This window comes from Schistocerca americana, chromosome 4, assembly GCF_021461395.2.
Source record: "Schistocerca americana isolate TAMUIC-IGC-003095 chromosome 4, iqSchAmer2.1, whole genome shotgun sequence".
NCBI lineage: Eukaryota > Metazoa > Arthropoda > Insecta > Orthoptera > Acrididae > Schistocerca > Schistocerca americana.
In genome coordinates, this window is record NC_060122.1 from 445879601 (window position 1) to 446167958 (window position 288358).

The 288358-nt window shown below is 43.7% G+C and overlaps 1 protein-coding gene across 1 annotated transcript; it reads right to left on the reverse strand.

Annotated features, from left to right (window-relative positions):
- Positions 1–23681: 23681 nt before the first annotated feature.
- LOC124613537 lies at positions 23682–134238 on the reverse strand. Its single transcript, XM_047142248.1, has 2 exons — positions 133777–134238; positions 23682–23828 (listed from the first exon to the last, which is right to left on the reverse strand). The coding sequence occupies exons 1-2, from the start codon at positions 134236–134238 to the stop codon at positions 23682–23684; spliced, it is 609 nt and encodes a 202-aa protein (XP_046998204.1).
- Positions 134239–288358: the final 154120 nt, after the last annotated feature.

A 288358-nucleotide genomic window follows, 5' to 3' on the forward strand; every position in this document is an offset into this window, starting at 1 on the left:
GCTTGACAGATGTCCTGTTTATGGAGATAGTGTCGTCATGATGTGTAATTTCACATGTCAAACACTGCTGCTATGCGTTTGTCTCTTTCTTTGTAAGAGGCATTCTCCGTTACTAACGATCATGTTATATAGGAGTGATGCAAGCATAGTATAATTTCTGAACCATGATCGGATGTGAATTGTGGGGGCTATACACCTCTGGAAAGTTATATTGTACATGTACCACAAAGAATCGATGTTTTAAGGAAGTAGTTTTTCATTTTATGGTGTATCACCATAGTGCAGCGTAGAGAAACCTGCAAGGAGAATGTATGTCATGCACTGGAAATATATTCCTTACATTGGGATAGTAACAGCGTTGCATTCCATCTGACTAACAGGTCGGAAAACGCAACGATCTAACATTATAGCGTGTTTTTGGTTGCAGAACCTTGTAGCCTTAGTGTTTATATTTTCTCTTCCCAATACCTTCTTGGTAATGACCCCAGATACTTTGGACAATAGATGATAGTACAGCTGATTTACGCAAAATGCAGCGAAATCCATCCATCTGGAGCTCCATCATGCACAGAAACCACCCATTTCTTTTTCTTAACCATCTGCTATACACCGATAAGGGGTGCTAGCCTCCTCGACATCACACATCTGGAGAAATCTTGTGTTCTTGGATGGGTGCAGGACAGCTGTTACAGCCTCGGTTTGCATTGTTCCGACACGAAACGTGGAATGTAGTGGTCTACTTGTGGTCAGCTGCAGATTACATCAGTGCCATTGCTGCAGGGAGCGTTGGTCAAAGACAATGCCAGGAGATCTTTCCATCTCTGATTTGATCCTAAGAATGCAAGAATGCCCTATGACTCCCATACAAATAGAGAGAGATCGTAAATTACGCACTATGATCGAAGTGCTACAGATATGTAGGTCGCCGTCTTGTATACTTTGGTGTATATGTTCGAGAATTAACAATGAATGAACATAATGCACAGTCATCTATTTACATTCGCAATGGTACTTCCAAAGTAGTGGAGGGTCTGTTTAGCGATGATGCAGAAACTGGAAAGCACGCTGCGTGGCACTGTTCGGCTTTGAAATTACGGTAAAATTGCTAAAATTGATCGCACTATCAATTTTGATGCTTATTATTACTATAATTTGATGCTGTCTTTTCCAGCCCATCTGTCCACTGGTACGCTGTTGATTACCACATAGTGATTGACTGACATCGCTTATTTGACTAGAAGAAAGAGTCTTGGTGGAGGGGACAACGCCTTCCGGGGATGGCTAACACTGAACCAGTGATAACATACATGGCAGTAATATGAGGAACCAGTCAAATGAAACACAGCGCCATCAGCTATTCCATCGCTGTGAATGATGAATTTAAATGTAGAGGTCGTCAGTCACCTTTGGACAGCAGTTTGGGAACGCTCCACAATGCCTCAAAACTCTTCCAGTTTCTTTATATTGTGACTGTCTTTTATTTCAATGACCCAGTGTGTGGGTGTGTTGTGGGATCAGCAGCACCAGCACGACTTACACCGTGCGATGTCTAGTTTTCTGGGGGAACCAATGGACAAAAAGGTGCTAATATAAGTTGAGAACCTGACACAGACCTCGATGTTGTGGCACAAAAAACAAAAAGTATGGCAGTGTACAAAGCGTGTTACAGCAGACAAAGTGGTGTATCAAACAATGGAACAGGGACCTTCTCCTGTGACTGATAATCTGTCGGGGATGGTCGTCATTGAGTACAGTTGATGAAACTTTACACCGGTCTGTGCAAGCGACGACGATCACTGGACACCTGTTCCAATGGATCAATACCTGTATATTTAATAGGATCGCCGCATATACGCTGGATACCGGCACACAGACGGTATTTGTTTTCGTTATATTAGAAGCGAGAGATGCGGTAAAAATCTATCGGATGAAGTTAGCAGAGCTTCGTAATTCTTCTCTGTTGGATAGCACAGAATAACGATGATAGAATGTTGGGGTGATAGACGTGAATGGACCATGAGGGACGCGGATCTGCTTCAGACTGCAGTACCCGTATTATGATCAGTCTTCCTAATTTTCTCGATAAGAAACACCCCTGTAACTATTTGTACTGTGTTTTATACTACCTCCTGTTGCAGGAGCAGGCTTCGTTTGGCACTGACCTTGCACGTCGTACACAGGTGATGGAGCTACGACAACATGTTCCCATTTTCACTGAGTAGTCAAAACACGGCCCTATAGCATTAGCTCAGCTCACTCTGTTCCTACACGGGTTGCAGAATGAGGTACATGTAGCTCTCTCCAACTTGTGGGTAAAATTGATCTTGCTATTAACTGCAGTGTGTATTACAGTACATCGTCCCATATCAACGGTGTCTTTCCTGTTCCGAGAATCCACAGCATACGCTGATGACTAGCACATAATGATTGACTCACACCACTGAGTTGAGATAGAGGGAGTCTTGGCAGAACACCGGATATCTGCTACTTCTGCTGTGGAGCATGGGATTAAATGTAGAGGACATCACCTACATGCAATTGGCTGGTAGCACTCCTCAATGCTACAGACTGGTCCTATTTCCAGCTGCTGCAAAGCTCTCCACATGTCTTTGTTTTTTAAACTTTTTTTCAGCAATAAGATGACAGTTGCTGTTGTGGTCTTCAGTCCACAGACTGGTTTGATGCATCTCTCCATGTTACTCAATCCTGTGCAAGCTTCTTCATCTCCGAGTAGGTACTGCAACCCACATCCTTCTGAATCTGTTTAGTGTATTCATCTCTTGGTCTCCCTCTACGATTTTTAACCTCAGTGCTTCCCTTGATGCCTCAGAACGTGTCCTACCAACAGATCCCTTCTTCTAGTCAAGTTGTGCCACAAATTCCTCTTCTCCCCAATTCTATTCAGTACCTCCTCATTAGTTACGTGATTTACCCATCTAATCTTCAGCATTCTTCTGTAGCACCACATTTCGAAAGCTTCTATTGTCTTATTGTCTAAACTATTTATCGTCCGTGTTTCACTTCCATACATGGCACACTCCATACAAATACTTTCAGAAAAGGCTTCCTGACACTTAAATCTACGGGGTGGGCCATTCATAGTGACTGGGCCCAATATCTCACGAAAAAAGCATCAAACGAAAAAACTACAAAGAATGAAACTCGTCTAGGTTGAAGGGAAACCAGATGGCGCTATGGTTGGCCCGCTAGATGGCGCTGCCATAGGTCAAACGGATATCAACTGCATTTTTTAATAGGAACCCCACTTTTTTACATATTCGTGTAGTACGTAAAGAAATATGAATGTTTTAGTTGGATCACATTTTTTGCTTTGTGACAGATGGCGCTGTAATAGTCACAAACGTATAAGTACGTGGTATCACGTAACATTCCGCCAGTGCGGACGGTATTTGCTTCGTGATACATTACCCGTGTTAAAATGGACCGTTTACCAACTGCGGAAAAGGTCGATATCGTGTTGATGTATGGCTATTGTGATCAAAATGTCCAACGGGGATGTGCTATGTATGCTGCTCGGTATCCTGGACGACATCATCCAAGTGTCCGGACCGTTCGCCGGATAGTTACGTTATTTAAGGAAACAGGAAGTGTTCAGCCACATGTGAAACGTCAACCACGACCTGCAACAAATGATGATGTACAAGCAGGTGTTTTAGCTGCTGTCGCGGCTAATCCGCACATCAGTAACAGAGAAATTGCGCGAGAATCGGGAATCTCAAAAACGTCGGTGTTGATTATGCTACATCAACATCGATTGCACCCGTACCATATTTCTATGCACCAGGAATTGCATGGCGACGAATTTGAACGTTGTGTACAGTTCTGCCACTGAGCACAAGAGAAATTACGGGACGATGACAGATTTTTTGCACGCGTTCTATTTACCGACGAAGCTTTATTCATCAACAGCAGTAACGTAAACCGGCATAATATGCACTATTGGGCAACGCAAAATCCATGATGGCTGCGACAAATGGAACATCAGCGACCTTGGTGCGTTAATTTATGTTGTGGCATTATGGGATGGATGATTGGCCCCCATTTTGTCGATGGCAATCTATATGGAGCAATGTATGCTGATTTCCTACGTAATGTTCTACCGATATTACTACAAGATGTTTCACTGCATGACAGAATGGCGATGTACTTCCAACATGACGGATGTCCGGCACATAGCTCGCGTGCGGTTGAAGTGGTATTGAATAGCATATTTCATTGCAGGTGGATTGGTCGTCGAAGCACCATACCATGGCCTGCTCGTTCATCGGATCTGACGTCCCCGGATTTCTTTCTGTGGGGAAAGTTGAAGGATATTTGCTATCGTCATCCACCGACAACGCCTGACAAAATGCGTCAGCGCATTGTCAATGCATTTGCGAACATTACGGAAGGCGAACTACTCGATGTTGAGAGGAATGTCGTTACACGTATTGCCAAATGCATTGAGGTTGACGGACATCATTTGGAGCATTTACTGCATTAATGTGGTATTTACAGGTAATCACGCTATAACGGCATGCGTTCTCAGAAATGATAAGTACACAAAGGCACATGTATCACACTGGAACAACGGAAATAAAGTGTTCAAACGTACCTACGTTCTGAATTTTAATTTCAAAAACCTACCTGTTACCAACTGTTCGTCTAAAATTGTGAACCATATGTTTGTGACTATCACAGCGCCATCTATCACAAAGCGAAAGAAGTGGTCCAACTAAAACGTTCTTATTTCTTTACGTACTACACGAATATGTAACAAAAAATGGGGGTTCGTACTTATAAAAACGCAGTTGATGTCCGGTTGACCTACGGCAACGCCATCTAGCGGGCCAACCATAGCGCCATCTGGTTTCACCCTTCAAGCTAGACAAGTTTCGTCTTTACAGTTTTTTCGTTTGACGCTTATTTCGTGCGATATTTGGCCCAGTCACGATCAATGGACCTCTCTGTATACTCGATGTTAGCAAATTTCTCTTCCGCAAAAACGCTTTCCTTGCCACTGTCAGCCTACATTTTATATCCACTCTACATCAGTTATTTTGCTCCCCAAATAGCAAAACTCATCTACTACTTTACGTGTCTCATTTCCTAATCTAATTCCCTCAGCATCAATCACCTGATTTAATTAGACTACATTCCATTACCCTCGTTCTGCTTTTGTCGATGTTCACCTTATACCCTCCTTTCAAGAGACTGTCCATTCCATGCAACTGCTCTTCCAGGTCCTCTGCTGTCTCTGTCAGAATTGCAATGTCGCTGGCAAAACCTCAAAGTTTTCATTTCATCTCTATGGATTTTAATTCCTAGTCCAAATTTTTCCATTGTTTCCTTTAATGCTTGGTCAATATACACGTGGAATAACATCGGAGATAAGCTATAACCCTGTCTCGCTCCCTTCTCAACCAATGCTTCCGTTTCGTGCCCCATGACTATTATACACTACTGGCCATTAAAACTGCTACACCAAGAAGAAATGCAGATGATAAACGGGTATTCATTGGACAAATGTATTATACTAGAACTGACATGTGATTACATTTTCACGCAGATTGGGTGCATAGATCCTGAGAAATCAGTACCCAGAACAACCCCCTCTGGCCGCAATAACGGCCTTGGTACGCCAGGGCATTGAGTCAAACAGAGCTTGGATGGCGTGTACAGGTACAGCTGCCCATGCAGCTTCAACACGATACCACAATTCATCAAGAGTAGTGACTGGCGTATTGTGACGAGCCAGTTGCTCGGCCACCATTGTCCAGACGTTTTCAATTGGTGAGAGATTTGGAGAATGTGCTGGCCAGGGCAGCAGTCCAACATATTCTGTATCCAGAAAGGTCCGTACAGGACCTGCAACATGCGGTCGTGCATTATCCTGCTGAAATGTAGGGTTTCGCAGGGATCGAATGAAGGGTAGAGCCACGGGTCGTAACACATCTGAAATGTAACGTCCACTGTTCAAAGTGCCGTCAATGCGAACAAGAGTTTACCGAGACGTGTAACCAATGGCACCCCATACCATCACACCGGGTAATACGCCAGTATGGCGATGACGAGTACACGCTTCCAGTGTGCGTCCACCGCGATGTCGCCAAACACGGATGCGACCATCATGATGCTCTAAACAGAACCTTGATTCATCCGAAAAAAATGACGTTTCGCCATTCGTGCACCCAGGTTCGTCGTTGAGTACAAAATCGCAGGCTCTCCCTGTGATGCAGCGACAAGGGTAACCGCAGCCATGGTCTCCGAGCTGATAGTCCATGCTGCTGCAAACGTCATCGATCTGTTCGTACACATGGTTGTTGTCTTTCAAACGTCCCCATCTGATGACTCAGGGAGCGATACGTGGCTGCACGATCCGTTACAGCCATGGGGATATGACTGCTAGTGATACGAGGCCGTTGGAATCTATCACGGCGTTCCGTATTACCCTTCTGAACCCACCGATGCCATATTCCGCTAACAGTCATTGGATCTCGACCAACGCGAGCAGCAATGTCGCGATACGATAAACCGCAATCGCGATAGGCTACAATTCGACCTTTATCAAAGTCGGAAACGTGATGGTACGCATTTCTCCTCCTTACACGTGGCATCACAACAACGTTTCCCCAGGCAACGAAGGTCAACTGCTGTTTGTGTATGAGACATCGGTTGTTAACTTTCCTCATGTCAAAAATAGTTCAAATGGCTCTGAGCACTATGGGACTCAACATCTGAGGTCATAAGTCCCCTAGAACTTCGAACTACTTAAACCTAACTTACCTAAGGACATCACACACATCCATGCCGAGGCAGGATTCGAACCTGCTACCGTAGCTGTCGCGCGGTTCCAGACTGAAGCGCCTAGAACCGCTCGGCCACAGCTCCTCATGTCAGCACGTTGTAGATGTCACCACTGGCGCCAGCCTTGTGTGAACGCTCTGAAAAGCTAATCATTTGCATATCACAACATCTACTTCCTGTCGGTTAAATTTCGCGTCTGTAGCACGTCATCTTCGTGGTGTAGCAATTTTAATGGTCAGTAGTGTAACTGCCATCTGGTTTCTGTACAAATTGTAAACAGCCTTTCGCTCCCTGTATTTGACCCCTGCCACCTTCAGAATTTGAAAGAGAGTATTTCAGTCAACACTGGATCTTTGGTGTGACGACATAAGCGAGTGACTGCGTGTGACATCGCTCTCTAAGTTTTTATATATTTTTGGGTTTCATATACATATTTTAACGGTTTTTGTGATATTATTTACTATATAAGTGACTTATTAGTGGTTTCTTCATTCACCTCTGCCTTTCTTGTGTTGTGACCTGATATTTTTGAGTGTTTCGTATCGAGCAACTTAACCTCTTACCTGTGTTTGCATTCTGCGCTGACCAGTTGCAGCTGTAGCGGCGCATCGAAAGCTAAGTACTTATTAATTGTGTGTATATAGTGGTTTTATTTAGGAACTTCAGTAGTCTTCAACCGGTGTTCTTGGGGTTTTCTGGTGAAATAATTTCAGAAGAACCTTTTGGGAACTGTTTTCAGTTTCGTTACTGTGCCATTAGACGTTTGATTCTCTTTCTGTATTAGGCTTTTGTTATATTCTCATTTGTTGTTGATTAATACTGTTAATAATAGTAGTTACTTCCATTGTAGAGTAAGTCTGTGATTATTTTAGTCAGGTTTTTAACATCTTCTTATTGTAGTAGCGGAACTTAGATAAGTAGTTTTCTTGTTTCAATTAGTGTAAATTTTATCATGAGTGAGAAGTGTGGGCTTCGCCGTAGGTTCGTGAGTAGTGTATTGCGGTGTGAGACTTGTTCGAAGTATTTTCACTGGGGGGAATGCAGTGGGGAAGCCAGTGGGCATTCTGGTGAGATCCTCTCCTGGAACTGCAGATTATGTTGCAAGAGTAAGTTGACAGAGGAGCAGGAGCGTAAGATCTGTGCCCTTCAGGTGCAGTTGAAAAACGCACAGGAGGAGCTAGATAGGATGAGGAGGGAGAAGGAGTTTGGGGAATGGGAGCTGGCTGTTGGCAAGAGATCTGCTAGGAGAAGAAGATTTTCAGATAGTTTTACTATTGGTGTTTGCAATAGATATGACCAACTGTCAGTCTAGTGGAGAGGAATCTCTAGTAGCTGTAGATGTAGGAAGTATGCAGCAGACCTCAGCAGTTACGGTGGCTAGGACAGTTGCAAGGACGAAGAGAAAGAAGGTTCTGCTGTTAGGTAGTTCTCATGGTAGAGGTGTAGGCCAGCAGTTGCAGGAAGTATTGGGGAGTGAGTACCAGGTCACCAGCATTGTGAAGCCTAATGCAGGATTGGCTCAGATGACTGTTAACATAGGGGGGTTATGTAGGGATTTTACTAAAGAGGATCAGGTAGTGATTGTGTGTGGGGCTGGTAATAGTATTGATAGGGATGGGGTGTATGACATAGATGGTAACCTGGAAAAGATACCCACTCAGACTGGCAACACGAATGTGCATTTCGTGGAACTGTAATAACATGAGACTAGGGGGTGCGCTGTTGACGGAAAGCATGAGTCACATTTCAATGGTGTCGGTGGAGTCTGTCAGCAGGACGGGTTTCACTAGACATGGCCTGCACCTCAACAGGTATGGGTTCAAATGGTTCAAATGGCTCTGAGCACTATGGGACTTAACATCTGTGGTCATCAGTCCCCTAGAACTTAGAACTACTTAAACCTAACTAACCTAAGGACATCACACACATCCATCCCCGAGGCAGGATTCGAACCTGCGACCGTAGCAGTCGCGCGGTTCCGGACTGAGCGCCTTAACCGCGAGACCACCGCGGCCGGCAACAGGTATGGGAAGGGGAAGTTGGCAAAGCTTCTAGGTGACAGCATAGGTGGGGGTGGTGGGATCACTCATGGGAAAATTCCTGTAGTAGTGGGTGTTAGAGCTACACCTTTTTCAGATTGAAGTCAGCTGATAGGTGTTCCTGGTTAAGGGAAGTCTCTCTAACAAAGGAACCACTTTTGACAAAGCTTAGGTATCCGAGTAATGAGGGAATTAGTATATTTCATCAAAATATACAAGGTATTAGAGATAAAGTTAGTGAACTGCTTATAGATGTTACCTCTGAAATTATTGGTATATCTGAACACTTCTTAAATAAGGAGATAATTCAGAGGCTTCCTTTACCAGGATACAGGTTGGCTGGCAGCTTTTGTAGGAGCTCTTTGCGGTGTGGGGGAGTAGCCACGTATGTGAAAAACGGCATCCCATTTGAGTCAATTGATGTTTCAAAGTACTGCACTGAAAAGATGTTTGAATGTTGTGCAGGTGTGGTTAAATTTAATGGAGATAAACTTCTAACTGTTGTTATTTGTAGATCCCCGACTCCGACTTCACTACATTTTTGCTAAAGCTAGAGGAGGTAGACCTCTTTAATTCATATAATCTTATGCAAACCGTATTCTTTCCAACGAGAGTGCAAGGGAACAGTAGGACAACCATAGACAACATTTTTGTTCATTCCTCATTACTAGAAGGGCATTCTGTTAGCAAAAAGGTGAATGGCCTTTCAGATCATGATGCACAAATTTTAACTCTAAAAGATTTTTGTGCTGCAACACATCTTAAATATAGTTATCAACTGTTTAGGAAAGCTGATCCAGTTGCTGTAGAGACCTTTGCAAACCTTATCAAGGAACAAAAGTGGCAAGATATTTATAGCGCTGAGACAGTAGATGATAAATATAATGCTTATATCAAAACGTTAGAAACAGGCAAAATCTAAATGCAGCAGCCCATTACAAACAGTATTGTAAGGTGCTTAAAAATGTTATTAGGAAGGCAAAAAGTATGTGGTGTGCAGATAGAATAGCTAAGTCTCAAGATAAAATTAAAACCATATGATCAGTCGTAAAGGAAGTGGCTGGTCTGCAGAGACAGGTCGAGGATATAGAATCAGTGCGTAGTGGGAATGTCCGTGTTACTGATAAGTCGCATATATGTACAATATTTAATAATCACTTTCTGAATATAGCAGGTGAACTAAATAGAAACCTAGTCCCAACAGGGAATCACATAGCGCTCTTAGAAAAAAGTGTTCCGAGACTGTTACCTGAAATGCTCCTCCATGATACTGACAAGAGGGAGATTGTGTTAATAATTAAATCACTAAAGACCAAGAACTCTCATGGATGTGACGGGGTATCTAGCAGAATACTGAAGTATTGTTCTGCGTATGTTAGCCCAGTACTTAGTCATATCTGCAACTTTTCCTTTAGGAGTGGTCCGTTTCCTGACCGATTAAAGTACTCGGTAGTGAAGCCACTTTATAAAAAGGGAGACAGGGATAATGTTGACAATCATAGACCTATTTCTATGCCATCGGTGTTTGCTAAAGTCATCGAGAAGGCTGTATATACAAGGTTACTGGAGCATTTAAATTCATATAATTTGCTGTCAAATGTACAGTTTGGTTTTAGAAACGGTTTAACAACTGAAAATGCTATATTCGCTTTTCTCTGTGAGGTTTTGGACGGATTAAATAAAAGGTTGCGAACACTAGGTGTTTTCTTTGATTTAACGAAGGCTTTTGACTGTGTTGACCACAAAAGTTGGACCATTATGGAGTAAGGGGAGTAGCTTATAATTGGTTCGCCTCTCACTTTAAGAACAGAAAGCAGAAGGTAATTCTCCGCAATATTGAGAGTGGTAGTGATGTTCAGTCCCAAAGGGGCACTGTTAAGTGGGGCGTTCCCCGAGGGTCGGTGCTGGGGCTGCTGCTGTTTCTTATTTATATAAATGATATGCCTTCTAGTATTACAGGTGGTTCAAAAATATTTCTGTTTGCTGATGACACCAGCTTGGTAGTGAAGGATCTTGTGTGTAATATTCAAACAGTATCAAATAATGTAATTGATGAAATAAGTTCGTGGCTTGTGGAAAGTAATTTGATGCTAAATCACCTTAAGACTCAGTTTTTACAGTTTCTAACTCACAATTCAACAAGAACCGATATTTTGATCAGACAGAATGGGCATATTATAAGCGAGACGGAACAGTTCAAGTTCCTAGGCGTTCGGATAGACAGTAATCTGTTGTGGAAAGCCCACGTCCAAGATCTTGTTCAGAAACTAAATGCTGCTTTATTTACCATTACAACAGTACCTGAAATAAGTGACAGTTCAACACGAAAAGTTGTCTACTTCACTTATTTTCATACACTTATGTCGTATGGTATCATTTTTTGGGGTAATTCTTCTGATTCAAAAAGGGTATTTTTGGCTCGAAAACGGGCTGTTCGAGCTATATGTGGTGTAAGTTCGAGAACCTCTTGTCGACCCCTATTCAATAGTCTGGGAATTCTCACATTGCCCTCACAGTATATATTTTCTTTAATGTCGTTTGCTGTTAGCAATATTAGCCTATTCCCAAGAGTTAGCAGCTTTCACTCAGTTAATACTAGGCAGAAATAAAAACTGCATGTGGAATGCACTTCCTTGACTCTTGTGCAGAAAGGAGTGCAGTATTCTGCTGCATCAATTTTCAATAAGCTACCACAAGAACTCAAAAATCTTAGCAGTAGCCCAAACACTTTTAAGTCTAAACTGAAGAGTTTCCTCATGGCTCACTCCTTCTATTCTGTCGAGGAGCTCCTGGAAGCGCTAAAAAATTAAGCAAATTCCAGTGTTACATTGTTGATTTTCTTTATTTAAACTTAAGACTTATCGCCTGAATATGTTTTTTAAATTTCATTTTATCTGTTTCTACTATCGTGTTATAATTCTATGTATTGACTCGTTCCATGACCATGGAGACTTCTCCTTAATTTGATCCCACGGAACAATAAATAAATAAATAAATAAAATAAATAATTGTCAAAATGTTTCTCCAAGTCAACAAATGCTAAAAACGTAGGTTTGCCTTTCCTTAATCTATTTTCTAAGGTAAGTCGTAGGGTCAGTATTGCCTCACGTGTTCCAACATTTCTACGGAATCCAAACTGATCTTCTCCGTGGTCGGCTTCTACCAATTCTTTAATTCGTCTGTAAAGAATTCGTGTTAGTATTTTGCAGCCGTGACTTATTAAACTGATAGTTCGGTAATTTTCACACCTATCAAAACTTGCTTCCTTTGGAATTGGGATTATTATATTCTTCTTTAAGTCTGAGGATATTTCGCCAGTTTCATACATCTTGCTCACAAGATGGTAGAGTTTTGTCAGGGCTGGCTCTCCCAAGGCTATCAGTAGATCTAATGGAATGTTGTCTACCCCCAGGGCCTTGTTTCGACTTAGGTCTTTCAGTGCTCTGGCAAATTCTTCACGCAGTATCGTATCTCCCATCTAATCTTCATCTACGTCTTCTTCCATTTCAATAATATTGCCCGCAAGTACATCGCCCTTGTACCACCTTGCACCTTCCTGCCTTCCCTTCTTTGCTTAGAACTGGTTTTCCATCTGAGCTCTTGATATTCATACAAGTGGTTCTCTTTTTTCCGAAGGTCTCTGTAATTGTCCTGTAGGCAGTATCTTTCTTACCCCTAGTGATATATGCTTCTACATAGTTACATTTGTCCTCTAGCCATCAGTGGTTAGCAATTTTTCATTTCCTGTCGATCTCATTTTTGAGATATTTTTGTTCCTTTTTGCCTACTTCATTTACTGCATTTTACATCTTCTCCTTTCATCAATTACATTCAATATCTCTTCTGTTACTCAAGGATTTCTACTAGCCCTTGTCATTTTACCTACTTGATCCTCTGCTGCCTTCAGTATTTCATCTCTCAAAATTGCCCATTCTTCTTATACTGAATTTCCTTCCCCCGTGCTTGACGATCGTTCCCTAATACTCTCTCTGATACTCTCTACAACGTCTCCTTCTTCCAGTTTATCCAAGTCTGATCTCCTAAATTCCCACCTTTTTTGCAATTTCTTCAGTTTTAATTTACAGTTCATAAACAATAGATTGTGGTCCACATCTCCACCTGGAAATGTCTTACAATTTAAAACCTGGTACCTAAATCTCCGTCTTACCATTATACGTAGGTTGGAACTCAAATAGTGGCAACACTGCTGTGGAGACACTACGCAATGGAATCTACTACTGTCGCTAATAGCACACGTTGTTGACATACCTACCATACCTCCGAGCAAATGGACTCGCCCGTCCCACGTCACCGGCGTGATCACAGTAGAGGGAAACACTATCAATCGTGAACAAGCGGTCTAACGTAACGGTGTCACTATATTTTCGAAACAAGAGCAACAGGGTTGGATCAAGATTGAATGTGCCAGAGGTCGTACAGCACGACAGTGTCATCAAGTTCTTCAATAGGTGTGCGGGGAATCGGCGTTTCGTACAGTACAGTGGCACGTTGGGTAAAAGCCTTCAACGAAGGTCGGCAACAGTGGCAGACAGGCATCGGGCAGGTCGTCCTAGCGTCTCTGAAGAAGAAGTGCATGCTGTTGCCGCGTTAGTGGACAGTGATCGACGTGAAAAGATTCGTGAGCTCGCCCACGAAACCGGATTAGCGCATACGACTGTGTTTCCCATCCTGAAGGAACGCCTGGGCATGCGAAAAATTGCATCACGATGGGATCAGGATGACTTGCCGTAAATGCAGAAATGGATACGTTACGACGCTGCTCAGACGCACTTGGAGCGCTATGAGCGCGAAGGAGAGGCTTTCGTATGCCGTATCGTAACACTGGATGAGACATGGGCCACATAGTACGAGCCAAAACTGAAACGCCAATACAACGAATGGCGTCATTATGGGTCACTGCTAAAGTCAAAAGTGCGTCAGAGCCCCAGTATGGTGAAAGTTATGGAGATACTCGTGTACGACTGTGATGGTGTTATCCTAACTCATTACGTTCCTCCAGGGCAGACTGTCAATGCACAGTATTACTGTTCGTTTTTGGAGCATCACCTGTGGCCAGCCTTGCGAAAGAAGCGGCGACACTTTCTGCGCAACCCACCCATCATTTTGAACGACATTACGCGGGCGCCTACAGCGCAAACTGTGGCTGCTCTGTTCGGTTAATGGAACTGGGAAGTAGTGTACCATCCACCATACTCCCTGGACTTAAGTCCTTGTGACTTTGAGTTGATTCCGAAGGTGAAGGAACTACTTCGTGGCATTCGCTTCGGAACTATTCCAGAGATTCGACAGGCAGTAGACCGCTCCACTCGCACCATCAACAGAACAGACTCTTCTACCGGTATACTACTCCTTCCACATCGTTGGCAATGGGTTCTATACAACACTGGTGACTACTTTGAAGGACAGTAACAGGTACAAGCATGTAACTCTTTCGTATCGGTTGTGAATAAATAGTTGCCACTATTTATGTTCCAACCCTCGTATAATGTAACTGAAACCTTCCAGTGGCTCCAGGCCTCTTCCATCTATAGAACCTTCTTTCATGATTCTTAAACCATCTGTTAGCTGCGGTTAAGTTATGCCCTGTGCAAAATTGCTCTCTTATTCTTTACCGCCATTCCATGTTCACCTCCTACTTTTCCTTCCCTTCCTTTTCCTACTATCGAATTCCAGTCCCCCATGACTATTAAATTTGCGCCTCCCTTCACTATCTGGATGATTTCTTTTATCTTATCATACATTTCTTCAATCTCTTCAACATCTACGAAGCTAGTTGGCATATAAACTTGTACTACTGTGGTAGGCATGGGCTTCGTGTCTATCTTTGCCACAATAATGCATTCACTATGCTGTTCGAAGTAGCTTACCCATGCTCCTACTTTTTATTCATTATTAATGTTACTCCTGCGTTTCCCCTATTTGATTTTGTTTTTATGACCCTGTATTCACCTGACCAGAAGTCTTGTTCCTTCTGCCACTAAACTTCACTAATTCCCACTATATCTAGCTTTAACCTATCCATTTCCCTCTTTAAATTTTCTAACCTACCTGCCTGGTTAAGGGATCTGATATTCCACACTCCAGTCTACAGAACGCCAATTTTATTTCTCCTGATAATGACATCTCCACACTCCAGTCTATAGCACGCCAGTTTTCTTTCTCCTGATAATGACATCCTTCTGAGTGATTCCCGCCTGGAGATCCGAATGGGAGACTATTTCACCTCCACAATATTTTACCCAAGTGGACACCATCAACATTTAACCATACAGTAAAATTGCATGCCCTCGGGAAAAATTATGGCTGTTGTTTCCCCTTGCTTTCAGCCGTTCACAGTACCAGCACAGCTAGACCATTTTGATTAATGCTACAAGGCCAGATTAGTCAATCATCCAGGCTGCTGCCCCTGCAGCTACTGAAAAGGCTGCTGCCCCTCTTCAGGAACCACACGTTTGTCTAGCCTCTCAATAGATATCCCTCCATTGTAGTTGCACCTATGGTATGGCTATCTGCATCGCTGAGGCACGCACGCCTCCCTACCAGATGCGAGGTCCATGGTTCATGGGAGGAAGTTGACAGTACCTCTTTCTATTTGTACTATCCCACGCTTGTTGTGAACAGCACCTTCTGGCAGTTGTCAACACCGGAACAGTAATCATGTACATGACTGGAAAATGATGGAACAATGCTTTTCGAAATGGAACACTGAGACATCTGATACCCTGTCGATGGGGAAGATGAGATTTACTGTACAGTTCATCACCTTCAAATACCTGTTCCAACAGCTCTACAATACCGCAAACTCTTCCAGTTTCCATATGTTGCGATGTCTTCCAGATTTTTGCCAATGAGAAACATCGCCTCTGTGTTTTATTTCTACCAGCCTGTGTTGTGGCAGCTGTAAAGTTTATGCCATGCAATGTTCAGCTCTCTGTGAGAGCCAGAGGATCGAAACGTGTTAATGTCGGTTTAGCAGCAGCTGACAGGGATCTCTAAGTCATGGTAGATAAAACAAAATGTATGGTGGTGTACAATGACTGGGTGTCTTACAACCGAAAAAAAACAATGTATCAAACTGCTTATGAAGGAACAATACAGGAAACCTGTCGTGTGATTGAAAGTCTGTTGGATATGGTCGTCCTACAGTACAGGTATTGAAATTTTACACCGGTCTGTGGAAGCGGCTTCGATCACAAACCACCTGCTCCAATGAAGCAATACCCGTATATTTAATAGGATCGCCACATATGGCCAATGCTGGAAACCAGACGGTAGTTTTTTAAGATATATCAGAAGACAGGGATGTGGTACTATCTTATCAAGTTCTCTAACAGATGACGTTAGTGGAATCTTGATAGTTCGTAGGTTTTCTCTGTTGGATGGTCTAAAATACCGAGGTGGAAGAGAACGTTTGGGTGATATACATGGATGCACTCTGAGAGACACAGATCTCCTTAGGACTGCAGTACCTGTATGTAGTTTGGAGATGGGTCGCAATGCAGTAGCAAAATCCTCGTCTTTCCTCCATGCTGTGTATGACGTGGAGTCTTCCTAAGTTTCCCAACAAGAAACACAACCGTAGGTGCTTGTACTGTATTTTCTACTACCTCGTTTTGCGGGGGAAAGCTTCGTTTGGCGCTGGCCTTAAACACTGTAGATTGTTGGCGGATTTACGACATGTTCCCATTTCCACCGAGTGGTCAAACCCCACTCCTGTCACATTAACTCAGCTAGTTCTGTTTCTCCACAAGATGTAGAAGGTCTTTGATATAGCGCTCTCTGACTTCCGTTCAGGTCTGACTTAAACTGGGATGATCACATGGACGAAGCTGCAGGGATAGTGGGGCAGAGACTGAGGAGCAGTTACAAGATGCAGAGGGACTGTCTAAAAATAGTTTGTGCTGTATGGGATCCTAAACAGACATGTTCGTAAAAGGTGACTAGTTTAAAGATATGAGAGTGGCACAAATATGATTTACCAGTGGCTGTAATTATTAAAAGACGTCTCTACAGGATACAACGCAAATATGTGGTTGAATGGATAGACTTGATTCCAAATCACAGACAGCATTTCTACCAGAAAGGGTAACACTATTAGTGACCCGTGTGTGTTTGTAGACTCAAGACCGCTTTTTATGCACGGTGATGGTAACATATTCCTTGTGATCGTGTTTTTAATAGCACAGTCCTTTGGTGAAATGTACGAGGGTGAGTCAAATGAAAACCTTAAATTTGTAATAACAAATCGAAATTTCGCGCCATTAACCTGTAAGTTGGTAAGCGTGCTACAAACAGCTTGCAAAATGGCCTGTAGGTGGCAGCATAGTGCAGATGTACACATACCATCGCAGTATCAGTATAAAGATGTCCGCCCCGCTTACGACTTGCACCAGGGAAGAACAGCGTTCTGTTATTCGGTTTTTGCGTAGTGAAGGTGTGAAACCTATTGAAATTCATCGACGAATGAAGGTTCAGTACGGTGATGCATGTTTGTCATAGCAGCAAGTCTACGAATGGAGTAGGAAGTTTGCAAGCGGTATGACTACAGTGGAAGATGCTCCTCGTCCAGGTCAGGCACAACGAGTTGTGACTCCACAGAACATTGCAGCATGTTTACAGATTAGTTATGGGTCAGCACACCACATTGTACATGATGTGCTCCATTTTCACAAAGTGTCTGCAAGATGGGTGCCACGGCAGATGACTCCTGAAATGAGAGAACGACGTGTTGATGCTTATGAAGAACTTCTTCGTCGCTTTGAACGAGAAGGTGATGCCTTCCTTGCAAGAATCGTTACTGGGAAGAGAAACCTGAGTTCACTTCCACCAACTGGAAACGAAGAGAGCGAGCAAGGAATGGCGCCATTCCTCATCACCAAAACCAAAGATGTTTCGAACAGAACCATCACCAGGGAAGGTAATGCTGACTCTCTTTTGAGACGAAAAAGGCGTCATTTTGGAGCATTTCATGCCTAGAGGGACCACTGTCACCAGTGCATTGTATAAAGATCTCCTAAAAAACCATCAGCGGCCTGCATCAAATCAAAGCGACGTGGATTGCTGTCAGCAAGCGTCCTTTTGCAACATAACAATGCAAGCCCCCACACTGCCCGTACAACAGTTGCAACAATCACAGACCTGCATTTTGAGTGTCTTCCTCATCCACCATACTCACCAGACCTTGCCCCAAGTGATTTCCATTATGTTTGGACCACTCAAAGACGCAATGGGAGGAAAGAAGTTCCGTTCTGATGAAGAGGTACGCCACGCGGTGCATGAGTGGTTGGCGGACTACTACCAAAAGAATTTTTTTCTAAGGGAATTTATGCACTTCGTAAGCGCTGGAGGACTTGCATTGAGCATGAGGGAGATTACGTTGAAAAGTGATACAGCTTTGTACCACTTCTGCACAACAAATAATATTAAAAAAATATTTAAGGTTTTCATTTGACTCACCCTCGTATGTTGTGGGCTGTAGAATCCCTCTGAAGTCAGCTTCAAATGTCAGATCTCAATAGTGTTCCTCGAAAAGAACATCGTATTCCCTCCACGGATTCCCATTTGACCTACCTAGTGAGTGTAATCTGACTACTGAAAAAAAAAAAAAAAAAAATAGTCGCCATGCGAAGTGACTCTCATGACCAATTTAATTAATTAGTCTATCAATTTGGCAACAATGACTTGCCACCTGTCGGATGGAAGAGGAATGATTCTTCACAAGGATTTCTTTTTTTTTTTTTTTTTTTTTTTCATTGCAGCGATATCTTTTGACGAAATTTCAACCTCCCAGCTACACAGGGCGAGACAGTCTCTCACGATTTGTTTCGTGAACTGTAGTATGATATAACATTGCGTTGGTGGAAGGGTACCTGTCATAGTGTACAAAACAGCTATGTTCTCTTGAATTATAGATTGTTGTTGTCGAATGTAAAATGATTGTATTTTTCCCGACATGTGAACCAGTAGCGTGAAAGATTGTATTCTCTAATGTTATTTCACACGTCTGAACTGTTTGTAATACACACGTGCGTGACAGTTTATTTACAGACACTGAACGCGAGAGACACTGTCAGGTCGTGTTATTTGTCCATCAAGCTGAAAGAAATTGCTTAATATAGATGTTTTTCTTAAGAGTTTAAATTATCACTTTTTCTTTACCTTAATGATGGTTTCTAAATAACGAGGATCTTCTGCGGTGATCGGTAGTTTTCGCAGCAAAATAGTCGAAGTTTCTTTTCTTGATTTTACAAAGTGTGGGCATGTCTCTGCTGATCATCTGTAAACGGCTGCGATACACTTCACTGGATACCGCAATATAATAAGATGCGAATTCTGTCCTGCAGCCGAATGTAAAAGGGATACCAATTTTGCTCATAAAACTAAAAATAAATGGACTACGCCTATTTTCTTGGAAAGAGGACATTTATTATCATCGCAATTGTGTTTTAATTTTTTAAATAGATGGTTGATTATAGATGTGTTGATGTCAAATACAGCTGTTCTCCAGAGCTGAATGGTGGGCTGCTGCAGGCGAGTTCATTAAGAGGCAGCAGCTGTAACTTTAGAGAAATAACCCATGGTTGGGATACCCTCGTTTATCACGGTTTTGTTCTCAGGGATTCTAGCTTCGCACTCTGTTGTAATGTCACCACACGGGATTGTACTGAAGACACTGTGCTGTGAGGCTGCGGTCACTTTAGGGAGAAGGAGCTTCCTGTTTAGCAAGCAGCTGACTTTTGAAAAAGCCATCTGGAGCATTCTCTGGATAGGCACGGCTGTTGTGGTATAGATAGCAACGATGCCACAACGTAAGTCCGCTCTGCTAGGCTGGCACTACGAGACACACCGATGACAGCGCCCTCTAGCCGGTGCTGTCGAGGTCTACGAGCTCGGCGACTGCTTCAGCCCATTTCATCAGGTGCAGCCAGCCAGGAAACTTCGCTTCAACTTCGCACCACCTTCCAAGTTATGTAATATGTTTGCATATGTTTATCCACTAGTAAAGGTGCTTTAACTGTATTGGCAGTACCGACGTAATTTTCCTTTTCCCGTTCCTACCCAAAAGTTGTAATACTAAATTTCGCTTTAGTGTTGTCTAGGACCGTCATCTCAAGGCATCCTGCGTATTGTGAGTGCCTGGTAAAGCTAGCAGCCGTAGAGGGGTGGCAGTTGAACCATAGAAAAACAGCAAAGGGCCGACAGCGGCCTGCACATGCCAGGAGGCCGCAGAGCAGCTGGCCGTTTGAAGAAGCATGTGTCCTCCCTGTAGGTGGCTGGAGAGACGGAGGGAGGCAGAGAGGGGAGCAGGCCTAGACTTTTGGCAGTTTGTGATTGTACATTGAGGAGAATTGACGTCTAACTACGGCGCATTGTAGTCTTTTAGGACGAAGATTTTCCCCGATACATGTGCTGCATTATTACCCGTTCGTTACGAGTGCTGGTGTTTTCACAATTTAGACGTGTAATCAGAACTGTGACGCATATGTTTTCATCAGTTGCGGTATCGTGTATTGGCTTCAGTTAGCTGGGCTGTAGGGTGGTTTTTGAGTAGGCACCTGACATCAAACAACGATAGCTGCTGTATGGTTACCGGTAATACACTTTTTAAACTCCTCTCCGTCCAACACCAGCATCTCATCAGTTGAACATAATTCCCACCAAAAAGAATAAAAACAGTACCTTACACCCTGCCTTTTTCCCGCCACCTTGTGTCTGTCCTTAGTTTCGAGTCGTTTTGCGAAATTTTTCCTCAGCAGGATAACACCAGTTGTATGGTATTGTCAATTTTTGAGCTGTATTGCGATTTTACGCCGTCCTTGTGTAGCGCTATGCATATAGGTGTGCAATTAGGCCCGATCTTTATGATTAATTACATAATTGGGAGCTATGTTTACTTCAGTTTTCATGTGTGGGGGAATGCACTTGGGCTTTCCAGCCAGTAGAATTAGAGTTCGAGTCCCAGAAAGGGCACCACCCTTTTTAATTTCCCATCAGTTCGAAGTGTCTTTGGTGGTTTACTTGTGTTGGTAGGGTGCACTTGCACTTTCTTCCAGGAGGACCAGGATTCGAGTCCCAGAAAGGGTACAATCAATTTTAATTTCCCACCAATTCCTAGATGGAGGGGCGGGGGAGAGGGGTGTGACGTCAGCACAGCCATGGGACAAAGAAATTCCCTCCAAAATTTGAAATTCCCACCAATATGGTAGGTTGCAGGAGGGGGAGGGTGGGGAGGGGGCAGGGTGCTAGGCCCCACATGCAGGCTGAGGAAAATACGTGACGTTATCTGGGGGGTGGGGAGGTGGGGGGTGGAGGGGGGGGGGGGTCGGAGGTTCGGTGTGGTCGAGGGTGGGAGGTGATTAATTGAGCAATTTAATTAATCTGCATATCGATTTGATAACGAAATTGCAACTGTAGCCCCATCTCCGTACTACTCACTTCATCTGAAGACCAAACTTTAGTGTTTCGTATCTAGTTTTTGGTAGCCTTGTCCAAATAACAGAATTTTGCTTCTATTTTGATTCTGAGTTTTACCATGGAGACACTTTTTTAAGAGCTCTTGCTGGGTAAGGTCTCTGAAAACAGGTTTGACAGCAAGTACGAAACTTTTTGGAACTGTATGGTTATGCTTATAATTGGAAGCTGTAATTGGGTTGTTGAGTTTGCACCAACTCTCGGGTCCCTGTGGATTAAGATGATGTAGTTTATGCTAAGTTGAAATATTATGAAATAATATAGTCCAGATAGCTCTTCTCATTGCTTCTGGCTTCTCCTGTTTCAGCCTCTGCCAGGCCATCTACAGCACGTACTTTTTTTTCCTTACTTATCTACAGAATTCGTGATCCCATTCTTTTATGTACACGCCCTATACATTCCAGTTTATTAATTTTGACTGTAGGTCCATATAGTTTCTTTTCTACCATTTCCTGATAAGCCTTACTGTTCCCATCTCCAAGCTAGTCTGTATACAGAACACCTCTTGACTACTTATACCTTCTGAAAATGTTAAGAACACCAGCCACGTCTATGCCTCCACTAGAACCAATATAGTCCTTTTTGCACACATTTTGTGTAATGGTATTATTCCTAGAGATGTTATCGAGCTTAGTAATTATTTTAACAACCAGAGACTTTCCAGCATCAACAGTGGTTGCTGACACAGTGCTATGTAGGGATGCATGTCCACGTTTCTGCCGTCTGCGATCGAAACCAGCAACAATATGCGTTGGGTTGGATTCTGAATGATTAAACTTCTGTAGTAACTGCTCAGCAAGACAGAGCAAAAGTGAATGTGGCACTAAGTTACCATGCATCATGAAAAAATTAATAACTTCATATCTGATCATGAAATCTGAATGAAACAAATATCAATTTGTAGCCAAAGAACTGGGACATTAACTAACTGCCTGTTCGCAACTGTGTCCCCTCATCCCTTTCTCAGTGGAGATTGTCGAGTACGTATTGCGTGAGTGAACCTCATGTATCTTTGTGAAACACACTTAAGAGCCAAAGACTCTGGTACAACTGCCTAATAGCGTGTAGGGACCACGCGAGCAAGCAGAAGCGCCGCAACTGGACTTGGCATGAACTGAACTCATGTGTGAAGTAGTGCTGGAGGGAAGCGACACCATGAATCCAGCAGGGCTTTCTGTAAGTCCGTAAGAGTACGAAGTGGTCAAGATCTCTTCTGAACAGCACGTAGAATCCGAGATATGCTCAATAATGTTAATGTCTGGGGAGTTTGGTGGCCAGTGTTTAAACTCAGAAGGGTGTTCCTGGAGCTACTCTGTAGCAATCCTGGGGTGTGGGGTATCGTATCGTCCTGTTGGAATTGCCCAAGTCCGTCGGAATGCACAATGGACATGAATGGATGTAGATGATAAGACAGGATGTTTACGTACATTCCACCCGTCAGAGCTGTATCTAGACGTATCATTTGTCCCACATCACTCCAACTGCACACGCCCTACACCATTACAGAGCCTCCACTAGCTTGAACAGTCTCCTGCTGACATGTAGGGGTCATGGATTCATGAGGCTGTCTCCATACCCGTACACGTCCATCCGCTCGATACAATTTGAAACGAGACTGATCCGACCAGGAAACCTGTTTCCAGTCATCAGCAGTCCAATGTCGGTGTTGACGGGCCCAGACGAGGCGTAAAGCTTTGTGTCGTGCAGTCATCAAGGGTACACGAGTGGGCCTTCGGCTCCGAAAGCCCATACCGACGATGTTTCGTTGAATGGTTCACACGCTGACTCTTGTTGATCGCCGAGCACTGAAATCTGCATGATTTTGCGGATTTCAGACACCGTTGGTTCCGTTCTTTCAGGATCTTTTCCCGGCCGCAGCGATGTCGGAGATTTGATGTTTTACCGGATTACTGATATTCACGGTGCACTCGTGAAATGGTCGTATGGGGAAATCCTCACTTCATCGCTATCTCGGAGATGCTGTGTTCCATCGCTCGTGCGCCGACTATAACATCACGTTCGACTCACGTAACTCTTGAGAACCTTCCATTGTAGCAGCAGTAACCGATTTAACAACTGCGCCAGAAACTTGTTATCTTATATAGGCATTGCTGACCGCAGCGCCGTATTCTGCATGTTTACGTACCTCTGTATTTGAATACTCATGCCTATACCAGTTTCTTTGGCGCTTCAGTGTATAGTGTTTCGTTATTGCGTATGCTTGGGACGTTAAAAATATGTCGAGAGTGAAACGGAATGCTTGAAATGTTCCGACGTAGTATTCACACATGATGGAAGGTTTACGATGGTAAGTCCCCCTATGGAACGCTACGGGGAGGTTTGCTACTTAACACGCCTGATACAGAGGCGTGTGGCACTGCTTAGTGTATCCACAACCAGAGGAAGGGTCGCCCAGCGCGGCGGCGAGGTGGCCTTGGAGAGAGCCTGCCCGGCTGCTGCCAGCTGTTTCCTCACCGTCGCCTCGTCTCGCTGAAAAACGAGAAAGCGTCCGCGGCTCGTCACGAAGGCAAGACGCTGGGAAACCAGCAGTCTCACTTTTGTTTCAATTAGGTACAAGGACGAGTGGGGGGAAATTAAAGCGCCGCCTTCATTCCGCGCTCCTCCGAGATGTCCTGCGAATCCGCCACCACGTGAAGCTGCTTCGGAAGAATACCCGAACAGGAAAAGAAGTGTGGGTCAGCTAGTGATTTGCACGCTTCCAACTGTGCTGTGTCTGTTTGCTAAAGATGAGGTTCTTAAGCATCGTTTGGCATTTCGCCACCTGTACCTGCGACCGAGTTGGTATACTGGTTAAGTCACTGACTCGCATGCCATTTGTTTTGCTGTGATGGGTCAAGAGCTACCGATCCGTTTAACCGCGCTTGTTAAGACAAGATGCTGCTAGCCAACAGCTGCATGTTCGAGTCTCATTTAGATCATTCCAAATTTTTTCTCCTTTACCTACATGATCCTCTTCCTTTTCTTTGGAGACAAGACAGTGTAATATTGCCATACAGTTCCCCCGCTTTTTCTGCTGCTTCCTATGCTCTAATGAAATAAGAGTCTTAGAAATTGTGAAAAAGGAAGGGTACGAGAAGAAAAAAAAAAGAAATTTTTCATACGTTCTTAAGCCCGGTATTGAAATGATGAGTACGTTATTATCCATGGTGATCCATCTGCATATTTCCGATAATGGGAAACTTCTTTTGAACACCTTCCTTGTCTACACCTGTGAAGAATATATTTAATACAGGGAGATGAGAAAAATCATGGAACCCTCCAGGATAGCCGAGAGTGCTAAGGCGCTGCTTCTTGGGTAGGTGCGCCGGCCCCAGATCGAATCCGCCCGGCGGATTAACGACGACGGCCGGTGTGCCGGTCAGCCTGGATGTGGTCTTTAGGCGGTTTTCCACATACTACTAAGGGAATACCGGGCTGGTCCCCACGTCCCCCCTCAGTTACAAGACTCACAGACATTTAAAACACATTCACACTATCTCACGATTTACACTCGACACAGACAGCTGGGGTACACGGTCCTGGGGGGTACAGGGTGGTGGCAGGAAGGGGATCCGGCCACCCCTTAAAATTAACATGCCAAATCCAATAACCATGGCCGGCCCTGCGTCACCGCTGGACAAGGCACAAGCGATGGAATAGAATAGACTAGATGAGAAAAATCATGGGATACCTGCTAATATCGTGTCGGACTTCCTTTTGCCTAGCGTAGTGCAGCAACTCGACGTGGCATGGACTCAAAAAGGCGCTGGCAGTCCCCTGCAGAAGTATTGAGCCATGCTGCCTTTATAGCTGTCCATAACTGGGAAATTGTTGCCGATGTAGGAGTTTGTGCATGAACTGACCTCTTGATTATGTCCCATAAGTGTTCGATGGGATACATGTTGCGCAATCTGTGTGGCCATTTTATTGTCTCGAATTGTCCAAACTATTCTTCAAACTAACTGCGAACAACTGTGACCCCATGATATGGCACGCTCTCATCCATAAAAATGAAGTCCATGAATGTATGATAACGGCCTTCAAGTAGCCGAACATAACCATTTCCAGTGAATGATAGGTTCAGTTGGAACAGAGGACCAAGTCTATTCCATGTAAACACTGCTCACACCATTACAGAGCCACCGCCAGCTTGCACAGTGCCTTGCTGCCGTCAGCTCTTACCAACTGAAATTGGGAGTCATCTAACCAGGTCACGGTTTTCCAATCTCCTAGGGTCCAACCGATATGATCACGAACCCCGGAGCGGCGCTGCAGGCAATGTCGTACTGTTAGCAGAGTCACTCGCGTCTGTCGTATGCTGCCATAGACCATTAACGCCAAATGTCGTCACACTGCCCTAACTGGTACGTTCGTCACACGGGGTTTGGCATTGATTTCTGCGGTTATTTCACGTAGTGTTGCTGTTTATCAGCACTGATAACTCTACGCAAACGTCGCTGCTCTCGGTCATTAAGTGAAGGGTGTTGGCACTACGTTGTCCGTGGCGACAGGTAACGCCTGAAGTTTTGTAATCTGTGCATAATCTTGACACTCTGGATCTGAGACTTTCGAATTCCCTAACGATTTCCGAAATGGAATGTCCCATGCGTCTAGCACAATCTACCATTCCTCATTCAAAGCCTGTTAGTTCCCGTCGTGCGTCCATAATCACGTTGGAAAGCTTTTCACATGAATCACCTGGCTACAAATGACAGCCCTGCCAATGCACTGGCCTTTTATACGTTGTGTAAGCGATACTTGTGCCATCTTTATATATTCATATCGCTATCCCATGAATTTTGTCACCGCAGTCTAATACTCACCTCATTGCGATAAATTATTTTCCCCACTGACAACAACGTCTTTCGTTATCATTAGACGTTTTAGGTTTTTAACTCAATGGGAATGTTGTTCGCACCAGCATTAGACTGTTGTCTACTTCTGTTGTTACCATAAAGCATTCTGATTATTTTTGAATTCTCTGTATCAACACTTAACTTCCTTAATAAGTAGAACTTGCTTCTCTATAATTTTCATCACTTCATCATTTTTATCGCCTAGTTAGCTCTACAAGCATTTATTTTTTATATATATTCAAGTACTCTGCAGGTCTCTAGATTAACACAATGTTTCAAAAATATTCATCCGACTTCACAATGCAAAGGAAGACAGAAACTCTCTGGTGCAGCTAGCTCGCTCACTCGTGCAAGACCCAGTATACGTCGAGTTGGTATGGTGATAATAATGCAACAAAGGGCATTTGTTTCATCTCTTTCAACACGTGTAAATCAAGAAAAGCCATTTTAACACCAAAATAATGCACTCAAGAGTGGTTAGCAATCTCAACAGTAATGGGATACTTAGTAAATCACAGTTTGGATTTCAAAAATGCTGTTCCACTGAGACAGCAATATACAGTTTCACTGTCCACATAATAGTGAAACGTTACCAATAGGAATTTTCCGTGACTTGCCCAAAGAATTTGACTGTGTGATCCATGACATTATGTTACAGAAATTAAAGTTCTACAGTATAAATGGAATAGCATACGAGTGGTTTAAATCATATCTGCAGGACAGGAAACAAAAGTTTCTTCATTTGGATCAAGTAATTTAAATAAGTTTGCCACTTCGTCTAACTGGGGTGAAATTGCAATAGCTGTGCCACAGGGTTCAATCATGGGCCCCCTTCTGTTCCTGATATATGTGAACGACCTCCCTTCTTATCTGAAACAAGAAGCTGAACCGACACTGTTTGCTGATGATACAAGAATCATTATTAATCCACTAAAAGAAACTCCAATTGAAAATGATACAAATAAGGTCTTTGGAAAAGTTATTAATTGGTTTTCTGCAAATGGACTTGATCTAAACTTTGAAAAAACACAGTGCATCCAATTTTCTGCTGCAGAAAGCACAGTTTCTTCAAGAAATATAACACATCAACAGAAAACTGTAGACAGGGTAGAGCATACTAAGTTTTTGGGTGTACATATAGATGAGAATCTTAATTGGAAAATTTATATTTTGGATCTTCTAAGGCCACTTGGTTTCGTAACTTTTGCAATCAGAATAATTGCCAATTTTGAGGATATTGTAATTAGTAAGCTAACATACTTTGCATATTTTCACTCTCTGATGTCATACAGAATAATACTTGGGGTAACTCGATACTTAGACAAAAAGTATGCACTGGTCAAGAGAAAGTGGTTAGAATAATGTGTGGGGTTCATAGTCGCACATCTTGTAGGTATCTTTTTAAAATATTGGGAGTTCTTACAACAGCCTCACAGTACATTTACTCATTAATGAAATTTGTTCTCAACAACATAGACCAGTTTAAAAAGAACAGTGACATTCATGATTATAATATCAGAAAAAGAAAGACTTACACTATCCTTTACTCAATCTATCTTTGTCACAGAAAGGGGTAAAATATGCAGCTATAAAATTTTTTACCAAATTACCAGATGAAATGAAATGTCTGACATACAGCAGTAATAGCTTGAAAAATAAATTGAAATCATATCTCCTTGACCATTCCTTCTATACCATAGATGAATTCTTGAATAGGAATAAATAAATCTATTAATATAGTATACGCATGTTGTGCCATTTAAGGGAATGGGGTAAATAATAGAAATATTAATGTTTAAGACTGTACTGTAATATATATATATAAATATATAAATATATATATTAAAAATCTTCTATCATATGTGTATTTCTTGAGCAGTTGACACGTTCCACGTCATAACGGCTTCTGCGTGCGATTGATCAATGGAACACACAATGAACTAACTAACTAACTAAGCTGCTGTTTATTTACTGGCTGACTAGTTTCAAGCTTTTCCAATTTTCGCAAGCCACGTATTTGTATTTCGGTTAGGGCTGATGCAGACAGTTGAGTTTATGTCCTCACACTTCAATGTATCTCATATCTTAGTTATCCTGCATGATGTGATCCACTGATAACACTATTGTATACACAGTGCAGAATATTTTTCTTATTTTCTATACTGTGTGCCATGCTGGCTTATTTATTGTATATGTTACGTGTAATGACATTCACTCTAAGAAAAAAAAGAAGCAAATCGAAGGAACTATACGAGTGGGAAGGAAATTGGTAGATGTGATGTACATGTACATACAAACAAATTATTATAGTTTCCGAAAAACTGGATAATTTAGTCAAGAAAATAAGCTTCATAAATTGAGCAAGTTAATAATACGTTGGTCCACCTCTGGCCCTTATGCAAGCAGTTATTCGGCTACACATTGATTGATAGGGTTGATGGATGTATTCCTGAGGAATATCGTGCCAAATCTGTTCAACTGGCGCATTAGAGAGTCAGATTCTCGAAATGGTATGAGGGCCCCGCCCATAATGCTCCATAAATTCTGGATTAGAGAGAGATCCGGCGACCTTGCTGGCCAAGGCAGGCTTTAGCAAGCAGTAAATAAGTCTCTCCGCGTGCGGGCGGGCATTAGCTTGCTGAGATGTAAGCACAGGATGGCTTGGCATGAAGGGCAACAAAACGGAACGAAGAATATCGTCCACGTACCGCTCGTCGTTGGGACTCAATACAAAGTGGTACTTAACAATTCTATTCCAGTCAATGAGATTCCAGGCCAAAGACGTGTTTGGAGACGGGACGGACTGCGGTGGGATACCAACCTCACTGTCACCCACCAAACGGCCCATACAACCAGCCTTGATGATCTGGGGTTCCATTTCATTTCGCAGCAGAACCCTTTTGGCTGTCATCTGCGGCCCCCTCACAGCACAGCGGTACGTCGGCGACGTTCAGCGCCCCGTTTTGTTGCCCTACATGGCAAGCCTATGGTTACATTTCAGCAAGATAATGCTCACTCGCGCACGGCAGAGTTTCTGCTGCTTGTCTTCGCGCTTGCCAAAACCTACCACGACCAGCAAGTCTGTAGATATCTCTCCAGGTGAGAACGCGTGGAGCATTATGGTCAGAGGCTTCCAACCATACCGGGAGTTTGACGAAATAACACGCCAGTTGGACAGAATTCGGCACGATGTCCTTCAGGAGGACATCCAACAAATAAATCAATCAACCAATGCTAAACCAAGCAACTACTTGCATAAGGGCCGGAGATGACTTGCTCAATTTGTGAATCTTTTTGTCTTGAATAAATCATCCAATTTTTTTGAAATTGCAATCATTTGTTTGTGTGTACATGTACATGACATGCCGATGTTCATCCCATTCATGGCGCTTCGTTTTGTCTTAAGAGAGTAAGTGGAAGTGTCGACACTAACCATATGCTGATTACAAATACGTGGCTCTTGAAAGTGGGCACAGTCCGAAATTAGTCAGCCGATAAATAAACAGAAGCTTTGATGTTCAAACGTCTTTTCTTTAATATTTGATAGCAGTATGAAATGACTTACTTGAAACGTTTATACGTGTAATTCGGTTGCAGCTGTACCTCACGACTCTCTTATTAAGTAGAGCGCTGACCCTCCTACAACTCAAAGCACACGACGATGGCACCAAATCACACCATTGGTTTCGAAGTTCGCCTGATCTGTGCGAGCTTGGGAATGTCTCCTGTGCTTAACTCCACCCACTGTAACTTCGTGTGCACTGTGACGTCGCATAGCAACAATAACGAACGCAGTAACACCAGATACTCTCGCAGAAATATGCAAGGAGTTTGCTTGTTGCTAGATGTTTGTCGTGCGTTTCGTGAACGAAACACTGAACGTTTGTGAGAGGGAAATGCAAACTTCGATCCTAAACGAATTTGTGAAAATGTATCTCAAGGTCGTATTTGCATGCATGTAAAAAGGCTTTCCTTGTAAAATCAGATGGTTGTTTCGAAGATTTAACCTTTGTAATCCTACGTGTAAGTTTTTCAAGGAAGTCACTAACCTGACACATGTCACGTACTCTGGCAAGATTCCCTCTACTGTGGAAATCTTTTTCCCTTAGAGTGACACTTTTACAGCCAACATATTCCATCAATTGGTCAGTACGTTGCAATCCCTTTATTCCCTACAAATTTTTCCTCCTTGCAGTTTTCTCTAGTACCAAGGAAATTTTATCTTGATGTCTTAACATGCCTTAACATGTCCTATCATCCTATGATTCATTCTAGTGTTTTTGCACAATTTATTTTCTCATCGAGTCTGTCAGGAACCTCCTTATTTGTTTCCTTATCAGTCCACTTAATTTTCAGCCTCGTTCTGTAATGCCAGATCTCAAATGTTCGGTTCCCCTGCTTTTTCGGATTTTACACAGCTGAATACTCACGAGCGTACAATACTGTGCCCCAGAAGCACATCGTAGCAAATTTCTTCCTGAAATAAGAGCTACGTTTGACAGCCGTTGACTTCATTTGTCAGGAATCTCCCTGTGTCGGTCTTATATTCTCCTTACTGCTTTGGTAATGCTTAATGCATCGTTGGACGCAGAAGTCGTACATTTCGTCTACTATGTGGCTCCACTTTTGTTTTTACTTTAACCTTTTATGTGCTGCTCCTCAATAATTAAACCTTTCTTTCGTTCATTTTCATCGTCGTTCAGTCGTCAGTAGGCTGTTCAATCCATACAACAGGTCCTGGAATTTTTCCTCACTTTCACAGAGGGTAACAACGTCATCAGAGGAGTCACATAGCGCATTTTCCCCCCTTTTATGTTACTCTTACCTGCATTGTAAAATTTAAATCTTAAGGCTAATAAAGAACTTTGCTATGAGAGGCCTATCTGATCCCTCTCACGTTTTTGTGTTTATAAACTGTTCATTGGCTCTTGCCACTTCCCAATGCTTGTGAAAATAGCCGACCTCTCGGAAAGAAGAATGCCATTGTTTTCTTTATGTTTGCATATGTAATAAAGATAATCTGGGTCCGCTCTCCTCATTTCCTTCCTAATCCAACTAATATGAAAATCTAGTCTGACAACACATGACAAAGAGGTAGATTAATAAAACGAACACCGGAAGATGCCAGCGTGTGTATCACTATTTGCATTTTGACCGAGACATCAGCCTGCTCTGATTAGAAGTCAGTTAATATCGGTTTCCACAATTCATTTCAGTGTGGGTATAGCAGAAATAATTTGTCACTATCGTAATTAGCTCCTTATAATAGAACCTATGCAGACAGTTTGATACTCCTCTAAACACGTTAAGGAACAAGCAAGTTAGATATTAGATATGCTTTGCAAGTCTCTTAGGGGTTTGTCACAGTACGTTTTAGGTGGTATCCACGGGCGAGGATACTTCATCGTTAACAGTGGAGACATGCCTCTTGCGGAGGCAATGGACCCATACCCGAAAAGACGGCTCAGAAACTGACGATCGTGTATGACCCCAGGCGACATACTGGCGCCAGTAAAAAGTTGACAGGCAGCTCATTAAGTAGGAAGTTATCTCCCACCAGACATACCGACGCAAAGGTGTTTACGAATATGGTGGGAAGTTGTAAGACGTTTTCAAAAATGTTCAGGATGGTAGGGAGAGAAACGAACATTTTGTAATTTCTCATAGGCTAACGCCAAGGCTAGACCTCTCACTGTACCGCTTTATGTGAAGTAGATCTATCCGAAGTTGGTAAAACGAGAGAAGGGTAAAATTTTCTCCATTCTGATAGGTCAAACGAGTAACCATGAGACCTGGTCCGCTGACGCAGAATTATATTTGTTGAGGCGGCAGGGTTAGAGAAACAGGAAAGAGAACGGTCAGTGGTTCAAATGGTTCAAATGGCTCTGAGCACTATGGGACTCAACTGCTGAGGTCATTAGTCCCCTAGAACTTAGAACTAGTTAAACCTAACTAACCTAAGGACATCACAAACATCCATGCCCGAGGCAGAATTCGAACCTGCGACCGTAGCGGTCTTGCGGTTCCAGACTGCAGCGCCTTTAACCGCACGGCCACTTCGGCCGGCAACGGTCAGTGTCGGAGATCAGTGTAGAGGAGTTTGTTTCGCTCTAGATCTGAGATGGCAGGTAGAAAGGTGAGTATTGTCCCTGCAGTAATATTAGTCTTTAACTGAGATCGGAATCGTGTGAAATTTAGAAACCCTGCGATTAAGTTAGAGTCGTTTCACAACAGTAGGCATGACTTTTAACTTTTGATTTCAATTCTTTTGCGATGCGGGACTCAGCGTTTGTTATAGTGAATCTTGAGTTACCATTGACTTCCTAGGTAACTCACCCATTATAAACATTAATTCTGCCACATGCCTAACATCTCCTTACTATCATGAGAAAAGCAGTCACTTCTGCCACATCATTTAAAGTAAATTCAGTCTCGATCTCTGGAAGTAATGCCTCTTTTACACTGTGTTTCACAGTACCTTATGGACCGACCATACATGCGTTAGTTGTAACTGAGACGTTTAATACTTCATGTGATTCTTAATTTTTGTGAACGAAGATGTTCATCATGTTCAGTTTCTTTATTTGTGTAGATACTGTAAAATAAATGTGTAACAATTGAGTTCTGCTTGATAGCATTTAGGTAGTTAATTGATCCATGCCATTTTGAATATAAGTTAACCAAGGCCACCAGCCATACTTCTCGTAGGTGACGGACTGACAATTCTATGGTGCAAATCTTGTTTAAAATATCAGATAGTTCCCGATCAGTCTACAGGCCATAGGATCTTTTTCTTTTTTTGTATTAATCATTGACGCTCAGGCATCTAGCGAGCCTTGTGTCGACCCAATAGTAGAAACAAACAGCAACAGCTTACTTGGTTACTCACGACATATTACAAACTTCTTTCAATTAGCTTAACCTTCCAGGATGTTATTCACATATTCATTAACAATAAATTACTTTCACTTAACTCACCCTGCCAGAATATCCACATATTCGTTAGTCCTAGGTTTCGTTCAACTAATATGTAACTAAGTATGATACTGCTGTATTTTTACAGGAAAAACTACTTAACATTGTTTTTATATTACCCACTTTTGAATGCTTATTTAGTACTCTCTAGGCAGTGTTCTCTGTTTTGTTACACTGAAACAGGTATCTCGACGATGAAGTCCAAAACAGATTTCTTCCTTTTCAGTACAAAATGCTTTCACAAGGCTTTTCTATTCTCTGGACTCTCATCGTACGTTTGATCAAGGTCTGGAGATAGTGGAAGAGTCTTCATGTGTTCCGGGGACTTTTGTAGGAAGTGGCGTAAGGACTCTCATCGTACGTTTGATCAAGGTCTGGAGATAGTGGAAATGTCTTCATGTGTTTCGGGGACTTTTGTAGGAAATGGCGTAAGATGGAAATCGTTAGTCATACTTTCATCGCTGATTACTACCTATAACTTCTGTAAAAATGAAAGTGTGATACGTGTACTTTATGGCTGCAGACAAATGAAGAAGTGAAGGAGACCTGTCATATAACTTTGTTAAGGACCTGATCAGAGGTACACTAACTCTGGCCTCTGAGGAAGTAGTGTTCACTGTTGGGTTTTTGTGGCATACAATATCTGTACTTTTAAACGTTTCTCTTCAGCTGTTTATTACATATGCCAAACAGCTACCTATTTTTCTCAATTTGGCTACTACAAGATTAACGAAAAGTAAGTTCAGTTATACTAAGTGCCATTGTTTGCTCTGCAACAGGCTGTTGGACAAAATGAAAGATGTGTCTCTTTCTACATGCAAGATACTGATCAACAACTTTGAGAAGATAATGAATGATGCAAGAATAGACGATCAGAGCACTTCAAAAGCACTTAAAAATTGGACTCGCCTATAGATTGAAGAATGAGTATGTAATTGCTGAAATGTTTATGATCATGATTTTATTTTGTTTTCTTACTGCAAATAAATTAATATTCTGTGTGTGTGTGTGTGTGTGTGTGTGTGTGTGTGTGTGTGTGTGTGTGTGTGTGTGTGTGATTTTTGTGTTCTGTGTTGGTTTGGTAAGGAGGAGACCGCATATGTTTGACAAAATTTTGTTGATCCCCACAAAGCTATCTCAGTCTGTGAGTGGAGAATTTATTATTTGCTGACTTCGGTGATTAGTGAATGTCTTGTAGGAAATTTGTCACTGATTGATCTTAGAGTTTTGTAGATTTTGGAGGCTACGGTTTTTTCTTTCAACTCCTTCTCTTATAATTTTTTACTTTGCTTCCAGGTCTACTGATACTCCGGTGGTTAGAAATGAAAACCAGAGGCATTTGTAACCTCATTTATTCATGTACTGTATTTATATTAATTTTTATGTCTGTTGTCCGTAACCTTCGCTTCAGACAGGAACTATTTCATATACAGTGAGCTGCAAACGGCGTACAATGGCATACAGGAATGTTTTTTACCTGAAAGCAATTTGAAACAGAAGTATATGCTTTCGCTCGTTTTTATTACTTACAGAAAAACTGCAGGAGGAGGTACTGCAATACAATTTACATTATTAGAAGTTTTATGACGCTGGTAAAATCGAGATATGAATGAATAGTAATGAACCCATTAATGGCCTTAAATTTGTAATGTGTTATATTTACGAGTTATTAAACTGGTATGCAATATTGGCGTAACTTGCTCACAGTCGGAGACGGTAGCTGGAACTCGTAAGACTTGTAGTATCACGTGACCCTCCCGCTATGACGCACGTCGCAGAGCCCAAATATGTTGTTGGCACCGGGTGGGTGTACATATCCGTCAGGAACAAAAAAAAAATTATACCTTATAGGGGATTACAGACGACAGCAAACACTCAACGTTGAGATGCGGATCATTTAAAATAGATTTAGTGTCAAACAATTCTGGTAACATCACGTGCAATTACCTACGTCTTTAACGGCAATAACCAATCTGAAAGCATAAAATAACGACAAACAAGTCATCAAATAATCACAGGTATTGCAATACAGACGCTTATATGAAACAACTGTAAATAAACGTTCACGACTCTATAAAAACCTGTTTGCAGCAGTTAAATTTTATTTACCGAAACACATTATAGCTTCTTGAGATGGGCAAACGTAAGGGATTATAGTTCCTTCCCTCTTAAGCATTTAAGGGAAAATAAAAGAGGAAAAACAAAATAAAGAAAACAGGTAGTCTCTCTTAATGTTTTGTGAAAAAATGAAGTTACTTCATTGTCGGGCCATTTTAGGCTCCAGAAACGGCCACCACCAGTCACAGGACTGTATTAATGCCACCGAAATCTGAATAAACTGCGCTTGTCGAAGTATTAGATATGATGGCTATACACGAGGAATTTATGTTTTGTCGTAGCCTCTTTTGTGTAGCTAGTATTGGTCTAAGAACTTCGTCCTCAGAGATACACACATATCGAGAGGTTTTGGTCTGGAAATAACGATGTGTATGGAAGAACATCACTTCGATCCTTCATCGTGAGGTAATGACATCCAAGACCATAAATAGATGGTACTGAGACGGAGACCACCTGATCGTAACTTCCAAAAACTCTCGGATGGCGAGGAAAAACGCTGTCTGGAGCGTGCCAAGATACACCTTGTTGTGATAGTTGTAAAGAAGCGAGCGATGACAGGTCACGTCACGTATTAAATATTAGTAGATTAATTTCATAATCCATAGAAATGTATGGTTTACAGGAGCCGGTACACACAATTGTGGTGTTTGATACTACAGTCCAGTTTAATTGCACCTCTTCAGACAAGATAACGTTCCTTGTAGATTCTTCACTTTATGGAATCATGTTTTCGACCTTAATCTACATACGCATTAAACCACTCTTCGCACTAATATTAGTAATTTTGTTTTTAGGTATAACTTAGAGCGAGCGAAAAACTACTGTATGTCTCGGCATATCCTTCAAATCTTAAGTCTGTTACTCTCAATCACTCTATGTAAGGGATCAGCAGAATTGTTGCTCATTCTTATACAAACGCCGGTTCTTTATGTTTACTAAACAGGTTTTCAAGAGAGCAAAGTCGTCTTTAGTCCAAAGATTTACGTTTAATATAGTGAGCATCTTCGTTACCACTGCATATGAACTATACCGACCTGTTACGAACCGAACAGCTCATTTCTGAATTCCAGTGATGTCTTTATCAGTAAACACTTCCGGACTAAGTTGCCGTGGTCGATCTGTAGAACTTGTTCTCCCTGACGTTTCGTTCTCAACTACGGAGAACATCTTCCGAGGTGAGTCGACGACTGGCTGCTAGGAGCTGGGGCCGCCGCTTATATAGAGATCGTAGGGGGCGCCACCACACGTCACGTGGCGTCGATGTGCAGCTATCTCTGGCTATCGTCTGTCGATTGCAGGCAATCGATTGTAACGTGATTGATGCAACGTCGACCGGCATATCTTATCCAATTTTAATCCTTCTTCAACGTTCTCCGTAGTTGAGAACGAAACGTCAGGGAGAAGAAGTTCTACAGATCGACCACGGCAACTTAGCCCGGAAGTGTTTACTGATAAAGACGCCGGCCGTGAAAGCCTACATGGAATGATTCCAGTGATGTCTGTTGGAATGTGTGATTGATAAGAACTAGGGCACTTCTTTAGAATACGTCACGTTGGAGTTGTGTGCACACTGCTGACAATTGTGAAGCCTTCGAGCCCCACTGCTCGCGTTCATAGCGTTTAGGAATGTTCACGTTCTATTTAAGGTTCATCAGAGATTATCCATACAAATACTCGGCTTACCATGCATTTGCGTGGCGGTGAGACAGCTTCGGAAGCTAACACACATCGTCAATAATTTTTTTATTTCAAAGAGGAACAGTGTCGTTGCCTTCCCGTCCATGCCAATGAACATTATTGAGTCACATACAAATTAAAACATTTTAAAGGAAGAAACAGAACTACAGAATGAGATTTTCATTCTGCAGCGGAGTGTGCACTGATATGAAGCTTCCTGGAAAATTAAAACCGTGTGCCGGACCGAGACTTGAACTCGGGACCTTTGGCTTTCGCGGGCAAGTGCTCCACCATTTTTTTTTGGCAAGTGCTCAACCAGCTTTTTTATATTTTATCTTTTTATTTTTTTTCGTTTTTTGTTTTTTATTTTTTCCTTTTGTTAATTTTGCAGCTTATAAGAAAAACAAATCAAAACCTCTTGTGTATGAAAATAAAAGACGACGTTCTTCATAAAATAACACAATATCCTCTGAAAACGGAAAACAACGGCCTTCTTTTTTTTATTCTTTTTTATTTTTATTTTTTTGTTAACATAAATGAGTATACAGTCTCACCATCGGTAGCAACTTTTTTTTTATTTTTTTTTTTATTTTTAGGAGCACAGGAGAAAGAAAACAAATAGGCTGCAGATAGAGAGCTATGTGTGAAAAGGATAAACATGTGTAAGGAGGAAAAAAACTTAGAAGAGGAGGAGAAAAGAGAAGTGAAATAAAATAGGAATACTTTCCGCGCCATGCTCCACTTTGGCGCGCCATCAGAACAAAATGCATTCTATCATTGACCATTGAAGGGGAACGTGGGATCGTCCAGTCTTGGCTGGCACGGTTCGTTGAGATTCCAGCTTTGAGGCGGGTTGGTGAAAATACTCTGTAAATAGTTCGCGAAAGTAGGCCGATAGTGTCGATGTCGGCGAAGGGTGTGGTGATGTACTTGGAGCCGTGTCCAAAAGTCCGCCGGATCGACGATGTCGTCCCGGAAGAGGTAGTTGGCAGCCATGCCACTGATCCATGTGATGGCGTGCCACTTAGCCGATGGAAAGTAGGTCGTGTTGGGATACATCATCATGGTAGGAGAAACGTGATGTGATGGTACTCAGAGGTAGAAAGCCACAATCTTCTGTACGAGGGTCCAGACAGCTGCTGCTGGCCCACACTCAAAACGATGTAAATCTGTATCTTCGACATTGCACTTGAGGCACAAGGGTGAGTCCACCAGTGCGATGCGATGCAGTTTCTGTCTTGTAGTATACTTGCCGTTGACGAGAAGGTACCACATAGAGGTGGTGTCAGTGGTGTGATATGGTTGGTGGATTGTTTTCCAAACTGTAGGCCATGAAATCTGGGGGTGACGTGTTTCGACGGGGTTGCGGGGTGGAGACTTTCGGAGAAGGCGGTAGATGTCGCGGGTAGTCGTCTTCCTGGTCCTGGGGAGCTCGGTGCATATGTAGCTGTACTCCAAAAAGAAACGGCCGATATGTGACATCGGAGGTGGGATGTGTGCCAAAGACGTCGGTGGGCGTCTCGAAACAGGTGCGTGCTCGGAGGTCAACATTCCAGTAAAACAAGCATTTTTGCTTTTCCATAACCGGAGCATAGTATTGGTGTAAAGTGTCGTAGTCCTGCCTCTCACATTAACCAGATCGAGGCCACCAACCCGCTTCGGTGAGGTAAGAGCTTCATACTGGACTTTGAAGATGTGTCCAGAACAAATGAAATAGCCGAAAGCCGCCCGTAATTTGGCCGCCATTGTCGCAGTGATGGGCAGAATCTGCGCTATATGGGGTATCCGGGCTGCCAGATGAGTATTGACGAAGGTGACCCTCTGGCACATAGTCAGCGGGCGTAGTATGTGATTTTGTATGTTGGCTCTGATGCGTTGCAGCAGCGCCCGAAAATTGATCGCCGAGGTGCGGCGAATGTCTCGCGTGTACACCAACCCGAGACAGCGAAGGGTGTACACCAGTTGAAATGGGACTACGCTGTCTGCGGGAAGGCCGCGGCCGATCTTCATGGCGCATGATTTTGCCACGTTCATAGCGCTCCCTGCCCCTGCACTGTAACGGGTAATCCACTGCATCGCAGCTTGTACGTCGGCCGCTGAACGTACGACGAGGGACAAGTCGTCCGCGTAAGCTTGCCAGCGGAACATACACTCCTGGAAATTGAAATAAGAACACCGTGAATTCATTGTCCCAGGAAGGGGAAACTTTATTGACACATTCCTGGGGTCAGATACATCACATGATCACACTGACAGAACCACAGGCACATAGACACAGGCAACAGAGCATGCACAATGTCGGCACTAGTACAGTGTATATCCACCTTTCGCAGCAATGCAGGCTGCTATTCTCCCATGGAGACGATCGTAGAGATGCTGGATGTAGTCCTGTGGAACGGCTTGCCATGCCGTTTCCACCTGGCGCCTCAGTTGGACCAGCATTCGTGCTGGACGTGCAGACCGCGTGAGACGACGCTTCATCCAGTCCCAAACATGCTCGATGGGGGACAGATCCGGAGATCTTGCTGGCCAGGGTAGTTGACTTACACCTTCTAGAGCACGTTGGGTGGCACAGGATACATGCTGACGTGCATTGTCCTGTTGGAATAGCAAGTTCCCTTGCCGGTCTAGGAATGGTAGAACGATGGGTTCGATGACGGTTTGGATGTACCGTGCAGTATTCAGTGTCCCCTCGACGATCACCAGTGGTGTACGGCCAGTGTAGGAGATCGCTCCCCACACCATGATGCCGGGTGTTGGCCCTGTGTGCCTCGGTTGTATGCAGTCCTGATTGTGGGGTTCACCTGCACGGCGCCAAACACGCATACGACCATCATTGGCACCAAGGCAGAAGCGACTCTCATCGCTGAAGACGACACGTCTCCATTCGTCCCTCCATTCACGCCTGTCGCGACACCACTGGAGGCGGGCTGCACGATGTTGGGGCGTGAGCGGAAGACGGCCTAACGGTGTGCGGGACCGTAGCCCAGCTTCATGGAGACGGTTGCGAATGGTCCTCGCCGATACCCCAGGAGCAACAGTGTCCCTAATTTGCTGGGAAGTGGCGGTGCGGTCCCCTACGGCACTGCGTAGGATCCTACGGTCTTGGCCTGCATCCTTGCGTCGCTGCGGTCCGGTCCCAGGTCGACGGGCACGTGCACCTTCCGCCGACCACTGGCGACAACATCGATGTACTGTGGAGACCTCACGCCCCACGTGTTGAGCAATTCGGCGGTACGTCCACCCGGCCTCCCGCATGCCCACTATACGCCCTCGCTCAAAGTCCTCCAGCTGCACATACGGTTCACGTCCACGCTGTCGCGGCATGCTACCAGTGTTAAAGACTGCGATGGAGCTCCGTATGCCACGGCAAACTGGCTGACACTGACGGCGGCGGTGCACAAATGCTGCGCAGCTAGCGCCATTCGACGGCCAACACCGCGGTTCCTGGTGTGTCCGCTGTGCCGTGCGTGTGATCATTGCTTGTACAGCCCTCTCGCAGTGTCCGGAGCAAGTATGGTGGGTCTGACACACCGGTGTCAATGTGTTCTTTTTTCCATTTCCAGGAGTGTATGATCCCGGAGTGGAATACCTGTCAAACGTCGCCGTAATCCGCAAATGAGTGGTTCCATCGCAATGGCATAAAGCACCGTCGATAAAGGGCAACCCTGCCGTACTGAGCGTTCAATCCGTATAGGTCCTGTAAGTCTGTCGTTGACGAGAAGTCTGGACGTTGCTCCACGAAGGAGCCGCATAATCACTTACGTGAACATCGGGGGAATTGCCATTCGGTCCATCACTGCGTTGATGAATGCATGATTGACGCGGTCAAACGCTTGTTTGAAGTCGATGGAGATTAAAGCGCCTGGCAGTCGCGAGTGTGTTGCCACAGCGATCACGTCCCTATATTCACTGAGGGCTGTCTGTATATTACTATCGCCGCCTAAGGATGTTTGTTCGTGCGAAACAATGTCTCGTAAGACATGTTTGAGCCGCACTGCTAGAAGGCGTGTGAAAATCTTGAAGTCGGAATTGAGTAACGTGATCGGCCGATAACTGTCGAGTCGTGTTCCTCCTGCGGGTTTCGGGACTGGTACAAGTAAGCCTTCCATGAACATTGGTGGCGGGTTCGCCGCGCCGGACAAAAGTTCCCAGTACATGTCCCTCCATCGTGGCATCATCAAATCTTGGAAGGTTCTGTAAAATTCGAGAGGTAAACCATCCGGGCCGGGAGATCGATTCTACATCTACATCTACATTTATACTCCGCAAGCCACCCAACGGTGTGTGGCGGAGGACACTTTACGTGCCACTGTCATTACCTCCCTTTCCTGTTCCAGTCGCGTATGGTTCGCGGGAAGAACGACTGTCTGAAAGCCTCCGTGCGCGCTCTAATCTCTCTAATTTTACATTCGTGATCTCCTCGGAAGGTATAAGTAGGGGGAAGCAATATATTCGATACCTCATCCAGAAACGCACCCTCTCGAAACTTGGCGAGCAAGCTACACCGCGATGCAGAGCGCCTCTCTTGCAGAGTCTGCCACTTGAGTTTGTTAAACATCTCCGTAACGCTATCACGGTTACCAAATAACCCTGTGACGAAACGCGCCGCTCTTCTTTGGATCTTCTCTATCTCCTCCGTCAACCCGATCTGGTACGGATCCCACACTGATGAGCAATACTCAAGTATAGGTCGAACGAGTGTTTTGTAAGCCACCTCCTTTGTTGATGGACTACATTTTCTAAGGACTCTCCCAATGAATCTCAACCTGGTACCCACCTTACCAACAATTAATTTTATATGATCATTCCACTTCAAATCGTTCCGCACGCATACTCTCAGATATTTTACAGAAGTAACTGCTACCAGTGTTTGTTCCGCTATCATATGATCATACAATAAAGGATCCTTCTTTCTATGTATTCGCAATACATTACATTTGTCTATGTTAAGGGTCAGTTGCCACTCCCTGCACCAAGTGCCTATCCGCTGCAGATCTTCCTGCATTTCGCTACAATTTTCTAATGCTGCAACTTCTCTGTACACTACAGCATCATCCGCGAAAAGCCGCATGGGACTTCCGACACTATCTACTAGGTCATTTATATATATTGTGAAAAGCAATGGTCCCTTAACACTCCCCTGTGGCACGCCAGAGGTTACTTTAACGTCTGTAGACGTCTCTCCATTGATAACAACATGCTGTGTTCTGTTTGCTAAAAACTCTTCAACCCAGCCACACAGCTGGTCTGATATTCCGTAGGCTCTTACTTTGTTTATCAGGCGACAGTGCGGAACTGTATCGAACGCCTTCCGGAAGTCAAGAAAAATAGCATCTACCTGGGAGCCTGTATCTAATATTTTCTGGGTCTCATGAACAAATAAAGCGAGTTGGGTCTCACACGATCGCTGTTTCCGGAATCCATGATTATTCCTACATAGTAGATTCTGGGTTTCCAAAAACGACATGATACTCGAGCAAAAAACATGTTCTAAAATTCTACAACAGATCGACGTCAGAGATATAGGTCAATAGTTTTGCGCATCTGCTCGACGACCCTTCTTGAAGACTGGGACTACCTGTGCTCTTTTCCAATCATTTGGAACCTTCCATTCCTCTAGAGACTTGCGGTACACGGCTGTTAGAAGGGGGGGCAAGTTCTTTCGCGTACTCTGTGTAGAATCGGATTGGTATCCCGTCAGGTCCAGTGGACTTTCCTCTGTTGAGTGATTCCAGTTGCTTTTCTATTCCTTGGACACTTATTTCGATGTCAGCCATTTTTTAGTTTGTGCGAGGATTTAGAGAAGGAACTGCAGTGCGGTCTTCCTCTGTGAAACAGCTTTGGAAAAATGTGTTTAGTATTTCAGCTTTACGCGTGTCATCCTCTGTTTCAGTGCCATCATCATCCCGGAGTGTCTGGATATGCTGTTTCGAGCCACTTACTGATTTAACGTAAGACCAGAACTTCCTAGGATTTTCTGTCAAGTCGGTACATAGAATTTTACTTTCGAATTCACTGAACGCTTCACGCATAGCCCTCCTTACGCTGACTTTGACATCGTTTAGCTTCTGTTTGTCTGAGAGGTTCTGGCTGCATTTAAACTTAGAGTGAAGCTCTCTTTGCTTTCGCAGTAGTTTCCTAACTTTGTTGTTGTACCACGGTGGGTTTTTCCCGTCCCTCACAGTTTTACTCGGCACGTACCTGTCTAAAACGCATTTTACGATTGCCTTGAACTTTTTCCATAAACACTCAACATTGTCAGTGTCGGAACAGAAATTTTCGTTTTGATCTGTTAGGTAGTCTGAAATCTGCCTTCTATTACTCTTGCTAAACAGATAAACCTTCCTCGCTTTTTTTATATTCCTACTAATTTCCATATTCAGGGATGCAGCAACGGCCTTATGATCACTGATTCCCTGTTCTGTACATACAGAGTCGAAAAGTTCGGGTCTGTTTGTTATCAGTAGGTCCAAGATGTTATCTCCACGAGTCGGTTCTCTGTTTAATTGCTCGAGGTAATTTTCGGATAGTGCACTCAGTATAATGTCACTCGATGCTCTGTCTCTACCACCCGTCCTAAACATCTGAGTGTCCCAGTCTATATCTGGTAAATTGAAATCTCCACCTAAGACTATAACATGCTGAGAAAATTTATGTGAAATGTATTCCAAATTTTCTCTCAGTTGTTCTGCCACTAATACTGCTGAGTCGGGAGGTCGGTAAAAGGAGCCAATTATTAACCTAGCTCGGTTGTTGAGTGTAACCTCCACCCATAATAATTCGCAGGAACTATCCACTTCTATTTCACTACAGGATAAACTACTACTAACAGCGATGAACACTCCACCACCGGTTGCATGCAGTCTATCCTTTCTAAACACCGTCTGTACCTTTGTAAAAATTTCGGCAGAATTTATCTCTGGCTTCAACCAGCTTTCTGTACCTATAACGATTTCGGCTTCGATGCTTTCTATCAGCGCTTGAAGTTCCGGTACTTTACCAACGCAGCTTCGACAGTTTACAATTACAATACCGATTGCTGCTTGGTCCCCGAATGTCCTGACTTTGCCCTGCACCCGTTGAGGCTGTTGCCCTTTCTGTACTTGCCCAAGGCCATATAATCTAAAAAACGGCCCAGCCCACGCCACACAACCCCTGCTACCCGTGTAGCCGCTTGTTGCGTGTAGTGGACTCCTGACCTATCCAGCGGAACCCGAAACCCCACCACCCTATGGCGCAAGTCGAGGAATCTGCAGCCCACACGGTCGCAGAACCGTCTCAACCTCTGATACAGACCCTCCACTCGGCTCTGTATCAAAGGTCTGCAGTCAGTCCTGTCTACGATGCTGCAGATGGTGAGCTCTGCTTTCATCCCGCTAGCGAGACTGGCAGTCTTCACCAAATCAGATAGCTGCCGGAAGCCAGAGAGGATTTCCTCCGATCCATAGCGACACACATCATTGGTGCCGACATGAGCGACCACCTGCAGATGGGTGCACCCTGTACCCTTAGTGGCATCCGGAAGGACCCTTTCCACATGTGGAATGACTCCCCCGGGTATGCACACGGAGTGCACATTGGTTTTCTTCCCCTCTCTTGCTGCCATATCCCTAAGGGGCCCCATTAAGCGCCTGACGTTGCAGCTCCCAACTACCAGTAAGCCCACCCTCTGCGAGCGCCCGGATCTTGCAGACTGAGGGGCAACCTCTGGAACAGGACAAGCAGCCATGTCAGGCCAAAGATCAGTATCAGCCTGAGACAGAACCTGAAACCGGTTTATCAGACAAACTGGAGAGGCCTTCCGTTCAGCCCTCCGGAATGTCTTTCGCCCCCTGCCACACCTTGAGACGATCTCTCACTCTACCACAGGTGAGGGATCAGCCTCAATGCGGGCAGTATCCCGGGCAACCACAGTCGTAGTCCGATCGGGGGATGCGTGGGACGAGCTGGCCGTCCCCGACAAACCCCCATCCGGAACCCAACAGTGACGCCCATTGGCAACAGCCTCAAGCTGTGTGACCGAAGCCAACGCTGCCTGAAGCTGGGAGTGAAGGGATGCCAACTCAGCCTGCATCCGAACACAGCAGTTGCAGTCCCTATCCATGCTAAAAACTGTTGTGCAAAGAACGTCTGAACTAATCTACAGAGAGCGCAAACAAATCGACACAAAATTTAAACGGTTATTAAAATACAAGATTGCCTAGTAAATGCAGTAATGCTGCTACTTGCGCACTGCTGACACACTGCTCGGCGGCGGAAGGAGACTACGCGATTTTACACTATTCAGGTACTAAAACGCGATGCTACAACTCTCAAATACTATAATACGCCGGAAATTTATGAATTTAACAATGCAAGTACCAAAAACACGCAAAGAAATTAAGAATTAAACTATGTAACAAATGAGTGAGCTAGGAGTATACGACTTGCTGCTGCAGCTGCTTATCCAACGCCGGCATGGAGCACACTGACTGTGACCAACCGACACTGGCCGTTCAAAACAAAAACAGAAGACAAACGACTACGCGAATTTACACTATTCAGGTACTAAAACGCGATGCTACAACTCTCAAATACTATAATACGCCCGAAATTTATGAATTAAACAATGCAAGTATCAAAAACACGCAAAGAAATTAAGAATTAAACTATGTAACAAATGAGTGAGCTAGGAGTATACGACTTGCTGCTGCAGCTGCTTATCCAACGGCGGCACGGAGCACACTGACTGTGACCAACCGACACTGGCCCTTTGGCCACAGCGCCTTGGACGTCGTCGGTGGTCACTTCAGAAGTCAGGAGGGTTGCAGCTGCCGCGTTTAGAGTACCAAGTGTCTCCTGGGCAACCTCAGCAATGGCCTCTGCACCGGCAGATACTTCTTGATAGAAAAGTCTATAGTGCGTTGTGAATGCATCCGCAATGGTAGCTTGCGAATTCAGCCGTCGTCCTTCAGGTAAGTCTAAAGTTGTCATTAAAGCCTGTCGGCGTCGACGAACATTTTGAATAATATGGTGCATAGAAGGTTCTTCACCGTTAATCCTATCTTGGCTGCGTGCTCGTACAATAGCTCCCTCTAGACGGCATCTGGTCAAGGTTAAAATCTTTGCCTTGATGCGTTGAGCTTCTTTTAGACGATCCGGGGATGGAGGTTGATCCATGAATTCACATAGAGCGCTATAGTAGAAATCAGTTGTATGGTGATTCCACCTGGCTTTGGCTCTGCCATAGTGTGTCAATGTGCGTCGGATGGCCGGTTTGGCGCACAGCAACGACAACTGCAGTGTGGTCTTGTAACGCATAATGCGTTGAACGCAGGTGTGCCACGCGTCGGTGACCTGTTGTCGACATTCAGGGTCCCGCAGTAGCGCGACATTGAGTTTCAAAGGTCCAGCACTGCGCCATGTAGATTGTCGACGTAGGTTCATGGTACAGATGTCGATGTCATGATCCGAAAAGGCAGACAGCCAACGTTCCGCGTCGAGGAGAACTGATTTTAGAGCGTTAGAGATGTATATTCTATCAAGTCGGTTGGCGGAGTGGCTCGTGATGTGTGTATACCCCGGGCGGTCGCCGTTTACCACTCGCCAAGTGTCGAGGAGACGAAGGCGGCGGACGAGGAAGCGAAGTTCCGGACATGTGGTGAAATGGAGGTATTGGTCTGTGCGCTCGAGAACACAGTTGAAATCTCCACCTACGATGAGAGGATCGTATCGGCTGAGGAATAAAGGCGTGATATCTTCTGCGTAGAACTGGTAGCGATCCCTCCGTTTATCAGTGCCCAATGGGGCGTAGAGATTTATGATTTTGAGTCCTTCAACTGTTATGGCCACCCCTCGCGCTGTTGGGAGGTATGCGACATCAGAAACTGCAATCCCTTCTCGGAGGAGTATGGCTGCGCCTGTGTGTTCCATAGCTGCAGGGGCGGCGTACGTCTCATATCCATAACACCCAGTCCAAGTTGCTGTCCTCAGTTCGTGTAACAGGGCGATGTCGATGTCCGCTGCTCTTAGCGTGTCACAGAGCAGTTGAAGTTTAGCGTGGGAGCTGATATTATTAGTATTGATAGTAGCTATTCGGTACGCCTGATGGGAGATCCGTGCTGGCGATAGGTTCGTAGCTGGTGAAGATTGTTGTGGTGGATGCTGGAAGTCCATAGAAGTCGCAGGAGTCGCCGTAGAAACTTCCCCCATTTTAGTGTTGGTCTAACGGAGGAACAGATCTCATTTCCGCATCAGATGGAGGTGGGAAATCCGTGCCATCCGCCCATGAAAAATGTCCGACAGGTTTGACATCGGCGAGATGTGGCAGCGCTGGCCGAGTCGGCTCAATTGCGTCGGTGACAACAGGCGTGCTATGTTCCATGGCTTCTGGGCGCGGGGCTTGCGCACGATCTCTGTTGGACGGTTCACCGTCTTGTGGATGACGCGTCTCCGTGGCAGAGGAGAAAGTGTTATCGTGTTCTCCGTCAGAGTGATGTGCCATCTCTTCGTCCTGCGGAGGGGGCTCAATGGTCGATTCTGATGTCTTGCGGCGTTTTTTTCGTCGTTTGGGCGACTTTTGCTTTCGGCAATGAGTTTCGGTGTCTGAGGAAGGAAGAGATTCACGTCGTTCCGGTACAAAAGCCGCGGGTGCTATGATGCGGTCGTCATTCTCCAGAACACTCTCATTGGTATCCTTGTGATCTTCTAGCGTGGGTGTGTCCTGCTGTTGGACATGTTCACGGGCGGCATCGCCGGTGTCATGGTGCTGGGACGCCTCCGGGTGTATCAGACCAGAGAGACGCTCATGAACGGCGTCCTGTGTGGGCTGGACGTGCAGTGTCGCCCCATAGGTGACTGGAAGGGTGGTCGTGGTTCTGTCGGTGTTCGTATCGTCGGGCCTTAGTTGTGTGATGCGGCGTTGCAGGCATTCATTACGGACGTGGCCTTCTTTGCCACAACCGGAACAAGTTCGAGGTTGTCCGTCGTAAATGACCACCGCACGGCAGCCGCCGACAGAAATGTACGATGGAACGTGCCGCTTGAGATCGAATCGGACTTGTCTCACACCATTAAGCATCGGATACGTCGTAAACTGTGCCCATGTCTCGGCTACGCGGCTCTGGACTTTTCCGAACGGGCTTAGCGCCGGACTTCATCTTCATTCACCTCTAAAGGCAGTTCGAATACACGGATCGTCCGAAGGCCAAGTCCTGCATGGTCGACATCCAGAGGCCCGACGTTTCCGTCGGAGTGTCGAAATTTTAGTCCATGTCGCGTCCATTGAATAATCTCGTTGCAGGCAGCGTCGGAAGTCATTTTAACATAAACGACGCTGGTAATGATCGATAGGTGTACGCCGATGAGTTCGTCACGTGGGATCTTCACGTCTTGGCGTAGGAAGCGTTCGACGGCCAGTGCTTTGGGTCGTGCGTATTCATTTGAGAAGGTGAACTTAAGAGTGTTCTTCCTGTAAGAGTTGGCCATTAGAGCTTGTTCGACTGAGAAGCGCGGTGACGAGGAAGTAAACAAAACACTCCGCGCGCGCAGCGGCGTGGACGGCCGAGCGCGGTGCGTACTGCTGCCCTGCCGAACGCAGACTAGGTCCTCACAGCTTTACTTCTGCCAGGACCTCGCCTCCTATCTTCCAAACTTTACAGAAGCTCTACTGTGAACCTTGCAGAACTAGCACTCCTGAAAGACAGGATGTTGCGGAGACATGGCTTAGCCACAGGCTGGGGGATGTTTCCAGAATGAGATTTTGACTCTGCAGCGGAGTGTGCGCTGATATGAAACTTCCTGGCAGATTAAAACTGTGTGCCGGACCGAGACTCGAACTCGTGACCTTTGCCTTTCGCGGGCAAGTGCTCTACCAAAGTTTGGAAGGTAGGAGGCGAGGTCCTGGCATAAGTAAAGCTGTGAGGACGTGGCGTGAGTCGTGCTTGGGTAGCTCAGACGGTAGAGCACTTGCCAGCGAAAGGCAAAGGTCCCGAGTTCGAGTCTCGGTCCGGTACACAGTTTTAATCTGGCAGAAAGTTTCAAACAGAACTACAGTTGGCATAACACTTGCAATTCATAACAAATATCATGAATGCAACCCAAACAGTCTAATAAGCATATGCACTAATTAACATTCATTTTAGCAATATATACACATTCTGATAGGCATTATTATATCCAACATCCCGAATGAACTTGGTAGTTGCAAACATTGGCTCATAAATACTGACTCAGCAGATGATACAGATTTACACTATCTGATTAAAAATATCTGGGCACCCCTATATAATGCGTAATTGATCATTATATGTCACGAGATGCGGACATGCCAGTATAAAAGAGGGCGAGGAGTATTGTGTTGTCAGCACCGAAGCTGTAATAGCACAGTGGGTTGATCAAGAGACCTCATTCACTTCGCGTGTGGAGTAGTCATTAGATGTCGCCTGAGTAACAAATCCATCGGGGACATTTCAAACCTTGTAAAGCTGCCATGGCGACTGTGGTGAAGTGATTGTGAAGTGGAAACGCGGGGGCCAACCACAGCTAAACCAAGACAACGCAGACTTCATGTACTGATGGTCAGGGACTCTCGAGCACTGCGGTGGATGGTTGTACAAAACCGCATGAAATCAGAGGAGGGAATCACTCGTGAGTTCCAAAGTACTACCAACAGTCCACCAAGCCCAATGACATTGCATTAGGAGCTAAAAAGGATGGGTTACAGCGGACAAGCAGCTTCTCATAAGCCACACGTTTCTGTACTCAGTGCTAAGTGGTGTAAACAGCGACGCCACTGGACAGTGCATGGCTGGAAACAAATGATTTGGAGTGACGAATCACGCCCTGTCTTGTGGCAGTCCGATAGAACGAGTTGGGTTTGGCAAGTGCATGGAGAACATTGCCTTCCATTTTGCGTAGTGCCAACAGTGAAGTATGCAGAGGAGGTGGACGAAAGTTTTGCTGTAGTAAGGGACTGCACTAGGGAAATGAACGGAAGGGAAAGCCACCTTGTAAAACTTACAACGAATGCAATTTAACCGTTTCTAACACTTCTTTCGAGAATCATCAGAGTGGGCTGTATACATGGAAGAGACTTGAAGTCGCCGAGGGATTTTAGATGCATTGTGTAATGGCAAGAAACAGATTTCTTTAGGACTGCAAGATATTTCTATGGGCATATGTTGACACTGACTTATAGCATTACTTTCGAACTTCAGGTTAAAACTGAAAAAGTTACATAAACGTAGGAAACGGAAAGAACGAAAGTTTGGCAAAGGTTTCAAAGGGAGCGTTAAGTAAACATGGGAAACGAATGCAATAGAAGACGAATCCGTAGCTTAGCGAGGTGAAATAGTGAAGGCAGTAGACAACCGAGTAGGCAAAATTACAACGCACAGTACGAATACTTGGATTACACACTAGATATTTAATTTAACGGATGAAATAAAATATAAAAATACAATAGAGAGAAGAATTGCTTGTAGATAAGCCGAAACCGGTTATTGCGATCTGAACTGTTCGTTTTTAACAATAGAATCAGGTCGCTGCCCTCCGTGGACTATGCTGTGAAAAATTATGTGTAACTGTGGATAAGATACACTAAAGCACCAAAGAAACTGGTATAGGCATACATATTCAAGTACAGAGATGTGTAAACAGGCACAATACGGCGCTGCCTATATAAAACAACAAGTGTCTGGCGCAGTTGTTAGATCGGTTACTGCTGCTACAATGGCAGCTCATCGAGATGTAAGCTAGTCTGAATATGGTATTATAGTCGGCGCACGAGCGGTGCGACACAGCATCTCCGAGGTAGCGAACAAGTGGGGACTCTCCCGTACGGCCATTTCACGAGTGTATCGTGAATATCAGGAATCCGGTAAAACATCAAACGTTCTACATCACTAGGGCCACAAAAAGATCCTGTAAGAACGTTACCAACGACGATTGAAGATAATCGTTCAACGTGACAGAAGTGCAACCCTTCCGCAAATTACTGCAGATTTCAATGCAAAACCATCAACAAATGTCAGGGAGCGAACCATTCAGCGAAACATTATCGATATGGGCTTTCGGGGCGCACCATTGATGACTGCACGGCACAAAGCTTTACGATTCCGGGGCCCGTCAACACCGACACTTGACTGTTGATGACTGGAAACACGCTGCCTGGTCGGACGAGTCTCGTTTGAAATTGTATCGAGCGGATGGACGTGTACGGGCATGGAGACAACCTCATGAATGCATGGACTCTGTATGTCAGCAGGAGACTGTTCAAGCTGGTGAAGGGTCTGTAATGGTGTGGGGCGTGTGCAGGTGGAGTGATAATTGGACCCCTAATACGTCTACATACGACTCTGACAGGTGACGCACACACATAAGAAACGTGTCTGATCACCTGCATTCATTTATGTCCAGTGTGCATTCCGACGGACTTGGACTATTCCAGCAGGACGATGCGACACCCCACACGTCAAGTATTTCTACAGAGTGGCTCTATGAACACTCTTTTGAGTTTAAACACTTCCGCTGGCCACCAGATTCCCAAGACATGAACATTATTGAACATATGTGGGATGCCCTGCAACGTGCTATTCAGAAGATATCTCCATCCCCTCGTACTCTTACAGATGTATGAACAGCCCTGCAGGATTCATGGTGTCAGTTTCCTTCAGCACTACTTCAGTTGTTAGTCGAGACCACGGAATGTCGTATTGTGGCACCTCTGCGTGCTCGCGGAGCCCTCTTCGATATTAGGCAGGTGTACCAGTTTCTTTGGCTCTTTAGTGTGACAGAAATTGTGCATTGCGTACTGTAAAGAACAGTTGAGGGATGGTGACCGTATTAACATGACAATGCTCCCAGTCATGAAGCAGTATATGTGAGGCAGTGGTTTGTGGACATTAGCATTCCTGAAGGTCGCCAAAACTTGGGGGTGAGCCAAATGTTGGGAAAAGTCCAGAAAACTTCCACGAACTAGGTTTGTCAGCTTACGTTATTGTCAGTTTCACCTAACGGCACGAAAGCACCCCCTTTTCTGGCCACGAGAGCGCCTGACAAGTGAGCGCCCGGCCTGTTGGTCTAGTAGAGTCCTTCCTATGCAACGTAAAAAAAATCAGGTACATTTCAAAAGTGCTGTAGACCAAAAACAGGTACCGAAAACTGCTTCTACTTCGTTAACGTATATCTTAGTTCCAATAATTAATCCTAATTTCCTGGAAGCTTAATTAGGAGTTAGATGGTTATTTTTATTATTATTGCCGGTGGACTGCGCTTAGCGTGTCGTCCTCTCGAACTAAAGTTTACGGTTGGAGGAATGTAGATTTTTCCCACACTCGCAAACCCTGTTGAACAAAAATACGGAATCTAAAAGAACCTTGGGTTATCTTTAGGCAAAATTTTAACCACTGATTTCGAACATAAATTTTTAATAGTACTACAAATTGAAAATAACATTGACTAGAAGCTGACCACTGTGGGTACACACGGTGTCTGAGAGCCAATCAGCATCATTATGATTGCTTCTTGTTTACAAGAATTCTAACATTTTGTTAACGTATTGTAACTATTTCTTCTAGAGTACAGCTCAAGAAAGCATGTGACCATGTACGACGCAGGCATGTATGGGGATGTCCGAGGTCCAAGGAAGTTCCTGATAACGTCATCCAAGAGGTATGTTCAAGAAACATTCTCTTCTCTGCAATACCTCCAGAGTGCCAAGAGTCTGTACAGCTATTCCGAGGGCCGGGGTCGGATATTTAAAGAGGCTAAATTCTAAACAGTATTGAACTGTACTTAACTACAAAGGGACAAAATATTTTTTTTTATTGGTCTCTTTTGTTTGTACGATGTGTTTGTACATTCAGTTAAAGTGCACAGCTTTCTTCTCGTGGTCAATACGCGAGATGTTTGTGGGGGGATGGAATATGTTGTTTGACTCCTCCGAAATTTCAGTAGTAAATCTGTCCGTGATGCACAACGTCTCTCTTGTAACGTCTGCCAGTGGAGTTTCTTTAGCACCTCCGTCACGTTCTCTCGCCAGCTAAACGATGCCGTGACAAAACCGCGGCTCTTCGTTGGATTTCCTCTATCTCCTCCATCAGTCCTACCTGATAGGGAACCCAGATAGATGAACAATTCTCAAGAATCGTGCCAACAAGGGCCTTATAAGCCACTTCTTTCGTGGATGAGTTACATTTCCTTAAGATTCTTCCAATGAATCTGAGTCTTGTGTCTGATTTTCCCACTATCGGTTTTATATGGTCATTCCACTTAAGGTCGCTCTGGATGGTTACGCCTAGATATTTTACGGCAGACGCTGTCTCCAACTGTTTGTCATCAGTAGTGTAGCAGTATAGTAGTGGATTTCTTTTCCTATGAACGCGCAATATGTTACATTTATTTACGTTAAGGGTCAACTGCCAGAGTCTGCACCATTCATTAATTCTCTGCAGGGCGTTCCGCAAATTCTTACTATCTTCTGGCGTTGCTACTTTGGTATAAACAGCAGCATCATCATCTAACAGTCTTAAAGAGCATCCGACGCTTTCTATTAGATCATTTAAATATATTGTGAAATGACAAATGAATCAGACAACAATGCCTAAGGCGTACGTTTGACGTTAAAAAAACTGTACTACTGAGTGCGCATGTGTGTACAGACTGATACTGTTAGTTACGTAAGCCCGTCCACCACGGCAAGGTCACATCATCTCGAATGGGAAAAATCGGTTTTTAATTGTCCTGAGAGGCCAAAAACCGCATAAAAAGCGCCAATCACATCGGTTTTTAACTGTCCTGGGTCCAAGAACCACATGGAAAGCATCAATCAAAATCAAATCGGGTTATTAATTTCTGTGTGACTGACGCAAAACATGTTCAATTTGCTGTCCACCGTTTCCTGCAACAAGTTGAAATAGAGAAACAGCGTGTTCCACAAGATTCCGGGGTCATGTTCAGAATGTGTTGCGCAATGCGTGCCTTCAGTGCAGCCGAGTTTGTAATCGGAACACTGAACACACCGTCTTTCAGGTAGCCCCACAGCCAGAAGTCACACGGATTAAAATTAGGTGGTCGGGACGGCCAGGCTGTTGGGAAATGGCGGCTAATAATTCTAGCATTTCCGAAATGGAGCTTCAGCAGCTGCTTAACTGGATTTGTACTGTGCAGAGTTGCGCCATCTTGCATAAAAATGATTCCATCCTCAGATCCACGCTGTTGGAGAGTTAGAATGACGTGCTTGTGCAAAATACACTCAAAGTACTTACCAGTGAAGGTACAGATAACAGGACCGGAAGCACCTGTGGACCTATGATAAATGATGCCATAAACCCGCACCACTCAGTGACCTTTTCAGGATGAAGTGGTACAGGTTGATTTACGTTTGGCTTTTCCGTTGGCCATTTTCGACAATTCCATGTATTTACATATCCTGTCGGATGGAAATGGGCTTCGTTTGTCTACAAAATCTTCCACGGCCAATCATTGTCCACTTCCATGCGACCAAGAAATCTAAAGCAAAGGTCTCTCTTGCTGGCAGGTCAACAGAAAGCAACTCGCGCACATGGGTAGTTTTGAATGGATACAAAAAACGGATGTTTCGTAGGATTTTACGCACCGTGCTCATGGGTATGTCCAATGTTCGGGCAATTCTCTGTGCAGTACACGTCTACACACCACAATTCGTCTCCTCCTGTGTTGCTGTGGCCACTGCTTCCACTGACGTCGAATCAATTCGTTTCCTCCCTCTGCCTGGTTGCACACCAAAAGAACCCGTCTTTTCGAATAGTTTTCTCCCAACCCATGGTAGTCAGCTGACCATCGCCTTTTTTTTCAAACCCTTCAGTCTCCGAAACTTCTGCAGAGTGGCGTGTGCACAGTCATCATTGTTGTAATACACCTTTACAAGCAAAGCGCGATCCTGCATTGAGACAGTCATGGCGAACGTTGCAGACGGAAAAGGAGGAAAAGCCGTGTACCCGGCGTGTTTATACCAAGTTGAGAGGGTCGTGCCCATGACAGGTGTTTTCATTTACGTATTGGCTCTGAGCACTATGGGACTTAACAGCAATGGTTAACAGTCCCCTAGAACTTAGAACTACTTAAACCTAACTAACCTAAGGACATCACACAACACCCAGTCATCACGAGGCAGAGAAAATCCCTGACCCCGCCGGGAATCGAACCCGGGAACCCGGGCGTGGGAAGCGAGAACACTTCCGCACGACCACGAGCTGCGGACCATTTACGTATTCTGACACGTACAGCGTCATCTATTGATCAATTTTCACACTTTTTTTTTCTTCTGCCATACGTTTTCCTCTTTCTCCGATAATATTCCGTTGTAGTTTGACGTCATTCTGACCGGTGGTGTTATTTCTACAGCGTTTTGAAAGTTTAACTTTATTATAATCACCCTGTAGATAATATACGGAACGGGCGTGTTAATATCAAGAATTAGGAAGAAGCTGGTTGGAGATCCGTGAACTGAAGGGACTGCCGGCCGGGGTGGCCGAGCGGTTCTAGGCGCTACAGTTTGGAACCGCGCGACCGCTACGGTCACAGGTTCGAATCCTGCCTCGGGCATGGATGTGTGTGATGTCCTTAGGTTAGTTAGGTTTAAGTAGTTCTAAGTTCTAGGGGACTGATGACCTTAGAAGTTGAGTCCCATAGTGCTCAGAGCCATTTGAACCATTTTGAACTGAAGGGACTGCAATTGTACGGCCATTTGCAGAAGGATGGCATCCCGCAGGAACCCTCGGACTTACTTTCACCAAGTGTCTCAGTGAAGAGAACAAGTGGAAGACCTCGTGAAAGCTGAGGTAATCAGATTCTCAAGGACAAAATTGGAAGTGCCAACTGGCATCGGAAACAGCTGTAGAAGGAAAAGTTGGAGGAGGCTTATCTATAACCTCACCTACGTTGGTGAAATGCGAAAATGGCGATGATGATGTTTGTTATTATTACTGACTTGCTGTGCTTTTTTATAATTAAATATCCCACACCATGAGTGGGTCTGCTTCTGTCAGAGTCTGTCCCACGTACTGGCGGAGTCCTCTGCTTTGGCTCTTTGTCGCCACTTTCTGCGATATTGTGTCTGATTAAATTAACTTGTGATGCGTTAACTTATCGAACAAAAAACTTATTATGATCCGCGAAATACGTTCTTCGCCAAGGGCTTCAAAATGTCTGAGGTCGGCGGTGGGGTAGGCCAAGCAAGATGCACATAACGAACATGGGTTTAACCGGGAAGGATACTGTACATGGAAATGGGAAGGGTGAAAAGGTGATTCACAGCATGAGTTCTTACAACACATTGCGTTATCTGCAGCGACCTTGACGCTGCACACCGGGACGACAAACACTCGTTTGGGTAGTAAACTGTGTGTAATTTCGAAGATTTACTACACAATAAACAAGGTGGCGAGACTGCTTTTACGATGTGTAATGTAATCAATACCGGGTCGCCTGAGTTGGCTTGGTTGCACCACCATTGGTGTCACTGTGTGTGTTTACGGAGAATTTCGAAGTCTGTGATTTTCAGTAGAAAATATGTCTTCACAAACTTCTCAAATAATGTTTTCCACCAATCTCATGATACGATTAGTTTGAGTTTCTTCGGGAATTCTTTCTCACTACTCTTTTGACCACAAGAACAAGCTTCTTACAGCTTGAAAGTTGCTCGTTATCTTGTAACTTTCATTTTTCAGTTTGCCATTACTGCACTTGATTTATTTGTGCACTAGTCGTTGCAGACTCAGTCCAAAGGCGCTGCTCTGAAACTAGTATCGATAGCTAACTAGCTTGATTAGTTTTGGGATGTCTGTGAAGCATACAGGAAGTAGGCTTTTTGTTTCCAGGTGAGGGAGCTAATCAAATCGCTCTCCGCCGAACTAAGAACGCTGGGGTTCGAGTTTGAATAAGAACAATCTTGTCTACTGCCGCATAGAGGAAGGACGTGTTAGTGAGAGAGCCCGCAGGGCGTTGATCGCTAGTCAGTGATGTGGTGTGGGTGTGGAAAGCGTACTTGCTACAAGATTTTGTTACAACTTTCACGAGAAATGTCTGGTTGTTGCTTAAATAATTTTTTAGTTCGCATCACGAAGTTGCTATAGCTTTCGTGTGGTGGACACGCACGATACATGTGGACATCGGTTCCTTTGTCAAGCGAGTTCATGTATGAATGCATGGTTTCGCGGCGATATGAATTAATAAAGTTTTCTTGGGCTTCCAGTCGCGACAGGTGGTTATAATCCCACGAGCTTTCGACCGAACTCTCCTCCGTCATTGTCAAGTGGTAAGACTGACTGCTGTGTCGCCGTGGCCGCGTCGTTATGTAGCCGCACTGCTGGCTGTGGCGTCACTGGTGCTCTCTTCCTTGCCTTATATGATAATGTTTTTATCACGCGTCCGTCGCGCCCGTTTTAACCTCGCGATAGCCGGGTCCCAGGCTGTGCTGAGGTGCAAACCGCCGTCCTTGCTGATGGTGTTTTCAGAGGTTTTTATTTCAGTAGCTTCTTTTATGACGCTATCCCAAAATCCCTTCGTCCTCAGATGTTTTGTCGAACAGAATTCGGTGTCCATTTTCTAATGCGTGTTCTGCCACGGCAGATTTTTCTAGATAGCATAGGCGTAAGCGCCTCAGAGAAGACAGAGAAGAGAACACCACCGAAGAAGAAAGCATGAAACTTGTGTTTTGGCCTTTCTTTGGTACAGTGTCGGGAAAGATTAGTCGGCTCCTGAAGAGATATAACATCTGATCGGTGTTCAGGCCCCCAGCAAAAATACGACAGCTCATCAGGCCTGTAAAGGACGATCTGGGGCTTAGAACGCCTGGAGTGTGTACGATACACGTCAGTGTGACTGTTACTACGTCGGACAAACAGCACGCTCTGTGGAGCAACGCCTCACGGAACTGGGGAGAGCTCGGTCGAAAGCTCGTGGGATTTTAACCACCTGTCGCGACTGGAAGCCTGAGAAAACTTGATTAAAGCGAGTTCATTTCTGCGCTTGGCACGGAACCTGCTTGGTGTCAGTTCACCCTGACCGTAGTGCAGTCAAAGTAATTGCTCTCTCTGTCAGTGAATCATTGTAAATGCCTTAGGAATTATACTGAACCTTTTTTGATTGATTTATTCCCGTACTGGAACTCTGCATGTAACGTGCTCCTTGTGCGCTAATAGTACACGTACTATTGTTTTTTATTTCCTTTTCTGAAGTCGATTATATGAGTTTATACGAGTATTCAAATGTTCTTGCTGAGCCGTGACGGCTTGTATCGATAGAGGTTGTCCACTCTTTTATCCGTGGTAGTTACCCAGTAATAGGCTTGGCCACGTGCCATGAGAGGGCGTGACCTGTCCGCCTGCGAGGTTTTTACAGGTCTCGCCGTGCAGGCCCGATTTATTCTGTTTCGGCGTATGGACTGTAGCGGATGGACACGGCGGTGCCTGCCGAGAGCTGAGCGCCCGAGCTGTGCAGACTTGCAAGAGGGAGCGGAAGTGATGGCATCAGTATATACTCCGAAAATATCGCTCATTAGTTGCGACGTCATAACCGGAAAATCTTAATTTTTCGTATAAGTACGAAGCGATGGTTGCCTTGCCTTAAACTACCCAGTTTCAACTACTTTTAAAGGTCACTGAACTCCTATGAGAGGTGTGTAAATCAGTGACCTTGAAAAGTAGTCGAAAGCAAGTAGTTGAAGGAAATCTTCATTCCGTACCTATATGAAAAGCGATGGTTTTCCAGTTATGACGTTGTTGCAGCAAATAAACGACACGTGGTACTCCGAGAACACTGGCTAGTGACAGACAGAGGCTGAACAGTCTGAGGAACTTTAGCTGCTGCCTCCATCTCAAGCGCCGGCTGCCATCGCCAGGGCACATAAAACTGCTGATCACGTTTCTGAATATTTGATTGCGACGTTTCTACGTTCCGAAGACCGTACCTTATCCTGGCCATTTTTGTTTAGGCTGTCAAGCTTTTTCAATTGCTGTAACGACTCTTTCTGGTATTGTACTAGGTGCCGCGCACTGTAGAGGGCTGTGAACTGGGATTAATTGAGGCCTATTCTATATTTTAGAGCGCCTTTGGTGCTCCCAAGGTTCAAAACTGTTATTTTGTTAATTTTATACTGTGTTTTGGAGCTTAACAAACTGATCAACATTTATCTTGTGTTTTCCTGAAGTTAGTATTGTTATCTCATTAATTTTGCTGCGTGTTTACGAGCTTAGCAAACTGACTGATTTTACTTTTTTTTTTTTTTAAGTGAGAATTGTAATCTCGTTATTTTTCTGGGTGTTTGGTTCAAATGGCTCTGAGCACTATGGGACTTAACTTCTGAGGTAATCATTCCCCTTGAACTTAGAACAACTTAAACCTAACTAACCTAAGGACATCACACACATCCATGCCGAGACAGGATTCGAACCTGCGACAGTAGCGGTCGCGCGGTTCCAGACTGAAGCGCTTAGAACCGCTCGTCCACTCTGGCCGGCCGCTGGGTGTTTCCCGTGTATTAATCGTTCTACTGATTGTATTAGTTAGAGAGAAGGCAGTTTCATTAATGTTTATTGACATTTAATAATATTTAGATTCTTCTGGGGCTTAAGAGTTCATGAAAACCTTCGCCACGCTTATTTGTGTAAAGTTGTTATGGCTAAGTTTTAATGAGCTGCTTTCTTGAATGTTATAGTACAGCCAGTTACTAAGGGAACTTAATCAGGGATCCGAGCAGGGTTAGCGTCCAGTGCTGGTGGCTGGGGCCGTCTTCCGGTTGTATAGACTATCCATCTTGCTGTAAACGTACCTGCTATCTCCTTGTCGTTAGTGTATGTGTGGGTGTGTTTATTTCTTTTTCTTTTTTTGTAAGCCTTTCAGCAACTATTAGTGTTTCTTATCTGATTATTGCAGTGCTGTCCTGAGTGAATAAAATTTTGGTTTCCACCGGGGGAATGATGGTTTTTCTTGGCCTGGCAACTTCTGCTCCTAGCTACTCGCTCCTTACCTTTCACTTGCCATTCAAGCTTTCTTCCATCTCGTTTTTCTGTTTGAAATAATTGGTGCAAGCTGCACTCTCCATTCCCTAGACAATCGCACTGTGCGAAACGAACCATGTACCTTCAGCAGTTGGTAATAATAGTACTAGTTTATTAATACGATTTACATCAAAGCTGATATCAGTCTCATGGAATATTGTTGGATGTGAGGTCCGCCACTAACGCAAAACACCGTTTTTTCTCAGCAACCAAACATTTTTCGGCACCACTGTGCCCTCATCAGTGGAATTTCGTTTTTATTTAATCTTTACATTTGGTGTGCATGAATTTTCTGGATCACTTGTGCGTGGTGCAGAAACATGTTTGGGTGTTTAGGAAAAACGGTGTTTTGCGTAACTGGCGGACCTCACATCCAGCAATTGTAACTGCAAACACGGCCAACACAAGGAGCTGCAAATGAAAATGATGAATATCCTTGAATATTGTACATCCCGCTGTTTGCATGATTTTCAGCAGATAATTTACATATCGACCCTCGTGCTATGCTTTGTTCTCCAAATAGGCGTATACGAGGGCAGTTCAATAAGTAATGCAACACTTTTTTTTCTGAAACAGGGTTTTTTTATTCGGCATTGAAATACACCAGGTTATTCCCCAATCTTTTAGCTACACAACACTATTTTTCAACGTAATCTCCATTCAATGCTACGGCCTTACGCCACCTTGAAATGAGGGCCTGTATGCCTGGACGGTACCATTCCACTGGTCGATGTCGGAGCCAACGTCGTACTGCATCAATAATTTCTTCATCATCCGTGTAGTGCCTCCCACGGATTGCGTCCTTCATTGGGCCAAACATATGGAAATCCGACGGTGCGAGATCGGGGCTGTAGGGTGCATGAGGAAGAACAGTCCACTGAAGTTTTGTGAGCTCCTCTCGGGTGCGAAGACTTGTGTGAGGTCTTGCGTTGTCATGAAGAAGGAGAAGTTCGTTCAGATTTATGTGCCTACGAACACGCTGAAGTCGTTTCTTCAATTTCTGAAGGGTAGCACAATACACTTCAGAGTTGATCGTTTGACCATGGGGAAGGACATCGAACAGAATAACCCCTTCAGCGTCCCAGAAGACTGTAACCATGACTTTACCGGCTGAGGGTATGGCTTTAAACTTTTTCTTGGTAGGGGAGTGGGTGTGGCGCCACTCCATTGATTACCGTTTTGTTTCAGGTTCGAAGTGATGAACCCATGTTTCATCGCCTGTAACAATCTTTGACAAGAAATTGTCACCCTCAGCCACATGACGAGCAAGCAATTCCGCACAGATGGTTCTCCTTTGCTCTTTATGGTGTTCGGTTAGACAACGAGGGACCCAGCGGGAACAAACCTTTGAATATCCCAACTGGTGAACAATTGTGACAGCACTACCAACAGAGATGTCAAGTTGAGCACTGAGTTGTTTGATGGTGATCCGTCGATCATCTCGAACGAGTGTGTTTGCACGCTCCGCCATTGCAGGAGTCACAGCTGTGCACGGCCGGCCCGCACGCGGGAGATCAGACAGTCTTGCTTGACCTTGCGGCGATGATGACACACGCTTTGCCCAACGACTCACCGTGCTTTTGTCCACTGCCAGATCACCTTAGACATTCTGCAAGCGCCTATGAATATCTGAGATGCCCTGGTATTCCGCCAAAAGAAACTCGATCACTGCCCGTTGTTTGCAACGCACATCCGTTACAGACGCCATTTTAACAGCTCCGTACAGCGCTGCCACCTGTCTCGGTGTAGTGCAGCAGCTCGACATGGCAAGGACTAAACAAGTGTCTGGAAGTCCCCTGCAGAAATATTGAGCCATACTGCCTCTACAGCCGTCATAACTGCGAAAATATTTCCGCTGCAAGATTTTGTGCACGAACTGACCTCTCGAATATGTCCCATAAATGATCGATGGGATTCATGTCGGGCGATCGGGGTCGCCAAATCATTCGGTCGAGCTGTCCAGAACAAACGTGGCACAGCGACATGGCGCATTGTCATCTACAAAAATTCCATTTTTTCTCGCAACATGAAGTACATGAAAGACTGCGAATGGTCTCCAAGAAGCCGAACACAATCGTTTCCAGTCAATGATCAGTTACGTTCCGTATAAACACAGCCCCCACCATTATAGCGCCAACACAGCTTCCACAGTGCCTTGTTGACAACTTGCGCCCATGGCTTGGTGTCGTCTGCACCGTACTCGAACTCAACCATCAGCTCTTACCAACTGAAACGGAGACTCATCTGACGAGGCTACGGTCTTCCAGTCGTGCAGCGTCCAACCAATATGGTCACAAGCCCAGATGCTGTAGGCGATGTCGTGCTGTTTGCAAAGGTACTTGCCTCAGTCGTATGCTGCCATACCCACTAAGGCCAGATTTCACCGCACTATGCTAACGGAAACATAGTAGGTGATATATGGATTGGGGCTAAGAAATGAAAGAGGAAGTCGCCTGGTAGAGTTTTGCACAGAGCATAACTCAATCATAGCTAACACTTGGTTCAAGAATCATGAAAGAAGGTTATATACATGGAAGAATCCTGGAGATACTAGAAGGTAAGACAGATTATATAATTAGATTTAGGAACCAGGTTTTAAATTGTAAGACGTTTCCAAGGGCAGATGTGGACTCTGACCACAATCTATTGGTTATGAACTGTAGATTAAAACTGAAGAAACTGCAAAAAGGTGGGAATTTAAGGAGATGGGACCTGGATAAACTGAAAGAACCAGAGGTTGTACAGAGTTTCAGGGAGAGCATAAGGGAACAATTGACAGGAATGGGGGAAAGAAGTACAGTAGAAGAAGAATGGGTAGCTCTGAGGGATGAAGTAGTGAAGGCAGCAGAGGATCAAGTAGGTAAAAAGACGAGGGCTAGTAGAACTCATTGGGAATTTAATTGATGAAAGGTAAAATTATAAAAATGCAGTAAATGAAGCAGGCAAAAAGTAATACAGATGTCTCAAAAATGAGATAGACAGGAAGTGCAAAATGGCTAAGCAGGGATGGCTAGAGGACAAATGTAAGGATGTAGAGGCTTATCTCACTAGGGGTAAGATAGATACTGCCTACAGGGAAATTAAAGAGACCTTTGGAGAAAAGAGAACAACTTGCATGAATATCAAGAGCTCAGATGGAAACCCAGTTCTAAGCAAAGAAGGGAAACCAGAAAGGTGGAAAGAGTATATAGAGGGTCTATACTAGGGCGATGTACTTGAGGACAATATTATGGAAATAGAAGAGGATGTAGATGAAGATGAAATGGGAGATACGATACTGCGTGAAGAGTTTGACAGAGCACTGAAAGACCTGAGTCGAAACAAGGCCCCAGGAGTAGACAACATTCCATTAAAACTACTGACGGCCTTGGGAGAGCCAGTCCTGACAAAACTCTACCATCTGGTGAGCAAGATGTATGAGACAGGTGAAATACCCTCAGGCTTCAAGAAGAATATAATAATTCCAATCCCAAAGAAAGCAGGTGTTGACAGATGTGAAAATTACCGAACTATCAGTTTAATAAGTCACAGCTGAAAAATACTAATGCGAATTCTTTACAGACGAATGGAAAATCTGGTGGAAGCCGACCTCGGGGAACATCAGTTTGGATTCCGTAGAAATGTTGGAACACGTGAGGCAATACTGACCCTACGACTTATGTTAGAAGAAAGATTAAGGAAAGGCACACCTACGTTTCTAGCATTTGTAGACTTAGAGAAAGCTTTTGACAATGTTGACTGGAATACTCTCTTTCAAATTCTAAAGGTGGCAGGGGTAAAATACAGGGAGCGAAAGGCTATTTACAATTTGTACAGAAACCAGATGGCAGTTATAAGAGTCGAGGGGCATGAAAGGGAGGCAGTGGTTGGGAAGGGAGTGAGACAGGGTTGTAGCCTCTCCCCGATGTTATTCAATCTGTATATTGAGCAAGCAATAAAGGAAACAAAAGAAAAATTCGGAGTAGGTATTAAAATCCATGGAGAACAAATAAAAACTTTGAGGTTCGCCGATGACATTGTAATTCTATCAGAGATAGCAAAGGACTTGGTAGAGCAGTTGAACGGATTGGACAGTGTCTTGAAAGGAGGATATAAGATGAACATCAACAAAAGCAAAACGAGGATAACGGAATGTGGTCGAATTAAGTCGGGTGATGCTGAGGGAATTAGATTAGGAAATGAGACACTGATAACTGATGATGGTCGAAGTAGAGAAGATATAAAATGTAGACTGGCAATGGCAAGGAAAGCGTTTCTGAAGAAGAGAAATTTGTTAACATCGAGTACAGATTTAAGTGTCAGGAGGTCGTTTCTGAAAGTATTTGTATGGAGTGTAGCCACGTATGGAAGTGAAACATGGACGATAAATAGTTTGGACAAGAAGAGAATAGAAGCTTTCGAAATGTGGTGCTACAGAAGAATGCTGAAGATTATATGGGTAGATCACGTAACTGATGTGGAGGTATTGAATAGAATTGGGGAGGACTATGTGGCACAACTTGACAAAAAGAAGTGACCGGTTAGTAGGACATGCTCTGAGGCATCAAGGGATCTCAAATTTAGCATTGGAAAGCAGCGTGGAGGGTAAAAATCGTAGAGGGAGACCAAGAGATGAATACTCTAAGCAGATTCAGAAGGATGTGGGTTGCAGTAGGTACTGGGAGATGAAGAAGCTTGCACAGGATAGGGTAGCATGGAGAGCTGCATCAAACCAGTCTCAGGACTGAAGACCACAACAACAACAATGCTAACGGATTCGTTCGTGATATGTCCCACATTGATTTCTGCTGTTATTTCACGCATTGTCGGTAGTCTAGGAACACTGACAACTCTACGCAAAAGCCGCAGCTTTCGGTCGCTAAATGAAGGCCTCGGCCACTGCACTGTCAGTGGTGAGAGATAATGCCTGAAATTTGGGTTTCTCGGTACACTCATGACACTGTTGACCTCGGAATATTCAATTCCCCAACGATTTCCGAAATGAAATGTCGCATGCGTCTAGGTCCAGCCACCATTCCCTGTTCAAAGTCTGTTAATTCCCACGGTGTAGCTCCAATCACGTCGGCAACCTTTTCGCCTGAATCACTTGAGTACAAATCACAGCTCCACAAGTGCAACTGTCGGTTTATACCTCGTGTACACGATACTACCGACATCTTTATGCCTGCATTCGCTATCCCATGACTTTTGTCATCTAGTTGAGATAACTGATAACATTGTCCGTCTTCAGTTCAGTTTCTGTTTTGCGCACTATAAACAATTCCCCTCCTAATGTACGTGGTCACTCTCAGAGTAAATTTCTATTTCTTTCGACTCAGATGGTGTTACTAATCTTGATTCATTGGTTAAAACTTTTGTATATGAGAGGGCGTATTCGGATTTACTTTCACAAGGAATCCTAAGTCTGACAGGAAACATACAAGCTATCTGTGTGTCAGAGATAAAAATAAACTTACGTTCCTAGTGAAGTTCAGTAGAATGTGCTTTATCTCCAGTTGTGCATAGGACAAAGAGGCTTATGAACACTGTTCAGTCTGTCGTCATGCTTCAAAAGGATAACCATTGACCGTGCAGGCATTGTCAATTTATTGTACGAAGTCAGCACAGATAATTGTCCACAGAATTGGCATACAACACATCGACGACAGCCAGAGATCAACAACTCCAGCTGATGACAGCTGCCTTCAAATTATGGCATGTGGGTCACCGAAGATATTTCAACAGAATTTTTTAGGTGGTAAGTGGGAAGCATATGCTGAACCCGACACTACAAAACCGTCTCCACATGATCAGTTTTGCTTGTACGTGTCTATTACAAACGATATGAACCACTCGTCGTACCGTGCCCCTCGAAGACGAGGGGCAGGAAAAAATCGCGAATGGGAACCTGGATCAGGGTGTTAGCTTCTATTCATCTAGGTGTGCATAATTATCTGATGCCTGATGGCCATCACAGAAGAGTGTGGATGTGGCCATGATCTAAATCACGTCTCAGATTACAGCCCCAGTCATACTACAGGCATGTGGGTCGTCATGTTTCGGGTAAGTATGATGCACAAACGCTGGACACCTCTCATCGCTACACAAGTGGAAGCTGTGCAGTATCTGGGGAAGATCCTCCACCTATTGTCCACCCCTACATCCAACATTTCATCGATGGTTCATCTCTCAAGACGATGAAGCACGAGCACAGCGAGTACCCGAGACAGAACTCAATCGGATGGAATGGCCTGCGGTACCTGCAGACATGAACCCTATTCAACATGGTTAGATATATGAAAATGTGGTTGTGGCCTTTCAGGAACCCTCTCAGATGATCTCAGGAGGGCCGCTGACGAAGAGTAGGGCGGCTTAAATACCTCCTTGGGATAGAACGATACGGTACTGAATCAGAAAGGCGTCTGCTTCGGTGAAAACTACTTTCTTCAGCGTGTTCTCGTGTGCTACGACAGTCACTTCTCAGCCTCAAAGATCTGCAGTTACCTATCTGTTTGCTAGCGTGGTACATTTCTGAGTAGGAACTGCAAGGCATATCTCGATGGCACGAGTGAGTTGTGTCAGGCTTCGACCAATCAAAATGCTGGGTCGTTTATTTCGGTATCGAAGTCTCGTGGTCACAACACAAAGGGATACTCTGCTGCTGGCCCTGCTGCTGTGACGACTAGAAGTGTCCATTTGCCGTGCAGTATTGACACTTTGTGTTGTAAGAATTTTTAACACGTTGCAGCCCTGTCAGCAACTGTGATAAATTAATATGTCAAAAATCCGCCTCAGCTGCGAAATGTTACTGATCTTTACCCAGGTTTCAGCTAGAGTAATCTAGCCTTCTTCAAAAGCATAAAATAAACTAATACATGCCAGAATAAGGCACGGTTAAACATAAGAAGCTAAAGTACCGTGGTACCATGTCAAGCTACATTAGTGTAGATAGGAAATATCTGATGCACTAGAGTGTGTATTTCGACAGTTAGGGTGGCATAACCTATTTAAGTGCATGGGGGTCTTGAACCCACTACTAACTAATAATTAATCTTTTGCCTTAAGAGTTTGTTCCACGTCACCCTTGTGTCTACATGTAGTGGACGGTCTTACGTAATGTTTATATTTGGTGTATGTTAAGTTAAGTTGTTTCAGGTTTCCTAAACACAACGTTGACCATCTGTGCATAAAGTCATAAATGATGCCCTAAGCTTTATACACCCAATCAATCATAAATGCGTAGCAATATAGTGCCGTAACATAACAACGTTAGTCAAATTTCGCGTTAAGAAATTGACGCATTACTTCATGTATAATGGAAATTATTTTATTTCCACCTTCTCCTAACCCTGAGAAATTCTCGCGTTACGGACATATAACCTTGTTCACCCCCTCACGAGATCGTGCGGAACCATACAACATAGCGATGATCATATGTGGTTTTTTTAATCTAACAAAGTGAACTTAACGTCTAAGTAAATTTCTTATCAGTTAATAAGGTCCCGGTTTACAGTTTATGCTCATCGGGATTCTATCTACTTAGTGCCTTGTTCTCTCACAAATTACTGTTTAACATTGTAGGTAATTTTCCAGTACATAACATAAAGACAGCCAATGGCAGGCACCCTTGACTTTCTATGCTCGCATGCGCGTGATCCGCCGTCTTGCTCGGTACATATCCGCGTGCCACAGTCAATTCCAACGTAACGTCCGCGGCTAACCGACCGCTTTCCATGAAGTGGGGCCGGGCCTGTTCCTCAGCTAAGTAACGTAGCTTGACATGGAACCACGGTACTTTAGCTTCTTATGTTTGACCATGCCTTATTCTGGCATGTATTAATTTTATACTTCTGAAGGCTAGATTACTCTAGCTGAAACCTGGGTAAAGACCAGCAACATTTCGCAACTGAGGCGGATTTTGGAGATATTACTTTGTGCTGTGATCGTGAAATGGGCAGCTGACTTGTGGACTATGGTCAGATCGATGCTGACTTTGCACATTTGCACTTTATTTACATTACTGTGAATTTCGAGGTCTTTTAGATAATGTAGTCTAAGGTTACTTTCTGCAATCTATTTTGCAGTCGTTCTTGGCATGGTGAATATTAGGTCATTGTTCACGTTCGTAATTTCTTTAAAACTCTTTGTGGTCAAATCCATTTCTAATGTAATCATCCAAAGTTTCAACTGATTTATCCGAATGATCTTCCCCTTACGATCTTTCAAAACAGTCGATAACGTCATCAAAGCATAAGTGGATAGTAGTCTGCAGCACAAGTAGGCCCTACGTCCTTCAAGGATCTTGTAAGGTAGCAGTACTCACAATATTTACTTTACACTAATCGAGCTTGTTCTAGCTATGTAGTCCAGCCACACTGATGTGGCAATTGCCTATGTTCGACATCAATGTGCAACAACAACCACTCACAGACAGTAGGTGGAAGCAGACGATCATTGGTTTCCAGGAAAATGGTGGAAGCATATCCGAAACGGCTAAGTTCGTAAAATGTTGGTGTGCCACTGTGATTAAACTATGCCTCACATGCAAAATGACGCTATTCAAAACTGGCGCCGAGGCAACAGTGGTGATAGGGGTGAACGACGGCTGTGGAGATGCGTATGGGCGAATAAAGATACAACTCTTGAGCAGCTGACCAGATGAACAAAGGGGCTACCAACAGTGCCTCGTCAACGACCCTCCAACGAACGTTGCTGCGTATGTGCCCCCACCGCAGGTGCATGGTTCATACACCCATGCTGACTGCTGTTCATTGGCGACGAAGTCTGGAATTTGCTCGCCAATACCGCAACTGGGCATCTACTGCGACAACTGGCCTTTTCAGATGAATGACTTCTTATGCTCCATCAGAGAGATGACTGTTGGCATGTATGGCAGAAATGTCTTAAAGCAAACAGCCTGCAGTGTTATGGTCTGGGAAATGTTTTCGTGTTATTTGGGTGATCTTACTGTTCTGGAAGGAACAATGGATGAACATAAGTATGCATCTATCCATGGGGACCATGCCCACCTCCAAATGCAGTTTGTTTTTCGCCGTGGTGATGGTGTCTGTCAGCAGGACAGTGTAACATGTCACGCTGCTCGCAATGTGCGTGAGTGATTTAAAGAGCATTGGGATGAGTTAATCGTACTCACCCAGCCACCAAAGTCCCAGGATTTAAACCTAATCGAGAATCTGTGGGACCACCTTGATCGGGCTGCTCGTGTCGTGGATCTCCAGCTGAGAAACCGAGCACAGCTAGCCACGGCATTTCAGTTACCATGGCTCCAAATTACTGTCAGTACCTTCCAGAACCTCACTGACTCTCTTCCTGCACGTCTCGCTCTGCAAAAGGTGGCTATTGGCGCTTATGGTTCAAATGGCTCTGAGCACTATTGGACTTAACATCTGAGGTCATCAGTCCCCTAGAACTTAGAACTACTTAAACCTAACTAACCTAAGGACAGCAGACAACACCCAGTCATCACGAGGCAGAGAAAATCCCTGACCCCGCCGGGAATCGAACCCGGGAACCCGGGCGTGGGAAGCGAGAACGCTACCGCACGACCACGAGATGCGGACATTGGCGCTTGTGAAATTAATTAAAACTGTATCATGAAGATGACTATCAGGATGCAATAACTCCTGACCCACCAATGTGACTTTACTCGTTAACAATATTATATAATGTGGGTCACCTGTAGGCATTGGCTGAAAGAGCCCTCGCTGACTTAAGTGCATGAGCACCAGGTCTGCAACTATCTGTTACTGAAAGTAATACTAATGTAGTTGCACTTTGCCAAATCAGAACTCACACAAAAGAATGAAACTGGTTTAATGGGTGTCTTATCTCTCAAATATACGCGTTTCCCCTAAAATTCCTTTCCACAACGTCCCACACGTGGATATATGATTGAGAGGACAGTTTATCCAGAGTCTGCTGTGGAAAGATTTGTCAAATTCCTTCTTGCAACGTTTTTAATGGAAAAGCATTTGTTACAACTTCTATGTAATGTTATAATATGGACACAGTGAAGACACTTATAACACCGTTTAGAAGCCATCTAAATATCGGTATGGGTGAAGATAGGAGTACACTGGAAAGACTGACGTAGCATGGATGTGCGGTTAAAAGGGGGAGTGAGGTAATATAGTCTCCAACGACGACCAAGCGCAGGAAAACAAACTGAAATGGTCTGAGAATATACACTCCTGGAAATGGAAAAAAGAACACATTGACACCGGTGTGTCAGACCCACCATACTTGCTCCGGACACTGCGAGAGGGCTGTACAAGCAATGATCACACGCACGGCACAGCGGACACACCAGGAACCGCGGTGTTGGCCGTCGAATGGCGCTAGCTGCGCAGCATTTGTGCACCGCCGCCGTCAGTGTCAGCCTGTTTGCCGTGGCATACGGAGCTCCATCGCAGTCTTTAACACTGGTAGCATGCCGCGACAGCGTGGACGTGAACCGTATGTGCAGTTGACGGACTTTGAGCGAGGGCGTATAGTGGGCATGCGGGAGGCCGGGTGGACGTACCGCCGAATTGCTCAACACGTGGGGCGTGAGGTCTCCACAGTACATCGATGTTGTCGCCAGTGGTCGGCGGAAGGTGCACGTGCCCGTCGACCTGGGACCAGACCGCAGCGACGCACGGATGCACGCCAAGACCGTAGGATCCTACGCAGTGCCGTAGGGGACCGCACCGCCACTTCCCAGCAAATTAGGGACACTGTTGCTCCTGGGGTATCGGCGAGGACCATTCGCAACCGTCTCCATGAAGCTGGGCTACGGTCCCGCACACCGTTAGGCCGTCTTCTGCTCACGCCCCAACATCGTGCAGCCCTCCTCCAGTGGTGTCGCGACAGGCGTGAATGGAGGGACGAATGGAGACGTGTCGTCTTCAGCGATGAGAGTCGCTTCTGCCTTGGTGCCAATGATGGTCGTATGCGTGTTTGGCGCCGTGCAGGTGAGCGCCACAATCAGGACTGCATACGACCGAGGCACACAGGGCCAACACCCGGCATCATGGTGTGGGGAGCGATCTCCTACACTGGCCGTACACCACTGGTGATCGTCGAGGGGACACTGAATAGTGCACGGTACATCCAAACCGTCATCGAACCCATCGTTCTACCATTCCTAGACCGGCAAGGGCACTTGCTGTTCCAACAGGACAATGCACGTCCGCATGTATCCCGTGCCACCCAACGTGCTCTAGAAGGTGTAAGTCAACTACCCTGGCCAGCAAGATCACCGGATCTGTCCCCCATTGAGCATGTTTGGGACTGGATGAAGCGTCGTCTCACGCGGTCTGCACGTCCAGCACGAACGCTGGTCCAACTGAGGCGCCAGGTGGAAATGGCATGGCAAGCCGTTCCAAAGGACTACATCCAGCATCTCTACGATCGTCTCCATGGGAGAATAGCAGCCTGCATTGCTGCGAAAGGTGGATATACACTGTACTAGTGCCGACATTGTGCATGCTCTGTTGCCTGTGCCTATGTGCCTGTGGTTCTGTCAGTGTGATCATGTGATGTATCTGACCCCAGGAATGTGTCAATAAAGTTTCCCCTTCCTGGGACAATGAATTCACGGTGTTCTTATTTCAATTTCCAGGAGTGTAGGACCAGTTCCGTGCACGGTACAGTCATGGCAGTCTGCCGGAGTGTGGGAGCTGACCATTGTTAGCTTAGACAAGCTGCATCAGTTGCCAAAACATTTTATGAACATCAATCTTCTACATTTGTAGCAGATCTGTGGAGGCAGTGGACACATCTTGTTACAGGAATGGTAAGGATGGTGTACGGCAATGTCGAGCTGACAGATATCGAGGCATGATGTTGGCGCCCAGGAATGATAACTCCAGTCGTTTACACAGCGGCGAGTGCCACAGTTAGCAGGAAAGGTCCACTCGTGGATGGAGCCATTGGCGCTGAAGACTGCCACGTTGCTTGCAGCGAAGCCAGCTCTTTGTGGTAGATCTCGCCCTGTTCGCGACAGAGTGTTGCTCCTAGGTGCCTGCACCAGCACAGAAGGGTGTCGTCCTGGTCTCTTTTCACTGCCATCCAGAGCAGGAGTCTGACTGCTGCAAGAGTGGTCCAGGAGGCAGCACGCCGGTAGTGAAGTGCCAGCTCCAAGAAGCAGGACTTGACTCTAGTTGAATGTGTAGCAGTGGAGGCCCAGACCTGTAGTGGCTACATGCAGTCCCGTATCGTCAGGCCGCCCAATGTGACCCTTTTCCCATCCCCATAGGTGCTGCTGCTCTCTCCTCTGCTAAAATTAATGGTCACTTATAATGGTTCACGGCTCACTTTTTGTGCCAACACATTGCTTCCAGTCGCGCTCAGAACACTTATGTGTAAAGTTGGCAGAATGTCACGCCATCTGTGTTTTAATTAAACGATGTAAAACCTTCACGTATTTTAACTACGAAGTTTTTAAAAAACCTATGACGAAATAAACTATGTCCTGTTCCTACAACGACCTAACATGAAGAGTAGGTTTTGTAAGAAATTACACGCTACTGGCCATTAAAATTGCTACACCACGAAGATGACGTGCAACAGACGCGAACTTTAACCGACAGGGAGAAGATGCTGTGATATGCAAATGATTACCTTTTCAGAGCATTCACACAAGGTTGGCGCCGGTGGCGACACCTACAACGTGCTACCATGAGGAAATTTCCAACCGATATCTCATACACAAACAGCTGTTGACTGGCGTTGCCTGGTGAAACGTTATTGTGATGCCTCGTGTAAGGAGGAGAATGCGTACCATCACGTTTCCGACTTTCATAAAGGTCGGATTGTAGCCTATCGCGATTGCGGTTTATCGTATCGCGACATTGCTGCTCACGTTCGTCGAGATCCAATGACTGTTAGCATAGTATGGAATCGGTGGGTTCAGGAGGGTAATACGGAACACCGTGCTGGATCCCAACGGCCTCGCATCACTAGCAGTCGAGATGACAGGCATCTTATCCGCACGGCTGTAGCGGATCGTGTAGCCACGTCTCGATCCCTGAGTCAACAGATAGGGACGTTTGCAAGACAACAACCATCTGCACGAACAGTTCAACGACTTTTGCAGCAGCAAAGACTATCAGATCGGAGACCATGGCTGCGGTTACCCCTGGCGCTGCATCACAGACAGGAGCGCCTGCGATGGTGTACTCAACGACGAACCTGGGCGCACGAATGGCGAAACGTCATTGTTTCGGATGAATCCAGGTTCTGTTTACAGCATCATGATGGTCGCATCCGTGTTTGGCGACATCGCGGTGAACGCACATTGGAAGCGTGTATTCGTCATCGCCATACTGGTCTATCACCCGGTGTGATGGTATGGGGTGCCATTGGTTACACGTCTCGGTCACCTCTTGTTCGCATTGACGGCACTTTGAACAGTGGACGTTACATTTCAGATGTGTTACGACCCGTGGCTCTACCCTTCATTCGATCCCTGCGAAACCCTACATTTCAACAGCATAATGCATGACCGCATGGTGCAGGTCCCGTACGGTCCTTTCTGGATACAGAAAATGTTCGACTGCGCCCTGGCCAGCACATTCTCCAGATCTCTCACCAATTGAAAACGTCTGGTCAATGGTGGCCGAGCAACTGGTTCGTCACAATACGCCAGCCACTACTCTTGATGAACTGTGGTATGGTGTTGAAGCTGCATGGGCAGTTGTACCTGTACAGGCCATCCAAGCTCTGTTTGACTCAATGCCCAGGCGTATGAAGGCCGTTATTACGGCCAAAGGTGGTTGTCCTGGGTACCGATTTCTCAGGATCTATGCACCAAAATTGCGTGAAAATGTAATCACATGTCAGTTCTAGTATAATATATTTGTCCAATGAATACCCGTTTATCATGGCAAGTAGTGTACATCTAGATTTACATAGATACTCCGCAAGCCAGCGTACGGTGCGTGGTGGTGGGTACCTTGTACTACTACTTGTCATTTCCCCTCCTGTTCCAATCGCAAATAGAGCGAGCAAACACGACTGTATGTACGCCCCCGTACGAGCACTAATTTCTCGTATCTTATCATCGTGGTCCTTATGCGCGATCTATGTTGGCAGCCGTATAATTGTTCGGCAGTCAGGCGCAGATGGCCGATTTTCTAAATTTTCTCAATAGTGTTTCTCGAAAAGATGTGCAGCCCACAAACTTTTAAGTTCATTTCACAATCGTTGCACAATTATATCATTATATCATCAAGTATACAAACAACTACTGAGGTTTTAACAGCTTTAGTGCCCTGTCCAGCGACTGCTGAAACTTTGCTAGCACGTTCTTCAATGCGAATGGCAGCCTTTGGTAGCGGTAATAACTAAAAAGAAACAAAACCATTGTTTTTGGTCAGTCTTCTGGAGCCACCTATAACTGATAGTACCCACTCCATAAATCAGTAGTAACAATTACAGGCACTGTTCCAAGTTACCAATGACCTACTTGGTCCTGGCTATGGAATACGTGTCGATTAGTGTTTTACTATTAAGATGGCAATAGTCACAGCAAAACCTGTACTTCCTGGAACCGTTTTTAGATCTTTTTGCATGACCGCAATGGGAGCCCCCATTTAATAGTGCTCTCATTTATTATCTCTTCAGGTAACTACAGCTTTATGAAATCCTCCGTAACTGACTCTAAATGCTGAGGTATGTTGTTTATGATGTGCTGGTGCTTCATTCCACATTGGACTTTGGTGTTGTGTCACAGGTATAACTGGCAATGGACCCAGAGAATAATACAAGCTCTTGAACTCCAGTAGTAACTTCTCCATTTCTGTCTTTCTTTCATTCCACATGCTTAAGCTTTTTACGTAATGCAGTTTTAGTATCGACCTGTGGCTGACTATAGTTCATAGCTGGTGTGTCCCAAACATTCCCCTTCAGGATGTCGAAATTCATTACTTAAAAGCCCTTTTTTAGCCTCACTCCACCGGCGCCTCCTGTATGTGTACAATTCACCTCTTTACAAAACAACTTGATGCCCCCAATAAACGTTAACTTTTAGTAGCTCTGTTAGAAAAAACATATCAACAGGCAACCCTGATTCTACACTCACACAAAGCAACTTTCCGGTGTCCTCTCGCACAATATCATGTGAATCAAGTCTTAGTGTCTTTCTATGCAATTCAGCTGGTTTGTACCTTTAGATAGACGCACCCTGAGACAGGACAGCTTCCCCCAGCTGGTTCCATATAAGTTTTCGCAACTTTGGCATGATGGTTATACATCTCCATCTACATACATACTCCGCAAGCTACCATATGGTGCATGGCAGAGCATACTATATACAGTCACTAGTTATTTTCTCTCCTGTTCCAATCGAAACAGAGCCAGGGAAAGACGACTGTCTGTAAGCCTCCATAAAGCCCCCAATTTCTCCCTTGGTATCTTCGTGGCGTTTACGTAAATGTACACTGGCGGCAGTAGAATCGATCTGCAGTCGGTGTCAAATGCCAGTTCCCTACACTTACGCAATAATACCCCGTAAAAAGAGCGTTGTCTTCTCTCTATGAGTTCCCATTTCAGTTCATGAAGCACCTCTGTAATACATGCATGTTGATCAAACTTACCGGTAATAAATCTACCAGCATGCCCCTGAATGTCTTCGATGTCTTTCTTTGATCCGGCATGATGGGGACACGAAACACTCAAGAAGTACTCAAAAGTCGGTCGGACTAGCTCTCTGTCTGCTGTCTTCTTTATAGATGAGCTACACTTTCTCGAAATTCTCCCAAAAAAAGGAAAGTCGAGCGTTTGCCTTACCTACTACCAACCTGATTTGCTCATTCCATTTCATACTGTGTATGTGTGTGTGTGTGTGTGTGTGTGTGTGTGTGTGTGTGAAATCTTATGGGACTTAACTGCTAAGGTCTTCAGTCCCTAAGCTTACACACTACTTAACCTAAATTATCCTAAGGACAAACACACACACCCATGCCCGAAGGAAGACTCGAACCCCGGCCGGGACCAGCCGCACAGTCCACGACTGCAGGGCCTTGACCACTCGGCTAATCCCGCGCGGTCCATTTCATACTACTTTGCAACATTACACATAGATATTTAATCAATGTGACTGAGTCACTTACTAAACTAAAAAAACTAAATTCCGTCTGAACAGGCCATGAAATCCCAACGGTATCGACCGTCCACCGTGTCAACCTCAGCCCACAGGCATCACAGGATGCGGATATGGAGGGGCATGTGGTCAGCACACCGCTCTCCCGGCCGTATGTCAGTTTACGAGACAGACTGAGTCAATTATCACACTACTAATGCGGTATTCGGATGTTATAGGATTGTTTTTCCTGCTAATCCGCATTAAATTACATTGATCTACATTCAGAGTAAACTGTCATTCATCACAACAACTAAAAATTCTGTCTAAGTCACCCTGTATTCACCTACAGTCACTCAACGATGACACCTTCCCGTACACCACAGTGTCATCAGCAAACAGCTGTAAATTACTGTGCACAGCATTCATCAGATCATTTATGTATACAGAGAATAAGTACTGTCCTATCTCACATCCCTGGGGCAATTCTGACGATACCCTTGTCTGTGATAAAAACTTACTGTGGAGGACAACACACTGGGTTCCATTACTTAAAAAGTATTTGAGCTACTCACATATTAGGGAACCTAATTCCTATGCTCAGACATTCGTCGACAGCCCGCAGAGCCGTACCTGCCAACGGCTTTTCGGAAGTTTCCAACCCTAGGATCATACAGTATTCTTCACTTACATGAGTCCCTACTTCCACGAACTGCTCAAACTGAACCGCCCCAACGCGAAAACTTAACGCCACTGAATCTGATGGCCTCACATCATTGTCTCTCACCCCACACAACTTACACAGTGGTGAGTTCAATCGCTTTTGACCCACGAGGTCACTACTCGCTACCGAAACATGCATCCTGTATGCAACAAAACCTTCACAATTCCTTTTATGGCACATTCTGCCTCTGAATATGTATTCGCTGCATCAAACTTTACTGGGAACGGCACTCAGCGGACTTGGGATTCCTTCACGCATTTAACGCTTGTCTATTTCCCCCATGCCTAACTCTGTTATTGCTTCCACCATTCTATTGCTGATAACCACCCTTTCCACCGCACTAAGGCTGTGAACACTGTCTCTGGATACGCCCCATTTGTCACACCTATATCACTACACATTAGTGGAGAACACTTCGCGTTTACCCCGCACTCCTGTTCCATATCAATCCCCCCAAATTCTGTAGCCAGTATGGCAGCAGACACAGATCTTTTGAGGGCGTCAGTCCGAACCTATCTCGATAAATAAGTTGAAAGCCTCCTCAGGAAGGCGTCAACCACTCTTTGCTTGGCTTCCTGAAATATAAACGTATTCGTCTCAGCATTATAACGTGTTTGTACATTAATTTTACGCATCACATCTGCGAAATCCTCCAGTCGCACACCGTACCTTTTTATAATTTCGCTTAATCATTCCTGAAAAAACTTCACACTGTTTTGATTCCTACACTGTTTCAGGAGGCCCTGTTCCAATTGCCCAAATGTCTTCGAACTTTTCAACACCTCCAAACATTTAACAAAAGTTTTTACCTCTTGTACCAACCGTAACTTCTTCATTTGCAACTGCTGACTGTCTAACCAACCTCCGATCCCTGTCGACGTTTACAATTTCTTCGGGAAAGACGATACATTCTCAACTGACGTACCAGAAAAAGGAGTAACCAAACTGACGGCTGCCGGTTCTACTGCAGGATCTACTCTGACGATGGGACTGTCGTTAACTATTCGTTCTTAATTGCCATTTGGCCTAGTAACTTATATGTGGTTTACAGTGCTACTTTATCTAGTAACACCTGAAAGTCTAGCACTTGGAAAAATCCTGCGTCCCTGACTCTGCCATTGCAAAACATTTAACTTCCATTCACAACAGGTACAACACAATATCAATGCACAATAATTCGCACGTACGCAGTATCAAAATCAAATAGTACCCTGTGCCTTACTATCAACCAGCCAGGTGCAGTACGCCACCTGGTACTATGGTCATGACAGTGACATGTAAAACATTATACTGGCAGTGATTCTGCACAAGGTTTCTACCGTCTAGCAGATTAAATTGATAATACCTGCTAGGTTGCAAATAGTGCTCTATATGGTCCCCACGAAACTTCAACACGTCTGCCAGTTCTGCTAATTTGAGTAACGTAACATTCAAGTTCCCGTATACCTCTCGTCTGGACCCCATCTCTTCCATACACACAAGTAGAATCGACAGTTCACTCACTCACCCCGTTGTACAACGACTGAAACTTACGGCTGTAATGTTGTGATGAGGGGTGGTCGGACTTTCTGAAGTGCATTGAAGTCCAGCTAAATTCGACTTTAGCATTTTTGACAACTGAAGCGGTCCGCAAGCGTAGGGCCACTTCTGTGCAAGGTAGGGTCGCTGTGGAGTGGTGGGGCGTGGGAGCAGGCCGTTGGTAGCTTAGACAAACAGTATCAAAACTCGAAACATTTCATTAACACTTACGTGACTGTCCGCACCTCGTGGTCGTGCAGTAGCGTTCTCGCTTCCCGCGCCCGCGTTCCCGGGTTCGATTCTCCGCGGGGTCGGGGATTTTCTCTGCCTCGTGATGACTGGGTGTTGTCTGATGTCCTTAGGTTAGTTAGATTTAAGTAGTTCTAAGTTCTAGGGGACTGATGACCATACATATTAATTCCCATAGTGCTCAGAGCCATTTGAACCATTTGAACTTACGTGACTACCCACGTAGCAACTCGGTGGAGGTGGTGGCCACGACCCTTCACCGAACGTAGCAAGGACAGCACGTGATGGCGGCGAACTGGTGGTTACCGAGCTGTAACGCTGGCGCCCAGGAATGCTGACTCCAGAAGCTTACGCAGTGGCTTGGGCCGCAACTAGCGGGGCACGGCCACTTGCGGGTTGAGTCAGCGGCGCTGACTGCTGGATTGCTTTTAGGGGAAGGCAGCCAACCAGTGGTGGATTTCACCAATGCGAGTGACAGCATGTGGCGCGTAGGTGCCCGCACCAGCGCGGAAGGGCGGGAGCCTTTGTTGCATTGGTCCATCCCGCTGTCCTGCGGGGTACGAGTCTGGCTGCTGTAGGAGTAGACCAAGAGGTGGCCCGCCGATGGAGAAGGCCAACTCCAAGAAAGACGATTGAGCACTAGAAGAAGGTGCACTGGTGGAGGTCCGAATTTCTTGTGGTTGCATGCTATCCCATATCGCCCTGTCATCGGGCGTGGCTCTCTCGTCCCCATAGGCGCTGCTGGATTTATACCGATTCGCGGCCCGTCAGTGTCGACGCGCAGTTTCCAGTTGTGCTCGGAGCAACAAATTTGGGGCCAGATGGCGTGGAAACGGCTTGGCTCGTCCTGCAAGATCTCCGTTTTACCTCTTAGTACCGTTGTTGCGGAGCTTGGCCTATTGTCTGGGAGAGTATCTTTGGTAGCTATCATGCTCATGGCCGAAGGAACATTGTATAGTAATTCGGAATAACACAGGCGTATTTTAAACTAGTTTCTGGCAGCAATTTAAGTTCTGTTTTCCAATTAGCATAATTACAACACAATCAGAAATGTAAGACGGGAACATTCCACCGACTTCTCACGACATTGTGAATACTTTCTTCAGATTACACTGATCTTACAAAAGTCACAGGATGACTCCTAATATAGTGACGACTGTCCCTGTAAACTGCAGTAACTTGACGTGACAGGGACTCAAAAATCGTTGGAGGTCTCCTGCAGAATATTGGGCCATGTTACCTCTATAGCCGTCTATAATGACAAAATTTTTGCCAGTGCAGAATTCTATCCACGAATTAACCTATCGATTATGTCCCATAAATGTTCGATGGCATTCACGTGGGGCGATCTGGAGGGCCAAATCATTCGCTCAAGGTATCCAGAATATTCTTCAAACCATTTGCAAACGATTATGACCCGGTGGCATGGCGCATTCTTAACCACAAAAATTCCACCGCTGTTTGGGAACATTAAGGCCACGAATGGTTGCATATGGTCTTCAAGTAGCCGAACATTTGCCAGTCAGTGATCTGTTCAGCTTGTCCAGAGGATCCAGCCTATTCCGTGTAACCACAGCCCACACCATTACGGAGCCATCAACAGCTTGCACAATGCCTTGTTGAAAACTTGGGTCCATGGCTTCGTGTGGGGTATGTGTCACACTCTAACTTTACCATCAGCTCTTACCAACTGAAATCTGGACATGTCTGACCAGGCCACTCTTTTCCAGTCGTCTGTGGTTCAACCGATATGGTCACGAGCCCAGGAGAGGCGCTGCAGGCGCCGCCGTGCTGTTAGCAAAGGCACTCGCGTCGGTCGTCTGCTGCCACAGCTCATTAACGCCAAATTTTGCCGTTCTGTTCTAACGGACACGTTCGTAATATGTCCCACATTGATTTCTGCGGTTATTTTACGCAGTATTGCTTGTCTGTTACCACTGACAACTCTCCGCAATCTTCGCTGCTTTCGGTCGTTAAGTGAAGGCCGCCGGCCACTGTGTTGTCCATGGTGAGAGGTGATGCCTAAAATTTGTTGTTGGCACAATCTTGACACTGTTGGTCTCGGAATCTTGAATTCCATAACGATTTCCGAAATGGAATGTCCCATGCATATAGCTCCAACTACCATTCCACGTTCAAAGTCTGTCAATTTCTAGCATGCGACCATAATCACGTCGGAAATCTTTTCGCCTGGAGCACCTCATTATAAATGAGAGCGCCGCCATTGGATTGCGCTATTATGCCTTGTGTATGCGAGACTACCGCCATCTGTATATGTGCATATCGTTATCCAACAACTTTTGTCACATCATTGTGTTACAGCTGTTAATATATTATTCTGTTGCTCATTGTATAACTAATTGATAATGCAAATATTTCAGAATGAAAACAAGAAATGAAAATGTTTGAAGATCTGCACAAATAGTTTTTATTTTTATTGCAAAGTATAATAAATCACTTTATGATATTGTAGCATATTAGATATTAAATAGGTCTTATCAATTTTTCCAGTTCATGTATGATATATAGAAATTCTGGATAAGTCAACATGTACAAACATGATCTGCTGGCTTTTGTTTTTGCCACTAGAGTAGTAGCGACTGGGTGTGAGTTACTGTACCCTGTATCCGATTACATTTCTCTCTGACAGCCTGTGGTGTCAACGCCATTCATTTGTCTCATGGACTATAGCCTACCTCTTTTTTTTTCTTCTTTTGCTTGTGCCTTTTTTCCCGCGGATACTCAGGGTCAGCATGGTTAATCGGATGTTGCAATGTTAGTTGAAGGGGTGGCAGGATGCCCTTCCTGCAGCCACCCTGTACTCCCCGTGAAGGAATTAGTGTACCACAACTGTCTGCGACTAGTGTAATCTGTGGAATAGTGCGAAAGTGTTCAGATGTCTGCGAGCCCTGTAACTGAGGCGGAACGTGGGGACCATCCAGGTATTCACCTAGGGGGACGTGGAAAACCGGCTGAAAACCACATCCAGGCTGGCCGGCACACCGGCCCTCGTCGTTAATCTGCCGGGCGGATTCGATCCGGGGCCGGCGCGCCTACCCGAGTCCAGGAAGCAGCGCGTTAGCGCGCTCGGTAACCTGGCGGGCCGAACTATAGCCTACATCGTTCTATATAAAAAGCTGGCCTGCTGACGCTTTAGTGCTTTTGGTTGATTTCAGGTGCTATAAACTGAGTGCTACATTCTATGGTAACGCCTAAACAATAGTGGCGTCACTACAAAATTTTTAGTACATTCAGTAAAAATATACTGGATAGCAAAATAAAGTCTGTAAGTGAGCTGCTGGTCTATGAACAAAGTACAGGGTGTTTCAAAAATGACCGGTATATTTGAAACGGCAATAAAAACTAAACGAGCAGCGATAGAAATACACCGTTTGTTGCAATATGCTTGGGACAACAGTACATTTTCAGGCGGACAAACTTTCGAAATTACAGTAGTTACAATTGCCAACAACAGATGGCGCTGCGGTCTGGGAAACTCTATAGTACGATATTTTCCACATATCCACCATGCGTAGCAATAATATGGCGTAGTCTCTGAATGAAATTACCCGAAACCTTTGACAACGTGTCTGGCGGAATGGCTTCACATGCAGATGAGATGTACTGCTTCAGCTGTTCAATTGTTTCTGGATTCTGGCGGTACACCTGGTCTTTCACGTGTCCCCACAGAAAGAAGTCACAGGGGTTCATGTCTGGCGAATAGGGAGGCCAATCCACGCCGCCTCCTGTATGTTTCGGATAGCCCAAAGCAATCACACGATCATCGAAATATTCATTCAGGAAATTAAAGACGTCGGCCGTGCGATGTGGCCGGGCACCATCTTGCATAAACCACGAGGTGTTCGCAGTGTCGTCTAAGGCAGTTTGTACCGCCACAAATTCACGAAGAATGTCCAGATAGTGAGATGCAGTAATCGTTTCGGATCTGAAAAATGGACCAATGATTCCTTTGGAAGAAATGGCGGCCCAGACGAGTACTTTTTGAGGATGCAGGGACGATGGGACTGCAACATGGGGCTTTTCGGTTCCCCATATGCGCCAGTTCTGTTTATTGACGAAGCCGTCCAGGTAAAAATAAGCTTCGTCAGTTAACCAAATGCTGCCCGCATGCATATCGCCGTCATCAATCCTGTGCACTATATCGTTAGCGAATGCCTCTCGTGCAGCAATGGTAGCGGCGCTGAGGGGTTGCCGCGTTTGAATTTTGTATGGATTGAGGTGTAAGCTCTGGCGCATGAGACGATACGTGGACGTTGGCGTCATTTGGACCGCAGCTGCAACACGGCGAATGAAACCCGAGGCCGCTGTTGGATCACCTGCTGCACTAGCTGCGCGTTGCCCTCTGTGGTTGCCGTACGCGGTCGCCCTACCTTTCCAGCACGTTCATCCGTCACGTTCCCAGTCCGTTGAAATTTTTCAAACAGATCCTTTATTGTATCGCTTTTCGGTCCTTTGGTTACATTAAACCTCCGTTGAAATCTTCGTCTTGTTGCAACAACACTGTGTTCTAGGCGGTGGAATTCCAACACCAGAAAAATCCTCTGTTCTAAGGAATAAACCATGTTGTCCACAGCACACTTGCACGTTGTGAACAGCACACACTTACAGCAGAAAGACGACGTACAGAATGGCGCACCCACAGACTGCGTTGTCTTCTATATCTTTCACATCACTTGCAGCGCCATCTGTTGTTGAAAATTGTAACTACTGTAATTTCGAAAGTTTGTCCGCCAGAAAATGTACTGTTGTCCCAAGCATATTGCAACAAACGGTGTATTTCTATTGCTGCTCGTTTAGTTTTTATTGCCGTTTCTAATATACCGGTCATTTTTGAAACACCCTGTAGATACTTGTTACCAGGGTAAATTTGACACAAATCTAAACTAAAACTGTGACTGAATGAGGCAGCAATGGAGAATGTTACACTTCTATCAGTAGATTACCCCATTAGCAGAATACATTGTGATGATAAAATTTAATCATGACTTCCTTCTATCAACATCTTAGTTTCCTAACATAATTACTTCTGGCCGATGGTAAGGAACTACCTAGTATGGGACCTGTCTAGAGGATATCGAGGCTTACAACTGATCGTCAACAATCGCAGTCGATGCGGACCACCCGGCTCGCCCGAACTGGGCGATTCCACCGACTCGTGGCAGTCCAAACATACAGACTTGGCGAACTCTTCCAAACCTGAACGGAGCAAGCGCACTCCCTCCGCCACTGTTTACAACGTTCTTAAATAATATCGTAAACTCTGAAACAATGAATAAGACGTGAAAGAAAAAATTATGCATAAACACAAAGGTTTTGTTACAAATTTTTCGTACAAAAATATTTTCTGAAAACAGTTCTTTTTCCTTTATCTTATGTTCTGCTCTCACATTAAGACTTGTTATTTGCCAATTTCACCCATTCTGAGCGAGTCTGTTCACTACCAACAATTTATTTTATTTTATATTCACGGTCTGCAGCCACGTCTATGACAAAATTGCGAATCTAATTTTTGTTGTAGGAAATCTTTCCTCTTTCTGGTTTATGAGTACTTTTAGATGATGTGACCATTTCTTGCAGAGTTAATTCTCATGTAGATATCAGTTGGTTCATGCTGCGGACATTTCACAAACTTGAAGATGTTTGAGTGAGAAGATTCACACGAAGCACTGAAACAGGAATGACAGCTTTCACAAGCGTTAGCTGTTCTCCTTAAGGAAACACAGTTTGCTGCCAAACGTGAGGAGGAAATAGCACATCTTTGTCAACTATGTAACTTTCAGTTACATAATAGGCAAATTGGTGAGTTTTTGGTCTTGTGGCTGTATGCTGACTAGGTGAGAAAAGACATCAGAAACATCTTGAAGGTTTAAGTAACTAATCCCATGTAATGCAGCCACTGGCCTTTTTGACTGTTCTGGTCTTTGTGTATCTAAGCCAAACGAAGTGTTTTCATTCTTCGTTACCTCAAATATTTAGACAACAGAAATGCGTGCGGTAGTTTAAAAGGCAAAAGTTTTGTATGGTCCTTGACCTAAGCAATGTACAACTCCCTTGGTGGCATGAATAATGTATAGCTAATTTTAGGAATAACGTAGTTTTAGGAATAACTATCTTCTACAGTATTTAAAAAAGGGGAAATAATATTCTATTCTAATTATGGCCGTTTATCTCTCAACAATATTATGGTTACCTTAGAATAGCAATTACAATTGTACTTACCAAGATTGAGCCAGGTGAATCCGACAATCAATAATCTTGACTGACAGGAAGACAACCTTGATACTCTCATGTATGAACCATTCGAAGTCACATACCACCGGTTTTGGATTAAAGCACAGTTGGTTCATCCAACACTCATCTTGAACGCACTGTATAACTTTCAAATATTTTTGCTTCTTCTTATCTTTTATAAGGCTGAAGCCTAACGGTATGTAAGAACCTCCAGATCAATTGCGGATCGTAAGTAACCGGAGAAAGTGTTTAACTGCATCTTGAAAAGTACCATCTACCAGTATACGAGTAGTTTCCTGCTGACATAGGTACTGTTGTTTGGAAACCGTTTGAAAAGAACATGACCATTTTCAGTGCCATTATTAACGACCAAGGCTTCGACTTTTGTAGTTGTTACCTCCGTCTACAATAAGGCAACCCGAATTTGCATATAGGATTTTGGCAGTTTCGGCATACTCTTCGAACGAGTGTGGGTAATATTGTTGCGAATGAACCTTGCATTCTTTCTTGTTAAATTCTTCGGCTGACAAATTGCCTTGTACTTATATGCGTTAAACTTTGGTAGCCTTTGGTATGTAGCTTCACCATTTATTTCAACATAATTCGCTATCATTCTTCTTTTAACAAGTAATCTGGAACTGCTGTGTTCACGAGTGACTTCCGAATGCGAAAATAAGTTTTCGCTGCCTACTGCAAATAATTTAACAGAACACAGTGAACTTTTTCCGCAGCATCGCTATCCACGTTCTCTAGTGCCACAACTTTCTTGTAAGGTTTCAATTTATAACTATCGCATATTGAATGTATATTACCACGATCACTAAAAACAGGTTAAAAACGTGACTTTTTGCCATATCTCTCGCATCGATGACCAACATGAATTATTCAACAAACACTGTGTGATTATGGATAGATGTTGGCAAGCTGCTGTCGTTCATACAACTGACGAGTTCGGTTAGGGCCAAGAACACCACCAGGTGCACTTATACCTAGAGCCGGGTTGTCCTGCTACCGGCGTACAGGGTTGCCGAGTTCGAATTTAGGATTAACTGATCCTTTGACAGAACCGTTATTATGGTCATCAAAAGTTCCTGAGTTCGAGTCTCCTCATGTCATCCGGCAGAGCTGAAGCGAATCTGCAGCAGTGTAGTTAGAGGCCTCGTTCAAGTAATGCTGACACTGGTCTGAACACAGTAGCTGTTAAATGAGTGGGAATGCAGGTTAAGGCCGAGAACGCGGCAGCATACTAGAGATTCCGGTTTCTTGGGAAATGGCGTGATCAGGAAGCCCAACAGCTAGTCTCACAAGGCAAATGCGAACAGCTTCGAAGAATGCGGGACTGAATTAGTATCAGTTCTGCGCTTTGATCGCGTCACGCGAGAATTCAGCCGAAGCAGTGGAAAGGACACTAGAAAGATATAAACAATAACATACGAAACAGGGCAAAAAATCGCGATAATAAACTGCCCAACAAGCAGAAAAGACCGTTGCTAAATACCAAGAAGATAGTCGAAAACATGAACTGTCTATAGAAAATATGAAATGTTTGTAGCAGAGAGGTATTTTCGAATTGAAATAGTAATGCGGGTGCGGGCGCTGAATATGCGGATTAAGTTGTGTGACGGAGAATCATAAAAATTCAAGCAGTCGAGTTATGGTGGAACATAAATGAAATAATCTGTAGAAAATGGAGTTCGAGGTAGTGCAGGTGCAGTCGGTTTGACGATCTGTAAAAAACGACAGGCGGAGAAATTTTCATTCCAAAATGAAGACATTAACGAAACCAATCAGGAATGTAAGGAATAAATTCAGCGTCAAAGCAGAGTTTTGTGCAAAAAATTTTTGAATTATGTGCCTTAGACGAACAGCGCACGCAGAGCGTTTTGTCAAACGTGGAGTGTGAGATACATTGTAAAGTACAGTCACGAAGCGATCGAAGAACTGCGCGTCGGTAAACTATTCTTTAATCTCAACCACTATTCATTTCAACCATATTACACCTTTAACAACTAGAGGTGCATTCACGAGCGCGAGCCGGCCGGTGTGGCCGTGCGGTTCTAGGCGCTTCAGTCTGGAATCACGTGACCGCTACGGTCGCAGGTTCGAATCCTGCCTCGGGCATGGATGTGTGTGCTGTCCTTAGGTTAGGTAGGTTTCAATATTTCTAAGTTCTAGGGGACTGATGACCACAGATCTTAAGTCCCATAGTGCTCAGAGCCATTTGAACCATTTTTCACGAGCGCGTAGAATGAGAGAAGGTAATTTATAAGTTCATACGGAGCCACTTTTCTGACTACAGCCTTTTAAAATCTGTTCAATTTGCATTTCCTATAGGACTTTATGCGGAGAAAGTAATTTATGACTGCAGATACGCCGTTATGATAGATGTAGCCCTAAACAAGAAAAAATGTCCTGTTAACATTTCCTATAATCTTGTCAACCCTTCGATTGTGTTGACCATCAAATTTTACTAGGAAAAAGGAAAGGTTATGTTGTTAAGGACATCTTCCTTCAAGGATCTGAATCATATTCTAATGACAGAAAATACTGCAGTACACTGAGAATTGACACCACAAAATTTAAAATGGGGTGGCGAAACATGTAATATAATCTCTCCTATGGTTCGGTACTTGGCCCACATTGGTAGACATTGGAGGACTCTTCAGAAACAGTGATGTTTGCTCGTGAGACAAGTATGCTGTTTGTAAGTCAGGCACATTCATATCTGACACAGCCAGCTTCACCTTAACCTACGCGTTCCAGATATAGGGATCAAAGGGTGCACTCTGACTGAATCCCAGTATGTGAAAGCATACTCTGAATGCCTTCACCCGATACCATTTTCACTGTAATACTCTGGAGCAATATAGCTTAGGCAAAAAAATAGGTATTCTGTTGAAACATGTGGCAAGAATATTATGTAAAATCGAATACTGAACATCATGGAGAGGTATCTCCAAGACCTTGGAATTCCTTCATTCATCTCTCAATACAAACGAGATGTGATCAAAGAGTAACTGAAATTTTTTAATTTCTCAGACATTATACGTCAAATTTGCAATTTCTTCTAACTTGATGGTACACGTGTTTCTGATGTATGTTTGCATTTTCAGTTGTTTTTAATATTTCGCATGTTGTTGACAGTAGAAAAGTTATGCGTGTTCTCGAGTGCTCATCCAGTTTTTACTTTCGAAAAAGATGTTCAAAGAATTTGCATTAAATTTTGCTTGGAAAATGGAATAAAGTGCAGCATCGCATTCGAAATATTAACTTTGGCTTTTTGACGAATTTTCTGTGAGTGATAAAAGTTTACGAGTGGTATAAACGTTTCACAGAGGGTCGAAAAGACGTTGAAGACGACCACCACCGTGGACGGCCTAGCGAATCAGTTACTAACGACAATGTGGAAGAAGTAAAAATGGTTCTGGAAAATCGCCGAATCACCATCAGAGATGTTGCTGATGATGTCAGCGTATCCTTTGACTCGTGCCAAGCAATTTTTTCTGATTGTTTGGACATGGAACGTGTAGCAACAAAGTTTATTCCGAAATTGTTGAATTTCGACCAAAAACGACGTAGCGTAGACATCGCTTAGGAATTGCTGAATAAAGCCGACAACGATCCAGAAATTCTAAAGAAAGTTATAACATGAGGCAAAACATGGATATACTGGTGTGCCGTCGAAACTAAGGGCCAATTGTCCCAATAAATACTGCCTGAAAAGCCAAGACCGAAAAAAATTCGACAAGATGAATCACATGTAAGGTCTCCTCTCTGTTTTCGTTTATTAAAATGGGATAGTGCATCGTAAGTCCATGCCTTATGGTCGTACGATCAGTAAGGAATACTACCTGAAAGTTAGGTGCCGTTTGTCTGAAGCAATCCGAAGAAAACGACCAGAATTGTGACAAAACCACTCGTGGAAATTGTATCACGTTAATGCTACCACTCACACCTCAATGCTTGGTCGTGATTTTTTGGCAAAAAACATAATCATTATATTGCCTCAGCTAATCGTATTCGACGCAGCCACCGTATTCGCCATATGTGAGCCTCTGCGACTACTTTTGATTCCCGAGGCTGAAGAGAACCATGAAAGGACGTTGTTTTGCCACCATTTACGAGATAAAAACAGACCCGCAGCAGAAGCTGAAAACCATAACGAAAAGTGAGTAGCACAAGTGTTTCCAAGAATTGGAAATGCGTTGGCACTCGTGTATTATATCTGAGGGAGATTGCTTTGGAAGAGACAAAGTTGGTGTTGATGAAGTAAAGATTCTATAAGAAAAACGAAGATACCCCTTACTTTTTGATCGCACCTTGTATACTCCTTGATGATATTTGTGGTTAAAAATGAGAGTGAATTTAGAACGATCTCTCAAGTTCGCAACCTCATTGCTACAAGTAAGCCATGAAGACCGAAAATTACTTGTAAAGTAAAAGTTTTTAGCTCCGTTATAAGCTGCATTGAGAAGTGTCTTTCGTTATTTCCGGATGGTGTCTAGTTTCGGACACCTGTGTCCATTTTCAAACAATCCGTGTCATATGTGTGACAAATGCAGGCGATATCTTACAGGGATGATCAAAGGGGACTTGTAACCGACTCAACTACAGTAAATACATCACATAAGACTAACATTAGAGGACTATATCTGTCATACCTACGATGCGGATAGTTTGAAAATGGACACAGGTTTCCTGAATTATTCACCTTCAATAAATACAAAAAGATACTTCCTAATGCAACTTATGTCAGAGCTACAACAAATTATTTCAATTATAAGACAAGTTGCTCACCTATTTACCATTTGCAGCATGCTGGAAGTCCGAAAATTACTTTATGGTTCATCCTCTCTCTGTGGTTTTCATTGATATCAATTCTTACCACTGTGTACTCATTGACTTCAACACCATCGATCCGTTCATTTCATTTCATCCTGAATGTTATTCATCTAATAATACAAGAAGTAAAAATAATTTCTGCATACACCATTGCGTACCAATCTATCGGTGAGAATGGAGTTTTATATCCTGATGCAGACGATTTTTGTAAGTTGCCAGCAAATATCAGGCGGAAATTGTAAAGCGCCCAGAATTTCAAAGCAACAGAGTAAATAAAATGTGTGACTAGGGCCTCCCGTCAGGTATATCGTTCGCCGGGTGCAAGTCTTTCGATATGAAGTGTCTTTCGTTATTTCCGTATGGGGATGAAATGATGATGACTAGGACAACACAACACCCAGTCCCTGAGCGGAGAAAATCTCCAACCCAACCGGGAATCGAACCCAGGTCCTTAGGATTGACGAAAGGGCACTGCCGATTTCGTTCCCCATCCTTCCCTAACCCGAGCTTGCGCTCCGTCTCGAATGACCTCGTTGTCGACGGGACGTTAAAACACCACTAACCTAACTTAGGATTGACATTCTGTCACATTGACCACACAGCTCCTGGGAGCTAACCGAGTAGCTTACTAGTCACTCGTATAGTTTATCAGAGTAGTTGTACTTGAGGATGTATCTCTCTGAAATCATATTCACACTGATGATAGCGTTCTTTGAAATTAATAAAGTTACAAAGATGTTTATGTTGGTGTGTGTGTGTGTGTGTGTGTGTGTGTGTGTGTGTGTGTGCGAGAGAGATATAGGGGCGCTCAACGTCGAGGTTATCAGCGCCCTATAAATGTTTAGTTTGGCGTACATATATACAGGGTGTAAACGATAACTTTTTGCAAAGTAACATAGTGATGCAAGGCATGGCGGGATGAAAAGCTTGATGTAAGACACTTGTGACATATGAAACTGGGAAACAACTTTACATTGGTCTTCGACCGGGAATCTCATTGGTTGGAGTAGAATTGTCTTCAGTGATGAGCCACGCTTCGAACTGAGCCCCGATGAACAGCGAAGACGTGTCCAGAGACGCCCCGTAAAGTGGTGGGATGACTGATTGTCACCTGCCATACGACCCGACAACCAGTAGTGATGGTTTGGGGTGCCATTTCATAGCAGGATCGCTTTGGTTGTCATCCGTGGCACCCTTACAGCACAGCGGTACATCGATGACAATCTACCCACGTTTTGCTGCCCCTCATGGCTAGCAACCCCGGGCTTACATTTCAGCAAGGTAATACCTGCCCGCCGGCCGAAGTGGCCGTGCATTTCTAGGCGCTGCAGTCTGGAACCGCGAGACCGCTACGGTCGTAGGTTCGAATCCTGCCTCGGGCATGGATGTGTGTGATGTCCTTAGGTTAGTTAGGTTTAACTAGTTCTCAGTTCTAGGGGACTAATGACCTCAGATGTTGAGTCCCATAGTGCTCAGAGCCATTTGAACCATTTTTGAACCAATACCTGTCTGCATACGGCGTGAGTTTCTACTGCTTGTCTTCGTGATTGCCAAACCAAACTTTGGCCAGCGAGTTTGCCACATTTCTTCACAATTGAGAACATTTCGAGCATTATGGGCAGGGGCCCCCCTACCAGCTCAGCCGTTTGACGGTCTAACGCTCCAATTGCACAGAATGTGGCACGATATCCCTCTGGAGGACATCTAACAACTCTGTCAATCAATGCCAAGACGAAAACTGCCCGCTTAAGGGCCAGAAGTCGACCAACATGATACCGACTTGCTCAATTTGTGATGCCCTTTTTATTGAATGCATCACCCAATTATTCTGAAACTGTAATCATTTGTTTGTTGCTATGTGCATATCACATCTACCGATTTTTGTGCCGGTCAGGAAACTTCATAGTGGTACATATTTTTTCTTTTTTTTTGTCTCTGGGTGTATTTGACCAGGAACAGCATCTGTGCAATGTCCTTACAACTTTGCGACTGCCACTAGCGGTCAGAACAGCGTTCTGAGTAGTTATTGCAGGTGTGTGGGTTTTATTTCTGTCAAATTGTGCAATGGATTGATCCAACAAGTGCCCGTTGGCTCATGCAAGAAACAATTTCCACCTCACACTACTACAGAAGTTATACAGACACTCCTGATGTACCAACAAGAACTGCTTGAAAAACATTCAGCAACAAATATCTTCTGGAGTCATCTGCTGTAAGGAAAAGACACCAAAATATTCTATATTCTTACGTAACTAGTGGAATACTTGGGTACTGGAGTATTGCTAGTTAATCTAAGAAAAACCTTAAATGAACAAAAAATATTACTCATTGTAAAAAAAAATTCTGAGAAATCAAGTGAAACTTTTTCTTATAAATTAATAAATTTCTGGGTTCTTTTTGGAACAGTAGATTGTCTCTTATGGATAGGAATGCTATTATCTTACAAAGTATGGAAAGGTTCTTTTCTCCCTTTTCTTTAAGAATTTTTATTGACTTGGCACAATGGCTGAGACCCGAGCCTACACAACTTGAATAATGTTTCTAGGTACGGACAAGGCTGTTGCGTGAGAAATGTAATGTAGTGTACTGTTATGGAGGACAGATGGGGCTCGCACACACTGTAGCGCACAATACTGTGAGCTGTGACGACTGCTGCCTGGGTCGCTTGCTGCTGAAAAATAACACAACTATCTCCTTCTATCTGGATTGACCTTTGCCAATCAAACTCTCCCTACGCCTTGATGAAGTCAACGACTCCTATTCGCCCCTAGTCTAACGATTGGCGTGGTACACCGGTCAGATAACCAGTCTACCGCGATGCCACTCAATACTGGCTCACAAGCGTTTAACTAGTACTCTGTGTTCACACCACATAATAATGGTGGCGGCCGACACAGTGAACAATGCTTAATCGCGAGCGACTCAATATAGAGTATCACTACGATTTGCTAATGACAGAGGTGCTCTCCCAGTGAAGTACTGAGGAGAGACTTTGTTCCTCGCTCTTTGTGTACACTTATGAACGCACTCGCTCTCGTAACGTGTTACTGCTCCAAGAGTGACAACGGAACGGCCCCTTTTTCTGGAAAAATTGCAAGGGTATATCATTCGCTGTCTTCCCTCACTCCTCTGGTTCTTTGCATCAGAAATATTCCGCCAATCAGCGTTGCTCTTTTAAACGGGAGAATGACGTTTCGTTTAAGTTGACCAATGCGGAAATATGTAGCATCTCTGTTAGGTGTAGACTGTCCTTCTGTGAGAACTCCATAACCATGCAGTCGGTCCGTCAAAAAATGCGTCTTCTGGGCACTCCTACACAATGTAGCAGAATTTGCTTTTAAGTCGAACACGAGGGTCGTTATCCCTTCGCTCTGGCAAAAGCTGTCCACTCTCTGGGCAGTTGTTCCAGCCAAAGTAGGTGTGTTTTCACTCACCCCTCTGAAGGGATGAGCCTCCCAGTGGGCTGGTTGCCTCTTTAGAACGAAAATTCCTGTGGCCATCATGTTGTGTACGCCAGCCTCGACTTTTTGAACCTCAGTGTGCACTTGCGATTTACTTCTTAGATTTGCATATCGCTTACTTGAATTCATACAAAATTGACTCTACCTTATCGAGTTTGGGTTCGAATGAAGCATCTTGATGCACAGAATACGATTGTGAGGACGGAATATGTAAGAAATGAAGGTCAGGAGACCACACCACCTTACATAATAAGAGCGTTATGTCGAAGGTAAGTGAATTCGAACATTGGCAAATTGTTGGTGATTGCACTGTAGGTGCTTCCGTAACCAAGGTAGCCAAAGTATTTGGTGTTTCAAGAGGCATCGTATAGATCATTTATACCGCATACAGGGAAAGCAGAACATCATCCACTAACTCACAATGCGGACAAATTGTATGTTGAGTGATCATGACAGACGGTCACTGAAGAGGATTGTGATAAAAAAATTAGAGGGAAAGAGCTGCAAAAGTCGCTGCACAACCGAATGTCGCTCTCGTGAAACAAATCAACACGAAGGGAACTCCATAAGCATAAAATTGCAGGGCGAGCTGTAATTCAAAACCACTCATCAGTGATGCAAATGCCCGTAACAGGAAAACGTGGTGCCGAAACGTTGAAATCTGGACTGTGCAGCAATAAAAGTATGTAATTTGGTCGGATGAGTCTTGTTTCACATGGTTTTCAGCTTCTGGCCGGGATTACGCTCCAAAAGCGAAACATGACGGGAGTTCGATGATGATTTGGCCCCATGGCTACTCTGCAACGTCGTATTACTGCCAAGGATTATGTGACTATTTTGCCTGTTCAGGTCCATCACATGGTACAATATTTGTTCTCCAATCGTGATGCTGTGTTCCAAGAGGTCAGGGTCCCTGTTCACACAACTCGCATCGTCCATGACTGGTTATGTCAGCCTCTGCAGTCACCAAATCACAATATGATTGATCCTTTGTGGTCTACTTTGTAGAGAAGAGTGCGCGATCGCTTTCCCCCTCTGTCATCGTTAGTTGAACTTGCCATTATTTTGCAGGAGGAATGGTATAATATTCCCCTGCAAACCATACAGGACCTGTATTTAGGAATTACGAGACGACTGGAAGCTCATTTGAATGCCAACAGTTTTGCAACCCCTTATTAGGCATGACAATGTGTTGTGTTTGTAGTGTTTTCCATGTTTTTGCGCACCCTCTTTACTGAATTGTCAGTATCATTAATGTCAGTATGAGTAGATCAATCCTATCCATAATTGGTTGTTAATATACTTCACAGTAATAGTTTGTAGTGGCTGGTTTTGCCTCTTAACATGACATGATATGTTCCACATCGAAGAAACGTCTCTTTCTGGGTGGTTTTACGGAATATGATAAGTAAATCGATAAATGTTTAATTTATTTCCAAACATAAAGACTGTCTTGGTTTGCAAACTGTGAGTACTGTTATTGTTACTAGCACTTTCTCATGCTGGCGCTTGACGAGCAGGCTTACAGCTTAGTGTTGTGTCTGCGTTATTGATGAAGAGAAAGAACCGGCGGGACACTCTTATAGCTACCAAAGCGGGTGACGTTCCTATAAGTCGACTACAGTATTACTGCACCAGTGTGTTAGGGAACTTCAGTCGGCTTATCACGATTTTTTGTCCTGATATTTCACGAGGACACGCTGAACCACTTGATAGTGTATGCACAGCTGTCTGGAAGTAACTCACAATGCGATGCATTTTCCTTGGTCACCACTGTACTTGTTTGTTGTAACGTCACGGGCCTTTCCGATATCGGCCACGGGAGGCCAAGTGCAATAATGTCGTGGTCGGATAATACACAGTCACGGATAATATCTAATTGTTCACCGTATTGCGTATTGTTTTTCTGTTGCACTCTCTATCGAACCTTCATCTTGGAGAAAAGTGTGAGGAAATGTTTTATTGTGCCAGATTCCCACAAAAAGGGGCGTAAGATTTAATAGTATTTAATACTATAACGCAAAATGTATGTTACTGTTCACTAAATGGTATGACGGCACGTTTTACATTTTGTGAACGAAATTCTGCGGAACAAAAGATGTCTTTAGCAGAAAGAATGAGGTACTACATACCGTCAGGAACGTCTGTTGATCGTTGAACCACTGGATAGCGAATAATGCATCAAGAATCGACGCAGAGAAAACATAAGGACACAAAAATTGCAAATGGTACCCACATTGCCTGAAATAGAAGATTACGATAGCTCGTCTATTTGCTCCTTTTTGATGGAGGATGGAGGACGCAAGCGGAAGATGTAATTACGTAGGTGACTGTTACCTTCACCTTGATAGCCAAAGGAAACAAATAAAAGGTGTAGACACGCTCACTGGAAGAGCAAATCAAGTGCACACGAATGACTGGTATAATAGCATACCGGAAGATCTTCGCCATATAGTGATTGCTGGAAACAAAGCGGCAATTACGGATTGTTATGAGCCAAAGAAAAACGACAGAGCAAGTACCGAAAACGTGTCCTTTTCAGATATTTTCTTTTCGTAGTCAGAGGTGTGAGACAAGCATAAACGTCTACGGCAAAGTGCAGACGTTCCACAACATTGGATGCTAAAATAAGGAGACTTTTTATAGTTTTAAACGTGGCTGTTTCTCAGCAATCGTATACAATTTTCAAACATAGGAATTTTACAGCCAACCGTGTGCCCCGATAGCTGAGTGGTGGCGGCACGGTAGCTCAGCGTGTTTAGTCAGATTGCCAACTGTGCTCTGTAATAAAAAAAAACTGAGTAAAAAAATCAATTATCAACTTGAACGGCTGTCATGTGACGTCCGCCCAGACCAAACGAAACAAACAATACCCAAAAAACTGAATGAGGGGGGAAAAAGTGCTCAGTGCGACCGACTGTCATGCCAAGGGGCCCGGGTTCGATTCCCGGCTGAGTCGGAGATTTTCTCCGCTCAGGGACTGGGTGTTGTGTTGTCCTAATCATCATAATCTCATCCCCATCGACGTGCAAGTCACCGAAGAGGCGTCAACTCAAAAGACTTGCACCAGGCGACCGGTCTACCCGACGGAGGCCCTAGCCACACGACATTTCCATTTTTGCAGCCAACCGGATACAAATAACTGACCCGCTTTCGACACCTAATAAGGACGTCTTCACCAGAATGCAATTTTGTGAAACCCTATAAAATAATACACTGAAAATTAAGTATGGCGAAAAACACATGAACCAAGACTACACTCGTCTTGACGTACAAACGTTACTTACGTAAAATTACATTGCCAGAAAACAATGGTCGGAATTTAGAGCTGCTATGCTAAAGTCAAAAATAAAATACGTTCCTGTCCTATCACGTACGCCTAGCTAGGAACGACATCTGACTGATCGGACCAGTGGCTTACATTGCTATCTCGAAAACAATACAAGTAGCGCCACCCATTGGACGCGGACAATGACATGTGCTCATCTGAAACATTACGAGGTGCATTCAAGTTGTAAGGCCTCCGATTTTTTTTCTCCGGACTGGAAAGAGATAGAAACATACGCATTGTTATAAAATGAGGCCGCGTTCATTGTCAATACGTCCCAGAGATGGTAGCACTGTACGGCAGATGGAATTTTACCACCAGCGGCGAGAATGAGAAGTGTTTTAAATACTTAAAATTGCGACGTTTTCCTTACTTGAACAGCGTGCAATCTTTCGTTTTCTGAATTTGCGTGGTGTGAAACCAATTGAAATTCATCGACAGTTGAAGGAGACATGTAGTGATGGAGTTATGGATGTGTCGAAAGTGCGTTCGTGGGTGCGACAGTTTAATAAAGGCAGAACATCGTGTGACAACAAACCGCAACAACCTCGGGCTCGCACAAGCCGGTCTGACGACATGATCGAGAGAGAATTGTTTTGGGGGATCGCCGAATGACTGTTGAACAGATCCCCTCCAGAGTTGGCATTTCTGTGGGTTGTGTGCACACAATCCTGCATGACGACCTGAAAATGCGAAAAGTGTCATCCAGGTGGGTGCCACGAATGCTTACGGACGACCACATGGCTGCCCGTGTGGCATGTTGCCAAGCAATGTTGACGTGCAACGACAGCATGAATGGGACTTTCTTTTCGTCGGTTGTGACAATGGATGAGACGTGGATGCCATTTTTCAAGCCAGAAACAAAGCGCCAGTCAGCTCAATGGAAGCACACAGATTCACCGCCTCCAAAAAAATTTCGGGTAACCGCCAGTGCTGAAAAAATGATGGTGTCCATGTTCTGGGACAGCGAGGGCGTAATCCTTACCCATTGCGTTCCAAAGGGCACTATGGTAACAGGTGCATCCTACGAAAATGTTTTGAAGAACAAATTCCTTCCTGCACTGCAACAAAAACGTCCGGGAAGGGCTGCGCGTGTGCTGTTTCACCAAGACAACGCACCCGCACATCGAGCTAACGTTACGCAACAGTTTCCTCGTGATAACAACTTTGAAGTGATTCCTCATGCTCCCTACTCACCTGACCTGGCTCCTAGTGACTTTTGGCTTTTTCCAACAATGAAAGACACTCTCCGTGGCCGCACATTCACCAGCCGTGCTGCTATTGCCTCAGCGATTTTCCAGTGGTCAAAACAGACTCCTAAAGAAGCCTTCGCCGCTGCCATGGAATCATGGGGTCAGCGTTGTGAAAAATGTGTACGTCTGCAGGGCGATTACGTCGAGAAGTAACGCCAGTTTCATCGATTTCGGGTGAGTAGTTAATTAGAAAAATAATCGGAGGCCTTAGAACTTGAATGCACCTCGTATAACAGACATAACTGAAAAAAGACAGCTAATTATAGAACCAAATTATAAAGAAAGGGAGCTTAATGTATTTTTAGAATTACCTTGTAGTCCAACAGATGAATTATAAGAGCCATCTATTAGGCTTTACAAAAATTACTATTACGAATAATTTGGAAAATTTATATAAACAGCTTTACAATCAAAAATATATTCATATAACGGTAACTATAGCAGATTCGAAGAAAATAATGTTTTGGAACTAGAAGCAGAAAAATATAGTAAAAAAATAGAGAAATCACAATTCTGCAAGTAGTGGATTAAAACCATTGAAAAATTTTTTGTTACGTAACTAACTGTTCATTGAGGATGAGACCATCGCTCTTAGAAATATACTTTAAAATCTCCAACTTTTCGAGTACGTCCAGTCTATGACCTTCCTTTTCTCTATGTAAAATGGAAATTTCTTCAACACTTTTCGGTTTGTGACTGGAAATTAACAGGTGATCAATAAAAGTGGAATTATGTACATTAGTTGCTCTTTTTCCCAATAAACGTTCTTTTTACCAGACACTAAAAGATCTTCTAGTTTGTCCAACACAATAAACGAGACACGTATCACTCCTGAATTGTGCATTTGAGTAGCTGTTGACTTGACATTGTGAATACGATTTTTATGCAGATTATTGTTAGTGGAAAAGGTAACTTTGGATCCGTATTTATTAGTAAGAAGGCAAAGACATTTATAAGAAACAGGGACTAGAATTCGAATCGAGAAAATATTTTTGTGCTCGTTACTGTCAGAAACAGGACTGATGCCTAAAGTGGTCACTTTTGTGTCAGTCTGAAGTTTGAAGACCTTGTCAACTATCGAGGGATCATAGCCATTATTAATTGCAATAGTTTTTATTATATGTACGTGACAAGGCTAGAACGTATTTTATTTTATTTTTGACTAGAAAATAGCTGCTCTACATTCCGACCACTGCTTTCTCGCTATGTAATTTTATGTAAGTAACACTTGTACGTCATGACAATTGTCATCTTGGTTAATGTGTGTTCAGTCATTCTTAATTTTCAGTGTATTATTTAATAGGGTTCCTCCAAATTTCATTCTGATGAAGACACCCTTAGTAGGTGTCGAAACCTAGGTCGATTATACCAACCGTTACTTGCAAGCATTCGGCTGTATAGTTCCTATTTTGAAAAAAAGACTTATTTTCAAATAAAATATTTTCTGATCTTATGTTTGTCGATTTAAGGAAAATTTATATAAAGCAAATCATTTAAAATTTGTGTCTCTTTCAATTCGTCAACGATTCAGTATATCGAATCGTAGTTTTCGACGAATGATAGTAGGCGGATGTCACGCAATTTGGTTGTATGGGTAATATACTCTTGTATCAGCTGATACATTGAAAGGCCCGGAAGCATGCTCGGATAGCCTGAATGGTAAGGCGAACGCTCGCGATAAGTGGGAAATCCGGGTTCGAGTTTAATAGGTATAAGACGACACGACTCGAACCCGGATTTCTCACTTATCGCGAGCGTTCGCCTTACCATTCAGGCTATCCGAGCATGCTTCCAGGTCCACACCAAACTTCTGTATGTTCCACACCCAGCTATTTCTTCTCAAGAATAATGAATTCTGGTCGTCTTGCCTTTAAATTTTAGGACATATCACGGACACGTTTAAGAAAAGCATAAACGTCAACATTGACGAACATTATATCATCGTACTCGTGTGTTCAAGAGCTTTCGAGTGCCGTTAACAAAGTACGTCATTCTATTTCCCATTTTAAAAAGCTAGTTTCAGGATCTCTGTTGACAGAATAGATAAGAAACCTGTACAACAAAATTACTTGCTCGCTGCCTATTTCTTCTTCCTCTTTTTCTGTGGCTCTGTAGTTCGTTGTGAACTTTGGCCTCTTCAAAAATTCTTCGCCAGTTATCACGATTTGACGCTTGAGGTTTCCACCCATACAGTAGATTTTTTGCAGATCCCCCACTACCCACACTGGGGCACAATCCAGAAAATGTGACCATAAATAAAGTTCGGAATAAAGAAGCTTCGTGTAGTAGGGTGGCGAGAATAACGTTGGGACTATTGAATCCCGGTTTTAGAAGCGGCCAGCTGCTTCCTCCGAAGGTCGAATTTCGTTCGGGTGAAAAATTTTTGCTGAACGAAATCATACCGGTTTTTTAAAAATGGAAGTTAATTACAAACACTTTTGTCATTTTTAGCCGTTAATTAACAAATGGTTTTTGTTCATTAACTTCTTACCGTAATGCAAGCAAAAAATTTGAAGAGCGGAAGAGAAAAAAGGAGAAGTTTTAGGTTCCACAACTGTCTGGCTTCTTTTTCATTCTGTCCTTAAGTATGTACTATTGTCTACGCGATTCAGCCTTACAATCCAGCTACTAGTCGCAACTCCGGCTTTGGGTCCTTTTTTAAGCGACAATTGCAAAATGCCGTTATTCACACTAAAAAAATTTACTAAAATACGGATAAAACACCAAAAAATGCTTCAGATGGCTCTGAGCACTATGGGACTTACCATCTGAGGTTTAGAACTACTTAAACCTAGCTAACCTTAGGACATCACACACATCCATGCCCGAGGCAGGATTCGAACCTGCCATCATAGCTGTCGCGCGGTTCCGGACAGAAGCGTCTAGAACCGTTCGGCCACTGCGGCCGGCAGATAAAACACATATGCACACACGAATATACGATCGTTATTCCTATAACATTGCTAATAAGCTATTACAAAATAAAAACGTCATTAATCAATATCAGAAGATATACATTAAATATATTAGAAACATAAAAAGTACTCTTTGTAAAATAATTATTTTATATTCATAAGCTTTTCCTTGATAAATTTAATTATTTTTAACTATATTTTACTATTACACCGTATCTTCTTTGCAGAAACTATGCCCCAAGGAAAATGAAAACTTTGTCATCGGAAAGTGTTGCCCGCTTGGTACCTTCTGCGGAGTATTATAAGGAATCCCATGGATGTGGATGACGAAGAGGAGAGAAATGTTGGTGAGCAAGAAAATGACGAAGGAATTGAAGATGAACAAGAAGCACAAGAGGAGGAACATTAAGAAAGCTTTTATATATTTCAATTTTTGTTACTAACATACATTCACTGTAATAAAGATAGTAATAGGGGCAGCTTACTGATAAATTTTACGGTTGAAATTGTAAATGTTCACCGAGAACAGTTTTTGTTCACTTCATTTATTTTTTCCAGCTTCTTGTCGCCTTACTGGATCCGCCATTTTGAATTTTTCAATTTTGATATACAAATCGTTGTCATTGTACCCATTTTTGGCCCTATTGGAGCAGACTTCGCAATTCTGGTGAAGTTTTCAATATTCTGGCCCACTGTGACTCCATCTCTCCATTTGTTTCCTGGTAGACCACGTCCTCTTTAGTTTCCTGGATTTCCACCAAATAATCTTTTAGTTAATTTGGTATAATATCTGTTAAATATTATGTGAAGTATCATTTGAGTGGATGACTGTCGAACCTTGATATTTAAACCCCTTGTTTGTTCATTATGATTGTCCTTTCCATTGTCATGTTTGTCACCATTTATCGGCACAGCTTCCTGTTGTTGAACTTCTGCGACTTGAGTTCTTTTTGTGGAGTGTGCCGCCAGCTCTATGTCCAACCTCTACGAGGATGGGTAATCTCCAGTCAGAGTTTTCTTCCGTTAAGTTTTGCGGAGCCAACCTCACATCCCACAAGGTAGCAGCACCTTCACCTATTAACCACCACTTTTCAGCATTCCTGCTGTGCCTTCACACTTACTGACACAGTGCCAGGGCACGCGCAGTCACCCCATCATTCTATCCTCTACTTTATGACATTGCCTGTCCCACAAGACGTGGGCTTATGCCTTCTATCAACTGTAAAGCAATCGATTCTACGTCTTGAATCGTTCTAGAAACAGATGGAATGCAAGCTCAAAGTGATTCGTCTAGTGCAAATAAGAATCACATTTCCAGCTACGGGATGTCAGGGAATGAAATGATAAAAAATATGGTCAGAAGGTACCGAAAAGTGTAGCTTCTGGTATCTTTCAGTTCTATAAAACCTAGGGCCTGTTACATTACCGCAACTGGTTCATATAACTCTTCTAGATGATCGTCCTGTCACTAACAGTTTGTTTTATTTATGATTTACCTCAATGGGCAGAACCGATGTGGTATTTCTAGACGCCTTAGAGAAGAAGGAAGATCAGGCATCATGATTGTTTTAGGAGAACTACGGAAAATTAAGTCTGGTTGACTGGATGGAGAGTCAAACACTGGTCCTCCCAAATCGACTCCTGTGCCTTAACCGTATCTACACCACATCCGGACCGACAAAATGAGATGGAGCAGTGGTTAGAACGCGGGAACGTATTTGCAACAATGATATTTTAAATGCACGTTCTCGTATTCTCCTTTTGGTTAACAGCTTCCGTAAAATCAGGACATGCGAATAGCAGGACGGATAAAGAATCCCTTAAGTGTGAGGTCGCAAAAGACCACTGGTGTTCACTGTATTCAACGCCCCACATATCGTCTACCATGCAAACACAATATTGGCTGCCGATGGTAACAGGGGACGGTAATTGGAGGTATCCAGCTGTGAGCACAGTATGAAGCTACGGAGCCTAGTTGAACTGCTTCTTCGACGAGTAACTCACAACAGTGCTACAGTGCTAGTGGTGTTGATATACAGGAGAGCTATGTCAACGACAAACCAAACATCGCATTGTATCTACAACAACTATTGTCGAAATTGACACTTCGTCAGAAAGTAGCCCAAGGAATTTCACAGAGTGAGAGAGAAGTGGCATGTGAAATATAAGCCGTTCTTCGAGATGAGGCAGTGGAATGTGTGGTGGCGTATACGTTCGACTGTGCGAGCAATGTACATGACTTGTACACTGATGACGATACCTGCTTAACAAGCGAAAGTGATATTGAAACAAGTATCGAGCCATGTACTTCATCATCCTTGTCAGATAGGGAGCAACATATCACGTCTCCAGTGAAACGTAGTAAAGGACAATGTATGTCCAAGGAGCGGGTACTAAACATAATTACGCACATGGAAGACCGTCCGCAGCAGAGTAAACAAACAGTTATGAACAGATTTCGAATAACTCTGTAGCGCATAAGAAAAACTAGGTATATACAAGGGAGGACAAGGCGCAATTGTTACAAAAACTGGTGTTTGCTGTTTTAAAGATACTCGATGCAATTTACTACGTTACGTACGTAGTTTACAGTTATTTCAAGGAAAGCAGTGGATGGTTCCATATTTTCAAACAGTGCCACAGAACTGTAAGGTCTAAGATAAAAAAAAATTCAAACGAAGTGTCAGCTTGATAATGGACAACAAACGGCGGAATCGAGACGAAAATTTGTAGATGAGATAAATTTATCCCACCATTCAGGAAGGAATATGTTTTTAGCTCCCACCAATCAGTATTTGAAGAGGAAATGCATATGGAAGGAACCCTGAAAATTAGAGGCACCAAGAAAGTTGTATCAAGGTCAACTAACATCTGTGTCTTAATACATTTGTATACAATTAAGCTGAATATTAATGTGGATGGTAAAGGGGCTGAAAAGTTATTCATTGGGCTGCGAGATGTTGGAGGTGCTCTGCCCCCTACGATTCTTCCTCGTATGTGTAATCTTGCAAGGGATGTGGGGAATATTTACGTCAGAGCAAGAAAGAGTGGGAAAATGGGCGTAAGAGAACTACAACTATGATATTACCACTACTTTTGGCCAATAGCTGGTCAAAGTAACTTGCTTTTGCTTGATTCCCGGTCTGCGTATAAAAATCACACTTCTTTAGAACAGACTATCCCTCCTGAAAATTGTGTGACTCTGCAATTCGTACTACCTGGAACTACTGAACAAATTGAACCTCTCGATCTTTATTTTCTGTGCCTATAAAACACATTATCGCACTATCTACAGCAACTGCTAAAGGCTAGCCAGTTTCACGATAAGCTCTACGACAGACTGTTTCGCATTCGGTTGCGTGCCACCAGTTCTCAACACCCTGTTATACCAATATTACTCTGTATGCATTATAGATATGTAGCTGAACGTCCTGCACAGTTTGCAACTTCAATTTTGATGGTGCGAACCTTTATGATAACTATGGTGCAACATTTTTCATTCAGTGTTCATGGTGCAAGTTAACGCTTTGTTTTACCCATGTCGTGAATGTCGAAGATTTCCATTTTGCGAAGTTTAATACAAACATCTCATAGAAGTTTGACATCTGCAACTCCCGGGCACTCATCTTCTGTCACCCTCCTGATGTAGATGGCGAGATGCGGTTCTGACGCCCATATTAGTACTGTTAACAGACCGAAGCTGCTAGGAAAACTACCGTAGTCTACGCTTGCTTACGATAGTCTACGGTAGTTTTGCAGTACTAGACAAGACTAACTTTCCTCCCCATCTTTCTCCAATCTGTCCTTAATGACCTTGTTGTCGAAGTGACGTTAAGCCCTTACCTTACTTCCGTCAAAAGTGAATCTTAGACATCATAAAAGTTGTTACACTCTCTACCCTACCAGTTTACGCTCACACTTCCTTTGTTTCGGCACCTTGGGAAATCTTGCTTATTATACATCGGGAATCTTTCACTTCATCTTTCGTTTTCTCTGCTGTCACTTATCTTCATAAAATATCCAATACCTGCTACAGAAGGGTAGTAATAATATCATAAAGCTATGAGACTCCGGAAGTGGGAAAATAATACACTGGCAGAGAAAAAATTAGTACACTTTTTTAGAGGTTTCCTATTCACTCAAGATTTATTATTGTGAAAGTGCATATGAAGTACATGAAATTATGACATTTACAGATCAATAGCACAAGCGGTTCTGACATACCAGATATCGATCGATGTTGAGACGCCCATATTAGTGCTCACGGACAGCAATGCAGGCGCTACACATTGCGAATACCGTCCTGGGATACGTTAAGCCCCGCCTGCTCAACCTGTTCACCTAGTTCTGTAAGATTTGCTGGCTGACGAGTCGTTTCTCGTCGCATCATATCCCACACGTTCTCAATTGGAGACGAATCTTGAGAACGTGCTGGGCATGCATATTGCTTCACATCTTGCAGAGCACGTCGAGTTTCAATGGCAGTGTGTGAGCGAGCATTATCCTGTTGGAACAGTACATCACCTTCCTGTTGCAGGAGAGGGTTTAACAACATTCTACTCGTACCGAGGGCTGGTTAGCGACCTCTCTGGGATCACCAATGGTGAATGACAGTTGTAGCTTATCGCACCCCAAAGCAGAAGGCCTGGGAAGGGTGGGACCAGTCTGTCTTGGACGAATGCACTCCACGAGGCAGCGCTCACCAGTTCTACGGCGTATCTGCAAACGACCATAATTTGCGTGCAGACAGAACCTGCTTTCATCGCTGAAGAACACAGCACCTCATTCACTCTTCCATGCGATCCTCTGACGGCACCAGTGGAGCCCTACTCATCGATGCAGTGGCTTGAGTGAAACACGAGCTGTAGATGTATGTGCCCATAGTCCCACGCTAATAACCGGTTCGAAAAAGTTCGTGTTGACACGTCTGAACTCAGAAGCCCTCTTCTCTGTGCTGTATTAGCTATACGATATGCCGCTGCTGCCCTTACAATACGAAGATTCTGGCGGGCGTCTGTGCTGTGTGGACGTCCAGAATCTCGTTACGGGTGTGAGAATGTTCACGTGACCACCGATACCAGCATCGTTGCACGACTGACGCAGCAGTCGATCTTGTGTGGTGATTATCTGACAGGACCATCTCGCCACTCGGAAGGCCACAGTTTGTCCCCTTTTAAACTCGCTCAGTTGGCTGTAGGAAGTACGAATGCGTCCCCGTGGCATGGTTGTCTACTTGCTTCACACGCTTGCATCACATGAGCCTTTTGGCTCTAAGCATTCCTTATTAAAGGGTAGACACAGATGGCGCACTACGCTATCTGTTGGTGAACGACGCAGAAACAAAAAAAAATGGCTCTGAGCACTATGGGACTCAACTGCTGAGGTCATTAGTCCCCTAGAACTTAGAACTAGTTAAACCTAACTAACCTAAGGACATCACAAACATCCATGCCCGAGGCAGGATTCGAACCTGCGACCGTAGCGGTCTTGCGGTTCCAGACTGCAGCGCCTTTAACCGCACGGCCACTTCGGCCGGCGACGCAGAAACAATTATCATTACATCTACTATCCCCCAGGTATATGCCGTCATCAGATCAAAATCAACTTCGTCTTTCCAAGTGTACTAATTCTCTTCCAGCTGTGTAGACCGCCTGTATATTTGTGATAAAGAAAAGAAAGAGTCGTTTGACATTTTTTGCTAAGACATCCCAAATACTATTTCATTTCGTCCAAAATTGATTGTAAGTGACTAATGAATGCTTGTACAGTGTTTGTGTCGTATCTGCGTCACGGTAATGATAGAAGGCAAAATATGGAACAAATTACCTACTCTTCTTGAATATCAGGAAACGGGGCGCCGACGTTAACACATCCATCAGGTGGACGGATCATTGTCAACAGCGAAACGTGCCCTCACTGAACGAGACATTCTGGAAAGTTTTATAATTTGTTCCAGGACAATAGCGTAAACCTGATGATCAGGAACTCTATGCCACCCATCTCCTTCTCATGCTGTCCAAACGCTGACGGAAAAAATTTGAGGTTTCTATTTAGGAATCTTCGAATGGAGCGCCACTGCGCATGTGTGAGTTAGCGACTTCGGCTACGTAGGCGTTTTTTGTTTGCAGTTTTTCCCTCGCCTTACGGAATATGCAGTTTTTTGCGCGATTTCGATCCAAGGGCATGTTACAAAAATGAGTACAGCGAATTACAGGTAGCTCACAGCTTTTGCAACTTACACTACTGACCATCAAAATTGCTACACCACGAAGATTACGTGCTACAGACGCGAAAGTTAACCGACAGGAAGAAGATGCTGTGCTATGTGAATGATTAGCTTTTCAGAGCATTCACACAAGGTTGGGGCCGGTGGCGACACCTACAACGTGCTGACATGAGGAAAGTTTCCAACCGATTTCTCAAACACAAACAGTAGTCGACCGGCTCTGCCTGGTGAAATGTTGTTGTGATGCCTCGTGTAAGGAGGAGAAATGCGTACCATCACGTTTCCGACTTTGATAATCCTCGGATTGTAGCCTATCGCGATTACTGTTTATCGTATCGCGACATTGCTTCTCGCGTTGGTCGAGATCCAATGACTGTTAGCAGAATATGAAATCGATGGGTTCAGGAGGGTAATACGGAATGCAGTGCTGGATCCCAACGGCCTCGTATCACTAGCAGTCGGGATGACAGGCATCTTATCCACATGCTGTAACGGATCGTGCAGCCACGTCTCGATCCCTGAGTCAACAGATGGGGACGTTTGCAAGACAACAACCATCTGCACGAACAGTTCGACGACGTTTTCAGCAGCAAAGGCTGTCAGATCGGAGACCATGGCTGCGGTTAACCTTGGCGCTGCATCACAGACAGGAGCGCCTGCGATTGTGTACTCAATGACGAACCTGGGTGCACGAATGGCAAAACGTCATTTTTTCGGATGAATCCAGGTTCTGTTTACAGCATCACGATGGTCGCATCTGTGTTTGGCGACATCGCGGTGAACGCACATTGGAAGCGTGTATTCGTCTTCGCCATACTGACGTATCACCCGGCGTGATGGTATGGGGTGCCATTGGTTACACGTCTCGGTCACCTCTTGTTCGCATTGACGGCACTTTGAACAGTGGACGTTACATTTCAGATGTGTTACGACCCGGGGCTCTACCCTTCATTCGATCCCTGCGAAACCCTACATTTAGCAGGATAATGCTCGACCGCATGTTGCAGGTCCTGTACGCGCCTTTCTGGATACAGAAAATGTTCCACTGCTGCCCTGGCCAGCACATTCTCCAGATCTCTCACCAACTGAAAACGTCTGGTCAATGGTGGCCAAGCAACTGGCTCGTCACAATACGCCAGTCACTACTCTTGATTAACTGTGGTATCGTGTCGAAGCTGCATGGGCAGCTGTACCTGTACATGCCATCCAAGCGCTGTTTGACTCAATGCCCAGGCGTATCAAGGCCGTTATTACGGCCAGAGGTGGTTGTTCCGGGTACTGATTTCTCAGGATCTATTTACCCAAATTGCTTGAAAATGTAATCACATGTCAGTTCTAGTATAATATATTTGTCCAATGAATACCCGTTTATCATCTGCTTTTCTTCTTGGTGTAGCAATTTTAATGGCCAGTAGTGTACATACAGCTTTTGTGTCCGCGACAGTAAGTAATACATGGAGGCAGAATAAAATGTTAGACACAGAAAGACACTAATGATGAATGAGACTCTACGTCGTAACTATTTGGCTGCAGTATAATGATAAATTTTAACATTCATTTCCTAGATAAATCTCGACGGTAGCACTATCATGTCAATTGAGCTTGTTCTATTCAAAATAAAGAGGTTATGTGCACGCCTAGTAGTTGATTATTGATGAACTTCCAGCTGGTGCAATTTTTTTGAGTCTTTATGGAGATCCGGACGCGAGACATGGCAAATCATAAAAATCGATTATCCATGCGTACTGGCAGTAGCGCTTGCAATCCTTTCAATGTTCATGAAATTATAGACCCACCGTTAACCCATATAACCCCGAGCGTCTTCTGAATATTACTACACTCGCGTAGCCGAGCTGCTAACGCACGCTCGTGAGGTGGTGCTGTTCCTGGAGATAGCTATTTAGAATCATGTGGTGAAAAACAAAATCATCACCAGTATTTGGCTGGCAAGGAGAGGAGGGGAGAGATGAAATTATCAGTCTATTGATCCCAAGACCTTACGCCAAAGTTCTTGGTTAAATTCCAAACCTCTCCGCAGCATCTTCCAGAGAAAGGCATGCGACACTTTTGATGGAGATGCGTCCTTCAGAAGGGAGCATTAAACGTACGAGTAGTAGTCCATTTGATGTTAATCGCGAGGAATAGGATCTGAGCAGGCACTAACGCTGCTCTTTCCCTTCTGTCACAGTCGCGAGAACCAAGACAAACACTACAAGTAACACGCACTCGTCACAGTCGCAGAACTGCTACACAGGGTGCTACACAGGTTTGGAACTAGCCTTCTAAAACAGAAATTGGTGGATAAACAGAAATATAGAGTGTGTTACATGAGAGAGGAGGAAAACGTATTAGTCATTTTAGCAACATGGTGGCCACTTTGGAAGCCATCATCTTGCATGAAAGAAATTATTTTGAAATTAAAAGCGTATCAGATGAGTTATCAGAAAGGTAGAGAGTTTCATGACGAAAACAAGGTTCCTTATCGTGAACATGTTATCCACTTCACTCTCCATTCATTCCTCATAAGCAACACACTCATAAGCATAAAAAAAACATTACTCAATGTTTTCAAGGGTTCTCATTTTTGCTGCATATACATGGAAATGGTAGAGAATGTAGATGAACATGAAATGGGAGATACGATAGTGCGTGAAGAGTTTGACAGAACACTGAAATACCTAAGTCGAAAAAAGGCCCCGGGAGTAGACAACATTCCATTAGAACTATTGACAGCCTTGGGAGAGCCAGTCCTGACAAAACTCTACCATCTGGTGAGCAAGATGAATGAGACAGGCGAAATGCCCTCAGACTTCAAGAAGAATGTAATAATTCCAATCCCAAAGAAACCAGGTGTTGACAGATGTGAAAATTACCGAACTATCTGTTTAATAAGTCACAGCTGCAAAATACTAACGCGAATTCTTTACAGACGAATGGAAAAACTGGTAGAAGCCGACCTCGAGAAAGATCAGTTTGGATTCCGTAGAAATGTTTGAACACGAGAAGCAATACCGACCCTATGACTTATCTTAGAAGATAGATTAAAGAAAGGAAAACCTACGTTTCTAGCATTGATAGACTTAGAGAAAACTTTTGACAATGGTGACTGGAATACTCTCTTTCAGATTCTGAAAGTGGCAGGGGTAAAATAAAGGGAGCGAAAGGCTATCTACAATCTGTACAGAAAGCGGATGGTAGTTGTAAGAATCGAGGGGCATGAAAGGGAATCAGTGGTTGGGAAGGGAGTGCGACAGGGTTGTAGCCTATCCCCGATGTTATTCAATCTGTATATTGAGCAAGCAATAAAGGAAACAAAAGAAAAATTTGGAGTAGAAATTAAAATCCATGGAGAAGAAATAAAAACTTTGAGGTTCGCCAATGACATTGTAATTCTGTCAGAGACAGCAAAGGACCTGGAGGAGCAGTTGAACGGAATGGACAGTGTCTTGAAAGGAGGATATAAGATGAACATCAAGAAAATCAAAACGAGGATAATGGAATGTAGTCGAATTAAGTCGGGTGATGCTGAGGGAATTAGATTAGGAAATGAGACACTTAAAGTAGTAATGGAGTTTTGCTGTTTGGGGAGCAAAATAACTGATGATGATCGAAGTAGAGAGGATATGAAATGTAGACGAGCAATGGCATGGAAATCGTTTCTGAAGAAAAGAAATTTGTTAACATCGAATATAGATTTAAGTGGCAGGTAGTCTTTTTGAAAGAATTTTATGGAGTATAACGTGCATGGAAGTGAAACATAGATCATAAATAGTTTAGACAAGAAGAGTATAGAGGCATTCGGAATGTGGTGCTACAGAAGAATGCTCAAGATTAGATGGGTGGATCACGCAACTAATGAAGAGGTACTGAATAGAATTCAGTGGAAAGCTTCGCTAATCGTTTCAAATGATTTTAATCGAGATATTTATTGTGACCTAGATTAGACTGAATGTCGAGAACAACGCAACAGCAACCCAGTGAGGCTGGATCGGTGGGTCTGGGGTCATCAATAGGGGATGAACGGATCGGCGAATGGCATGACAAACATTAAAAAAAAACGGTCGTATGGAGACGGCATTACGGAAAAAGGAAGTCCAACGAATAATCCGGAGAGAGGAAACTCCTTTCACTCGTCGTACGAACGTCGAAATGACAGGCATTGAGATAACCGATCGCGGAATAGAAAAATAACTACAATCGATTAGTAGTGGAAGGGCGTCAAGACCATATGTGATACCTATAAGATTGTACAAAGATTATGCCTAAGAACTTGCTCCCCTTCTTGCAGTAATTTAGCCTAGATCGCTTGAGCTATGAAAGGTACACAGCGCAGGTCATTCTCGTTTTTAAGACGGGCCGTAGGACAGATGAACACAATTATAGACCTATATCGTTGACATAAATCTGTTTTAGAATTATGAAACGTGTTTAATGCTCACGAATTATGACGTTTTTGGAAAATGAATATCCTCTCTATAAAAATCAACATGGATTCCGCCAATAGAGATCCACTAGAGATCCTGTGAAAGTCAGCGCGCTCTGTTCCTCTACAAGATCCACAGCGCTGTAGGCAATGGCGCTCAGTTTGACGCTGTAGACGTCAGGAAGGCATTTGACGCCGTCCCGCAGTGCCGTTTAGTGAAAAAAATACGAGCTAGAGCTATAGAGTATCGGAGCACATTTGCGATTGGATTCAGAACTTCCTTGCAGACAGAACTCAGCAAGTCACTTTTAATGGTACAAGATCGACACTTGTACAGGTAATTTCTGGAGGACTCCAAGAAAGTGTGACAGGACCGTTAATGTTTACAGTATATATAAATGACATAGTAGAAAGCGTCGGTTGCTGTTTAAGGCTGTCTACAGATAATGCGGTTGTCTGTAACAAAGTAGCAACGCTAGAAAGTAGTAACGATTTTTAGAGTGACATCCAGAGAATTTATGAATGCTGCTGGCTATGGCAGTTGACCCTGAATGTAAATATATGTAACATAATATTCCGCATATAGTGGAAAAGAAATTTACTAATGTACAGCTACACTATCGATGACAAACCGCTGGAAATAGTATCCCTCTAACTCAAAATACCAAGGAGTTAGTATCCAGAGCAAGCTTAGGTGGAATGACCACATAAAACAAATAGTCGATAAAGCAGATGCCTGACTCAGGTTCGTAGAAAGAATCTTAAGGAAATGTAGCTTATCCACAAAGGAAGTAGCTTTTAAGGCGCTTGTTGACCGATTATTGAGTATTGTTGATCTGTCTGGGATCCCTACCATGTAGCGCTGATCGAAGAGATAGAGAAGATCCTACGAAGAGCGACGCGTTTCGTCATGGGATCGTTTAACCGGCGCGAGAGCGTTACGGAAATGCTGAACAAACTCCGCTGGCAGACGTAACAAGAGAGGCGATGCGCATCTCGAAGAGATTTGCTATTGAAATTTCGAGAGAGCGCTTTCCGGGAAGAGTAGGTCAACATATTACTTCCCACCGCATACTTCTCGCGCAATAACCACGAGGAGAAAATTTGAGAAATTAGAGCCAATACAGAGGCTTACCAACAACAGGAATGGAGGGCTCATTTAATGGTGCAAAAGTACCCTCTGCCACACATTTTTAAGTGCCTTGCGGAGTATGCTGTAGACGTAGGTACGTAGCTAAAACTGAGACAAAGACCAACAGTGTGTTACGACATCGGGACGATAGGCAAGAGAATACGTCATTGAGCCTCGTGCAGCTGCATGGAGTAACTTATAAGACGGCCTCGAGCTGTAAGTAGCCGGCTGAATGGCGTGTAGCGCCATAGCACAGCGAAGCTGGCACCAGGGTTTCCAGCAGCTCCGCCTAGCGGCGAAGACACAGTTGTGTGCTGTCCGGCGGGATGCCAAAATCGCCGGGCCAGGGTCCCAAATCCCTCCCCCCTGAAACGGACTTCCATCCGCGACAAAGTGGTTGTAAATCCTGTGGCCAAAGATGGGCCCGGATGACGACACAGCGTGTATCCGCCTCGTATCTATTATGAGGAGATTGATGGCTGCGAGACGTGATACATGCGGGACCAGTGGTGTCTTGATGTATGTGCTATCAAATTATTCGTTCTTCTTGTCAGAGTTTTTCACATTTTCCTTCTTTCGTCGAATATGCGGAAAACCTTTTCATTCCTTAACCTATCAGTTAACCTAATTTTCATCGTTCTTCTATAGCATCACATCTGAAACACTTCGAATCTCTTCTCTTCCGGTTTTCCCGCAGCCCATGATTCACTAATGATTCACTAACATACAAAGCTAGCGCATACTCTCCTGAAAGAGGCGCATGCGGTCGTAAGCACCCTTATAGGGGGGACGGGGCCTTATAACGAGCAAAACGTTTATCATAGGAAAGAATAAATTAGTGAGTAATGCGGTTAACATGGTGTACTCGTGGCTGCGGACATTTCAGCTCCATGTAATGCTTTATGTGTAAGCTACAACAATTTCAATTAACCTGACGTTACCCACAGTAACAAACAGACTATTTCAGCTAGACGGAATTGCATTCCGTAGTATATGGGACGCGTCTTAGAATTTTAGATTTAAAATCAGCCACTGTTGCTCAAACTGACATGCTGCTGATTCCGAAAAGCAGAGGATTTATGAAGCATTAATAAAGTAAAAAGTGATGGCAAACTGATAATACTGTTCATGATATACGATGTTATGGAAACAAAATGAGGTAAACATTGTTGATTTAGTGATAAAGAATTCGAAACTGCCTTTACAGTTCTCACATTAGCACTTGTTTTCGAACTGTAGCAATTATCAGTAATTTCATTTTTTCATTAATCATCTGGGACCACAATAGTGCAGTTGGCCCCACAGCCTAAGCAGGCTATAATTTTAATATTATGGTTGTCTTGCGCCTTTACCAAGTCTGGAGCACTGAACTACCAGGAAATTTGGCAAAAGGACATCATAGGGAGACGCTGTCATTATGGTGACCATGTACCATGACGTAAGAAGATACATTCAGGGTGCAAGAACACTTATTCATTATGTCGACGCTGCAAAGTATACCCTCCATAGCTTCTGAACAGTGAATTTGAGACAACTTTCAGCTACGACAAGACGTCCAGAAAAGTGACTGCACGAGAAAGTACACCAAGAGAAGTCATCATTGCTTCACAATGCTGAGCAAGTGTGCTGACATGTTTTAGTTTTCAGGCTAAAGCACTGGCGAGAGAAAAACACCAGCCAACTTGGTCTGCATAAACAGTACTTGAATCGGACCGTCTTTCTCAATGTGTTCAAGTGTTCTCAGGCAGTATCCACGTGTCTTCGCGATGCTGAGGTATGCCAACCTCTAACTCTGAGGGAATCACTAACTGCAGTACAGCTATGCAACCAGTCATTTACCCTGGACTTAGGCTCCAGAAGCTACAGGCATTCACCACATCAGACTGTTGTATGCAGATTACCTGGTGATATCACTGTAACGAGTCCCCAACTGGGTAATTGCCTCGTCAGGGCGGCCACCTGCTTGGTGGGACGTGTGTTCAAGTCCAGACTGGTAGCTGCCTGACTACCCTGTCGCTCCACTCGGGATCTTGTCGACCACCTTGTCACTGACCATCACCCATGGAAGGCACACCGCTTCAACGTTAGCTATGCTGGGGATTATGGTTTGAGTACTGTTCTTTCCTGTGCTACATTCCACGGCGCAAAGCAGGCAAGTGGCCTGTACGTGGTTGTCATTCATCGGTCATGGTACACAGTCCCTGTTGCTACTGCCATGCTGTGACATCAGCCGGTGACACTAGTTTTATTCATGCCACTGTCCATGTGGCCATGCTGAAGGCAGCTTGCTGAGATTGTGCAGCTCTCTACGCCATCCCGTGGCCAATAGCCACCACTCTAGCGGCGACCACAGCTCTGTACCTAAATTGAATAAAATCTAATTCATTCAGGCATGTCTTCCTAGCAGTCCAGCACTCGATTTCAGTCAGCTCATCACTCTCAACTTATGCCTAGATGAAGGAAGCGGTGTTTCATCCTTACTTTTGTAAAGCTGATTCTTGCATAATTGCTGAGATCCTTCCAAGCCCCAACAGTATCAACACATTTTAGTGTTCATTACACAAGCAATAATTTGTAGCTAAATAACGGTCTTCAGATTCTAAGTACACTCCTGGAAATTGAAATAAGAACAACGTGAATTCATTGTCCCAGGAAGGGGAAACTTTATTGACACATTCCTGGGGTCAGATACATCACATGATCACACTGACAGAACCACAGGCACATAGACACAGGCAACAGAGCATGCACAATGTCGGCACTAGTACAGTGTATATCCACCTTTCGCAGCAATGCAGGCTGCTATTCTCCCATGGAGGCGATCGTAGAGATGCTGGATGTAGTCCTGTGGAACGGCTTGCCATGCCATTTCCACCTGGCGCCTCAGCTGGACCAGCGTTCGTGCTGGACGTGCAGACCGCGTGAGACGACGCTTCATCCAGTCCCAAACATGCTCAATGGGGGACAGATCCGGAGATCTTGCTGGCCAGGGTAGTTGACTTACACCTTCTACAGCACGTTGGGTGGCACGGGATACATGCGGACGTGCATTGTCCTGTTGGAACAGCAAGTTCCCTTGCCGGTCTATGAATGGTAGAACGATGGGTTCGATGACGGTTTGGATGTACCGTGCACTATTCAGTGTCCCCTCGACGATCACCAGTGGTGTACGGCCAGTGTAGGAGATCGCTCCCCACACCATGATGCCGGGTGTTGGCCCTGTGTGCCTCGGTCGTATGCAGTCCTGATTGTGGCGCTCACCTGCACGGCGCCAAACACGCATACGACCATCATTGGCACCAAGGCAGAAGCGACTCTCATCGCTGAAGACGACACGTCTCCATTCGTCCCTCCATTCACGCCTGTCGCGACACCACTGGAGGCGGGCTGCACGATGTTGGGGCGTGAGCGGAAGACGGCCTAACGGTGTGCGGGACCGTAGCCCAGCTTCATGGAGACGGTTGCGAATGGTCCTCGCCGATACCCCAGGAGCAACAGTGTCCCTAATTTGCTGGGAAGTGGCGGTGCGGTCCCCTACGGCACTGCGTAGGATCCTACGGTCTTGGCGTGCATCCGTGCGTCGCTGCGGTCCAGTCCCAGGTCGACGGGCACGTGCACCTTCCGCCGACCACTGGCGACAACATCGATGTACTGTGGAGACCTCACGCCCCACGTGTTGAGCAATTCGGCGGTACGTCCACCCGGCCTCCCGCATGCCCACTATACGCCCTCGCTCAAAGTCCGTCAACTGCACATACGGTTCACGTCCACGCTGTCGCGGCATGCTACCAGTGTTAAAGACTGCGATGGAGCTCCGTATGCCACGGCAAACTGGCTGACACTGACGGTGGCGATGCACAAATGCTGCGCAGCTAGCGCCATTCGACGGCCAACACCGCGGTTCCTGGTGTGTCCGCTGTGCCGTGCGTGTGATCATTGCTTGTACAGCCCTCTCGCAGTGTCCGGAGCAAGTATGGTGGGTCTGACACACCGGTGTCAATGTGTTCTTTTTTCCATTTCCAGGAGTGTATTATTATAATAAGATGGTCGTGTTCTGACACTTCTCGAGAGAGTTTCATGAAAATTGTGTTGTGCTTGATTCCAGCTGGCTATCTTCTGTTAGGCCCGCCCGGTTAGCCCAACGGTCTAACGCACTGCTTTCCAGAGTGGGAAGGAGCGCCTGGTCTCTGGCACGAATCCGCCCGGCGGACTTATGTCGAGGTCCGGTGAGCCGGCCAGTCTGTGGATGGTTTTTAGGCGGTTTTCCATCTGCCTCGGCGAATGCGGGCTAGTTCTCCTTATTCCGCCTCAGCTACACTATGTTGGCGATTGCTGCGCAAACAACTTCTCCACGTACGCGTACACCACCATTACTCTACCACGCAAACATAGGGGTTACACTCATCTGGTGTTACACTCATCTGGTGTGCGACGTTCCCTGGGAGGGTCCACCGGGGGCCGAATCTCACAATAACACTGAAAGAGTGGTTCGGTGTGGGGCGGCGGAGGGGTGAGGTGGACTGCGGCTGTCGTCGTGGGGTTGTGTACCACTGCGGTTGCGGCGGGGACGAAGCCTCTCCGTCGTTTCTAGATCCTCGGTTAGCATACAATACAATACAATACGATCTTCTGTTAACAGGCGTTTAAATTGGCGATTAAAAAATATGCATTTGAGGACGTTGTTGCAGTGTATATGCAACTTAGGACGGCCCCTATGAGGGTAAAGGATTAGTGTGTCATTCGTGTCTTTCCGACGTGTGTGCAGTAAATGGAGAAACGTGAACTATGCCCGACGTTATTACTAAATGCGTCCTAACAGGACCAACGTAATGTTATTCTTTTCTCGGCTGCTAAAGGATACAAATTGCCGGCGCTGTGGCCGAGCGGTTGCAGACGTTTCAGTCCGGAACCGCGCTGCTGCTACAGTCGCAGGTTCGAATACTGCCTCGGGTGTGGATGTGTGTGATGTTCTTAGGCTAGTTAGGTTTAATTAGTTCTAAGTCTAGGGGACTGATGACCTCGGATGTTAAGTCCCATACTGCTTGGAGCCACTCGAAGTTGGACACACATTGGCAAACATCCATCGGACATGAAGAATATGTATGGGACAGCATATCTGTCGGAAACCACAGTTGTGGAACTGTGGGCCAAGTTCATAATCACGCACGTCCCCATACCGCAAACATCGTAATCCAGAATTTGCAACTACTCAAGTGGAAGACGCTCAAGGAAACGCCCAGGATCCCTGATCTCTTCCCATGCGATTATCATCCCTTCGGTCCATTAAAAAAGACATTGAAGAGTCGAAAATTCCTCTCGGACAAGGACGTGCAGCAGGCAGTTACGCAATTCTTCACACTGTAGGACACAGTGTTTTACCATACGTGATCTTCAGCCCGGTGCGCCGATGGGACGTTTGCCTCAGTGCTCATGGCATTATTGGACGATTGGCATACCGATACTGGACTGTATGGCCTTCGAACGGAAACTATTTGAGCGTCACTTACACAACAATGTCTCGTAATTGTTTTAATAGTATAGGAAAGTCTTCTACAGGGTGGTACAAACCCTAGTAGAGACTGCGGTCTTGCTGCCGTGCCATGCAGCCACAGTTACAGTATGCATTGTTTCCTCCTCTAGGCTGGTTGTGCTCCCCATACGTCGTGTCCTAGTGCCCTCTGCTGCCATAGTAATTGGTAATCCAGTGTCCGAATCACTTCTCTTGCTGACTCACCCTGTAGTGGATGTGATACAGCGTTGTATACAGTGGTACCGTAGTCGAATCGAGAGCTTGCCGGCATGGTGTTTACTTACGGAAAGGCAATTGGCAACGGGCGACGAGCAGCAAGGTTGTATCAGGAGAGTTGAATCGAACTGCTTCGGGATATTGACATTTTAGTTCTGAACTTCACGTACCATAAATATAAAAAATTACAAAAATCCGTTTGGCAGGTAGTCTCCTTATAAGTGCAAATTTACCAACTCTTCAACACTAAACCTTTCCATACTGCAGTAGAGGCCTTGGACGTGGTGATTTCTACGGCGGGTGGTGGTAGAGCTGTTCTTCGATTCTGTCTGGATGGCTTTCAGCTCTCTGAACTGGATGTTATGGGCTTGATGGATTGGCAGGGAATCTGGGAATCTTTCGGTGGTGAAGGTGGCTCCACCAAGACAGACAGCTTTCATGACAACTCTTTGTGCACCAGCTAGAGCAGATACACGTGCGCGTCTTCGTGTTGGTACAGTAGAAGTGGTGGACGCCCCTGAATGCCACTCATGGTGCTGGGAGCCAGTGCGCTGACTTCGGCGCTGAGTGGCAAAGGCGACCGGTTGAGGCTAGCACGGCATTTCTGCAGACCGCTGTGGCTGGCAATGCCGCCAGTGTAAGCGAAGACTGCAGCTTGAAGGCTGGGCGCATGGCGAACCAAACTCCGGACCTTGGTATGGTAAGCTGATGATGACAGTGGCTGTTCAGGGAATGCTGTGGAGTCCTGCAGCATGGCGTCCATCTGGTTACGGCCCCGGCTCGAACTTTCCTGGTGACTCGATTGGCGCATATAAATAACGCCCCGGTGACTGGCCATCTGCCGGTGAAGAAATGTACCTCTGGTTGGTGCAATGTTGGGTTGACGTATCGTTATGAGAGCTTTACGAGACGTTGTAATGTTTCGCCGTTACTGTACAACTGACACTGCTGGAGAAAACAAACTCTACGCAGAATCGTGCAATACTGAATGCAAGCTTGAGAACGAAGAGTAAAGTAGGCGTTGCTGTTATCAACAGAAAGTACCGTGAGTGAATGGAACAATGTTGTTTCCAAACAAGATACACTGTGCATATCTTCGATACTTGGACTGTAGAAAGACAAAACAGTTAGAGTTGATAGCGTCTACTGCGGCTCTGTAAACATCCTGTCTGGCATGTGGACCAGATGACGTCCACATGTAACACATTTTTCCATTTGTCTGCTCTCTCCTCTGTCCTTGACATTGTTTCCCACCCGCCCTTTGCAAGCTAATATATTCCTTGTCACTCTGTGGACCTGCAGTTAATCTTGTGTATGCTTTCTACAACCAATAATTTACCAGGGATCACTTGGTTCTTCCGATGTCGCTTATTGATGATGTCTGTTTCACCCATTAGCAGTATACACACCACCACTCCGCCACACACCGTTGGGTGGCTTGCGGAGTATCAATGTAGATGTAGATGTAGATACAGGCTGTATCATAATGAATGGCGTAAACACATACAGTTGAAAATACTCGATACTATAAGCATAAAAGTCTGGGAAATATTAGCTCTAGAATACATATCTTGGAGCTATGAGCACTACATCTTCGATACAAAAATGTTCAAATGTGTGTGAAATCTTATGGGACTTAACTGCTAAGGTCATCAGTCCCTAAGCTTACACGCTACTTAACCTAAATTATCCTAAGGACAAACACACACACCCATGCCCGAGGGAGGCCTCGAACCTCCGCCTGGACCAGCCGCACAGTCCATGACTGCAGCGCCTTAGACTCTTCGATAAGTACTGCAAGATTTTTGCTTTCCATAGTTTGGGAAAAGGTAGCATGGACCACAGCAAGAAAAAATTGTGTGATAAATATGGGCTGTGAAATGCATAACTATGCTAGGAGCACTTGTCTAACAGAAGAGAGAGTTTCGCAATAGTGGTGATGAACAAGCAGGCGTAGCTCTTAACGTATGCATTTTAGAGATGATATTTACTGTTTTTTTCTTGTTTTGGTCCATAATGCTTTTGTTAACTCTCGTCGCCAGTTTTGTAAAGGCTTCGTCACTGCTGCTGTGGAGGCCGAGTTGCCATTGTTCTTACGGTAGGCCGAGTTTGTGAGTTCGTGAAACGGCTTCTGGTGCAGTATACCGCTAAGAAAATTTCTCCCTGCCACTGTCACACAGCTATGCCCCAGGAACAGATAACAGGATATGAGAACGAAGGTTCTACAACCACCAACAAATTAGTAACAAAGTCACACAAATGAATTTAAAAGGTTTACTTATCTTTTGTGACTTGTCGAATAATGAAATCTGCAGCACTGCACGTAGCGTAACACAAAAGAGGCCCTCAATGGCTAAGTGCAAATAATCGTAGGTAAACTTCACAGTACATAGCAAATGCAATTTACAACAACTGCCTGTTCACCTCTAAGAGTTCACTAAACGAAGTTTCTGTCTAGGTCAGCCCTGGACGATGATCTGTAGCCAAGTGGGTGAGACTTGCTCTTCTATCTTCCGAGCAGGCTTCTGTCCGTTGTCGTCTGGTCTTTGGCGGATTGTACTCGGTCGGCAATTGGCCCGTGGTGCTGGTGCAACTCGCATAAGTGGCAAGTCTGCATGGCACTGGCAGCAGCTCGCATCTTTGCGCCTTTGGTGCTTTTGCCTTGGTTATGTATGGTTCGGACGACACAGCAAACACCACCTGCCAGAATATGAAAAGCAAAGACCTTGTAGCAGAAGAGATTCTTCTCACGGTATCGACGAAGCGCTCTTAGATTCTAAGGTATGCGTTTTAGAGTCCATGAATCACACTTTTTTCCTTCTAATATCGTGTATTTTCAACTGTATGCTTTAACGCCATTAATTAAGATACACCCTGTACACTGGTGGCTATCCTAAACACTGTTGTTTCACTTGAGGTTTGCTTCTCTGAATGACAAAATGATGTTTTTTCATTACTTAGGATTTCCCAGCTGTGATGACCTCACTGGCGTCAATAGTTTCCTTCTTCATTTTCCTGGGCTGCTCCTCAGTTGAATTATAGTTATTGCTTACCACAGTCTCGAAGACTTTAGAATATTTTATTTCTGCTGAAATTGTCAGCATCACTTTACCAACACTCTTGCTCTTGATTCGCATTAGTTTGAATTTAAGAGAGCTCATCAGCATTAGGGCATGAGGCGAATCCGTATCATCACTTGGATGTGATCTGCACTTCAGTACCTCGTTTCTACTGATTTTGTTTCCGTTGTGAAGTCTGGTATACAGTTTCACTTATTAGATTTCTCCAACCATTTTCTCATTCAACGTGGCTTCAAGAAGGTAATTTGCTATCTGCAGAAACATGTTGCTGTACTCTTATAGCCTTTTCCTTCGCTAACATTAAAAGGCAACTAAGTGCTATATTTCAGTTTTCAAAAGGTCTCACTTATTGATTAACAAAGTATAGTTCTTCCCCGAAATAATAGCAGCTGCTTCTGTACCATAGTAGCTAATACTTTAACAAGATACAAATGTACCAAAAATTGATCTTTCTTCTTGGCTCGGTTGTTTGTGGGAAACCTAATGTCAATATCTTGAATAGATTATGAAAAAATTGGGAATAGCCTCATTACGAAGGGTAGTCAGAAAGGTTTAGTCATCTAGAAACAATCGAGGTGAGAGTATGAAATGTGTTAATTCTTCTCTACATACTCGCCCTTCAGTGCTACACATTTTACAAAGGGAAGACTTGAAGGAGACTTCGATTGTCGAACTTCCGCTTTTACAATCATCTCGTGGGCATTCTGGGGATGCCTGCCATGCAATGGTTTCTTCATCTGAGGAAAGGAAATGGAGTCATTTAGTAGCGTAGGCCACGTTGAGGTAAAATTTGATATCCCACAAAAGCACCGTGTGTGTCTGCATTCTGTGCGCTAGGATCAAGGTCGTTGTTATGGAGCAATAAACACACCTTCGGACGGCTTTCCGCAACATTTCGTCTTCAAAGATGGTGAGGAGATTTCCATGGTACACTCATGTGACGGTTTGCCCCTTACGAGCATAATCTGTTAGCATACACCGTGGCAGTCCAAATACACACTCGATGTCACCATGCTCGATGATGCATGGGTCTTCATCTTTTTCGCCGGAGACGAATCCCCATGTTTCCACCGTTTGCTTTGCAGCTTTGTGTCGCGGTGATAGTGATACATCCACTACTTGTATGTGGTGATTAGGCGGCCAAAGAATTCACTTGGACTGGCCAGACATGGCTATAGCATCTTCGCTCCCGCCTCGGTTCACCAGGCTTTTTGAGTGCCTGTGAAGCTGTCGAGGGAATAAACGGGCGAAGACCTTTGTCCTGTTCGCAAGTTGTGCACGGTGTTGAAAACTGGTCTAAATATACGTCTACACCACTACTCTGCAATTCAAAATTAAATGGCTGGCAGAGGTTTCATCGGACCACCTTCAGTCAATTTTTCTGTCGTTTCACTCTCGAACAGCTTGCGGAAAAAAACGAACACTTAAATCTTTCGGTGCGAGCTCCGTTCCATGACTCATTTTGACGTTTTCGTCTTTGGCGTCCATTGTCACACAATGGGCTTCATGGTCTTGGAGAAACAGCGACTCCTCTTGCGATTCCTTTTATTTTTTTCTTCTCTCTTCACAGAGAGACGGTCTGCCCTTTCGTTCTCCGTCGTTCGGTCTTATTTACGCATACTATAAGAATCTGTGCCACTGGACCTCTATGACGTATGACGGTGAATTGTTGCCGTACGCTTCCACCAACTCAGGACGAATCGTAGAGGGATTGTTGCCAACCAACTGCAGGAAACTAATCACCACACGTCACTCTGTTTCATCAATGGTCTCCGACATTTCCTTTTGGTTTCTCTACAACATACTAAAGTACTGTAGCGAGCCTATTTCTGTGCGGATCAGAAGTGCCGACACATACTCCAAACAGACAGAATATTAATTGCGTAATTTTGGTTTTTCGATGATAGGATTAAGGTGGGTACTGTGCCTTGACCTCCACAATCACCTCTCAGCAGTGTATACAGGCTGAAGCACCTAAGATAGGCTACCCCAGATATATACAGAAACAATAAACGTATCGAGGTGCGGTTTTCACCAAGCTACGGCTGCTAATATGGCGAATTTACCTGTGAGCTTGAAGCCCATCAGTCTGTGTTCTGCTATGGTAGCAATCAGATAACTTGCTCAAAAAAACTATTCAGACACTCACAGTGAAAAAAAGTGAATAAAGTTTATGGAAAATGTTGACAAACTATTAGAGCAGCGGTGCGGTTGTGTGATGAAAAGCATTATGAAAAACGTTCTAGGAGCAGGAAGTGTGGAGAATAACGTACGTACGTCTATAGCTTCATGGCTATCACTTCGAAGATTGGTTACAGTTCCCCGAATGTTATTTACTAAAAGTGAATAGTGGTGAGCCATATCTATGCCAAATTTTGCTTAAGAAAGAAGCGTCGTTTACAAACCATGAACAAATTAGTCTTCGCAGTATGCACTAATCGTCAGTTGAAAATGCACGCTGACACAAAGAACTCCATAAAAGCAACACTCTTGGTCTATCAACATTTGGTGCGTGTTTTTGAAGACCTGCATCATTGGTCCCTGTTCTGTTGGTGGGACTCTAAATACACTCGAGTATTTAGGGCTCGTAAGATATGCCGCTGCTGCAGTTATTGGAAGGTATCTCACTGGACATAAGGCTATCATTGTGGTACAGACAGCACGGATACTCCTCCCATTCCGCACATGTAATCATAGACCCTCTTAAGAGAACATTTGGATAGCACTACAATGGTCGTTCTTGAAGCGCAATATGGTCTGCAAACTCACCAGACTTCCATACTTTTATCTCTGCCGAAAATTAAAACAAGAAGTCTATTAGGAAACACCGAAGACACCCAAAGATACGATACGCCTTATAACACGTGCCTGCCGTTTACTCTACACTAAATTTAATGTGCAGTATTGCTTCTCCAGAATCAATTTATAGCGTGTAGCAATGCTTGAGGTCGACAGTTTGAGCAGTGATGAGGTTTCGGGATTGTAGCCTCATCATGTTGACTTCCTGCCACAATATTTTGCCATCTTCAGGTGAGTGTCCGCCGACAGCCGTGACAGTAACTACACGAACCGTACCTGAGTTACATGTTAGCTTACATTTGATACAACAGGGCAGACGTTTGTGAAACCTCTGCTCTTGACGCAGCACAGTGGTTTGGGGACCTGTTATCTTGCTACTATTTGTTCGAGTCCCATAGTCGCTATGTCGTTGACGTTCTATTAGAAGCTTCTTTCAAATGCCACAGAAAAAAGTATTTAGTTTCATTAGGGAAAACAAAGTCTGTGTCCTGATTCGGAGCGTATGAAAGACAAAAAGTACTTGCGAACGTTACGAAATTCGCCATAATGTCCACTATACATTGGTGAAAACTGCACCTCGATACATTTAGTCATTATAGCTATTTTTGGGAAGGCCTTTTTAATTGCCTCACCCAGTATAAACTGAGACGACGAAAGTCAAGGGCTAGCGATATGCACATTTACAGATGGCGGTGGTATCGTGTACATAATGCATGAAAGGACAGTGAATTGGCGGAGCTTTCAATTGCACCAAGGTGATTGATGTGAAAAGGTTGCCGACATGATTAGGGCCGAACGACCGGAATTAACAGACTTTGAACACGGAATGGAAGTTAGAGCTACATGCATGGGACATTCCATTTCGGAAATTGTTAGGAAATCCAGTACTCCGAGATCCACAGGGTCAAGCGTGTGCCGAGAATACCAAACTTCAAGCTCTCACCACGGCCTTCATTTAACGAGCGAGAGCAGCAGCGTTAACGTAGAGTTTTCAGTGCTAACAGACAAGCAACATTACGTGAAATAACGGTAGAAATCAATGTGGGACGTTGGCCGAACGTATCCGTTAGGACAGTGCGACGCAATTTGGCGTTAACGGGCTGTGGCAGCAGACCACCGATGTGAATGCCTTTGCTAATCCCACGACATCGCCTGCAGCGCATCTCCTGGGCTCGTGACCATATCTGTTGGACCCTAGACGACTGAAAAACCGTGGCCCGGTCAGATGAGTCCCGATTTCATTTGGTAACAGCTGATGGTACGGTTCGAGTATGGTGTAAACCCCACGAAGCCATGGAGTAAAGTTGTCAACAAGGTACTGTGCAAGCTGGTGGTGGCTCCATAATGGTGTGGGCTGTGTTCACACGGAACGGATCTGGGTCTTCTGGGCTCGTGACCAAATCAGTTGGGCCCTAAATCACTAGAAAACGGTGGTCTGGTTAGATCAGCCCCGATTTCAGTTGGTGAGAGCTGATGGTTGTGTTCGAATGTGGCACCGACACCACGAAGCCATGGTCTCAAGTTGCCAACAAGGCACTGGGCAAGCTGGTAGTGGCTCCATAATTTTGTGGGCTGTGTTTACATGGAATGGGCTGTATCCTGGTTATGTTCGGCTACTTTGAGACTATTTGCAGCCATTCGTGGACTTCATGTTCTCAAGCAACCGTGGAATATTTATGGCTGAAATGCGCCATTCACCGGGCCACGGCTGTTCGCGGTTGGTTAGAAGAACATATGGACTTCCGAGTGAATGATTTGGCCACCCAGATCACCCGACACGAATCCCATCGAACATTTGTGGGAAGTAATCGAGAGATTAGTTCGCTCTCAACACCGCAACACTTTCGTAATTATGGATGGCTGTAGAGGTTGCATGACTTAGTTATTCTGCAGGGGACTTCCAACGGCCTGTTGAGTCCGTGCCACGTCGAGTTGGTGCACTACGCCTGGCAAAAGTAGATCTGGCACGATATTAGGAGGTATACCACGATATTTGTCACCTCAGTGAGTAAGGTAAGTGTTTCCGACAGCAAGCTGTCGAGCCTGTAAAGCAAAGCTGCCTGCTGCGAGCCAGAGGGTGCATGTTTTGAATAACGTTCGTTGCAAACAGTAGTTACATCACGATGCGGGCGTTGCCAGCAAAACCCGAGTGATAGCGAGCTACTGAGCGGATGGCGTGCCCCTCTTATACTGACACGTAGCAAGTCATCTAGCATAAGGCGGAGAGGCTGGGATTACCAAAGGCACGCCCAGCATTCAGTGTCAGCCGTTGAGAGTCACAGGTGTACACCAGGAAATTTCCTTACCTTGATTCGCGCATCACTGAAGTATAATTTCATCCAGATAGACACAACATTAAGTTTACTGTTTGTTCATAAGATTTAATCCAGTCTCTCATATTTCTTCCCTAATTGAAGCAAAATTATACTTGTAAGCGTAGGCTTTCGCGGCCGTTGTCTTCTTCAATAAAATTCTTCAGGGTATCAGACCGCATCGTCTTAATTTAAAATGCGCCAACGTTTCGGCCAGCGTTGCAGCTAGCCTTCATCAGGGCCTTACGTTAACTGCTAAATGAATTTTTTTTTTTTTCTTTATTGTAATTTTGAAACCTGAACAACCAGGTAGGCTGGCAGCAGCACAATACGCCGCTCTTCAGCCGAAGAGAGTACATGGAGATAAAACAAAGAAGAGACATTACATAGAAAAACGGCGGGAAAAAACAGGAGACACAAGAATATAAAAGCACAAGAAGCCGTTCACACTTGAGGACAATCCACACTATGAACTGGAGACCCGACGCACAAACACTGAAGAAGACGATGTCACTGGTGACCAATGGAGCGTGACGGCGAAACTGAACACTAAACATGACGGCACACACAATACACTGATGGCGGTGATCTCTGGCGCGCGAATGTCCACTGAGCGTGTGCGAGTCCGGGGACCTGCCAAGAGGGCAACAGGGATGAGGAGGGGGAGAGGGGAGGAAAAGAGGATGCCATGGCTTAGGAGACGGGGACAGGAGGATAGGGACAGGGGAGGGGGGGCCCGGGGGACGAGGGACGAGAAAAGGAGGAGGGAGGGAAAAGGGAGAGAAGGGAGGGAGGGTGCCCTGAGGAGCAAGCACAGGAGGAGGGCGGGAGGATCAAAGTTGGTAGGAGGGGTAGATGGAGGGGAGGAGGGCATCATCAGGGAGGAGGAGCTGGCGGAAGCCACCTCGGGAGAGGGTAAGGAGGGTGGAGAGATGGAGACCGGGTGGGACATGGGAGTACAGGCGCGGCAGCGGGCGGGGGTGGGAGAGGATCGGGGAGACGAGCGGGTGAGGAGGATCGAGTTTACGGGAGGTGTATAGGATTCGTATCCTTTCGAGGAAGAGGAGGAGGTGGGGGAAGGGGATAAGGTCATACAGGATCCGCGTGGGGGAAGGGAGACGGATGCGATAGGCAAGGCGGAGAGCATGGCGTTCAAGGATTTGGAGGGATTTATAAAAGGAAGGGGGGGCGGAGATCCAGGCTGGATGGGCGTAACAGAGGATAGGGTGGATGAGGGACTTATAGGTGTGGAGGATGGTGGAGGGGTCCAGACCCCACGTTCGGCCGGAAAGGAGCTTGAGGAGACGGTGTCGGGAACGTGCCTTGGCTTGGATTGTCTGGAGATGGGGAGTCCAGGAGAGGCGACGGTCGAGGGTGACGCCAAGGTACTTAAGGGTGGGGGTGAGAGCGATGGGACGGCCATAAACGGTGAGATAGAAATCAAGGAGGCGGAAGGAGGGAGTGGTTTTGCCTACAATGATCGCCTGGGTTTTGGAAGGATTGACCTTGAGCAACCACTGGTTGCACCAAGCGGTGAACCGGTCAAGATGGGATTGGAGAAGGTGTTGGGAGCGTCGCAGGGTGGGGGCAAGGGCAAGGAAGGCGGTGTCATCGGCAAACTGGAGAAGGTGGACGGGGGGTGACGGGGGCGGCATGTCCGCCGTGTACAACAAGTACAGAAGGGGGGAGAGGACGGAGCCTTGGGGCACACCGGCGGAGGGGAAAAAGGTGTAGGAATCGGTGTTATGGATGGTGACATGGGAAGGACGGCGGGAGAGAAAGGAACCGATCAGACGAACGTAGTTAATGGGAAGGGCGAAGGTTTGGAGCTTGAAGAGGAGACCGGAATGCCATACGCGGTCATATGCGCGTTCGAGGTCAAGAGAGAGGAAGATTGCGGAGCGACGGGAATTGAGCTGTTCGGAAAGGAGATGAGTGAGGTGAAGGAGAAGATCGTCGGAAGAGAAGGACAGCCGAAAGCCACACTGGGTAACGGGGAGGAGGCGGTGCTGGCGGAGATGCTGGTGGATGCGGCGGGTGAGGATAGATTCCAGGACCTTGCTGAAGACCGAGGTAAGGCTGATGGGACGGTAGGAGGAGACGGCGGACGGCGGTTTGCCAGGTTTGAGGAACATGAGGATACGGGAGGTTTTCCACAGGTCGGGGTAGTAACCGGTGGACAGGACTACATTGTAGAGCCTGGCCAGAGTGGAGAGAAAAGAGACAGGAGCTTCACGAAGGTGACGGTAGGTGACACGATCGTGACCAGGAGCGGTGTTGCGTTTGGTGCGGAGTGTATTGATGAGATCCTGTGTGGTGATGGGGGCATTAAAGTCCGTGTGTGGAATGTTGTCCAAGTACTGGAAACCAGGAGCGAGGGGAGGGACAGAGGTGTCAGTTCGATCGCGGATATCTGGGAAGAGGGAGTAATCGAACTGGGGATCATCAGGGATGGAAAACACATCGGACAGGTAGGAGGCAAAGTGATTGGCCTTACTAAAGCGTCAGGGAAGGGGTGATCATCGTGGAGAAGAGGATAGTAGGGGGAGGGTTTAGTTCCGGTAAGGCGACAGAAGGCGGTCCAGAACTTGGACGAGTTTATAGGGAGGGTAGCATTTAAACGGGTGCATGTCTGTCGCCAGTCTAGGCGTTTCTTGGCCGCGAGCAAATTTCGAATGTGTCGCTGTAGTTGCCGGTGGCGTCGTAGGGTGTCCGGGTCACGCGTGCGGAGGAAGGCATGGTAGAGACGACGGGATTCACGGAGGAGGAGGACGGCCTGTGGTGGTAAGGTAGGACGGTGGGGGTGGATGGCAACAGTAGGGACGTGGGCCTCCACGGCCTCAGACAAGGTCTGCTGGAGAAAGGAGGCGGCATGGGTGACATCCTCGGGACGGCGGTAGGCGAGAGGGTGGCTATCGACCTGAGTGGAGAGGGTATCCCGGTAGGCATTCCAGTTGGCACGGGAATAGTCATGGATGTACTTAGGGGGAGGGTCATGACGAGGGTCGGGGCGGGGGCGACGGCCGTCTGAAACGGTGAGGAGGACAGGGAGATGGTCGCTACCAATAGGCTCCAGGACATCCACCGTAATGCGACCAAGGAGGTTGGGGGAGGAGAGGATAACATCGGGAGTGGAGTTGGATTCGGGACGAGTGTGCTGGGGGATGGGGATGAGGTCGCCTTGAAGGGAGGAGAGGAACCGATGCCACCGCCGTAACTGGGCAGCGGAGCGACTATGGATGTTGAGGTCGGCGGCGATCACATAGGAGGAGAAGGTACGGTCGATGTGGGAGAGGAAGTCGAAAGGAAGAGGGGTGTTGGGGCGGACATAGATGGTGGCACAGGTAATGGTAAGGCCGGGGAAGAAGAGACTAAGGATCAGGTGTTCGGTGGGGTCGGGAAGGAGAGGCTGGAGCCGAACGGGGATCTGGCGGTGGTGGCCAATGGCAACTCCGCCACGCGCAACTGGGAGGGGATTATCGGAGCGGTGGAGGAGATAGGGGGAGGTGTGGATGGAGTGGTGTGGTTGGAGGAAGGTTTCATTGAGGAGGAAGGCATCCACACGGTGGGTAGCAAGGGTGTGCAGGAAGAGGTTCTTGTTGGCGGGAAGGGAGCGGATATTGTTGAAAAGGATACGATGCTGTCGCGCCATGATAAGGACTTATACGAGGGTGTCAAGGCGGGAGAAGGTGAAATGGGCCTGGTTATTGGAAAAGGTGGCGTACATTTTAAGGTGGAATATGGAACGGGCGGCGAGGGAGATCTGTTGTAAGGTGTGGGGGCGCTGAAAGGGATGGACGTTTTGGAGGACAATGGTGAGGAACCTGATGATGTCCTCAGCAGTGGGGGGGGGCGAAGGGAATTGCCAGGAGGGGTGGGGGCGTCCAGGGGACGGACAGGTACGGTGAGTTCAGGAGTGGTGGGAGGGGGTCGGGCTTTACACTTTTGGGAGGAGGTGGGGTGGGGGAGGCTGCAGGTATTACAGGAGGGAGGGGATTGGAGGTTGGGGCACTGCCAGAGGAAGTGCGCTTGCCGACAATGCGGGCAGGTGGGGGCCTCGCGGCACTCTGCTTTTGGATGTGCATTGTAGCGCAGACATCTCTGGCAGCACAGGGATTGAGGGGGGGAACGGGAGGGGTCGACCTTGTACCGCTGATTGAAGAGGAGGGCACCCTCCTTCAGGAGACGGTCAATGGAGGGGGCGTCCTCAGAGAAAACACGCATAAGGCGGGTGGGGCCGGTCGCGTTGAAAATGCGGCGGACTGCCCGCACCTCCAGGGTGGGATGGGCCTTCAGCTCCGCCAGCACCTCCTCCTCCGTGATCGACGGGCTAAGCCGAGTGATCACGGCGGTGAGGGTCGGCGGGCGACGCGGGGGTTGGGGTTGGCGGGTAGGAGGTGGGGAGGGAGCAGGGGTGAGGGAGGCGTGAGGACCAAAACGGGTGATGGGGAGGCGGGAGAGGATGTCAGTATGGAGGGTTGGGCTGGGGGAGGAGATAAGAACAGAATCCCGTCTGGGAGTAAGGAGAGAGATGGGGGCGCCAGGGAAATGTTGGCGGAGGAGGAGGGAGAGATTCCGGGCCTCGAGGAAGGAAGGATCGGGACGGGACAGGAGATATTTGTAGAGACCGGGTGGGGAGGAGGAGGAGGAGGGAGCGGGGCCTGGTGGGGAGACGTTCATGGCATTTTGGGGTGGGGATGGGGGGCGGGGTGGAGCCTTTTTAGGAGCAGAGGAAGTGGAGGCGCCACTAGGGCGTTTGACAGCGGCAGATGGGCGGGTGCTGACATGAGGGACGGGAACGATGGGGAGGTGGTGGGAAGGGACAGGTCCCGGCACGGACGCAGCAGTCGGCGCCGGAGATAGTGACTGTGACGGTGCAGGCGAATGTGGCAGTGATGGTGATGGTGACGATGATGACGGTGGTGGCGGTGGCGGTGGCGGCGGTGATGGCGATGGCGACGGGGAGAGCTGGGCGGGGGCAGTGGCCCGACGGGCCACCACCCTAGCCGGAGCTGCAGTGACAGGCTGGGGGAGTGGGGGGAAAGGATCAGAACGAGAGGAGGATGCGGGAGAGGGGGCGACAAAGAGCGAGGGCGAAGGGATAGAGAGGAGGGGAGGGATGGAAGGAGGGGGGTGGGACTGGGCACACCAAGTGATAGTGGTGGAGGCGGCGGAAGGGGACGTATACACGATGGCGGTGGTGGTAGTAGTGACGGTGGTGGTGGGGGCGGACATGATGACAAGAAGAAGAAAGAAAAAACACAGCACTAAAAGGACAGGACACACACTGGGAGACGACGGACGACGGACGGCGACGGCGACGGCGACGGCGACGGCGAGAGGCAGGGAAGCTGCTGCCGCGGACGGGGCCGGGGCGGCGGCGGCGGCGGCGGCTGCTGCTGCTGCTGCTGCTGCTGCTGCTGGCTGGACTGCTGCTGGCTGGACTGCTGCTGCCACCGGAGGGCTGGCTGGCTGGCTGGCTGGCTGGCTGGCCGGCTGGCTGGCTGGTTGCGGGACCACTGCTGCAGGCCGGGACCGGGAACTGCTGCTGCTGGCTGGCTGGCTGGCTAGCTGGCTGGCTGGCACCTGGAACCCCTAGCACTTCGATTAGCGCGAAAATGGCACTATCGAAGGGCGGTAACCTTGCGGTGTACCGCCGGAGATGCTGCTAAATGAACACACTTGGTTCCTTAAATAGCTGCACGAGAAAACCGTGTCGTTACTTGATTGGCTGTAAAAGGAGGAGGAGGGGTGAAAGGTATGCTTTATTGGTGTTTCCTTTATTATCTGTCATTGGCTGAAATAGCTGTTTTCTATTGGTCTTTATATTAATCCACCCCACTGGAGGAGACGGACGAAATAGCGAACAGGTGATGGCTGTGACGTCACACTGTTTCCATGCTGTCCAGAAGAAGGCTGCGGCGTGCCATTGCTTTGTGTGCTCGCGACCACTACTGCGGGTCTCCGCGTGTCTGCATGGGCCGCCACGGCTCTGCCGCCGCTCCGTAGCCCTGCTATTGCAGGCAGCCAAGACCTCGGAAGCTTGTACCCGTCCTCTCTATTCATGTTGGCGGGTCTTTTGGCTATTTCTATCGCCTCTCGAATCTTTCTTTTGAAAGTGAGAGGCTGTTTCGCCAGGACGCGGGCTTCTTGAAAAAATATTGGTTTCCCGCACTCGTCTCGGTGTTCCGCCACTGCTGACTTAGTGTGTTGTTTCAGGCGGATATATCTTTCATGTTCCGAGAGCCTTGTGCTAATCGGACGTCCCGTCTCACCTATGTAGACTAATCCACACGCACAACCAATTTCATACACGCCAGCTGTGTGTAGTTTGTCAACTGCATCCTTGGTAGAACCGAGCATGTCTGATACTTTGTTTCTGCTTCGGAAAATTGGTTTGATGTCGGCTTTTCGTAGAATTTTGCCAACACGTTCGGTGACCCCTTGTACATATGGTAACACAGCAATGCTTTGTGCCTCCTTCTCCTCTTCCCTATTAGTCTTCTCCCTTGTCGACATGGTGCTGTCTATCATCTGCTTCCCATAGCCATTAGTTCCGAAGATGGACCTGAGGCGTTCAAGTTCTGTCTTCAGATGTTCTTCGTCGCTTATCCTGTACGCTCTCTTCGTTAGCGTGTGCAGGGCGGACTTCTTCTGCGTGGGGTGATGGTGGGAGGAGGCGTGAAGGTACCTGTCCCGTATTGGTTGGTTTCCTGACCACTTTGTGGCCAAGTTTACCATCAGGTTTTCGATAAACTTCCACGTCGAGAAAAGGCAGCACCCCATTCTTCTCTGTTTCCATTGTAAACTGAATTTTCCTATGCTGTTGGTTAAGGTGCTTGTGGAAGTTCTGTAACTCCTCTTCTCCGTGGTGCCAGATGACGAAAGTATCATCGACATAGCGAAGCCAACAATTTGGACGTAATGGTGCGGACTGGAGGGCTGTTTCCTCAAATGCCTCCATGAAAATTTCTGCTGCGATAGGCGATAGGGGTGAGCCCATAGCTACACCGTCAGTTTGTTCATAAAATTGACCTCTCCACTTGAAATAGGTGGTCGTCAGACAGTGGCGCACAAGCTCACATATATCAGGTGCCACGCGTTCTTCTAGGATGTTCACAGTATCTGACACTGGGACATTCGTGAATAGGGATTTGACGTCGAAACTAACCATCAGATCTTGGTCCGTAACCCGCATTTCCTTTAGGAGAGACACGAAGTGAGTGGAATCCTTAACGTAGGACTCGGTTTGATGCACTAGGTGTCGGAGCCTAGGTGCCAGTTCTTTCGCTAGGTAGTAGGTCGGCGAATTTATACTGTTTACTATGGGCCTTAAGGGGAAGTCGGTTTTGTGTACCTTCGGTACACCATATATCCTTGGTGCCTGTGTCACTTGCGGGATGAATCTTCTGGCCTTGTCGAAGTTGATTCTAGAGTGCTTGAGCAGTGCCTGCGTCGTTTTGATTACCTTGGCCGTCGGATCTCCCTGAAGTTTCTTGTAGATAGTTTCTGCGAGAATATCTTCCATTCGTTTGTTGTAATCAGTTGTGTCCAAGACTACAGTGGCGTTGCCCTTATCTGCCTGTACCACTACTAAGTGGGGGTTGTCCCTGAGTTCCTTGATGGCACGGTATTCCTCAGCGTTGATGTTTTGCTTCGGTGGCTTTGCTTTATTCAGAACTCTGACCGTTTCGTGCCGGATCTTCTCCGCCTCGGCCTGTGGCAGATGACGTACCGAAGCCTCTACGGATTCTATGATATCTTCTTTTGGAACTCGCTTAGGTGCGACTGCGAAATTCATCCCCTTGGCCAGAATTGCTGAGGTTGCTTCGCTCAAGGTGTGGCTGGAGAGGTTGACCACTGTCCGTCGCCTGTCCAGCGTCAGTGTTTCGTCCGTGGCTTTCTGTTGTAGTTTGTCGTACTTTCTCATCTGGCGGTTAGTAATACTATTGCTGGTCCTTGATGCTTGCTGAAAGGTTAACCTGTCGACTTTATCCCAGTCTTCCATCTGAAGTTTTCCGGCCAGAAATAAGTGCAGATCACACAAATTCCTGTTGTGAGCATCGAGACTTATGCGGATGTGGCGGATCCTTTCCCGTAGCAATGCTTTCCTGGCTTTAACACAGATATTCCTCGCCTTGTTCGTTTTTATGTGAGACGTCAACCGCAAAGAACACGGCACAACACTCGTGTCTCTGCATCTCTTCAAAAAAGCAAGGTCATTCAGCAGTTTACATCTTTTTAAACGCAGTGCTTCTAACTTCTTGATGTTTCCGTGGATTTCCTGCCCATACAGGTTGGTTAAATGTAAGCGTAGGCTTCCGCGGCCGTTGTCTTCTTCAATAAAATTCTTCAGGGTATCAGACCGCATCGTCATAATTTAAAATGCGCCAACGTTTCTCGCAGAACCTATCTACAAGAAACTTCAGGGAGATCCGACGGCCAAGGTAATCAAAACGACGCAGGCACTGCTCAAGCACTCTAGAATCAACTTCGACAAGGCCAGAAGATTCATCCCGCAAGTGACACAGGCACCAAGGATATATGGTGTACCGAAGGTACACAAAACCGACTTCCCCTTAAGGCCCATAGTAAACAGTATAAATTCGCCGACCTACTACCTAGCGAAAGAACTGGCACCTAGGCTCCGACACCTAGTGCATCAAACCGAGTCCTACGTTAAGGATTCCACTCACTTCGTGTCTCTCCTAAAGGAAATGCGGGTTACGGACCAAGATCTGATGGTTAGTTTCGACGTCAAATCCCTATTCACGAATGTCCCAGTGTCAGATACTGTGAACATCCTAGAAGAACGCGTGGCACCTGATATATGTGAGCTTGTGCGCCACTGTCTGACGACCACCTATTTCAAGTGGAGAGGTCAATTTTATGAACAAACTGACGGTGTAGCTATGGGCTCACCCCTATCGCCTATCGCAGCAGAAATTTTCATGGAGGCATTTGAGGAAACAGCCCTCCAGTCCGCACCATTACGTCCAAATTGTTGGCTTCGCTATGTCGATGATACTTTCGTCATCTGGCACCACGGAGAAGAGGAGTTACAGAACTTCCACAAGCACCTTAACCAACAGCATAGGAAAATTCAGTTTACAATGGAAACAGAGAAGAATGGGGTGCTGCCTTTTCTCGACGTGGAAGTTTATCGAAAACCTGATGGTAAACTTGGCCACAAAGTGGTCAGGAAACCAACCAATACGGACAGGTACCTTCACGCCTCCTCCCACCATCACCCCACGCAGAAGAAGTCCGCCCTGCACACGCTAACGAAGAGAGCGTACAGGATAAGCGACGAAGAACATCTGAAGACAGAACTTGAACGCCTCAGGTCCATCTTCGGAACTAATGGCTATGGGAAGCAGATGATAGACAGCACCATGTCGACAAGGGAGAAGACTAATAGGGAAGAGGAGAAGGAGGCACAAAGCATTGCTGTGTTACCATATGTACAAGGGGTCACCGAACGTGTTGGCAAAATTCTACGAAAAGCCGACATCAAACCAATTTTCCGAAGCAGAAACAAAGTATCAGACATGCTCGGTTCTACTAAGGATGCAGTTGACAAACTACACACAGCTGGCGTGTATGAAATTGGTTGTGCGTGTGGATTAGTCTACATAGGTGAGACGGGACGTCCGATTAGCACAAGGCTCTCGGAACATGAAAGATATATCCGCCTGAAACAACACACTAAGTCAGCAGTGGCGGAACACCGAGACGAGTGCGGGAAACCAATATTTTTTCAAGAAGCCCGCGTCCTGGCGAAACAGCCTCTCACTCTCAAAAGAAAGATTCGAGAGGCGATAGAAATAGCCAAAAGACCCGCCAACATGAATAGAGAGGACGGGTACAAGCTTCCGAGGTCTTGGCTGCCTGCAATAGCAGGGCTACGGAGCGGCGGCAGAGCCGTGGCGGCCCATGCATACACGCGGAGACCCGCAGTAGTGGTCGCGAGCACACAAAGCAATGGCATGCCGCAGCCTTCTTCTGGACAGCATGGAAACAGTGTTACGTCACAGCCATCACCTGTTCGCTATTCGTCCGTCTCCTCCAATGGGGTGGATTAACATAAAGACCAATAGAAAACAGCTATTTCAGCCAATGACAGATAATAAAGGAAACAGCAATAAAGCGTACCTTTCACCCCTCCTCCTCCTCCTTTTACAGCCAATCAAGTAACGACACGGTTTTCTCGTGCAGCTATTTAAGGAACCAAGTGTGTTCATTTAGCAGTTAACGTAAGGCCCTGATGAAGGCTAGCTGCAACGCTGGCCGAAACGTTGGCGCATTTTAAATTATGACGATGCGGTCTGATACCCTGAAGAATTTTATTGAAGAAAATTATACTTGTTGTTCTTATATCGAATTTCTTACTTTATTAATTGGCAACATAGGAGGTAGGGATATTAGGGAATGTTCTCTGTATATGGTTACGGCCCACTGTCATTAGTAGAGTGTGTTGTGGATAAAAGTGCGCATGGGACAGAAGTGTACATCAAGTTCTCAAGTCCCTTAAGAGGGAGTTCATCACTCTCCGACCAAGCAGTGCATAAGGCATCATCTCCTTAATTCTACTTTAGAACCTCGCGGCAGTCGGCACATACAGTTGGAGCAAATGCGGTAAACCACTGTTGTAGGTTTTCGACGGAAAATGTATACACTTTTGAATGCGTGTTGGGCTAACATAGATCTGTTTAAAAATTAGATACACGAGATACCGGATTTGGCGCCTATTAACTTCCAATAACATTGTTAATCTCCACGACTATAGTGGTGTGTGTTATCTGTAGATTGCCGAAAATAAAATAGCGGAATGGGGTAAAAGTAAGCAGGTGTAATGAAGTAAATGTTCGCAGAGCGTACTTTCACTCCATCAAGAAACTGTTTGCGAACTTTTACCTCCTAACCTGTACTCTTGACTTGTTTAGCCCCTTCTGGCGTATTCAGGCATTTGTTATTGGTGTTTATTCACCTCGAATGCCTTTTTATCCGCCTTAGAGAATTAGTATTAATTTTCCTCTTCCGTAGTTTCTTTCGTTGGGTGGTGCTTGTTTTAACATACCTACCTCTCAAACACTCTTCGAATATAATCACGTCTTGTGTCTTACCTAGAGATTTTTTTTCCAGAAACCGACCGAGAACATTAACTCGACAGCCATTAACAGAGGCGCTCTTCCATCAAGAGCTTGGCCTGGTTGAAATGGGGACACAGTACGGCAAGCATCCAAAGCTACCTGCTCTTCAGAGGCTGCCTTAACAAAACGTCTTAAAACCGGCAAAGGTAGTAATCACTTCGGCCGATTCATAAAAACTTTTGCGTTGGAGGAAGAGCAAGAAATAATGCAGCACTACATTTCCATCAATTAACGTTTTTTCGGCCTTACTCTCAGATCACTACGACATTCACTTTTTGTATTCGCATAAAAATAAGAGTTCCTAATTTATTTTTCCATGTATTTATTTGTAGTACTTTTATTTGGGTTTTGCCCACGTGTGAGTACTCTCACCCTACAGCGTGGGGTAACAGCACGCAAAATTATTTTTTAGGAAAACTTTTATTATTCCCCTAATAACAATTGGACAACAATAAATATTTTACATAATGTTACAAGATGTCAGACTAGGGGTTGCATGCGTAACTGATATAATATTGCTGCGAGATTTGTTAGATATTTACTGCAACCAAAAATGCGTAATTTTACCTGCACCCACCCTATGAAACATAGACACAGCTACTGTAAATGTATCTGAAATGCAAACTTGTCAGTTATGCCCCCATCGAATTGGGCTTCAATTTCACCCACGATACGTGGTTGGGGAATGTGGAATATGCACGATGGGGAAGCAGGACGTTTGATGATACGAGACATCCATCACGAAGATATGGACCAAGACGCATAGGTCGAGTAGAGACTAACTCAATCGTCTAGGCTTTTCCGTTTGGGGTCATCTCATAAGCATAGTGTGCAACACTGCCGTTAATATCGTGAAGGAGAAGCTGTATAGTCTGGTCAAAATATGATCTGGGGATGTTTGAACGGATTCGTGACACACTGCAGAGGCGAGTGCAGTACTGCATGAGAAAGCGAGAACAACACGTGGAACATCTCTTTACACAGGCACGAGTGTACACTAAACTGTAACGTGTGACGTGCTCAAGTGGCATTGCGATTATTGTTAAGGCAGAACATGGGTGTAATTTTAGCCTGCTTAAACGGGAACTTAATCGGAAGACTTCTATTTCAAATACATTATTACTAACTAGAACAATGTTTAATACTGCAGTAAGTGCTAATTCGTAACCACGCATTTGCAATTATCTCGCTTGTTTGCGGACACATTTTTACTGGAATACTTTTGCTTCTGTTTACACTTTCAAAAATGTCAGTTTTAGCTGTTAACTATGGTGCGCCACCTGTAAGAATATACTGTTGTTGTTGTTGTGGTCTTCAGTCCTGAGACTGGTTTGATGCAGCTCTCCATGCTACTCTATCCTGTGCAAGCTTTTTCATCTCCCAGTACCTACTGCAACCTACACCCTTCTGAATCTGCTTAGTGTATTCATCTCTTGGTCTCCCTCTACGATTTTTACCCTCCACGCTGCTCTCCAATACTAAATTGGTGATCCCTTGATGCCTCAGAACGTGTCCTACCAACCGATCCCTTCTACTGGTCAAGTTGTGCCATAAACTTCTCTTCTCCCCAATCCTATTCAATACTTCCTCATTACTTATGTGATCTACCCATCTAATCTTCAGCATTCTTCTGTAGCACCACATTTCGAAAGCTTCTATTCTCTTCTTGTCCAAACTATTTATCGTCCATGTTTCACTTCCATACATGGCTACACTCCATACAAATACTTTCAGAAATGACTTCCTGACACTTAAATCTATACTCGATGTTAACAAATTTTTCTTCTTCAGAAACTCTTTCCTTGCCATTGCCAGCCTACATTTTACATCCTCTGTACTTCGACCATCATCAGTTATTTTGCTCCCCAAATAGCAAAACTCCTTTACTACTTTAAGTGTCTCATTTCCTAATCTAATTCCCTCAGCATCAGTCGAGTTAATTCGACTACATTCCATTATCCTCGTTTTGCTTTTGTTGATATTCATCTTACATCCTCCTTTCAAGACGCTATCCATTCCATTCAACTGCTCTTCCAAGTCCTTTGCTGTCTCTGACAGAATTACAATGTCATCGGCGAACCTCAAAGTTCTTATTTATTCTCCATGGATTTTAATACCTACTCCGAATTTTTCTTTTGTTTCATTTACTGCTTGCTCAATATACAAATTGAATAACATCGGGGAGAGGCTACAACCCTGTCTTTCTCCTTTCCCAACAACCGCTTCCCTTTCATGTCCCTCGACTCTTATAACTGCCATCTGATTTCCGTACAAATTGTAAATAGCCTTTCGCTCCCTGTATTTTGCCCCTGCCACCTTTAGAATTTGAAAGAGAGTATTCCAGTCAACATTGTCAAAAGCTTTCTCTAAGTCTACAAATGCTAGAAACGTAGGTTTGCCTTTCCTTAATCTTTCTTCTAAGATAAGTCGTAAGGTCAGTATTGCCTCACGTGTTCCAGTGTTTCTACGGAATCCAAACTGATCGTCCCCGAGGTTGGCTTCTACTAGTTTTTCCATTCGTCTGTAAGGAATTCGTGTTAGTATTTTGCAGCTGTGGCTTATTAAACTGATTGTTCGGTAATTTTCACATCTGTTAACACCTGCTTTCTTTGGGATTGGAATTATTATATTCTTCTTGAAGTCTGAGGGTATTTCGCCTGTCTCATACATCTTGCTCACCAGATGGTAGAGTTTTGTCAGGATTGGCTCTCCCAAGGCCGTCAGTAGTTCCAATGGAATGTTGTCTACTCCGGGGGCCTTGTTTCGACTCAGGTCTTTCAGTGCTCTGTCAAACTCTTCACGCAGTATCGTATCTCCCATTTCATCTTCATCTACATTCTCTCCCATTTCCATAATATTGCCCTCAAGTACATCGCCCTTGTATAGACCCTCTATATACTCCTTCCACCTTTCTGCTTTCCCTTCTTTGCTTAGTACTGGGTTTCCATCTGAGCTCTTGATGTTCATGCAAGTCGTTCTCTTATCTCCAAAGGTCTCTTTAATTTTCCTGTACACAGTATCTATCTTACCCCTCGTGAGATAAGCCTCTACATCCTTAAATTTGTCCTCTAGCCATCCCTGCTTAGCCATTTTGCACTTCCTGTCGATCTCATTTCTGAGACGTTTGTATTCCTTTTTACCTGCTTCATTTACTGCATTTTTATATTTTCTCCTTTCATCAATTAAATTCAATATTTCCTCTGTTACCCAAGGATTTCTACTAGCCCTCGTCTTTTTACCTACTTGATCCTCTGCTGCCTTCACTACTTCATCCCTCAAAGCTACCCATTCTTCTTCTACTGTATTTATTTCCCCCATTCCTGTCAATTGCTCCCTTATGCTCTCCCTGAATCTCTGTACAACCTCTGGTTCTTTTAGTTTATCCAGGTCCCATCTCCTTAAATTCCCACCTTTTTGCAGTTTCTTCAGTTTTAATCTACAGGTCATAACCAATAGATTGTGGTCAGAGTCTTCATCTGCCCCTGGAAATGTCTTACAATTTAAAACCTGGTTCCTAAATCTCTGTCTTACCATTATATAATCAATCTGATACCTTTTAGTATCTCCAGGGTTGTTCCATGTATCCAACCTTCTATCATGATTCTTAAACCAAGTGTTAGGTATGATTAAGTTGTACTCTGTGCAAAATTCTACCAGGCGGCTTCCTCTTTCATTTCTTACTCCCAATCCATATTCACCTACTACGTTTCCTTCTCTCCCTTTTCCTACTACCGAATTCCAGTCACCCATGACCATTAAATTTTCGTCACCCTTCACTATCTGAATAATTTCTTTTATTTCATCATACATTTCTTCAATTTCTTCGTCATCTGCAGAGCTAGTTGGCGTATAAACTTGTACTACTGTAGTAGGTGTGGGCTTCGTATCTATCTTGGCCACAATAATTCGTTCACTATGCTGTTTGTAGTAGCTTACCCGGATTCCTATTTTCCTATTCATTATTAAACCTACTCCTGCATTACCCCTATTTGATTTTGTGTTTACAACCCTGTAGTCACCTGACCAGAAGTCTTGTTTCTCCTGTCACCGAACTTCACTAATTCCCACTATATCTGACTTTAACCTATCCATATCCCTTTTTAAATTTTCTAATCTACCTGCCCGATTAAGTGATCTGACATTCCACGCTCCGATCCGTAGAACGCCAGTTTTCTTTCTCCTGATAACGACATCCTCTTGAGTAGTCCCCGCCCGGAGATCCGAATGGGGGACTATTTTACCTACGGAATATTTTACGCAAGAGGACGCCATCATCATCTAATCATACAGAAAAGCTGCATACCCTCGGGAAAAATTACGGCCGTAGTTTCCCCTTGCTTTCAGCCGTTCGCAGTGCCAGCACAGCAAGGCCGTTTTGGTTATTGTTACAAGGCCAGATCAGTCAATCATCCAGACTGTTGCCCTTGCAACTACTGAAAAGGCTGCTGCCCCTCTTCAGGAACCACACGTTTGTCTGGCCTCTCAACAGATACGCCTCCGTTGTGGTTGCACCTACGGTACGGCTATCTGTATCGCTGAGGCACGCAAGCCTCCCCACCAACGGCAAGGTCCATGGTTCATGGGGAAGAAGAATATGCCGGGTGTTTATAATTAAAGTGCAGGTACTCACTGTGGTCGGGTGTGGGCTGTAATCACCGCATGGCAGCGAAACTTGGTAGATGCGCTGTTGCCTTAATTACGAACCGATTTACGCTGGAAAAGAATTAGTTAAAATTTCGGCCAGCAGGTGTTAATCTGGCGCTATACAGCATCTCGTCGATATCTCCGGTGCTCATACTGAACCAATTCTGTAAGCGACAGTTAATAATAAAATAAACCTTATGTCTTTCTCATTCGTTTGGCCTTATCTGGCCGTGTCCTGTTCCCGATATATTACATATAGAGACATTCCTATACGTGTTTCTTGCATTCATAGCTACAGACTTGCACCTGGTGGACGAATTTCGAATTAATTTTTTTTCAGCGAAAATTGGTTTCATATTATCTACCAAGCTTCACTGGCACACAACAATTACAGCTCGCACTGGACCTCTGTGAGTAACTACAGTTTAATTATAATTTCCCAGTACATTGTCGTATTGATGAGTAAATAGATATTGATGTACTTAAGTAAATTGGTGAAGTTGAGTGCTGGGGTGAAGTTGGCCGAAAAGTTCAGAGAAATTTGTTTTAAACAACTACACATTGGCGCTGAAAATTGTTTTACTTTTAAGTATTATATTTATGATACAGTACAATGTATAGTATTCTGAACATGTATCTGAATACTAATCTTTTTCAGAAGGACTGATTTTTTAAACTTTTTTGATGAGCTGCAACTTTTCTTCCTGTGAATGCCTTTTAAGGCAACTGATGTGCCTAGATCTGATGTATGCCGTTCATTGACCCTCCACAACGACAACTAGAGCAATAATAAATGTTAATCTAGTATGCTTATCCATTTACAGACAAGTAAATAAAACTTCGCAAACTCTTGGAGGAATCGGGATGAAGTTGACCATCTGAGAAATTTGGAGTGAAGCTGACCGAGAAATTTGGGGTTAAGTTGACTGTCTTTTGTCGAGCGGTTCTTTTATGAACAAATATTCGTGAATGCGACAAGAATGTGACGTATTGAACGCTGAAACAATGTGATACAGTGTATGCAGCAACAACTGTCTATAACAGTCTAACCATGGAGTGGAGGAATTACTGCCGCAAGTGTTTGTCTGTTAACTAATGTATTTGTCAAAGAAGCCACAGTTCATTTTGTAGTACCATACATCTGAAGTCGTAAGAGTTGTCATTGTTTAAACACCACGTGTGTCCAAATGTAAATCGGTTGAATGGAAGAAATATAGCCTAGATGTTTATTTTTACATGTTACCGGCAACTGGGATGAAGTTCGCTGGGGTGAAGTCGACCGAAAAGTTAAAAACAAGGTTTCAGATTTTGTAAATAATTTACCATACGTAATGGTTGTAAGAAGGGGGGATTTTTCCCTTTTGTAGTTGATATGTTAGGGGTGCAGTGTACAGTAGACATGTTTCTGTGTGTTTCTTCGGAATTTCAGAAAGCAAATTTTTGATCAGACTCTTTTGTTCTTTAACTTTCTCCGTATGTTTTTCTGAAATTAGTATTAAGATTTAAATAATATTCCAGATTTATTTTACAGTTATTGAAAAGGTTTCAGAACAATTATTATCTCCCTAGGATCGTAATCAATCCATAACTATCACACAATTGATAATCGGTCAAATTCGCTCCCACATGGGCTGAAGTTAATCACACAATTTCTTTTTGTTTCAGTTTTCCGGTCTGTTACAGGAGAAGGTAATAAAGAATAGAAATTTCATTACTACAAGCTAACACCCATACCAAGAAAAACCAATTTATTATTTTTATTGGTTTCGGAATTAAGTTTAAATTACAAAATCGGTCAACATTATCCAATTTGACAATACAAATTACTTATTTAATAAAGTATTTATAATCGACCACAATGCCTGTTTTGTTTGTGAAGATGATACAGTAACTAAACGCAACGACAGACTGGTACAATCAGTCGAAAATTCCTTTAATTGTTCGAATTGTTTAAAGAGATAATCAGGAACGCTAATAATAATTAAAACATTGGCATTCTGAGAATAACACAAGATGAGGCGTATGAAATCATACAAGGCGTTAACATAGAAGAGACGCTCTGTGCTGATAATGTTTAAATAAAAATGCAACAGTGCTGCAGTTATTCTTCTTCACAGGGAAAGAGATAGACAAGACATAAAAAGTTATACGCCTTTCAGTCCTTTCTCCTTGTTTCACTCCCATACCAATCACACAAAAAAAGCAGCAGATTTCAGTGAACCAAAGGAAGATTCTGGCTTTTGAAATGATTATAGCACATTGGAACATTTGCAAGCCTTGAATGAAATTAAAGAACGGAAGAAAGAGTATGATTTATTATTTCCCTCATTCTCATAGATTTCTGGGAAAACTTTGGCCTCAACACTGCAACAAAAGCTTTACGAAGAACACTTGAGAAACAAGACTTTTATTTAACCGCGTGAGTGTTGTGAAGAATGTATGCTTGTACTAGATCTAATGTGCATAGTGGGAAATTCAGATTTGAAAGCGAAGTCAGGCTACGATATTGAAATGATGGGAAGCGTGGAGCTGGTAGTTGTAAACTGCTGGATCCGGAAAACAAAAGGCATTTAACAATACTTACTAGGCCCAGCGGCATCTTAACACTGAAAAAATATACAATTCAAAACTGGCGTTACAACAACCGGAATATCTCGTTAACATAATTTAAACACTGAAAACATTAATAATATTAATCACACTTCAAAGATATGAAGTAAATAGATCAGATCATTAAACAGACGTTTACCTTAAATGGGGACCGTACGAACTTCCTTTCACCGATTTCATTCGTACTGGGAGGGTGTGCAGGGAACGACTAGGACTGGGAAGCAAAAGGTGCTTAAAACATCAATGTAGGCATGTTCTGTGGCAATGCCACGCAAAACAACAAGGGGTGCACCCCCCCCCCCCCCCCGTGAAAAACACGACCACACCATAACACAATCGTCTATGAATTTCACTGTTGGCACTACACACACTGGCAGATTACGTTCACCGGGCATTCGCCATAACCACACCCTGCCATCAGATGGCCACATTGTGTATCGTGATTCGTCATTCCACACAACGTTTTTCTTCCATTGTTCAATTGCCCAGTGTTTACGCTACTTACACCAAGCGCGGCGTCGTCGTCTGGCATTTACCGGCGTGATGTATGGTTATGAGCAACTGCTCGACCATCAAACCCAAGTTTTCTCGCCACCCGCCTAACTGTCATAGTACTTGCACTGGATACTGATGCAGTTGTGAATTACTGTGTGATGATGTGGACAGACGTCTGCCCATTATACATTACGACTCTCTTCAACTGTCGGCGGTCTCTGTCAGTCAACAAACGAGGTCGGCCTGTACGATTTTGTGCTGTACGTGTACCTTCACGTTTCCACTTCAGTGTCACATCGGAAAACAGTGGAAATCTCGCGTACAGACGTATGACACAAGTGACACCCAATCGCCTGACCACGTTCGAAGTCCGTAAGTTCCGCGGAGCGCCCCAGTCTGCTCGCTCAGGAAGTCTAATGACTACTGAGGTCAGTGATATGGCGTACTTGGCACCAGGTGGCAGCACAAGGCATCTAATATGAAAAACTTATGTTTTGCGGGTGTCCGGATACTTTTGGTAACACAGTGTGTAAGGACTTCGGTGTGAATGCGATGATTTGATCACTGGCAACAGATTAATCGATTTCTTCTTGTTGTTTTACATCTGCTGTTACATTTCCGCCCACTTCTCTGAAAGCAGCTTGCTGATGCACATTGTGTTGAATATCTCGTAGGCTACCCACTCTAATCTGAACCTACAGTAAGTCCTGTAATGCTAGTTATGGATTACCTTTGTTGCCAGAGATCAGATCAGAGGACAGATATAGATGCTGTAGAACTCAGACAATCATTCACCATGATTTAAAATAATCTGTTTGTGTGAATGCAGACTGAATTTTTTCATTCATCTGAATTACCCAATCTCTGTGTTTTGAAACATAATGCATATGATAAGCACTGATTTACTTGCCGTTAAGGCTCTTAGTTTTACTCTCAATGACACTGATGTATTATTTAAAATGAAACAACGAGTAATTTAACGTTATTTCAGACCTACTCAAATTACGAATATTATTATACTGTGATAGTTAATTGTTTCAGAGAACGTTTTCATAAGTACACACAAAATAAATTCAATCTATAGGATATGTATGCAAACACAGAGAAGTTACACCCATAGCCAAGTTAACAATATTGGTACGAGTTTCGTGCTCATATATAGAATAGGTTCCGGTCATTTTTAAGTATCTCTGTCCATCTCCTCACACCCTCTCCCCTCTGTCTATGTCCTCCTTCGCTTCCCTCTGTCCACCACAAAGTTCCCCTCTCTCAATCTATCTCCTCCTCCCTCCCCCCCACTTTCTGTCCATCTGTTCCGCCCACTGTTTCCTATATCAACCTGCTTTCACCACCACCACTACTCCTATGGGAAGTGATTCTTACCCTCATAGTGCATAGTGTTTCATTCCAGACAATAAGTGATATTTGCATCAAGTTCGGTTTAAATAGATCCAGTGATTTAGGAGGAGATGTGGAAGGTACATGCATACATCCATTTTTATAACATACTCGCTTTTTACCCATGGCTTCTTCCCCCTCACTCGGTCCTTCTCCTATTCCTCACTCGTCATGTATATTTCGTCTTCCATTCCATGTCTATCACCACCATCCACCTGTTTCTGACCCCCTCCTAACGTGTATGTTACATATATTATACACATATCCTCTTCGTTACTCTATGCCACCACTCCTTCTCCTCCTGTCTCTGTCCATCTTCACCTTCCCATGGTCACTGTCCATCTCGTCCTCCCACTCTCTCTGTCCATTTCCTGCCCCCTTTCTACACCAGTCTCCTCTTATCCCCTTCGTCAGTGCGCCTCCTCTTCCTCCTCCTCTCTCTACCCATCCCCTTCTTCCACCTATCTCTGTCCATCTCCTTCTCCCCTCTATCTGTCCATCTCCTCCTCCTACTCTTTGTCCATCTCCTTCTCTCCTCTCTCTCTGTCCATCTCCTCTTCCCCCTCTTTCTGCTCAACTCCTCCTCCCACCTGCCTCTGTCAGGCTCGTCCTACGACCTCTGTCAGTCCATTTCCTCCTTTCCCTTTGTTCATCTCCTCCCCCCTTTCTGTACATCTCCTCCTCCACTTCCCTTGGACCATCTGCTTCTCCCACCTCTCTGTGTATCTCCTCCTCATCTCTGTCCATGTCTTCTTCTACCTCTCTCTGTCTCTTCCTCACCCTTTCTCTGTCCATCCTCTCCATTCCCCTCTCTGTCCATGTCATCCTGCCCCCACTTTCAGTCCATCTTCTTCTTCCCCCTCACTCTGTCCTTCTCCTCCTCTTCACTTTCCATGTCTGTTGGGGCAACACACCGATCACTGTCTATCGCTACCATCCACCTGTCTCTGTCTGCCCACTAATTTACCTTCACCTCGAAGGGAGCAAGGTCGTTCTTACCCTCACATAAAATACCTATGTATTATGTCTATCAAATTTGACTGAAATCAGTCCAGTAGTTTGGGAGCAGAACTTGAACATACATACATACATCCATTTATATACAGATATACTATTCTTTTACTTGTGGCTTCACCTGTATTTATGCACAGCACAAGTACAGCACACAACTTCTCTTGCCCTCTCTCTTACTCCATCTCCTTCGCCTTCTCCCCATCCATCACCCTCTCTCTGATCATCTCATGCACCCTTTTGCTCATTAAATATCCTCTTCCCCCCTCTCTGTACATCTCTTCTTCTTCCTCTCTCTGTCCACCTATGTCTACCCCTCTCTGCCCATCTTTTCCTCTCCCTCTCTCTATCCTCTCCCTCTTCCTATCCACCTCCTCCTCCCTCCTCTGTGCTCCTCCTCATTTAGCCTCCCTGTCTATCTCCTCCTGCTTCCCCCTCTCTCTCTTTTCCATCTCATCCTCCCACCTCTATCTGTCCATTTCTTCCTCCACATCTATGTCTGTCCACCTTCTTCTCTCACCTTTCTTTGTCCATCTCGTACTTCTCCTCTCACTATCTGTCTGAACATCTCCCCCGCTACTGCTCAGCCATAACCATCCACATGTGTATCGACACTGGATGCATTCTGCTACTTGCCACACAACATGCCAGTCGTGCAGGGCAGCCTAAATGTCAAGCATTATCGAAACTTTTTCACTATCAAACCCACTCTTGTCAGAGCTGGGTGGCACTTTGCCCTAAAGCACTTCTTTCCACACAATAAGGACTATATGCGCCAAATTTGGTTGAAATCAGTCCATATATATATATATATATATATATATATATATATATATATATATATATATATATATAGCACTATATCACTTCACTGCTTTTGTCATAATTATTGAACAATGTTATAGATCGAAGTAGTGCACCATTTACGGTGTCATATCCACATTTAGCCATGATTTATGTTTTATGCAGTAATGGGAAAACATGTCACGTGAATTTCGACGTGATGTCTTGGGATAGTTCGACGTAAATTTCCTGAGCCCTGCTTATCCATGTGAATTAATGATTCATCTCTAATTATCTTTATATTGACGGAATATTTAAATATAACAAATTTGTAAATGTGGCCACATTCCTCAGGAAATATGTAAACATGGGTTAAAGATAAAACGCTTTTCCTTGCAGTGAGAAAAAGGCGTTTACTATGTAAATGAAAATTTAAGCACATTCTTTCTTGGTTCACGCACATGTGCACTGTCCATATAGCAATTTTCAAATGAGCCATAGTGAAAGTTCTCGTTATGTCAGTCGACGACCTTTACCCCCTTCCTCAATATCTGAATATCTGTATTATTTGGGTCTCTGAAGAACTAGGTGTACGCCGATCAGACAAACAATCAAAATTCCACAAAGGTTTCTCAGCTGTATATAAAATCTAGACCCGATTTGTCAAAGGGAAAAATGAAAGAAAGAAATCCAAGATTACAATATCAGCTTCTTTCTAACATTAGTGGTATAACGCAAAGCATTTTATCGAGTAGAGACACCCTGAAAGCTATTAGCCAAATCCAGTGTCAATCAGACACGTGTAAGACTATGACAAAAAATTGTGATCTTACTGCGATGACGCTTAGAACAGACCAACGAAGCCGCGATTCCTTAAAGAATCGAACTCCAATGTGTAAAACAGCGTCAAATGTCTGCTTTCTTTACAAATGAGTTAATGTGTTAAATATTTTCCTACAAGCATACAAGACAAAAAAACTTTAGGAAAGGTTTGAAATTATGCCTACTGTTTCTTGAAAGTCGCTTAGTGCTTTCATTATGAAATATTGGATGAATATAAATTGGGTAATGTGCTCTCCGTTTGAACCAAAAGTTCATTTATCATTCATGTCACTGTTCATAACGTCACATTTCCTGAACTGTGTGTCGTACAATAATATATGTTCAGTGATGTAAGTAGATACTGTCTACAAAGTAAGCTATGAATAGTGTTAGTTGTAAGGAAGTAATAAATTAAAGCGGTATCTCCGATGTTGTGGTTTCACTGAGTGCCATTTAAAGCGAAAGATAGTTTTCCTCACATCTCAATGTTTCTGGTGACAGACCTCCTGAACTATGTATCGTAAATTAATATAATTTTCCTGGACATTCAGTGGTATATGTGGGTACTGGCTGAAAGCTGTGTTGCGAATAGAGTTAGTAGTAATGAAGACATAAATTAAAACATCATGCCTGATGCTGCAGTTTTACTCTATGAACAATGACAATGCAGTAAGCGATAAACTTTTTTCCTTTCATCACACGTAAGGGGGGTCAGCGAGAAAAAGTTACTTAAAGTTTTGAAATTATAAACAAACACACAGAGGCGGAGATTTTCTCCGCGCCGTGATTGGGTGTTGTGTTGTCCTCATGTTCGCACCGTCGTAACTAACATTCCGCTATTGAAATGGCTGAATGTGCATAATTTACTGCAGAATTTTCGGTACCAGAGAAACACTGAAAATTCGAGAAGAAAATGTCTTGATGAGATCAAAGAGATTGCTGGAATTTGGTAGAATCTGAAGCCAAAGAACCGAGTGAAACAGAGGGTATCTGAATTTGATTGTGGTTGGACAACAGCTAAAGCAGGAGCAGAAATGGCAGTGTTATTAATCCAGAAAGCAAATAACTAGATTTGACGTAGAAAACAGCCGAAGTCGCAAGATTCAGTTTTTATGTTTGATGACTAGTTTCGGGTTACCTGAGCCCGTTTTCAGATCGTCCAAAAAATGGTGTATTCCCTAATAGCGCATTAAGATTGTACATATATTTGTATCAAACTCGAGTTTTTCAATGAAGTTCTGCAGGGCAAATACACATGTATGTTCATTGAAAAACTCAGTTCGATATAAGTATATGTGCAATCTTAAAATGGTTCACATGCTGTTCCGGAATACACCATTTTGTACGTTTGGATGGTTTGAAATGGGTTCAGGTAACCCGAAACTAAATCACCAATTAAATAAAGAAAAGGAATCTTGCAGTTGTGGTTGTTTTCTTTATCAACCTGGTTAAAAGAAGTTGCTGCACCGTTATTAACCCAGCATGCTGGGAATCCACAAATAACCAGGTCGCTTCGGAGTTGCTCTATTATGTTAGTTTACGTTATGGTTAATTTGGAGTTAGGAAAGAGGGTTACACTATCAGTAAAGAAAAAATAACTAGTAATAATGTTTTTACTTGGTAATACGAAGTCCCAAATGACTGTGGCTTATGAAATCTCAGCTCTAGAAAAGATAAAATTGTTTCTCTTAAATTGAGCCGTGACGCTACTGGAAACAAAATTTGATGTAGAAGTGTGACAAAGAATGAAAGGAGAAACAGAAGGGAATGTTTAACTTATTGTCGACAGCGAAATCATTAGAGACTTTCGCTTGAAGGTATCCTGCAGAAACCAAGGACAATCTAAATCAAGATGATCATAGCGCGTATTAAGCCCAATCCTCCCAAACGTTAATCCAGCATCTTCAGCCCTGCACCTCCTTGTTCAGTGTGCTAAGATGAGGTGCTGCAGTGTTTGCAGGCACACATCCTTTACGCAACTCATTTTAATGCCTCGTCGCCAAGAAGAAACTGTCTTCGAGGCCTTTGCGGACGAGTGTATAAATTACTTCGCATTTAAACGCTGCAACCAGTAGGAATTACGTCACATCTGTGACCAGCAAATTAGCGAGACAATGATTTTCCCTTGCTTGTTTTAGGTTGTGCAACAGCACTTCTGAAGCCTTTGACCTCAGATGACGCATCTACAATAAGCATGTTTACTTCACAGTGTAAGTGCACACTTCGGACAATGCAACAGCAGGAGTTGCACATATGGGTCCAATGTCGCTAACCGCGTCCGAGATTTTGTTGCATTTCGGTTGCAGTAATCATAGGAAATTTCCTTTATGAAACTCGTACTGTGTAAATTTTAGGGTGAGAATAAAACTGTTGGTTTTGAAGCAGAGATGGCGTTGATTTTATGCGTACATTATTATGATGGTACATATTTTGTAAAAATTCCGTAAAACGGTAATCGTAACGTGTGCAAAGAACGAGGAATGCAGACTATAGCGATAAGGGATTAAAGGATTATGACAACGAGGGATCAAATTTCTCTGGAACTTTTGGAAAAGGAATTTAGCTGGTGCTGTGCCGCATGTTACTGTGCATAAGTAGTGGGTTCCACGCTTCACTACAGAGACAATACACCAGAAGAAGCGGGAAGATGAAGATGAATAAAAAACCTTTGAGTAGTACAGTGCATCTGGCCGCTAATGTCCTCTACCACTAGAAAAAGATTCAGGGTTATAAAGTACGAATTACTGGAACATTCATTCTGACAGATCCTATTCTCCATGTAGGTTCTGTGATGTGTTTATCATGTAGTGTATCCTGTGCCAATCTCTACATTAAACTAGCGTGGTGCCCTTCATCAAACAATTCTTCTAACTCGAAACAACAACAACAACAACAATGACGATGATGAGGTTATAATAGTCATAGATGGTATTTTGCAACCCTTCCAGAATATCACCTGAGAGGTGAGCCCCAGTTAGTGGATAAACGTCGGACAAAGATTAACGACTTTAAGAGACCTATGACAAAGAACCTAAAGAAGACAGTAATCCACTGCTAGATACATTTACATCTTGCTATGGCGATACGACGTCAAGGTAGATGAATGTGTACGCTGTGGTAATTTATTTGTCAGGAATGCTTTGTGGGAGAGGAAATTTTGATTTTATAACTGAAATGGGGTAGAAAAAGGGGTTCAGTTGAATTTGTTTCCTTCAGATAGCAAAACTGTCACTAATTCAGTTAAGGGTGAGGATAATGGGTAGTAAAGAAGTTGGAAGCTTCGAATTTGTAAAGGAAGAAAACGGAACTTCTTGTGGATCTCGAATTGCCTCGACCAAGCCCGGCCAAAATTTGCGCTCTTGGAGGTGCTGATGCTCTACATGTGCAGTCAGCTCTGCTCGGCGCACTGCCTTCCACCACCACTGCCCTATTCTGAGCAGATGTATGAGTGAGATGGCTATATGTTGTAGGCTGCACACGCAGGAAACTCAGGAAGACATGCTTGCACAGGCACAGTGCAACTACACTCGTGCTCATAAATTAAGGATAATTGCAGAATGTGGTACCACACAACTTGGCACTACACAAAACTGGCGCTAATAGTATAGGCACATAGGGAACACACACGACACAGATCTGTAAGTCCACGGTATTGGTGATAAGTTGAGAGAACCGTTCCGAAACGCATGTGCTACAAAACGCCACTGTTTCCTACGCATGTATCCTGACATCAATATGGGATATGATCACCATGCACACGTACACAGGCCGCACAACAGGTTGGCATACTCTGGATCAGGTGGTCGAGCAGCAGCTCCCATTCTTTTACCAGTGCCTGTCGGAGCTCCTGAAGTGTCGTAGGGGTTTGAAGACGTGCATCGATACGTCGACCGTGAGCATCCCAGACGTGCTCGATGGGATTTAGGTCTGGAGAACAGGCAGGCCACTCCGTTCGCCTCATATCTTCTGTTTCGAGGTACTCCTCCACGATGGCAGCTCGGTGGGGCCGTGGGTTATCATCCATCAGGAGGAAGGTGGGACCCACTGCACCCCTGAAAAGGCGGACATACTGGTGCAAAATGACGTCCCGATACACCTGACCTGTTAAAGTTCCTCTGTCAAAGACATGCAGGGGTGTACGTGCACCAATCATAATCCCACCCCACACCATCAAACCACGACCTCCACACAGGTCTCTTTCAAGGACATTCAGAGGTTGGTGTCTGGTTCCTGGTTCAGGCCAGATGAAAACCCGGCGAGAATCACTGTTCACACTATACCTGGACTCGTCCGTGAACATAACCTGGGACCACTGTTCCAATGACCATGTATTGTTTTCTTGACACGAGGCTTTACGGGCTCTCCTGTGACCAGGAGTCAGTGGAATGCACCTTGCAGGTCTCCAGGCGAATAAACCATGTCTGTTTAGTCGTCTGTAGACAGTGTGTCTGGAGACAACTGCTCCAGTGGCTGCGGTAAGGTGCCGAGCAAGGCTACCTGCAATATTCCGTAGCCGTCTGCGGGCACTGATGGTGAAATATCGGTCTTCGTGTGGTATTTTATACTATGGACGTCCAGTACTGTAGCGCCTGGACACGTTTCCTGTCTGCTGCAATCGTTGCCATAATCTTGAGATCACACTTTGTGGCACACGGAGGGCCCGTGTTACGACCTACCGTGTTTGGCCAGCCTCCAGTCGCCCTAGTATTCTACCCGTCGTAACGTCATCAATGTGTGTTCTTTGAGCCATTTTCAACACACAGTCAGCATTAGCACTTCTGAAAACGTTTGCACACTTCCTCGCTGCACCGTACTCTGACATGCACCAGCCAGCCGTGGTGGTCGAGCGGTTCTAGGCGCTTCAATCTGGAACCGCGCTACCGCTACGGTCGCAGGTTCGAATCCTGCCTCGGGCATGGATGTGTGTGATGTCCTTAGGTTAGTTAGGTTTAAGTAGTTCTAAGTTCTAGGGGACTGATGACCTTAGATGTTAAGTCCCATAGTGCTCAGAGCCATTTGAACCACTTGACATGCACCAACACACCTCTGCATATGTTGACTGCTGCCAGCGCCACCGCGCGACCGCCGCAGGTCAAATGCACAGCATGGTCATACGCCGAGGTGATTTAAACCCGCAAACCACCCACCAGAGCGTTGTTTCAACATGTATCAGCATTGGCCTTAATTTATGAGCATGAGTGTACTTATAAGGACCGAATTTTGCAGCATAGTTCTATAAGTACGATTTTTGTCATGCGTGTCTGTTTCTAATGTTTTATTTTTATGCTGAAGCCCTAACTTTTATCTCTGGATTAAATAAGTAAATGGTTCTGACATGTTGAGCAGAACTACAGAAAGCTTGATATACAGACATTTTAGCATTAAACTATCTTGTTTTTTCTGGTATTAAAGTATCAGCTAGTACATCACACCACTTACAAAATTTTATCTACTTGCCTTCTGGGAACAGTTCCAATGTGAGTCAGGATACTTCAGTGTAGCATACTATCTGGTCCATTTACCTCAGAAAACATGGCAGTTAAACATGTCTCAAACATGACGAGCGTGTAGCGACATATAAAGTCTCTATGGGAGCAACAAAAGTACATCTCCGGTTTATTCCGTTAAGTTTCTCTCTGGGCAGATGGATTATAGGCAGTGTCTTCTTTGATGTACAGATGCTGCAATTGGCCATGTGTAACGCCCGGGCGTTCGTTTTCTTTCGCTTGGTAACAAGGGGGTACTGCACTGACATAGAAAGAAACAGGCGCTCTTGCTTTAGGCTTCGTCGGATCCAGACCGAGCTTGGTTCAATTAATGATTGATTTTCGCTTTTGTTTAGTTCGCGAGCTAAATTTCTGGTATAAACCAGAAAGCTCATATTGAAATAGCGAACTCTGATATTCGTTTTGGAACTAAAACCCGTATTTTGTTATTGCAGTGTAGTTTATTTCTCCCAGACGCGTTTCGCCTTTTACTTTAGAGCATCGTCAGTGAAATCTAGAATGATATAGTTCTTTTTTAATGTGAGATATTTATAAATTATAAAGCTGTTCACGTTTTGCTTGTTACGTAAATAAGTGATTACTTACAGATCTTCGTGTGTCTAGTTGTCATCTGCGTTTCCTCTCACACTTGTTCACCTGTTGGATGTCGCACTATAATTTCACTTACGAAATATAAGAACGTTTTCATGTTATGAATTCTTTTCTTCATAATTTTCATATTGTTTGTCCTAATTGCTGTACAGCACTATAAGCCTTCTGTCACTAGCTGTAGCTATTACATTGAAAACTGTGCGTTATATTCGTAACTACCGCGTTCTCTTTGTCGCTTCCTGTTTGGTTTGTTTACGTACATTTTCCCGACCAATGGAGAAAGGAAGGAGGTGTGGCCCCATTTGACAGAAACTGCTTTAATTTCAAGAATATTTATGTTAATATATTTTTCTCGGAGCAGCACTTGGAAGTTTGTGCAACAGAAGTAGTACTTTATAATAGTAAGTATATGCAAAGCACTTTTAGGAAACATTAAGCTCTTCACAGTATAAAATATCTGGAAGCTCTGTTGTCCCATGTCACAGTAAAAAACAAGGAAAGAGAGGTTGCTGGTGATTTTAATGTGAATTCAGTGCAGGCTCTGTCAGTGGACAATCATTGCAATCAGTAACACTGTCATTCAGTTTAATTCCTGCTGTGAACTTTGCAACTAGTGTATGTAAATCTTTGTAGACAAATCTAGGGAAAAGTCATATCACAAGACCAATAGTAAATGAGCTGTCTGATCAAGACATGCAGGACCTTATGTTAAATGTTGAAACTTGTCAGAATATAAGATCTATTAAATCTATGTATCAAATTATAATAAACCAGTTAAAAATTGAGAATTTTAGGATATTGTTCAAAGACATGAAATGGATAGATGTTTACAATACTACTGACCAAATGGAAAATACAGAACATTCATAAATAAAGTTACTTCCACATTTGAAAATTGTTTTCCCCTAAAGATAGCTCAAATGAAAAAGAGTAAAATTGAGCCATGGATTATACAAGAGTTAAAGGTATCATGTGAGACGAAAAGGAAACTTGTCTACTATCTAGGAGCAGCTCTGATGTTGCATTGTAATCCATTACAAAGAGTACTACAAAACACTGAAGCAAGTATGTCAGCAATCTAAGGAGCTTTGTTAAGAGAAAAAGATAATTATATCAGGCAACAAAACGAAAACTATATGTGATATATTGAAGACAGAGACAGGTGGGACCAGAAAAGAAGAGGAACAATCAGCTCTAAAAATAAATGAGACATTGGTAACAAGTCCATGTAGTGTTGCAAACCTCTTAAACAATTACTTTGTTTCTGTTACTGACAACCTGGTATTATCAGATTCAGTAAACAGTGCAATGAAGTATCTGAGACCAGATACTCCGTCAATCCTATCAGGTAACGATCCCACACCGCGGAGCAGTGTTCTAAAAGAGGACGGACAAGCGTAGTGTAGGCAGTCTCCTTAGTAGATGTGTTACATTTTCCAAGTGTCCTACCAATAAAACGCAGTCTTTGGTTAGCCTTCCCACAACATTTTCTATTTCTTCCTTCCAATTTAAGTTGTTCGTGATTGTAATTCATAGGTATTTAGTTGAATTTTCGGTCTTTAGATTTGATTGATTTACCGTGTAACCGAAGTTCAAGAATTCCTTTTAGCACTCATGTGGATGACCTCACACTTTTTGTTATTTAGGGTCAATTGCCAATTTTTGCACCATACAGATATATTTTCTAAATCGTTTTGCAACTTCTTTTGATCTGCTGATAACTTTACTAGTCGATAAACGACAGCGTCATCTGCAAACAACCTGAGACGGCTGCTCAGATTGTCTTCCAAATCGTTTATGTAGATAAGGAACAGCAAAGGGCCTTGGGGAACGCCAGAAATTACTTCTGTTTTACTCGATGACTTTCCGTCAATTACTACGAATTGTGACCTCTCTGACAGGAAACCACGAATCCAGTCATATACGTGACACGATGTTCCATAAGCACGCAATTTCACTACAAGCCGCTTGTGTGGTACAGTGTCAAAATCCTTCCGGAAATCCAGAAATATGGAATCAATTTGAGATCTCTTGTCAATAGCACTCAACACTTCGTGCGAGTAAACAGCAAGTTGTGTTTCACAAGGACGATGTTTTCTAAATCCGTGTTGCCTGTGTATCAATAGACCGTTTTCTTCGAGGTAATTCATAGTGTTCAAACGCAGTATATGTTCCAAATCCCTGCTGCATATCGACGTTAATGATATGGGACTGTAATTTTTTGATTTACTCCTGCTACCTTTCTTGAATATTTGTGTGATCTATGCAACTTTCCAGTCTTTGGGTACTGCTCTTTCATTGAGCGAACGTTGTATATGATTGATATGTATGGAGCTATCAGCGTATTCTGAAAGGGACCTAATTGGTATACAGTCTGGACCAGAAGACTTGCTTTTATTGAGTGATTTAAGTTGCTTCACTACTCCGAGGATATCTACTTCTGTGTCGCTCACGTTCGCAGCTGTTCTCGATTCGAATTCTGGAATATTTACTTCGTCTTCCTTTGTGAAGGTTGTGTTTAGTGACTCTGCTTCAGCGGCACTGTCTTCGATGGTATCTCCATTGCTATCGCGCACAGAAGGCATTGATTGTATCTTGCCGCTAGCATACTTCACATACGACCAGAATCTCTTTAGATTTTCTGCCAGGTTTCGAGACAAAGTTTCGTTGTGGAAGCTGTTATAAGCACCCCGCATTGAAGTGCGCGCTAAATTTCCAGTTTCTGTAAAAGATCGCCAGTCTTGGAGATTTTGCGTCTGTTTAAATTTGGCATGTTTTTTCGTTGTTTTTGCAACAATGTTCTGACGCATTTTGTGTACCAAGGAGGATAAGCTCCGCCGTTTGTTAACTTATTTGGTATAACTCAATCGCTGCCGATACTATTTCTCTGAATTCAAGCCACATCTGATCTACACCGATATTATTAATTCGGAAGGAGTGAAGATTATCTCTCAGGAAAGCGTCAAGTAAATTTTTATCTGCTTTTTTGAATATTTTCCGTTTATTTTGGAGGATTTGGTGCTACGATATACAATCTCGCTACGACAACCGTGTGTTCACCCGTTTTGATGCTCGTTATTAGCTCGGGATTATTTGTTGTTAAGAGGTCAAATGTGTTTTCACAACCGTTTATTATTCGCGTGGACTCATGAACTAATTGCTCGAAATAATTTTCAGAGAATGCGTTCAGCACAATTTCGGATGATGTTTTATGCGTACTCCGAAATTAAACGTGTATTTTCGTCAACATATCGAGGGTAAGTTAACGTCACCACCAACTATAATAGCACGAGTCGGGTATGTGTTTGAAATCAAACTCAAGTTTTCTTTGAATCTTTCAGCAATTGTATCATCTGAATTGGGAGGTCGGTAAAAGTATTCAATTATTATTTTATTCCGGTTGTCGTCAATGACCTCTCCCTATACTAACTCGCAGGAACTATCTACTTCAATTTCGCTTCATGATAAACTACTTCTAATAGAAACAAACACGCCACAGCCAACCGTTTTTAGTCCATTCTTTCGAAACACCGTTAGGTTCTTCGCAAAAAAAAAAGAATATATATATATATATATATATTTTCGTCCACAGCTCGAGGTCTAGTAGCTAGCGTTGTTGCCTCTGGATCACGGGATCCTGAGTTCGATTCCCGACCGGGTAGGGATTGTCTGTGCACGAGGACTGGGGGTTTGTGCGGTCCTCATCACTCATCATCATTCGTGAAAGTGGTAGATTGGACTGTGTAGAAGATTGGGACTTCGTACGGGCACTGATGACTGCGCAGTTGAGCGCACCACAAACCAATCATCATCATCATTATCGCAAAAATTTCGGCTAAGCTTATCTCCGGTTTTAGCCAGCTTTCAGTGCCTATAACGATTTGAGAATCAGTGCTTTCTATTAGCGCTTGGAGCTCTGGTACTTCCCAATACAACTACGACAATTTACAGCTGTTATACTGATGGTTCCTGTTTCTGCGTTCTGTTTGTGTTCGGCCTGCACACTTTGTGACTGAAGCCCTTTTTGTGTTTTTCCGAGACCCTCTAACCTAAAAAGCTGCCGAGTCCACGCCACACAGCCCCTGACACACGTGTAGCCGCCTCCTGTGTATAGTGGACTCCTGACCTATTCAGCAGAACACTGCTCTTCTCAAAACTGAATTCTTAGGCTACAAGCACTTTTCGTCTGTCCTAAAGTCTCAAGTTTTTTGAAATAATGAAAACGCACTCCCTGCTCAGGCATTAACTGAGCAGTTTGACCACTCACTGTCTACCAGATGCCCATAGACTAGAATGTTTGTGCGGATACTTGGAGGGGGGGGGGGGGGGGGAGGCGAGCAAGGATACGGCCAGTTGCACTGCAATGTGAGTCACATGAAAGATATAAGATATAAGGAGGCCTTCTTGGCAAACTATTGGTCCAGTGCATTGCAGGATGGCATCAAACATGACATCCTAATTACCTCAAATTTTGAAGGATTAAACTTTAGATGACCTGTAAAGTTCTTTGAATCTATTCTTCAAATGAGACTGATTACGTTACATGAAATTACCGGTGAATTGTGAGCAAGTGCTTGTGGGACACTGTAAGGAAGACATTGAAGTACTCAAAGGTCTGTTACAAGAACTCGAATTTTCCGAAGAAGATGAAGGTGCGAGGAATAGGGCATGGGAACAAGTGAGGGCCTATTTCAGGCCAAAAACAAATGGAAATGACTAAGGAAACATTACATTCCATCCTCAGGGTAGACGGCACTTTCGGCCTTACAATAGAATCTGAGAAACTGACAATATTTTAGAGGGAATAACGGCTATAGATTTAACTAAGGACTGTGCAGCAGAAAAGGTACAGCCAGCCGGCTGAAATCATCAAGATGTGATTGCTACCCTCACAGTAATACCGATAATGATCGTCGGGCACCTCAATAAATTAAGGAAAATACGGGTGTGCCAGCAAATGAATCTTTGTACGATATCTGGTGCCGATGTTTAAATAGGTAGACAATGTAGATGTGAGGGCATTGCTTCCAGAAGAGAAGACAAGCGTTTGTATTAGTAATCTGCATCCTGTACTTACTGTAGGCAAAGTTAAGTGCATATTTTGACAGTGGCAGCGAAATCTCAGAGATATCTGAGGTGGCGTTCCACAAAAGTGAGAAGAGAGTAAATTGGTGGATGCTATCACTATGAAGCACTAAAGTAGAAGGTGCAATTTATGGAAATATCACCAATGTTAAGTGCTACGTGTGACTTGATTTGAAGTGTGAGAACCATGAGTTGGTGTGGAATGTTCTAGTCGTAGCTATGATGTCCATATGTTTGATTTTTGGTACAGATGTTACGAACGGCAACCACGCCATTCTTGATTTACGAAGACGCGGCCTCAGACTAAGAAAAGATACAGCAGTACACCTCAGGTTTAAGGAACAAGCATCTTGTGAATATATAATATTGCTTTGAATTGTCCGCCTGGTTAGCTGGGTGGTTACGTGCTCGCCTCACATGCAAGCGGACCCAGGTTCGATTCTCGGCCGGTTTGGAGATTTTCTCCGCTCGGGGGCTGGGCGTTGTGTTGCCCTCGTCATCATTTCATCTTCATCTCCGTGAGGCAAGTCGCCGTGTGGCGTCGCATGAAATATGACTTGCACTTGAAGGCCAAACTTCCCCAAATAGTGGCCTTCCGGCCAACGATGCCATACGCTCATTTCCATTTTTTTTTTTACTTTGAACTGTCTAAAATTGTATAGAGAACCAGACTGGCCTGATGAGGATGCAGATGGCATTCTAGTCACCCACCAGTATCAAGTGCAGGGTGATAGGTTAGCGCTCAGCGACGAAATTATGTAAATGATAGAAGAGAAAGTCAGCAGAGTTCTAAACGTAATGAATGAGAGAGGAATGCTGTCAGATATACTCAATGAATAGGTCTTGGTGTTCTCGCCAGCGTTAGGTACAATAGAGAATTTTAGGCACAAATGTATGTAAGGGGAAAACGTAATCCGCGTGGAGTGGCCTCGCGGTTTGAGGCGCCATGTCATGGACTGCGCGGCCCCTCCCGCCAGAGGTTCGAGTCCTCCCTCGGGCATGGGTGTGTGTGTGTTGTTCCTAGCGTAAGTCCATTTAAATTAGTTTAGGTAGTGTGTAAGACTAGGGACCGATGACCTCAGCAGTTTGGTCCCTTAGGAACGCAGACACATTTGAACATTTGGAAAACGTAAAATTCTTTGTCTGTCCAATCCCTCTGATGCATAAGCGACAGGTACTAGAGGAGATACAAGCGATGCTCAATTAAGGGATAATAAAGCGAGCAATCAGTTCATACAATAACCCTCTGCTCATTATCCCTAAGAAGCTTCAGGGGGGTTGATTTTCGGGAGGAGACCAAACTGCGAGGCCATCGGTCTCATCGGATTTGGGAAGGATGGAGAAAAGTCGACCGTGCCCTTTCAAAAGAACCATCCCGGCATTTGCCTGAAGCGATTTAGAAAAATCACGGAAAACCTAAATCAGGATGGCCGGACGCGGGATTGAACCGTCGTCCTCCCGAATGCGAGTCCAGTGTGCTAACCACCGCGCCACCTTGCTCGGTCCCTGAGAAGGACTGTGCAATATGTTTCGTGCTGGAGTTTGACCAGATCATCAAAGTTATTGCTCCAGATACAGATTGACCCGAGAGTCTTGAGGAATTAATTTCGAAATTCCATGGGATTTGAGTTCTTTCGTCGATCGAACTGTGGTAAAGTTACTGGTAAATCAAACACGATCCGTCATCCAGACAACATACAGCATTTCTCTGTTCCGAGAGATGCCGTCAGTTTAGGCACCTCTTATTCAGATTGCAAACCTTGTCAGCTGTGTTCATTCGCAGGTCTGAAACTGATGAGTCATTTCGGCACCGGGTTACGAGATATGTCGATATCACAGCAAAGGAATCCTGGAAACAGCATAATTTCAACTAAAATTTTTACTGAACTATGTGTCCATCTTGGCTACGATAATGTGTTCACAGTGCTGTTCATAGTAGATTACCTGCATTCCTACTTTTTTATTCATCATTAGACTTATGGTATAGGTGTATATATCGTTCAGGCACGCAAGCCAACTCATCTACCAAGTTCTGTGGTTCATGAAAGGGCACTGTACTCTTATCTATGCATATAAAAGGCAATGTCCTGGCTGAGTGACTCGTAATTGCCCACCCCAAACCGCTAATTTTATACCGTAGGTTTCGTTTAAGCATTTGTAGACTTAGAGAAAGCTTTTGACAATGTTGACTGGAATACTCTCTTTCAAATTCTGAAGGTGGCAGGGGTAAAATACAGGGAGCGAAAGGCTATTTACAATTTGTACAGAAACCAGATGGCAGTTATAAGAGTCGAGGGGCATGAAACGGAAGCAGTGGTTGCGAAAGGAGTGAGACAGGGTTGTAGCCTCTCCCCGATGTTATTCAATCTGTATATTGAGCAAGCAGTAAAGGAAACAAAAGAAAAATTCGGAGTAGGTATTAAAATTCATGGAGAAGAAGTAAAAACTTTGAGGTTCGCCGATGACATTGTAATTCTGTCAGAGACAGCAAAGGACTTGGAAGAGCAGTTGAACGGAATGGACAGTGTCTTGAAAGGAGGATGTAAGATGAACATCAACAAAAGCAAAACGAGGATAATGGAATGTAGTCAAATTAAGTCGGGTGATGCTGAGGGAATTAGATTAGGAAATGAAACACTTTAAGTAGTAAAGGAGTTTTGCTATTTAGGGAGTAAAATAACCGATGATGGTCGAAGTAGAGAGGATATAAAATGTAGACTGGCAATGGCAAGGAAAGCGTTTCTCAAGAAGAGAAATTTGTTAACATCGAGTATAGATTTAAGTGTCAGGAAGTCGTTTCTGAAAGTGTTTGTATGGAGTGTAGCCATGTATGGAAGTGAAACTAGTTTGGACAAGAAGAGAATAGAAGCTTTAGAAATGTGGTGCTACAGAAGAATGCTGAAGATATGGTGGGTAGATCACGTAACTAATGAGGAGCTATTGAATAGGATTGGGGAGAAGAGAAGTTTGTGGCACAACTTGACTAGAAGAAGGGATCGGTTGGTAGGACATGTTTTGAGGCATCAAGGGATCACAAATTTAGCATTGGAGGGCAGCGTGGAGGATAAAAATCGTAGAGAGAGACCAAGAGATGAATACACTAAGCAGTTTCAGAAGGATGTAGGTTGCAGTAGGTACTGGGAGATGAAGAAGCTTGCACAGGATAGAGTAGCATGGAGAGCTGCATCAAACCAGTCTCAGGACTGAAGAGCACAACAACAACACAATGCTACAGAGATGGTTCAAATTTGCACTCAGAAATTATTGGCGGCGAATACCTCATTTGTAAGAACATATACCGGCGGAAAAAAGTATCGCAGCACCAAGAAGGAACTGTACGACATAAACAAAAGCTGGTAGGCGTGCTTCTACATCTGAAGATGATATCTGTTCAAGTTTCGTGCCAGCTGCGTAAGAGTGGCGCTAGTAGCGGCATTATGAGGTGGCAGATCAGGTTTGCTTTAAATACAAGCTGTACGGGCGTGAGCGTTAGTTACCTTTGACACAGAATTTGGTGAGTTACGTTAGTAAAGTACGCCTTTAAGGCGACAATGAAACCATTATCAATACGTCAATGAGTTTGAACGATGTAGTGTAATAGGGCTGCCAGAAGTTGGAAGTTCCTTCTGCGCATTTGCAGAAAGGCTTGGCAGTAATGTAGCCACTATACACGACTGCTAGCAGCAGTGGTCACGAGAACGTACCGTCGCAAGAAGCTCGGGGTCTCGACGCCCACTTGGTGCTACCGAGAGGGAAGACGGTCGTGTTCGACATAAGCACTTTGAGCACCGATTACCACTACAGTGACACCAACGAACTCTTACAAGTCGGTTACTTGAAGGGCAGCTCCGAACCGGACGCCCTGTGGCGTGCATTCAACTGACCGCAAACCATCGCCATTTGTGACTTCAGTGGTGTCAAGCGAGAGCTCATTGGAGGGGTGGGCAGAGATCAGTTGTGCATTCTGATGAAATGTGGTTCTGCTTCTGTGTCAGTGATGGCCATGTGCTGGTTAGAATGAGGCCAGTTGAGGGCCTACAATCAATCTGTTTGTTGAGTCTGTGGTGCGATGTCGTATGACAGTTGGATCACTTTCGTGGTTATATCGCGCACTCTGACTGCAAATTTGTCCGTCAGTCTGGTGATTCCACTTGTTATGCTGCCATTCATAAACAGTATTCCAGAGGGCGTTTTTCAACAGCGTAACTATTGCCCACATACTTCTTTTGTAACCCAACACGCTCTACAAAATATCAACATGTCGCCATGGCCTGCTAGCCGCGCGGAGTGGCCGCGTGGTTTGAGGCGTCATGTCACGGATTGCGCAGCCTCTCCCGCCGGAGGTTCGAGTCCTCCCTCGGGCATGTGTGTGTGTGTGTGTGTGTGTGTGTGTGTGTGTGTGTGTGTGTGTGTGTGTGTGTTGCTCTTAGCATAAATTAGTTTAAGTAGTTTGTAAGTCTAGGGACTGATGGCCTCAGTGGTTTGGTCCCTTAGGAATTCAAGCACACACACATGGCCTGCTCGAGTATCAGGTCTGTCTCCGATCGAGCATATACGGGACATCATCGGATGAAAACTCCAGCGTCATCCACAAACAGCATTAATCATCACTTTATTGAGCAACCAAATGCAACAGGCATAGAACTCCGTTCCACAGACTGATATCAGCACCTGTACGACACAATGCATGCACGTCCGCATGCTTGCATTCAACTCTCTGGCGGCTACATCCGTTATTAATGTACCAGCATTTCACATTTGCAGTATCTTGTCTCGCGCAAACATTTTGATCTTTCACTGTTATTCACTTAAATATGTTACCTAGACACATTACGGCAACTTGAGAAAGAGAAGGAGAGAGAGTGATACATAAGTGCGAGTGATAAACTCCTTCCCTCGAAAATTTCTCTGCTTCATATCTCCTCTGTGTTACCACAGATGATGTGTCAATTATGTCATTTGTACTAAGATTGCAGTACACGTGAGGTGGCTACTTGCTTCCACCGCCCTAAGAGGAGTGCATAAGTTCTAATAAACGTGCATCAAACTCCAATCTTTTAATGTGTTTGTCCCCTGCGCAGAAAACAGCACTTGGTTCGTGAATCCGTTATCTTGAGGCTATAATAAACTCTTAGCGAGGAACAAATATTTTAGAAATAATTAAATTTCCAATTGCTTATGCGGGATGCCACTCGCTTTTTATGAGCAGAACACGAGATACTGCACAATTAATTTCCACTTGAGAATCACAAAAAATTTCCATTCTTCAATAAAATAATGAACTCCGTATTTCCATAATTAATATCAATCTGTTCTCAACAATATGTCCCAATAACCATACATTGCCAATAAAGTCATAACCTATTGCCAACCGCGGCAGACAACATGTCTGTCCTCCGAGGCTACGCAGCCAGGTCTCACATTTACAAATCATAGACTGCTAATCCTCCCCCATGAACCATGGGCCTTCCCGTTGGTGGGGAGGCTTGCGTGCCTCAGTGATGCAGATAGCCGTACCGTAGGTGCAACCACAACGGAGGGGTATCTGTTGAGAGGCCAGACAAACGTGTCGTTCCTGAAGAAGGGCAGCAGCCTTTTCAGTAGTTGCAGGGGCAAAAGTCTGGATGATTGACTGATCTGGCCTTGCAACACTAACCAAAACGGCCTTGCTGTGCTGGTACCGCGAACGGCTGAAAGCAAGGGGAAACTACAGCCGTCATTTTTCCCGAGGGGCATGCAGCTTTATTGTAGGATAACGTCTTAACTGACACCGATCGCGGCAGACAACATGCCTGTCCTACGATACTGCCGAACCTGCTCTCATCTTACAGCCGAACCACTTTGCCCGCTATCCAAGTTGGGCATTATCCGAAGTGCTTCGTCTGTCTTTTCGTTTAGCAACTATTTACTGTTCCGCTGCTAATTAATAGTTTTGAAATAATGGAATGATAGTACACTATTGATAGATACTTAATATGAAACGCAAGTAAATAACGCTGTTTAGTTTTTCTAATATTAGTAACAGAAGATAATCATTTTGGAGCGTAACTTCCGAACTCAACAGCCAGTCGTGGAGAAGGACCACAATTTAGGTGGTCTTTCTCACTATGCCCGTACCGAACAAATCTTCTGTCATCGGTACCTTACACCACATTAAGTCATCTTCCCATTACTGCCTTCTCAACTGCTCTAAGAAGAGATTCTTGTACCTGAACATGATGGATGTCAAGCCAGAAACACTAAAAATGTACTCCAGAAATTTTATTACTCTACACTTTTGGTGTTGCGAGTTTTTTTCGTCAATGTATTTCATTAATATCTCAGAAGTAAAACCGAACATAAATTTTAATTTTCGTCTCATTCCTGTAAACAGCATTTGGACTCAGCTTCTCCCATGAAGTCGAGAGTCAGGTTTGAGCGTTGTTGGCCCTGCCACTGTGTTCAGAGTTCAGGTTAATGTGAAGTGGTGCAATGAGTGTGGAAAATTTTACTTTGCAATGAGTCAGTTTCATCCACTACCGTCAATTGTGAGGAGGGTGCGAAAGGCTGTAGAGACAAAGTGGAGGCAGTTGTGGCTCGGCCTCTTGCCGGAGGCTGAGACTTTTTTGTATGGCTTTTACGACCACGCAGTGGCGGCAGCAGAATGCGCCCGCTGTGTGCACAGAACAAGCTTTCCTGCCGCCAATATTTTTTACTTTGGACACGAGGATGCTATAATACTGCGCAGTTTTTGTGAAAGCTAGCGCTTGATGCATTCAAGGTGGCGATTTAAATATACCAAGTGTTAGAGAACGTTACGTAGTGAAACGCGCAAGTAATTATGCCTGGAAAACCTCAAATACCATATGAAAAAGTTTCAGTGTTCCCTGTAATAAAGATGGACGAAATAGCAATACATCTGCAATTTGCATGAAAATGATGTGAGATGCCGAGGTCGTTTGGATGCCCTTTTGATAACTTTGCTTATGTATTAACCACACTTTTATTTTTCAACAACCTTACACTTTTCGACTTTCCGTCATTTACAAAGGATACAAAATACAACACAAAACTGGTATCAGAAGATATGATACATTTCACCATGAAACTTCCCCTTTGAACAATTATACAAGACTGTGCTTAACCTGACACACAATATTTTTTAGCGCAACGCAATCTGACTTTCAAAAAATCTCTACGAAAGAATGGCCCTGACTAACATTAACCTATACGTGTCACAAATCACTTACCTCACAAAAATCTTCGCTACTCAAGCTACTGCAATACAGCGAGCGCCACTACTGCCAGCTAAATAAAAGATTCAAACTACTGAAGGCACTAACTACTGATAGGGAACGACTAGAATATGGCTTCCTAGTTTGCCAGTGTTACGTCAGTCATATAAAATCATGAGATGCATCATCTCACGTCAACATTCTCGATCACGAGACAAGTGCAAACTGCTATGGAAGTCAAGTGGACTAAACCGCTAGGCGACACTATGTACGTGGTACACGCTACAGTTTGTTTCTGTTAACAACCACAATTTTTATCGTTACAGTGTATAAAATAATCTCGTCAGTCAACATGGAAATCACAATGTTTTACATTTACAAAACAATGTGTAACAGATCTTTTTAACCTAATACAGTGGAAGAAGGCGCTGATTGACGCTGGGGTCAACAATCTGTTAACAAGCAAGTCATCCATTCTTTTACAATTTACACCACATAAATTACCACCATCAGTACAAGTTCATAAATATTTAATAAAATTTAAAATTATAGAGGTTACAAGAGGGTTTTAAGAGAACTGATTAAAACTGGCACACTTAAGATAACGTACATAAGGTCTTCTACGGTTGTATAACGATAAAACTGTTTTCTGTGAATAACAGTCATTGCAGAACGCCATGACGCAGATTCAAGAATGGGGGAAAGAAAGAAGGGGTACTCATTTGGCAGTGGACCTATTCATGGAGATAAGGTCTGCTCTAAAAGAAAAGAGCCCTTAATTTTTAAAATAGTGTACAGAGTAATTAATGTTGCTTGATTGTGTTTATAGCTTGCTATTAATATACGTTAAATTACTACTTCAATGACTCAGAATATGAAAGTTAACACAATATTGGTTTCCATTGCATGATGCTGCGTCTGCGACCATGGCGCGGCAAATGAGACATCAGGATTCGTTCTTTGTTAGGCTGTCTACATCACAATCAGGGCCAGCTTTTATACATTACAATTTGAGAAAATGTTCAAATGTGTGTGAATTCCTAAGGGACCAAACTGTTGAGGTCGTCGATCCCTAGAACTACACACTACTTAAACTAACTTATGCTAAGAGCAACACACACACACACACACACACACACACACACACACACACACACACACACACACACACACCAATGCCCGAAGGAGGACTCGAACCTCCGGCGGGAGGGGTCGCAGAATCCGTGACATGGCCCCTCAAACAGCGCGGCCACTCCCCGCGGCACAGTTAGAGTGACATAGCGCAGGTTGTTCTGACATTACAATTCATTGGCATCCTTGAACAGATAAAGCATCACGACTAATAATTGTGTATTAGACTCGAATAGAGATCATAAAATCTGTCTTATCTGTTAACACTGAAATAAGCATAGTTTATTGTGTAGTAAACCCGTGACAGCAATTTTATTATGAATTTACATTCAGCAGCTAAATTCCAGATTTTTTTAAATTGTTCGTTTTGTTTTCAGATGTGTATAGTTCACGTGTATAGTTAGGATTCCACGATATACAGATGGCTTCCTTAGGGAGCAACTTCAGAAAGGTATGGCAGTCCCAGATATACGTGAAACGTCAGGGGCCAGTACTGTCGTGACATCACGCGCTTTCTTGTTAATATAGCATTGCGTTGGTCATGCTTTCTCGGAAATGTTTCATTCACCTTTTTGTGTCCTTCACTCGGCGCAGTCGCGTACATTTGTGTTCGGCTGTATGGGTGAGCGCTAGCAGCGGCGTTTATTTTAGATACAGTCGTCATGTTCGAAAATGACGATAATTACACGAGATACGATCCTCTCTTTGTCGCACTTTAAGTGTATCCCCTCACAGAACTTGTGGCTTTAGCCGAAACGTCGATCAACTTCACAGCGAACCTTTTGAACTGACGTCAAGCTATTGAAAGTATGTACTACTCAGAATATACCAGCCAACTGAAAAGCGACGAAAAGCCAATTCATCGTGAGGTGTGGCGAGTGTGGGTTTCCCGTACGATGCGTAGGGGGTTCCCGCGCTGCTTGATTCTCCGAGCGCGTGGCACTGCCTGTAAGCAGTCCCTATCAGAGTTGTGCAACAGTCTTCACCAAACAAATTGTAACAGAACCTACCCTTTTTACATGCTGTGTGATACAGCGGTATGTAAACTTTAGGATTAGAATTTTTCATGAGGTACAATTGACTCGAAATGAGTAATTTTTCCAACTTTTGGGAGGCGCTTAGATTTATAGTCACAGATGTAAAGTTTGGTTGTATCGTGTCGATTCAGTAAGTGATACCATCCTGGAGACCGAACTTGCTTGACCACATTCCACAAATAGTTGTAATTTCTCATTTTTTTTTAGATGCTCTAGAAATACCTCACTGCGCGATTTGAAGTAATTTAACTGAACTTTCCCTCTGTGGAACCGTATAAACAGAAACAGTCTAGGCGCAGATTTTACACTGATTTTCTCAGAACACTCCTGACATAGGAAGACGTATTTTCAAAATATTACACGTACAGATTTTTAACTAGTATATCATGCAGCCTCCAGTTTCAAAGGAAAAGCGAACATTTACTCAGGACAGAGTGGCGCTCCCTTACGTCGTCTCTCATAATGTGCACCTAATTGTTAGCATAGTTTGCACACACAACGTTGATGACAGCTATGTACAATGTACATAATAAACCGATTTATTACAGAGCCCAAGCAATCATTCGTAGGTACCAGTATTTCACGCACAGAGTCGCAGCACAATATGTTTCCACTCACCTGTACTGAACCGTAGCATTCCATTCATTCGCTTGCCGCCCAGAGTTCTTTTCCTCAAATTGATGCACATGGCTTCCTGCATCACATATGGAAGTTTACTTAATCATCACAGGAACACTCTGTATTTGTTTCTGCATATACGCAAGCAACCTTACGGTGTCTGGTGTAGGGTACTTTGTGTGCCACTGAAACTTCCCCCTTTACCTGTTCAAGTCGCATCTGCTTCGCGGGAAGAACGATTTATGGCGACCCGCAGTGTGGACCTGAATACTTCTCATTTTATCTTCATGGCCTTTTCGTGAGACGTAAGTGACAGGAAGCAATATATTGGTTGACTCTCCTGGGAACGTACGTCCTCGAAATTTATATAATAAACCATACAGTGACGCTGAACGCCTCTGTTCCAGTGTCTGCCACTGGAGTCGACTGATCATCTGCATGACGCTTTCGCGCTTTCTAAATGAACCTGTAACGAAATGTGCTACTCGTGTTTCGATCTTCTCTATTTCCTCAATCAGTCCTACCAGGTACGGATTCCATACTAACAAGCAAAATTCAAGCATTGATCACACGAGTGTTTTGAAGGTTATTTCCTTTCCTGATGGACTATATTTCCGGAAGATTCTTTCAATGAATATCTTACCCGTGATTAATTTTATGTGGTTGTTCATCTTCAGACCGTTCCGCACGCATATTCCTATATGCGAAATAACTGCTTCCAGTAATTGTTCTGCATCGTGTAATCATACGACAAAAGTTTTTTCTGTCTATGCACTCGCTGAACGTTACATTTGTTAGTGCTGACGGTCAATTGCCAGTCTCTGCACCAAGTGTCGATCTTCTACAGGTCTTTCTTCATTTCGCTACAATTTTTTAGCGTTGCGATTTCTCTGAATACAACAGTATCATCCGCGAGATCTAGGTTATATATATATATATATATATATATATATATATATATATATATATATATATAGCGATAACTGATGGTGTGTGTGTGTGTGTGTGTGTATTGAACTGGGGACCTAGAAACGACGGAGAGGCTTCGTCCCGCCGTAGCCCTCAGTGGTACACAACCCCACAACAGGCCTCAGCGGTCCATCCACCTCACCGCCGCCCCACACCGAACCCAAGGTTATTGTGCGGCTCGTCCACCAGTGGCCCCTCTACACCTGTCCAGACTTAGATCAGCCATGGCCCCAGTTGGCTGTCTCAATTGTACTTTCAGCCTTGGAAAATACTGAAGGCCTGTTTTTGAGCGCAAGGAAACAACCGTTTGGCTGGTACACAGCATTGCTTTCTACGCAGAGATCTGAGACCCAACCACTGTTTGCCAATCACTGTGAAGAATCGGCAGACAAATACCTGTGAATTGGAAGATATGATCCCAGGTGGTGCTACAGGCTCCAGAGATGGCAAAGCATTCATCTCGGATACCCCAACGCGATCACAGCCCTGCACATCAGCCTGAAGCCTGCCAACCATGGCCATTGTAGCTTCCAGCTGTTTATGGACAGTGGCCAATTCAACCTGCATGTGTAAACAACAGGGCATGCGCTATTAATCTTTATCCAATTTTTCTCTGTATCACAGGTAATGCAACACTGACCCAAGACATTGGGTGCGATCTATGTTCGGCTGCTACACAACCTCTAGCCTATATTACCTGATAAAGTCGCCTCACACAAAATTACACACAAAAAAAGAGTCTTTCTTTCTTTCCTTTGCTTACACCAGGGCTTCCCAACATGTGGTCCGCGGAACCCTTAGGGATCCGACGGCTCTTTCTAGGGGGTCCGCGGCCACCTTTCACCAAATCGTGTAAAATAATGAGTAAAATTGTTGAATAAAAATGTGAAAATCAAATTCATCACTTTTTTTTTTAGTGTGAAAAACATGTTTACTTTTACTTCAGGTCGTATTCCCAAGCAGCCTTTGCGGTTCCTAAGTGAGAACGCATACACAGTTTAGTGCCGGAGAATGCGGCTTCTCTGATTGACTGTTTCGCAACAATTCGGGGGTCGTTTGTGCCCCGGCTCACGGCGCTAGAAGCGCTGAAACCTTTTACGCATGCGCGGAGCGAGCTTTGTCGACCAATCACAGCGCTCAATGGCACGTATGCGGCCCCAGGCGTCGTTAAATGTTAAAGTCGTTTTGTCAGTGCGCTACCTATTTCATAAGTCGATTTTTGACCAGTTTATTACTTCTGACATGGATCCGTGGCTGAAGTCGGGATCATTGAAGAAGGGTGTGGTTTCTCCATCGCCTTCACAACAAGGGAAGTTTCCAGTTGAAATGAAGGAGGAGGGAGGACAACCAAAGGAAGAACAATCACAACAAGCTCCAAAGACTATTGATACTTCGGGGAGGGGGGGGGGGGGGGTCATTGGGAACATGGCACTAGCATTAAGAAGCTTTCAGTTCACATGGGTTTCGCTCTGAAGTTTAAAGTTACTGTGATCTTGACTGACTAGGGGTCCGCCATGGATTTTCGACTGTAGAAGGGGTCCACCAGATGAAAAGGTTGGGAAGCCCTGGCTTACATCATTGTCCTGCAGTTTGCATAGGGTCGGCTCGGTTAAAATCGGATTTGGCAAAGTTAATTTGAAGGGGTGGTGGGATGCCTTTCCACCTGCCACCTTGTACCCCCGGGGACAGAATCAGTGTACCCCAGCTGGCCGCGTCTAGTGTAAATCATGAAATAGTGCGAACGTGTTGCAAATGTCTGCGAGTCGTGTAACTCAGGCGGGACGTTGGGACCACCCTGGTATTCATTTAGTGGGATGTGGAAAACCGCCTAAAAACTACATTCAAGCTGGCTGGCACACCGGACCTCGTAGTTAATCGGCGGGGCGGATTCGATACGGTGCTGGCGCGCCTACCCGAGTCCATGAAGCAGCGCATTAGCGGTCTCGGCTAACCTAGTGGGTCACAAAATAAAAAAAAAAGGAGTAAGGTTGTAAAAACAAGTATAACAGTAAAATACAGAGGCTCAGTTCAGTTTTTAGAACTGTGTGAAGAATAGAGACCACACTAAAATACTGTGTATTTGATAAACTACTACAGCTAGAGGCGCATCCTCTCTGCTCCGCGACTGCCGCTACTAACAAAGGTGGTAGATGTCCTGTATCTTTTAATGGTAGTATTCCGAAATGCTGAAGATGCAGAGACTCTTCTATCCAATCCATAAAAGAGATGGAACTGTTAGAGAAAACGTAATAGTAACACCTGTAAGAAGGAACTATATGTAAAGTTTGCACAAATTCCAACCTTGAACAAAGGAAATCTCGAAAAAAATTGAACCTATATAAAACCACTTAACAAACTGGAAGATTCCATATAATCACTCATCAATTGGTGAGAGGGTAAGCAATGGATAAAAACGGCGCAGTCTTAAAAGCATATTTTTCTTATTAAGCGCATTATACTCTTAACAGCTAGCACGTGGGTGTACTGAGGCAAGCACCACAGGTGGCAAAAAGCAAACCACGTTGCTTATAGTGAGTGTAACGCTAGATGATGGTAGTACTCTTATTCGGTTTTACACTAAGAACGCCGTGAAATTAACTCTTTTCTTACTTCACTTTTAATGTGATTCTTTGACAAGGAAAGTAATTGCAGGTCTGATGAAAAAACCGCAGGCAGCTCACGTGTATAAGAATAACTTTTTTACAAAAGTGTGTTCATTTCTAAGCTATTATCCTGTGTGTTGCAAGATCCTGGAACGAAATCTAGTCTTGAATACAGAGATAAGTTCTGATAAAATATTCTTTCCTAAAAATCAGCATGTATTAGCGCAAATAGAAAGCTTCTCATTCCGCCACGAAGATTATGGCGATATCAATGAAATTGTTTTTTTCATATGTCAATTCATCCTGAAAAACGAAAGTAATTGTGATCTCTAGCCGGCCGCTGTGACCAAGCGGTTATAGGCGCTTCAGTCCGGAACCGCGCTGCTGCTACGGTCGGAGGTTCGAATCCTGCTTCGGGCATGGATGTGTGTCATGTCCTTCGGTTAGTTAGGTATAAGTGGTTCTAAGTCTAGGGGAGTGATGACCTCAGATGTTAAGTCCCATAGTGCCTAGAGCCATTTCAACCATTTTGTGAACTCTATCTGCGAAATAGTCTTCGTTATACGGCTTTTTAAAATTATCATGTGTGTGCTTGTTCCGATGTACACTGTATCGTCAAAAGAGTCTTTGTTTCACTCGGTTTATAGATAACTGAAATTCATGCGGTCTTGATTGAGATTTTTAAACAGTCTCATTCATTTTCTCAAGTTACCGAATGGGTGACTTCATATAAATGTAGCCATACTTCTCTTAATGGTGATCTATTTCAAGGATGCTGCGAAACAGATGAAAATACAGAATTCATGGATAATATGGCATTTCACGATCTGCGACTAATTAGTACGATACAGCTTACCGCACAGACGGGCTAGAAAGAACAGCACAATACATTTTAAACGAAGAACTAAGCACGATAATGCTTGTGGATGAGATGTCGAATAGTGACCAAAAGCAAACGCAGAAAAAAGAATTCTCGGAATATCAAGAACCAGTCGCAAATATACACACATAAAAAAAAAGTTTCCATCACTCCGGTTCCCAAAACTCCTGAAGATAGACATTGACTGTGGGTATTGTATCATAGACAGTCTCTTTGACTGTTCAGAGATGTCACTAAACCCACCCAGAGATTTACAACAACCACGCCTATTAGACGGAGGGGGTCCGACAGACGATCAGTTCCAGTCACTCCACCAGGAATGAGGTACACGGCTCGTGTTGTCTGTAGTTCAACCATGGCTAGACGGTCAATACCGCGGTTCGATCGCGTCCGCATTATTACTTTGTGCTAGAAACAGCTCTCAACAAGGGAAGTGTCCAGGCGTCTCGGAGTGAACCAAAGCGATGTTGTTCGGACATGGAGGAGATACAGAGAGACAGGAACTGTCGATGACTTGCTCGCTCAGGCCGCCCAAGGGCTACTACTGCAGTGGATGACCGCTACCTACGGATTATGGCTCGGAGGGACCCTGACAGCAAAGCCACCATGTTGAATAATGTGCAGCCACAGGACGTCATGTTACGACTCAAACTGTGCGCAATAGAATGCATGATACCCAACGTCACTCCCGACGTCCATGGCGAGGTCCATCTTTGCAACCACGATGCCATGCAGCGCGGCACAGATGCGCCCAACAACATACCGAATGGACCGCTCAGGATTGGATCCCGTTCTCTTCACCGATGAGTGTCGCACATGCATACAACCAGACAATCGTCGGAGACTTGTTTGGAGGCAACCTGGTCCGGCTGAACGCCTTAGACACACTGTCCAACGGGTGCAGCAAGGTCTCGCTGTATGGTCGTACAACATGCAATGTGTGGTTTTCATGAGCAATAACAAGGACGGAAATGATGTTTATGTTATCTCTATTCAAATTTTCTGTACAGGTTCCGGAACTGTCGGAGCCGAGGTGATGCAAAAGTTTTTTTGATGTCTGTATGTAGCTGAGATTTTGGGCCAGTTTCTTCCTGTAGATAAGACAGCATTCCATCTCCTTATGCAAGATGTAGGGCAACAACAAAATAATTGGACTGAAGTTCTTTGCTCTTCATCAAAGAAGCCGAAGTCGGATTCATTTGCCAGAAATATTACATTCAGTGTTTTCTGAAATGAAAAAGGGGTTCCCTTTAGTGAAGAGAGCAACGTCTCCCTGTTTCTGAAAATAAAAACGTTAGCGGTTGGAAAATATGAACAACGAAGACATTACCACAGCTATAGATAGTCATTTCACAATCTTACTTCAGGGAGTCGGGTAAAACATACAAAGTTCTTCATCCTAAATGGGAAGTGAGTTGATAAGTGCATTTTTGAACCTAAAAACGCAGTATTTCACTTCCAGGCTGAGGATTTTTCTCTTTATACGTATAGAAAGTGGCACGAACGCCGTGGCAATGAAAGGTTATCAAAGACAAAGAGAAGGCCAAATGTAGGATCGCTAATTTTCTAGACATAACCAACTCTAATGACCAGCTCCTCGACGAGTTGTTAACCGTGTATCTTCCCTCCTTCCTACGCTAACATGTCATATGCTGAAGAATCCTCGTAAAATAGAGTAGCTTCCATTATGGTTATGCACGACAGAATGGACATTATTCTGTCTAGCAATGTGTGCTTCTTTCATTTACTTACGAAATTTGGAGGAGTGACTGAAAGTATTTGTAAAGTTGAATGAAATCTTAACGGTTTCCAAACAGAATAACCGCACTGTTATTCATTTTTTCTAGACGCGTGATTACGAATAAACATTAATCGAAAATATGAAATATATGGGGAAGAGGCAACCTGCGAATAATTCAGGAAACAAAAGTATTCGATTTAAAGGTGAGTCGGTTAAGGTCAAGTGGTCAAAGTACTGACAGAAAAAGTAACTACGAAGGAGAATAGACGTACTATACGGTGACAAAATTTGCACTCTAATTAACTTGACTAACAGGAACTGTCATTGACTGTCCGTTATCACTGGTGTCAAATGTATGGACGAAAATAAGCAAAATGACGTAACAGATCTCTTACCGTCAGTGGGAGTTATAATGAAAGTTAGTGGATGCCACGTACTTGAGATCGCTACTGCAATACGTATTTTTATTTTCCATGGTTGTCTTGAATTAATTGCCAATGATGTTGATGTTTTCAGGGAAGTAATATCCCGGAAATTGTAAGAAAATGTGGTTGACCACCTCAGTATTTCCATGTTGGTGACGGCCGGGCAAAGTGGTCAAGGCGGGAAAAACGGCCATTAGGGTTCTGTTGGCCGTAAGGTGCTGGTATGGCACGGTAAGTGCTTTACCTTATTCTCCGTGGAAGGTCCAGTCACCCCATAAAGTATAAACTGTTTGCTGCGCCGCTCCTCAGACCTTTAATAATTATTGTGGGAAACGCTGGAATGAAACTGTAGTCTGCAATAAACCCAAGGGTAACATTCTATCTCTCTTATTGCAAGCGGAAGGCTAATTAGACTTTTACGTCACACTTTCGTCTAGGTCATTAGAAATGAAGCATCGTCTCGGTTGCATAAGGGCAGAGGAATGAAGCAGTTCGGCAACCTTCGCGATGTTCATGTGAAGTGATGCAACACAATTAAGGATTTTCTATAGGACGATTTTAGATCCGACGGACCCGAGAATGAGTCCAATATCTACCAAATGTATCTTGCTCTACAGCTGAAATTAGGAGGACTGAAACTAAGTTCCAATACATGGGGCGTGTATTTAGATTAATAGAAATACGGGTAGCGTAAGAAATATTAGAATGCACGGGAAACCATACATGATCTCGAAAGATCGGTAAACCAATACAAAGAGATGGTCAGTGCACAATCTGATATGTATGGAACGTCCGAACGCAATATCTGTTACTTATTAAGCACATGAATGCAAAGCATTTTTGGGAACACATTTATAATTCCGCTCTGATACAGGTTTTTTTCTTCGACGTACAGTATGTCAGTGACTATGATCGTCCTTTTGGAAGACAGCTTTGATTACGACGTAGAATGGTTAAAATGGCTCTGAGCACTATGTGACTTAACATCTGAGGTCACCAGTCCCCTAGAACTTAGAACTACTTAAACCTAACTAACTTAAGTTCATCGCACACATACATGCCCGAGGCAGGATTCGAACCTGCGACCGTAGCAGTCGCGCGGTTCCGGACTGAGCGCCTAGAATCGCACGGCCACCGCGGCCGGCCGACGTAGAATGTACAGGAGGCCTTAAATCATTACTTCTTACTGGTACTATGGGGTGCACAGCCGAATAAGTATTTGTTTGTAAATAACCTTTGTGCTACCAGTCGCGATTTTCTTTTATTCACGTTTTACACGAAGCGTTTCGGGAAATGATTCCCATTTTCAAGTGTGAATTTCTTTGTACTATGACTTTTTACATGATGTACAAAGAAATACGCACTTGAGAATGGGAATCATTTCCCGAAACGAGTTGTGTAAAATGTGATTAAAAGAAAATCGTGACTAACAGCTAAAAAGTTATTATAAATAAACCCACTGTTTTACAGTCGCAGGATTTCAAAAAAAATTATAATGGACAAAATCTAAATAAGTGTCTTAAATGACAATAATTGTCTGCACTGCCTGGCATAACTAGGATTACAATATTCTTTTGTCTCTTCTCATTGCTGCATATTTTCGATTATGTAGCCATTTTCAAATATCCAAGGTGCATGTCAAATGTATCATAGTTAAAAATAAATATAAAACACCCCTTAGTCGTTTAGTCGACAGTAAAAAATAAGACAAAATAAATGAAAAAGTGAAAGAACTTACATTGCATAACCCGTCAAACGGACATGCTTGGGTTACAGTGAAAATTTACTTTTACCAAGTTGTTATTGTTGTTGTTACTTCTCTCTATTCGACGATTCCTTGATACCTCAGGATATGTCCTATAAACCCAGCACTTCTTTTAGTAAAGTTATATCATAAATTTCTTCTCTTCTCATTTAGATCCAGTATCTCCTCTTTAGTTGTTCAATCTACCCACCTAATCTTCAGCATTCATATGTAATATATCTCAAATGCTCCTATTCTGTTCTTGTTATATTTGCGATTGTTGTACTAGGACAAATTTTTAGAAATCCTCCGAGCGAGCTATAATCTCTCTAACTTCACCTGCATGTCCTCTTCGCGTGATACATGCACGAGGAATAAATGTACTGAGTGACTCTTCTGGGAACACACGTTCTAAGGATACCGCAATGCAGAACTCCTGTCTTAAAGCGTCTGCCATTGCTGATGGCTGAGCATCTCGGTGACGCTCTCGCGATTACTATACGAACATGTGACGAAACGCGCTGCAGTTCTTTGTATCTTACCTTTTTCATCTGTCACTGCTATCTGGTACGGGACGCATACTGACGACAACCATTCAGTTACTGGTCGAGTGATGGTTTTGTAAGCTACCTCCTCCGTGGGCGGGCTACTCTTCCTGAGGATTCTTCTAATAAACCTCAGTCTGATATCTGCCTTTCGAGCGATTAGTTTTAAATGTTCAGTTCAGTCACATAAAAAATAAAAAAACTAGAACTCTGTCTGAAGAGGCCTTAAAGATCCAACGGCACCGACCGACGACCGTGTCACACTCAGCTCATAGACGTCAATAGGTGCGGGTGTGGAGGAGTATGTGGTCAGCACGCTGTTCTCCCGGCCGTTGTTAGTTAACGAGATCAGAGACGCTACTTGTCGATGAACCCACTTGCCAACAGCGCTCGGTAAACCCGGACAGTTACCCAGCCAAGTGGTAGCCAAGTGCTATAGTTCAATTCTTTTATCTTGGCGGCTCGCGCATGCCCGCCTAGACGCGGGAGATTGCTGCGTTGCCAGTTGCACACGACGCACGCGTCAATAGAAGCAGCGCCATAGTATAGCATAGTTCGCAAGCTTACGTTTAGGGGGGAGCGCGCAGTTCGTGAAGTAAAGCCACCACGGCCGCATTAACCCTTTCGCTGCTACAAAGACGTGCTCCCTGCATTCCGCGCTGTGAGCGATTTTGTCACTGCACTGCTCGCCTGTGCAGACACATTGTGTTCCGACTGCTTTGACACTCTTTATCATTCGATTCCACAAAAACTATTTGGCTCAAAAATTAGATTTTTACCTATCTTCTTGACTGATACCTTCCCCCCATAAATGAATTAATTTTGTTTCGATGTTCAACGCAGTTATTACGCAGCATTAAATATAGTAAACCATTGCACGAAATTTTGAAGAGTTTGCAGAGGTAAAAGTCCATAGAGTATACTTTCCGGATGGTCGATTTTAGTTGCCACAATGTTGAGAATGAAATGTGGACAAGATACCTATATATTTCTTTTAATTTAAGTACCACATAAGTGTCGTATGTAATATTGAGAAATATTCCACCTTTCGCGACTGTAATAAAAGTTTTACTTACACTGGGCACGTCTGGCTTTATTTTAAAGCACTTCAATCAATCAAAAGGAAGTAGACAAAATACATTAAACAAAACTGTGGACTTACAAAAACATTAGGATTTGAATATACCGTCTGTCAGTGAAGTGCTCAGAGCTATGTCAAATATAATTTTGTGTGTGGCACATACAAACAGCATTTATTTGCTAAAACATGAGCCAACACAAACGTTGAATATTGTGCTACCGCAGCACAAAACTACGAAAGGTGACTTGGCAATGGAGGACACAAAATACATGATGCTTCAAAAGAGAGAAACGCGTCTGGTCTAAATAAGTCGCTTATTACAGTTGCAGAAGAGGGATATATTTCAATACCATTGGTAAAACTGCGACTGTGGAACAAAAACAAGAAATAGAACATGAATACCATTGTGTATGTGCCATACCTTTCACCGATGGAAGTGCTTTAAAATAAAGCCAAACGCGCCGTGTGTAAATAAAACTTTTATTACAGTCGCGAAAGACGGAATATTTCTCAATATTACATACGACACCTATGTGGTACTTAAATTAAATGAGATATTGTTATACAGTAAATATTATATGAAATTTAGATATCTTGTCTACATTTCATTCTCAAATTGTGGCAACTAAAATCGACCATACGGAAAGTATACGCTATGCACTTTTACCTCTGCAAACTCTTCAAAATTTCGTGCAATGGTTTACTACATTTAATGCTGCACATCAAAACAAAATTAAGTCATTTATGGGGGGAAGGTATCAGTCAAGAAGACGTGTAAAAATAAAATTTTTTGGCCAAATAGTTTTTGGAAATCGAATGATAAGTGTGTCAAAGCAGTGGGAACACCATGTGTCTGCACAGGCGAGAAGTGCAGTGATGACAAAATCGCGCACAGCGCGGAATGCGGGGAGCACGTGTCTGCAGCAGCGAAAAAGTTAATGAAGAGGCAAAGCACTAGAAATTTCATTCAAACGAATAAAATTTCTGAAGTAAGCCACTCCAATATTGTTTTTAAATAAAGGAAATATTAAGCACTGCACAAGGTTTGAACTCATAATCTTTCACTTGGCAGACCAACACCTTAACCGTTCCGCTATCTCACCTCATCAGACAGTGTAACTCCATAAGGACTCTAACACCTCACGCAACTACTTATAAACACTGTTGGTATGACTATGAATTACTCACGCTTCGTCGAAGTACGATAGGAAATAAACAGTTACCGCTGTTGTTTATTGCGAAAAAGCAGTTTGTGAGATTGAAACAAACACCTTTCCTTGCTATCGCCTGAATTAGGAGTCTTATTGCTTGTTTGGTTTAATTAATAGAATATGAAGCAATTGGTACAAAGAATGCTTTTTCCAAACTTTCTATAAAAGAAAGTCTGCTATCAAGACATTCCTTTTGTTCTATTACTTTATTTATGACTGAACGTTTCTAAAACTGAAGACACTCGTCCATGCTCTGCACTGCAGTCGAGATGTGGCAACGTCGTTCTCTGTTCATTGGCTGACTGTGTTTTGTGACGTCAGATGCGCAGAACGAACCTAAACTCGGCCGCCAAGATATATGACGCGCACTTTGGTCAAGCCTGATTGCGCATCAATTCGGCGATCTGACGGGAACCGGTGTCACCACTTCACCGTTCCGTATGGTCGTATTTTGTTCCTTATGCTACACTATGTAACAGTACCGAATGCCTTTTGGAAGTCGATGAAGTGTTCGGAACAAAATGTTATATGACGTCACATATCAGGTCCATCCATTTTAAAGCAACGGATACAACAAGACTCCTGTTGAACATCGTATCAACAAATCTCCTTCACAGAGCAAGCGATCAGTTGACTTACATCGTACCATAAAGTACACAATACGTTGGTTGCCACATGAAGTTAGTGGGCCAGAGGATAGTTTCAGCTGTGATGAAAAATAGACGCCACAATGTGGCGTGGCGCCAATGTGAAGGTTTAAGCTGCAAGCGGCAGGAGATTCGGCCCGCTGGCGCCAGAGCTATCCACCCAGCTCGTTGCGTTACAGATACAGAGCGCTGGACGCCATAACGTGCTTCAAACTTTCCAGCTGAAGTTTTCCTTCTACTTTTTCGCTGTAGGGGTTGTGAGGAGTCCACTTGCACGTGGAGCCCGATTTTGTTATCTGTTTCATGAAAAATGACATGTAATGATTATCACATGTAGAACAGAGTATATCTTTGACACCACTGAACCAAAGATGTTGCCTGAGTGGCAAAATCGACTGTAAGTAGGGGCGTGCAGAGCGCAGTAGCAGTTGCTGTTGCACTCTGTTAAAGGTAGGATGTTAGACTTTAAGCTACCGGCTAGCTGTGAGAATTTAGCTGTTGGCCTATGGACGCAGCATAATACAGCTTTGTACGGTAATGAAATTTTTGTATATTTAGTTTTAAGTATCCAGCAACGCAATGTGGCTTTTGCTAATTTTACAGTACTGGCCCTTGAATGTAGGAACCAAGTACTTGCCAACAGATTTAATGTCTAGGTTGATTTGTAATGCCCGATTTGTAATATTTTGTATGTTTTGTAAGACAAGTTAAATTTTGAAATCTATTTTGTCAAACGATGTCAGACCTTTTGTCATATAACAATCCAAGTATTGTTAACTACGTCAGTAAGTGAGAAATGTAAAACAGTTGAGAAGTTCACTGATTTTGAAGTTAATGTAAAATGTTTCATTTTAGATTTTGTGAAGGAGAAACTTTATTTTGAACACAATTTTCGAAATGAAGAATGCGGTCTTAGCATGTCCTGTTATCAGTGCCTCATCCTCTACCATGTCGTGTGACATTCTTTGTATGAAGCTATTTTACGGCCGGCATTGCACTTCGCTTAGCCAAGATTGAATAAATTGTAAGCCTACTGTGGAGAGAACAAAACACCAAGATTACATTCGCTGCGACTCAAGAGGTAAGGAAAATATATTTCATTGTTTATTTACATAAGGGATTTTATAATTTTATTGCACATGGCCATAGAACTCGATGCTCACGAGACTGAGTAAATTTCAGAGGGACTGATTTCATTAAGGGCATTACATATTAGTTTTCCAGATTAACTTGTTTAATTTTTCTTTGGATTACAGTAAAAACTGATTAATCACACCATTTGCTCAACAACACATTACACAATAACTTTCTGTAAGACAAACATTACGCATTGTATATCCATTAACAGAGACAAATAATAATTCTATAAAAGAACGTTCCAGGGTGTGAGCATCGCTATAGGGTTCCCAGTCTCTTGATTTCAACTCTGTATGGTGGCCAATTGGAGCAGGCTTCAGAAGACTAATCACATTCAAATTATACGTAAAAATTACGAAAAGTGGAAATCTAATAACATATAGCTTAGCACCAGCCATCAGGTGTAATGTGTCGTTAAAGGGGGCGGGACTTATTTGCTTGTTATTGGAGTTTCATTATACGGTTTCCCCGGCGTACATTTATGTCACCAAATATGCGCTGTTCACTCAGAGCGGACGAGTGCAGAATTTAACCCGTCAGTCGAGAAAGACTGGCACAAACTTGTAACCATCCAGTACCTATCTGCTACTCTTGTATTTCGCAGCTACTTCCTGCAAAAACTTGTTGCTTTGACCTTATCTGTATTAAACGAATATGGGAACTTGGCTACATGTATGAAATTATAAATGCCATCGAACAGTATTTTTCTGATGACTACTGAAATTCAGAATGCTGCTATCAAGTTCACGATCTACCCAAAAAATTCCTTTGTAGTGCCTTTAATGCATACATAACAGGTCTTAGTTGTACCGCAAACTGATGCTGTATAGTAATCAGCGCAACGAGTGACATAAAACTTGCAGTGTGTAAATAATTGCTTGCTGAAAAGCCACTTTCCTGTGTACTTTTTAGGTTAAATTCTTCAATGCTGAAGTGTTTACTATGCACAGTCTCACGGTTAATAACTGTCTAGTGTATAGTTCGTATGATCTTACTATGGGTAGGGACTGTGATTGCTGTGTTTGTATGTGAGGTGAGTTGGTGACCCTTCGCTCACAGCTCCAGGCAGTGCTGACTTAAGTCACCAGGTTGGGGCTGTTCCCATTAGGCTCAGTAATTAGGTGCCAGGAATGGCATCGTGGCGATACAAGAGACGTCCACCACGTTCCAAATGTCCCATGATTGGTCCACTGCTTTGTTTGTCCCTGCACCTGCCTGTAGTGAAACTGTCTCATCCATGGTCGAGTTGGAAGTCGTTCCAAGGCGTGGCCGGCAGTGAAAGACTTTCCAGGATAGTGATCAAAAGACCTCCCCAGCTCGTCTGACGGTTCAGGTGCTAGCTGTGGCTGATAAAGATCCTGAGCCAGATGCAGTCACTTGTCCTAGGAAGCTACTCTGCCTGCAAGGTACAGGAATTCACAGAGGGTGGGGTTACTCATAATTGGGCGCTTCAATGTTAGGCAGTCCCCCTTAGGGATTTGGCTGCCAAGAAGAAGAAGTCCATTGTGCACTCTGTGGGGAGTCGTCACAGATGGGGAATGGGTCCATCCAGATACTATGAAGAGCACAGGGTGCCGTCATCTGAAGGTGGTGGCTCATATCGGTATTAACGTTATGTGTTGATTTGAATCACAAGAGATTCAATCAGGTTACGAACGGCTGTATTGAAGTGGTAAAGACTTCCAGTCTTGCTTGCTAGATTAAGGCAGAACACACAGCATCATCGAGAGGTCCGACTGAGGACTTTTCGTACAGAGCCCAGTCGAGGGTCTGAATCAGAGGCTCTGATTGTTCTGCGACCGTGCAGGTTGTAGATTCCGTGACTTGCACCCTTGTGTGGTGGAGTTTCGGTTTCTGCGTACAAGGGAAACTCGCCACCGCATCCCCCTTACATTTTGTGTTAAAAGGGCCCAGCAGAAATCCCATCGAAAACTGAACAGATGGAGCATGAGAAGAGGTAGGTGTACTGAACTGCGAAAAAAAGCAAAATAGGAACTGTGAACGGTCGAAGGCTAAGAAGTGCAATATAGAGCAATGAAAACGCTGAACGGCGTCGTGGTTAACTGGTCATGGTGTTGGACTGCAAAGCGGGCGCGTCCTGTTCAAATCTCCCTCGTGTCAACTTTTTTTTCGTTGTTCGCTGTATTCAAATTTGTGTCTGTCTCGTGGTGTAACGTTCGTTTGCAACAGCGAGAGGTAAGGAAGTGACCTATATTTACAGTTGATTCCGCACAACTACACTATTAGCAGCCGAAAAGAATTTGCTTTCGAATGCGAACTGCAAACGTTTGACGACAAGGTGACAAGTCAACCGAATCCTCCACTGGAAAATACATCCGCTGTGTCATACAGAGCATTAGTAGCAGTACTTGTGTCATATGATAGGAATTTCTTATCGACGCTCCTAAACTTGTACGCCTGGTAAGTGAGAATGCCTCCTTGCCCGATTGAGGTGTTCATATGAATGTGAATGTGATCACTCCCAAGGAAATGATGTAAACATAATAGTTTGTCACATAATCTGCAACAAATAGGCGCAAAAGTTTCGCAATCTCACAGTTTCTATGTGCTCTGTCAAAGTATGTGTTTTTAACGTTTTTGAAGTTGCATTCCGATTTGGAAGTCTTGACTCTTGCACTCCTTTGTTGGAACATAGTTCGCACCCTTCATTTGCTGTTTTCATTTCTGAGCCGTCTGTGTGGTATCCCGCCTGCTCTCACTATTCATCACGTTTACTTGCGACGGTAACTTACTCTTACCACATGACCAGTGTATAGTATGACAACTGCCAAGACTATAGAAAAAGAACCAACATTTCAACGACAGTTCATAAAGTTGAGAAAAAAATACGCAAATAAAAATAAATGGTGCGAGGCAGTTTTGAAGACGGCTTGTACGCTTTACAATCAAACTCAGTGATCACTTAACCACGACACCGTGGCTGTTCTAATTGCCTGAATATTGTACTTGGTAGGTTGGACCGTTCACTGTTTCTACTTTGTTTATTTTTTTCCACAGTTCAGTACACCTTCTTCCTGTTTTCATGCTTGATCTGTGGTCATCTTTTGACGGGCTGTCCACTGCGTCATCTTACACTATATCTGAGGGTGGTGAGATGGGGAGTTTCCCTTGCTAGTAGGTCAGCGGTCCATTGCAAACACGAGACGGCTACACAGTTTGTACTGACGTTCAAATCGTTATAGATACTGAAAGCCGGCTAAAGTCGGAGATACGTTCGGCGATAACTTTTGTAAAGGACGTAATGGTGTTCAGTAAGAATTATGAATTGCTGGTGGTTGTTGACATTTCAATGTAATTGAAGTATATAATATTACTTGAAAATACAGCTCTTCGGTTGCACAGGTAAAAAATTTTTCAACTTTACCTAGGTTTCAACTGCTCTAAGGCAGCCTTCATCAGAAGTAAAAAATTTCTACATTACATATGTAATGTAAAAATGTTTTACTTCTGATGAAGGCTGCCTTAGAGCAGTTGAAACCTAGGTAAAGTTGAAAAATTTTTTACCTGTGCAACCGAAGAGCTGTATTTTCAAGTAATATTATAAATTTCGTCTACGGTTGCTGCATTATCGGCCATGTTCAAAATTGTAATTGAAGTAGATAGTTCCTGTGAGTTAGTAAGAGTGGAAATTACAGATGACAACCGTAAGAAATTAATAACTGGTTTCTTTTGCCGACCCTCCGACTCAGATGATATCGTTATTAAAAAATGGTTCAAATGGCTCTGAGCATTATGGGACTTAACAGCTGAGGTCATCAGTCCCCTAGAACTTAGAACTACTTAAACCTAACTAACCTAAAGACATCACACACATCCATGCCCGAGGCAGGATTCGAACCAACGACCGTAGCAGTCGCGCGGTTCCGGACTGAGCGCCTAGAACCGTTATTAAAGAGTTCAAAGAAAACTCGAGTGACATTTCAAATAGGTACCACGTTCATACAATTGCAGTTGATGGTGAAAGTGGGTGGTAGGCATACAACATCGTTCGAAATTTTATTGAATGCTTTCTCTGAAAATTGTTTTGGAATAATTAGTTCAGGAGCGCTCTCGAAGTGTAAACTGTTGCGAAAACATATTTGACCTTTTAGCAGCAATTGATTCCGAGAAAATAGAGAGTATCATGGCGGATACAGGGATTAACGACCACAAGGTAGTTATATCGTGGCTGAATGTTGTAATCCTTCAAAATATCCATGTGTACACCTGATGTGGCTTGAAAATAAAGGAATATATATACCAAGTACAATAACAGCAGATGGTACTGCTCCCCCATGGCACACAAAACAAGTCAGAAAACGCAGAAGAAACGAAAAAAGGATGCTAAATTCAAAAGAACGCAAAACCTCGATGACTGGCGATGTTTTACTGAAGATCAATATCTAGCGAGGATTTCAATGCGAGATACTTTTAATGGCTCCCACAACGAAACTCTTTCTCGAAATCAGGCAGAAAATCCAAAGAAACTGGTCGTATGTAAAGTACACTAGTGTCAAGACGGAATCTAAGCCTTCACTGAGCTATAGCAATGATAATGTTGTATGTATATATGTGGTAATGTTCTATGGAACGAAACTGCTGAGGTTATCGGTCCCTAGACTTACAGACTACTTAATCTAACTCATACTAACTTACACTAAAGACAACACACACACCCATGGCCGAGGGAGGACTCTAACCTCCGACGGAGGGAGCCGCGCGAACCGTGACAAGGCGCCTAGACCGCACGGCTACCCTATGCGGCGATAATGTAACCGACGACAGTGACACAACAGCGGAATTACTCAATACGACTTTTCGAAATACCTTCACCTGACAAGACTAAGTAAATATTCTGGAATTCGAATCATAAATAGCTGCCATCATGAATAAGTTAGAAGCAGATATCCTCAGAATAGCGAGGCACCACAAACCACTCCCGTTCTAGACTGTATACCAGTTAGGTTCTTGATACAATATCCCCACACTTATCAACCATATACAACCGCTCGCTCGACGAAAGATCTGTAAGTAAAGACTGGAAAGTTGCACAGGTCAGGCCAATACTCAAGAAAGGAGATAGAAGTAATCCATCGAACTATATATTCGCATCACTGACGTCGATTTGTAATGGGTATTTATAACAAATAGTGTGTGCAAATATTATGAATTGCCCTGAAGAAAACTGTCTACTGACACACATTCAGCACGAAATGAGAAAATATCGTTCTCGTGAAATACAAATGACACTTTATTGAGACAAAGCAATGACTGCTATCGACAGGGGATCTCAAACTCAAATTGATTCCATAGTTCCAGATTTCCAGAGGCCTTTTACGCCGTTCGTCACAAGCTACTTCTAATCTAATTGGTTTCCTACGGATCCTCAGTTGTGCGACTGGATTCGTGATTTCCAGTCAGTCGTATTAATTGGTATAAAGTCATCGAATAAAGCATAAACGATATTTAACGTTCCCAAGAAACTGTTATAGGCCTTATGCTATTCCTAATCTACACTGAACAGCCAAAGAACTGCTACACCTGCCTAATATCACGTATGCCACCTGCGAGCACACAGCAATGCCGCAACACGACGTGGCATGGACTCGACTAATGTCTGAAGTAGTGCTGGAGGGAAGTTACACCATGAATCCTGCAGGGCTGTCCATAAATCGTTGAGAGCACGAGAGGCTGAAGATCTCTTCTGAACAGCACGTTGCAAGCCATCCCAGATAAACTCAGTATGTTCATGTCTGAGGAGTTTGGTGGCCGGCGAATGTGTTTAAAATTAGAAGAGTGTTCCTGGAGTCACTCTGTAGCAATTGTAGAGGTGTGGGGAATCGAATTGTCCTGCTGAAATTGCCCAAGTCTGTCGGTATGCACAATGGACATGAATGGATGCAGGTGATCAGAAAGGATGCTTACGTACGTGTCCCTGTCAGAGTCGTATCTAGACGTATCAGGGGTCTCATTATCACTCCAACTGCACACGCCCCACACCATTACAGAGTCTCCACCAGCTTGAACAGTTCCCTGCTAACATGCAGGATCCATGAATTCATGAGGTTGTCTCCATACCTGTGCTTGTCCATCCGCTAGATACAATTTGAAATGAGATTCGTCCGACCAGGTTACATGTTTCCAGTCATCAACAGTCCAGTGTCGGTGTTCACGGGCTCCGGAGGTGTAAAGCTTTGTGTCGTGCAGTCATTAAGGGTACTCGAGGGGGCCTTCGGCTCCGAAAGCCCATATCGATGACGTTTCGTTGAATGGTTCGCACGCCGACACTTGTTGATGGCCCAGCATTGAAATCTGCTGCAATTTGCGGAAGGATTGCACTTATGTACGTTGAACGGGTCTCTCCAGTCGTAGTTGGTCCCGTTCTTGTAGGATCTTTCCCAGCCGCAGCGATGTCGGATGTTGTTTTATCGGATTCCCGATATTCACGATACACTCGTAAAATGGTCGTAAGGGGAAATAGCCACTTCATCGCTACCTCGGAGATGCTGTGTTGCGTGGCTCGTGCGCCGACTGTAACACCACGTTTATACTTACTTAAATCTTGATAATCTGCCACTGTAGCAGCAGCAACGGATCTAACAACAGCACCAGCACTTGCCTTATGTAGGCGTTGCCGACCAAATGGTTCAAATGCCTCTAAGCACTATGGGACTTAACATCTGAGGTTACATTCCCCTAGACTTGGAACTACCTATACCTAACTAACCTAAGGACATCACACACATCCATGCCCGAGGCAGTATTCGAACTTGCGACCGTAGCAGTAGCGTGGCTCCGGAATGAAGTGCCTAGTACCGCTGGGCCACAGGGGCCGGCCGTTGCCGGCAGCAACGCCGTATTCTGCCTGTTTACATATCACTGTATTTGTATATGTGTGCCTATACCAGCTTCTTTGGCGCTTCGGTGTATATAAATGATTAAGGAGACAATGCGATAGCCCTCTTAGACTTTTTGCAGAAGATTCTGTTGTTTACCGTATAGTAAAATCATCAGAAGATCGAAACTAATTGCAAAATGATTTAAACGAGGTATCTGTATGGTGAGAAAACTGGCAAATGACTTTAACTAACGGAAAGTGTTAAGTCATCCACATGGGTACTAAAAGGAATCCGCCAAATGTAGGTTACACGATATATCATACAAATCTAAAGTTTTAGTTGAAAAGACAATTCAGCCAAATACTTGTCGATTACAATTAGAAATAGCTCAAACTGTAACTATGACGTAGATAATGTTCTGCGGAAAGATTGCGTTTTACTGGTAGAACACTTAGAACAAGGGTAGTCAACCTTTTTTACCTCCCATCCACTTTTTTATCTCTATAAGTAGTAAAATTTTCTAAAAGCTCACCGGTTATACAGTAGCAGTGATAAATAAAGTAAGGAATTAACTCTACTTTGTAAAAGTTGTGAAGCAGAGATACGGAAATTGATGCATGTAATAATAATTACTTACCAAATATTTTCTGTCAAAATTTTATGAAACCTAATGAGAACGTTTTTAAAACCTCTACCGCCTGCAGCTCTCCGTAAAATCTGGACTGACTACTGGTGTGTGGTAGCGACCGGGTTCACTACCAATGACTTAGAAATACAACAGATGTATCAAAGAAACTGCCCGCACTATGCTTGTCCGTCCTCCTCTGAGGTATAGCTGTGTGGTTTGGAATCCGTATTAGATAGGTAAGTTGACAGAGGACATCGAAAAAATTCAGTGAAGGGCAGCTCGTTTTATATTATCGCGAAATACGAGGTCTGTTCAAAACATTCTTGAATTCTGTGCACAAAATTTTTCTACGCTTACCTTTTACTTACTGTGCATGGTCTCGTTCGGAATACTCTCCTCCACAATTGATACGCAGCTTTCAACGCCGTTTCCACTTCCGGGAGCAATTGTGGTACATCTCTTGATATGAATTTTCTTTTACCTCGTCTATCGTTGCAAATCTTCGTCCTTTCAACGGGGTTTTCAACTCTGCAAATAAAAAAGTTCGCAGGGCCCAGGTCTGGAGAGTACAGAGGACGAGGCACCACAGTGATTTTGTTTTTTCTGCAGTAGTCACGCGCCAACAGGGATGAATGTGCGGGTACGTTATTGTGATGCAAGAGCCATGAATTGTCTCGCCACATTTCAGGCCGCTTCCTTCTCACATTTTCTCGCTGGCGACGCAAGACGTCCCGATAGCACTACCGCTTAACTGAGAATGTACCACGAATCATGGCGACCTAACCCTTCAAAGTCGAAGAAAACAATCAACATGGCTTTTGCATTTGACCTTACCTGACGAGTCGCTTTTTGGTCTTGCAGAACCTTTCCCGATCCATTGTGATGATTGAACCTTGGTCTCAACATCATAACTGTAAACCCTCGTCTCATTACCAGTTGCGATTCTCTTAAGGAACATCTCTTCCTCATTTGCGCGATCCAAAAGCTCTTCGCAGATTGCGAGGCGAAGATCTTTCGGGTCTTGAGTCATGAGCGGTGGGACGAACTTGCTGTGTCGGGATACCATGGTATGATCCAACTAAAATATTACATTCTTTTGCAATCTCTCGGGCAGTCGGTCTTCAAGCCGCAAGCACACTTTCGTTAACATTCCTGACATGAGAGTCGTCGGTAGATATTAAAGGGCGCCCTGAACGAGTGTTATCCTTAACTTCCGTCCGGACATTTTTAAACCGTGTGAGCCATTCATAATACCGACCACGGCTTAAGCATCCATCAACGTAGGCTTCCTGCATCATTTGGTGTGTCTCTGTGAAGATTTTCTTCAGTTTCACGCAAAATGTAATGCAGGTGCGTTGCTCGTCTAGCTATGCCTTTTTGGAATTCTCAAATTGTGCAACACAACGTCCTACTCAATACAGCACAGAACAATAACTAAAACACACTCAAAAATGAAACTTCCCGCAGTTACACATTAAACACAGGCGTGTTCAGGGAAGCCAACCGCATTTCGCTCCAACACACCATTAACGCGAAATTACGAATATTCCGAAATTTTTTGATAATATGTGAGTTGTGGTGGCAATCATTAAAGCAAAGACGCTTTTCGCTGCCTCGAAAACTTGTTAAGAAATTGAATACGACGATACGTATGCAGCCGGCCTGGATGGCCGAGCGGTTCTAGGCGCTTCGGTCTGGAACCGCGCGACCGCTACGGTCGCAGGTTCGAATCCTGCCTCGGGCATGGATGTGTGTGATGTCCTTAGGTTAGTTAGGTTTAAGTAGTTCTAAGTTCTAGGGGACGGATGACCTCAGAAGTTAAGTCCCATAGTGCTCAGAGCCATTTGAACCATTTTGATATGTATGCAAGCTACGGGAGCACATTTATTTATGAATTCCACATTCAAGTGGTTTTATTTTATAATTAATAAAAATTAACATTTATTGTAGGTTGGTGCGTAAGTACGTAGCGTTTTTGTTCTGCATGTTGGTATTCCGGTTTATTTATCGATGAACATTTTTTAGTCGTAGTTCATTGTGGTCATTTGAGTTTAGGTATTATTATTTTGTCATTTGAAGGTAGTGAGTAGGGGTGTGGGCGCTATAAAATGAAGTGCCTAGTGGAGACATCGGAACATTTTCGACATTTTCTCCTGTTTGAATTCAATAGAGTGGTGGTAGCAGCACAGTCACCCGTAAACACTTGCTCCTTGCATGGGAATAATGTCACTGGACAGAGCATGGCAAGAAAATGGTTTTCACGTTTTAAGGAGTTTCGTATTTGACATTAATCTCTTTCCACGTTCAGGGAGACCTGTTGAGTTTGATCAAGATGTTTCAACACATTAATTCACAATGATCCATGTCAGTGTACTCGAGCACTGACAGATGTGATGAACAGTTATTACTCCACCATCGTGTGATATTTGCATGCAATGAAGAAGGTTCCAATAACGTGTGTGGGTACCGCACGCTCTAAGCCAAAATCACAAAAATCGGAGGGTGGCCATACTCGCACCTCTGCTTCCTCGTCACCAATTGGCTGGTAATAACACCGACCATTACTGTCCAGTATCGTTATTGGTGACGAGAAATGACATCTTCATGCAAACGTAAAGAAAAGAAATGAATGGTTGAGCCCAAAAAGTAGCAACTCTGTGCACAAAGACCGGAGTGGATCCACAAAAGATTATGTTGTGCATCTGGTGGAACAGCTACTGTCTGGTGTACTACGAATTCCTTCCCCGATATGTAACCACCACTGCTGACATTTATTGTCAACATCTGAGCGTCTTGCAGACGCAGTCCAAGAACAACGACCAGGAAGACAGTGTGAAGTGATGCTACTTCACGATAACGCCTGCACGCATTCAACTAGACTGACAAAAGACACTAAACAGGAGCTGGGCTGGGAAGTCATTCGTCCGATCTTTCGCCTTCAGATTTTCGTCTCTTTACCGAACAATCTTCATGGAACTTGCTTTCCGGATGAAAATGCAAACCGTACATGGTTCGACGAGTTCTTCGTCTCAAAAACACGTGATCTTTTTGTCGTGGGATGTATTATTCATGACTGAAGTGTCTGCTATATGTATCTTTCGTATTTATTAAATTTGTGGAAAAACGCTACGGACTGATGCACAACCCAACAGCTTTCGAGCGTGAAGCCTTAACTAAATTCCATCAGTACATGCTTCATCTGCAAAACATCCGAATATGTCATGGCGCAACAGTACCACGACCCAGAGCTAATTTTTTATGAATAAAAACTACGGGAAAGCTTTGTTCGAAAGTGCTCTTACACTTACTCACTGCCGACGAGAGACTGCTATACAAAGAATCTGAAAGCAATGTTTACAGCATTTTTAAAATATGGTTGATTTTGTGTGCCGATTATTTACTGTAGGTGAGAAGTGTGTCGACTGGTTTATAGTAAAATCAAAATCGCAATCAAAACAGTGGGTGGAAGCCGATTGCGCTGCACCAGGGAACGTGAAGCCAATTTCATTTCCTGGAAATGCTGGGAGACTGACTTTCTTTCATCTGTTCGTACTTTCATTTTCACAAAATTTTCTGGCGAGGCTGTTACCGGCAATTCTTGGTTAACAGTTGCTACAGTTAGAGGTGGTGATAAGCCATTACTAGGATTGGAATCGTACTACGACAGACACATTATCGCCTATCGTACCTTTTCTATTGGTGTAAAAGGTGATAGAAATTATGGTACAGCTGGCGACAAAGTCTTTACTTTCGGTGGATATGCTTTGCAACTGCAATGAAGTGATTTCTGTTGTATTTGCGTCAATAAAGATTAGAGCGTACTTGAGTCCTCCAATTCCACATGTTGCACAATCTGCGAATGATTTGCATTTGCTTCTACATCCTCTTTGCAACAGATCTTTGAAACAATAAGGGCATTTTCAAATTTCAGTAGTCGTCGGCTATCAGATGCTGAAATTTTAGATTCCACTCGGCGGTTGGAAGCGGAACAGGACTTTGAGTGTCGTCGTTAAATACGTAATCCACTTTACAATGATGTCACTGATCGAATCTTACGGATCACATGTCTGATCAGAAATGATTTTATCGGTATGGAACGCCGCAGTACTGTTATCTCGCTTCTGCTAACTAGATGAAAACTGGCTTGTTAAGTAAATCCCGAAATGGCTGAATGCGTTTATGAATAATGCAAAAACGGTAAGTGCACTAGGGTAAACGATGTAGAAAAAGCGCCATCAGGTCTTCCCGCCATTACTGTTCATCTTAAGCGTATTTCATTACTTCTGCCATCACTTTTCAATTTATATGGCATAATATATTCAAATATCCAGCGGTTATATCACGGTAGAAAATTTATACTGCAGCACTACATCGTAAATATCCTCAACAGTCTACTCAGTCTAATATCTGCGAACCATAAAGAATCCTTGAAGGTGGATTAACTAAAAGCTTATATCACAACCACGCACATGTTTAGCTTCTGTTACTTTCTTTTTTCATATGCAAGTAAACACTTACGAAATGGATTTCTTAACGCACTGAGGAAGATACATCTGAGAACCTGTTTTCGCAGACTTTATGAGACCCATTTCTAGGAAAACTACAGCATAATAAAATAACCAAAGGTGCGGTGGAATATACTGACGGTCATCCATGTACATGGAAGCTCAAGAAGCAGTATAGGAACAGGTTGTAGCAGCGCTCATCAAAGTGTGTGCGACAGATACCAAAGAGTAAAGTTATAAGGGGCACCCCAAGCAACTCCATACATTTTATTAAAAAGTTATGTTTTAAGAGGCCCACGAATCAGACTCAGTAACTTCAGCGAGCAGAAAAAATTTATCTACATTTTAGACCGGAAACGCCTGACAGATTCATTATCCTTTGAGTCAGCCCACGGCCTCCAAGCCACTGGAACATTCAGAGTCAAGGAGACAGGGTACGTGGGATATGAAAGGCAACATGTTCGTGGACTAGGGAAACGTCCATAGGAGGAGGAGATCGTCTAAGAATTCCACCTACGGAATCTGAAGTTGTTCAGGTATATTTTCCGAGCATTTCGGTATAAGGGACGCGTGATCTCCGGTGTATCGTTATAGAATAATAACATAATTGTAACTTATTCGATTTATCAGTCCAGTTACCTTTGTTTTCTGTGAAAATACCTGCACAATAGCGAAACAGCATGTAACACCCATTTACCAAAACATACAACAGAAAATATGGAGTAATGCAACAGCTCTCACATTTGTCCTCAGAGTCTTTTGCGACGGCATGTCTTAATAAAATCTCCGTTTTCAAGGCAGTCAATTCGAATAAAATTCTCGACCTTTCCACGGTTCTCCCCGCCATCGTCGTCAGGAGTAGAGCCACTGACTGCTGAGAATGTTTTTTTTCCCCTTCATTGTAATTTCATGCCCCTGCCCCGTACGGGCAGGGGAAGGCTAGCAGCAGCACAGTGCACCGCTCTTCAGCTGAGTGGCTTTACAGAAAATATAAAAAAGGGGAACTCATACATGAAAAGGGCGAAAAAAGAGGGATATAAAACCACAGTAAATGGAGATAAGTTAAAGTATACATTAACATGGGGACATTCACTGGGGGACAGTTGAAAAAGAACATAAAGTTAAAAGAACACAGCTGGCAATTTGTGGGACACTTAAAATACACTGTATTCACACAGTCGGCCACAATATAAAAACGCACAGAGTGAGAGACACTTACAAAACCACTGTAAATGACGGAGCACACGCGTAGAATAAGAACCACTGGTAGGGACCTGCCAAAAGATGGGAGAGGAGGGAGAAAGAGGGGGAATGTGCAGTGGGGAGGGGCTGGAGTGGTGGGTGGAAAAGGGAAAAGGGGGCATGGGGCGCATCAAGACACAGGAGACGGGTGAGGCAGGAGATGAACAGCGAAGATGAGGCAGGAGGGAGCGCAAAGATACAGACGGGGGGCACGGGAAAGGGAGGGTGTTTGGGCTGGCATGGTTCTTCCGCTTATATAGCCACGATTGTGGCCTCTGGAACCAATCACAACAACTCATAGCAGCTCCAGCCTGCCGCAGGACCAGGTGATGTCAGGTGGTGCAAGGAACTGGCACCACTTTTGAAGCTGCCACTCCCGCCTCCTTGCAAACGTCAAGCATCCGTCTGTGCTTCGTTTAGACATCCAAAGCCTGCTCCCACGCCCTGCTAAGCGTGTATCCCTGGTCTCTTTTAAAATTGTTGCTTTTCACTCTAATCGCAGCCGCCTCATCCCACTATGTTGACACATGAGCCGCTTTCCAGACAATGCTCAGCTATGGCCGACAGAGCGAGCGTGACAAGTCGGCAGAGGACTGCCTGAAAAAGGACACAAAATGCAGTCTGAGAACATGAGAACCTTGGCTCAAGCGTGAACATAGGGGATTCCACGGCAAAAGAAGCGACTGAGATTCGAATGAACAACAAATATTTGAACAGAGGCCAAGGGTACACACTTAGCAGGCCATGGGGGCAAGGGAGGCAGGGGCTTTCAATGTCAAAAGAAAGCAATAAGGAATGCCTAACGCTGGTAGAGAGGCAGGAGCGGCAGTTTCAAATGTGTTGTTGGCAGTTGTAGGGCAAAGCAGGTTCTGGGACACTTTTGATATCAAATTGATATGCAAATTAATTAAATTGTGACAGCTGATTGATTTATGACCTTAAGCTATTGTTGTGCTAACTGTTTTTTATGTATACCGTCCCCCTTCCTTTTCCTATAACCTACTGTTACCCTAATTGATTTATGATCCCAGGGGATAATCCACCCTTCTGAGTACCCTCCCCCCAATACCTCTCCCCCCTCCTCCAACCCTACCCCTCGCCGATGAAAGCACACTACTGATACCAAATTAATTAATTAAATCGCTCAATTAGTCAGTCCCTACCCCTCTGAGAAATCTTCCAGCCTTGCCCTAGCCTGCCCCATCTAGAAAGACTCAGTACCTGCTGCAGAGGAAGGCCCTCATGATACGAAACTGAAGTCAATGTCAGTTACATAGCAGAGGATGTACGATTTATTTGTAAAATTCAATTTTCAGAGGTTGTATCTCTTTATTTGGCGAGAAACGGTCACATCCAGCAACCACATGTCTTAATTATGTAATTACACTGCTGCAGAATGGAGCTGTTGACTTGGGGGAAATATTTTGTGTCTGTGCTCACCTTGACATGTAGGGATTGACTGAGCTAATGCACAATGCCACCACCAGAGGATGTCCCAATCCCCTACCCTCCCCCCTCCATCCCCACTCCTCCCAGAAAAAGGTCATGGGACGAAGACTCAATCTGTGCTGGAGAGGAAGGATCCCACAAAATGAAATTCAAATCAGTGTCAATAATATATGGATGCATATTCTTTATTTAATCAGTTTATGGGAGCCAGCGCTCCCCCATTTGGTTAGAGCTCACATACGCACCCCTACTCTCTTGTCCCATGATGCAACACCTGTAAGCACCAAGCAATAGAATGCAGTGCAGTAGGATAGTCAACAATTGGTGTCCCCAAAGCTAGAGGGTGTCGGTTGTCCACAGAGGTAAAAAACCGGCCAGTGTCCTAATTACAGATCAACAATACTAAACGCCACTGACCACATATTGGCATCCTTACATCTCATGGCTCTGAAAAAAGCACCTGGAGGTAGCATTCTGCTGATAGGGAAATTCCAGACTCACTTTCTGTCCCTGTCTCTCTCAAGTGGCTACTTCCTGTTTGCGCGTGAACCAACGTTTCGGAACATACAGATGGAGGTATTTAGTCTCTCCTCAAAATACTGTGTTCCTTTTGGCTCTTGCTGAGGACAAAGGCAGTGCTGACGCAATTTCGATATCAAAAATAAAGGGAAATAGTCCTTTTGCACTACACTATCAAATTTGTTGTTTAAAAATTCACAGGGGTCAAATAGATCACTTAAAACGCTAACAACCACCTTACTATGCTCCTTCTTAATAAAACGTATTTTTAAGATTTGAGCATCACATGTGCATGCATGCAAATCAAGTAATTAAATTTCCACTACAAATGGATCGTATATCTAAATATGTCTGAGGTGTTGCACGCACCAGCCTTTGAGAACACTGCAATGTTTCCGCTAAACGTATCAGATCAAGAAAACGTTCCACTCGTGACTATGAGGTGCATGCCATCTGCCATACACTGTGCTTCTACATCTATATCTACATGGATAGTCTGCAACTGCCTGGCAGAGGGTTCATCGAACCATCTTCACAATTCTCTATTATTCCAATCTCATATAAAATGCGGAAAGAACGAAAACATAAATGTTTCCGTACGAGCCCTGCTTTGCCTGTATTTTGTCATGGTGATTGTTTCTCTCAATGCAGGTCGGCGCCAACAAAATATTTGCTCATTCGAGAGAGAAAGTTGGTGACTGGAATTTCGTGAGAAGATTCCCCTGCAACAAAAAACGCCTTTGTTTTCATGATGTCCATCCCAAATCCTGTATCATTTTAGTGACATTTTCTCACCTAGTTCACGATAATACAAAACGTGCTGCCCTTCTTCGAACTTTTTCTACGTACCCCATCACTCCTATCTGGTAAGAATCCCACAAGGTGCAGAGGAAGGACAAGCACAGTATAGGGAGTCTCCTTAATAGATCTGTTACATTTTGTAAGTGTCTTGCCAATAAAACGCAGTCCTTGGTTAGCCTTCCCCACAACATTTCCTTGTGTTCCTTCCAATTTAAGTTGTTCGTAATTGTAATTCCTACGTATTTAGTTGAATTTACTGCCTTTTGATTTGAGTGATTTATCGTGTAACCAAAGTTTCACGGATTCCTTTTAGAAGTCATCTAGATGACCTCACACTTTTCTTTATTTAGGGGCAATTGCCAATTTTCGCACCATATGGATATCTTTTCTAAATCGTTTTTCAATTTGTTTTGAACTCTTGATGACTTTATTAGTCGATAAACGACCAAGTCATCTGCAAACAACGTGAGCAAACAATCTGCTCAGACTGTCTCCCAAATCGTTTATATAGATAAGGAACAGCATAGGGCCTGTAACACTACCTTGAGAAATGCCAGAAATCACTTCTGTTCTACTCGATGATTTTCCGTCAGTTACTACGAATTATGACATCTGTGACAGGAAATCACGAATCCACTCACATAACAGAGACGGTATTCCATAAGCACGCAATTTCACTACAAGCCTCTTGCGTAGTACAGTGTCAAAAGCCTTCCATAAATCAATAAATAGGGATTGAAGGCACCATCTGCCGCCGAGCTCGCGACTGCACCGCACTGCGGAGAGACAGCTGTGCTTTACACATTGACCACATTGTGGGTTGAGCACCAATCTCCCAGTATTCCCACGCCTGGAGTACCAGACACTCAGGGGCTGAAGAGGGTACCACCGTGGCTGCACAGGTGTCAGCTGATCAGTTTATATACGGGGGAATAGTTGTCCAGCACACACACTTGCCATGTTGAATCTTCTCATGCAACACACATCTACATCTGTCCCCACTCTAGCAGCTTACTGGCTAGTTCACTATTCATCTCTCCGGAGGGTGCTGCAAGGGCCACCAACCGGACTTGTCGCCACGGTTGTGGGCAAGAGCTGACTAGTCACTTTGTAGCCACTGCTCATGGCAGGATAAGCCGCCACTTCCGGTTAGTCACTGGCCACAGACACTGCAAGGCAGGCAGCAGCAGCTTGGATGTATAAAGTAGTTCTAACCAATGCCACCCTGACACAGAACCGCTAGTTTAAAAAATCCACTTTACCCACTTTAAGTTTCTCGCCATAGTGACTGGGATAGAAAACTTGCAGGGTAAATGTGTGTCAGGTGTTGGAAATATGTTTCCTGCGTTGGGGTTTTAACAACATTGCATTCGACGTGACTAATATATCAGAAACCACACTGATTTAATATATAGCAAGCTTAAGTGCAGAACCGAGTAGTCTTAGGAGTATGTGTTAATGTTCTACAATCATTTCTCTCTTTCCAATGTCTCCCTCGAATAGAATAAACACTAGAACAATACTACAGAATTGATGGCACAAGCGATTTACATAAAATGCTTCAAAGCGTCTGGAGTTCAATCATGCGTGAACTGCATGTTTCTTCTTCTTCCTAATCATCTCTTATATCGCCACAGCCCTCTAAAATGGATCAGGCTCATATCTGCTATAACCAATAAAGCGCTGTAATCTCTCCAGCATGCATGCATCTAGAGAGATCATGAGTAACTGGATGAGAGATGTAAGATTGGTACAGAACAGTCTTTCCATGATAATAGTCATTGTACTGGAATTAGAATACCGATCTATATCATAAGCATCGGTTGGTTGTGCAAGTTTGTAAAACACGTTATGCTCTTCCTGAAAGGAAAACATTCGAGTGTATTGATTTCGTTGAACTCAGACCATTTTGTTCTGTAACAAGACATCGAATGTAGTGGGTGTACTGTGCTCCTACTTCTTGTCAGTTCCAAATGAAATAGGACACAGTGTTGCAGGAAGGGTTGTTTAAAGACAGAGGAAGAGTTACAAATGGCTCTGAGCACTATGGGACTCAACATCTATGGTCATCAGTCCCCTAGAACTTAGAACTACTTAAACCTAACCAACCTAAGGACATCACACGACACCCAGTCATCACGAGGCAGAGAAAATCCCGGAAGAGTTACAAGATGCATAGAGTGACTATCTAGAGTTTTGCGCAGGATCATCAAATGCGAGAATACTTCCATGTAGGAAGAGACGTCCAATCGTAATAAAATTTTACCCAATTTACCAACTGTTTTGCCTAAGGAACTTTGTTTTTCACCCCCTCTCTGCTGATGCCTGTTTCCTACACTAAGAAACACTATTTTCGTTATGTGGTGAATGCAATGTAAGAGTTCATGATGCGTTTACATGCCTATAGCCCTCACAAAACAATGGAGGGGGCTGGTTTAGCAATGATACTGAAATTGTGAATCGTGCTGCAGTCTAATTGGCTGATAGCATCACGAGATCGTCGTGATGAGACGTTCTGTTGACATGACAAGTCATCAAGAGTGGCTGTTTCAAACTCGAGTAACTGGGTGAAATGCATTTAAATTATGGGAAATGTGGTAAAATCACGAAAATTGATAGATAATACGTAAAATTGAGGTAAATACAACAAAAATGTGGATGAATGAGGGTACTTAAATGCTCGCCTGTGTGTACAAAAATCATTCCATTTCTCCACTGATGCGATTGGCAACTGATGGTCCATACTACCCGTGCGCTATGGTTTTAAGTCCTGTAGAATACCCTCTTATTTGACTTGTGGTTAGGCATTGTAAGCCATAAAAATCAAAGACGCAGTGTCAAAAGATTGGGCGATCATGATAACTGGCACCTAGGACACTGAAACAATGATGTTATACTTGTGTGCGATATGCCTCTCCAATATAAGGAGTCATTGCTCCTGGTTTCTTTGAAAACAGAACACCGAGACATCTGCTACTCCGTCACTGTGGAATATGAGTTTAAATGTAGAGGTCATCACCTTTGGGGAGCTGTTTCGAGATGCTCCAAAATGCTGAAAACTCTTCCAGTTTCCATATGTTCTGATGTCTTCCACATTTTTGTCAATAAGAAACACCGTTTCTGTCTTTTATTTCAACCAACCTGCGTGTTCTGGGAGCAGCTTAACATACACCACATGAGGCCCAGCTTTCTGTGAAACCCAATGGATCGAAATATGTTAATGCTGGTTAAGCACTTGTCATAGACCTCAAAGTCATGATGGAAGAACAAAATGTATGGTGGCTTACAAAATTGTTGTCATACGCTGCTTGGATATGTTACAACAGAAAACCCATATATCAAACAGCTTATGAAAGAACAACACGAGCTCTCTCTTGTGGTTGATAGTCTCTGGGATTAAGCCCTCCTACAGTATAGGCATCAAAACTTTACACAGGTCTGTGCAAGCGACTTCGATCACTGGCCATCTGCTCCAATGAACCAATATGCATATATTTTATAGGATCATCATATATGCTAGATGTCAACATGCAGGCGGTATTTGTTTTCGATGTATCGGAAGAAAGGGATGCATTAATATTTTATCAAATTCTCTGTTGGGTGACGTTACCGAAGCTTTTATAATTCTTAGTTTTACACCGTTGGATGTTTTAAAAGTATCGGTGTGTGTGTGTGTGTGTGTGTGTGTGTGTGTGTGTGTGTGTGTGTGTGAGAGAGAGAGAGAGAGAGAGAGAGAGAGAGAGAGAGAGGGAGGGAGGGAGAAAGAGAGAGAGACTGTGCTGTCAGCAGAGTCACTGACACCCTTACACTGTCGTATTTCTAATGCAGTAATCGTAGGAATTCGAGAAAGGAGATCAGGACATGTACAGCGTGATACTTATGGACTGTCATTCGATATCGATGAATTGTAGGTGGTATGCTTCTGAATTTCTTTGTACAGTCCGTGTATACTATGCATGATTGTGAATTTCCTCCTATGCGTTAGTGTGCTATTTTTCTCGTTGTGATAGCTCTTTACCTAGCCAGTGACTGATAGAGGATTAGACAGCCTTCAAACTAACGGAACAGTGCTGTCAGAGTGTAATGGGATTTTGAGAGAATTAGAAGGGGTCTGTGACTTTGCGGGGGACATCTCTTACTCGTGGTAATCATATGGATTCAAATGGTACATACCAAAGACTGGAAGATTCATGAGAATACGGCAGGCAAGTAATGTTCTGATGAAAGAGGAGTTGAGAGGTGAGCTCTGGACCACTTCTTCTAAGTGTTGTGGCTAAACATATTACAACCATTAAGATACATCTCACTAAGTGACTGGAGTGGTAAAATCAGGAGCTAATACAGAGATTTTTAGCAAGAGACAATCAGCAACAGAAATTCTATCTCCTGTTTTCTCGATGAATGAGAGACAACATTCTTCTGTGACGCTTGTGTGCCTATAAATGGATGGAGTGATGTCGTAATAGATAGACTAAATTTATATTTACACTCATATGCTTACTTCACGAGCTATCATACGGTGTATGGAGAAGGTACCCTGTACCTCTATTAGTCATTCCCTTTCCTTTTCAACTCTCAAACAGAATGAGGGGAAAAGACTGCCTACATACTCCTTACGAGCATTAATTTCTCATATCTTGTCTTCCTGGTCCTTTGAGAAATGTATGTTGGTGACAGTGGCATCCTCCTGCAGTCAGCTTCAGGTATCGGTTCTCAACAGTGTTCCTCAAAAAGAATGTCTTCCCCACCCCCCAGCGATTCCAATTTGAGCTACCTCGTGGGTGTCATCTGACAGCTGAAAAAAATTACTCACCGTGCAAAGTGACTCTCATGATCAGTTTAATTAATTAGCCTATCAATTTGATATCAGTGACATGCCACCGAACAAGTGGAAGTGAGGGCTAGAGTACCACGATATGAATTGGGATTTGGAACAGTAATCAGGCGATTTTTCGTCACGGAGAGATCTTGTAACGAAATTTCAATCTCCCACCTATAATGGGAGAAATGATCAGAGTGATAAAATCAGCTATATTACCGAATTGACAATGTGGTATTTAGTATAAACCTGATATAAATAACTTCTCTGTGCTGCTATCTTAAGAGACCTCACATCTGACGAAGCATTTGGTTACTTTAAGAAAGTTTGATAGTGAGGAAACATACTGTGACAGGAGTAGATCATGCTCTTAGCATTCTATCATGAGACAACCATGAGTTTAATATTCTAATCCTGTGATGGAAGACGTAACAGATATTAAGCTGATAGGAATAGATTCTTTTACACGATGAGAGAATACTTAAAGGAAAAATAGCCTGTGGCATACTGTTACAGGATTTTCACAGCAAGTAATGACACTTTAGTGATGTTAAAACGTGTGTGCCTTGAATTCTTCTGTCTTAGAAAATATCTTGTATAAAAGTGAGAAATCTAAATTTCGTGTTATAAATATGAGGTGTATGATCAACAACGCCCTTGTCTCAGATTAGGTAAAGTGGATTTTTTAAACAGAGGGTTCGATGTCGGGGTTGAATTGGTTAGAACTTTCAAGCCACTGCTGCTGCTCTTGCAATGTCTGCGGCCAGCTGTTAGCCAGAAGTGGCACCTTAGCCTTGCTTGACTGGAGGGTTTAAAGAAAGAATTCCACCTACCGGCTAGTTGGCTCTTACCCACAGCCTTGGGGACAAGTCCCAGTGGCGGTCGTCTAGGCGCCCTCTGGATAGCTGAAGAGTGAAGTAGCCAGTGTGCTGGTAGACGGCAACAGAAGGCAACGTGTGTATTACGTGTGAGGATTCAATATTGCGAGTGTTTGTGCTGGTAGACGGCAACAGAAGCCAACGTGTGTATTATGTGAGAGGATTCAACACTGCGAGTGTTTGTGCTGGACAATTATTCCCCCTCAAGTAAATTGATCGGTTGACAGCTGGGCAGCCAAGGTGACACTCTCCAGCCCCTGGGCGTCTCTATGGCAGGCATGCAAATACCACAAGGTTGGTGTTTGACTGTTGATGCGGTTGATGCCTACAGCACAGTTGCTTCTCCACAGTGCGGTGCGGTGACGAGCCCAGTAGCCTACAGTGCGTGGTGTGGTTGAGTGGACGGTCTGTGCTTTATGATCACGATCGCGATCACAATCGTTACGTTTTATTAGCCAATTGTGTTTTACTGAAATGTTGCAGTGGAAGAGAGGGTGCTTGTGTTCTCAAATGTCGAGACATGCAAGACTTCAGATGTATTTAGTACTACAATCTTTTTGTGGCGGAAATTTAATTACTTTATTTGCACAATGTTTACATGTGATACTCAAACGTTGAAAATACGTTTTATTATGAAGAAGGATCATCGTAAGTTGGTGATGAGCGTTTTAAGTGATCTGTTTGACTCTTGACTCCTCTAGATTAGTAAACAATTAATTTGATAGCGTAGTGCAAATGGCCTATTGCCCTCTATTTTTGATATCGAAATTGCGTCAGCTCTCCCTTTGTCCCCAGCATTAGCCAATAGCAACACAGTACTCTGAAGAGAAATGTAAACCTCCGTCTGTATGTTTGGAAACATTGGTTCACACACGAACAGGAAGTAGTTCAAATGGCTGAAATGGCTCTAAGCAAGCGCATCGACGCTACGACAGACTCCGACGCCCACGTCTTCGCGACCGCCGGCGCGCGGGCGTGGACGGCGAAGTGAGCGGCCCGCGGGGGGATGGGATTTAAATAGGCCGCCCATCCTAAAGAGCTCAGTTCGTCAGCGCACCTGACGATGGCGACATGTCTGATCGCCGAAATATTGTGCCCGTTGGACACTATGAACCGGCAGTATACCCGTGGACTGTTCGAGCAACAAATACGCCGGGAGAAACTGAATAATCACATCATATACCTTTACGGGGAGGAGATGTATCGCAGCATGAAGAAACTCGACAAGCTGCGCCACAGAAGATGCCGTTTGCTGAGTGCTCTTGCATTCCTGAAGTGATGTCGTACCGAGCAGATTGTGCCGAACTTTGCTAAGGTCACCCATCACATCGATTCTGCAGCAGCCAAGAGAATTAAGAGACGGGCCAGCCTTGCCTTGGTACGTGAGAGGGTGCACTTTACTCGCCGCAGCCTTGTATACAACTCCCAGTAACTATTTAAACTTCATCTTAAACTGGCCGATCAGTTTAATTCGTGGACATGGAACTCGGTGGATGGTGTTACCTGGACGACAGCCGATTCTGCACATAAAAAGGCCACTGGACGTCAGATTTCTAACTTCTCACGTCTCTCGGATAAACCATCGCTGGAGGCACCATGCAAGACGATCATCAATCTCACTGACATGGAGCTGTCTCCTGAGGCGGTTTCGGTTCTGGAGAAGGGACTCAACTTTGCTCCCACCCCTAGGTTCACGCCGGTCGCGGACATCGTCAGTGCAGTGAAACAGGTTGCAGCGCGATTACCACCTGAAGCAACAGAAGAAGTGCGTCGGGAAACTTGCCGGGCTCTGACCAGAACTAAACCTACGAAGATTAATATTTCCAGTAGAGAGAGGGCGGCCATCTGACACGAGTGCTCTGAGATTGTTATCTTACCTGCTGACAAAGGCAATGCCACTGTCGTTCTTTTCCGTAAGGACTACATTGAGAAGATGCAGCGCCTGCTAGATGACGACTCCTATAGGAAGATCAACGCTGACCCCACGAAGAAGGTGGAGAACAAGACCAGCGCTCTACTCAAGGACGCGGATCTACCAGAGGGGGCGCCAAGAAATTGTCACCTCAAGGACCTGTACCACCAAGACTCTATGAACTCCCTAAGATCCACAAAGAGGGGGTACCAATGCGCCCGATTGTCAGCAACAATAGGGCACCTCCTTACTTGCTGGAAAAATATCTGGCTGAATTACTTAGTCCCTATGTAGGTAAATGCCCTCATCATATCCGTAATTCCGTGGATTTCGTGAAACGTCTCGACAACTTCAGACTGAAAGACACTGATATCCCAGTGAGCTTCGATGTGGTTTCACTATTCACCAGGGTGCCTCTACGAGAGTCAGTCGAGCTTATTGGGCAGAAATTTGACGAGAAGACCACCGAACTCTTTAGGCATGTCTTGAGCTCAACGTATTTTCTGTTTAATGGGGAATACTATGAGCAAGCGGATGGAGTCGCAATGGGCAGCCCACTCTCGCCGGTGGTCGCGAATTTGTACATGGAGTACTTCGAGGAGGAAGGCTTGGCGTCATCCAATTGGAAACCTACTTGTTTCTTTCGTTATGTCGATGACACGTTCGTCATCTGGCCCCTTGTTAGGGACAAGCTCTTGGACTTCCTTACACACCTAAACTCCATACATCCAAACATCAAATTCACTATGGAGACCGAAGCAGAAGGAAGATTACCATTCCTGGACGTCATGGTCAAGAGAAGAGCTGATGGTACCCTGAGCCACCGTGTGTACAGGAAGAAAATGCACACTGACCTGTACCTGCATGCAGACAGCTGCCACCACCCTTTTCAGAGGAATGGAGTACTAGGAACTCTAGTACACAGGGCGTGCAGCATCTCAGACGCAGAGAATCTGCCCCAGGAATTGGAACACCTCATAACCGTGTTCCGAAAAAACGGGTACTCGGAATGGCAGATTAGACGCGCTCTCCGTCCAACCACCACAGCACAACCTGTGGAGACGGATGAAGTCACGGAAGAAGAGGTAGCCACTGCCTGGAAGTACATTGGCGCACTATCGGGGAAAATCAGCCATATCTTAAAGAAACACCGAGTTATAACCGTCTTTTTCCCACCGAATAATACACGAGCATTACTCGGAAGTGTGTAAGATGACCTCTGTTTGAGGGAGGCCGGCATATACCAAATTCCCTTTGAGTGTGGGAAGACTTATATCGGACAAACAGTACGCACCATCGAAGATCGTTGCCGAGAACATCAAAGGCATACTCGACTGAAATTTCCAAATAAGCCGGCGGTAGCAGAGCACTGTTTGTCCGAGAAACACGAGATGGATTATGAGCGTACCAAGATCCTGGCTCAGACCTCTAAATATCGGGACAGCGTTATAAGGGAGGCTATCGAAATTCGCACGAGGGAAGATCTTATCAACCGAGATTGCGGCTACAATCTCAGCAAGGCTTGGAACCCGGCATTGAATGTAATTAAGAAGACTCTCAGCAAGAAGTACGAACTGGCGACAAGGGCGGACGTAGCAAGCACATCGACGCTACGACAGATTCCGACGCCCACGTCTTCGCGACCGCCGGCGCTCGGGCGCGGACGGCGAAGAGAGCGGCCCGCGGGGGGAGGGGATTTAGGACGGCCGCCCGCCCTCAGGAGCTCAGTTCGTCAGCGCACCTGACGATGGCGACATGTCTGATCGCCGAAATATTGTGCCCGTTGGACACTATGAACCGGCAGTATACCCGTGGACTGTTCGAGCAATACACAGAGACTTTAAGAGCAAAAGTGAAGCCAATTTACTTGAGAGAGAAGCTATAGTATGCCTTCGCAGCATTACTGAAGATAGTTTTAGAGCAAAAAGAAAAATTTACATAATTTTTGTAGACCTCAGGAAAACATTTGACGCTGTTATCTGGAAGAAACTAACGGAAATTATAAAAGGGATTAAACTAAATTACAGAGGCAAACGAACCATTAAAGAGCTATACAAAGAAGAAACAGCGGGAATAAAGATAAAGAAATACACAAAAGAAACTGGAATTCTTAAAGGTGTTAGACAAGGATGCGATCTCTCCCAGTTCCTATTCAACATCTACACAGGACATAAAACAAATGAGTGCAATGAGTACCGTACGGGCATTAGTATAAGTGGAAAAACATACAGATGCTTCGGGTTGCGGAAGACAAAGCTTTGATAGTTCCAGATGAAATAAATCTCCCAAGAATCTTAGAAGTTACGGATAAAGTACTAAGGGATGAGTAGAAAATGTAAATTTACTATGAAAGAGACAGAAATATCTGAAGGAACAAGAAGAAATAAATATCAGAATCAGAACAATTAAAATATAGTGAACAAGAGCAAAGAAATGCTTAGGAAGTAACATAACTAAAGACAGAAGAAGCAAAGAAGATGTAAAACAAAGAATCAGAGAAACGAGTAAATACTGATGAACAGAACAAAATGTTTTATTCTGACAACGTAAATAGGAAGAAAGGAAAGATGCGGTTAAGAGCGGCATTTGGAGCATTAAGGTAAATGGCTGTGAAACGCAGGCCATCAACAAAAATGAAAGTAAATGTCTTGACTCATTTTAAGTATGGTGCTAGAGACGCATGTTAAAGATAAAATAGGCGGATAAAACCACCACCACCACGTCCTGCAAACAATTGACGAAGAAGTGGCTCCGTCACATAATACGACACAACCAGTTCCTTGCAAATGTCTCGGAAGGATCGTTACGAGGAAAGGTAGTCAGAGTTAGACCATGACTGGCATTTCTAAAACAAATTATACACAATGTAGGAGCCTACAATTACTCAGAAACGAAGAAATTAACTTCTAATAGATCCAGATGGAGAGCTGCCAACCAGTCGAAATGCTGATGCTGAAAACGAGATTTCCAATCAAGCGTGATCGAGTTAGAGTATGATGCTTTTAGCAGTCGGCAGATTCTGCTGTTCGTTGCTGACATAAGGCTCCTGAGTATCCTTCAAAATCGGGCTTGTAGATTCCTACGAACATGGGGAAATGTCTCCATTTCAGTAATGGCTGACGACTTTTAGAGGCCTCAAGCTCCTTGAGTCCACGATTTTACTCGTGTGAGCGAGTGTGACGTACAACTGAGTGTGGAGCGCAGTGGTTTAGGCAGTGGACTCGCATCCGAGAGACTGCTACTTGAATTACCAGCCACCAACGGAAATGAGGTTTTCGGTGGTTTACCCAATCTTCTTAACGCAATGATGTTTTCTCTGAAACGGACGCGACCGACATCTTTTACTGGAGCACACCAGTCCGGGCATGTGCTCCGTCGCTAATGACCTTGACATAGTCGTTCGAGCCTACCTTGGGACTGAGCACGTCTTTGCTTACAACTATTATTCATTGTCCCAGTTGTGGCTCTGTGCCTCAGTTATTGAAGATTATTCCAAAAGGGTTCGATTCCTGATCAGCCCTTGAATTTTTATCTGTCGCTTGTCACTTCTTTTCGCCTCTGGTAATGTTCGCTAACTTGAAAAAATATCGAATTTCAGGGGTGTTCGGTGTGTATACTGTAGACCACCGTAGAACTAACAGGCAACGTCAGTTCAAGGACCGGAGCAAGGCATCTCCAATAGAAGCAGACCTAGTAAAACACCAAACCAACCTTCGGGTTGGCAGCTTTAACTTACCTAAGAAGACACACTTTCGCTTTAGGTATCAGGCATTTTATTTCACACGACCAAGGTTTCCTGTTACAAGGCATTTTTTTAAATTTATATATTGGTACCCGAAATCAAGGTCGTTTGAAATAAAGTGTTAAGTTAGTATTTAGGCAAATAATTACAAGAATGTAAGCAGGTTAATCTACAGCTAAGAGTCATTATTGTTCATTTTAATGGCAGAATCACGTAACACATCTGGTTTTAGTTTTAGTTACGTCATGTCCCGTAGATCATTTTCCCGATTATTTTATTGATATGATATGGAACAGGTCAGATTACAAGATATATATACACACACATGAATAGTGCTAATATTAATATTACTGAAATTTTTAGTTATACACATGCAACCACATTTCGAGGTACAATCTTTTTTTTACCATTTCTGAAACAGAAACTCGTCCATGGAGCAAAAGGAGTTGTCCAAAAGAAATGATTTTAAGCTAGACTTAAAACTTGATCTGCTACCTGCCAGACACTTTATGTTGTTGGGCAAATGGTCAAAGATTTTTGTTGCTGTATAATGTACTCCTTTTCACTTAAGTGTGAGACTACTCTTGAATACATAACTTTTTAGAATATTTTAGGAAATGAAGTCAACAGTGAGATTGGTCAATAATTATTTAAGTCACTCTTGTCCCCTTTCTTATGAAGAGGTTTGACAATTGCGTATTTCAATGTCTGGAAAAATTCCCTGTACCAGCGAAACATTACATACATCGCTAAGGGCTCCACTTACTAAATTACAACAAAATTCTGTTTGAGACTCCATCAACACCACATGAGCTCGTTTTTCGGTATATTTATAATTGCCTTACTGTTGTTTAATGTTTGTGCTGTTTCTAAAGGCCTAAACTCTTTGGGAAAAACATTTTAGCATATTTTTTTGCTTCTACAACTGAACCCTTTAACCCTATTTTTGCTGCTACATTCAAAATACTTGCAACTTGTGAATTATCACTCACATCATCATCATTTAGCTTTATTCCTATGGTATGCTGTGCACTGTCAGGCTGCCCCGTCTCCCGTTTAACAATATTCCATATAGTTTTAATCTTACTATCCGAATTATTAATTTCTGTCAGAACACATAAACTTCTCGACTTCTTAATGACTTTCCTTAAAATATTACAGTATCTTTTGTAGTAAGCAAGTAACGTCGGATCCTGACTTATTCTGGCCTGTCCATATATTTCCCTCTTCCTCTTACACGATATTCAATTCCCTTAATAATCCATGGCTTACTTGACTTTGTAATCGCTTTATTGGATAACGTTTCAGGAAAGCAACTCTCAAATATTGAGACAAATTTACGGTGGAATAAACTGAATTTGGCATCAGCATCATTTTCTGTGTATACTTCATCCCATTCTACCTCTTCTAGGCTGCACTTAAAGCTCTGTATCCTGTTCGCATTAATAAGCCTCACTGCCTTGTATGAACCTGACTGAATCCTGTAAGGTACTATATCTGTTATTTCCATTAACTGTGCATCATGATCAGATAGTCCATTAACAACTGGGTACACATTAATAGGTTCTGACTGAGCACCGTCTATGAAAATGTTATCGATAAGTGATCTGCTATTCTGCTGTTGGAAAATTTACAACAGATACTAGATTGAAACTTCCTGACAGAACAAAACTGTGTGCCCGACCGAGGCTCGAACTCGGGACCTTTGCCTTTCGTGGGAAAGTGCTCTACCAACTGAGCTACCGAAGCACGACTCACGGCCGGTACTCACAGCTTTACTTCTGCCAGTGCCTCGTCTCCTACCTTCCAAACTTTACAGAAGCTCTCCTGCGAACCTTGCAGAACTAGCACTCCTGAAAGAAAGGATATTGCGGAGACATGGCTTAGCCACAGCCTGGGGGATGTTTTCAGAATGAGATTTTCGCTCTGCAGCGGAGTGTGCGCTGATATGAAACTTCCTGGCAGATTAAAACTGTGTGCCCGACAGAGACTCGAACTCGGGACCTTTGCCTTTCGTGGGCAAGTGCTCTACCAACTGAGCTACCGAAGCACGACTCACGCCCGGTACTCACAGCTTTCATATCAGCGCACACTCCGCTGCAGAGTGAAAATCTCATTCTGGAAACATCCCCCAGGCTGTGGCTAAGCCATGTCTCCGTAATATCCTTTCTTTCAGGAGTGCTAGTTCTGCAAGGTTCGCAGGAGAGCTTCTGTAAAGTTTGGAAGGTAGGAGACGAGGTACTGGCAGAAGTAAAGCTGTGAGCACCGGGCGTGAGCCGTGCTTTGGTAGCTCAGTTGGTAGAGCACTTGCCCGCGAAAGGCAAAGGTCCCGAGTTCGAGTTTCGGTCGGGCACACAGTTTTAATCTGCCAGGAAGTTTCATATTAGCGCACACTCAGCTGCAGAGTGAAAATCTCATTAGATACTAGATTGTAACAAGCAAACACAGATTCTAGCTCATTTTTCCTACCCGTATATTTTAAGAAATCTACATTAAAATCACCAGAAACCAATAGCCGCTTCTTTTTGTCTGACAAGTAGCTCAATAATGCCTAAAGATTTTTCATGAATAGCTGAAAGTTACCTTGAGGGGATCTGTAGATTGTTACAATTACTACAGACGTATATTGCAGTAGCAACTCACAAGCACATGCTTCAAGGATCTGGTCTACACAAGAACTATTTGTTTCAACATTTTTGACTTTGTGTCCAATTTTTATGTAAGTAGGAACTCCTGCATTTTCCATGCTGACTCTACATGAACAAGATGCTAATCTGTTATCCCTTAAATTTAACTTCTCCATCCCTGCTGTTACATGGTGTTCAGAGAGACACAAAACATCTATACCTTCAGAATTTACCCCATTTTCTAGGCATACAAGAAGATCATCTATCTTATTTTTCAGTCCTCTAATGTTCTGATGAAACACACAAATTTTATTTCTTTGGATACCGCTACAGACATACTCTCTGTCTGTAACCTGAATCTAACCTAAAAAATGTGTCCCTCTGACTCCAGTAATCACAGGTATTTTGTCTAGTGTGCATGTGGCCCCCCTTACGTTTTCTGACAGAAGATAAACTAAACTATCCTTCCCCCTCCTATTCAGGTGCAGGCCATGACTAGTGTAACCCCACCTCCCAATTGCATCAACAGGCACAGCACAGATATGAGATTTAGTTTCTGCCAACAGCAACCCCCTCCCAGCTCCCTGTTAACACGGTTGACAGTCATATTAACCCAGGGCTGGTCGTGGCGCTGCAAAACATCCACAAACCCCACACGAGTGTGAGCTGTTGCTGCACCTATTACATCCAGGTCACACCTAATACTACAGTCCGAATTGCTAGCCAGGCTATTTCCTGTTTCTCCTACTATAAGAAGATTGTCTTCACCATCAATATCTTTGCACAAAGCCCCTAGGTTTTCTGTAACTTGGCTAAGCTTAGCTCTAGGTTTCATAATGCTTGTGACCTGGTACTCGACTCCTAGCCTATCCTGTAGCAACTGGCCTACACCTCTCCAGTGACTGCTACCTAACAACAGGACTCTTTTTCTTTCTGCTTGACTTTGATCCCGACCTAGCATTACGATTGCTACTACGAGTCTGCTACACCGTACTTTGCTCAGAAACTGTTTGAGGCTCTTCTACTTCAGGTAACAAATCAAACTGATTGCTCACTGGATTTCTGAGGTTTTCTCCTTCTGACTACGACTTGTTACCTGTTCCCGGTTCCCATTGTCTCTTTCTCCCTTCAACCTGTCTAATTCAAAGTATACCATTTCTAGTTCAGCCTGAAGGGCACAAATCTTTTGTCCCTGTTCCACGATTTCTTTGTCACGGCTACATAATCTGCAACTGCATTGGCGAGCCTCATCTGGCACTATAACAGCTTCCCCGCTACAATCTCCCCGGTGAAACACCAACCCACAATCCTGACATTTCACTACAATGCTCACTAATCTACGACAACATCCGCATTTGTCACACATGGCAGCAGATTAAATAATACAAATTACACTGCAAACAAACAACACAAATACAAACAATACAAATTACACTACAAAAAAATTCCCCTACACCAATTAATAATTAGCAGAAAGTAACTTTGCTTGCGGTGAGATGAGCAAAGGACTTGTGGACGTAAGGCGAATGTAGCAGCAGGCGAATGTAAACACCGCGAAGTTAATTGGCGGCGTAGGTTATAGTGGCGGAAATCACGAAACGAGTAAGAACGACAAATCTGAACAGGCTCTGTCACTGAGCTCTGTACAGGGTGTTACAAAAAGGTACGGCCAAACTTTCAGGAAACATTCCTCACACACAAATAAAGAAAAGATGTGATGTAGACATGTGTCCGGAAACGCTTAATTTCCATGTTAGAGCTCATTTTAGTTTCGTCAGCATCAAGCACATCAGTACGTAGCATCAACAGGTTAGTGTTCATCACGACCGTGGTTTTGCAGTCAGTGCAGTGTTTACAAATGCGGAGTTGGCAGATGCCCATTTGATGTATGGATCAGCACGGGCAATAGCCGTGGCGCGGTACGTTTGTATCGAGACGGATTTCCAGAACGAAGGTGTCCCGACGGGAAGACGTTCGAAGCAATTGATCGGCGTCTTAGTGAGCACGGAACATTCCAGCCTAAGACTCGCGACTGGGGAAGACCTAGAACGACGAGGACACCTGCAATGGACGAGGCAATTCTTCGTGCAGCTGACGATAACCCTAATGTCAGCGTCAGACAAGTTGCTGCTGTACAAGGTAACGTTGACCACGTCACTGTATGGAGAGTGCTACGGGATAACCAGTTGTTTCCGTACCATGTACAGCGTTTGCAGGCACTATCAGCAGCTGATTGGCCTCCACGGGTACACTTCTGCGAATGGTTCATCCAACAATGTGTCAATCCTCATTTCAGTGCAAATGTTCTCTTTACGGATGAGGCTTCATTCCAACGTGATCAAATTGCAAATTTTCACAATCGACATGTGTGGGTTGACGAGAATCCGCACGGAATTGTGTAATCACGTCATCAACACAGATTTTCTTTGAACGTTTGGGTAGGCATTGTTGGTGATATCTCGATTGGGCCCCATGTTCTTCCACCTACGCTCAATGGAGCACGTTATCATGATTTAATACGGGATACTCCACCTGTACTGCTAGAACATGTGCCTTTACAAGTACGACACAACATGTGGTTCATGCACAATGGAGCTCTTGCACATTTCAGTCGAAGTGTTCGTACGCTTCTCAACAACAGATTCGGTGACCGATGGATTGGTAGAGGCGGACCAATTCCATGGCCTCCACGCTCTCCTGACCTCAACCCTCTTGACTTTCATTTGTGGGGGAATTTGAATGCTCTTGTCTACGCAACCCCGGTGCCAAATGTAGAGACTCTTCGTGCTCGTATTGTGGACGGCTGTAATACAACACGCCATTCTCCAGGGCTGCATCAGCTCATCAGGGATTCCATGCGACGGAAGGTGGATGCATGTATCCTCGCTAACGGAGGACATTTTGAACATTTCCTGTAACAAAGTGTTTGAAGTCACGCTGGTACGTTCTGTTGCTGTGTGTTTCCATTCCATGATTAATGTGATTTGAAGTAATAAAATGAGCTCTAACATGGAAAGTAAGCGTTTCTGGACACATGTCCACATAACATATTTTCTTTCTTTGTGTGTGAGGAATGTTTCCTGAAAGTTTGGCCGTATCTTTTTGTAACATCCTGTATAAATTCTCTAATGGAAACAGAAACAACACTTAACGACTTTACTGCACAATATAGGAAATTACTGTACCGAAGTATAGAAACACAGAAAACACGAAGCGAATGCAAACTATACACGTACGATACTCTTCACAATAAAGCTACACAGGCACTACTCGGAAATTATTGAATAATAACATAACTTACTGCGGTCAATAACGAAAACAAACCCACGTCAAAGGCTTGCATTTTAGAAGAGTTATCGTTTCACGAAAACTACACAAGTAAAAGCGAAACCTCCAATATATAGATCACAATAGATACTAATTTACGTATTTAAGCTACAATATTGCCTTAATAAATTGTTTTCCACGAGAAAACACCTATATTTACTAGCGCACTGAGTAAACACACATGCCTGCTCCAAAGAGCTTAGGAATGTTCTTCGATTGCTACAAGGTTGTTTCATCACAAAACCTTTTAAATGTTTCAGCATTTGTATGTGTAACACGTATCAAATGTTAATAGCTAAGGATGCGGGAGAACGTGGGAGGAATGTGAGTCATGGTCACTAGAAATAAGAAAACTTACCGGTAGAATTTGAATGACAAGTGGTTCAAATATCAGAATTAGAATTATCATTTCCTCAAGTTGTTATTCCTTAAAATTAAGACATTTTTTGTCCGACCCGTTTTTCCCGTAAGTGGTGTCATCGTTCACGGGGATCGCTTGTGAACGTAACGTCGATAGAGACGCATATTTCAGGCAGATTATTCACTTCAGAAAGTAGTATTTGTTGCCGGCATGTATATTTACAAAGATTTTAAAGTGTATTTCAGCTATGGTAGTTAGCATCCCACGAAACAGACGAACGAGTGATCACCGAACACAAAGGGAAGAGAACGAGGTCAGTGTTAATGTGTTTCGCAATTTCCTTTGTGTGATGATGACAATGTAGATTATACAGCTATTGTGAGAGCAACTGCCGCGGGGATTCCACTCACCTCGTTCCGTCTGCCATAGACCATCAGTGGCAGATATTGTTTTCAGAGTTGCCGCAACAAGATTTTTAAAAAGCAACAGCGGGTATGAGTTAGAATATTCAATAATATTGGTGATCTCGTGATGTCTATGTTGCGGTAGGAATTTTTTTATATTAATAAAATGCAGAACAGAACACAATAATATTTATTTAAGTTTTTATTTTGGTTACTGGTTTCGATCTGTGAGACCATCTTCAGATCAAAACTGCAGACGACATGATGAGCCAGTGTACGGAGTCGCTGTGTAGTCGGTATAAAATTCTGCAGACATCCGGAAGGGTATGTCAGTTTTATGATAAATGGGCTCTATTAAATGCTATACACGTTATCGACACTACGCACTGGCTCCCCATGTCATCTGGAGCCTTAGATTGAGGATGGTGTTATAGACCGAAACCGGTAGCCAGAATTAATAGTAAGAAACACGATCTTTGGTAAAATGTTAAGTGCAATCACTTTGTTCCGTAAATATGTCAAAAATTACTATCGTAAAAATTGTTAGTGTACAGTTTCTTACAGCATCTTACATGTCACGTAGACTGAGGTGACAGAAGTCGTGGGATAGCGATATACACATTTACAAATGACGGTAGTATCGCATTGGAGCAGCTGTCCTTTCTACTCAGGAGATTTACGTGAAAAGGTTTTCGACATATGGGCCGTACGACATGAATTAACAGACTTTTAACGTGGGATGGCAGTTAAAACTGGACGCATGGGACAATCCATTTCGGAAATCCTTAAGGAATTAAGTATTCTGAGATTCACAGTGTCAATAATGTGCCGAGAATACCAATTTTCAGCATCACCTCTCACCATGGACAACGCAGTGACCGACGGCCTTCACTTAACGACCGAGAGCAGCGGCGTTTGCATAGAGTTGTCGGTGATAACGGACAAGCAAAACTGTGTGACCTGACCGCAGAAGTCAATCCAGTAGGAGAGTGTGGCGAAATTTTTCGTTAATTGAGTATGGTATCAGACGGCATCGTGTGCAGTACCTCTCCTGGGCTCGAGGCTATTTCGGTTGGACGCAAGACGACTCTAAGACTATGGCCTGGTCAGATGGGTCCGATTTCAGTTGTTGTGAGCTGATTTTAGCATTCGAGTGTGGCGCAGACGCCACGAAGCCATGGACGCAGGTTGCAAACAGGCTGGTGGGGGCTCCATAATGATGTGGGCTGTGGCCGGCCGATGTGGCCGAGCGGTTCTAGGCACTTCAGTCTAGAACCGCGCGACCGCTACGGTCGCAGGTTCGAATCCTGCCTCGGGCATGTATGTGTGTGATGTCCTTAGGATAGTTAGGTTTAAGTAGTTCTAAGTTCTAGGGGACTGATGACCTCAGAAGTAAAGTCCCATAGTGCTCAGAGCCATTTTGAACCATTTTACCTGGAAATAATCTCCATCTGATTCAACACTCTGCAATGCTTGAGCGTTAGACAACTTAAACATAAGCAAGGCTACTTTCAGCTTCGCTAAAAGCGTGTTTAGTAAAATTTAACGCCACCTTTACGGTCCACAGATCGAAATATTTAGTAACAGAGGTACAAATAGTACTCCGAGACTTTTTTATGATTTCTGGTGCGATTGCAAAGTTATCTCGTAAACATTTCTGCCTTTATGATGTAGTGGCTCATTAGCCGTTAAAAATATTTACAGATTGTGGTCAGGAAATACTAACGTTCGCCCTCAGTATTTCGACGGCTGAAAGATTTCAAAATTTCTCTACATTTTTTCAGATGCAAAACGTTCGCAGTGACCTTCAAAATAAGATGAATAGCTGTCATATATAATAAAAAAACAAGGCAAACATTATCAGTAACGACTCCACTTGAAGCTTGTCATTTTCGTAACGAGTGAGACCACAAATATTTTCTGCATGCAGAATACCGATGTATACGCTGATATAAAATATAAGCTATTGTATAAGGCGCATAGGCTATCTAGTAAAGTACCTACTGATGTAAAAGGCCACCAAGATAAACGTAGCAACTGACGTTTTCGACATCTCATTGTGTTGTTTCGAACCCTGGGGTTCATAAAGTTTTGTATTCATAACGTGTAACTTCGCGAATCGATGCTCATTTTTTGCGTTGGTCATAACATGGCATTGTTTACACTGTGAATCAAAGCACAAAATGCGTCCTTTAAAAATGACCGGAAGGTCAACAACAGTGGAACATTTCCTAAATGTGGCTCCAGTATTTTCTACTGCTTGTCAGCAGAAACAACTAGACTCTGTATTTATGAAGCGTATAGTTGAGGCCGAGGGACGTCCTCGTCGTAGACCTGGCTTGTAGAACCAGCGCTGTGCTTGGGTCCATCACTTGCGACAGTATACAGCTTTATATGTTGTCCTGAATGGGGTAAAATCGTTGGATCGAGAGTAACTTCAAGAGTACCCATAGAGGTTCAAAAAATGGTTCAAATGTCTCTAAGCACTATGGGACTTAACATCTGAGATCATCAGTCCCCTAAACTTAGAACTACTTAAACCTAACTAACCTAAAGACATTACACACATCCATGCCCGAGGCAGGATTCGAACCTGCGACCGTAGCAGCAGGGCGGTTCCGGACTGAAGTGCTTAGAACCGCTCAGCCACAGCGCCCGGCACCCATTGAGGATAATGTGCAGATATTACTGTTCATGAGATATACAAATGGTGTCATGAATGACTTAGGAAGGTCCTTGAGGCTGTTACGTAATTGCAATTCCAGAAAAGTAGGTAAATGCCGAAAGACATGCAGAAGATAAACACTTGTTACAGAGAATGTCAGTCAATCCTCAAAACAAATAAATGTAAAATATTGCGAAGAAGTCAGTGGAAAGAGAAACTCCAGTACTAGACTCGAAGGAAAGCCTCTGGATCTGTGGCCGAAACGTCAGTTTTGCCCATTTATGAGAGTCATTTTCCAGGGTGACACAGCTCTCCATCTAGAAAACTTTCGTGTTACTTTGGTTTGATTTTATGTCCGTTATTGGAAACGAGTTAAATGACCGTAACTTAGCAGTTCGTTGGATAGCTTCTCTTGATCCGAACTCAGTTTTTCTACTGAAGTGAAATTTTCCGATTTTCTTCCCTGAATGCGTACGCTGTTAGCACACACTTCCCTCAATCCCTCTCACTTCGCCCCACTTCATGACACAAACAAACTGGCGTTCCTTCTGCAATAGTTCGCTATTTAAGGTAACTTTCGTGAGAACCCCTGGAAAAAGAGTGACAACTTTCGTGAAGTTTACACGGCTGTACCTAAGAAATGTGAGCTCTTAGTGGAATGAAAATTGTAGGACAATTGGAATGTTTCTTCCTGAAGATCATTATACACAGTTAATCACATTTGTTCTCACGTTGACCTTATCACAATTTTTTGTGGAGAGCAGTTAATTACATTTTTACGTAGCGGTCACTACTAGGAGTCTATGCACTGACTATCTTACTTAGATGTTTGGAACGTTTAAGTACACATAAATAACATGTCCATCTAAAAAGCAGACTACATGCATGTCGTTACGCCACATGTTTTTATTTTGAAAATATATGTTCAGGCGTAACGATAAGCGCCGGCACGAAGATAAGAACGCAAGAGCAGAGAAGGCTGTGAGACGACGTCGGCCAACAGCACTCTGACTAGGACGACACCACGACAGGAGCGGCCTCTAGCCGAAGAGAATATAAATACCGTTCCTGCCAGACTCGGCCGTATCCTTCCAAAACCCAGGCGATCATTGTAGGCAAAACCACCCCTTCCTTCCGCCTCCTTGATTTCTATCTCACCGTCTATGGCCGTCCCATCGCCCTCACTCCCACCCTTAAGTACCTTGGCGTCACCCTCGACCGTCGCCTCTCCTGGACTCCCCATCTCCAGACAATCCCAGCCAAGGCACGTTCCCGCCTCCGTCTCCTCAAGCTCCTTTCCGGCCGTACGTGGGGTCTGGACCCCTCCACCATCCTCCACACCTATAAATCCCTCATCCGCCCTATCCTTTGTTATGCCCATCCAGCATGGATCTCCGCTCCCCCTACCTTTTATAAATCCCTCCAAATCCTTGAACGCCATGCTCTCCGCCTCGCCTATCGCATCCGTCTCCCCTCCCCCACGCGGATCCTCTACGATCTCATCCCCTTCCCCCACCTCCTCCTTTTCCTTGAAAGGATACGGATCCTGTACACCTCCCGCAAACTCGATCCTCCTCACCCACTCGTCTGCCCGATCCTCTCCCGCCCCCGCCCGCTGCCGCGCCTGTATTCGCACGTCCCACCCGGTCTCCATCTCTCCACCCTCCTTACCCTCTCCCAAGGTGGCTTCCGCCAGCTCCCCCTCCCTGATGATGTCCTCGTCCCCTCCATCTACCCCTCCTATCAACTTTGATCCTGCCCCACCCCCCACTTCCGGTGTCCTTTCCTCTAGGCACCCTCCCTCCCTTCTCTTCTCTTCCCTTCTCTTTCCTTTTCCCCCATCCCCTCCCTCCACCCCTCTTCCCCCGGGCTTCCCCTACCCCTTCCTCCATCCCCCCTCTCTCCCCTGCCCGTGGCATCCCGGCTCTCCCCTCTCGCTCTCCCACTCCCCTTCCTCCTCCTCCTCTCTTGGCAGGTCCCCGGACTCGCACACGCATAGTGAACTTTCGCGCGCCGGAGATCATCGCCTTCTGTGTCTCGTGTGTGTGACGACGTTTAGTGTTCTTGGTGTCCGCCGTCCCACTACTCCGTTCACTTGTGCCGTCGGATTCATCAGTGTTCTGTGCGCCGTGTCAACGTGTTTTCAGTGTTGTTATCGTCACGTGTGAACGACCCCGTGTTTTTGGTGTCTCTGTGACCTCTCTCTTTTGTCCGTCACTTGTTCATTATCATTCTTCGTTCTTATGCTTTTGTGAACACTATGGCTGAAGAGCGGCGTAGTGTGCCGCTGCCAGCCTGCCTGATTTGTACAGGTATACAAATACCAATAAAGTTAAAAAAAAAAAAAAAAAAAAGAGAGAGGCACAAGAACAGCCGTTATTAGTGATCCACAGGAACATGTGTGATAACTGGCATGGACATTGTTTATTGCGGAGGACATCGCCAATTGCTTGTGACACGTTCTTGTAAATCAAAGTATTGTCAATCTATTTTATTGTAATAAAACCATTTAATGTGATTTTCTTGAATTGTTGTATAGCTATCTGGGAAAGCAGCATCCTTTAGGCACCCGACAAGAGACGAGTGGATAGGACCGCACGATATATACACACCTGATGATCAAAACGAAGGTTACGTTTTTAGAATTAATCAGTACGTATTTTACTTCCTGTTGGTAATACGCTGGTGTCTGTAGTTTACTTTCCTCCAAATAGTACCCTGCAATAACTAATAATTTCAGACCTCTAGCTCAAATAGACAATTTGTGCATAAAATTGTTATGTATTGAAACGTTTCTTTTTACGTGTAAATAAATTTAAGCCCTAAAACTAAAATAATTTATGTAAAGCTACGTAAGAAACGCCGAATTTTTGTATTAATTCCGTATATCGTCTTTAAATTGCCTTATAACGTAAATTGTAATTAATTCTTAAATATGAGAGAGCATACAGACGTTAAAATTAGCAAGAGAGAGCAATTGTATCTGTCAATTGGCAAATAATGCATCGGACGCAGCGCTAGCGCCGTCAATAATCAAATTTTATGCGATAAGCCGCACCGGAAATGAGAGCAGGAACTCTCGAACATTTTTCCACGTAAGAGGCTTCCAGAAGATGAAGAGACTGAGAGAAAAAGACAGTAAAGTTTCCTACAGTTGTATTTAAACGCAAGCGGAGTCTCTCTCTCTCTCTCTCTCTCTCTCTCTCTCTCTCTCCTGAGGCCCGATGTCTATTGATGTCTCCGCTCTCGTCGATAGGTCTCTCTTAATGATGGCTCTCTCGAATGATTTTGTAACTGTCAGTTGTACTTGAAAGATATTTTCAAAGTGCATAAAGTATCTACGTAAAAGTATCGTCAATATATGAGTAATTGTTAGTGTTTACCATTGTTTCATTTCAACAACATTAGCCTTGCCTGCCAACTTTTCTATGTTTCAGCTAGGAGAACTTCAAGACTGCCGACATATCGTTTGCTGGCCGCTGCCGAACATCACTGATGTTCGAATTCGTAGCAGACACTCGTGTGTCCCTGTTGAGCCGGTCTGTAAATGCAGTTTCAGGGCAGCACTTCTGTGCGTAACTCGTAATATTAATGATCGGCATACGGCCAACAAACGATGTGCGCGGTCAGTCCACTCCACGGTATCAAAGCAGGTTGGACAAAATCTCGAATTACACTACTGGCCATTAAAATTGCCACACTAAGAAGAAATGCAGATGATTAACTGGTATTCATTGGCCAAATATATTATACTAGAACTGACATGTGATTACATTTTTACGCAATTTGGGTGCATAGATCCTGAGGAATCAGTATCCAGAACAACCACCTCTGGCCGTATTAACGGCCTTGAAACGCCTGAGCAATGAGGCTGCCCATGCAGCTTCAACACGATACCACAGTTCATCAAGAGTAATGACTGGCGTATTGTGACGAGCCAGTTGCTCGGGCACCATTGACCAGAAGTTTTCAGTTGGTGAGAGATTTGGAGAATGTGCTGGCCAGGGCAGCAGTCCAACATTTTCTGAGTCCAGAAAGGCCCGTACAGGACCTGCAACATGCGGTCGTGCATTATCCTGCTGAAATGTAGAGTTTCGCAGGGATCAAATGAAGGGTAGAGCCCCGGGTCGTAACACATCTGAAATGTAACGTCCACTGTTCAAAGTGCCGTCAATGCGAACAAGAGGTGACCGAGACGTGTAACCAATGGCACCCCATTCCATCACGCCGGGTGATACCCCATGACGATGACGAATACACGCTTCCAATGTGCGTTCACCGCGATGTCGCCAAACACGGATGCGACAATCATGATGCTGTAAACAGAACCTGGATTCATCTGAAAACATGAAGTTTTGCCATTCGTGCACCCAGGTTCGTCGTTGAGTACATCACTACGGGCGCTCCTGTCTGTGACGCAGCGTCAAGGGTAACCGCAGCCATGGTCTCCGAGCTGATAGTTCATGCTGCTGCAAACGCCGTCGAACTGTTCGTGGGGCAGATGGTTGTTGTCTTGCAAACGTCCCCATCTGTTGACTCAGGGATCGAGACGTGGCTGCACGATCCGTTACAGCCATGAGGATAAGATGCCCGTCATCTCGACTGCTAGTGATACGAGGCCGTTGGGATCCAGCACGGCGTTCCGTATTACCCTCCTGAATCCACCGATTCTATATTCTGCTAAGAGTCATTGGATCTCGACGAACGCGAGCAGCAATGTCCCGATACGATGAACCGCAATCGCGATAGGCTACAATCCGACGTTTATCAAAGCCGGAAACGTGATGGTACGCATTTCTCCTCCACAACAACGTTTCACCAGGCAACGCCGGTCAACTGCTGTTTGTTTTTGGAAACTCTCCTCATGTCAGCACGTTGTAGGTGTCGCGACCGGCGCCAACCTTGTGTGAATGCTCTGAAAAGCTAATCATTTATCTGTGCCGTGTGAGAAGGTAAAACTTATGATTTTTTTACTAGGCTGCTCCTTTTAATTAGGGCATTCCAGTTAATTTCCTCTTATCAAAATTTATTTTTCAAATTACCACTAAAGTGCGCCAGACAAAATAGCGAAAACTTCGTACACAACGGTATGGAAAGGTGCTCTACGGGTTGGTGCGGTGACTGTCGTCGTAGGGAAGCTGGACAGGAGCAAAAATGATCAGCGAACAAGTTAACACAGAAAACAGAACATTCAGTTAACTTGCATTTCTCCAGGCGCTAGAAGGTTCATTACAAATGATGCAACAAGAAATAGAGTCTAGCTATCACAATGTCCATAAGGAAATGTCTCTCTGTACTAAAGCACAAACGGTGAAGACTGAGTCGTGACTAGGCGGCGTCTGCGTAGCGTCACATGGCGAAGTGGCTCCAGGCGCCGAGAGAGCTGTACGGCTCCCGCCGAGCCTCCCATACTACGGCGGCTAAAGCCGTCGGCACACGGACCGTGCATCCGAACGTTGAGCGTTGAGCGTGCCGAGTTTCTGACGTCAAAGTGTGAGTAGCACGTTCGGGAGTCTTTCCGAACGTGCGGAGCAATATCTGGAATGTCTGATATTCTGAGCGTGCGCCTGAGCGTTGACCAATGAGATGGCACAATGCCACCTACGTCACACGCCCGCCGTCTCCTTTCAGTACAGAGTTGTGAGGCGCCATATTGGCATTCGTTTCAACCTATATGTATATATGCCGTTTCTGAGCACCAGCAAATTGAGAGCCACTGGAATACCCGTTATTAGTTGTGTGATTAGTACCAATAAAATAATGGGAAACATCATATTCGTGGCAAAAGAATTATTGTAACTTGCGTGTTATGAGAGTAGCCTATTTTAAGGTAGCGACACACTGAAGATCCACCTAAAACGCATTGTTCTTGGTACAATTTGTTATAATTAAATTTCAATTAATAACATAATTATCTACGATTAACGTTTTTAGCAAGCGGCAACACAATATGATTAAGTAGAAGAAGTCTGTTGTTGGATTAGCGAATGAGTAGCGTCCGTGTCCAATAGTGAGTATTTGGTGGTTCGCGTCTTAACACTTCCAATTTTTTTCCCCTAACAGTCGCGTTTTTAATAGGTTCTGATACTTTATTGTTAGTTTAATATAAGTATATGCTACAATATTTGATGTTGTGTAAATATAAGTTCACCTTTTTTTGAGGGGTGAGTTGGTTCGATTGGCATAATCTACAGGACAGCTTGCGCTAGTTGTATAAAGACATTCTGCTCCTTTTTCTTTTACGCTTCGTAATTCACATGTTGTAAAGATTCTGTTACTGGGTAGAAACAGTGATGAAGTAAGACCGACCTTGAGGTTTTACTGAAATGTGGAATGATGAAATAATGTTTATCTTATGCGGAGAAGTATTGCAAATTTGTACCGCACTCTATGTAATGGAACTTTCATAAGCCTGTGTCCTTATTGATTGGGCATGGTACTTTCCTTTTCGTGGACGTGGGAATTTTACGCGCGCCCGTTGAGTAAAGAGTGTGATTTACCAACTAGAAACATCCCTCAACTGCCGCTGGAGTGCGTTGCTATCGCGTATACCACGTTGGGTCCCACGTACCGTATGCACAAGTCGCATCGTTCCTGAGCGTTCAGCAGCACGTTGAACTTGGCACGCTCAACGTTACCGTTCGACAGCACGGTCCGTGTGCCGACGGCTTAACGGCGCTCATCGTACCGAGCCGCCAGCGGCGTGGCTCAGCTGACGTGCACCATTCGGTTCGCTGCATCGCGCACGACCCCTATCGGCGTCTCACGCAGACTTACAATTCCGTTGCTATGACGCCCGTGGAGTGTTATCGACACTTGATACCAAAAACATTAACATTCCAGAAAATTTAATTCTAGGGAAATTCAATTCCTAGCTATATTTGGTCTATGACTGACCTATGTTGTTCCTATAAATTGCAACTGCACAATCTTTTTTGTTTACATGTTTCTCGTCTTCTGTCTTCCTTTTCTTGTTTCTCCTTTTCATTCTGACTTCTTTAGTTGTCTCAACGACCCACTTCCCATCTTCGGCCACTCTCATGGAATCGGTTGTCAACAGTGATTGGATAATATTAATCACAGAATATATTCTTAGCAACTACAGAACTTCACACCTGCTAACTGCCCCACATTAAAACAAATTACAGGCATAATAAATTTAGAGAATGACAGCCGTGCGCGACTCGTGTCGTGCCGTTTATTACTTGAGATATTGTCTTTGCGGTACTGCCGTCCCGTTTCTTATTCGATTTACTGGCGTCACTAAGTTGCTAGCCTGCTTACCCATGAGCGGCAGCAGCAGGGCTATCGATAAGAGCACTGTCTACATCTACATCTACATCTACATTGATACTCCGCAAGCCACCCAACGGTGTGTGGCGGAGGGCACTTTACGTGCCACTGTCATTACCTCCCTCTCCTGTTCCAGTCGCGTATGGTTCGCGGGAAGAACGACTGTCTGAAAGCCTCCGTGCGCGCTCTAATCTCTCTAATTTTACATTCGTGATCTCCTCGGGAAGTATAAGTAGGGGGAAGCAATATATTCGATACCTCATCCAGAAACGCACCCTCTCGAAACCTGGCGAGCAAGCTACACCGCGATGCAGAGCGCCTCTCTTGCAGAGTCTGCCACTTGAGTTTATTAAACATCTCCGTAACGCTATCACGGTTACCAAATAACCCTGTGACGAAACGCGCCGCTCTTCTTTGGATCTTCTCTATCTCCTCCGTCAACCCGACCTGGTACGGATCCCACACTGATGAGCAATACTCAAGTATAGGTCGAACGAGTGTTTTGTAAGCCACCTCCTTTGTTGATGGACTACATTTTCTAAGGACTCTCCCAATGAATCTCAACCTGGTACCCGCCTTACCAACAATTAGTTTTATATGATCATTCCACTTCAAATCGTTCCGTACGCATACTCCCAGATATTTTACAGAAGTAACTGCTACCAGTGTTTGTTCCGCTATCATATAATCATACAATAAAGGATCCTTCTTTCTATGTATTCGCTATCGTGCTATCTTTGGATCGACCGCTAGTGTTTCCGCGTAGTGGTGTGCGGTGAGTTTAGTCGAGGTGGAGCTCCAGTGAGGTCTGCACAGCCAGTACTCACCCGACCGCTGGGGGCACACATGCACTGTCCGACGGAAGGAGACTTGGGCCGGGACGACCGTTGGTTGGTTGTCCTGTCGGTCGGTCGGTCGTCTCATCGGGTGACGTGTATTTGGTCTTGCGACCGCTTCTGGGCCCCTTCCATTGGTCATCTAGCGGGAATTTGGTCGGTTCCTTCCTTGTGCAGAGATGGGTGGCCAATGGGCAAGTGTTCCCTCTGCATGGTTGGGTCCGAGCCAGTGTGCTCGGGTCGCCGTGTCTCCGAGTTCCGAACGGACATGGAGTTGAGTCGGGATGGAGCTGCAGTGAGGTCCGGACAGCCAAGACTCGCTCGACTGTTCCTGACACACATGACTTGAGTGGGGACGACCCTGGTTGGTCGTTCGGTCGGTCGTGTCATCGGACGACGTATATTTGGTCGCCGCCCGCTTCGGGTTCTCTGTGTGTGTCGATTTCTGATTCATCCTGGTTCTTCCACAGTGACGGCTTTTACGATTGTTTGAGTTCTTGTGGAAGTGTTTTCGTGGAACTGTGTCTAGCTTGTGTAATTTCGACTGAGCAGTTATGTTAATGCTGTCTGCGTACTGGAGTAGGCTGTCGGTCTGTTGGGACAGCGCAGCGAGGAAGTCACCGCGGCGAGGGCATTAGCGTAGGGTTCCGCAGTGTGTTTTTCCTCGCCGTGTTGATGCTGTCCGTACCGCGTGTAGTTTGACAGCCTTTGGCGTTTTTCATATTTTTTAGTGGTTATTGTGCCTTGGCTCGGCTGATATTTTCCGTTGTCGTGCCGTTGGTCAGCGCAGCGGAATTTATTAGGTTATTGGTCGGTCCTTCAACCGTCCCTGGGTCGGGCTGCCACCTGATTGCTTAATCTTATTCTTCGCTGCCTATCTCACCTAACCTTACGTTAGTTACCTCCTCAGGCCGACCCTTGGAGCACTTCTGAGCACCACTGTTCTGTTGTTTTTAGATTGTGTGATTTTCTTTTAGTTTCAAGTACTGTGCGAGGCCTTCAGCCGTCTATTAATTTCGTTTTTGATGTTAAGATAAGGCCCTCAGCCATTTTAAATTAAAATTTGAAAAGTCACTTGTCCAAAACATTTTAAAATTTACTTTTCTATCTGAAATTCTTCTTATCCAGGCCTTAAGCCCTCAGTTCTTCTATCTCCAGTGTGTGGCCTTCAGCCGAGTTTTTATGTAAAATTTTCTAAGGTCTTCAGCCGTGTGTATTCCTTAAGGCAATTTCAATAACTTGTGTTCAGGCCTTCAGCCGTATTGTTTTTGAATGCTTTTAAGGGCATGCGTGATTAAGTGTTTTGTGCAACTGACAGTAACTGATTCTGGCCCCTTTTGACAATTATAACCTGATCCGCTCTATCCTACGAAACCAGATTTCAGTGACAAAATAACAGTAACTCTAACTACAGAAAAGTTCATAAGGAAAACAACGCTGGGAAACCAAATATATTCAATGAAACGTAAGAGAATCGCAATGTATATCTTCTGACAGGGCTGCCAACTTGAAAAACAGTTGTATAGTATGTGTTTCTCCAACATCGCCGTGTAAAAGCAGCGGAAACAAGGACGTGATCGCACACCGAGAGGTCTTTATGTTCATTTTTAAACAATTTCCTGATGGACGATTCAATTATTTTATCCCTTATTTTGGTCAAAAACCGCTAAACATCGATTTAAGATGAAAACAAAAAATGAATTTTTTGAAGCGGATTCACAAGGTAAGTTGTTACCTTTAAGTTCAAGTTTGTTTGAAAGAACATTCTTTTTTTTTGTCTTTGTATAAGATATTTGCACTAGAACGCTGTTTCCCCTTTCTCATTTAAATCCAGTCAAATTTTGGGGCTGTTACGTGGTCAAAAGTGAGTTTCGTTTTATTTGGTGTAAAATATGAGTGATGCCGTCATCCCATGAGGTGGTGTGGAGAGTTATGAAATTTAACCACTGACTCGGGCACACTGTCTTGTAAGCAGGAATTTTACGCCGTATAGGTAAAGATGAGATGGCGGAAATTGTTTCGCTTAGTGCATAATTATCTAAAATGTATTTCTGTTTCCACAAGCTTGCGTCTAGCCATTTAGGTTACTCCGCATTTGTTTCATCTAAAGCTTTCTTAGATACCCTGACACCATTATCAGCAGCATATTTTCTAATTGTTCTCATAGTGATTCTTTCACCCTTCGAGCGTTTCTAAGCCTAACCGTGAATTATTATGCGCTTACAATCAATGAATCATCTTTCTTGCTATACATATTTTCCTTCCTTCTATTGCTTTCCAGAAGCAGTGAATAAGCGAACACTTTGTTTATTTGTATAGTTCATTGGTTGGTGCTAACGTTTGTAGATATTACTTGGGCCACTTGTGCGTCTTATGTCGTTTGTGTTGAGGCTGATCTGGGCAGACGGCGCGGACATACAGGTGTTTATACATTAGCTATATAAAAGTAATCTTTCATTATGAAAAGGGTAAGTAACTTACAGAAATGTTTGATACGGCTCTGAATGCAGTATATCTTCCAAGTTTTATTCCCGCCTAACACTGTTAGTTCCCAAAGTTCTCGCTAGGTGGCATGCGCGAATGAATTAATCCAACAGTCATCAAGGAATCGTATAACTGCGCAAAGCGTGTGCAGTGTTATTTATGGTTTCATGAACCAAAATCCCCTGCTACAGTTTAGAGACAATTCAGGACTAAAAATCATAAGCCACCACCTGAGAGACAAACTGTTATTAACTGCTACAATCGTGGCCGAGCGGTTCTAGGCGCTTCAGTCCGGAACCACGCTGCTGCTACGGTCACAGGTTCGAATCCTGCCTCGGGCATGGATGTGTGTCATGTCCTTAGGTTAGTTAGGTTTAAGTAGTTCTAATTCTAAGGGCCTGTGACCTCAGATGTTAAGTCCCGTAGTGCTTAGAGCCATTTGCACTATAAGTGGTACAATCGTTTCATCGAAACTGGCTGTATATCACAGAGGACGCTGGTTCAAGAGGAGGCCGGCAGTCTTTGATGCAGCAATTGAACAAGTTCGGCATTCTTACATTCGTACTCCGGGTATATGAACAAGACGTGCCAGCTTAGAATTTAATACACCTAGTGTTACGGAAACACCTGCCATTCAAACCCTTCAAATTGGAATTGTTGGAAGCATTATGGGGAAGTGACAAAGAAAAATGAGCTGAGTTTTGTGTAGAAAGGTTTAACAAAATGCAGACTTAAGATAATTTTCTTAATGTGTTCACTGACGAAGCCACCTTCCATACCTGCGGTAAAGTGAATCAGCACAATGTTCGGATATAGGGTTAGCAGAAAACACTTCACGTAATCTGACATGTACGGAAGTAGCCTAAGATAAATGTTCTTTTTGCGCTGTAAGCTGTAACAAGATTTACAATCCTTTCTTTTTTTTCAGGGTCATCTGTAACTCGCGTGTAGTACATGGACGTGCCTGAACGTTATTTAATGCTTCAATTACAACAGGATATTTCCCAGCAAGGTGGCGCGCCACCACATTATCATCGTAAAGTTGTCGCGTTTCTCCGTAAAAATGTGCCGACTTGTATTTGACTTGTTGGAGCAATGGACTTGTCTGTGGACTTCTGCATTAAAGACAGAATGTTTGTTTTTCCGCTGCCAAAACGGATAATACAAGCAGTTGCCACCATACATCAAGACTTGCTTCATAGGATTTGTCTCTAAATTGATTACAGATGGACCATTTGTCGTCTTACGAAAGGTAGCTACATTCAACAAAAAAATGGGTCAAATGGTTCTGAGCACTATGGGACTTAACATCTGAGGTCATCAGTCCCCTAGAACTTAGAACTACTTAAACCTAACTAACCTAAGGACATCACACACAGCCATGCCAGAGGCAGGATTCGAACCTGCGACCGTAACGATCGCGCTGTTCCAGACTGGAGAGCCTAGAACCGCTCGGCCACTCCGGCTGGCTACATTCAACATTTGTAAATAAAAGTTGAAGGTATACTGCATTCGGTGCTGTATCAAACTTTTGTGTTAGTTATTTATCTTTTTTCATGATTAAAGATTACTTTTGTATAAACAATTTATAACTACTCTGTATAAGCCAGTCTCCTTGAATAGCACGGTGGGTCTGTCGAACTTCATATCCTTATCCTCATCCGCGGGACTGATCTGCCCCGAAAGTGAATGATGAGACAGTACAGAGAGACATGAAATTTAATCCGTGACAGTGGTACACCTTTTTATATTGAGGAAGTGTAGACCATCAGCTCTCCCCACTTTCTGTTCAAATACTTTCGATGAAAATAGTTTCACCTCCAGGACTCCAATCGATTATTGCAAAGTTAAACACCACTGGAAAAGAAAGCGTTGACGACCTCGACTAACATAACCAGGATAAGCTATCAAAGAAAGGAGGACCAGAGCCTGCCCGTGTCCGACTGCAGTCACGTTGTGATTACAGATAACTATTTTGTTGACAAATCTGAGCTCATGAAATTTAAACAAATGAACTGAACGAAATACTATGAATGGCCGTAACTTTACTGCTGTGCCCACCTTCGCCGTGTAGAGAATACGGCGAGCTTAGTTCCACCATTTGTGCCTTCATCATTCGTCAAAGTTTTCAATAATACAATATATAAAATATAAAATCTCATTTTCATTGTACTTCCAAGGAACCTCATGCAGCCCAGTTATTAACACATTTAAAAATGCATTAATTCACCACTATATCAAGGCCATGGGATTTTTCGTTATTTCACATGTCATTAGGAATTAGTATCGCTGTAACAGAATTTGTCCCTTTGAAGATGGATTGTTGTACAACAGAAACCCACTCTGATACCAGAAAAACAAGTTGGTAATGCCTTAGTATGTCTTTATGTATTCTCACAATCTGTAATGTAATTGCCGCGGTCTGAGAACTGTGCTAACTCAGATATTCCTTAGGTTTTCCCAGGTTTGCAGACGCACGAACTGTTCTCGGGAATACCGCTGGTAGTAAGTGTCCGGTTCATTGCCGACGCTGCTAGCGTAGTGACGCTTGAATAAGATATGGTCGGGTGGAACCCAGCGAAAGGAAGAAGTTCATCCCAGTCATAAAGATAATACAGATAAATTGGTGAACAATAGAAGTGGGATATTATCTAATTATTCTCTTATGTAGCACGAGCTCCCATGATAATGAGTCACAACATTCAGGGCTGAATTCACGATCAACAGAACTGCCTGGTAAGTACTAAAGTTTGACATCCGAAGAACTTGATGACCAAGCCGAACCACAGCATCGAAGTGCTGTTCCAAAGACACATTTGGAGCATCTTAGAGCAGTCACCTCAGCCAATCAGGTATTCCGAGTATGGCTGCAGCACCAGAACCGCTGGTCGTTTGACAAAATAAGAGGTTAAGATAAGTGACGATAAACGTCTGGATCGGTCTCTAAGTCGTTCTCGTATTGATTAATAAGTTAAAGATTACTCCTCACGATAAACAAGAGGTCCAGTTTCGAATCCTGGTCTGACAACATTGTCACTTGTCACAGCACATTCCTTACGCTGAAGGTTTAACAGCGGAAAACGTATTTCACTAATATCGTTTCATCTATCTGAATGTTTCTTATTTCATCCCTACTGATTCCTTTTATTTCAGTTCTGTGAATCCACTTCAGTTGCGTTGTAAATGAATAGTGACAGTAAGAAGATTAACAACCGGTTAATAGACCAATATTGCGAAAGACGCAGTACAATGCGCGAAAAAACTACATGAGTAAAGACGCGAAATTTCATAGAAAGAACGAAGAGGGCGCAGGTGTGGAATGTAACAGCGAAAGAAGAGTTTCTTCAAAAAATAAAAATATAAAGAAAATAAGTCTGTTCGTGTCATAGCATAGAACTGATCAAAAATCTTGGGAATATATGTGTTAGCTACGCAGCTCCACAAGGGAGTGAAATTTAGTTACTGGAGACCCTAAAAAGAACGGAAATTTTAGTAAATGTTTGAGATAAATCTCTCGTGGACGCTGAGGCGGAACACAAACATGGATCGCACAAGAATGGAAAAATATATCAGACTCAGTCCTTTTTAAGGTATCATGTTTACAGTCACTTTAAGCGCTTTTACAAAAACGACGGAAACGGTAATAATAGTGTGGGCAGTCGTGATTCTAGTCTGCTACTGCAGATTTTTTTTTTAACCATTGCTTCATGTCGCACGGCAAACAGCACTGATGGATAATATCAATGCAGCGGTGGTAATGGGGGCATCTTAAATGTGGTATTGGGGAAGTGTGTAAACATTACATTGATAGATAAGACACGAGATAATGAAAAATATTGTAACACGCTAATAAATAAGTTTACGTCACCAGCAGGAAGGATAGAAGGAAGACAAGGGACTAATGTCGCAAAAACGATGAGCTCATTAGAGACGGAGCACAAGCTCCAGTGGGGGATGGTATCGATAGAATCCTTCTCAGAAGAAACATCGTGGAATTTGGTGTATTGGAAAAGATGGAAAATCTGAATCAGAATGGTCAGACGAGTATTTGAACGTCATTCATCTACACGGATCGAGTCCCACAATTGTACACGTTCGCTCGGTAATGAAGAAAGATTCTCAGTGAACGGTGAAGCAACGAGTGTTAATTGCTAGGATAGGAAAGTATAGTACATGTATAATACTATCGTCATCCACAACGTACGTTTTTGCCGGACCGTAAACAGAGAGAAAGTACACTTAACTGGAAACATTTACAGCAACAATTTTTCTTCCCCTTCTCGGACGGGCTACTTAAGTTCCTTACTGGTTTCTCTCTTCCTTTCTTTCAGTACTCTTTCACCTGTTCAATACGTTTTTTCCTCTCTGCTGACCACTTTGGACAAGTTTATTTTCACTCTCCTATTTTGTAATTCTTTCATATTCAATACTTTTTCCGCAGACACTTCTCTGTCAGTTTCTACTTCATAACTCCAACGTTTTGTTGACTGTTTATCCCACAAATATTTAGACATTTTTCGCCAATTTGCTGTCTTGTATTCGACATAAATGTTCAACAAACCGTTTGGCCTACAAGGTGTGTACTGTATTTAGCCATCGAAACATGTTTTTGCAAAGAATAGATAATTGTGCAGAGCAAACACAGAATCGAACGCTCAGGCCGACAATTTTTTCCCCCACCAATATTTAACAAGTAGCACGATGTGTAAAATGTTATCAATTCACACTACCTTTTTAAATTTAAGAGTAAGTTATACAGATAACTGAAAATATCGAGTTCTGCAGATTAAGAAAATCAACAAACACTTTATACAAGCAAGTATCTTTAGAAACCACAAGAGAAAATGCTGATTGAGGGAAGAGGTGTATCAAAATCATCAGAAATTCCGATCGTTCAATGTCGAATACGAGGTGTGGTTTACATCAGCTTCTGACTCGGATTCACACTCACATGTAGAATAATCATAAATGTTGATTCTATACAGATGTACAGGAAACAAGGCATAGTTAAAGCGGAGCCGGATGATGGTGGAAATCGTAGAGCGATCTAAATACGTCGGGGCTCGTAAACGACGGCCTTGTAGAAATTTGAGGTTTTAATGCCGCAAAATATTCACCATTAGTTTCCTGGGACACATTCTAATCTCCTGCCATTGCTGTTTTCCGTGGCTGTATTAGATAATTTCAGTCGAGAACAGTTCCTGTAGATGCAGCCTGCCCCCCTAAGACATCAACTTCCTTATTACAGCGGATGCCAGAATGATTCTGTCCTCCGTATACAACGAATGTATTCCAGTGCCACATCCAAAATATAAAAGATGCTTGTTTTATTCCATCTTCTTTGTTGAAAACTTTTAAGAACACTCTGGAAGTTGGACACGACTAATATATTTGTGAAAGAAGTTGAAGATACAAACACCGTTGCTCCCAAAATTGCCCTAATCTCCGCCGTGAATACTGAAGCTCTATTAAGCAGTTTACAGGCTTTACTGATTTGGATGTGAAGACATAGAGAAGCACATCCAGTATATTCCTCTTGTGCAATAAATACCATTCTTCTTTTTCTCATTACTTCTGATATGTTTTCTATGTTTAAAAAAACTTCAGCATTACTGCGTTATTTCTAGCCTTCCATAGTTTCTTCTGGGATTAATATTTTCCTTATGATTCACTTCTCTAGTATTTCTAATTTACAGTTTAATGGTAGACATTCGCTTGCATATAGGCATTTTGCTTCACTACTTGCAATTTAGACAAGCGTTTTTTTGTTGTACAAGTCTTTTGTTGTACCTTACGCCCTCCTCATTTTATGTAGTTCCGAATCATTTTATTTATCTCCTGAAGTTATTTAAATTTTTTAAACATTTCAATTTAGACAACATCTGTTATCAGACATTTCGGTGTACTTTTAAGGTTTGTAGAAAATTTGTTTTTTTCTGAGGAACTTATTAAGCAGGTCCTACTGACTTTCTTTTAAACGATTAATAAGTGTTACACCAGAGGTTACATTTCCATAAAGTATAGGAAAGTGATCTGCAAATGCGAGATGTTTATTCCAATATTCTTGTTTTCTCTTCCCAGCCTCATTGATCAAATCTTATATTACTTCAGTTTTTGATTCCAAACTCTCCCTGATTTTTCTGGAAAACAATCCTAAGGAATTTGGGATAGGCCTTCACCTTGCCGTACACCTGTGTTTATTTAAAAGGGCTGAGATATTTGTCACATAAATTTCACTTTATGTACTGTTTCTATAAGCATGTTACGGATTAGATTTGCTAATTTAGACTTGGCACCAAATTCTTGGATTATTTTGTCTGTGTCTGTTGATGGAATCAAAGGCCTTTTTGAAATCAACAACTTTTATTAATGCAGCTAAATATGGCGTATTTTTAACTTTAGATTAAATATTAGTCCAGATCATGATTTGCCCTTCTTAAAATCATCTTCAAAGTTGCCTAAATGATTCTCCAGTCTTATTTTGATTTTTTTATAAAATATTGGAAAGTATGTATATGCAGTTGGTAGAAACAATTGTTCAACTACTTTTTAACCGTTTGAGTCCTATTAAAACTTTTAAAAAATCATTTTAGAATTTTTCATAAAATTGACCTTCATCATAATAGTAAGCAACGAATACAGGAAGAAATTGGCAGAAAAAGTAAACAGTCAATTGTTTTAAGTGGATGGTTTCAGTTAGGAAGCATTGGGACGCACAGTTTTCAACTACCCGTCATTTCGTGACGTATATTTGAAAGATATATCGCATTTACTCCTGGACACAATCCCACATCTCGAAACTTCCTTGAACTCGTAAATCCTAAAATAACTTGGAGTCCTAAATAACAAGCAAAAATGGGCTTATAATTTAATAAGTTTATATCAGAAATACATACTGTCTCAGTGCTTTAATTTCGAAACTTTTTACAGAAGCACTAGAGCAATCTCATATTTACGTTAAATAACTTACGATACCCTTATTTTCACTATTAACGATCTCCTCGCCGCGCGGAGCGGCCGCGCGGTTTGAGGCGCCATGTACGGATTGCGCGGCCCCTACCGCCGGAGGTTCGAGTCCTCCCTCGGGCGTGGGTGTGTGTGTTGTTGTTAGCATAAGTTAGTTTAAGTAGTATGTATGTCTAGGGACCGATGATCTCAGCAGTTTGGTCCCTTCGGAATTCACACACATTTGAACATTTTTGAACATCTCCTCAATATGTTCAATACAGGAAAAGCCACGTGTCACAATCTCCTTCTCTCACGTAGCACAATTTCTGCTGCGACTGTAGCTTTGAACGCTGTGAATGACTACTACAGTGAACTACATCCGTAGAAGTACCTAGGCTATTTCTTGCAATATCATTGGCGGTTATATGCGAAAGGCACTAGAACTTCCAAAAATAAATTTCAAAAATGTTGGTTTCAAGCAAAAACAACTGGTACTCAAATGGTTAACGTATTTCCGCTAGAACTGAAAAAAATTGGTTCAAATGGCTCTGAGCACTATGGGAGTTAACATCTGAGGTCACCAGTCCCCTAGAACGTAGACCTACTTAAACCTAACTAACCTAAGGACATCACACACATCCATGCCCGAGGCAGGATTTGAACCTGCGACCTTAGCGGTCGCGAGGTTCAAGATTGAAGCGCCTAGAACCGCTTGGCCACCGCGGCCGGCGCTAGAACTGAATATATGCTCATAACTTGGAAAAAAACTTCGTGCATAGAACCCTGACACTCGGCATTGAAAACAATACGCAACAGTTGACTCAAATTTCTTGTTGTTATTGGTGCCGTGATTTTCAGTACGAAGACTGTTTTGAAGCAGCTTTACAAGCAAATCTATTCAGTGCGAACATCTTCACCTCTGCATGACTACCGCAACCTACTTACATTTGAGCCTGCAGTCACACCGCCGGCCGCTGGTGGCCGAGCGGTTCTGGCGCTACAGTCTGGAACCGCGCGACCGCTCCGGTCGCAGGTTCGAATCCTGCTTCGGGCATGGCTGTGTGTGTTGTTCTTAGGTTAGTTGGGTTTAAGTAGTTCTAAGTTCTAGGGGACTTATGACCTCAGCAGTTGAGTCCCATAGTGCTCAGAGCCATTTTGCAGTCACACCTTGGTCTCCTGCTGCTCGAGTCGTCCGTGGGGCAACTGGTGGGTTGAGTGCCCGCGACGGAACCCTAACTGATCTTCAAGTATAGTAGTGGCCTCTGGTCGAACGTGGTGCGTAAGCCTGCGAAGGTAAATCTCAAGCACTTGAAAGAGGGCCGGAGGACGGCTGATGGGCTGGTAATTTCTCACTAGACTAGAATCTTTGTGTCTTTGCGATGAATGCTATCTCGGCATGCTCCAACATTGCTAGGTGTTTTCCATAATAGGAGTGGAAAAACATCCAATGCTGTTAGGCCTTATTATTGCCTATCGTTTTTAATGACGATGCGTAGTAATACAATTTACTAAGGTTTGGCTTCTGTAACTGGCAAACATCCCACACACATTGAGGATCTCCCGTGAAAAATTGGGGCCTGTAAAACGTCGGAGACGGGGTCGAGCCAAACGACTAGCCCAATAGTCGAGTGGCTTTCAAATGCGACTAGGACATTGTACACCGGGACTCTTGTGTAATTAGCTGACACATAGTAGGCTAATACGAGAACAAATATGGACAATTTGATTCACCAAGGCAACAAGGGTGCCATTTATCTGCTATAGAAGCCATCCACACCTCAGCTGCGCTACGGAGTAGGTGAGACCGGTGAAATACCGAGACGTGAAGCGACTGTTTCTTTTGTTTTGGAATCTGTCACATTCTTGGAAAAATTCGTGGTATGCTATGTGACCCAAGAATGTTAAATGCATAGCTGTATGAGAAAAATCCAAAAATGTTGAATAACTTTGGAGCTATACAAATCTTTTCTTAAGTCTGCAATCTTTCGGAGTTGCCCCGAGTACTTGGGTAATATCGACAGCCACACAAGATAATGCCAACAGTGTGAAATACAGACAGAATAAAATCCCTATTCTAAGACAATAACACATTTCATTACCTCACTACATATGGAAATACAGACAGAATAAAATCCCTATTCTAAGACAATAACACGTTTCATTACCTTACTACATATGGAAATACTTACACTGCATGTTTTTCGAGAAAGATGATCAAGTTGGGAAAAAATAAATGAACTTCGGCTTTACCGAAACCTAGAACTCTGTTGAGATTTGTTGCTCATGGCATTTTTAATTTGATTTTAGGACTTCTCGTTTTAAAACCAGAAACCCAGTCTTCTCCAGACATTATCATTGAAGCTGTGGTGGCATAAGCTGTCGCCAGCACTCCGGTTGGCAAAGAGGCTGCAAAAAGATCGATAGTAAACATTGGAGCAAGTGAGCCTATCAAGAGTGAGATCGAAGACAAACTCGCAAGCAACACGCCGCCAACGCGCTGTCGATCGCCAGTACTTTGATCTCCGCCACGGACCAGAGGTCCCAGGCACTCAGTCACTCACTGAACCAACGAGTCGAGCCATCTGTCGCAGCCCAGTGGGAGTCGCAGTCGCAGTTAGCTCGTCCTCCAACTCAGAGTCAGTCAGTATCTAGCGGCCAGAGTACTGTACATAGCGGGACTTGTACTTCACCAGCAGTGAGGTTAACATGGAATATTATGGAGAGCTTGTACCACAACACCTGGACTACCTTAAGTAGCTTCCTGCTTACATTAATAAAGTACCCTGTTAATACATCATGCAGTTGTGTTATAGAAAGAGAATATCGGCCATCAAAGAAATCCTCTCCTTGCTTCCCATGGTACAAGCCTACAGTTACGAGACGACACAAAGGCTGTCGACGAGTATAATTCAGTGCAGATTTTGCTTGCTTCTCTTGTGTTTTAGCTTGCAGCGGTGCTCATTTCTCATTGCTAATTTCTTGTGTTTTTGCATGTATTCCAGGAGGGTAGCCGCATAACTAATGAAATTTCTCTTTCAGGAGCTTTGCTTGCTTTTTGCAAAACATACTGGTGTAAACCGTGGCTACCCCTCCCCCTCCACTACCTGAACCCGTGTGTCAGCCGCAGACGGCCAATGTGATGGATCTAGCACAAGCTTTTCAGTTTCAGAAACAACAATTTGCTGTCCTACTAACGACAGTACAACAACTACTGGCTGCACAAGATGCATCGGTTGCCCTACAGACAAACCGACCTGCCAAACAAGTGCCGCCGACCAGCATACCAGTGTTCTGGCAATTTAACGACACCCAAGAGGATTGGCTCGAGTACCTGACACAGTTCCAAGCATAATGTAAAGTTCACAGAGTTCAAGGTACTGTAAAGCTACAATACTTTCATTCGAAGTCAGTTATGACCAGCTAATTGCTGCATTAACCAAGTACTATGACCAGCATGTCCAAGTAGCTGCAGCTACATATCAGCTCTTTTGCTTGCAGAAAAAGCCGGAACAGACGTACCGTCAGTGGTACACAGAATTAACGGGCATGACTAGGAAGTGTAAATTTAAGTGTAGTTGCGGAATCTTTTACAGTGACTTAATGATGAGGGATGCAATAACATTCAGTGTCACCGATAGTAGAATACGGGAACAGATGCTAAAGTACTCTGATCCGTCACTTCCTCAAGTGTTACAAATCTCAGAGCAATATGATTCGGATGGTATAGCGCCAGGACACGATTGGTCGGGTCGAGTTGTCCCTTCCTCGCGACCGTCCCAAGCAGCCACAATAACGAGCGCCTACAAAGCCGCGCGGACAGCCACGTAGACAGGTAAATAAGCCTGTGAATTTACTGAAGTCTTGCCCTAGATGTTTTGCTTGCCATAAAAGACAGGACTGCCCATCACGTAACGCAACGTATTACACGTGTGGGAAAAAAAAACGCCACGTCCAAGCAGTTTGTTTTCAACGGCAGAAAAACGCCAATTATTCCCACTCACAGAAAAAGCAGGCTCGTGCACATGCAGTGAACGTCGTGTTTCCAAACCTACAACAGATTCTGACGAAAGTAAGAATAAAGTTTGCCCCATTCTCGCCCTAGTGTTGTGCAATGACGCTCTAACAAACTACTTGTCTCACTACGAATTGCTGGCCGTAGTATAACCTTTCAGTTACACACAGGTGCCTCAGTAACTTTGCTTAATCGTGCCACGTACGAACAGCTAGGCTCACTATAAAATAAATAAATAAAATAAAATATTAATTATTAATTATGTATGATAGTGATTGGTTGTAATTAATATTTGCTTATCTGGAACGTGGACGTTTAATTATTTGGTATCAGACGCTTGACAATGACTTTTTCGTAAATGCAATGTTATTCGTAGTTGACCGTGAAATAAGATTCACATAATCGAACTTCGTATTTAAATCGTTTCCAAAGACTGCTGCGGTAGGTGCGGACTCAAAATCTCAATATTAGAATAATTTGCCAGCCATGTCAATACGTCGTACAGAGATGAGTGTCTACTAAACATAAAAAAGTTTACACAGTTAGTCAAATCAGATATATTCAACGAAGAAGCCTACAGTTAAATAATTCTACTTACTTTCATAAACATAAATTCTTTACAGATTCGAGTGCCTAGTAAGATTGTAACTCGCAGTGTTCTTATATAACATCAAATATGGCAGTGTACCAGTTAATAAAATATACGTGCTTCCCGCACCAGCTATTCTACTCGACCTAAATCTTGTTAATGAATCATAAGAGTGTCCTAATTGTAGTTTGTTTTATCAGCGGCATAGCGCTGCAGTTCTGTGCCATAGGCTTTATTTATTTGTCAGAGATTAATTATTTAACTAAGATTTCGCGTTTCCGAGGAAACTCACGCACGGCATGCAAATGTGACTTTATATTGCCCCCTGAATTGCGAGGCGAAAGGACACACCGAGAAATTCACCTAAAGGCACAAGAAAATCTAAGTTATCTGCAACTATTTACGTGACATACATTATACAGTATATTATATACAAAATTTGAATGGCGCGCGTGCGCCGTAAAAGTTCTTATGTTGGCAAAATAGTGTGCGCGCATGCGCAGAAGCGTCTATGTGACTCCGGCACTGCCGTTGTATCGTAAATTTAGATCACGCGGCACAGTATTGCAGTTCATATTGTTCGTGTGCACGAGCGTTTCTTAGTCGTTGCATAAAGAAAATATTCCACCAAGGTTACATATGAAGAGTACATTCTATGACAGGTAACTTAATTTTAAAATTACAATATTTGTTATAATACAACTTTAGATTGTTGAATGTTCTTAGTTACATAGTATTGCATTGAAATGCTTCAAAGAAAAATGTCTTTTTATTTCAGGTGCGTTGACCTATACACATCGTGTCGTTATTACAGTTTATATTCATCTGCTGCACAATAATGTTTCACAGGTTAGTGTTGTCGTGGTAAAGTTTTATGATCACAGTAACATCGCTGTATAACAACGTAATTGATACATAAGCATGCCCATTTCCTATTTCCATTATAGCCGTTGTGATGCATGCAGATCGTTGTGACAAAAAGCATTGATTATTACAGATCGGACGTGACCCGTCGAGTAATTGGTCCATATGCAGTTCGTTTTCAATATTCCGTGGAAGCTTGGTTGCAGAACCTTGGACGGCACATAGCTGGCGTCGATCGTTGGATAGTACAGGTAAGTGTGTCCGTCACATTTCGAGAACATTCCATTCCCTGAAGTTCCAACCAAAATTCTTCCACTCTTCGTGTCGTTTTCTGGACAGGCACGTTGTGACCATTTAACCCAGTTAACATCTTGAAGTTAAATACTGTAGTAATGTCACTAGACGATGCACCAATTATGCACTTCACATTTTCAGTTTTTTGTTAAATATAGCTCACCAAATGTTTGTAGTTAATTATCAAAGAAATCGTTCATGGCGTTTACAATGGTACGATGTATAATGAACAGTTTCTTTCACATAGGTTTCTGCGTAGTTGCAGACTTAGTAATTTTTTTAAAGTTTTTCACATTTTGGCACTCTTTGTCATTCAAAATTTCACATAGTAACAGTTATATGATACATCATTTTTCAAAAAACGTAAGTAATCATACATATACACGTCACATATTTTCTTGGCATAAACATAATACAGTTACACATAAACATGTTTACATCATCATTACATAGCTATAAATTATTAAATTATGTCACATTTGATTACATGAACTGCAGGTATTTACATTCTCTTTTACGGTTTTATTGGGTTTTTATCAATGTTTTTGTGATGTCATCTGAAATTAAGATAGGTTAGACACAACATTCAGTACATCAGTAGCAAGACCAGACGTTTTCACTACTCAATAAATATTCAAAATAATAAGAGACGGAAAACTGTTAGATTCCTCGCGTTTTGTGCGTGTGTGTATAGTGTCTGTGTGGCCTTGGCTACTGGTAAATGCTTTTCTTGCTGAGAGATGTGCGTTTCTCGAAGTAAAAGGTCCCTTCACAGATGATGTTTGTCGGTTCGTCAGGTGTCATACCAAGTCAGTGGTACCTACAGCCACAAATGTTCCGTGAAAAATTAATATATCATTCACTGCTACGTAATCATAAATTTTACCTTAATATTCAGTCTTCTTGGTAGTGCCGCGGCGTTGAAAGAACAGTTCTTCTGTCTTCAACTGCGTCACTGGTGCAGCTGGAATGAAAATTTCTAGGCTACTTATTATCTATGTTGTAGCAAACAGAGTTTTGCGAGTTGCTTAGCAATGTTTTCATGGATATGAGTTTGGCATTATTTAGCATGAAATGCTCTAAGATCTCGGTGTGCGTATAGCCCAATAATTTTGTTAGTTCTAGGATGTTGTAACAGATACGCACCAGGATGCGGTATGTTAACAATAATATAAGGTCCTTCATATAGCAGACGCCACTTAGCATTGCGTCGTTTGAGTGCTACAGATTTATGATGAGTACGAAGTAGTACAAGCATTCCTGGCTTGAATTTTTGTTTTCTTTTTATTATGTTTGTGTGATGATTGTTTCGTATCTGTGCGTGATGTGTCAGTGTAGTCAATGCTTCTTTTATTTTCTGTTCAGGTGTGATTTCCTTGCCTGACAACTTAGGTAACGGTTCTATCCATTGATCGTTCTGTTTGCAATTGAACATGATCTCGTTAGGTGTGTAATTTGTATTGTAAATATTTAAGTTATTGTGTATGTCTTCGAAAAGACTTAGGTAGCACACCCAATTAGTATGTATTGATGAAATATAGGTCCTCATGAATCGGTTTAGTTCTCGGAAAAGTCTCTCAGTCGCGTTACATTGTGGACTAAACCTTGAAATAAATATACTTTTAATGTTATTGCCCTTCAAGAAATTTCTCCATTTGTACCCAGAGTAGTATGCTGCATTATCTGACAGAATTGCTTTAGGTTTTCCCACGTGCGTCAGGTAATCACTTGAGAATCTTCGTATTATAGCATTTGCATTATAGCAAATCTGTTTTTTTTTTGTTTTTTTTTTTTGTGTGGATAAATTCTGAGGTTTTGATTTTTGACATATGACATATGTTTTCAGTTCCCTGTAAATTTTTCTTCTCTTATTGCTAAAATAACAGTATGTGCTGAGCTTTGCCAAACACTTTTTCGTCCCATAATGTACCCAAACTAAGTGTGTGTGCCAAATCAAATTACGTTCAGACTCTTTGGGAATGCATACACACCAGTTAGTAGCATTTGGATGCCGTCGATAAAATAATACATCATTGTGTAACTTGTAATACTTAGTCGAAGGATGACTGTGTTTTTCTACCAGTAATGTTATTATCTTATACCGTTGAGGATCAGACTTTTGTAATTTAGCCATGTTTCTGCACATATCAATATATTGGTGATACTGCTTGTCTTGCATTAAGAGAATCCTGCAGTCATTTATATTTTCTAAGTCACTGTTGGTTTCATTCATACCTTCTGGAAGTCTAGACAAAGCGTCGGCAATGGTGTTGTCCTTACCTTTTATGTACTTTATTTCAAAAGAGTAGTTCTGAAGAGTAATTGCCCATCATGATAGTCTAGGATGTACAAGTTTACAAGTTAACAAAAATGTCAGGGCCTGGTGATCGGTATAAATTACTGTATGTTTGCCAAATAAATAATAATTGAATTTCTTGAATGCCCAGAGTATGGAAAGTGTTTCTAACTCAGTAGTGGAGTATATTCGCTCACATTCACTTAGAGTAAGACTTGCAAATCCAATAACTCTTATCTGTTTCTTTTCTTTATACTTTACAACTTGAAATAAGCAACAGCCCAAGCCAGAACATGAAGTGTCACAAGTCATACAAAAATCTAAATTGAAATCTGGATGGCTCAATATGTTTGCATGTTTAATTGTATTAATGTTATTCTGGCACTGTTCCGACCAGATCCAAACTCGATTCTTTCTGAGTAGATTTAACAGATGTTTACTGTTCAAAAGTGGTTGTGGTAAAAAACGTCTGAAAAATGAACATAGCCCAAGGAATGATTTTAACTGCTTTTTTGTTCGAGGGCTAGGAAAGTTTCTGATAGCATCTAATTTACTGGGATCAGGATGTATGCCCTGTGAATTAATGAAATGTCCTAAATATTTTATCTCACTGCAACCAAATTTTGATTTTTTAAATTGGCTGTGAGTCCAGCTTGTGCAAATTTTTCTAAAATTCTTTGAAGTGTGTCAATGTGTTCATTCCAAGACTGTGTAGCTATCAGTATATCATCTACATAGTGTGTAACTGTCTCAACTAAATCATCGCCAAGCACGGTATCCAGGGCTGTAATGAATACTCCAGAACTGACATTCAATCCGAAGGGTATGAAACGTCCCCTTAGAACAATTATACAAGACTGTGCTTAACCTGACACACAATATTTTTAGCGCAACGCAATCTGACTTTCATAAATCCCTACAAAAGAATGGCCCTAACCAACATTAACCTATGCATTTCACAAATCGCTTACCTCACAAAAATCTTGGTTACTCGAACTACTGCAATACAGCGAGCGCCACTACTGCCAGCTAAATAAAAGATTCAAACTACTGAAGGCACTAACTACTGATAAGCATAGTTAGCAAATGAAAGATTTTAATAGAGAACAAACAATGTATTTACCTTAATAGTCATAATATATATATATCAGTTCATGACAAATTACAAAACTCCGCCATCTCTCTCCCCACATCCACCACTGCTGGTGGCTCACCTCCAACTGCGCAACGCTATGCGCTGTTAACAGCCTAGCTGCCCAACACTACAATGGCAGACAACAATGCAAACTAGCCACAGACTGCACACAGCACAGCCAGTGATTCTCACACAGAGCGCTACGTGGCGTTACCAATAAGAAAACCTAAACAGCCTACTTACATAACCCCCATGCTCCCCGCAAAAAATTTTACAAATTGTTTTGGGCAGTATCCAATAATGATTTGATAAAAATTTTCATAATTACAATAACAAAGATATCAAATGCACACACTTATTGATGCAATGTTGGTCAAAAGCTAAACTTTCTCACAATCCATAAAGACAGTCCTGATTCATCACAGTAAAATTACAGTGTTTTTCTTTTCTTTTTTTTCAAAGTCTGAACAGTAAAAGAGAATGCACACAGAAGTAGTTGATTTCCATGCAGTCTTGAAGAAGTAGTGTCCTTCCAACGGAAAGACAGTGCTGACTCTTGACATGCAGACAAGTAATGGGCCACAACAGAGTAAACCCACCGCAGAGTCAGTCGAAGTTTTGAAGAATATTGGTAGGTCGGTCATCACAGAGTAGACCCACTGTAGTCCTGGTAGAGATTGTGGTATTGGTGGGCCACCAGAGGTGCAGACCCACTGCAGTCATTGTAGAAATAATGGTACTGCTGAGTCAGCAAAGGTGTAGACCCACTGTAGTCCTTGTAGAAATGGCCAGCAGCCATCTGTTGTGACTGTGCAGGTGCACAATCACCATTGAAGAGTCTTGCAGATAATGTAGCAAGTCCATAACCACCACTTGTGCACTCACAAAGTTTTTGGAATTGTCCTCGGAACCAGAAATGCTGTTAACCAATCCCTTGCTGAACTATAAACACATGTGCAAACACTATCAGTCCCTACTTCTCACATATTGTCCATATACTGTGACCAACAGAAACGTGTGCAGTGAAATGGAACTTACAAGTTACTTAATTTGATGAACTGGTGTCAATTATAATTTTATAACATAAGAATACAATTACAAAGGTACAAAATACATCATTAAAGAACATAATGATACAGATAACATTTGTAGTAACACAGGCTTTACAAATAGAAATAAACATATACATCAGTGCTACAAAAATAATGACATAAGTACATGCATAAAAGATCAGAATAACTTTTGAAACATCAACTTCACATATGAGCATTAAAACAAAACAGAATAAATAATGTCTAAACATCTTTACAAAGAAAATAACATATTATCAGAAAAATTCTACAACATAACTCTTATTAGCTAAACACATTAAGACAGGAAAAACACAAATTCATATAGTGTAATAACACAAAAATACAGGACAGGGTTTGTTTTCAGTGTGACATTTGGTACTGCAGTCCACCCCAAAACTTCATTCCATATTCCTTTGCTCTTATTTCAACATTTGTTTCCACCAAAAAAATTCTATCCAAGCATGCTTTCTGTATTTATATGTTCACACATTTCTTACCTCATTATTTATTTACCATTATCTTACCTCATCATTTTTTTCCAAGAAAATCCTACCTAAACCTGTGGGCCCTAAATCCTATTTTTTGGTTCATATCCTCTTTCAAAATTCTTTTTTTTTTTTTTTTTTTTTTTTGGCCAAACCATTTTCTTATAGCTTCGCAATGCATTTCTTCCAATTCATCATAGTTAGTTTCTTATATAGTCTACCCCCTCTTAAGCTAACTTAAATCTACTGTGCTCAGATGCTAAACTAAGGGACGAGGCAATGCAGCAGCATAAAACAATTAACACAAACAGCAATGATAAAAAAATACAAATGCCAAAGCAAGCAGCATAAATTAGTAGAGCAATTGCAATATTACAACTAATATAAGGCAATGTGCAGCAAACAAGACAAATAAATCCGTAGTAAAACTGGCTTAACAGTGTAATACAAAGTCAAATTCCGTAACATTATGCCTGGCAATCAGCAGCAGCAAATGATATAACTAGTTCCTAAACATGACAAAGCTCAAGCAGAAAAAATAGTACACTAAAGACAACAATGCAGACAAGGGAAATGTATATTCACATCTTAATGTCTATGTAATTAAAGTGGTGCACCACAACAACTTATTGTAAAAAAAATATTACCATGTACTTGAAAAGAAAATTATGTGTGCAGTTACTGTTACTAGTCCCTTCTTATTGTTCTTTCCTTTCCAAGTGCTCCTTTTTTTAAGAATGTGGATAACAAAATTATTATTTAATAGATCTGTTGACAGAAAGTGTTCACATTAGCAAATGCATTTTATTTTATAAAAGCAATGCTGCAACACAGCTGGAAACTAGATATCAAATGAAATAAGCAACTATGAAAAGCAAAGCATAAAAATATCATTCAATAGTCATGTGACATTTCATAAGTTAGTAGAAATTTTCTCAACTCTCGTAGAAAGACGCTTGTCATAATCAGGTGTGCAGATGTATCTTTCCAAGTAATGAGCGTGTCGTATTTGCGATGCTTTCCACTAAGGAATGTCAATAGCGAGGATAATGACCTTCTTTTTTTTTTTTTTTTCCTCCACCTAATGGCTTTCCCTTGTGAGACGACTATCTGTCAGCTGGGCGCCCAAAACTCATTACGTCAAGGTCGCTTACCTTTCTTACTGAAATATTTACGACAGCAGTTTCCACTACAGTGGCCGTCTCATATAAAAAATTTCAGAGGTCGAGAATTTGCGTTGCAAATGTGTAGATACAAAATCTTATGAATATAACAGTGTCCAAAAAGTTTTCGCCGGCATTGTGATACATTCACGCATTTACACACATTTCATAACTCTTAAAGTACAATTCTTGGTTTCCAACAACCTTTTTTACAAACCAGAGTCCCTAACCACTACTCATTATTCCTTACCTTATTCGTCGACACTTCTTCAATATTTCATCATAATAAATACGTAACATAATCAAATTCCTCATATAGCATCAGCTTACTGATCATAAACATACCTCAACAGCATAATACACATAGTCATCGTAATAATAACATCATAACACCTCAGTCAACTCTCAAAATCGTCGTAGCTACCTCCAATAATTTCAAAACCTAAAAAAATTCTCTGCTCATGTCAAAAGTGTCATCTGCCTCAAACATACTTTAAAAATCATGATCTCATACCAAATACATCATTCAAAGCTCTCATAGTATCACAATGGTTCTGAAAAAATATGAACAGTTCACAAAGTACAGACAAAATACAGTTTCATAAGTGTGAAGTTATCCAACTGTGTAATTGCGTAAACATGTGTCACTGATGTAGTAGAAATATTGTTTATCTCTCAGTTAAGTGATCAGATAGCTGTGTAATTTGTGTGTTAGAGAAATATGGTACCGATGTGTAAAGTTGTATAAGCAAATACCATATTAGCTAGGGCTCCTTGTGCTTGCCAAATTTTCACACACCATTATTGTCACAATATTTCACACGATAACACAGAAAAGCACAATTTGAAGAGCAAAAATAAGCGAACACATTAACATAGCACTGAAAATAATATGTAGTTAATTGCAAGCGCAGCTGCGAAATACTTGGTGCAAATCTACTTGCATGCCACAACTGTTTTACTGTACAACAATGAAAGACTGCAACTACAAAGGAGAATTTCTCTACAATTATGCACTACCAATAAACAATAGCTACACTAATTACACAAACTACAAGAAAAAATCAGAAGATTCCAGTGAGGTATCCTCGGCTAAGGGTCGACATATGAAATGTCCCCTTAGTACAATTATACAAGACTGTGCTTAACCTGACACACAATATTTTTAGCGCAACGCAATCTGACTTTCAGAAATCCCTACAAAAGAATGGCCCTGACTAACATTAACCTATGCATTTCACAAATCGCTTACCTCACAAAAATCTTGGTTACTCGAACTACTGCAATACAGCGAGCGCCACTACTGCCAGCTAAATAAAAGATTCAAACTACTGAAGGCACTAACTACTGATAGGCATAGTTAGCAAATGAAAGATTTTAATAGAGAACAAACAATGTATTTACCTTAATAGTCATAATATATATACACTCCTGGAAATTGAAATAAGAACACCGTGAATTCATTGTCCCAGGAAGGGGAAACTTTATTGACACATTCCTGGGGTCAGATACATCGCATGATCACACTGACAGAACCACAGGCACATAGACACAGGCAACAGAGCATGCACAATGTCGGCACTAGTACAGTGTATATCCACCTTTCGCAGCAATGCAGGCTGCTATTCTCCCATGGAGACGATCGTAGAGATGCTGGATGTAGTCCTGTGGAAAGGCTTGCCATGCCATTTCCACCTGGCGCCTCAGTTGGACCAGCGTTCGTGCTGGACGTGCAGACCGCGTGAGACGACGCTTCATCCAGTCACAAACATGTTCAATGGGGGACAGATCCGGAGATCTTGCTGGCCAGGGTAGTTGACTTACACCTTCTAGAGCACGTTGGGTGGCACGGGATGCATGCGGACGTGCATTGTCCTGTTGGAACAGCAGGTTCCCTTGCCGGTCTAGGAATGGTAGAACGATGGGTTCGATGACGGTTTGGATGTACCGTGCACTATTCAGTGTCCCCTCGACGATCACCAGTGGTGTACGGCCAGTGTAGGAGATCGCTCCCCACACCATGATGCCGGGTGTTGGCCCTGTGTGCCTCGGTCGTATGCAGTCCTGATTGTGGCGCTCACCTGCACGGCGCCAAACACGCATACGACCATCATTGGCACCAAGGCAGAAGCGACTCTCATCGCTGAAGACGACACGTCTCCATTCGTCCCTCCATTCACGCCTGTCGCGACACCACTGGAGGCAGGCTGCACGATGTTGGGGCGTGAGCGGAAGACGGCCTAACGGTGTGCGGGACCGTAGCCCAGCTTCATGGAGACGGTTGCAAATGGTCCTCGCCGATACCCCAGGAGCAACAGTGTCCCTAATTTGCTGGGAAGTGGCGGTGCGGTCCCCTACGGCACTGCGTAGGATCCTACGGTCTTGGCGTGCATCCGTGCGTCGCTGCGGTCCGGTCCCAGGCCGACGGGCACGTGCACCTTCCGCCGACCACTGGCGACAACATCGATGTACTGTGGAGACCTCACGCCCCACGTGTTGAGCAATTCGGCGGTACGTCCACCCGGCCTCCCGCATGCCCACTATACGCCCTCGCTCAAAGTCCGTCAACTGCACATACGGTTCACGTCCACGCTGTCGCGGCATGCTACCAGTGTTAAAGACTGCGATGGAGCTCTGTATGCCACGGCAAACTGGCTGACACTGACGGCGGCGGTGCACAAATGCTGCGCAGCTAGCGCCATTCAACGGCCAACACCGCGGTTCCTGGTGTGTCCGCTGTGCCGTGCGTGTGATCATTGCTTGTACAGCCCTCTCGCAGTGTCCGGAACAAGTATGGTGGGTCTGACACACCGGTGTCAATGTGTTCTTTTTTCCATTTCCGGGAGTGTATATATCAGTTCATGACAAATTACAAAACTCCGCCATCTCTCTCCCCACATCCACCACTGCTGGCGGCTCACCTCCAACTGTGCAACGCTACGCGCTGTTAACAGCCCAGCTGCCCAACACTACAATGGCAGACAACAATGCAAACTAGCCACAGACTGCACACAGCACAGCCAGTGATTCTCACACAGAGCGCTACGTGGCGTTACCAATAAGAAAACCTAAACAGCCTACTGACAGGTAGAACACAAAACTGATAGGTTCGCCCCCCGAATATAAACGCAGTACATTTCCGAGAATGAGGAGTGATACCTACTTGCCAAAATGAATTAGCGAGATCTATTGAGGAAAATATTTTGCATCTAGAAATTTCTGTAATTGCTCTTCTAAATTTTCGGGTTTTGTGTGAACCGGTAAAATTATTTCATTTATTGCTCGTGCGTCTAACACTAGCCTAATGTTACCATTTGGTTTTTTGACAACAGGTAGAGGACTACAGGAAGGTGAGGTGGATGGTTCAATGACTTAATAAGTCGAACATTTGTTTTAGTTCGTGCCACACAGCAGGTCGTTGAGATAACGGTATGTTATGTGTCTTGTGGTAGAAGATCTTGTGAGGCTTAACTTCAATTTTGTAGACATACCTGTTGATAACACCTAATCGTTTGGTAAAAACTTGTAATTAATTGGATAGCACTTCCTGTAGTTTCATACGTTCATGTACACTGAGAGCTGTAGCTTCATTTATCTTATGATCATTCAATGTTTTCAAGTCCATTAGCTCTGTGTCAGATGAGTGTGTGTGCGTGTCTTGAATGTCATCCCTGTACAGTGTTTGTCATGCTTTAGAGTTCTCCCGTCCAAATCAATAGTAATTACACTGCCTTTATCATTTAAAATACAGTTACCTTTGGTGAAGTCTATAATGCAGTCCTTCTCGCTCATAATGTTGTTGTTGTGGTATTCAGTCCTGAGACTGGTTTCATGCAGCTCTCCATGCTACCCTATCCTGTGCAAGTTTCTTCATCTCCCAGTTCCTACTACAACCTACATCCTTCTGAATCTGCTTAGTGTATTCATCTCGTGGTCTCCCTCTACGATTTATACCCTCCACGCTGCCCCCCAGTGCTAAATTTGTGATCCCTTGATGCCTCAGAACGTGTCCTACCAACCGGTCCCTTCTTCTCGTCAAGTTGTGCCACAAGCTCCTCTTCTCCCCAATTCTATTCAATACTTCATCATTAGTTATGTGATCTACCCATCTAATCTTCAGCATTCTTCTGTAACACCACATTTCGAAAGCTTCTATTCTCCTCCTGTCCGAACTATTTATCGTCCATGTTTCACTTCCATACATGGCTACACTCCATACAAATACTTTCAGAAACGACTTCCTGGCACTTAAATTTATACTCGATGTTAACAAATTTCTCTTCTTCAGAAATGCTTTCCTTGCCATTTCCAGTCTACATTTTATATCCTCTCTACTTCGACCATCATCAGTTATTTAGCTTCCCAAATAGCAAAACTCCTTTACTACTTTGTCTCATTTCCTAATCTAATTCCCTCAGCATCACCCAACTTAATGCGACTACATTCCATTATCCTCGTTTTGCTTTTGTTGATGTTCATCATATATCCTCCTTTCAAGACACTGTCCATTCCGTTCAACTGCTCTTCAAAGTCCTTTGCTGTCTCTGACAGAATTACAATGTCATCGGCGAACCTCAAAGTTTTTATTTCTTTTCCATGGATTTTAATACCTATTCCGAATTTTTCTTTTGTTTCCTTTACTGCTTGCTCAATATACAGATTGAATAGCATCGGGGAGAGGCTACAACCCTGTCTCACTCCCTCCCCAACCACTGCTTCCCTTTCATGCCCCTCGACTATTATAACTACCATCTGGATTCTGTACAAATTGTAAATAGCCTTTCGTTCCCTGTATTTTACCCCTGCCACCTTTAGAATTTGGAAGAGAGTACTCCAGTCAACATTGTCAAAAGCTTTCTCTAAGTCTACAAATGCTAGAAACGTAGGTTTGCCTTTCCTTAATCTTTCTTCTAAGATAAGTCGTAAGGTGAGTATTGCCTCACGTGTTCCAATATTTCTACGGAATCCAAACTGATCTTCCCCGATGTCGGCTTCTACCAGTTTTTCCATTCATCTGTAAAGAATTCGCGTTAGTATTTTGCAACTGTGACTTATTAAACTGATAGTTTGGTAATTTTCACATCTGTCAACTCCTGCTTTCTTTGGGATTGGATTTATTATATTATTCTTGAAGTCTGAAGGTACTTCACCTGTCTCATACATCTTCCTCACCAGGTGGTAGAGTTTTGCCAGGACTGGCTCTCCCAAGGCCGACAGTAGTTCTAATGGAATGTTGTCTACTCCCGGGGCCTTGTTTCGGCTCAGGTCTTTCAGTGCTCTGTCAAACTCTTCACGCAGTATCGTATCTCCCATTTCATCTTCATCTACATTCTCTTCCATTTCTATAATATTGTCCTCAAGTACATCGCCCTTGTATAGACCCTCTATATACTCCTTCCATCTTTCTGCTTTCCCTTCTTTGGTTAGAACTGGGTTTCCATCTGAGCTCTTGATATTCATACAAGTGGTTCTCTTTTCTCCAAAGGTCTCTTTAATTTTCCTGTAGGCAGTATCTATCTTACCCCTAGTGAGATAAGCCTCTGCATCCTTAAATTTGTCCTCTAGCCATCCCTGCTTAGCCATTTTGCACTTCCTGTCGATCTCATTTTTGAGACTTTTGTATTCCTTTTTGCCTGCTTCGTTTACTGCATTTTTATATTTTCTCCTTTCATCAATTAAATTCGATATTTCTTCTGTTACCCAAGGATTTCTACTAGCCCTCGTCTTTTTACCTACTTGAGCCAATGCTGCCTTCACTATTTCATTCCTCAGAGCTACCCATTCTTCTTCTACTGTATTTCTTTCCCCCATTCCTGTCAATTGTTCCCTTATGCTCTCCTTGAAACTCTGTACAATCTATGGTTCTTTCAGTTTATCCAGGTCCCATCTCCTTAAATTCCCACCTTTTTGAGGTTTCTTCAATTTTAATCTGCAGTTCATAACCAATAGATTGCGGTCAGAGTCCACATCTGCCCCTGGAAATGTCTTAAAATTTAAAACCTGGTTCCTAAATCTCTGTCTTACCGTTATATAATCTATCTGATACCTTCTAGTATCTCCAGGACTCATCCATGTATACAACCTTCTTTCATGATTCTTGAACCAAGTGTTAGCTATGATTAAGTTATGCTCTGTGCAAAATTCTACCAGACGGCTTCCTCTTTCATTTCTTAGCCCAGTCCATATTCACCTACTATGTTTCCTTCTCTCCCTTTCCCTACACTCGAATTCCAGTCACCCATGACTATTAAATTTTCGTGTCCCTTCACTATCTGAATAACTTCTTTTATCTCATCACACATTTCATCAATTTCTTCTTCATCTGCAGAGCTAGTTGGCATATAAACTTGTACTACTGTTGTAGGCGTGGGCTTCGTGTCTATTTTCGCAACAATAATGCGTTCACTATGCTGTTTGTAGCAGCTTAGCCGCACGCCTATTTTTTTATTCATTATTAAAGCTACTCCTGCATTACCTCTATTTGATTTTGCATTTGTAACTCTGTATTCACCTGACCAGAAATCTTGTTCCTCCTGCCACCGAACTTCACTAATTCCCACTATATCTAACTTTAACCTATCCATTTCCCTTTTTAAATTTTCTAACCTACCTGCTCGATTAAGGCATCTGACATCCCACGCTCCGATCCGTAGAACGCTAGTTTTCTTTCTACTGGTAACAACGCCCTCTTGAGTAGTCCCCGTCCGGAGATCCGAATGGGGGACTATTTTACCTCCGGAATATTTTAACCAAGAGGACGCCATCATCATTTAATCATGCAGTAAAGCTGCATGCCCTCGGGAAAAATTACGGCTGTAGTTTCTCCTTGCTTTCAGCCGTTCGCAGTACCAGAACAGCAAGGTCATTATGGTTAGTGTTACAAGGCCAGATCAGTCAGTCATCCAGACTGTTGCTCCTGCAACTACTGAAAAGGCTGCTGCCCGTCTTCAGGAATCACACGTTTGTCTGGCCTCTCAACAGATACCCCTCACCTACGGTACGGCCATCAGTATCGCTGAGGCACGCCAGCCTCCCCACCAACGGCAAGGTCCATGGTTAATGGGAGGTCGCTCATAATATCTAATCCTAATATGCAATTTGTCACAAGGTTTTTGTACAACAAGGAATGGCCATTGTTCAGTTCCATTACCTATTTTAATGTTTACAAAAACTTGCTTCTTAACTCTACATGACTTATTACCTAGAGCACTAGTTATTTTACTGTTTGGGCAGGAAACTCAGGTACAGGCTCCAATTCACATATCTTTATATAGAAATTAAAAGACAAAACGCTCACAGCTGCACCTGTATCTAAGATAATAGTAGTTGGAATCCCACCTACTACACCAGTAGTAGAGGCTAAAACAATTTCATTTGTGTTTGAACGACATTGTGTACTGTCTTGCAAAAGTTCATCTGATATATTCTCATTGTCGTTGTATCTTATAAATAACACAGGTAGTTTTTGTTTACAATTATTAGGCATATCAATATTTTGTTGTTCAATGGTGGTGTCAAATAACTGATTAACATTGAAGTCGCCCCCCAAGAATTCTTCAGCCACGACCCGGGGCATAGATGTGACGGTTTCTAGTTTGTTGGATTAGCATTTGTATTAGGTACTGACACAGATTGAGGTTGTGTATCCGGTGTCACTTCTATTATATTCACATTCGGATATTGCCTGTTGTGATCTCCAAACTTTTGCGGTTGTTGTTGCTGTTGCGCATTATGGCTTACCTGTCGGTCGTAAGGTATGCTCCAATTTTGTCCTGGTGGCTGCTGTGGTATAGCAGTGTTTGAATGAAAGTAGTGATCGCTACGAGTCCAGCCTTGATGCTGTTTTGGCTCGTAGTTATTATTGTTTGTTTGTGTTTTTGTTATATTTATATCCGTTGTCACCGTTGTTGTTGTTATTACTGCGGTGCCTTTTGTATGGATTGCCGCATGAAGTGTTATTACTGAATACACGTGTTGATTTTGATTTCCGTATTGAGACGGCATGTGAGTTTACTGTTTTTGCTGTACCGCGTATCCAACTGTGGGCGCGCCAGAATTGAGTTGGCAAGCCTGCATGTTTTGCATGCCACTAGTATAAACATTGTGGCTGTTGTTTTCCCGCGCGAAGCGCTGATCTTCTAGTAACATGTCAACCGAATCTAAATCTGTTAAAAAATAATCTGGATCGTCATCCGGAATATGTAAGAGTTTTCCTTTAATGTTGAAAGGCAATTTGGCCTTCAACGCACGGAGTATATCACGTGTTGCGACTGGTTCGTCCAAAAAATGTCCCATGTTCAAGTATTTTTCAAAATATCTGCGTAAGTTACCATTTTTACTGTTAAAAGTTTCAGGTTCTAAAATTTGTCTTCTGAGTCGCTCCTGGACGGATTGCGACCAGAATTTGTTCAGAAAGGCACGCTCAAAGTCGCTGTACGTGGTACATACGTCAGCTTGACTGTATGCCCAGACAGCTGCATCGCCTTGGATGTAACCGACAATAAATGAAATCTTTTTTCGGTCACTCCAAGTGCGTGGAATTGCGTTACTAAAAGATTTAAGAAAAATCACCGAATGAATGGTTCGTTTTTCTGGGATAAAAGTCTGAATTGCCTGTGTTTTATTAAGCTTTCTTCTTCCTTTGCATTATGATATGGATTTGTTCCACTGTAATTACTGTAATGTTCAGATGGCGAGTAATTACGATAATGTTGCTGTGGTTTACCATGATAATAGCTTGTGTTTGTGTTTGCACGACTTGATATGTGTTGTTGTGGTGTGTTTTGTTCTTGTGTGTTTGTTGTGTGCGGTATGTGTGCGTCATACTCGTATGTATATTGGTTTCTGAACTGTACATTTCGACTGATATTTTCGTTACATTCAGACTGTGGTTGATCCGTGAATTGTGTCATTGGTGCCGTGACAGACTGTACTGCGTCACTAATCAGCTGTTTGTTATTAGTGATGTATTCCGCTACGGAGTTGTGCACAATTGTTGGTAAATTTTCACGTATGCATCTATCAAAATGTTTGTCTTTGTTCTCTACCCAATCATGAAATTCTTCATTAATATTTTGAAAATGAGCTGTGGCATCAGATTGTAATCTGTCAGTCAGGTGTTGTTCAACATCGTCAAATTTATTTTGCACGTCAGTAATTCGTTTTTCAAGATTGTCATGTACTGAAGGATATGTTTGAATTTGTTCAGTAAGAGCTTCACACGTGACATTAAGGTTTTTTACTTGTGTCTGTAAAAGTGCTAGGTCATTTGTAGTCTTTTCTTGTATCGTATTAAGCTTGGAAAATTTCTTGCTAAGTTCAGTCATCTGTTTGGTCAGTGTGGCGTCTATAAGTTCCACACGTTTGCATAAAGTGTCATTACATGTCTCGATTGCTATGAGATCAGATTTAATTTCGTCATTTTGTGTCTTTAAGGTTGCCACATTTTCTGCCTTTAGTTTCATTAGCTTTTGTAACATGTTGGCAATGTTTACTGTTTGCAAGGTCTCTGCCCCCGCCGCGTCATTAGACGTGACGTCATGTACACTCCTGGAAATTGAAATAAGAACACCGTGAATTCATTGTCCCAGGAAGGGGAAAGTTTATTGACACATTCCTGGGGTCAGATACATCACATGATCACACTGACAGAACCACAGGCACATAGACACTGGCAACAGAGCATGCACAATGTCGGCACTAGTACAGTGTATATCCACCTTTCGCAGCAATGCAGGCTGCTATTCTCCCATGGAGACGATCGTAGAGATGCTGGATGTAGTCCTGTGGAACGGCTTGCCATGCCATTTCCACCTGGCGCCTCAGTTGGACCAGCGTTCGTGCTGGACGTGCAGACCGCGTAGACGACGCTTCATCCAGTCCCAATCATGCTCAATGGGGGACAGATCCAGAGATCTTGCTGGCCAGGATAGTTGACTTACACCTTCTAGAGCACGTTGGGTGGCACGGGATACATGCGGACGTGCATTGTCCTGTTGGAACAGCAAGTTCCCTTGCCGGTCTAGGAATGGTAGAACGATGGGTTCGATGACGGTTTGGATGTACCGTGCACTATTCAGTGTCCCCTCGACGATCACCAGTGGTGTACGGCCAGTGTAGGAGATCGCTCCCCACACCATGATGCCGGGTGTTGGCCCTGTGTGCCTCGGTCGTATGCAGTCCTGATTGTGGCGCTCACCTGCACGGCGCCAAACACGCATACGACCATCATTGGCACCAAGGCAGAAGCGACTCTCATCGCTGAAGACGACACGTCTCCATTCGTCCCTCCATTCACGCCTGTCGCGACACCACTGGAGGCGGGCTGCACGATGTTGGGGCGTGAGCGGAAGACGGCCTAACGGTGTGCGGGACCATAGCCCAGCTTCATGCAGACGGTTGCGAATGGTCCTCGCCGATACCCCAGGAGCAACAGTGTCCCTAATTTGCTGGGAAGTGGCGGTGCGGTCCCCTACGGCACTGCGTAGGATCCTACGGTCTTGGCGTGCATCCGTGCGTCGCTGCGGTCCGGCCCCAGGTCGACGGGCACGTGCGCCTTCCGCCGACCACTGGCGACAACATCGATGTACTGTGGAGACCTCACGCCCCACGTGTTGAGCAATTCGGCGGTACGTCCACCCGGCCTCCCGCATGCCCACTATACGCCCTCGCTCAAAGTCCGTCAACTGCACATACGGTTCACGTCCACGCTGTCGCGGCATGCTACCAGTGTTAAAGACTGCGATGGAGCTCCGTATGCCACGGCAAACTGGCTGACACTGACGGCGGCGGTGCACAAATGCTGCGCAGCTAGCGCCATTCGACGGCCAACACCTCGGTTCCTGGTGTGTCCGCTGTGCCGTGCGTGTGATCATTGCTTGTACAGCCCTCTCGCAGTGTCCGGAGCAAGTATGGTGGGTCTGACACACCGGTGTCAATGTGTTCTTTTTTCCATTTCCAGGAGTGTATTAACATGGGCTCTGACTGAGACTTTGAAATTTTTGTGGTAGACGGCCTATTGTCAAAATTTCCGTTAACACTTGCGTCAATATTTGATGTATCGTCATTACGGGTTGCTGTCGTAATGTCATTTTCTAACATTTGTCTCGCGTCCGAGTCGGACTGCGACTGTTCCATCTTTGCGTATTGTTTTCTAGTTATGACCATGCCACGCGTAAGATATGTTTCAAGAAAATAAAGTTTGACACTGGTTTTAAAATAAATGCAGTTGAACATGAATCGCACGTAGCAACAATGGCTGTTTGTTAATTTAAAAATGTAAACTGAATATCGGATTATTCTTAATGGCTGCGTATCGTACAGAAGTCGGCCGTATTGTACACTCGTGTATTGGTATTGTTGCAGAAGTTATTGTTTAAGGAAAAGCACTGAGAATGAAATCTATCACTGAAAACTGCTACGCGCGAAAGAAGTACTACAGAATCTACTAATACACTGAATTATGCGTCTGGCCAAGCCTGCCAATGCAAAGATGCTGCGTCCTACCTTATTTTGCTGGAAGCTTCGTTGCGTCTTCCCGCAAAATTTTAGATTTGGAAAAATCTTCAGATTTTTGTTATTTCTCATATATTCAAGTCCAGGTCCAGAAAGTTGATTTTTCACATGAAACAAAGAGAACAATGTAACAAATGACAAAATAACAAGTCCGACACGCAGTCGCCAATATAAAATAAATAAATAAATAAAATATTAATTATTAATTATGTACGATAGTGATTGGTTGTAATTAATATTTGCTTATCTGGAACGTGGACGTTTAATTATTTGGTATCAGACGCTTGACAATGGCTTTTTCGTAAATGCATTAGATGCAGAAAGTGTGTGTTGTCAATACACACTTAGGACTATTCAAGTATTTGCGTTTGCCCTTCGGCAGTGCTTCCGCATCCGCCATTTTTCAACGTTACTTGGAACAGCTAACTGAAAAAGTACCATTTTGTTCAAGCTACCCTGACGATATTGTCGTACACCAGAGGGACACATAGCCAATTCGGGTACTCTTTTTCGAGTGTCTTCAGAAGCAGGACTCAAGTGTCATCTCGGAAAGTGTTTTTTCAAACTGAACTACAGTACTTAGATCATGCGATAAATAGTCAAGGTGTGCATTCTCACCAATCTCATTTGCTTGCAATCCGTGACCTGTCTGTTCCTCGCAATGTATCTGAACTACAGTCAGTACTAGGCAAAATAACTTACTACTTTCGGTTCATTCCGAATGCCGCTCAGATCGCGGCTCCAATGCATCGCTTGCGTCGCAAAAATACACTCCTGGAAATGGAAAAAAGAACACATTGACACCGGTGTGTCAGACCCACCATACTTGCTCCGGACACTGCGAGAGCGCTGTACAAGCAATGATCACACGCACGGCACAGCGGACACACCAGGAACCGCGGTGTTGGCCGTCGAATGGCGCTAGCTGCGCAGCATTTGTGCACCGCCGCCGTCAGTGTCAGCCAGTTTGCCGTGGCATACGGAGCTCCATCGCAGTCTTTAACACTGGTAGCATGCCGCGACAGCGTGGACGTGAACCGTATGTGCAGTTGACGGACTTTGAGCGAGGGCGTATAGTGGGCATGCGGGAGGCCGGGTGGACGTACCGCCGAATTGCTCAACACGTGGGGCGTGAGGTCTCCACAGTACATCGATGTTGTCGCCAGTGGTCGGCGGAAGGTGCACGTGCCCGTCGACCTGGCGCCAGACCGCAGCGACGCACGGATGCACGCCAAGACCGTAGGATCCTACGCAGTGCCGTAGGCCGTAGGGGACCGCACCCCCACTTCCCAGCAAATTAGGGACACTGTTGCTCCTGGGGTATCGGCGAGGACCATTCGCAACCGTCTGCATGAAGCTGGGCTACGGTCCCGCACACCGTTAGGCCGTCTTCCGCTCACGCCCCAACATCGTGCAGCCCGCGTCCAGTGGTGTCGCGACAGGCGTGAATGGAGGGACGAATGGAGATGTGTCGTCTTCAGCGATGAGAGTCGCTTCTGCCTTGGTGCCAATGATGGTCGTATGCGTGTTTGGCGCCGTGCAGGTGAGCGCCACAATCAGGACTGCATACGACCGAGGCACACAGGGCCAACACCTGGCATCATGGTGTGGGAAGCGATCTCCTACACTGGCCGTACACCACTGGTAATCGTCGAGGGGACACTGAATAGTGCACGGTACATCCAAACCGTCATCGAACCCATCGTTCTACCATTCCTAGACCGGCAAGGGAACTTGCTGTTCCAACAGGACAATGCACGTCCGCATGTATCCCGTGTCACCCAACGTGCTCTAGAAGGTGTAAGTCAACTAGCCTGGCCAGCAAGATCTCCGGATCTGTCCCCCATTGAGCATGTTTGGGACTGGATGAAGCGTCGTCTCACGCGGTCTGCGCGTCCAGCACGAACGCTGGTCCAACTGAGGCGCCAGGTGGAAATGGCATGGCAAGCCGTTCCAAAGGACTACATCCAGCATCTCTACGATCGTCTCCATGGGAGAATAGCAGCCTGCATTGCTGCGAAAGGTGGATATACACTGTACTAGTGCCGACATTGTGCATGCTCTGTTGCCAGTGTCTATGTGCCTGTGGTTCTGTCAGTGTGATCATGTGATGTATCTGACCCCAGGAATGTGTCAATAAAGTTTCCCCTTCCTGGGACAATGAATTCACGGTGTTCTTATTTCAATTTCCAGGAGTGTATATCTTTTGTGTGGACTAAGAACTGTCAAGACGCATTTCAGAAACTCAAAGCCTTGCTTAGTGACAGATGTTCAATGCATTTTGACCCTGCCAAGCCAGTAGTTCTGCAAGTCGACGCTTCTTCCTACGGAATCGGCACTGTGCTTTCGTAGAGAAGTGGTGCACAAGACGGAACTATTGCTTTTGCCTCAAAGTTGTTAACTCAAACTCAGTGCAATTATTCTCAAACAGAAAAAGAGGCTCTCGGTGCTGTCTATGATGTGACAAAATTGTCACTATTTGTGTGGTTGTAGGTTCTGTTTTGTGACATCACAAGCCTTTGCAGTCGTTGTTTCATCTATGAAAGCAGATTCTTACACGCACTGCTCAAAAGTTGCAACGCGGGGCTTTGCTGCTTACGCAGTATCATTATGAAATTGTACGCGATCCTACGGCAAAGTATGGCAATGCAGTCGCCCTATCTCACCTTCCGATTGGCCCAAGCTCTGATTCTGATGCATCTGCCGCATCTTGTTGGCAAATCTTTGCGCCGGAATATTTTTCCTTGCGCTACAGGCAAATTGCATAGGCCACGGAAGCAGACCCAGACCTCAAAATTGTGTTGCATTACATTCGCACGTCCTGGCCTGTTCGTTGAACAATATACAGAACTCAGCTGTGAGCCGATATTTCGCACGTCGGCATAACCTGTCAGTTCAACAGGGTGTGATTATACGTAGTTTAAAGTGACAGTGGAGCTGCAATAGGATGTGTTGCGGTTGCTCCATCAAGGACTTTAGGGAATCGTTCGAACTAAACAGTTAGCGCGCCGGCATTGTACTTGGCAGGGCATGGACTCCCACACTGAAAAGATGACTGCACTGTGTCGCGCATGCGCGAAGAACCACTCTGCTCCGCCACTGATACTCTCAGCTTGGCGTATGACTTAATCGCCATGGCGACGAGCGCACATTTACTCTGCAGGACCACTTTGGAACACTCGTTAGCTCATAGTAGTAGACTCCTTTAGCAAGTTCCCGTTGGCGGTGCATATGAACTCTACCATGGCATGTAACACCATTCAAGCGGCGTCCTCAGTATTTTGCATAGGTTTGCCTGAAGTACTTGTGTCGGACAACGGACCACAGTACACGTCACGTGGATTTGAACAGCTATGTGAACGAAATGGCATTCGTCATCTAACAAGAGCTCCATTTCACTCGCAGTCCAACGCAGAAGCAGAACGCTTGTGCGCACCACCCACACACGGGAAGTTCTTTTCAGGGTTTATGACAACCGTGGGCACTGAGGAGAGGCGTGATGTATTTGATTGCAGGTCCCAATGGTTTGCAACGCCGCCACCAGAACCAAATTCGTGTGAGTCATTTGTCCCGTGATACTGCTGATTTTCGTCCCCAAGGTTCATGGGCTCACTGGACCACACGGTGTTCGCAGCCGCCCACTGGTGCCGCCAGGGCACTGAGGAGGAGCCGATGCGCGAAGAGAGAGGCCTTGGCCGCGCCGTCCCCACTCGCCGACGAAATGGGCATGGACCCGCCGTCGCCGTCAACTCCCCAGAACACGCCCTCAGGCCTCGACGTGTGCCATGGCAGCAGTTGTCTGGAGGATATTTGTGTTGCCTTGCAAGCCAGATGGCAAGATACGACTGGGGTATACCATCCTCCACAGCTATGGCTCCCAGCTCATCTCTATGTCAAACGTCCTGCCTCGTTCCCCGCTGTCGTTTGCAGCCTCACTACACGACAACAGTGCGGCATTTTAGGAAGAGGGTGGTGGAAGGTGCTGGCGTAAGCTGTCGCCAGCACTCTGGTCGGCAAAGAGGCTGCAAGAAGATCGATAGTAGACGTGAACTTACCAAGAGAGAGACCAAAGACACTCGCAAGTAACACGCCGCCAACGCGCTCTCGACCACCAGTATTCTGAGCGCCGCCGCGGACCGGAGGGCCCAGGCAGTCAGTCACCCACTGAGTCAACGAGTCGAGTGATCAGTCGCAGCCCAATGGGAGTCGCAGTCGCAGTTACCTCCGCCCCCAGCTCAGAGGCAGTCAGTATCTAGCGACCAGAGTAATGTACATAGTGAGACTTGTACTTCACGAGCGGTGAGTTTAATGTGGACTATTATGGAGAGCTTGTACCACAACACCTGGATTATCTTAAGTAGCTGCCTGTTTATATTAATAAGGAACCCTTGTAAGTAGGCTGTTTATGTTTTCTCTATGTAAGTAGGCTGTTTATGTTTTCTTATTGGCAACGTTACGTAGCGCTCAATATGAAAATCACTGGCTGTGCTGTGTGCAGTCTGTCGCTAGTTTGCATTGTTGTCTGCCATTGTAGTGTTGGGCAGAGTCAGCTGGCTGTGAACAGCGCGTAGCGTTGCGCAGTTGGAGGTGAGCCGCCAGCAGTGGTGGATGTGGGGAGAGAGATGGCGGAGTTTTGAAATTTGTCATGAACTGCTATATTTATATATGATGATATCAAGGTAAATACATTGTTTGTTCTCTATTAATATCTTTCATTTGCTAACTATCCCTATCAGTAGTTAGTGCCTTCCATAGTTTGAATCTTTTATTTAGCTGGCAGTAGTGGCGCTCGCTGTATTGCAGTAGCTTGAGCAGCGAAGATTTTTGTGAGGTAAGTGATTTGTGAAAGGTATAGTTTAATGTTAGTCAGGGCCATTCTTTTGTAGGGAATTTTGAAAGTCAGATTGCGTTGCGCTAACAAAATATTGTGTGTCAGTTTAAGCACAGTCATGTATAAATTGTTCAAAGGGGACGTTTCATATGTCGACCCTTAGCCTAGGATACCTCACTGGAATCTTCTGATTTTTTCTTGTAGTTTGTGTAATTAGTGTAGATTTTGTTTATTGCTAGCGCGTAACTGTAGAGAGAATCTCCTTTGTAGTTGCAGTCTTTCATTGTTGTACAGTAAAACAGTTGTGGCATGCATGTAGATTTGCACCAAGTATTTCGCAGCTGCCATTAACTAGATATTATTTTCAGTGCTATTTTAATGTGTTCTCTTATTTTTGATCTTCAAATTGTGTTTTTCTGTGTTGTCGTGTGAAATACTGTGACAATAATGGCGTGTGAAAAACGTAATACTAGGCTCCAAAGTAAACTGAGAAATGACAGTGAAAATGAAAGCAGTGTGTTAGCGCCACCGAGTAATGAATTAACTGATGTTCAAAGTAGTAATTTGATAATTGTGCATAGGGAAATGGAGCGGGCGGCAAACAATGGCGTGGACAGTGAAACAATTAGTGAAGAGGGAAGCATTATCGATCGATCGGTCGGCAACAGCTCGCCTCAGGAATCCGAAATGATAGGACACAATTTTGCAAACACTGTAGATTCAGGTTTTGCGTCCTCACTGTTTTCTCAAATGAGTCAAGACACGTTTTCTGCTTGTCAAAATGTGAATGTTGCCGGTGCAAATTCACTGCCGAAAAGCACTGAGGAACATGTTTCAGACACCAGTGCATTGTTATTACAGTTAATGCAACAAATGGGACAAAAGCTACAAAAGTTAGACACAACACTTGAACAAAATCAGAGAGAAACACAGCAAAAGCTTGAAAAGTTAGACACAATGGAACAACACCAGAGACAAACACAGCAACAGTTAGACACAGTGGAACAAAATCTCAAAAAGTTAGACACAATGGAACAAAATCTTCAAAAGTTAGACACCACACTTGAACAAACACGTGAAGATTTAACTAGTGAGTTACATAACATTGAATCGAAATGTCAAAAAGTCTGTAATGACGTAAAATCACAAATTTGTGAGCATTTCCAACCTATTTTTTCGCGGCATGAAAATGCATTACTGAATCATGAAGCAGCCATAAAAGAACTGCAAACTATTTTTCATGAAAATCACAACACCTTGCAAGCTAAAATTGACTCAGTTGCATCTACCGATTCGGTTACGCAACTTGCAAAAACTCAGGAAAACTTAAAGGTCACAGTAGACACGATTGCAACACAAATGGACACTCTGAAACTTGGTTCAGAAAAACATACAGAGGAAATGATTTCACTATCGGATAAAGTAGCCGAACTTTCAGATCAGTTCACTAACTTATCTACAAAGGTAGATGATGATCTGAATGACATAAGACCTGTAGCCTTCACTGACACTGAAGAGTGCGAACAAATTAGGAAATTCAAACAAAATCAGAATCAGATTAATACGCAACACCAAAGAGAAATCCGGGAAGTACAAGATCAGCTGACACAGTTAATACAAGAATTACGTATTTCAGAGGATACTCGCGCCCCAATACGGGAAGAGGGATACAGAAATACGGAACAGACACAAAATAACAACACAGGGCATTTCGGTAATTATGAAAGAAATTGGCAATGTGCACCGAATTTTGAGATGGAACCGCCGACACGACGTAACTATGACCGATATGCGACTCGCCGACAAGACGATTTTGACTATAAGCTGTTCATTACTACACGTAAATTCAAAACATTTAAGAATTCTGGCAACGACATTCATCCACAAGCATGGCTCCATCAATTCTCTCATTGTTTTCCTCCCAACTGGTCATTGGAGCACAGATTAGAATTTATGTGTGGCTACTTGGAGAATGAACCAGCTGTAAGAATGCGATCGGTAATTCACGATTGCCACAGTGAAGGAGAATTTTACCATGCCTTCCTCTCAGCATATTGGTCTCAAGCCACACAAGACCGCGTAAAACATGGCATCATAATGATGAAACATTTCGAACAATCTGAATTCTCCAGTCTTGTGAAATATTTTGAAGACATGTTGCATAAGAATCAGTATCTTTCAAACCCATACAGCCCCTCAGAACTCATCCGCATTTGCTTAATCAAACTGCCTGAACATTTACGACATATTATTTTGGCAGGACGTTGCAAAGACGACATTGAAGCATTTCAGGGACTGTTACAAGAATTAGAAATTGACACTGACAATCGCGGAACGCGAAACCAGGAACACAGCAATTACAGGTCACATCCGTCGCAATTCCGCGATGAAAGAAGTAATAACTTGACACGACAAGGCTATTCTCACAACACAAATCGTGACCAAAACAGACACCACCCGTATGACAACCGTTGGCAGAGTAGTAATAGTTACAGAGAAAGATCGCATTTCCGTAGAAATGAATATGACAGAGATAACCATAGAAATAGACAATATGGTAACCAAAACAATTATTATCAAGGGAGGCAGAATAACTTCAGACGCAACAGTTCGGCGCAGAGTTACGATTCAGGGAGAAATTCTCCACCATGTGACCGACAAGAAAGAAACTATGGAATCTACCGACATGACGACAGACGATATGATCGTAACGACAGACCTGAATTGCATCAGAACTGGCGGGATTCGAACAGAGCAGGGCCTTCTCGTCAGAGTGAATTTGTAGAAGTTAGGTCTCCTAATCCCAATAACGACGCGCGCCAACAAAGAGACAGACAATGACTCGCACAGCAGGCAGCTGCGTGCGGCCGCTGGCTCAGGGAAAAATAACATAGACGCTAACCGTGAGAAAAATTCCAGTATTCTTTACCGACGTATACTGCATGATAATTGTATTCCAGCCAAACTGTGAGTACTATGAAGAGTAAAGGATTGCACCACATTTCACATGCAAAACCGTTTATTGAAAGATAATCTGCTTTTTAACTTAGTCTTTGTCATAAAATTTTTCGCTTCACATTACTAATATGCTTTGGTCAGACTTAGAATCTGTTGACATACAACAATGTTTGAAGTTAAATATCCAATCAAGAACCAAGAGAACTTATTTAAACAGAAATTACGAATGCATTGTTATAGTGAACAGACGACACAGTGTTGTATTTGTACGTTCTTGCTTGCTAGTTGCACGATTACGTAACGACTATCAGGCTTACATACATAGAACATGTACTGGTACTGCTCATGAGATTTTAATGCAATATTTTGGTTTACTTGAAAATACATTCCGGATTTAAAGTACTTTCTGAGAGATACCAGATGACACAGAGGTTAGTTTATGTGACAGCTACACGATTTTTATCACGACGCTACTAATGAGTGACAATTTACAATGTTGCTTTTGCAGTGTATCTGTTTTATATCTGCACAGTTTTCTGAATTCTTCTGGAAATCAAAACATGTTTTATTAGTAACTTTTGTGGTATAGCTACAAGGAGACAGCCTTTTCCATAGCACAACAATACGTTACAGCACAGTACTTTCATCATCACAACAATAAGCGTAATAACTACGACATCTATACGCAAAGCATTTCACTTTTGTGTTTCATGAGGTAAGTACATTGACTTTAGCAGAACCTTGCTTACAGAGGACGATAACTACGACAGTTCCACAGAATTATCTTACAGCAAGACGCGCATTTAGCGCTACAGGACACGCATTTGAGTGATTAATCTTATACTTAAAACACTTATTTTCAAAGATTTTTTAATTACAAAGAAAGTTTTCCGTGATACATTTCATTCCATTGCTGTAATTTGTAACACCTGGGGGTATAATTACATTAATCCTCAGGGGGGTACACGCTTACTTTGTGTACCATGTGTGTGGCAACCACAAGGAACCCTAGCTAATATGGTATTTGCTTATACAACTCTACACATCGGTACCATATTTCTCTAACACACAAATTACACAGCTATCTGATCATTTAACAGAGAAAGAAACTTTTTTTTTACTACATCAGTGACAGGTGTTTACATAATTACACCGTTGGATAACTTCACACTTACGAAATTGTATTTTGTCTGTACTTTGTAAACTGTTCATATTTTTTCGGAACCATTGTGATACTATGAGAGCTTTGAATGATGTATTTGGTAAAGGGATTATGATTTTTAAAGTACGTTTGAGGCAGATGACACTTTTGACATGAGCAGAGAATTTTTTTAATTATTGGAGGAAGCTACGACGATTTTGAGATTTGACTGAGGTGTTATGATGTTATTTTTACGACGACGATGTGTATTATGCTGCTGAGGTATGTTTACGATTAATAGGCTGAGGCTATATGAGTTATTTGATTATGCTTCATATTTATAATGACGAAATATTGACGAGTGTCGATGGATACGTATATGTGTAATAAGGTAATGAGTAATGAATAGTGGGTAGGGACTCTTGACTTGTGAAAAAGGATGTTGGAAACCAAGAATCGTACTTTAAGAGTTATGAAATGAGTGAATGTATCACAATGCTGGTGAAAATTTTTTGGACACTGTTATATTTATAGGGTTTTGTTTCTACAGATTTGCAACGCTAATTCTTGACCTGTGAAATATTTTTATATGAGACTACCACGGTAGTGCTGTCGTAAATATTTCCGTACGAAAGTTAAGTGACCACCTGCACGTAATGCGTCGCGGGCACCCAGCTGTGTCAGACGCCTGGAGAAAAAGCCATTATTGCGAGCCCTTTTCAGCGGCACAGGTAAAAAAAAAAAGGGGACGCCATTAACCACATATGATTTTTGTAATGCGTTGTGGGCACACAGCTGTGTCAAACACCTGGAGAACAAGCCATTAGGGTGTGCCTTTCATCGCTAATGCGACACCCTCGTTACTTGAAAACATATGATTACTCGCACTTTGTGCTAATTACTGAAATGCTTATGAATTGATGGGAAATATTCGTACATCTGCACACCTGATTACGACAAGCGTCTTTCTACGAGAGTTGAGAGCTACTAACTTATGAAATGTCACATGACTACTGAATGATATTTTTATGCTTTGCTTTTCATAGTTGCTTATTTCATTTGATATCTGGTTTCCAGCTGTGTTGCAGCATTGCTTTTATAAAATAAAATGCATTTGCTAATGGGAACACTTTCTGTCAACAGATCTATTAAATAATTATTTTATGATCCACATTCTTTAAAAAAGGAGCACTTGGAAAGGAAAGAACAATAAGAAGGGACTAATACCAGTAACTGCATCTATAATTTTCTTTTCAAGTACATGGTAATATTTCTTTTTACAATCAGTTGTTGTGGTGCACCACTTTAATTACATAGACATTAAGATGTGATTATACATTTCCCTTATCTGCATTGTTGTTTTTACTGTAATATTTTTTCTGCTTGAGCTATGTCATGTTTAGATATAAGTTATTGCATTTGCTGTTGCTGTTTGCCAGGCATAGTGCTACTAAATTTCACATTACATTACTCTGCTAAGCCAATTTTACTACTCATTGATTTTTCATGTTGCTGCACATTGGCTCATATTAGTTGTAATTTTGCATTTTATCTGTAAATTAGATTTACTGCTCCTGGCTTTGCCATTTTGCATTCTTTTCATTGCTGTTTGTATTAATTGTTTTGTGCTGCTGCATTGCCTCGTCCCTTAGTTTAGCATCTGAGCTCAGTAGATTTAAGTTAGCTTAAGAGGGGGTAGTCTATAGAAGAGAATGAGTTGCGATGAATTGGAAGAAATGCATTGAGAATCTATACGAAAACCGTACAGAAAGCAGGTATAGGTAGGATTTTCTTGGAAATAAATAATGAGGTAAGAAATATGTGAAATAAATACAGAAAGCATGCTTGGATAGGATTTTTTTGGTGGAAACAAAGGATGAAATAAGAGGAAAGATATATGAAGTTTTGGGTTGGACTGCAGTACCACATGTTACACTGAAAACGACCCCTGTCCTTTCCTATTGGTGTTATCCCACTATGTGTGTGTGTACCCTTGTGTATTTGTTTTCTTCCTGTCTCTGTGTAGTTTCATAGAATTTTTTCTTCTTTTAATATTAAGCTACATTCACTATGATGAGGAATACTGTTATCCTCAAATATAATTGGCATTAATAATATGTTATTTTCTTTGTAAAGTTGTTTACAATTCTGTTCTGTTTCAATGTTCATGTGTGAAATTAATGTTTCGAAAACTATTCTCATTATTTTATGTATGTACTTATGTCACTATTTTTGTAACACTGATGTATATGTTTATTTCTATTCTTTTGTAACGCCTGTTTTACTACAAATGTTATCTGTATTGTTATGTTTTTCATGATGTATTTTGTACCTTTGTTATTGTATTCTTATGTTATAAAATTGTAATTGTCACCAGTTCATGATATTATTAACTTGTTAGTTACATTTCACTGCACACGTTTCTGTTGGTCATAGTATATGGACAATATGTGAGAAGTTGGGACTGTCAGTGTTTGCAAGTGTATTAATAATTCAGCAAGGGACTGGATAACAGCATTGCTGGTTCTAAGGACAATTCCAAAAACTTTGTGAGTGCACAAGTGGTGGTTTATGGACTTGCTATATTATCCGCAAGACTCTTCAATGGTGATTGTGCACCTGCACAGTCACAACAGATGGCTGCTGGCCATCTCTTCAAGGACTACAGTGGGTCTACATCTTTGATGATCCATCAATACCATTATTTCTACAAGGACTGCAGTGGGTCTGCACCTCTGGTGGCCCACCAATACCGTAATCTCTACCAGGACTACAGTGGGTCTGCTCTGTGATGACCTACCTACCAATATTCTTCCAAACTACGAATGACTCTGCTGTGGGTTTGCTCTGTTGTGGCCCATTACCTGTCAGCATGTCGAGAGTCAGCACTGTCTTTCCATTGGAAGGACAACACTACTTCTTCAAGACTGCATGGAAATCCACTACTTCCGTGTGCATTTTCTTTTACTGCTCAGACTTTGAGAAAAACTCTGCATTTTTACTGTGATGAACAATGTGGACTGTCTTTATGGACTGTGAGAAATTTTTAGCTTTTGACCAACATTGTATCAATAAGTGTGTGCATTTGATTTCTTTGTTATTGTAATTATGAAAAATTTTTTTCAAATCTGTATTGGCCAGTGCCCAACACCATTTGTAAAAATTTTTGTGGGGAGCATGGGGGCTATGTAAGTAGGCTGTTTATGTTTTCTCTATGTAAGTAGGCTGTTTATGTTTTCTCTATGTAAGTAGGCTGTTTATGTTTTCTTATTGGCAACGTTACGTAGCGCTCAATATGAAAATCACTGGCTGTGCTGTGTGCAGTCTGTCGCTAGTTTGCATTGTTGTCTGCCATTGTAGTGTTGGGCAGAGTCAGCTGGCTGTGAACAGCGCGTAGCGTTGCGCAGTTGGAGGTGAGCCGCCAGCAGTGGTGGATGTGGGGAGAGAGATGGCGGAGTTTTGAAATTTGTCATGAACTGCTATATTTATATATGATGATATCAAGGTAAATACATTGTTTGTTCTCTATTAATATCTTTCATTTGCTAACTATCCCTATCAGTAGTTAGTGCCTTCCATAGTTTGAATCTTTTATTTAGCTGGCAGTAGTGGCGCTCGCTGTATTGCAGTAGCTTGAGCAGCGAAGATTTTTGTGAGGTAAGTGATTTGTGAAAGGTATAGTTTAATGTTAGTCAGGGCCATTCTTTTGTAGGGAATTTTGAAAGTCAGATTGCGTTGCGCTAACAAAATATTGTGTGTCAGTTTAAGCACAGTCATGTATAATTGTTCAAAAGGGGACGTTTCACCCTGTTAATACACGTATGCAGTTGTGCTATAGAAAGAGGATACCGGCCACCAGACAACATCCTCATCTTGCTTCCCATGATACAAGCCTATGGTGACAACGAGACGACACAAAAGAAAGTGTGCTGAAGGCTTAGTTGTTCTGCAAGGTCATACTTAATTGGCTACAATTCTGCCAGAGACATACGATAGGATGATTGCTGCCACAGTCACATGACTGATTGATTCCTGTTTTTCTTTAGGAATAAAAACGGATCTTCTCCCCACAGAAAATTTCTTGTATCAGTTTGAATTTAGTCGAACATGATGTGTACTTTTGTGTTCAGCTCTTTTGATACATACTCTGCTCCATACTCCCATACTCTGCTGAACTTAACGCATTTTTTAGGGTTTCTTCAGTCCATTTATCACTCTCTGATATTTTTCTTGTTCCCGCCATTTGAAATTAGATATAAGACCTTATTTAAGTGCAAAAAACATTTTTATGGCGTTTAGAGCATGAGGAAATATCAACACCCTGTCGATATTGCTCCATGTTCGATGGCGATGTTACCCCACTCAGGCATCATTGTGGAGACGAGATTTTAATGTCTCTACTAAATCCCGAAAAGTTACAAAACTCACCAGAAGCACCAGAAAACATGCTATCTACCTACATTATAGTTATTGCAGTCAACAAAATAATTCTAACGCTTATCCCAATCTAAGCACAAATCGAAAACATCAAAATTCAGTAAAAATTAAATTTTAGCGACACAATAAGACTTTCGTTTAAAGAAAGTTGTCGCCTCTGGAGTCCCTATGCTGCAACACTATCTCTCGTAGCTACTCAGCTGAGAAAACGACGATGTCAGTAGTGCCTAGTATCTCGGCACTGCCACAGTCTCGTCTAATGGCTCGAGATGTAAAACGAATAGTTGCTTCTTTATCTTGCTGTGGTTATGGAACCTGATCCTCAATATCCACTCCTGGCTCGCGAGATCCATAGAGTGTTGGCGCCACCATGGCTGTGAATTAGATATTTCAGCAAGTGCACATGTTACTCATTAGATTCTACCGCTTCACAGAGTTGACCATCTGGTCTGTTATTTCTAACGGCTAATACTACATAATACACAATAAATTTTGGTATGTGAATTTAATGCAATCCCGTTGCACATGTGATCCATTAATTTTTGTATTCAGTTATTATTGTTTCTTAGAGCATAATGTTTAATATGGTCTCGTTTGGAGCATCCTTTTACTGTAACTAAAAATCTCCTTCTTTCTGTGTCGATTTGAGATTTTCATCTGCGCTTTAGTAGTCATGTCTCACTCTCGTGCAACCGAGAGCAGACGTCTAGAGAAAACCGGTATCTTATCTTCAGTGTCTAGGTCCTATTTTAGATGACGTCACGTTAATCAGTATCTGTATGTTACGTTACGTCACGTCACGTGACGCCACGGTACGGCTATTTTACAATGTCGGGAGTATCAAATCTGAATAAGATACTATTGAAGTGTTATAGCTCTGAAGAAATACGTGATCTACGTTTCAGGCGATAACGCACGTTTCGCTGCAGTGGATTGAAAGAACGGGATGTTGTACAAACTTGTCAGTCGACCGACGCTTATCTCACGTACCACACTTAGTATGTGCTCGTCAAAATAAATCAGATGTCTCGTATCCTGGCCAACTGTAGCGTCATGTTTGTGCATGATATTAAAAGTCTGTCGGTGAAAGAAAGGCAGGACTGCTCGAGGTAGGATTTGAATTGTGATCAGTGCTGCGTATAATATACGCTATCTGCATAAAAGTATACTGACACCCTTTTGTAATGCGTAATTGATCATTAGATGTTATGAGCCGCGGACCGGCATTATAAAAAGAGGTAGAGAGCATTGTGTTCTCAACACAACCATAAGTGGAATCATAAGCAGCCAAAGACAGTAATAGCTAGGGCATAACCACCTACGGCAAGCTAACATACACCAAAAAGCGACAAACTTCGGCAAACCCCAGCATATAAGCAACGTTGACTGGATATATCAGCTGCTATTAAAGCCCACTAACAGGCTACAGCAGAGAAACCGACGAGCTCGCTCACTGACGCACAAACAAATCGCCAACATCACCCTACTGTGCATCTGATTTATGACCTATCGGACACAAAACAACGATGAACCTAACTGTTACAGGTTTGCTGACGCTGATCAAGAGATGAACACTGGCAACCCAGCAGCAGCCGCCGAGTAACAGCACTACTCAACGTCAACGGTATCGACATGCATGATACCCACTACTAACAAAGCCTACCTTTGCATGATCTGCCGCGGGCAGCAAGACATCCGCTACTGCTCTTAGTACCCGACCAAACTGTCGCAAGAGGTTTTTTTCCTTTGGCTCTTGCCTTGGCACTTTTTTCCTCTGCTCTTCAAACCACTACCTTTCGTTCCACTTTCGACCCAATCTATCTCCAGATGAGCGCGTATTAATGGTTAACCTTAACCAGATGTACGCAAACATCGCAGTACGCACATACTGCGACACCTCACTTCAGTGAAAACTAACCCTTATGCAGAGATGGCAGTAGACCTTTTGAGTGTGCCATCATGGCGGTCTAAGCGTGGAGGGGTCCACCTCTTGTTAAAAAAATTGTTCTCAACGCAGAAGCATTAACAGCGGAAGGGATCGTTTAGGACAGCTCAGTGACTTCAAAGTGAAATAGCCCCGACTTACACCATAGAGTACTGCTGGTTTGGGTTCCGCTTAAAAAGGTCAGGTGTTATCACATGTAAGAGGCGGCTATATGGGTAGAGGGGGCTAAATGGAGTGGACTGGCGGTTTTCAGAGGTTAGAGGGACTCGGGAAAGTACAAATAGGGCTTCAGTCTCAAAGAGTGCAGGGCAAACACAGGACAAGGGTACAGCTAGCAACAATCCGTATTTTGTGGTAAATCACCATAGCTGGGTTGGAAAAGCACGACAGCTCCAAGAGCTAATAGAAAGCACTGAACCTCTGAAATATGCGGTACTGAAATATGGCTAACGCCTGAGATAAGGTCAGTCGAAATTTTTATAAACGACCTAACGGTATTCAGAAAGTATAGGTTAAACACAGTTGCTGTTACAAGCAGCTTAGCTTGTAGTTCAATTGAAATAAATAGTTCCTGTGATGTAGTAAGGGTAAAAGTCATAGTTGACAACCGGAATAAATTGATACTTGGTTTCTTTTACCAACGCCACATCTCCGATGATACTGTTGCTTACCAGTTCAAAGAAAACTTATCATCAAGACACAAAGGAATTACAGACACTGGCTGCGAATGAGCATAGATTTGAATAAATGGGGAAAGTTGGAAGCTTGTGCCAGACCAGGATTCGAACGCGGGTCTCCTGCTTACTATGCATATTTAATTACCACTGCGCCATCCAGACACAGTGGTCATCGCAACTAGAACGACTACCCTTGCACGCCTCCTTCAGACCCAAATTCTCAACTTATCCACACACTACACACTACTTTATCCACACATTACTAATGTAGCATATGGAAAGTTGAGAATTTGGGTCTGAAGAAGGCGTGCTAGGGTAGTCGTTCTAGATGCCAGTAAGCAGGAGACCCACGCTCGAATCCTGGTCTGGCACAAGCTTCCAACTTTCCCCATTTATTTAAATCTATGCTCACCCGCAGCCAGTGTCTCTAATTCCTTTTGTTGTGGTTTCTTATCTCGCCTCCCGAATCCAGGTATTGCTAGGTCAGCGGCTCGACAGGCAGAGGTACCCCAAGTTGGTGGAGAATTTGGAAAAACTGGTTTATGTACACTGTTTTAAAATAAAATAAAAAGCATAATACAAAAGACTGAAGGGCGCTGATGACCTCGATGTTGAGCGCCCATAAACCCCAACACACACACACAAAAGACTGAATTTTGACATTGCATATTTTTCCTTTAATTATTCGTGTTTAGTTATTTGATAGTGCACGAATGCATGCATCTTTATAGATTTAATTGTGCATGGAAACGCTGACTTCAGTTGTTACAGTATTACAAAAGTGTAAATACTCGTAGATTTTGGACGAAAGGAGGAGCGAGAGATGTAGATCGCAGTAGGCTCGGACGAATTCTAGCGGCTCGCTGAAAAAATCTTTTAGATACGAACGGACTATTGAATGTCCTGTCATCACGTACTCCTTCCTCTCCACAAACTCTTCCCCATCGTTCCGTATGAGATTTGGTTTTCATGACTGTGCGCCGTCCGGGTGACCAAATTGGGTGGTATTTTGCCATTTGGGCTGATGATGATAGAATATTTGCCAAGTGTTTTAAAGAAGTGAAACCAACAGCATTTGGTCGATATTTTTGTTGATCGACATGATTTTTTGGGCAGCACAGACAAACCCAAGTATATTTTTATGCCCTGATTTTAATTCAATGTTATTTATACTGATGCGCTAAAGAAACTGACATAGACATGTGTATTCAAATACAGAGAATGTAAAGAGGCAGAATATGTCGCTGTGGCCGACGACGCCTATATAAGACAGCAAGTGTCTGGCGCAGTTGTTAGATGGCTTACTACTACTACAATGGCAGGTTATCAAGATTTAAGTGAGTTTAAACCTGGTGTTATAGTCGGCGCACGATCGGTAGGACACAGAACCTCCGAGGTGGCGAAGAAGTGGGGATTTTTCCGTACGACCGTTTCACGAGTGAACCGTGAATATCAGGAATCCTGTAAAACGTCAAATCTCCGATATCGCTGCGGCCGAAAAAAAAAAAAATCCTGCAAGTACAGGACCAACGACGACAGAAGACAATCGTTCAGCGTGACAGAAGTGCAACTCTTCCGCAGATTTCTGCAGATTTCAATTCTGGGCTATCAACAAGTGTCAGCGTGCGAATCATTCGACGAAACATCATCGATATGGGCTTTCTGTATAGAAGGTCCACTCGTGTACCCTTGATGACTGAACGACACAAAGCTTTACGCCTCGCTTGGGCCAGTCAACACCGACATTAGTCTGTTGATGAATGGTCGGACGAGTCTCGTATCAAATTGTATCGAGCGGATGGACGTGTACAGGTATGGAGACAACCTCATGAACCCAATGACCCTGCATATCAGCAGGGGACTGTTCAAGCTGATGGAGGCTCTGTAAAGGTGTACCTTGTGTGCAGCTGGAGTGATATGGCACCCCTGAGTACGTCTAGATACGAGTCTGACAGGAAACACGTAAGTAAGCATCCTTTCTGATCACCTGCTTCCGTTCACGTCAATTCTGCTTTCCGACGGACTTGGGCAATTGCAGTAGAACAATGCGACACCCCACATGTCAAGAATTACCGCAGAGTGGCTCCAGGAACACACTTCTGAGTTTAAACAATTCCGCTGGCCACCAAACTCACCAGACATGAATGTTATTGAGCATACCTGGGATGCCTTGCAACGTGCTGTTCAAAAGTGGTCTCCATCCCCTCGTACTTTTACTTATTTATGGACAGCCCTGCAGCATTTATTGTGCCAGTTCCCTGCAGAGCTACTTCAGACTTTAGTTGAGTCCATGCCATGTCACGCTGCGGCACTTCTTGCTCACGTGGGCGCTATATGATATTAGGCTGGTGTATCAGTTTCTATGGATTTTCATTGTATAATTGTATGTATAATTGTATTTACCCTCCGCTGTCCTGTGAAATGCTTAAATGTTTCAACCTCCAAAGTTCTACCCAGCCTGTAAATGACGACTCCAGTGCTGCTATAGACAGATAGGTAGATAGATATAGTTAATTAGGCTATTATACCGAAATAATGCGTAGTTTTTTTTAGATTAACATAACGCTTGCCGACAAATCAAAATCGGTATTCTTTTATCTAGTTTTAAACATTTTCACAATTAGAAACTAAAACAGCACACAGGACGAAAGCAGTAAACGGTAGCTCTTACACTAAATTCAGCTGCGAGTAAGAACTATACTGATTAACAAAATACCAACTGAGTTCAAGCCAAGCCAACAATTGCTCTTGATTAAAATACGGATGGGCGATAGCCGATAGTGATGTGGATGTACAGATACTTTAAATATATCGTTGGCTTTATTGACTACCGATAGTGAGTATCCTTTTTCCGTCGTATGATTGAAAACCAAAATATCTTTCAGTTTTACTACACGGCATGTAGGTCGTGTGTAATTTCATTTAAATGATAGAGGGTTCCGGACCCCGTGCACCCCATCCCCTTTGGCTACGTCCTAGGGCAAGGTGTAATTGTTACAAAAACTGGTATTCGCTCGTTTCTAGGGCTCTCGATACAAAGTACAGGATGTGCTTGATAGTGACCTACTACTTGTGCACATCAAGTTGCGCGAGTGACATAGATTACAGTGATTTCATGGGAAACAGTGGATGGCTGCATAATTTCTCAGAGTGCTAGAGATTTGGAAGAAGCAAGATAATCGACATAGCAAACAAAGCGTCAACTCGACGTCGCACAGCAGTCTGCGGAATCGGCCCAAAATTTTTTAGATGAGATAAACTTGGATCATCGTTCAATAAGAAATTTCTTGTCAACGCCGACCAAACGGGGTTTGAAGAGGAAATGCATTTGAAAGGAACCCTTGTGTCTGAGATACCAAGCGAGTTTTTCTGCAAATAGTTGGGTGTTCTGCCCCCCTATGATTCTTTCTCGTGTGCGTGATCTTGCAAGGGCGGTAGGGAATATTTACGTCACAGCAAGCAATAGAGAGAAAATGGTCGTAAAAGAACTACAGCTATGGTATGAGCACTGCTTTTGGCCAATAGCTGATCAGAATAACTTGCTTTTGCTTGATTGCTGGCCTGCGTATGAAAATCGTACTCCTTTAAAGCAAACAACCCCTCATGAAAAGTGAGATATCACTGTTCATACCACCTGGAACCACTGGACAAATTCAGCCGGTGGATGTTTATTCCTTGCCTACAAGACACGTATTGTCGCACTGTCTGCACCTACGGCTTAAAGGAAAGTCAGTCTCATGATAAGCTCCACAACAGACTGTTTCGCATTAGGTTGCATGCCATCACATTCCATCAGTTCTCATCACTTCGTTACACCAATATGACTCTATATGCATTCGTTGAGAGCGCGTATCTAGCTAAGCGTCCTGCATGGGTTTTAACTCCTAAGGAGTTCGCCTTCGATCGTGATGGTCCGATCCTTTGTGATGACTGTGGCGTGCCATTTTTCATTCAGTGTTCATGGTGCAGATGCGTGATTTGTACTGAACATTTCTTGAATGTCGATGATGTCCATTTTGTGAAGTATAATGCATACATCTCATAGAAGGTTGATCTCTGCACCTCCTGCACGCTCATTTTCTATCGCCCTCCTGATGCACATGGTGAGTCGTTAGCAGCTAATATTTTTCCTGTCATAACTGTTAACACAACACTTTCAAATGAGCCTAACTATAAACTGAAGTTGCAACCTCGCAATCAATGGACTCCTTGTAAGTACGGTGAGACATAACCACAACTGCGAAGCAAATCGTAGGGAATGTCGTAATTAACGTAATGGTGTTCAGTAGTTCCATACCTCATTTCGAAGAATTATTTGCAGTTAGATGTGCAACATGGTATCGACTCCAGCTATAGATGCACACGCATATCCTACTGTAGTATTTTTGATCTCTATGTTGTAACCTACAGCAGTCATAGTACGACCTCTGTGAAGATAAATATTCTGTTCAAATTACCATTCCAGTTTCTTTATCGAAGTACGCCACATCATTAGTTTATTGATTTCCGTTGTTATTAGATTCATTTCTTGTGACATTTGCTTACTTGAGAATTAAAAAGTGAGTTCATTGTGATGATTGATTCAGTAGGCAGAAACATTCCTTAATCATTGAACTGATGGGTGATAATTTATTAGTATCAAATATTGCAGCGACAAATTCATTAATTCAATTAAAGTACCCACCCAGTCAATAGCAAAAGACAACAAACAGAGTAAACTTGCATCCCCAGCTGAGTTCAAGGCACTATAAAGGAGGATGGACTCACCCTATATTAGCATCCACGAACAGGCGTATAGATACTTTTGATCAGCTAGTATATAAGAACTACGACAAATATTTGTGCAAGGTAGTGCGCCACAGTTGTAACATGTTCAGTGAAAGATATATTCATGCAGTTGATGGTGTAACTAAATAAATGTTTGTTTGAAATTATGGTAACTACTGAAATTGCACAGAAGCACAACAGAACTTGCGGCCAAGAGAAAATTAATCGATGAAAGTGTTGTTCTGTCCTGTGTCTGTCCTCATAATTTTTTGGAATATTAACTGCTCAAACCAAGTTTTTCATCTACTTCATCTCTTAAGGTTTTGTTTTTATTTCTTTGTTAATTGTGTCAGAAATAGCTACATTTTATATCTGAGCTGAAAGTAACCCTGTACATTTTGTGCAGCGTGTCGTGCCTTAAATTGTGAACGGAACACTGAGGCTTGTGTGCAGCTTTCACTCTGTCATCATTGGTCGAAGCATCGTTTCAAGTTTACACAGCTCGCTCGTTATGACTTCTTGGCAAGAAGAGTTATCAGTGCGGAACCTTGACCAATGAACCGTCATACACATCGCCGCCTTTAGAGCATTATCACCACTGCTGTAAGACATAACATTTACGTTTACCACGTAAAGCTCAACAATAGCTGATGCTAAATAGAAATCATGGCACCTAGTTACTCCGAGGAGAATGGCGCATTTCCCTTTCGGTTTCCACTGGACGACTTCTCCAGACGACCATTTGCCCCGTTGGAGTCTATTACGAACAACAGTGCAAGCACATACCGTAGTGCGTGAGGAGTGCGTGAGGAATTGTCACAAGGGAATAACTCGAATGGAACCTGGATCAGTGGTGTAGGATTATCTTCACGAAGGAGTAAGAGACTTGTCTGACACATGATGAACATTGCAGGATAGAGTGGAGGCAGTCAGCTACCCAGTCACGTTTCGGGTCGATATCATATACTGATGTCAGAGGCCTCTCGCTGCTATAGAATGTAATTTGAGGGCTGCGTAGTATCGGGAAAGTGTTCTCCAACCCATCGTCCATCCAGACACTTCGGTGTTAGTTCGGTTTTGTACACTACCATGCTCCAGAACATCATGGCCACCTCATGAATTCTTTTTTGAAGAGGCAGACATACAGTCGGATGCAACCACCTGCTGCTGTATCTACTGGTACGAACCTGAATGAACATACCTGGGAGCAGTCGAAACTCACAGTACGTTGTCACAAAGACGCTCTTCGCATACTGAACGATCCCAGGTGGGCTCCCGTCGGTGAGCATGATAGGAATCAGCAGCAACGTATACATCACCTTACAGACAGTAAGCCAAGGAAGATTCAGGCATGCAAGAGGTTGTGCAAGACGGTGGAAGATTTTAATTACAATGTACAATGTAAAATAGACTCTCTTTATTTTGGTTATTGTTTTTTTTCACAGTAAATTTGAAGATCGTTTCTCACAAATTACTTTCAGATTATCGCGAATCGCTTGTAGGATGCAAACATTACATATCTGATGCCTTCAGCTGCTAGTGCATTCTTACCTTCAGTTACGCCACATACGCGCAAGGAATATTTTGAACGCAAATCCTTGTCAACCAACCAGGGCGCTACGCTTCAAGACTAGAGTTCAGTTGGTCCTCGTGAATCCGGATAATGCATACTTCCTCTCTACACTTAGACGGGACGTTGTTTACATTGCACTGCATGCTGACGACTCAGTAAAAGTTCAGAATTTTTGTAATGCGAATGATTTGAGAGGTGGCATTTCTAAATTGCAACTTCCAGGAGTTTTGGTGAAAGCGTGGCTTGCTGACGTTGCATTGGCGCAATTACATTTTACATGATTTTGAGGTGCAATTGTATAGGCATGTGTGTAAGGTCACGTCCCTTTGTTCCGATCATGGTTTTCTCTGTAAATGCTAGGATCGAGACCGGTCTTTCATTAAGTCATCCTTGGATATAGATCGACTTTCATAATACTTTTGTAGTCACAGCATTATGGGGATCTGAGAGTACACAGAATTAATTTTCCGATCTTCGTGAGTGTGAGGTATGGTATATTAACGTGGTAATATTCAGAAGTTTGGTGTCTTGTATCTTCATGGAATCTTTTGTTTATTTCAAATAATAATTGAAGTCAGTTTAACATCTCTCATCAATTGTTTTCCTCTTGAAATCACTTTTCAATTTTGCGATATCTTATGATCAGTAGCTGGTGTATTCATTTAGTCTTTCCCTTCGGTAGTAGCAGGTGAAAGCCCTACTTGCTATAAGTAATCTGCCTTCTTCAGAATTAATAACACTATAAAGCCCAGATCAGAAAGGTCACGAGTTGCAGAAAACTTAAAGAGACGTGCTCAGCCAATTAATTTTTCTTGTTCCTAGTCATACAAGGAGCACTCACATCTGCATTGCACTCGCCTTTTCTTCAAGAAAAGACACAGCTACATTTATAGGTTATAAAGGGGAAGTGGAAGATCAGGTTATAAAGGGGAGGTGGAAGATCTTGGTGATAATATTGTCTTCCTCAGCTGATAATTTTGTCTCGCCTAACCCATGTTCTATATCCGTCTTTGGTGAGCCAAAACATTGTAATCGCCTCCTAAATAGCTTGTTTGCCCGACTTTGGAAGGAAATACGTCACTGATTCTGCGTATCAGAGATCCGACAGTTTGTTGGTATGTTTGTGGAGGTATGTGGCATTAGATTTCTACACACAGATCATATAATTCGCATAAACAACGGGCCGCTGATTTGCGTACGCGGTGATGGCGCCCGATAGCGACCCAGATGATTTCCATAGGATTTATGTCAGGCATATTTGGTAGACGAAACATCAACATGATTTCATTATAGTGCTCCTCAAACCACTGAAGGACGATTCTGGCTCCGAGACACGGACAATTATTCTGCTCAAAGATAATATCGCTGTTAGGGAAGATATCAAGCGTAAAGCGATGCACGTGGTTCTCAGCTGTCAGCGTGTTTTCGATCACTACCACAGGTTCCATCCAAGAGCAGAAGAACGTCTTTCATAGCGTAATATTGCTCCTATCAGTCTGCATCCATGGTGCGCGGCACGTTTCTAGCCGCCGTTACTTTCTATGATGACGTTTCTGGAGACGACCATCGACATAGCATAGCAAAAATGTGATTCGCCCGAGACCCGACACGTTTCCGTTGACCAACGGTCGAATCACGACGGTCCCGTGCTCACTGCAGTCGTAATTGACGATGTCGTTGGGTCAACATGTAAACACGTATGGGTAGTCTGCTGCGGAGCTCCTTGTTCAACAATGTACGATGAACGGTGCGCTCCGAACCATTTGTGCATGCACCAGCGTTGTGCTCTTTCTGCAGAGATGCCACAGATCACCATCTCTTCCACTTAGCCTCTGAACCTCATGTTCTGTGAAGAGTCGTGAACTTCCAACCATTTAGCACCTGGTAGTAGTCTCACTGTCCTTTCCTCTTTACGAAGACGTTTACGACAGTAGCACGTGAACAGTCGACTAGCTTCGCCTACTTAGAGATACTCATCCACTGTCTCTGTGTAATAATAATCTGACCTTTGTAAAAGTCACTTATCTCAATGGATTTCCTCATTTGCAGCCCATATCTTCGCTAGGGTGATCCCCCGTCCGTGTCTGATCCGCTTATATACACTCATGCTCATAAATTAAGGATAACTGCAGAATTTGGTGCCACACAACGTGGCACTACACTAAACTGGCGCTAATAGCATAGACACATAGGGAACGCACAGGACACAGATCTGTAAATCCACTGTATTGGTGGTAAGATGAGAAAACCGTCCCGAAACATATGTGCTACAAAACGCCACTGTTTCCTGCGCATGTACCCCGACATCAATATGGGATATGATCACCATGCACACGCACACAGGCCGCAGAACGGGTTGGCATACTCTGGATCAGGTGATCGAACAGCTGCTGGGGTATAGCCTCCCATTCTTGCACCACTGCCTGTAGGAGCTATTGAAGTGTCGTAGGGGTTTGAAGACGAGCAGCGATACGCCGACCAACAGGATCTCAGACATGCTCGATCGGGATTAGGTCTGGAGAACAGGTAGGCCACTCCATTCGCCTGATATCTTCTGTTTCAAGGTGCTCCTCCACGATGGCAGCTTGGTGGGGCCGTGCGTTATCATCCATCAGGAGGAAGGTGGGACCCACTGCAACCATGAAAAGGCGGACACACTGATACAAAATTACGTCCCGATACTCCTGACCTGTTACAGTTCCTCTGTTTAAGACACGCAGGGGTGTACGTGCACCAATCACGATCCTACCCCACACCATCAAAGCACGACCTCCATACAGATCTCTTTCAATGAGATTAAAGGGTTGGTATCTGGTTCCTGGTCCACGCCAGATGAAAAGCCGGCGAGCATCACTGTTCACACTACACCTGGACTCGTCCGTGAACATAACCTGGGACCAATGTTCCAATGACCGTGTACTGTGTTCTTGACACCAGGCTTTACGGGCTCTGCTATGACCATGGGTCAATGGAATGCACCTTGCAGGTCTCCGGGCGAATAAACCATGTCCGTTCAGTCGTCTGTCGACTGTGTGTCTGGAGACAACTGTTCCAGTGGCTGCGGTAAGGTCCCTAGCAAGGCTACCTGCAGTACTCCGTGGCCGTCTAAGGGCACTGATGTTGAGATATCGGTCTTCTTGTGGTGTTGTACACTGTGGACGTCGCGTACTGTAGCGCCAGGACACGTTTCCTGTCTGCTGGAATCATTGCCATAATTTCGAGATCACACTTTGTGGCACACAGATGGCCCATGCTTCGACCTGCTGTGTTTGACCAGCATCCAGTCGCCCTAATATTCTACCCCTCATAACGTCATCAATACGTGTTCTTTGAGCCATTTTCAATACACAGCCACCATGAGCACTGAAAACGTCTGCACACTTACTCGCTGCACCGTACTCTGACATGCACGAACACACCTCTGCGTATGTTGACTGCTGCCAGCGCCACCGTGCGACGACCGCAGGTCAAATGCACCCCATGGTCATGCCCCGAGGTGATTTAGACCCGCAAACCGCCCACCAGGGCGTTGTTTCACCATGTATCAGCATTATTCTTAATTTATGAGCATGAGTGTTCTTTTGCTACCACGTAACGTTCCCGCAACGTCATCAAGCGGCATCTAACGTCGCGGTGGGCAGTGCTCACGTTTTGGCCGATCACTGTATGCCGTCGCCCCATAAATGTTACTTGCTACCTCATATTTCATTAACATTAGTCAAATATCGTTGTTTTTTATTGGTGGATCACGTTTTATCTAAAAATGTAATATTTTCTTGTCGTTTAGCGCGGAGTCAACTGCCAAGCATTCTTAGGTTAAGTCGGAAGGAGGAGTAAGCGGTTTCAATTTTTTTTTTTTTTTTTCGTAAAGCTTATTCTGCCACGACCAGCCCCCCTTGGATCTAAGCCCACACACCTTCGCAAATGTGTGGGAGGTGCAAACTTTCTTTGCGTGGTTTAAAATGTGGAGACAGTTCCAAAATGTCGATAATTGGGACTACGTTGGCTTATATGCTCACAGGGTCTGCACCTCCTTTGTTTGTAGCTGCAAGCGAGTATCACAAATACGAATTGCCCAAAGGATGGCAAAGTTGAAAGGTGGCTACACTGAGCCACTGCGCCAGAGATTGCGCCAAAGAGTATTATTAAGCCGCCTCCACAGTGCTTGTCGAGAGCTCGTAGTAGTCAGTGCTTGTTGAGAGCTCGTAGTAGTCAGTGCGTGGGCAGAGCTCGTAGTAGTCAGTTCGTGTTGAGATGTGCGAGTGGGCACGGCTTGTCGAGATGTTGTAGTTAGGAGTGCTTGTTCAATGTTTTATCCAGTTACTTGATGGGAGAGATAGCAGATGTTATTCTAATGAAGATATTGTAACGATCAGAGTGCTTTTCGTCAATATATATGAAGGTAAAATATTGCGTGTTTTTTCATTATTTCCATGTTTTAAATAATGCGTCATGACAGGTTCAGTCAACAAAGCATCTGGCTTGTGTTCTTGTATTAGAGCGTAATTCTGGTTTTCTTGAGTAATTATGGTATTTTTATTTCCTTTAGTTACTTCAGTATAAATGGTATTTAAAATTCCTTGTCTTGTTGAAGAAGAACCGTGCCAGATGTGTACGTTGAGTCACACTCCCACACACAGAACAGTTACTCTTGTGCTTATTGGTTTCGTAGGTTTTATAGTTGCTGGGGACTTAATTAATTAATTGTGTTAACGAAAATTTTCATTTCATACTTTGTTGTTGTTCTAAGCAGTCAGATTGCGTAATAACACTAGTCAGGGCCAACCGTTTACGAGACATAGCGTAATCGGACAGACAGCTACTAAAAAATTAAAAATATTTTGAATCATATTTAATTAAGCCCCCATGCACGTGGCGACCGCTGCTTCGGATCGTCCCTTGAAATTCTTCTGATTGTAAAAATAGTAGACCGTA

What these genes read in the sequence shown, in the direction of transcription:
- LOC124613537 (XM_047142248.1), bottom strand. Translation starts at nt 134,238, where the DNA reads ATGAGAAAGTACGACAAACTACAACAGAAAGCCACGGACGAAACACTG. An exon ending in AGGGAGATCCGACGGCCAAG is followed by an intron (nt 23,829 to 133,776) that starts GTAATCAAAACG and finishes CTCGTTTTTCAG; the next exon opens with CGAGACGAGGCGACGGTGAG.